This window comes from Miniopterus schreibersii (genome assembly GCF_964146895.1).
Source record: "Miniopterus schreibersii genome assembly, chromosome: 6".
NCBI classification, from domain to species: domain Eukaryota; kingdom Metazoa; phylum Chordata; class Mammalia; order Chiroptera; family Miniopteridae; genus Miniopterus; species Miniopterus schreibersii.
The window spans coordinates 79,266,113-79,554,470 of NC_138107.1; the positions used below are offsets into that span (position 1 = coordinate 79,266,113).

Below are 288,358 nucleotides of genomic sequence, written 5' to 3' on the forward strand. Positions count from 1 at the left end.
TATGGATCATATTCCCTGAGCTGTACATTATGTCCCTGTGACTTATTAATTTTATATATGGAAGTTTGAACCTCTTAGTTCCCTTCACCTGTTTTTTCTGCTCCTGATGCCACCTCCTCTCTTCTATTTCTACTTTTCCTCTTCTTAGAGACTGCAGTTTCCAACTCTTACATCTGAAAGTTTCTTTCCCACTCCCTTCCCATAGCTCAAGGTTCCCCTTCTCTGGATGCAGGAGAACCTGTCTCCTGGGGCCTCCCAGGCATCCATGGGTGAACCTCTGGGGGACTCAGCCCAGAGGAGATTGCCCTCTTGTGCTACTTACATCTACCATCTCCCCACCCCAAGTCAAAGGGACCCGAAACTTTCTCCCTTGTTGTTTCCCCAAATTCACCTCTCTTTAAACTGCCCCTCCTGTCCACAGATTTTTCCAACTTTACTCTGGCAAGATGTGCCATATGGACTTTGCAGCTGCTGCTCCTCCCACTGTATGCTTTGTTTGCAGGGGCAAATAGGGAAATTGGGGAGGGGTGAGTCACAGTGGGGGATTATTGCCCTCAACCAACACTGGGAATACTACACCTTCCAATAGTCACCCGCACATAAAGAACAGAGTGCAGAAAGCGTCAAATCAGGAATCGTTGGATGGAGGGGTAAGGGTTTAATCAGGACAATAGGAAAGAAGTAAGATTTCAAACTAGGTGACAGGTAGGCAAGCGTGGGGTAGGGGGGTAGAGTGAGCCAAAGGTGGTGAGAGAATCCAGGGACAGGAAAAGGCGTGAGTCACTATTTGCTGGTTGTGAAGGTCCCTGACAGAGGAACAGCATGCCTTAGTAAAGGCTAAGAGAGGAGTGATTCATGTTGAAGAATAAAGATCACTGAGGCCTGGATGCCCCTGTTTGAGGAAACAATCTTTGCACCCTCTCTGGTTTCCAAACAGGGAATTGAAAACATGTTTGACTCAATAACAACCCGCAGTATCATGAGAGGGAGTTTAAAGAACATAGCCCAGCTAGTGCACTTTCTGTAGCTGATTGTCATTTAACTGGCCACGTTATTAAAGTGTACATGGACAGAGGATCACTAATGAATCTACACATGTGTAAAATCTTTTACACTGAAAAATGATTGAAATATTTAAATATTAAGACATAGTCAAAGCGAAGGGCAAATCAAGTTTGTTCCAAGTGACTACAGTTCAAAAGCTTGGGTAAACCAGATGCCCAGTGAGCTTCCAGCAGGCTGAAGTTTCAGAAATTATATAAAAATATGAAAATGCCCTTCTTTAACCTATCCATAGTCATTTGCTTTTTTCTGCTTCAGAGGCATACAGTCTGAGCTTTTAAAAACATTTTTAATGATTTCCTAAGGTAGAATTTCTCTCTTGAATTCAATGTGATTCCTTTAAATCAACATTACAGGACACCTGTGAAGTGAAGGGCGTTTCTGTCTTTGCAACTAACAGACAATTCCTGCTGTGTGTTTAGGGCTTGGCAGCATTTCTCACAATTCCTCCCTCTAAACATCATGTTTTCTTTTTCTCTTGATCTGCTCTGCAGTTGTCTATATTTCAGTTAATTTTTCTGTGGTGATACAGAAATAAAATTCACCATTCTTTGTCCCATTGCTATCATTCTTTCCTTCCTATTGTAGTGTTTCTATAGTTTTCCTGGTAATTCTGGGGGTGAAGTCCCTCCCTCTGAAGGCTGTGAGCCCTTCTATCAGAGCGCTTAATTATTCCCATGTGATTTTATGTTAAAGTGCCTGTGTTATCCACTGGGCTAGCAGTCTCCTGACAGCAGGAACCAGGTCTTTTATCTTTGTATCTTCTATAACTGGAACAGTGCCTGTCACTTAGGAGGTCTTCCATAAAACTTATGAACATTTATGAATCTGAAGTGGGACGACTTAGATTGGGTGTCTCACTGTCATTTACTCACTTTGTGATATGGACAAAGCATTTCACCTTTTCAACTTGTTCTCTCATATATTAAATATAACAATACCTTTCTCCTAATTATTTTATTAATTGAGATAAAGTCATGTACAGTACTTTAGATATTATGAAACCTATATGTATGCATATGTTACTGTGTTAACTCTAAGGTTGGGTATTTAAAATTATATAGGGGATAGTTCTAACCAGTGGTTCTCAACCTAGGGTGATTTTGCCCTCCAAGGACATTTGGCAATGTCTGGAGGCATATTTGGGTGTCACATCTGGGTGGGGGAGGGATGTTAGTTACTGGCATGCAGTAGGTAGGGATCAGGGAGGCTGGTAAACATCATACAATGCACTGAAAAACCCCCTACAACAAAGAGTTATCCAACTCAACAGTTGTCAACAGTGCCAAGGCTGAGAAATCCTGGTTCAAACTTGAAAACACATGATAGATAAAATGCTAACCTTAATATATATGCCAGTAGACAATTATGTGAGTTTTAGCTCTTTTACACATAAATAGGGGCCATCATAGTAATGTACTTATAACTATTGGGGTAACCCCCTAGCTTTCATAACACAGTATGTTTGCTTACTCTCTGTTTAAATAGTCTTCTAGAAACAGTAATCTACGAATGGGAGAAACTTCTGGTGTACCCTCCTTTAAGGCACACAGTGGGCCTACACTTTCCTAACCCCACGTATATAGACAGGCATTTCATGACTAGTTCTAACCAATGCCTTGTAAACAGAAGTTACACGTGTTGCTTCAGGCCCAGAGCATTTAATGGCTGGTGCAATTCTGTCCTGTCCTGTCTTGCCCTGCCTGGTTCAGGGATTTCAGAAGCAGCCATTGAGCTGGCGACACCACAGGACGGAAGCAGTGTAGATTCCAGAGCATCACATAGTGGACAGCTGCCTAGATGCTCATTCAGACCCACATCAGATTTCACAGGAGCACGTCAGCTTTTTCTAGGAAAAGCCACTGCAGTGTGAAGGTGTTTGTTACTGAAGTTTAACTTCGACTTAACCTGACCACTACACTAGTGAAAATGAGAACAATACTGGTTGCATTGAGCACTTTATACTCAACCTGAACAATTCCTGGAATAGAACAGTCCCGCAATAAATATTTCAATGCATAATTGGCAGAAGACAGGAAAAAAAATTATTGACCCAGTATCTTGCTTTGCAGAATATCTCTGCCCAATTATGACAAATAGGTTGGTTCTGGTCTCGTGGTTTTGTTTTTAAAGGGTCAGAGTCTGGAAATTTTGACTAAGGCGTTTTGTGATATATAATCCTTCAGCCCTAGCACATATTTAAATAATGTGTAGCAAATCTTGTAACCCCTTGGTATTTTATCTAACTTAAAATGCTATAACCACATATGCTGAAGAACCCACTGCTGCAACTTTGTGGTCTTTGGTTACAAGGAAATTCCTTGGTAAATTAGTTATGAGTTCCAGGACATTTTCTGTCCCTGTTCAGCTGGACTGAGTTGCAAAGCTTGCCCTCTTGCAGCCAAGCAGTTCCAACCTAATCCACAAATCGTTACTCCTAGGTAATAAAGAGAGAATAGTCTACCTGCCTTCTTTATGCCACTAACTGATGAAGGCTGGAATCCACAGCATGACAGGGCACAGAGCAGGACTTCTGGAACCAGATGTCTGGGTTTGTCTCTGGGATTTGCCACTTCTTATCTGTATCTTCTAGGGCCTATTCCCTAATCTGTAATATATGGATCATAAAAGTACCCACATTACAGAGCTGTTCAGTTAAATGTGTTAATACTTGTCTGGGGCTTAAAATATTACTTGCCACAGAGCCAGTGTTTCAATAAGGTGAGTTTACGATACTTACAGGGACTCTGAGCTGGTATCTGCACAAAATTACCCCAAAGTGCTACATACACTAACTAGACAAGCAGTTGCTAACCTTAGAGGGGCCACATGCTTTACCAACTCAACATTTCAGAATATATTCAAAACAGATAAAATGAAGAGTTTAAAAACATGACATAGTCTATGTCAAAATGTGCCTTCCAAGCCGTATTTCATAAAAGTCTCCATCAAACCATGATGACATTCCCATGAAAACATGAGAATCAAGTTTCGTAAATACTCGTATCTTCTCAAATAATGTCCTTGACTGGTTCAGAGAAAAGAGACGTTTGTTAAATGTTCTTTCTTCCATCTTTTCCATTTCCTTTTTAAATTCCCAGGCAATCAAACAAATCTCGCAATGACTAGCTTAGGCATGAAAATCATGTCGCAGATAAAAAAGTTGATAAATTGATTCAAAATGGTCTTTGGTGGATTTGAAGAGGATATTTAATTCAGAATAAGAATCAGTCATAAATTTGATTACTGTGAATTCTCTGGAAGATTATGCCAACTAGCTCCATGAAGGAACAGTTAAAGTGACAGCTATGGGGCCGTATGCGAAGTCTGCAGTGTGAAATACAATTTCCTATTAACTGAGAGGAGATTAGAATTGTATTTGGCTCTGTGATCTCATGAATATTAGATTATCCCGTACGATATAGAAACAGAAGGCAATAAAGAGAATTGTCTAAACAGGCCAGAACGTAATTTATGTTTTGCCAAGCTGTTCTACATTAACCGTTGAAAATTATATGCAATGAACAGGGAATTAAAACAATAATGTTTAAATAGCGATACAGAGCCTATAGAAAAATATTGAAAAATTTAATTTTTTGACATGTTTAAATATTTGGTGCATTCACAATTACTTAAATTTCTGTTAATAATGGGACACTTTGTACTTTTGTTCATAATCATATTACATTACTACAGACACAAGAAAAAAGAGAGGCTGATTATTTAAACAGAAGGTTTTTTGGTAAACATAAAAAACACGCTTACACGTGCACAGCAGAGAACTTGGCAGGGGACACAGTACTAAGTATTAAATAGCTCCTTAAAGTGAGACTGGTTTTTACTGTATTTTATACATTTATAAAATATACTGCATATTTATGAATATTATCTATGTCACTTTGTACAGACAACAGAGCATATATTTTAACTCCATTTAAAGCTGAGAAAATGGAGATTGGAGAGGTTGTGATCTCCTAAGAGCACATAAGAAACGGCGGAGCCAGAAATCGACCTCGGAGCACATAAGAAATGGCAGAGCCAGAAATCGACCTCACCACTTCTTCTACATCCTACGCTCTTTTCTATTCAAAGATCACAAAGCTGTCCAACGGATAAAGCTAAGATGTGAACTCAGGTCTTGGACCAGAGTGCTCATTCAGTATTCACTTATCAAGTTTTTAATTGGTACCTGCTACACAAACACTGAATGTTGATGTTCTTACAGCAAAGAAGCCCAAGCCCCTGCTTAGCCTTCATAATGCAGAGGGGAACATCGAGTAGTAAATGTCCATTTTAGTGCAGTGCCAAAGTGACTAACTAGCACAGGAAACACAGGATGCTACTGCAGAGGGAAAAAATGGGCATCCATCCTAAGCTTCGGGAAGTAGAGAGAGAAGGTGATGCTGAAGCTGAAAGCTAAAGGCTGTTAGGAGCTAGACAAAGGAAGAGAGAAGGGATTCAGAGCAAACACCCCCAAGATAAAAGAAAGCATAGCATTTTAGGAAAATAAGACAGATTTCAGTAATGAGCAATAGAGTTAATATGAATGACAGTGGTGTTGTTGAGAAGCAGTCAGTGACACCTTGCAAAGTTTAGACTTCAAATTGAGTTTGCTTCTGGAGCCACTGATGATTTTTAAACTGGGTCGACACATGATTTGATTTTAAGTTTGAGACATATCATTCTGAATCCTGGTTAAACATCGCCAATTACACACGTGTTTATCTGCATTTGCTCCTAAAATTCCAGTAACATGGCAACAGATGAGCTTTAAAAGTTTAAAAACCCAATCAAATAGACCAAGAACAAAGACAAAGGGAAATGAAAAATGGCTACAAATATTCTGAAGATGTAAAGCATGAAAAGAGTGCTAATGGACATAACACAGATGAGAATGTGAAATCCGGGCACTTGCAAGAGAGGAGCCCAGGAGAAACAACATAGTTCATAGTGTTAACCTGGAAAAGCCCAAGCCCTGGAGATAGATTCCCTTGAGGAGGATAGTAGAGTTCAGAGGTAGGCTCTGGACTGTTTAAAGTGAGTTCATTGTCTCTTGGAAGTTCAATTACTTGATGAGATTCTCTCTGCAATCCTGTACTACAGGTTACTACCCAAACACATGCCTATAGGAATACATAAGGCCCATTATCAGGAGAAATTATACTGGAGAGGACACCAAGCATGGCGTGACGAAGGACAAACTGCCATCCTGAATAGAGGGGGTGGTGAATGTCTGACGCATGCTGAACATTGAGACTCCCAAGCAACCAGACTTATATCTCTCAGAGAGGAGACTGGAAAATTATTTTCTGAAGAACTTCAGCAGCCAAACAGAAAAGCTCTACACATGTTGCCATAAGAAGAGCAACACAATTGCTGGGTCTCCCGTGCAGTTACTGTGCTGTAAAACCCACCAGTCAGTCATCCCTGCCTTGCTCACTCCATGTAACCGGGGGTCTCACTCACATTTCTAAGGTCAGCGGTAACCCAGGAGGGTTAGAGGAGGCCGAACCCACGCAAACTCACGGTCATATGTATTATGGGACAGTATGCTGCCCTTCTGGCGATAACTGGAGGGCTCCCTTCCCCAGGCTGGAGAGCACTGGAAAGGCTCTCTAGCTGGGTGAATATAAAAGCCATATGCCGGTTGACTAAAACTTCTTTAGAGAGAAATCCATGACTTTTTTTCAGTAGCTTTTCTAATAAAGGTTTTACTCCCACCTTGACGTCTAAATTTTAAAACGCCTCCACCTCTGAAAAACATTGTTCAGGGATTGTCAGTTAGAGTGAGGCTAGCAGGGTAAGTAGTTGCTTTGGTTTATGCAAGGGAGACACCAGAGGACCGTTTCTAAATATTAGGGAGGAGGGCATCCCCCCATCAAGAAAGGTAAGGCTTTCTTCTTTAAAATAAAAGCCCTCGGTATTACCTACTACTTTTCAATCAATTCCTAGGACTGATCTCAGAGCTTCTACCAGCTGAAGGCTTAATATAAAAGTAAAATATCATGTTAGAGACCCTTCGTCTTCTCCCTCAGACGCGCTCCTTCGTTTAAACACTAAAGTGTTATTCATCCTTTACCAAGTTCGGAGTTGTTCTGCCCTTTCTCTCCACCTCTTCTAAAGTGGGCCCGCGAGTTGGCAGCGGTGCTACTTACAATAGCCAGGATCCGGGAGGCAGCCTAAGGGCCCATCAGTGGGTGAGCGGGTGAAGAAGCTGCGGGGCATTCACCCCGCGGAATACTATGCAGCTGTAAAGAAGAAGGGAATCCTGCCTTTCCAGAGAGCAAGGATGCACATGAAGGGAATTATGCTAAGTGAAAGAGGCCAGTCAGAGAAAGAGAAAGACAAGCACCATATGATTTCACTCTATGTGGGATCTAATGAACCAAGTAAACAAACAAAATAGAAACAGACTCATGGATACAGGGGATACACTGCCGGCTGTCAGAGGGGAGGGGGCTGAGGGGCTGGCTGACACAGGTGAAGGAACTAAGCAAACCCTCCCCCCAAATTCATAGACAGACAACGGTGTGGTCATTACCAGAAGAAAAGGGGGGTCAGGCAGACAAAAGACGGTAAACGGAGGAAAAATGGTGAAGGAAGGAGACTGATCTTCGGATGGTGAACACGATACAATATCCAGGTGATGTATTAGAGAATTGTAAACTTAAGCCTTTAGAGTTTTACTAACCATGCAGCCCCAGTACATTTAATAACAAAAGCCTTTCAATCATAAAAGAATAAAGTGGGCCCCGTCTAGGGTAAAGCTCAGGCAATGATCTCCAGGGGTCAACCGTCCGGGGCTGGCGGAGCCGGGAAGGAGGTTTGCTCCGGGCTGCGCCGCCCCCGCGCCCCCCGCGCCCCCCGCGCCCGCTCTGACCCGGGTTTGCGGAGCCGGCTGGGCGGCCGCGGCCTCGGCCCCGCGTCGGGCTGGCCCCGACCCGCCCGGCTGTCCGGCCCTAGGCGCGGGCCCGGGGCCACTAGGGGGCGCGCGGGCTCCCGCCGCCCCGCGAGGAGGAGGCGCCCGGGGAGGACCTGCCCCTCGACGGGCGGAGCGCGGGCGGCCGGGGCGCCCACCCCGGGCCCAGACCTCCCCGCCGGGCGGGCGCCGGCGCTGTCCCGCCCCGCACGGGCCGCGGGCGGCGGGTTCCGGGTCCTGTGACCGTCAGGCGGCGTCGCGGGCGCGGCTCGGCGAGTTTCGGCAGCCGGGGCCGGGCGCGCGCATGGCGGGCGGCGGGGCCGGGGACCCGGGCCCGGGGGCGGCCGTGGCCGCGGCGCCCGAGACCCGCGAGCACCTCTTCAAGGTGCTGGTCATCGGCGAGCTGGGCGTGGGCAAGACCAGCATCATCAAGCGCTACGTGCACCAGCTCTTCTCGCAGCACTACCGCGCCACCATCGGGGTGGACTTCGCGCTCAAGGTGCTGCGCTGGGACCGCAGGACGCTGGTGCGCCTGCAGCTGTGGGACATCGCGGGTAAGCGGGGGCCGGCGAGGGGCGACCCCCGGCTCCCCAACGGCCGGCGCCGGGGCCACGCGCCGCCTCGGGCTCCCCTGCCTCGGCCCGCGGGGGTCCGCGCCCGGGAATCGCCGGGGCGCGGCGGGGGCGTGGGCGGGCCCCGGGGCATCGGACCGGGAAGGCGCAGCAGGTGGGGAACTTAACAGCCGCACGGAGAGAAAAGCGTCAATAAATAACCGCGGGGAGGCTTCTGCGGAGCCCGCGGGCGCCGGACCCGAGCCCCCACCCCCGCCCGGCGCGGCCCGCGGGGGAGACCCAGGGGCCTCCCGGGAGCTCCCACTGCGGCCCCGCTCCGGACCCCGCGGCGCGGCGCGAGGGCGGCGGCTCCCAGGGGCTCGACCGCTGCCCCGCTCGCGGGCGGGAAGCGCGGTGACTTTCCCGGCTGCGCTTCCAGCTGTGACACCCCCACTAGGAGCCAGGCTCCTCTTTCCGAACGGTTTTCATCACCTCCCTGGGACCCCGCACGTGTGAGTGTGTGTGTGTGTGTGTGTGAGTGTGTGCACGTGTGAGTGTGTGCGTGTGTGTGTGAGTGTGTGTGAGTGTGTATATGTGTGAGTGTGTGTATGTGCGTGTGAGAGTGTGTGCACGTGTGAGTGTGTGCGTGTGAGTGTGTGTATGAGAGTGTGGGGGTGCGTATGTGTGAGTGTGTGTGTGAGTGCATGTATGTGTGTATATGTGTGTGTGTGTGAATGTGTGAGTGTGTATATGTGAGTGTGTGTGTGAGTGTGAGTGTGTATATATGTGTGAGTGTGTGTGAGTGTGTATGTGTGTGTGTATGTGTGTGAGTGTGTGTGTGAGTGCATGCGTGCGTGCGAGTGAATCTCCGCTCTGCAGATCCTGGCCTCATTCCAGGCCGTCCAGGGGAAGATGTGGTGGGAGAGCTGCTCTTGCAGTTTTCTGTCCGTCTGTCCAGCCCCACTCCTGCCCTGCTCCCGCATGTGCTCCGGGCCTTGCTTGCTCTCAGCCTCATTTTAGAGCACAATACCCTTCTTTGAGGAGGTTGCATTCTCCTTGCGCTCATTTGTGAAAACTTGAACTCTGGGTGATGGGGTCATGAAAAAAGGTGTTAACTTTTGGAGAGTTTAAACGTGGAAGCGGTACCCAGAGTTAGCCCGTTCAATGATGATCCTCATTAGGAAGCTGGGCATTGGGCCGGGGCATGTTCAGGGTTGGAGAGACCATCCTTTTTCCTACAGACGCAAAAAATGAAGCCATAGAAGGTGCGGGCACCCAGCTGGTAGTGGCGGGGGCTGTGGGGGCACAGGTCTGTGAGCTCTAGGTAGTGCTTTTCATCCAAAGCTTATTACATATGAGAAGGTATCGAAAAATTATAACCTAGATACTCATTTACTCAAGAACAGACTTCCCTACCTCAGATATGAGAATAAGTTTATGTACATCAGTCCCTCAGAGAAAGGGAGATAGTCAGTCTTGGGCTCAGCTTTTTTTTTTTTTTTTTGGTTTTAGAAAACCAAAAGTTCGTTTGAAAAGTCATCTTTTGAAGCAGGGGCTTCTGTCGAAACACTTCCTGCTGTTTCGTAGAACTGGAAGGCAAAGTGCTGCTTTATGGCAAAGTCATGATTCTAACAGTTGCCTTACCATGGGGATGACCATTCTCTGGGACTCTTCGGTGTAGCTGTGGATTTCCATGAAGATGATTTTAAACCCCTGCCCAGGAGGGTGTTGACTCTGCATTACTCTTCATTTAAAGTAATGTAGAATTCAGCTATTAAGTTATGGAGGGGCCCACTGCAGGTAAATAAAAGCTTTTTATGGCACAGTTGTGTTTTTAAGAAGCTTCAAGGGCAATTGCTGATATTTGGAGACTTGGGGAAGCAAAAACATCAGTAAGAGTTTTCGCCTGGGTATCACCTCTTCCTTTTTCATTCTTCTTGGACAGGCCTACACAGCCAGGAAGGGGACATAGTCAGTCTTCATCGGATTCTGGTACATATCAGCCCACATGGAATATCACAACAACACAAAAACAAAAACAAAAAAACGCCAAAAAACTTGACATTTGCCAGTAAGGAAAGCAGAACTTAAAAGATCTCCCGAAGGGATTCTTGGATGTTAGAGACCATTCAGCCCATACACACCAGAAATTAACAAGATTGATGTAAATTTATGAGGCATTTGGAAATTATTAAGGTGACCTTATAAATAAAGTTTTCAGAGATAGAGTCTTAATATATAAGGAAACTGAGAGACAAAAATAACTTGGCTTTAACTTAAGGTTTAAAGTGCTACATCATTAACTATGTTTGATTTGGGTATTTGAGCTACTAGTGAATCCGAGCTCATACCATTGGAATTGAGTAGCAATGATGTAATGAAGGCAAATCCAAGGCCACTCCAAAAAGTTCCCTGTGGCTGGACATATTTGCCTTATGCAGTAACAAAGCTGAGTCATACTTGAATCTCAAAGGATAGAAATATTCCTTAATTGCAAAATAGTAGGGAGAGCTGGCCACTTGATATGACTAACTTAAGGTGTGGTGTTATTACTAGCGAGTTTTCTGTTGTTGATTTAGAAATGGGAAAGGTGGCAAAGAGATTATATCCAATCTCTGTACTTGAGAGTTTTGGCAAGTGTGACAGGCAGGAGTTGTCCAAATGTTTTTTGTAAATGTGGCCAAGCAATTTAAGCTACAGCCTTCAAGTTAAGAAAAATAGTGAATCTTGGGTAGAGGCCTTTCTTATCCTTTCTTGTTGCATCAAGTGAATGTGGCTTTAGAATACCGTTGCAGGTCAATACAATTTTTGTGTTAGGCAGTTGCTGTCCCTTAATTCATACCTGCTATGAGACTGCTGCTCAACACATACTGAAATATACTAAAATTTTGAAGTCCCTGGTAAGATTTTAAAGAGAGTTTAATAAATGCATACTAAATTAAGATGTAGCAAGAGATGCCTTTGATTTTCATTTATTATGTATTGTAAGTGAAAGTAGTATTTGGCTTACTACTTATTATAAGCTTATTAGCAATGTTAGAATTTTCCATGTAGGTTGAATGGCTGGTCCAAGCTAAATCTTTATTTTAAAAAAAGTTTGTCCATGTAGAACTAATATAGTTTACTCTTCATGTATTCATTGAAGTGATTTGCGTTTGTAGGAGAGGCAAATTTGAATCTCTACCCTCAGAGTTTTCAGCTGGGCCTGAAAATTAAATTAATGTAAGATAGGTTAACAGCAGAAATTTACTTAATATAAGTTTTACATGACGCAAGAGACCTCATAAGGAAGTGAAGACCCAAGTGGCAAAACATAAATACTTTTATACTAGGCTGAACAAAAAGAGGCCTTTAGTTCAAAATAATCCTTATGCCAATCCTTGGGGGGTGGCCTATTCTGCCACCCTTCACGTTTCTAGGATTAAAATTTCTTTATAAAAATCTGAGTAACACTCCTTTGGGTCCACAGAACAAATCAGAAGCAGCCTGCTCTGAAGTCCATGTAACTATTATTCACCAAAGGATAAAGCGCCTGCTTGGAGGACATTTTAAATAATATAAACCTTACTTAGAGTCAGTGTTGTTTTTTTATTTCCATCCTACCTTAGAATGTTGACCCCGATTTTCTTGTCCCATTTGCGTATTGCCAGTTACTGTACCTAGCGGTTTCTTCTTGTCTTATGTTCTAACCCTTCATGAGCAAGAATCTGGGATATTACCTCTGATTTTTTCTTGACCTTCAAAGTATCCATCAGCCAGGGATTATTAATGTTCAAGTCTCTCTCCATGGGAAGAAGCAGTGCTTTGAGGGCTTAGTTTATGTAGTTATTTGTAGACTGTCTTAAACAGTGAATACTACAGTAGCTTTCCTAGGGCTTATTGGTGACCAGTTACTTAATAGCTGGGGATTTATAGGGATTTTTAAACTCTCTATTACATCTGACTCCCGTACAGTCTTGCCATCCTCAGTCTTACTCGTGCTCAGTTGCTTTGCTGAATTATAAGGAAAGCCTAGTACCCCATTTTACTTCTTTCAATCTTCCTTAATTTTGGGGTCCTGGGACACCTTTTGGTGCCCCATCTGGACTGTGCATTCACAGGGAGGGTGGTCGGCATGATAACATATTTGTGTTACATATATTGGAATTCCCTGACAATGATATGCCTGTTGCCTCCCCTCTTTTTTTAATTTGAATGTTACCATTCTTAGTTGCCTTAATTAACCCAAGCAAAAAGATGCTCAGGTTAGCGGTAGAGACAGTGGGCTACTGATAAGAAATACTAAAACTTGACTTTGCTCCCCACCATTTGCCTAATTATTCTATTGTTTGAATTGAATTATAAACTTTTAGAGATCCCATAATCTACATACAGTGAGGTGTAAGAAACTGACCAAGAAAACAGGTAATCAATGGCACTATACAGAGACAGGTCTCATGACTCAAATCTGAAAACATGACTCAAATCTGAAAACAATAAGCTATTAATAGTACAGCGAATTTTGGGTTCACTGGTATCAAAACAATAGTATAAACCCTTGTCTAAATTTGCAAATGTTCTGATCATCCTTATATTAGATCGTATGACTCATATTTTATATGAGTTGTAATAATTGTCATCTCATTATGTTATCAATCCAGAATTTTCAGTTATTATACTTGTCTTAATTATGACGCACAGTACTTCCAAGGTAGACACTCTTTGTTTGGCTCCATCATTTTTATGTGTGTGCATTTTGAAAGACTGTTTCCGAACTGTCTTTTGGACTTTTTTGACTATAACAAAGCTGTTTGATGGTATATGGTTGCAGAACACACCCAGGAAAAGCAAGGTGATAATTACAGATGCTTGCCTGGTCTACTCTGTGACATCTCTGTGACATCACTGATTAAACCTGTAAATGATGCATTAGGCTAGAGACGCAGTGTTATTTTCAAATATATTTTAGGAAAACTTTCATCCATCGTGTATGTGTTATCCCGGTCTTTCAATTTTCTTAACCTTTCATTATGGAAATTTCAGTGATTCTTATTGTATTTTAAAATGTTCCCAGGACTTTGTTTTTATTCAGGTATGATGGGGTTGACACATCAGGAGACCATTGCCATTGAAAATATAGTTTGTTATTTACAGTTCTCAAGAGGAGGGAGCAGGCCGCACCATGCCGGGCCTCGTGGGGAAACATTGGGGTTGGTCGGGTGGCAGAATGGCTGGGGGGGCGAGGGAGGGAGGGGGGAAGCATGGGCAAGAGTCTTGATTGTGGTTTTTGCAGGAAGGAATGGGCAAGGCAGCATAGACAATGGACAAGCGGGGCAAACTTAAATTTGAATAGTTGGAAAATGTCAGGGGGCTCTGGGCTATAGGGCGATCCCTAGTTGTCCTACCTAACAGAGAGTGGGTAGGTCAGATTTAAGTTGTATTACGGTTGTAGAGATCTTCTCTTGGCTGGTGAAAAAAGTGAAGACATAAATGTAGGGAGATTCCTGGAAGACATACAAGTTCAAGAAAAAAGGTGCTTTAGAATTTTATTCAACTATATTTTCAAAAAAGCTTTTTGACTTTTTGCAATTAGGGGAACTATGAATCTGTAATTTCTTCACTATTTTGAGAGAGATGAACTACATAAAAATAAATGGACAGCAGGGGGTTAGTTTAAGGATCTCTGTTGGTCTTTCTGATAGATGACCTTACATTCGCTTCTTCCTTCTTCTTTACATTTGCTTCTATTCAGATATTTGCCTTAAGCATCTTCTGCAGTGACTTTTTTATTGCTCCTTGAAACTAAGCAAAATATATTGTTTTTTTACTGCAATTAACATGGTGCCTCCTCCATCAGACTCATGCGAGGTGCTTAAAATGAAGATTCTTTAGCATCAAATTGTGTCAACAAACTTGGCTTCGTCTGACAAACATCACCATCCATCTTGATTTATCAAGAGAGAAATCAATTCTCTCACCTAGTAAGTGTGTGGTTGGGCCATCCAAGGCTGCTGAGCAGAACCATAAAGTTTTCGTGGACTGAAGCTGACATTTCACCATTCAGCTATTCCTTGACCATATTCCATGTCTTTGTGGTCCAATCAAATGTACATGCCTTACTGCAAGGCCAGCTAGGAAATCTAGGCCTTTTAAAAATAATTGGTTACATTGCTTCTCCATGTAAAATTCTGCGAAGGGATATTGGAGTAGGCAACCAGCAATCCTCCATACTTAGCAAATTAGAATTCCCCGAGGTGGGGTCAGGAAATTTGCAATTTATCAAGCCCCATGGGTGATCTGATTGGTACTAAAGTTGAGGACAGTTGTCCCGTCATTGACTTGCAGAGATAGGGCATGGATCCAGATATTGCTGACATCAAAGGTTCCATTGTTATATTATCTCCCTCTCACTTTACATATGATAAAAAAGAAAATCAGAGAAAGGAACGGAATTGTGTAATATCATGTGACTCCTTTTACCTTCTTAGGAGTACAGTAGTAAACTGTGAAATTCAGTGCCTATCTAAACTCAGATGGTGCTGATTCGATGCATTGTCTTCCAAACTTTTACTGAGAATAATACACTCATTTTATGGAAAATTGTGTGAGCCAGTAAGAGGATGGGAGGAATGTGCACGTAGTAGTACAGTCTGTTCTCACTTCCATTGCTCTATTGGTTACTATTACGGTAGTTCTTTAAGAAACTGCTTTGCTTTCAACAATGTCTATAACTCTAGCATATTAAACACTAAAGTGTAATGCTGGGGCAAGTTTATAACAGCTTGATAAGGTACTAGTACAGTGAGTCATGAACTTGGTGCCTAAAAATAGCAAAACCCAGGTGGCTACAAATTATAGCCTCTTACATGTAAAACCCAAGACGCGCTACGACGTCATAGTATTACCTATATCAAGCTGTAAGCGTTTTTAACGGACACAAACTTTTCCTTTTAGAACTAATGACTCAACTTGAATTTTCAGTGGGTCTGGATCTGTCAGCCACCAGCCACACCAGCTTCTTAGAAGAGCTTCATCTCAAGTGCACAGTGAGATCTAAGGGCTTTTGTGAGGGATTTTACATGGTAACTAGAAACCATGTTTCATCTAGTCACCTTGAGCAAGAGGACGTGGCTCAGTGATTCTCAGTGGCTGGGAAAGGGCAGCACTTCTACTTGGAAAACTTAACACCAATTGTCCTTTTGCGTTAATTTGTTTGTCATGGTGAAATTTCAAACAACATTAAGAAACATTTAGATTATTTATCAAATGGGGGCATGAACATAAAATATTGAGAGAAACATTAACAAACTAAAGAAAACCAGTGATTAAAATCGTAAGAGGGAACATCTTTGGCCTGTGTTTCTGACAACGGTTCAGAACGCAGGACTTTCCATTTCATGAGGGGAAACCTATCCTGTTGGAAATTTGCATTAGCTATAAAGAGATAAGGCAAAGTATTTAGTGCCCCCGCCCTTAATTGGAATATATATTTCTGGAAATATATTTCTTACGTTGTCTCAACACCTTTTCAAAGTTATCAGTGTTGGTTACTCCCAAATATTAGATAAGCATTTGAATCCTTTTGCCAACATGTGTACCTTAGGGGTCATCCATCTGGGTGTGTAAGTTGTGCGTCTTTAAATAGGTTTGAACCTTAGGTGACTAGCACTGTGCTCTTTTTCTCTTTTCTCAGTGCCAAGCTGTGTAGTTACAACAAAGGCTCCCTCTTCCAGAGAAGGAAGTAGCTCATCTTTTTAAAAGATAAAACAATTTAGAGTCCTTTGGAATATGCTGGCAATGTGCCCCCAGCAATGCGGATGAAAAAGGCCCACTCACTACGCAGCAGAGGGACATTTCCCTTGGCTGCCGTGGTAAAGCCCTAGGGGACAGAGAACAAGGACTTGACTTCTGTAGTGGGGCTGTGCTATCCTAAGGGAAAGTGTCTCTAGGCTAATGGCACTTACTGCCTTGGATCTGTTTGGAAACACAGGGACATATGGAGCCGTGTGTACCCTAGAAAATATTTGGCTAACAAATCAGACAGCACATTCGATAACCAGTCCGCCTAGGAAATTTGAGGAGTTTTATTTCCCTGGGGTTTCTCATCTATAAAATAAGAGATGTTAGACCAGATAATATGGGTGGTTGTCTTCCAGTTATAATATTGCCCACGTCAGTGTTTTGTCAGAAAGTGTGGAAGTGCTCTTCCCTCTCCAGCAAGAAATGGCCACAGGACTGGTCAGAGAAGGTGGTGCTGCTTAAGGGTCCTCCCGCCTCTGAACTACTGCAGCCCAATTAAGAGGAAGGTCTCCCGGGTCCTGCTGAGTTTCCATGTTGCTGTAAGCTTTCACTCGTAACATACACGACACGCAAAAAAACTTACACAACTGTCTTTGTAGTTAATAACTGCGACTTCCTTCTCCACCCGGGCCTCTCCTGTCATGGGACGCAGCCCAGGAGCGTTCTGCAGGGCAGCAATTCCCTGCATTTCAACTGTGTATTTGTGGAAAGTAGAATCCCACAATAATACAGATTTTTTGGACTAAACCTGATTATTTTATTTTTTTCATTATTCCATTAAGCAATATCTAAAACTGTATGATGGCATAGTAGAATTTGAAGGAGAAATATATTAATTTGGGGGTAGTTTTGCATTGTTGCTGTTAATAAGATGTAGATAAAGCGTGTTTTTCATCATGTGTTGTTGTTTTTTGTTTTCAGATATCTTTATTGATTTCAGAGAGAGGGAGGGAGAGGGAGAGAGAGAGAGAAACATCAATGATGAGAGAGTCGTTGACCAGCTGCCTCCTGCATGCCCCACACCGGGGATGGAGCCCCCAACCCGGGCATGTGCCCTGACCGGGAATCGAACCGCAATCTCCTGGATCCTAGGTCGGTGCTCAACCACTGAGCCACGCCAGCTGGGCTCATCATGTGTTTTAAAAGGAAAATGTCCTATCGTAGTGTGTTTCACATTGGTCAGAGTTATACATCTTAGATTAGTCCTGATTACCACTCATGTTTCCTCAGCCCTGTCCTCACTAACTTGATGGGTGGAAGGTATGAGCTTTAAAAGTCAAGGCAGCTGCAACGTAGTTCAGAATGGCTGGCGTCATATGTCCACAGGTGTGTGGGAGCCAGGAGGCCCCAGCCCGAGTCCCATCTTCTTTGGTCATTGCTACTGTATCCTGGGCAGGCCGCTCTTCGCGTGTTTTTGCATCTGTCAGATGAAGATAAGGATCCCTCCTACTTCCAAGAACTGTTTGATATCAGATAGTCAGAGCATGCTCTGCAAAGTTCTATATGATATGTTAAAGAGTAGATTTTTCCCCCCAAAGTTTTTAACCTCTTAAATTATTTTTAAAGTACAATATTTGAAGATCTCTGTAATTAACCCTTTTTTAAAAAAGCACCACCATGGTGCCACTTTTTGTTCTAAAATAGCAGGTTTGCGTGTGTCTCCTAAGAAGAGAGCAGTCTTGCAGGTCAAGTCAAAAGCAGGTGGGGCTGTGAAGGGGAGATGTGTTAGGGTCATGAGCTCCTTTATCTCGTGCCCAGTCCTAATCTTTTTGGCTAGCGTTTACCCCACCACACTTATCTTCTTCCTGCAAGCTTCATTTTCTTCTGTTCTTATCTCTTCTTCCTCTGCTCCCTGCTTTCTTTTTTCCCTTAGTACCTCTCTTCTCTTAGAGCCTAAGACCAAGAGGAGAGGAAAATCACGGACTCTGTAGCTGTAAGTACTGTCATCTTGATGGTGATGGGGAATGTGTTGTTTGCGTGCAGAACAAAAACTAGTCACTTCTGTACTCAGACCACATGAGCAGCCCCTTCTGCTTGTGAGTCAGCTCTGTGTGTATGTCCTTAATCTCACCAGTTGATGTTGCTATGGAATGGGAGATACGTGTTTATAGCATTATTCTTAGGGTCAAAGGGGCTATATCTAAATAGAGACCCTGTCTAAACTAGGAGTGTTTAACCTCTTATTATGTTTATTTCTAGGGCAGGAGCGGTTCGGCAACATGACCCGAGTCTACTATAAGGAAGCTGTTGGGGCTTTTGTTGTTTTTGACATGTCAAGAGTGTCCACGTTTGAGGCCGTCCTAAAATGGAAAAGTGATCTGGATAGTAAAGTCCAACTTCCCAGTGGCAGCCCTATTCCTGCTGTTCTCTTAGCTAATAAATGTGACCAGAAAAAGGAAGGTGGCCAGAATCTTTCCCAGATGGACCAGTTCTGCAAAGAGCATGGCTTCACTGGATGGTTTGAGACCTCCGCAAAGGTGAGATCTTCTTTGCCTGTGTATCTGCTCTGCTGTTAGCTTGTAAATATAAAGTGTTTAGATGGATTTATGTGAGTGGCTGTTGGAAGTCTAGTGAAAAGTGCAGCATAGCATGGATATGTTACAGCTTCTTTCAGTCAACAGCAGCCATGCTTTCAAAATTGGTTGGTGGGGAGGTGAATAGAAGGACAGATTTCACATTAAAAGAAAAATGAGCTGCTATTTAGAGCAAGTAACAAATGCCATTTGCTGTAAGTTTGGGTCTTTACATGAAGCCTCATGCGCCTTGCATTTATGGGGTGAAGCACAAGCATTTTTTATTTTTCCAGAAGGCTTAACAAGACATAAGGCCATGTCCCTGGTGACGATGTAGTTCACATGCAAGGCTAATGAGGTATTGAAAGGGCCAGAGAGAAGATGTACTTGGGTGATGTTTGAAGAGTTTTATATTAACAGTATGAAAGAACTTGATTAAGAGGAAATTTTCAATATCTTTGGCATGCTTCTTCATGAATAGTAGAGTGAGAACTTGTCTTTGACTCATTATGGGAAGGTGCTGGGTGGCTCAGTTGGTTAGAGCGTTGTCTCAGTAGACTGAGGTTGTGGGTTCAATCCCAGGTCAGGGCACATACAAGAATCAACCAATGAAGGCATAAATAAGTAGAGCAATAATCGATCTCTCTCTCTCTCTCCCTCTAAAACCAATAAATAAAATTTAAAACACACACACAAGTTGGCTGTTGAAAATCTAGATAGCCTAGATATGCGAGAAAGCAAAGCTGAAAATCACAAGCACAAAATATTGGAGGGTGGAGGGTGCTTGTTTATGTGTGTTAGAAGTTTCACTTTAGAGGTCAAATAGCAATCAGACTATGTAAGAATGAGGAAGTATTGGAGAAATTCTGTGATGACAAACTCAAAACCATAAATTTGGTGTAATCCCAGCACAGTTCCAAGGTTCAGTGTGCCTTCTGTGAATTTCTTGTTTATATATTTTTTAAAAAGCCTTGTTCCTCCTGGTCACCTACACACTACCAGGTTGCTTTTAGCTTTACCAGATGCCCACCCTAAAAGTGGAAGATTATTTGGTGCCACTTATGATCAGAATAATAAAAGCAAAAGTGTGAGAGACTGCACAAAAAGGCTGCCCTGAAAGTGTTGACTGATGATGGAGTCACTGGGGAAAATAGTGTCTACTGGAGGCAGAAGTGTTTACTGCCCAGCTAAAGACTATCTGTTTAATCAGATATATTCTAGCATCTTAAAATTTAGTTAATATATAGAAAGTAGTGGCAGAGAGAAGTGAAGCCCAGAGAAGATGCTGCGTGAGCACTTGGCCAGACAGGAAGTAAGAAATCACAGGAGGGAAGGCTACTCGTAGAGGGACTTGTTCTAGAAGACATGCCCTGTCCCCCTTGTCAGCTGGTTTGCTTACGTCCTGACTGTTGGAAAAAAGATGACAATATATGTAAATGTTTAATACAGCGTGAGGTTTGCTGGAGGAGATGCATGTATTGCAGATAAACTTTCCTATTTGGGTTTTACTTGAATTCATCGTCAAATAATAAATCCAAACTTGTCTGCAGAATCTAGATGGAAGATTTGTACACAATTGTGTCCTGTGGCCTGTTGTTTGAGACTGCATACGCCATCAGCTTTGTTATACAGGGGTGGGCAAAAGTGGGTTTCCAGTTGGGCGTACGTGAAATGCAGAGGTTATTCTTGCTTTATTATTTATTAAATACTGTACTTTTTCCATATGAAGAACTGTAAATCCCCTTTTGCCACCCCTGTATTTATAGATAGCGTCACATAGAGGGGAGAGGGGGAAAACACTGGTTAAGAGTAAGTTTCAGGTAAGTTCTGTGCTTTCCTACAGGGGTATGAGGAACACCTTCTGCGGAATTTCCTAAGTAGTAAACCAGGAGTGTTCCAAGGGAGTAACAGTAATGTAAAATGTAGGTTAAAAATTGTAGTCAAGGCTTGAAGTTCTATCCAAATGTCGCTAACACCCATATCTGAGCTGAGCAGCAGCTACCTTCCAATCTGATTTCTGCTTGAATTCCAGTGATCTGAATTCTAATAGGAACAGAGCCAAAAGACACTTTCGAATTCATGAATTTCATCTTCTCATGCCCATGGTGACTAATGCCCTCCCAATATGAAAATGTGTGACTAATTACACTTGAAAATGGAATTTTTTGTTCTTAATCAATTGCTACTAAATGCAGTTAGAGAACATTATAGTTACTTGGTATACTGGGGATGGTGGGAACTGAGTGACCTTTGGCCATTCAAAGACTAATACTTTTAATTAAAACTTAATACTTGTCTTACGAGCGGAGTTAAAGAAGCTCCTGTTGATGCTGGAAAAGATACTTTACTAAATAGCACAGGTCTTGCAGGTGTCTCACTGTGTGAGAAAAGTATGACAAATGAGGGAGAGGCGAAAATGAGCCTCGCGGTGTTGGGTTGGAGTCGGAGAGATCAGTGTGGACGAAATGTTATATACATACATATATATACTCTGTGTATGTTTCTGTGTTTATGTGCGTGTACACATACATACATGCACATACTGCATATGTATAAACAGAGAGGTAAGCACAGACATAGATACTGGGTATGTGTGTGGATGCACACGTGTGTTTACTGGGTGTGTGCTGAGAGGGCTGAGAAGCGGTGACACTACAGAACCAGTGAGTGTACCGAGGCCTCAGTCATTTTAAATACTCCTCTTTTCCAGTAAAAAGAGCTGGGGATTCCTGGAGAAATGACTGATTTCAGGATTGTGGGACATAACAGTAAAGACATGCCTGAGATATTTTGCGGTGCCAGAAAGTGTAATGGAGACATATCAAAAAGACACTACTTCTAGGAGCTCCCAAATCTAAGACAATTTGAGCAACAAAGTAAACAATACTGTAACCGATTTAATCCAGAGAATAAAATAATAATCCATGATACAAATAAGCAAATGAATAAATAAGTAGGAGAGAAGAGAACACTCTTCCTAACAGTAAAATTACAGTTAATAAATGTAGAAGGAACGATGGAAATGGAAAATCGCCAGTAAACACCATAGCAATACTTGCTTTAGGGCAGAATTGGTTGAGGCTAAAGTTAATAGGAAAAGTATGATGAAAAATAGAATATTTACATATCCTACTTGCTAAGTACAGAGGGAAGAAGAGTAACTTTTCCAGTGGAGAAGCCTGGCAGATAGGACTTTAAGCAAGTGGGCCTCACACACTGAAAACAACACATCACTCGTGCCTTAGTCCTGTCCGAAATGCACAACTTGGGTTGAATGACAAGGAAGCGTCAAGCAGACCCAGTTGAAGGGATATTCTCTGGCCACTACTCTCCACCAATGTCAAGTTCATGGAAGTAAGGAGACTGAGGAACTGTTCCAGATTAAAGGAGACAGGAGACAGGACCACGAAATTAAGCTGCTCACCTGGATCGGAAATAAGATGTTGAGACAATCAGTGTAATTTGAATAAGGTTGATAGATTGATGCTGACACGACTACTATCTAATTTCCCAATTTAGAAGTTGTACCCCAGTTATCTAAGATGTTAACATTTGAGGAATATGGATGAAGGGTGTATAGGAATTTTTACTATTATTACAATGCTTTTTTCAGTAAAATTATTTATAAATATTAAGTTAAGCATTTTAAAAGTCACAGATTTTGCTGTGTGTTACTTATTGTGTATTTGATGACAACTTATAAATCTGTTACACAAATGTGATTTTAGTGACTCCTTAGGATAGTCTTAATGGACATCACACCTACAACACTGTTTCAGGTTAATTTACATGTGACAACTAAAAGTAATAACTTGTACTAGTAATATAGGAAAGGGGCCTGAGAACTATACAAATCAACTAAAGTCAAACAAAGTTAAGTCAGGAGCCTGCCACATGCTGCCTGCCAAGGAACTGGGCTGACCGGAGAGGCAAGCGGACCAGGAGGAGCCTGTGGACAAAGCAAACTCCTGCAAAGATGGGCAGTAACTCCTCGCCCAGGCCGTACCGTTTGCCCGCCCCCAAAAGGAGAACAGGCCACAGCATACACCTTGTAATGGTTAATATTAACCCCAACTTTTCCCACTGCCTATTTCCCCGAACCACCAACTCTTCATAGAAATTTCAAACAGGTAGAAGCTCAACCTGCAGAGATGGTTGGAGTCTCTGTTCCTTCCCTGGCGAGGGAGGCCCTGCTCTATGGAGTGGCTTTTCCTGCTTGTCCTCTCTGCTCTGTAAAACCTGCTTTTCCACCTTCACCTCGTGTCTCGAATTCTTTCCTGTGTGAAGCCGGCACCACTCAGAGCGGGGGAGCAACGTGGTGCATTTGTCCTATTTTAATGCGGTGTGAGCCCTTTGACATTTTTTTCATACGTCCCCTGAATGCGAGAATTAGATGTTCAAGAGCAGGGATATTGTTCATTTCAATGCTTCTGTTTATGTGAGTGGCAGCCCTGAGGTGAAGATTTATTTGCAACCATCAGGACAGTTCCTTGAAACTCAGTGGCCAAAGGTTTCAAAGAGGAACATCCAAAAGGAGATCCTTTGTAAAAAGAAGAGGGGTCCAGAGCCACACTGCTCGGCCGCACTGGGCTCTCGGCAGACACTCGAGAGCTGGAGGAGACCACAGCGGTGGCCTGCGGTGCCCCCTCCGGGGGGTTTTCCTAGTTCCCGTGGACAGTCCCCGTGCCTCGCTCTAAGAACCAGCCCTCGGAGCTGACCCTGTTCCTTCTTTCTGCTCCACAGGACAACATCAACATCGATGAGGCGGCGCGGTTCCTGGTGGACAGCATTCTCGTGAACCAGCAGAGCTCTGCTAGCGAAGACCGCGACACGGACAAGGTCACGCTGCACCAGGAGGCCCTGCCCGCCGAGAGCAGGTCCCAGTGCTGCTGACCGGCTGCGGGCCTCGCTCCTGCTCGCGAGGGGCCGCCTGACCTCATTCCTCCACTTGGAGCAACCCCCCGAGACGGATCGAGGGCGCTGCGCTGCCCTGTGGCCCTTCCCAGGGCTGTGCCTTCCCAGGAGACGGTGGCTCCCCGGCAGCCTCAGCTGAGCGGGGTGTCAGGCCCCTGCTGCCGCCATCATATTCAGGACAGTGTTTACCTTCAGTGCCTTGGGAGATGACGGGGCTCAGGGTTTGGCAGGAGTTCCAAGTTGGAGCTCTTAGTGTGAGCACCGGGGTGGCAATAAAACTCTCCCAGCAGCCGCACAGGGATTGTTCAAGTCTGTATTCTTGTGCTCCAGCTTCACTTTTGAGGGAGGCTTTTAGACTTAGCCACAGAGGCTTGAAGTTTCTGTTCAATGCTGTTTTTCTCTCAAAACTTCTAACTGGACCTAGTGTTTTCAAATCTACAATAGTCATGGTCAAGGAGAGAATTTATTTCAAAGCACAAACGAACAGAACCGAGATTCTGTAGTGTGACTTGTGAAAGAAGCTAGGTCATGTGTGGTTTTATATAAAGTTTGGGGCATTTAAAGTATAATAAATGAGAAACGGAAGCCTGGCTCACAATGTTTGTATTACCATTCGACCCAATTAAGAACAGAATAAATATTTTGACTGAAACCTTTGTTTTGAATGAATGTAGTTCTACAAAGGTAATATAGGGTATACTTTCACGCCTTAGAAAACTTAGCTCACTTTTCCTTTTATTATTAAGGAACTGAATGATATCATGTGAGGAGTTCAGCTTATCTCTTTCAAAGGAATAGTTAAAGATGTTTGTGACATAATCCAAAGCTAATGGAAATGAGGAATTGTCCAAGCTATCTTATACGTTATGAATTTACATAGGAAAGATCCATGCATTTAATAGCAGAAAAAAAAACCACACCTAGCACAGAATTGCATTTGCTCAAGTGTGTCCTGAGAATAACTGGTAGCCGTTGTCCACAAATGGAGCTCACTCTTCTCATTAAAACTAAGCTTTGGGGGGAGGGGGGATCACAAATATGTTTCTATGTTACATATTTAAGTAAATTAAACTCTTTGACCTTTTTGGACATGTATCCTTGAGAAAGCTGGCAGAGGCTTATTTAGCTTTTAAAACTACATACATATCAAAGAGAAAGAATCTACAAGTTTCAAATTAAATACACTCAGAAAAGGTGGGGAGGAGACGGGTTATAAATGTTATAGTAACGTTTATATAAAATGTGTGTTAAAAATCAAAGGCTGTGTGAACCATTCAGAAAGATAAATTGCAAAGACCTCAAGTAAGGGCTAGAATTGTGGATGTTAGTGAAAGCAGACTTGAGCTTTTTAGGTAAGGGTTATATTTGTATGGTCCAGTTCATTTTACACCTATCAGTATATTCCCTGAACTGTCACTGAAATCAAAAGGAGTGTTCCAATTTGGAACATAATACTTTTAAAATATAAAAACCACATTTTTTCTCATTTATTTATTGGCCTTTTCTTTACAGTCAACTCTTTGGAGTTCTTAACAGGTAACATTTGGCCTTGTTTTTTTTTCTTAAACAGCTTTATTGAGGTATATTTGACATACAGTAAATAAACTGCCCTTATTTACAAATGTGGCAAGTTTCCTATATGTATACACCCATGAAACCACTTAAGATAATGCATATATCCATAACCCCCCAAATTTCCTCATGATTTTTTATTGAATTTATTAGAGTGACATTGGTTAATAAAATTATATAGGATTCAGGGGTACAATTCTATAAAACAACATCTGTATATTGTATTGTGTGTTCACCACCACAAGTCAAGTCTCTTTCCATCACCATCTATCCCCCTTTACCCTCTGCTACCTCCCCCCGGCCCCCTTTCCCTCTGGTAATCACCATACTTGTCTATGAGAAAAACCACTTTGAATTCTCTTTCTTTTTTACTACGTTTAATAACATCACCTAGATTTTGCCCTTTTTGGATCTTACAAGTCTTAGTTCACTTGCTAAATCAGTTAATTCTCCTAAGATTAATAGCTGGAATTATTCAGCTCAGGGTTAAAAATGTCCCTCTACATTTGCCTGGGGTGAGTGTTTTGTTATTGCTCACTCTAGCCAGTGTTCAAGAACGGACAGTTGTGCAACTTAAGGAACAGGCTTTATGTGCATGTGAAATGATATGAACTACCCATTTCTTTTACACAGGATTTTGTTTTCAAAGATGAATATACAAAGCCACCACTCTTCCTTCTGATTCTCCTAGCGGTGTGCGTATGGTGTGTATAGAAATGGAAGAAATGTGGGTGATGTGAGTTAGAGTTGCATTCAAAACAACTGCTGGAGCTATGTTCATGTTAGTAATTCAATCCACTGCCTCCAAAATGTCACCTGAATACCATCTGCTATTGCCCTACAAGCCCATTAGCATTTCCCACTCCAGACCCACTATCCTTCAATCTTCCTACTGCCCAGCCTGCCCTAGAGGCCTGCGTGTTCCTATACAGGAGGCAGGGCGGTCCTGACTTTCCTGAGCCGAAAAGGTGGGAAGCGAAGAGGCAATTACCACTAATTTCTATGGAAAATCTTTTGAGCCAAACCCAAAAATTAACCTACCAGGCCATCCTAAGTAACACATAAAACCTAACATAACACTAACAGGTAGAAAAAGCAGGAATGCACAAAACGAATCGAGATAAAGCAAGATGCTCACAGAACAGTTTAGAGCGATGATGGGGCTCGATGCCCAGATGCTGAGCGTGGTTCCCGGGAGGGAGCGTGGGGGCCTCTCCCTGCTGGGTGAGCGCTGTCCCCGCGGTGGCTGCCGCCAAACGCACTCCGAACGCCTCTTCCCTTTTCACATCAATCAGCTATTCCCTGAGCGATCATGACTGTGGCGTTGAACGGTGACTCTCTACTTCCATCAGAAATGGGAAACGGTATAGGATAAAAAATTACAAAAAGAAATGGAAATGTTTTTAAAATCAGGAAACAGAAGGGAGAATGGACAATGCAGCTCTAACGATTGGTATGCTCAGAATTTAGAGCAATGCAAACAGGCCCCAAAAGGCACAAATTCAAACAAGGTAAACGCAAGGCAAAAAGCACCAAGTGTGAAACAGAGCGTGCTACCACAAAGAGAGGAATCCACAGAGAGAATTTAACAGTTACAAATGTTGTTGCACAAACCACCAACATACAGCCAATTCTAGGAAGTATTCGGGAGAAAAATGTAGTATAAGACTTGTGTTGAAACTTTCTCAATCACATACGAAATAACATAAGATAGATCCTCTGCAAACACATTCACTCCTCCTCCCCAAAATCTTATTTTCCAGCGACCATGGTAAAGTTAATCACAAAAGTCGCCATGGACTAGCCATAGAGAAACCTTAAATTTTGAAAGAACCCGAGTTGACAACATTCATCACAAAGCAGTAAGATCAAAAAACAGTAGAAGGAATACAAACCAACTAAATCAAAACTAACCTGGACAGACATCTCAGGCCAAGGAGAAAACTGAACCGAAAATTACAGGACATCTGGAAAATAACTAGCACAAAGACACCGTATAGAGAAACTAAGCTGTAGATAACAGAGTCTGAATCAAAAGCTTACCTCTACATGATTATATTAAGTAAATTCTTCTACACAAAACACAGTAACATGTTTGATGGTATTTAAAAATGAACTTCCAATAAGAAAGAAATGCTAATGATAGAGAAAACACTAAATTCCAAATTTAGGTGTTTAACTTTGTATATTGAATTTGCTCATATAGGATCATACCCGCTCTGGCACTTGAACTGCTCAACTCTGTGAGAGAAAAGGAAGTTCTATCTGTGCAACTTGCAGAGCTCGGTGTTAACTGCAAGTGTGACACTGCGGCTTCTTTCCGTTGCTATGGGCAAGTTACTTCAATGACTTTAACAGATCCTTGAACTGAACAGAAATTGCTTCCCACACAGTTATAATTTTACCATGCAGAGGCTAGAAATTCAGAATAAATAACAAAAGAGGTCTTCTGGGTTCACATTTAATGCTCAGCATGAAATGCAGCTGATGGTGGGAGAGGGGAAACATGACCTAGTGGTAGAGAGATCTTGCTTTGTGATGTGAAAGACATTCTGGCAGCTCTGACTTGAATTTCACACAAGTAAACGGGGGAAAAACCTATCATGAAGGAGCGAATGTGTTTGCTAAAGTTGTGCCCTTGAAGTTGTATCGACAGAAAGAAGTAAGAATGCCCCTAACATAGAAGAACATAGAATGTGGACTTACAATCTGATTATAAATGTGGCATTATTTGCCGTATAACTAGCATATCATTGAGATAAACACTGAAGAACTGGAAGACATATAGCTTTTCCCCCAGAAGATTTTTATGTCACCCATAGCTTTATTTATGACAAAAGACTTGGTGGATTAAAGATGGCCACGATTTCTTTGTAACTCTCTCCTTGGAGAGCTGGGTTTTATTTCCTCCACACTCGGAATCTAGTCTGGCCCTGTGACTGCATGAGCCATAGATGGTGGCAGAAGTGACACCATGAGAGTTCAAGACTTAGCCCTTCAGAGGACTGACAGGCAGGTTCTGCTTCTGCCCTCTGGGAACACTCACTCCTAAAACTCTGCCTCTCTGAGCCTAGTTGCCATCCTGCAAAAAGCCTCGGTGACAGGAGGGACCATGCGAGGAGCTGTGGTCAACATGCCCAGCTGAGCTGCCAGCATCAAATGTCAGCCATGTGAGTGGGCCATCTTGATGTTTCAGCCCAATAGAGTCACTCAGTCACTGTGGCCCCAGGTGACGTCTCCAGGCTAGGTCTTCCCAGATGATCCCAATAGACACGCAGAACCACGAGGAGTCATAAAATGATTGTTTGGAGCTATTGCACTTTGGCTGTTTTTTTATGCAGCAATAATTGATAAGAAAATAATCATCTTACATAAAGATATGTGTTAACTTGTGTTCTAAGTTAGGTGTTACAGATGGCAGATGAAATAGAAAATTAGTAAATTTAACCTATATCAACAATTGTGCCTGCAATCTAATGGCCTCCTCAGAACCTCTCCACTTTGGCATCCACTTGGAAAGTATCCTTTATGGATAAAGGGGGCTAACTGTGCCATTACTCCCTTGTTTCTATTTCCTTATGTATTTCTCCTGGAACTTCGTATACATGGAATCACATAGTAAATACTCTGATATTTTGCTTCATTCACTAACCCTAATGTTTTTATGATTTATCCATATATGTATCTATAGTTCATTCCTTTTTATTTCTGAATGATGTTACTGAAGTTACCACATTTTGCTTACTCTCCTATTGATGGGCATTTAGGTTATTTCCAATCTTTGCTATTATCAATAAAGCTACTGTGTACTTTCCTGTACAAATATTTGTGTGGGCACATGTTTTCATTTCTCTTAGGTAAATACCTAATTCTGGAGTTGCTGGATATTAAGGTAGGTGTGTGTTTAACTTCATGAGAAACTGCCAAATCGTTTTTCAGAGTCATTTCTCATCATCAGTGACTTAGAGTTGCTGCTGCTTGGCCTCCTCTCAACACCCGATATTTGTATTGGTTTGTTTTTGCTTCATAATAAGCATCTACGTAAATTAGAGCCATAAAATGACACTGCTCTAGCCAGTTTATTGGAACTGGATGACCTCGAATGGCCTCACTTGTATACTTGGTGGTTACCCCGTTGTCAACTGGAATGACAGGCATGGCTTGGCCTTGTGTGTTTCAGAGTCATCGGCATGGCAGCTGGGTTACAAAGTCAGCAAGAGAAAACAAGCTCCAATATGCTTTCACTTTCCAGTCCTCTGCTTGGTTCATGTTTGCTAATGTCCCGGTAGCCAGAGAAAGTCTCATGGCCAAGAACATACTTAAAGGGGGAAGAAATAGACTCCACCTTTAATGAGAAGAAGGAAAGGTCACATTGGAAAGAAGTACTGCTACAGGGGTGGTAGGTAGTTGAGGCCTTTTTGCAATCTACCACAGTCTTCCCTTTGGCCACAAATCATTTTTATTCTCTTCACATGAAAAATATAATCATTCTCATTCCAGAACTCCCAAAAGTTTTATTTCAACGATGACATCAGACTCAGAGTTGAGGATCTTTATTTAAATCAGATCCAAATGCAGAGGAGGTGCCAAGAATTAGCGTAACCAAGGGTTACTCGGAAGCAGAACTAACATGAGTGTTGTTGGAATAAAGAATTTATTATAGAAATTAGACCTCACACAAAAGTGAGAGTAGATGGAATGGATAGGTTGTGGAAAAATCAGAAAAAGTCACAAATGGGTCTGCCTATAGTGTTGGTGCAGGTATACAAGTTAGAGCTTGCAGGGAATTCTGAGAAACAAGCACATCCAGCCAAGAAGATCATGGCGAGCTCTGTGGGAAGTTGTTGCCTTTGTGTAGCTACCATTTTTGTGGGTCCACAGCCAAGTATCTGATGGTAGAACTGGGACTACGTTGATCAGCCTGGGCGGTAAGTTGGACAACTTGGCCAAATAAGATCATACTGTGACCCAATGGGCACAGCTATATCACTCTGGCACTAAGTGTGCCACCAACAGACTTTTGAGAGTAACGGCCACTGTTTCACTTATAAATTTTAAATCAGGTACAAGCTGTGTACAGCTTTCGTTAGATTTTATTACTGAGCACCTCCTCTTGCTGGCATTGTTTTTAATCCCTACCCCCAACTCAATATGTAGTCAATAGGGCAGTCGGGTTATTATTATTAAAATGAAAGTTAGATGATGTCACTCTTTGTTTCATAGCTAACAAATGGCTTCTTTTATCAAGCATAGTAAACCTAAATAATTTTAATAGCCTAAAAATTCCCATGTCATCCTGCCTCGCTGCCTACGAGTTCTTCCCCTTGTTTCCTCTCTGGCAACCACACTGACCTCAGTGCTGTTTCTCCAAATGCTTCCCTCCTCAGAGACTTTTCATTGTTTCTTTTGCCTGCAGCTGTCTACTCCAAATACATGCATACATCCTTCCTTCCGTGTCTTCAGGTCTCTCCTCAGATGTCACCATATCACCTTACTCTTGACCATCTATAGGAAACAACCCTGCCTCACCCCCTCAGCACCCCCGATCCAATTTATCTGGGTGACTTTACATTTTCATTAGCCCAGGCTAGACGTCCCCCACCCCAGCTTATGCCTGCTAACCTGGTATTCAGCTTTCAACTCCTTTTATTCTAAAAACTGCCCCAACTTGAACAATAAATTACCTATCACCCAGCCTTATCCTGATTCATTTTTCTTCATGGCACTTATTAATTATGCATCATAGTGTAAATTCCATGCAAGAGAATCTACTTTTACTGTTGACTGTTTTATCTTCAACCCTTTGAACATTCACCCAGCACCTAGGACTCAGTAAATATTTGCTGTAGTGAGTAAATAATAAGTGTACTAGCTGAATGACTTTGGGAACTCATTTTGCCTTTTGAAGTTCTGTTTTTTCCTTTCTCTGTAAAATTAACTGTAGGTTAAACAGGGTCATTAAGACCATCCCAGCTTGCGTGTGAAACCTCACTCCTTGCTGATACAAATTTCACTGAAGTCAACAGTTGCTCTGTGTAGAAGGAGAACAGTAGAGCAATGTTTTTCATAAGCTAGAAAAATCACCTAAAGCAATAAAAGAGATTGCTCTAAAGTGAAATTTCATCTAAGCAGCACAGATTGACTTAAAAATAATAACCGGGGTACCTTTTTTTGCTGGAAGACTCAAGCATAAATTCTTCTTAATTATTTTCTGACCTATGCATTTCAGTAATATTAAAAAATATTTTTATGGGATGGGTAAAGTAATTCAGGGAATTCATCTCATGAGGATGACCCAAAATTTCTATCTCTAATTCAAACCAGTCCCCTGAAGTCCAGACTCGCATAGCATATCTGGCTGCTTCTGTGAACTCCCTCCTTGTGTTTCTAATAGGCAACTCAAATTGAGCGTGTTCAAACCTGAACTCCTCATTTTCTCCCCAAATCTACTGCTCCAAAGTTTTTCTCATTTCAGTGGATGGCAGTTCCGTTTTGTTAGCCCCTCTGAGGAACACTGCATTCGTTCTGAGTCAGATGGAAGCAATTAGATTTGGGACAGGGAAGTGACATAATCAGATTTAGGCTTTAGAGCAATCTTTATGGATGCTTTGTTGAAAATAGGCATGGGTGGGTATTGAGGTGTGAGGAGGGCAAAAGCTAGGGGAAAGTAATTAAAATGCTATTATGGTAATTCAGAGAAATGCAATATTGTCTACACTGCAGAAGTGTAGAGAGGTGAGAACGGGCTGACACACGAAGTGATTTTTACTCCTGGGAGTGCTGGTGTCTGTCTGCGTTAGCATTCAGTGGGATCTGAAACTTCATCTAGTTCAGCCTGACAATTTTCTAAGTGAGGAAACTGGAACTCAGAGAGGTGAAATGACTTCTCCTAAGCCCCTCAGAGCGTCCCTAGAGTCCAGGCCTCCTATTCCCCATTTCTGTGAATCTCTACTGCACTGTATTTCATCAGTTGGCTTTCATATTAATTAAATATAAGAAATAAACTAAATGTCCAACAACAAGACAATGGTTAAGAATATTGAAATGATGACCTATTAAAAGTCATTAAGTGATTTTAAATATTGGCAGCAAAGCTAACTAAAAAAATCAAATACTATAATCTCAATTTTATAAAATTGTTGTGCACATGATGAGAAGGCTCTGTACATCAAAATATTATCAGAGGTTATTTCTGGAAGATGGGATTAGGGATTTTTTTTTTTTTAACTTGTCTTTACCTTTTATAATTCCAGAATTAATATTCTTATAATAAAAGAATATTTTAAACCTTTCCCCTGTACCATACTTTTGATTAATTTTACTTTCTGCACTTTTAAACACTAGGATACATGTATAAATGGTAACTTTTTTGTATAAATAACATGCATAAGATGTACATGAGGTATAAGTGTGTGGAAAATTGAACGAGCTTCATAGATGTAAAGAATTACTAGAAATTAAGGTGAGAGAGAATAACTTAATTATCCTAACCAGTCAAGCATGCTGAGGTCATCCCCTTGGATACCCTTACGTGGGGCTTCCATAGTGCTTGATTCACATCTTTTCTATAGAAATCGTTGCATTGTTTTGTATCGGTTCTAGTTTCCGTTTGCTCCACAAGACTATGAGTTCTTCAGGGGCAGGAACCAAAACTTATTGATGCACTTAGGAATATCCAAAGCATAAAATTAAATCTCCAGATAAATTAAACCTCCACATAAATACAGTTAAGTTAAAGCTACAAATGAAACAGGTATTATTTTTCATAGTATATGATGCTAGCAACATATAAGGTAAAATTCACAATGTCTTGTAGCTAATTTAAAACGTGTGTCAAATAAGCAGAAAAATATTTCCCATTAGGAGGGGAAACTATAAATTGACTGAAACTGACCCAGAAATGGCTTAGGTGGTAAATTTAACAGGTCGTTAAAAGTTATTATAACTATAGTTCATTATTTTAAGATGGCAACAGACTTCCAGTTTCTTTATAATTACTGTTTCCCCAAAACTGCCACAGGCCTGACATATATGTGTCATGCACCCTCTTCCACTAATACTAGGTCCTAGTTTCCCACAGGTCAAAGTTGAACAGCAGCACTGCAATTTCATGTCAGGGCTGTCAAGGCTCCATCTATCACCAGTGACAGACTCCTCATCACTTGGGGGTCAGCCCTGAAATTCCATTTTAAGATTTTCCCTTTAACTGTGATTTTAATCAATTTGATCATGAATGTCCTTGTGTATAGTTTTGTTTTTTTCCACGCTTATTGGGCTCGGGGTCTATTGAGTTTCTGGGATTTATAGCTCTTACAAAATTTGGAAAAATTTCAATCATTACTTTTCTGTATCTTCTCCTACCCGCCCACCTTCCCTGCTGTTCAGGGACTCCAACAGCACATATATTAGTCCATCTGCAGTTGTTCCATAGCTCCCAGATACTCTGTCCTTTTTTTCTAAGCCTTTTTTTCTCCATTTCCTTTTAAATTGTTGCTATTGCTGTGTCTTCAAATTTGTTAACTTGTTCTGCAATGTCTTATCTACCATTATTCCCATGTAGGGTATTTTTTCAACATTGACATTGTATTTGCAGTTTTAGATGTTCTTAAAATGAGCTTAACACATTCAATCTTTGTCCTGGCTTCTTAAACTCATGGCATACAGTTATAACTATTTTAATGCCCTGTGCGCTAATTCTGCCATCCATGGTTTTCCTGAGTCATTTTCAATTGGGATGTATTTTTCTACTTCTTTTTATGACTAACAATTTGTATTGTTTACCATTTATTTTGAGTTTTACCTGTTGGGTGCTGGATATTTTTATAAATATTCTTAAGGTATGTTCAGGGGAGCTGTTGACTTACTTGGAAATGGTTTGCTCAGTTCAGGTCCTGTGTTTAAGGTCTGTCCAATGGGACCAGTGAAACATTTAGTCTAGGATGAGATTTTCACCACTACTGAGGGGGCAAAACTCCATACCCCATTTCCTGTGAATTAGGAGATTTTTCCAGTCATGCTGGTGAGAACAGGCCCATGTGAGCTCAGAGAAATTGCTCCTTTGAACCCCTTCATGTGGTTCTTTCTGTGGCCTCAGAGCATTTCCTAGCACACATACACGTGTGCATCTCAGTACTCAGCTGACACTGAGGACCTACCTTCCGAGGATGTCCCCTCAGCTACTCTCCCCTCCACATACTCTGCTCTGGAAACTTCAGCTGCCGACCCTCACTGGACTCCAGCTCCATCTCCTCATATCAGGTGCACCATCAGGCTCTGCCGAGCTCCCCTGCCCTGCGCCAGAGCCTCCCACCAAGCTGGGACAATTATAAAGGCCCATCTTTCCCCCCCCCCCACCTCTCAGGGATCACTGCCTTTTATGCTTGTTAACCAATGTCTTCATATCGTTTATTCTGTTTATTAGTTACTGCATGTGAGGGGCTAAGTCCACTCCCTGGTACTTCATCTTGTTTGGAAGCAGAAATTTTCCCAAATCTCATTTTAGAGTCCACTTCCTAGAGTCATACCTGATAGCAACTGTTAAGGCTGGTTTCCAGAAAACAGGTCCTAACACTCTGAGATTTGCTCGTATGGTGTTCTCTGTAACATCTCTAGGAGTGTGAGGCAAGGGGATTGGACAGAAGGAGAAGTTAAATCGCAATGTTGCTGTAACAAATGTCTCCACCAATAATAAGGGAGGTCTGGAGAGATAATGACCTTTCAGAGCTGTCAGGTGTATCCTTAGTGAGATGCAGAAGGCTGTCAGGGAGAAAGCATAACCCTGGGTTGAGAGAGGCAGCTTCCCCTGGGGGGAGTGAGTGCCTTGTCTAAAGGGGATCTGGATTAGTACCACTGCGCCCACTGCCTGGGGGATTGCAACGTTGTACAAATGCACGTTAGTTTACACCCTGATGAAGTGTTTTATTACAGTCAGGAAAACTATACTTCTTATATAAATAGCTTATAAAAGTGGAAATTAATTTTTAGCTGGTATAATGAAAATAAATGCCTGATTTCTGTATTACCCCATTTTTAAGACTCTAGATTCAGAATTTCCTTTCAAAGATAATTAAACAATAAGTTAGGAGTCAGCCAGCATAATGAGGCTTTCTCTGGCACGGACAAATGGTTTCACATCTGCAGGATCCACGTCTTTTGTAACTTGTGGGCTCTGAAGAGACTGAACATCAAGGGACAAAACTAAGTGGCTATTTATGATAATATTTTCAATGACACAGAGTGAACATTTGCCTGTACTCCCACTGTTTGAAGAAGGCAGTGTAGCAGAGAGCTTGAGTGTTCACAGGTATAAAATTTTGGTTATACAAGGCAAATATCTTCTAGTGATCTGTTGTATAATGTCGTAGCTATAATTAACAATATTGTATTGTACACTCAAAAGTTTGTTAAGAGGGTAGATCTTGTATTAAGTGTTCTTACCATAATAAAAAACATAATACAATACAATACAATACAATACAATACAATACAATAAAATACAATACAATAGCACTCTGAGGCCAAACTGCTCACCTTTACATCCTGGCTCCGCTCCCTCTGTGCTTTGGACTTTGGACAAGTTGCTAAGCTTTTCTAAAGCTCACTCTCCTTTTATATAAAATAGGCAGATTGTCACACCTCACAGTATTGTGATCCCTGAGGGAGTCAGAGGCAGAATAAAATGGCTATAAAGAGAATTTGTCTGGCTCAAAATTCATAGGCTTGAATCCTCACTAATTTAATTTAACCCCTCTGCCTGTTTTCTGACTTACAAAAGAGAGACTGTAATAATAACAAGTTCCTAGGGTGTTTTTAGGATTGAGTTAACACAGAAAAAGAGATTAAAAGAATGCCAAGGATATAGCAAGTGCTCAATAAATGTGAGCTCTGGCTGTTAGATGTTGAAGGGTCTTGTAAAGTTTGAACTAAATTTGCTGAAAAGTAGGACCAGGTCCTGCTCTAGTAAACGAGAAGGGTCAGGGCAAAAGTAAGGATACATGTAGATGTTATGCTTTCTCATTTGGTTGGTTAAATTCTAGGCAATTTTATAATTGACTTAACTGCAAAGAGGTGCCTGAGCAGCATTATCTATATCATTTCCTCTGGCTGTGGGCCCAAGCGTCCGAAGCTACTTAGAGCTATGACTGTACAAAGCAGAAATGCTGCCCCTCTTCCTGCCCCACCCCCACCCCTTTCCCCTGCCCAGCTCCAGTCCTCCAGACTCCCAATGGTAGGTGGAGAAGGGGTTACTGAACTTCACTTCCCCATTTCTGCAGTCCCCGAGTAATCCAGAGAGAAGCCCTGCCTGTTGTTTGTGCTGGCATGGGGAAGTGACCATTTCTAACCACTTCCCAAAGCAGGGTTCTTGAAGCCAAAGAATTCTTCCTCAAAAAGTAAGCAGAGGCTCCATTCTAAGTAGCTGTAATAAAGTCTAAGCCTTGTTTCTCAGCCTTTGAAAGTGATTTAACAGCCAGAGAGCTTGGAAGTCCCTAAGCTGAGTCGCAGGGCAGTCATCTGCGTTTGCTGTGCTCAGGAGCGACCCTGAGGGTCACAGCAAGGATAGTCAGCCTGGAGAATTGCAGAAGGCAAAGGCCGTGCAGTCAGGTGGATCTCTCTCTACCACCTGCCCCATGTCAGGCAAGCCCCTTACCCGTCTGCTTCAGGCTACTTACCTGTGACATAGTGACAATATTGGCTGTCATTATCTCAGTGCTTATTATGCTCCAAGCACAACATGTGAGGTAAGTACAATTCTTCCGACTGTACAAATGAAGAAAATGGAATTCAGAGAGTTTAAGTAACTTACTTAGGGTAAGAGTCAGTATTTACATTCAGGTCTGTCTCTATAGCCTCTTCTCTAAGGAGATAGAACACACACACACACCCAGCGTAGAATATAGCAGGAACTCAATAAATCACAGCTATTATTAGCACTTCAAAATAACATGGACCATGATTTTCACCTGCACTTAAGAATATGGGATAAAAGGAAAAAAGATAGATGTAGGGTCAATTGTCCTTTTCACACTGGCACATTGCAAATACCATTTAAGGTTTACCGAGGAAAAGATTTGCCTCTTAGAATTAGGGCTTGACCAAACTGCATAAAAAAAAAAGAAGAAATTTCATTTATGTATGCCACATTTATAATATAATAAAGGGGAAGGAAGATGACACTAGAAATTAATGAGAATAAGGGACCCTGGTACACGGTTGGTGGGACTGTAAACTGGTGCAGCCAGTATGGAAGACAGTGTGGAAGTTCCTCAAAAAATTTGAAATAGAGCTTCCAGAAGTCTCAGCAATTCTACTTCTGGGTATTTATTTGAAGAAAACAAAAACTCTAATTTGAAAAAATACATGTACCTCTATGTTCATTGCAGCACTATTTATAATTGCGAAGATATAGAAGCAGCCTAGGTGTCTACTGATGGGTGAATGGATAAAGAAAATATGGTAGGTGTACAATGGAATGTGACTCAGCCATAAGAAATGAATGAAACCTTCCCACAGACCACCAAGTGGATGGAGCTAAAGGGTATTATGCTAAGTGAAATAAGCCAAAGACAAATACTGCATGATTTCACTTACATGTGGAATCTAAAAAAACAAATGATCTAAACAGAATAAAATAGAAACAGGCCCATAGATATAGAGAACAAGCTGGTGGTTGCCAAAGGGAAGTGGGAAGTGGGAGGATGGGGGAAAAAAGAGACTAGGAAAGAAATTAATACACACTTTATAACTTTTTAAAAAAAATTATCATCTCATTCCATCTTATGTCAACTCCCTTGTTTCTATCCTAATTTAATATGAGAAGGCCATCTCCAAGTATAGTAATGCTCTGTTTGGCTTACACTGGTGTTCCTCCTTTACTGCCTCTAGTCCAAATGCCACCACTAAGTAGCTACACAACTTTCGGAAAAACACTTCTCTTCTCTTGGTGTGGGGCTCCTTACCTATAAAATATGGGTAGACTGTTGATCATTTGATTTCTAAGACTTTTCTTCTCTAATGTCTTGGCATCTTACAACCCTTAACCATGGATGGCTTTAGGGATGGCCTGGCTCAAGATGAAACTCACCTGTCCATGGGTTGTTTGCTTAAAATTGTGCTATTTTTACCCAGTAGTCTTTATCTATGATTATGGCTATGCATTTGATCACTCTGATAAGATTTTCTGTTAAATAGTAATTTCTCAAATTTTGGTCTTCTACTTCCCTCTAGGAGAGTTCTCTAGAAATTTCAATACTGCGATAAATGAGGCAGAGCCCTCAAGGTACCTCCATTGTCTTCCCATGTATAGATGTTTGTAGGGCATAAAATTAACACTACTAACTTTGAAGTTATTTATCTTGCATATATAAATACAACGAGGCTGAAAGGACAAAAACAAAAAAGGACAACAAAGATGCTGTCTGATTGTCATCTGTATAACCCGCAATAACAATTAGATTGGGATAGTCTGACCAAGAAAAGGCTATGCTGAGTGGAGAGGGCTGGACGTTCATTTGTCAGAGCAGTTGAAAGATTTGCTTTGCAGGAAGCTGCGTCTCCCCTGTCGAGTTGGGCCTCTGAGCATTGCCCAGTCCCAAGAGCAGGGTGTTTATTTAAAGATGTTTATGTCCAGGTTCATGAGAGAGGCCAGCTAGTGACAGGGGATCTAAACTCAGGCCTGGGTACGGTCAAATCGCTCTGAAGTGAGATTGTATTGGGCCAGCACAATGTTTTTGTTTTGTCTTAATGAATTTTAAAGTTTTTCCAGCCTAAGCATTTCTCAGCTTCATTCATTCACTGATTTGCCTGCTCCTTGAAGACATGGGAACAGACATCTCAGAAACAGGGGCCCCCATTTGCTGGGCTTTCATCGTGTGCTAAACATTTCACATACCTCTCATTTATTTTCAAAACAGAATGTGAGTTAGGTATAAGTATCTCCTGTTTACAAAGGAGGAAACTGAGACTCAGAAGGAAGAACTTGCCCAAGGCGAGATAACCCATAAGTACACCTGGGGGTTGGCTGAGCAGTAAGCTGGAGCCTCATAGGTCTTGGTTCGCTTGGATCGTGCCATTTGGCTCGTGTCTTTTCAAGTGAGTGTCTCAAGGGCCCCTCGACTCCATGACTTGGGTTTTTTCTTTCCTGTGGACAGTCAAGACCCGGGACCTGCTTAATCACGGGCATCAAACTTTCAGCCCCTGAGGGCATCACGGTCCTGCGTTCTCTGAAGGGATCACCTCGCACCCACTCTATCCGAACCCCTGGCAAATTCAGGGTTCCCATAATTTTCCCTTGGTTATTATGGAAGGAACTTTTTCAGAGAAGACCTGGGGAGAAAGACCCTCTCAAAACATCCGTCTTCAAACAGCTGAAACTCCGAGACAATCTATATATATATATATACGGATTCATTATATATATTTATCTATCTATCTATATCTATATCTATATCTATATCTATATCATCTATATCTATATCTATATCTAATCATCTCTATCTATCATCTACCTATCATCTATCTATCATCATCTATCATCATCTATCATCTATCATCATCTATCTCTATCTATCTATCATCTATCTATCTATCTATCTATCTATCATCTATCTATCTATCTATCTATCTATCTATCTATCTATCTATCTATCTATCTATCTATCTATCTATCTATCTATCTATCATCTATCTATCTAATCTATCATCATCTATTCTATGGTTCCCAAGGTGCGAGCCGGGCAGGGCGCCGGGCACAGCCCCAGTTTACCGGCGCTGCCCACGCACCGCGCTGTCCAGCCCGCGCTCCTGCGCCGACACCCAGCCCCAGGGGCGGGGCCCGGGCGCCCTGCGTTAGGTTTGCGCCTGCGCTCGGGGCTCAGAGCCGCGCGGGCGTCCGCACGACGCTTGCGCGCGGTCTCCTGGCAACGGCAGACGCGCCGCCCGCGCCGCCGAGGCGACTCCGAGCCCCGGGGAGCCCAGCCTGGGCCATGACCACCAAACAAGCCAAGAAGAGGGAGGTGCACAATATCAACTCGGCGCACAGCTCGGACAAGTCCAAGGAGTAAGGCCCCCGCCCGCCCACCCCTCCCCAGCCGCGCCCCGCGGCCTGTCGCTGCTCCGGGGCTGCTTTCCTTACCAGACTCTGCCCCAGCTGCCGCTCAGCCTCGTGTCCTCTGTGGGCGCTCAGACCCGGCACCCTCGCTCCCACTCCTCCCCCATGCTCGCCTGGGGCCCCCTCCTTCCCAGCGCCCCTCGTTTCTGTGCTTCCGCTGCAGGGCTGCGCTTCCAGCCCCCTATGTGACCCGTCCCGCCCCCTCGCCTTCAGGGGTCACTCATGCACTCAGGTTGCCCCTGAGACATCCAGCGACCCAGAGAGGGAGAGGAGAGAGGAATCTTAACTTGAAACAGAGATTCCCTAGTTTGGGTCGGCCCCAGTCCCACATCTAAAGACCTTAGATCAGATGATATCAGACATAGATGGGTTAAAACTCTATAACCCTGTAGTTCATGTTACTAATGTTTACTCCAAAAACTGCACAGAGCCTAGCTAATGGGATCTATCTGCTTCCCTATCCTGAGGTGTCTGTGTACGGCCCTCCTTATTTTTTCCCTCTGGTCTTCTTTTTTTTCTTTAGAAATACCCAGTCACTCATAGCACAGGCTTTGGGCTATTGTTTGAACTTACAAAACTGCTAAAATGTATTCTAGCTGTGAGAGAGTGCCAGCTGCCAAACCTACCTCGGAGGGATCGCTCCTGTTCTCTGGCCGTGCCTGTGGGGGTGGGGGGGAGGCAGGCAGTACATTCTTTTTAACTGGATGGTCACATCTGGGGTGTCTACTTCTTCACCTCCTTCCTTGCTGAAAAAAATCCCACCGTGGACTTCTGTCCCGGTCCCTAGTATTTTCCCCTCCATGAACTCCCCTCCCAGGCGCATTTCCATGTCCCTGACTCCTGATTCTCTACTTCCTAGCTCTGTCCTCTCTCATAAGCAGGCTTCCAGCTACCTGGCAGATAATCCATTCATTTTATTAATTTTCAGATACAATATTACATACATAGGTGATTTTAACAGGATCACTCCCAGGCTGCATACCAATGAAAGTGAGGTCATTTCAACATTTTCTAATGGCTTCCATTCTTACAGGGCCCAAGTCCTACAAGGCCCCACAGGATCAGGCCCCTGCTACTTTTCTGACTTTACCTCCCTCTTGTTTACATACTAGACTCCTCCGCCCTGGAACACCCAAGGCTTGTGCCTACCTCAGGGCCTTTGCACTTGCTGTTTTCTCTGCTGGAAAGCTCTTTCCCCCAGACTTTCAGCCTGTTTTCTCCCTCACTTCCATTAGGTGTCTACCTAAATGCCATTTTCTCACATCAGCTTCTTTGGCCAATTGGTTTAAAGTCGCAACCCACACTTTCTGCCAAAACCAAAAACCTCCCTGTTTTCCTTTGCTGCTTTATTTTTCTTCATTACTTTTTTGCTCTCTTAACATGCTAAATATTTTACTTTTTAAATATTTTTTTGTACTTATGTGTCTTCCTAATAGAATATAAGTTCTATAAAGGCAGGGACTCTTCCATTTCTATTTTATAAACCATTGAAACCTCAGCTGATTCCTGGATCATACATAGTAGACACTCAAAAATGTTTACTTAATGAATGAATGACAGTGACTAAATAGAGATTATAACATGATTGCAAAAGAATTTTTTAATACACTAAAAAAATCTTGGCCAATGATGGTTATAATTAATGCACAGTGAAGTCTCACAACTCTTGGAACTTGGGGAAAATCTTTGACTTTAAAGAGCTTATATCCTGAAAGAGATGAGATTGTTAGCTTCTATAAGAAACCAATCAAAGCAGGTACCATAAAACGCAGTACGTGGCCTGGTCCTGTGATGGTTGATAATGTCCCTGATGGTAAGATATCAACTGTTTCCTTGCCTGTGCTTCCTATTTCTTTTCGAGATGATAACGTTATTTCTAACATGTTTTTTCCCCCCAGAAAATATCTGAGTTGAATTATGTCAATAAACATGTATGTATATATGTAGGAAAATGGAAGAATAAAGGCAAATAATAACACCAAACCTAGGCTTTGCTAGAAACTATCTACTGAGCATTAAACATCATATCATTAGATTTTGCTATAGCATTACATGATAGGTTGTCAAGTTCATCATAAATCAAGTTTATCCATTTTACTGAAAAACTAATCATAGATACCAGGCTAAGTCATAGAAAAACAATAAAGTGTCACACAGCATGGGGCCTAAGATCAAAGTCTAGCAAGGCTCCACTGTAGTTGTCATTTGAATATACTGGGGGCACATAGTAGGTTTTTATGTGCCATTGTACAACATCTGTGGCTATACATCCAATACATGCAACTAACTCTATCTAACATGGTCCTGTACAGAAATGAAAGGAAAAGTTTTCAGGGCCTTGAAAATGGCCATCCCATAGAAACCCATTCTCCCAGAGCTGCCATCTGCAGCGTATATCTTTTATTTCCTAAAATTATGTGTCAGGTTGGGGATACGGACCATGTCTGGCTTTTGTCTAATATGTGGCTAGCACATAATAAGCAGTTACCATTTGTTTACTCGAGTTCACGGTTTGGTTCCCCAGCTTGGTTTTCACCCCTGAGTCTGATCGAGGTCCAGTTCTCCCTGCCTTTCTCATCTGATTCCCTGTTGGCAGAGTTAAGAAACTAAGATGTTACAGCTGAAGAAGAATAATCATCTATGTCCAGTTGTGACTAAATTCATAGGTGGTTATGACTTTGAGTCCCTGAGAAAAATTGTGCCAGGTAACTGAATTGTTAGTTTTACATCAGATGATCATATTTCTACTTTACTTTTTCTCTATTTCTCTGTATCAGGAGGAATAAAATCTCTGTTATAAGGTTCGCTCTGACACCACTTTTGTGATATTGACATGTCACTTTTCTATTTTGACATTCAATTTTCTTTCTTTAAATGAAGGGCCAGCTAATTAAAATCACTCCCAATCTGACATGTTCTGTCCTCTCTCCTCTGCTTTATTTTTTCCTCCAAACTTTCATGACTTTGTAAGATTTTTTTTTTTTTACCATTACTGGGTCCATAATAAGTGAGGGAATTCTTTTATAGTTAAATATTTAAAACTTTGAACTATATATGTCATAAACACAGGTGGCTTTAAATACCAAAATGATAATTTATGAAGTATAATTTGAAAACTGTCTGCATGGAATACAGGCTGGATTAAAAATAAGGGTAGCAAGAAATAGGTGGCGGTCTGAGATAACAATAACGGGGGACTCCTAATTCTGGGAGCCCTCGATGACAGTGAGGAATACTTTTAAAGGGGGGAGGTGAATGGGTGCAGAGCAGATCCTGTAAGGTGACTGTGGTCCAAGCCTATAAGAGACAGATCTTCAACCAAAGTGGTAAAATGTGCTCTGATGCCCTGGTCATGATGCCACCATGTCTGAAAAGACAAGAAATAAAAAAGTGTAGATAAAATCTATTTATTAGAGTAAATAATTTTCTAAATGCCTTGCCTTATTTATTTTTGCATTCTCTTCAGGCCTGGGACAATGTGAGTTTAATAATGTGTGTGTAATTTAGTTGAGTTGAACTGGAAACCTGGTGTGGCAGCTCGGCCATAAAACCCTCTGAGTCAGAACCAGAGAGACTCTGAAAGCCAGAGGGAAGAGGCCCATCAGTCACCCCCAGAATGTAGGGCAGTGCCTGGCATGGATTAGGGCATTGTATAAATGTTAAAATTTTTAAATATAAAAACCTAGCCAAAAAGCATTGTTTAATGATAGATGTATCCCATTAGTCTTAGTGGGGTCTGTCATCAGTTCTCTCTTTGAAATACTATTAATCTGAGCATTTGTTTAATAATTCATTAAAATCTGACACAGTGTAAGCATCATCTCTGGCAGTAAAATCTATTTTTTTAATCTTTTTTTTTTTTGTCACCTAGTTTTTAGTTTGTGTAGCTTTAGAAGTAATATGGTCTCAAATTTATTCTGTAGTATTTTACAGTAGAAGAAGTTAGATGGAAAATATTTAAATTTATAAACATGAAATTTGTGCATTATTACCTAAAAACATAATCAAATTTATACTTTGAAATGAATAATGTTGTTAATGCTTCTAGATGAGCAAATTATTACTGCCTCAGTCAAAAGTGACCATTTAAAAATATTTTGATTGGCTTTAATATTTATTTGACATTTCCAGGTCACAGATTATTTTAATCAAGGGATTAAATAATCTATAAACTGGTTATACCACTTAATGTGAAATAAAATTATTAAAAACTGTAACCAAGCTAGATTAAAAATATACCTTTGACATGATTTGTGTAGTTTATATAATGTGAAAGATCAAATAGAAATATTACTAATCTTTCTCACTTTCACCCTTGACAAATAGGATATGCATATGTTGTCATAAGAAGTAACCCGCCAAGGACTTTGAAATTTTATTAACATTCCTTCCCAGGGTCAGCCCAGGTCAATTAATTCCAGGTTCTGGGGCTATAACTGTGCTCATTTGTGTGGCTGGATTAACATAGGGTACATTTTTAGAGTAAACAAATATTTATATTTTGTATGGTCTTTTTCACTGGTGTCGAAATGAATGCGATAGACTGAATATTTTGTAATTATTTTTATTCCATCCGTCCGACCTGATGAATATCAAGGTTACATATATTACTTCAGTTAAAGTTCACAGAAGATCAGTGTGACCTTTCTGCCCCCATTTCCTCCCTCTCAGTCTTCAGTCCAGGGTGCGTGGCTTCCATCCACAGCTTCCATCCCTCTCAGAGGTCAGGTAAACTCAGAGCTCGGCTCTCCTCACCGTCACTCTCTGCAGCATTTGTTTCTGAGCAGCACTGCTTAGGAGGGTATTCAGAGAAGGCATCTATTGAATCCCATGGGAGGAAATCTATCTAGGTTAGTGATCCATTAATGAAAACGGCTGTAGGTCATCAAACCTTGTGGATACACTGGCAAAAGGGGAGAAAGCAGGAAGAACTGTGAATGTTTTGCCTGCTTTTGCCCCAGGTATGAGTCACCAACACAGTGAGACTTTAACCAGGTAAGGTCAATGTCAAAAGCGAAGGTTGTGCCGCACACTCTGCCAACAGGGCCCTTTCTGCATATCGTTATAATGAATTAGAAATTGGAGCCAAAACAGTTTTGTTCTACTTTGGATCAAAGTCTAGAGGGAATTTAGGGCTGGTTTTACCATAGACAAGGAATGAGCTTATGAGGAAAATAGTTTGGAGTTGTGTAAAAAAAAAAAAAAAGTTAATTGGAGCCTGTGTACTAGCGTCTGGATTTTGGTTCAAGTCCTCACTGATACGCATGCTCTAGCATGGGTTGTGCTTGCCCTTTATAAACATCAGCTTTGCTGCTGGAAGGTGGCAGATCCCGGGGAAGGGCAGGAGCTCAGATCCCAGCAGCCTTCCCGCACTGGGACCAGAGCAGCAGAGGCTGCTCCAGTTTGCTTGGACCTTCATGTCTCAAGAGGGTTCAGCTGCCTGCAGGGAAACACATGTCCCTCCAGCTAGACCTATCCCGTCTTGTCCTTTCCTGGAGTTCTCCTTTCTGTCCATCTGCCCCTGTTTCATTTCCTTCTTCTCCCCCAAATTAAGTCATTCTCCAGTGGTCTTACTTTGCTTTCCTTTCCACTTTGATGGGTGATCGTGGAGACCAATCGCTCCTGACTAAGATGACTAAGTTAGCACCTGGGGGCCTGATCATGTAACTGAGCTCAAGATCCCTTGGGGGGGCTCATCTGCTCCAGGTTAAATACAGCCAAAGTAGCGGTTATCATTTTCTCTCCCAGACATATGTACTGGGGAGGGCAAAGCAGGTTTACAGCTGCGAGTACGTGAAACACAGAGTTTATTCTTGTTATTGTTCATTAATTATTGTCTTACAGCTGTAAACCTACTGTAGTTGGCCTCTGTTTTCCGTGTTCATTTTAGAGAATCTTATTAGCACTCCCCTGACACCTCGAGTCTAAAGAGCAGTCATTTTTCACCTTCCCCTCTCCTCTGCCCATCCTATAGTTGGTTTCCCTTTTGACTTTTCCTTCAAGCTGCTCCTCTGCCCTGGCTCAGCATTCATTCCCTTCCTCGATGCCTTCTAGTTTGGGCCTTCCTTAACTCCAGGAAGAAGCACTGAGAAAACATGCTAATTCCTGTGCCTTCAGTCAGTTCTTATCCAATTTACTTCATATGTAATACCGTCAGTAATCGTCTTAGCACATAGTTCCAATGACAGGATGTTCCTGCTTTGGAAAAAAAAAAAAAAAAGAGAGAGAGAGAGAGAGAGATTCAGCTGTCGGGGCCCCCGCCAGCTTCACTCCCTCCTGTCCTCGGTATCAGTCGATACTAACCTACGATTCACACTCTTCCACTTTCATCCTTGGTGCCACTCGCTATCCTCTTTTTCGCTGCTCTTTTTCGGGCCAACCCCCGATTCCGTCCACGTTTTAAGACCTGCTTTGCCACGAGGCCATCATTCGATTTGCAAAGCTGGACGTGATTTTTCTGCCTCTTCTGTGCTGACAAATTGCTTCCTATTTGACTTCCCTTGAGCCCTTCCCTGTGCCTTTGAGTAAATGCACATTAGTCGTGTAATTGGAGAGTGGAAACTGAGTATTATTGATCTTTGTGCTCACACAAGCACAATTGTATTAAAATTAGATAATGTTGAACTTTTATTTTTTTATTCTATTTCTTAAATTTTATTTTATTCTTCCCATCACCATTTATCCCCCCATGACCTCTTCCACTGCCAGCCTCTCCCTTGCCCCCTGCACTCACCACACTTTTAAAGTTAAATGCCCAATTAGATAATTCTGATAAAGCCAAGAGGGTAAAAGGTCGATGTTATAACCCTGCTTTACAAATTTTTAATTTTCAGAATTTTTTAAGATTGCATTTTATTTCCTTACATACATAATAATTCTGAAGAGTGTGGCTCAGAATGCCCCTAACCCAAATTAAGTAAACTGTGTGATCCTCTTCGTATTTTGGTTACTTCAGGGTATTAGCTGACACTGCTTAAGAAGACACTCTGACCGAACACTGCAGAAATAAACTGCCTCCCACTCTGAACAAAATTATGCCCTTCCCCTGAGCAGCATGCTTGAGAAAGCAGTGGCGAAATTTCAGAACCTCATTCCACAGAAATTTTAACATCCTTACAGTGAAAATAATCTCATTAAAGAATATATAGGAGTGTGTGTGTGTGTGTGTCTGTGCGTGTGTGTGCGCATAAGATTCTGCTGCCTTTTCCCCCCTTAAAAGTCTCTGTGAAGGTCTCTCCTCCAGTGCTCTGTCCTGCCAACTCTCCCGGCCTTGGTCTCCCCCAGGCTTTCATCTCCTCCTCTGCTCAAGGAGTCTGCTGGCCTAAGCCTGGGCTAACTCTCCTGCATTGGCCTCCTTCTGGTGTCCTGACACTTACAGGTTAAATTCAGCTTCTTTTCCAAAATAGACTTACAGGCTTTTAAGCTTAGACTGCCAATTCCCAGTACCTACTTGTGGATTTCATTCACTATTCTGCCCCCCAATCCATAACTACTGGTTCTTTCTGTAATTAGTTCATTGACTTTTAAAATTGAGATATAATTGACATATTACATTATATTAGCTTCAGATGTACAACATAATGATTTGATATTTCTGTATATGGTTAAGTGATTGCCATAATAAGTTAGCATACATCATCTATAGTTAGAAAGTTGTTTTCTTGTAATGAGAACTTTTAAGATATCTTAGCAACTTTCAAATATACAATATATTATTATTAACTATAGTCAACTTGCTGTATATTATGTCCTCATGACTTACACATTTTGTAACTGGAAGTTTGTACCTTTTGACCACCCTCACCCATTTTTCCCACCCCTCACCCTCTGCCTCTGGCAACCAGCCATTCACATTTTTCAATGGCTTTCAATCACAGTAAATTCATTTCAGTCATAAATTATACATACATATGAAATCATCTTTGTCTTTGCTCACTTGTACGTGATCATTTGAAGTCTATAGCATATTTGACATTGGGCTTATTTGGCCATTATTTTATATTGTGTTTATAGCATATAGGTGAGCTACTGATCTGATCTAAGATACCTCTAATTGCTACCAGTGATATTGGCCCTTGGTTCTTGAGTGCAGCAAAGAAAGAAATAAAGCCATGAACTCTAGCACAAGAGGGAGTTTATTTAGCATGCCGAGCAAAAGTGCACTTGAAGAGAAGATTTGGGCGGACTGCTCAGAGAGCTGCCTTGGCCTTTTAGAAGAAAGTCACAGAGGCAGAAGTGAGCCAGCTGGGCTGTGTGGACTCAGGAAATAAGTTATAGAGGCAAAAGGAAGGACCTTGGAGAGAGGCTCAGGGGTGTAGCCCAGGATGAACTGCCATTGCCGTCTGCTTCCCTGGTTGCAAGTCTCCTAGGGACCCTTAGAGCTTAGGAGACAGAATGCAAAGATGTATGCCTGAAGAAAGATGGCATAGGCATGCTCTAGAGAGAGCACGTGTACTGAGTCCTTTGTCTTAAGGGTTTTTATTTGTTTTCTAAAGGCAGAAGTTTTAGGGGAGATCTCTGGGGAGGACCTCAATAGAATATTCATCAGCTATCCAAGTTTGTCCTTTCATATGTTGATTCACCAAAATAAGCATATAGGGTCAGGGTCATGGTCTCTACTGATTGGCTGGCGCTAGGGTAGGGGGTCATCACTCAATGCTGCTGGTCCTGATGTCAGCCATGGTGTAACTTCATCCAGTTTTGCTGCTTTTCTGGAGCTGAAACACAACTGAAGCCAGGATGTTATCTCTAGTTTGACCAAAACTCTGTCTCTGTGGTCAACAGACCTGAGGCTTTGTTCCTAACATTATTTGATGCTGATCAGAACCTCATTGACCTGAGGGCTTAATGCTTAAGGGAGTGGTCATGCACAGAAGAAGGGGGCAGGTGAGTCAGGGTGCTGGATCAGCTGTCTGTCTCAGTTTCCCCATTCCATTTGCCAAGGAATTTTCCTGGCTTCTTACTAGCCTGCCTCATAATAAGAGTCTTTTTAAGTGATCTTCAATATAGATGGAAACAAATTTGACATGTTACAAGGAAAGTAGGCCAATTAGTGATAAATATTAACAGCTTAAGGGAGGGAGCCAGAACATTTCCTTACACTTGACAGAATGAAGAGGAAAGCGAAACATGACCTTAGCAGGGTCCTTATTTTTTAAGAAATTAGATCTTCCTTTTTTAAAAATAGCTTTAATTTGAGCTTCCTGAATGAGGTAATTTTATCATGCTTTTAGATAGATACAAAATCATCAATTTCTTTTTATCTGTTGTACCAACACATGATTTTTCTATTAATATCATGAAAAATTTCCCCTTTTTCCTAAAAACTATCCTAGTCATCATTTTCTCATATTTTCCTGCATGTTACTCAGAACAGTCCTTTACAATATATATGTTCTCAGGCTTTCTTCTCCCCAAGATGGTGGATTAAGATCTTTTTAAAAGTAACAATATCTAGAAATGCCTACGTAAAGAAAAAAATTCTCCAGAATTTAGAAATGAGGAAGTAAATGAAGGTCAGAATGTCATTGCTCTGAGTTGAGGCTGCTGCTTCTCTAGGGAAGACTGATTATTTATACCAGCCTGTGATTAGGAGTTTATTGGTACATTTGAATGCGACAAATAAGGATTCTTGGCTTGTCCCATCTTGTGGTATTACCATTTTCTGAGGTCTTCTCATAAGGACTGAGCCATGCATCAAGCAGGAACATAGTGAGGAAGCATCTCATAGAATGTGTTATGAGCCTAAGGTGGGATCCAACACACGTCCCCACATGCTATTCTCTAAAACACCACCACAAGGTACCAAGCTGCAAAGGAGTATGGGAAATGTAGGAAATGGAAGGCAGAATTGGTGAGCATCTGGTCAATCCCTACCTATATGTAAAAATTTGAAGCAGTATTAATTAGAAATGATAGAAATATAACAGCATTCATTCTTTTATTTTACGTAAATAGGTGACAGAAAGACACATAGATTGCCTATGTTGTTCAGACACTCTTCCCATTGTTGGCGATGAAGGAAGTGAACAAAAAACCCAATGTTCCTGTCAGTGTAGACAATACAAACCCTACCTGTGGAAACACACAAGCACATAAATAAGGATTAGTGAGAGAATTGTCAAGTGCTGTAGAAATGAAACAATATAAAAGCATGCAGAGAGGTGAGAGTTACTATATAAGATAGGGTGTTCAAGAAAGTTCCTCCCATCCCTAATCCCAGAAGGTGACATTTGAGAGAGACCTTAACCTTCTTGTTGATAAGTACAACATTTATTTGTTTATACTTCATCTTGTTTGATCTAATAACACCATTTAGACCTGTGGCTCATTTTTGAGAACATTGCTTTTCTTGACTTCCAGGCATCACCCTCTATTATGTTTTTCTACCTCACCATTTCTTATCGCCACTGTAACATAATACCACAAACTTCATGACTTAAAACAAATTGAATTTGTTATTTCGCACTTGTAGAGCTCAGAAGTGCAAAATCAGCTCACTGAGCTAACATCAGGGTGTCAACAAGGCTGTAGTCCTTTCTGGGGGCTCAAGGAAAGAGCTTTTCCAGTTTCCTTTCCCTTCCTTTGGTGTGGCCTCTTTCCTCTATCTTCAAAACCCACAATTTTGCATTGGTCTGTGCATTCTTCATGAATTCATCTCCCGACTACTGTCTCCATCTACTTTTGAGGACTCGGGATTACATTGGGTCCACCAGATAATCCAAGGATAATCACTCCATTTCAGGATATCTACAAGTCTCTTCTGTGGTGGAAAAAGAGATCCATGTATTGGATCTGGTTCTAGGGATTAGGATGTGGATTTTTTTTTGGGGGGGGGGGGCATTATTTTGTCTACCACACTGACTGCTTTTCTCAGTTTTCTTCGTACTCTCTCTGACTTTCAACATGGAATACCAGGGCAGATATACAGCTGTATTCATAGGTCTAATATGAAAATATTTTTATAGTAGTTGGTGAGTAGCTTAACAACAACCTTACCAATAGCCCTGAGCCCCAGACATTTCTGCCTCCTGCCCTGGGTCCTGACCTACCCTGAAGATCTTATGTACCTGACCCACCACTTAAAGTAAAGAATAAATGTCTGGCCTAGCTGGTAGCTTTGAGGACATGACCCAGCATTGTGACCAGGGTCCATTTAGATTGGTCAATGCTCATTCCATACCAGTTGTTCTGTATTTTGAACAGTGTCTGTGAAAGTGCCTCTTCCTCATGTGTAATTTTTTTTTTTTTTGCGATTTCATTCAGTTTTAAGACTTCAAATATCATCCAGATGCTGATGACTGTCAAATTTGCACTTTTAGTTTAATTTTTTTCTCTCAAACATCAGAAGTCTATAATTACCTATTCAACATCTCCATGGATGTGTGATAAACATCTAAACCACAACTCATTCAAAAGTGAAATGCTACTTTATTTCCTATTTCCATTTTGCCTCATCCCACACTCTTATCTGGAAATATCAACTCAATCTACTTGATCTACCTTTAAAATATATACTGGGGAGTATTTCCTGCCTCCTCTACTGTTACCGACTGATCTAAACCACTACTAGCTCTCATCTGTCATTACAGAGCCTTCTACATTGTCTTTCTAGTGTTCTTCAGACCTCTCTCAACATAGCATCAAAAGTGATTATAAAATGTTAGTCATGCCATGTTATACTTCTGCTCAAAACCCTCCTTTGGCTTCCCAGCTTGCTCAGACTGAAAACCAATGCCCTTCCTTTGGCTTAGATCACCTTTATAATCTTTGCATCTTCTGTTACCTCTCTGAAATTATCTCCCCCTACCTTCCCTTCAGCCACACTGACCTCCTTACTCTTCTTCGAATAAGCCAGGATGCTCTCTGTATCTGGAATACTCTTCCTTGCTATTTGTACTTGCTGCTCCTTGTGTCCAGAACATTCCATCCACAGATACCCACATGGCTTGATCCTTTGTTTCCTCTCACTATTTATGTAAATACTATCTTGTTATAGAGCACTTTCCTTGACCACTGTAATAAAACGTGTGAACCTTAACTCTTCAATTCCCTCATCCTGTTTTGTAGTTTCCCTTAACATTTTCTACTTTCTAATATACTATATATTTTACTTAATTTATGCTGTTTATTTTGTGTCTCCACCCACTAGGATATGATCTGCATAAGGGTAGATGATTTTAGTCTGGTTTGTTTATTGCTTATCCCAGGGTCTAGAGCAGGGTTCTAGCCTCATGTGTAGTTAAAACTTGAAAGATTAAACAAGATGCCTAGTTTAGACTTTAGAATTCATAAAAATAGGAAGTCAAGGTTTAGAGATATGAAACTTATGTACTAACAATGAGAGTATAAAATGAGTTCAACTTTTCTGTAGAAAAGTGATCAAAATATATCACAAGCTTTAAATATGCATATATTTGGGTAGAGTGTCTTTATTAAAAGCCATCCTAAGGAAACTGTGAATAATGCATGCCAATATTTAGCAACAAAATAGCCATGGCAGTCTTGTTTTTAATAGTGAAAAAAAAATTAAATCAAAACCCTCAAATTTCCAAAATAGAAGCTTAGTTAAATGGAAGGCAGTATATTATGCCATCATTAAGTTCATATTTAGATAAATACTGACATAGGAACTATTAACAATATACTGGTAAGTGGATAAAAGCAGTGGATAAAGAGTATGCTTGGCTACTGTTCAGGACCCTGCTCCCTGTGGCAGGAGCTTTTGTCTCTCCCTTCCTTCAATAAACTTTTGCTTTCCCTTAGGAAAAAAAAAAAAAAAAGTGTGCTGACTGATGTCATCTTTGAAGAAGAGAGGTATATGCTTGCATACTAACCTGAGAAAATAGACAGTTGTTATCGTGGTTTCTAGAATGGATTAGAGACGCCTTCTTATTTGTCTGATTTGTATTTAAAATTTTCTTTTAAAACAACGATCACATAACACTTTAAAACTGGGAAAAATCGAAGTTACATTTGGACTGATCTTCAAAAAGCTATTAGTATTATACATGTAAAGGATTTTCTTTAAGTGGGAATCATATATAAATGTTTCCCTACCTAGCATCTTATATGTTTACGATGAATGTCCTGCCTTCCTAAGTAGGGACTGACGCACGGAGCTTATTTATGAAATGGTCTGTCTGGGATATTTCAGCCTTTAGAACCCGGGCATGTGGGAGCTACCTTGCCCTTCCAGGTTTCACGCATTGCAACATGTATCCGACATGACTGCTGACAGGAGAATTAAACTTATTCCACTGTGGGGCGATGGGTGTAGCATTTCGCCCGGAGGCGTGCATCCCGCTGACGTCCGCCCTCTGTCCGCAGCCAGTACCTCCTGGGCAGCAACGCGCAGGGCTCGGCCGAGCAGAGGAAGGGCAGGTTCCCCATCTGGCCGGAGTGGAGCGAGGTCGACATAAACGCAGAGAAGTGGGACGCGGGGAAGACTGGAAAAGAGAAGGACAAGACGGCCAAGAGCCCCGTATTTGTAAGTGAACCGGGCGGCGCCCGCCTGGGCCTCCGTTGAACCTGCCGCGGAACCAGGGGTGGGAACCGGGCGCTCGCCTTCCCCGCAGGGAGCCCGTCTCCCCCGGCTGTCTTCCCAGGCCTGCGTCCTGGGCACAGGCCAGAGGTTCTTCAGTGGAAGGGTGGTCAGCAAACAAATACCCATACCGTGAACTATAAGCAAAACAAACTACCGATACATACAACAGCTTGGATGAAATGAACCTCCAGGGAATTAGGCTGAGAGGGGATCAAAACCAATCCAAAAGGCTACATACTATATGATTTCATTCATGTAGCGTTACTGAAATGGCAAAACTATAGATACAGGGCCCAGAGGAGTGCCTGCCAGGTGGCAGGGCTTAAGCACAGAGTGGGAGTTTAGGGTAGGTATGGCTGTAAAAGGCACAGGAAGCCTCCTTGTGTTGATGAAACTGCTCCATATGTTGACTGTGTCAATGTCTGTATCTTGGTTGTGACCCTGTAGTATAGTCTGGCAAGATGTTAACGTTTGGGAAAAGAGAAAGCAGGAACTCTCTTTGTATTATTTTATACAATGGGCTGTGAATGTATAATCTCAAAATAACAAATTTAATTAAAACAATAAATGAAAGTCTAATCAAAGATACAAATTTCATTTACATATTAACTTGTTTATGGGTTCTAACAGTTGACAAGTAAATTTGTTCAATCTCCCCCATTTAGGTAAAAGAAACAGTATTTTCAGTGGAAATAAGTCCATATCTGGACAATCCAAAATTGTTTTCCTAAAAGGGACATCTGTAATATTTTAAACAAAAATAAAATTAAAAAAAACACACACACAAAAACAAACAAAATTGTTTTCCCTCCATATCTAGTTCACGTTCCCAAACAGCACATGCTTGCTTGTACTTTTTCTTCTCCAATCAAAATGCTACTCAACCATCAATCAAGGTTTCATTAATTAAATACAATGTCATTAACTTTAGCATTTTCCAAATACTTCATCTTAGAACTAGCTCTGAGAACAAACATACCCAGTGCTCTATAAATGCCTATTTACTGATCTATGCATTTATTAATTTTTATTAAGATCGAGTTGTTTTTATTTTAATAAAACCATATGGAGATAAAACTCAGTATATCTTTTTTTAAAATTTATCTTCATTGTTGAAAGTATTACAGATGCCTCCTTTTTCCCCCCATTGATCCCCTCCACCCAACATCCACCCACCTCCAAACCTTCCCCATACCAATGTCTGTGTCCATAGGTTGTGCAGATAAGCATATAAGTTCTTTGACTAATCTCAATATATCTTTACGTAGCATTTTTTTGAAGACCCTGAAGGCAAGATTGAATTACCACCATCACTGAAAATTTATTCCTGGAAACGTCCACAGGATTTTTTAATTAATAAGGTAAGAAGTATTTTTATTATTAGGCAAAATACATATTAATGATGGGATATAAAATGCTAATTATGAAAATCTGCATTTTTTTAAACAATTTAACGTATTTTTTCCTGTGGTATACAGTAATAAGTAATTACATTTTGGTATTTAAATGATAATTAAATGTTTATCAGTACAGTTGAATATTGAAATTTTGTTTAGAGCCTGGCTTTCTTTTCCTTCTCTCCATGGGGTCAAATTATGGGGATTGTTAAGCATTTTCCAAGGGCCACCTCCACTCCTGGACCCTGTGCCCAGCCACCTGAGTCATACCAACTGGGACATCACCTGAGAAAACTTTGTTTTAAATAGCTCTTATGTACATTAAACTTTAGACCCACTGGTCTATCTTCCTAATAGCTATGTTCATTTAAATATATTTGGTGTTTCCAAGGGCTTAATTATCATTAATGCCTTTTCCCCTTCTTGGATCTTTTATTGTGTTCAATTAATGCATAGAAAATCACTAGGCTTAATTGGTTCCTAGTTAGCTAGTCAAAGGGTTATAATGGAGCTGATTCTCCCATATATCATGGAATCCACTGAATCTCTGTTTCTACACAAAGTGATTTCATCCCTGAAAGTTTTATCCTTTGTAAGCACTGCTACGAATGCAAGAAAATACAGTTTATCCACCGTATTCTTCAATTACTGTTACTAGTTGAGAAAGTCAGATAATCCTAAATTTAAAAACACTAAAATGAAAAATAGACACATCTCTCTTCATCAGAGTATTTATGGCAAGTCTGCTTGTAAGACATTTTAAATACGAGAAATCAAATACACGTGAAGCATGCCTTTAAATTACTTATAATGTTAGGTATCGATGACATAAAGAATACCAATTTATGGTGTTAATCTAATGCACTTAATATCAATGTATTGTTAATAATATTCAAGTTCTGTTCAGTTTAGGTGCAGAGTGTGTGTTCCATGCAGATAAGGGATATGAATTCCAGGAAATGGGAGTGTCATAAATTCGAATAAGTAGAAAAGGTTTATGAACCATGTTTTTTCTTTTTAGCATAGCTTAATTCTCAGAGACGCACTTATGCTAAAAATAAGTTTACTCGTCATTGTTGAGGATATTTCCACCAACATTTATCATAATATTGCCATCCATCTACCTCTACTCTCACTGCTCACTGCCTCCTCCTCTGGCTCCATCGTGTTGGTGTATGAATAGGAACAGCCAGAACTGGAAGTGCAGCTGGCTAGGAAAGCCTTAGGATCGTGTTTTCAAGTTTTCATGTCTAGGTACACAGTGATAAATACATCTTACATTGAGACTCATTAAATATAGACATATATAAAGTTTAGACAAAAATTCCGCAAAATAGTAAAGGCCTTTCTATGTAAGATTTACTCTGTTCTAGTTTGTCCCAATAGATGATAGATAGATGATAGATGATAGATGATAGATGATAGATAGATAGATAGATAGATAGATAGATAGATAGATAGATGATAGATAGATAGATGATAGATAGATAAATAGATGATAGATGATAGGTAGATAGATAGATGATAGATAGATAGATAGATAGATAGATAGATAGATAGATAGATAGATAGATAGATAGATGATAGATAGATAGATAGATAGATAGATAGATAGATAGATAGATGATAGATAGATGATAGAACACACACACACAGCTGACTCATTAAACTGATTTCATAAATCAGTAAATAATTGCAATCCGCGATTTAAAAAGCCCAGTACAGCCTAGAAACATACCCCAGGACACTCTAAGCAAAAGGTGGAGTCAGAGGACATGATTTAAGTCAGAGAGAAGCTAAGTTATTCAACAACATAAAGGCCCCGATTTGAGATATCAGAGTCCACACGGGCCATTCTTCACCAGGAAGGTTAGCGAGCCCTGATCACAGAGTGGGGGAGCGGATCTGTTTATTTCTAAGAACCAGATATTGGTGGCCAAGGCCCTTAACTATTGATTATACTAAACAGCTGTAAGGTGTCTGAAAGTTTATCTTGCCCAGGTACAGGCACAGGGGATGGAGATGCTGAAACATCATCGCCTTAGTGTTTGTGTCTTTTACAAATGGTTAGTTCCTCCTTTTCATTTGTCAGCATATGTCTATTAAGTCAACCCTTCAAATTTGAGGTATCCAATACTTTTTTAATCTCTAATGAATGAATGGATTAATTATAATCAATTATAATTAACATTTAGTTAATACATTTTAAAGTGGGGCAGGAATTTAGAAAGCTGTCACAGTTGATATTTTTTTTATCCAGGATGAAGATATTTTTTTAGCTACCAGATATTAACTGAGCATCAGTTTTAACTTGAGTGGTTAATTTAAATTTTAGATCACAATTTTAAACTCTCAGTTTATGCATGTTGAGTTTATCTGCATGCATCATATCGTATAACATTGTATTTGTATGTTAAAATATTGTATTTTTATAGGCATTATATTATTAAATTAATGTCACCTACACCTGTAACAGGAATAATGTGCTTACTCTTTACTTCTGATGTCTCTGGTTGTGAGAAATGAAATCAGATGAGCTACATTTCCTTTATTATCCTAAGGAATAATAGCTTCTTTACAATTTTTTATTTCAGGTTCCAGTAGTTGTGAAGGATGAAACCCAGTTTGACTTGTTTTCAGTAAATGAACACTTACTCTGCAGTGAGGTATGTAGGAAGCGTGAACTAAAGCCTCGATGCAAAATGCCTTCCGGACCTGCTCCAACAACTCCCAGTCTCGCTTCTCCCTTGCTCACCTTTAAGTTTTGGTATAACTGAGCATTTAATACACAGGACATTCAAAGGGAAAGAGAAGGTCCTTTGAGTTTAGCACACTAATTGTGGGAGAATGTTAGTATCAGTATTGCTTGTTCCCCTCTTCTGCCCAGGGGACCAGCTTCTCACAGTCTAGGCGTTTCTCCTCCAGATCCAAGTGCCTAGCAAATGACTTAAAGTTGCTCTCCAAGAGTTGGGTGTTATATTATTTGATTTGCTGATGTAGGGGAAATGATAGGGTGCAGCTTGCTTGCAACACCACCTCTGAACAAGCCAGATATTCAGCACAGCGTCCTACTTCGTGTGGGCATGCACTTCCCCATGCCCCACCCTGGCTGTTATCCATCAGAAGCAGACTCGTTCCACTTCCGCAAAGTAGTTATTTCAGACATGGGGGATTTTTGCTTCTTTCCTTTTAAGAACAGTTAGAGGAGTGGAACATAGTCATTACTGATTTGAACCCTTTGTCTTTCTTATGTTTAATATCTTCACCAACATCAGCACAACATGATCTGCAAATTTATGGATCCTAAACACAGATAGACTTTAGACTTTTTATTTTTCAAGGGAAGAAAAGTGTAAAATAATAGATAGTATTTTCAGATACACAAGAGGATATTTAATTGGCCTTTTTTCAACTTAGCCAAAATTTTAAAAAGTTCCTAGATAAAGCAAATTAAGAAAAATATAAATCCTATGAGGTCAGTCTTAAGTATTTAATCTCTGCACACTACAGGTAGTAAAACACAAGATGAATATTTCAGAAAAGCCAGTACTCATGGGGGTAATAATGGCTTTACTTAACACCCACTGTGACCTAGAGATTTCCTACGCATTGTTTCTATTACTCACAAAGAATACTGAGAAATAGATAGCTTAATGTACATTTAAAAGATGAAAAGCTGAAATTTAGAGAGGCTGAAGTGACTTGCCCGGGAACAGAGGGGTCTGTCTTTCTACTCTAAAGCTCAGCTCCCCACAGTGCCTTCCTGCAAGTTTTAGCAATGCAAGTGGAAGTTTTTTACTTGGAGCATTTCTGCACCTATAGATCAACACATAAAATATGAATTTAGAGCATATTTAAGTGTGTGTGCAATCTTTAAAATTTTCACGTCTTATTCCTTGTCTAATTGGTTCTATTGACCAAAAAAAAAAATCATTTTTTTCATCAAACTTCTCAAAATTTACAGAAGAGTAGCTCCCTCATTTATAAAAAGTTAACTCCGAAGTAAATCATTGTTTTTAGAAGCATTCAGTTCCCCCCTCCCCACCCCTCACAGAATTCAAATGAAGGTCTATGTCAAATGGAGGTCATTGGCTGTTTACTCTGGAAGACAGCTTATAGCTAAGAGTGTGTTTAATATTACACGTTTTAGCCTGTAATATGACATTATTTCCTGAAAACATAGGCAAGATCTATGACTTTATTCTGCAGGTCAGAAATCAAAATGTGAACACATTACCTATAGAATTTAATAGGTAGATTTTCAACTGATTTCCCCCTTAAATTACAGTGCCAACAGCTAAAAAATAACTAATTAACACTGGTGGTTTTTGTCTCTAGCTGATGAGATGGATCATCAGCGAAATCTATGCAGTGTGGAAGATATTCAATGATAATTTTAAAGGGACTACAGGGGAATCTCCTCTTCTCATCTGGAAGCCCTGGGAACACATATACTCTCTCTGCAAAGCTGTGAAGGGCCACATTCCTTTGTTCAATAGCTATGGAAAGTATGTTGTGAAACTTTACTGGATGGTAAGTTCATGTTCATGTGCATTGAAATTCATCTGTCCTTAATATTGAAATATATTTGCCTTAGAGGCTGATACCTAGGCTAATACAAAATAATGCGGTTTATGCAGGATATCAGTCAGGTAGCTACTAGGGGGAAATGTCCTGTGTATGTAATTTGGGATTAGTAAGCAACACAGTTGTTTCTCCTGCTTTTTAAACTGGGGCCCCCGGGCCAGGCAGGGGCAGCCCCGGGCTGTCCCTCCCCCTCAGGCCGGCGGGCTGTGCAGGCAGGTGGGTGCACAAGGCTCCCTCCCTCCCTCTTTTCTCCGTGATGGGCTATTAGGGTCATGAGTAGGCAGAAGTACTTGCTCATGGTCCGCTCCTTCTCTCCTGGCACTTCCTGCTGCTGAGGGACCTGATCCCATCCGTTTTTTGTCCTAAACTTGAGATTTATTTTCATGTTAAGAAATATTACACCCACACAGAAGCTTTTACCTCTGCCTAAAAAGAAGCAAATGGGATAGTAAGAAGTACAAATAGAGACGCAAAAACCCCCTCGGTTAATATGGCCAAGTAGACTCACGGCACATTTAGCAATGCGCGTAGATTCGACACCTTTGGGTTGTTAGTGATGGGATGCTCTTTCTGAAGGCCCAGAGTCACAGGCAAGATCAGCTGCATGGTCTGCACACACTCCTTGTTCAAAAATTTTAGGAATTTCAAGACAGTGATAGCAGCACTTTAAACCAAGTATGAGGTCCTCCTGAGCTTGGGGTCTTGTGTGAAAGGCCATGTACCCGTGAAGCTGGTCCTAGTCACTGAGAATGCTCTTGAACATTTGAAGGAGTGGGCAGAGTATAAACAGTTAACCATTCCATTCTATATGTCTAAGAACATGACTTTTTCCTTAATGAGCCCAAGCCATCCGTCTTGCTGGGGCAGGGAACGGTGAAAGACCAATGCTTGGGAATACATAGGATCATCACAGCGGGAAGGTGAAAGCAAAGAAGGTAATCTTAGCCTCTGTTTTCCAAAATAGAATTTCGGGTTTTTTTTGTTTTTTTTTTTTTTTTATATTCACAGCAAGACAGTAGAACTTGAAAGTCAAAATGTTATTTAGAAGAGAAAATAACTTCTTAAATTCTTTTATCTTCTTTATTTATCAACCAGGAGGCAGATCTGGCAGACTAGACTTCAGAGTTTTAAATGTGTGCAGAGGCATGAGAGGGAGGCTATGGCACTGGGAAAGTGGATGCCTTGTAGGTAGAGTTTAGGGATGACAGAGAGAAGGGAAACGTGGGAAGGGGGAGGAGGTCAGATGTCTGGGAATTTGGCCCCCACTCCGGCACATTCACCTACACCCGAATCGAGATGGAGTTCAAAGTTATTAAGAATTTCAAAACAGCATCAGCAGAGAATTAAACCAACTGTATTAGTTTCAATCTCTCTTTCTCTCTCTCCCTGCTTCCTGGCATCCTTCCTTCTTTTCAAATTTCCTTCGAGACAGGGGTCAAAATTTATTGACACTATTTTCCATTTTGCAAAGAAAATGTGATTTAATTCTCTTTAACTATACTGGTTTCTGACAAGCCCAAACCTACTTGGATTCAGAAATTTTAAAAAAATAAAAGAAAAAGATATTTAGTCCAACTTGGAAATCTCAAACCGATCCAATCATTCAACCTGTCTCTTTAGATAACATAGTCAGTCCTCGAGGGAGGAGGGCTGGGCGGGTGGCAGTCAGACAAAACTGGCTCTGTTTCTTCATTGCCCTCATCTAAGGAGTGGCTTGTGGGGATGCTGCCAGACTGCTGAGCACCGAAACATAACTGGTTCCATATGGATTGTTTTGGCAGGCGGCTGGCTGGCACTCAGTGCTGAAGTGCATGGTCATGGTCTTGCTCACTGACAGTGAGAGAAAGCTCTGCTGGCCCTCAGCATTTCTAGACCCATTGTTGGGCCACATGAGCCCCTCAGGGTCCCTTGTACACAGGCAAAGGGTCCACATTTCTCAAGATAATAGATAAGAAAACAGGTCATGGACAAAGACGGGTGAAGATAAAATGTGGTAAATTATGTGAAAGAACCTAGCAAAGATCCTGAGGCTCTCAACACTGTTAGTTTCCTTCTTCGATTTAGTCTTTCCCCCCTTCTCTCTTCCCATTGCTGCCTCCTACTGTAGAAGAAAAGGGGTCAGATCATTTCTTTTCCTGGCCCTTGGTCGAGCCGGGGAAAAGCCCATGATGAGCTAACCGGACGTTCACTCACCCAACAGTGGCCCTGGAGGGAGGGTGTGAAGACGGAGGGGTATTGGGTGACCGCCGGCCATGCTCTGCACGGTTCTTTCTGCAGTTTGGCCTTGTTGGGGTCTCTGTGCCTAAACTTGCTAAGTGTCTGTCCTGTTTTAATGCTCAGTCCTCCAATAGCCCACCGAGGTGTCAGGGCTGAGTCGATGCCTGTGTGCACGGTAGGTGTAGTAAAGAATCAGAGTGAGTACTTTCTCACAAAATAAAGTATATTATGTTTTTTTTCTCTTTTTGACCCTTTTCAGACATACACAATTTAATTTTTGATTTTTTTCCTTCCAATTCTAGTTCCGTGTTTAATGTCTATCCTTTGATTTTCACTGCAGATATTTAAGAAACACATTCATAAAAATATGCTTTGTTTCCTTGTACTGCTTAATTCAGTATAAGACACTGGAGGCACATCTTCTGCCCAGTATTGACTTTCCTTCCCCTGTCACATCTTGTCCCCCTTGAGTCTCCTCACTGCCCCCCCTTCAATTTATTGATGCTTTTTTACCTTTTGTCCTGATTGGACATGGATTTTCCTTCTCTGCCTTGTTACATAGACTCCTCTCCCTTTCCTCTTGTCCCCATGAAGCATTTACCTTAATCACTCCTTAGAGGCAAACCTTCCTCTCAGAGCCTCTCTACATGACATTTAAAGTTCAGATTTTCACAGCAGTTTTTCCCATAAAACTATTCCCATTATTTCCAGTTTGAATCTCAGTAAACAGCATCAAGGCTCTTTGACATCTGCCAGACTAGAAGGTACCGCGTAGCGTAAAGAACAGCATCGTAAAACAGCACAGATAATACTGCTACTGGGGCACAGTCTTGCCAGGTACTTCCCAATGGCAGCGTTTTTTGGCTCCTTGAAAAAAACAAATTAAGTCATTGCTTCCACTCGAAATATGCATTGTTCTTGGCAGCCTTTCTCTGATGGTCCCAATGCTTTCATCTGTCTCTGAATCAGAACAGAAAACACACACATTGGAACCAATAATTTTCCTGCCATCAAGCTATTGATATAAAAAAAGTATTAGTTTTGTTTCTGATTAAATCTTGTACTTTTTAAGGACAATACTGTTGTAGAATTCAGAGTTTCTTTTTTTAGTTGATTTTTAGAGAAAGAGAAGGGAAAGGGGGGGGGAGAGAGAGAGAAACATCAATTTATTGTTTCACTTATTTATTTATGCCTTCCTTGGTTGATTCTCGTATGTGCCCTGACTAGGGCTCAAACCCACAACCTTGGCCTATTGGGACAATGCTCTGACCAACTGAGTTACCTGGCCAGGCCTGAATTCAGTTTCTTAAACTGTGGAGATGCAGAAAACCTTGGGTGCTTCCCATGCCCCAGCCCAGACCCCCTGAGTCAGTCTCTGGGGGGAGCCTGCCGTCGGCATTTGAAACAAACTCTCTCCCACCTGGTGATATTTTTTTTGTTGTTTAAACTATATAAATAAGATATATACCATTTTCTAGCACTCAATTACTTTTTTACAAAATGTAATTTTTTTATTCTTATTCCATTATTAACTTTCTACATGCTTTTAGTAAAACAAATGCAAACACTGTTAAAATGTTCAGAGTAGACATGGAAGTTCCCTGACTCTACCTACATAGACATCACAGAAGATGACTTCTGTATATCCTCCTAAACTTCTTTTTTGTAAACCTATGCAAACCCTACTTTGTATAATTTGTAGCAACAATAAGATCATGTAGTAGTTATTGCTCTGAAAGTATTTTTTCCTAACCACGGACATTTTTTATGCCAGTTTATCTACCTTGTCTTCCATTGTTCGAATACAACAATGACTACACATATTTTACTAATCTCCTATTGACAGACATTTGGGTCATGGACCAGTGTTTTACCGATACAAATAATGCCGTAAAAAAGCATCTTTGTGTAAAGATTTTTGGCCATTTGCATGACTATTTTTTTCTAGGATTTCTACATGTGTAATTATTTTTTCTATCAAAATACTTGCAAATTCTTAATGTTGATCAGTATATTTAGTAACTCTTTTATTCTGATTTGTGTGTACTTTATATTTGATATAATTGGGGTTTAAGTCTGCCATTTTATTGTTCACTCTGTTATGTCTGTTTTTTTGTTTTGTTTTGTTTTCTTGTATTTGTTTCCCTTTCCCTGTCCTCCTGTGAGTTTCTTGAACATTTCATAGGATTCCATTTTGATCTATTGGGGAAGAAAGAAAAATACATATAACCACTAAATTAGGCAATGCAAGTTTATAGTCGCAAGTGTCATACAAAGAAAACATTTTTTACTCTGTTGCTCCTGTCTACCTGGGGAAAATACACTGTTCTTTGGCTGTTGCATTTAAATGCCACCTCCTTGTGAAGACATTAGCAAAATTAGTTACACTTTTCTTTCGTGGTCCTAGAGGAGGTTGAACATATTGTATTTTATATTGTTTGCATATATTTCTTTCCTCGCTAAACTTTAAAAATTCAATGAAATGATATGGGTACTGTGTGATGTCAGTGTTTGGATTCACAATGCTTGGATCACTGCTGAAAATATTTATTGGGTGAAGGAATCAATTTATAATAAATTTTATATGTAAAACCAAAGTTAAAAAAAACACTTTGAGTTCACAATCATTAATGTTATTGTTGTTTCAATCTTTTAATTGTGAAGTAATATGCATATAGGTGAATATATAATGATTTTATTAAATAAAGCATTAATTAACTTCACATTAAAAAATTAGATCTTCAATTATGAATGGGAGCAGCATGATCGTTAGAAGCATAAGATCACTGAGCTTATCGGGATAAATAATAATTACTAAAGTTATATTTGGAAAATTTTCTGTATGACTATATTAAGTTCTTTAATTATGCCCCAGTTCATGCGTGGGTGCCTAGTGTTGCGGTTCTGCCGTTGGAAGCACTAACGTGCGGCACTGTGTAGGGCGGGGCTCGCACGGATGTGCTTGCAAGACCTCATCAGTAAAGACAGATGCTTGTCTATGTCCGGATTTGAATGTGCTGTGATTACACTAAGGAAAATAATAAGCTAAAACTCTGAGGCAGAGTAGTACTGAAGACCAGTATGCCAGTCTTTAGATGTAAGAAGTTAAAATAAAATTATAAAAATGTTATAAAACAGTAAAGAATAATGTCAGCAGGATGCAGGGGTAGAGCAAAAGTAGGTTTACAGTTGTTTGTGTAGAAGATAATATAATAATTAATAAATAAAAATACGAGAATAAACTCCGTGTCACATACCCATGATGGTAAACCTCCTTTTCCCCTCCCTGTATAATCATGTAGGGGTAAAAGAAATACAAACCACTGATGGTGATACATTCCTGTCTTCCCGTTTGTAGGGTTGCTGGAGAAAGATAACCATTGACGACCTCCTGCCTTTTGACGAAGATAACAATCTATTGCTTCCAGCTACAACTTGTGAATTTGAACTCTGGCCAGTGCTTTTGTCTAAAGCAATCATTAAGCTGGCAAATGTCGAGTAAGTAGAATGTAGAATTATCGCTCATTTGCATAGAGACACAAAGGCAAACCACAGGAAAAACAACTGTAGCACAGCTTTATTTAAAAAAATATATATATATTTTAAAAAGGTTTCTTTTCAAACAATGTAAACTTGATGTGAAGTATTGGGTTAGCCAGCAATCAAATGAAATCCCCACCAGTGAAAGTGCTCAAACAGCTATTCTATCTCCAGTGCTCTGTATGAATGGAAAGTCAGTTGTGGAAAATAATGTTTCAGCTTAATGAGAAAGAAGTTGTTTTGTAGAGGAAAATATTGATTCGTCTAAATCCTGAATAGTATATGTTGGAATCCAGTAAAGGTTTAGGTTCCAGATATGCAGCAATAATTTGATAATCTTGGAAAACCTGGACTGTTCTGAAGGAGGCCGACATGCTCCTGATGCTTTTGATCACATTGGTCCCTTTTACCACACTCATGATGAGAACTATTCATATTTCTTCAGTATTCTTATGAAATCTGCTTGTATCTCAGATTCCTGCATGACTTGAGCACCAACATAGAACAGACAGTCCTGCTGCATTTATTCTCTCAGATTCCGAGTGCGGAGGCCTGTGGGCACGCCTTGTGGCCCCAGCAGAGCAGAAGAGCTTCGACGCTTGAGCTGCCTCTTTGCGTCCCCCTGGGTGGGAGGGTGCTCACACACACTGTACCAGCTGGAACCAACACCCTTCCCGCCCTGCAGCGTGTCACAGCACCTCAGTGTTCAGGGCGCACTCACACTCCAGCAGATCCCGGCGGCTGTTTGCTCAAAGCTCAGCCCCCTCCCCTTCTGCAAACACAGCAGAGCCGCCAGGCGCCAGGTCTGCTTTTCCTGAAGTTTCTTCAGCTCAGCTCCCTTTTTCTCTCCCAAGGCATCGCAACGAAACTACCACTCCTCCTGCCACCCTCTCCCTCTTCTCTAACCAACTCTTAGCTGTCTACTGGGAATTTGTTTGGCCCAGCTTGCAGCCCTTAATTTCAATGATTTTTTTTAAAAAACTCATAATTTATTTGATTTGGGGGCACTAGAACACACTACAGTTTATGTGTGACAGGTTGCGTGGGTTTATAGTTTGATAATCTAGTTTTCATAAAACTAACCCTAAAAACAAATTATGGTGTTGCTAGTAGCCTCTCTAAATTATGGGGTTTCCTCAGGTTTTCCGCTCTGTCATTCAGAGCAACTGACCTTGGGACATGTGGGCTGAGAGAGGAGACCAGTGTCAATCTATTTATTATTGAATACTAGTAAATCTTAGTGTATGTTTTATTTTCTATAAAAATAAATCTAAGTTCAACTATTTTCATCCTGTAACAGAAATAAGTAAATAAATATATAACTCATCCTAGATTGTTTTGATAGCTGAACACTACTAAGTATTCACATCAGAGACAACTACGTTTGTTTATTTTGAAAGAAAATAATGTTCCTAAGGATCCAAATTGTCAAACCTCACTTGAAGTTCTGAGAATTAGAGCTGCAAGTCCAGTGAGGCATTAAATGCACAACCTGAATAATTGGAGTGGCATTTTGTCTTTCTTAAAGCTATAGTTCAGTAGAATTTTATAGCAACTTGAGTGATAGAATTATTGTTATTTTAAAAAATTAAATATATCCAGCTTGGAAATAAAAGGCCAGACTAAGCGTAAGACATTTCTTAGGCTTTCTAGGGGAACCTGCATTACATGGTGCAATTTATATTTATCTATGCATTTTTCTCAGATTTTATTTATTGTCATGTGATTTTCAGCTTTCTACATTAAAATTAATATTTAGTAGTTGTTTCAATAGCATTGTGAGATATGCAAAGGAAAAACCATTATTTCTATGAGGTTTGTCACTTCCTACATATGATTATTCAAAGAGGAATTTAAACTAGACTGTGAATTATCACAGTAGATACTTGTTATCTTTGAGATATGGAGACATGTCAATCCATCAGTCAATCACCACCATTGGCATATGGTCGACAGAAGCTGTGACTCCTGGGCAGAACAGGGATATGCGTGTTACTGTAAATAGACTAATCACTCCAGAAAAAATTTTTAAAAAATTAAAATGAGAAGAGTGATATTTGATAGATCACAGTTTTGTTTTATTTTATGCTATGGAGGCACATCCGCTGTTTTGTACAGGATAGAACAGATGTTTCTGGTTTCTCTGAAATATCTAATAATTTAATTGAGGATGTCTGATGCCCATTTTGACCTGCCATGTATGAGACTGACAACACACAGCTTCATGGGCATCTTAGAATAATTACTGAAATCACAAACATAAAAGATACCATTCTATTTTTAAAAGAACAACATCATAATATATTAAATATATAAAATATACTATATATTAGCTATATAATTAAAAATATATAGCATGTATGAATATGTTATATATATGAGATTAATATTAATTCATAACTTTTAAAAATAAAGCTTGTAATCATGTTTTGTAAATAGGCATCACATTTTATCATTGGATCTACTTAAGTGCTTTAAGAAAAAAAGTCATCTGACTGTTGGAATAGTATTTCCTTGTGCTCTAATGTATAACTATACTACTGTGCATTTGCTACTTTAGCATCCACATGGCAGAGAAGAGAGAGCTGGGCGAGTGCACCGTGATTCACGCGCTTACAGGCTGGTTACCAGAAGTCATTCCTCTCCAGTAGGTTTGACCATTAAGTTACTTCCGTATGTTTTCTTTCTTGCCCACCAAAGTTTCTTTAACCAAAACATGTTTTAGTTTTCTAAAAAATTTCAAGAAATATTACATTTTACAAAAATGTTTGGGAGAATAACATTTTATAGTTTTATATAGAATTCCTTGAGAATTTCAGGATAAATTCTGTGTGTGTGTGTGTGTGTGTGTGTGTGTATAATTTAGTCCTAAAATATCTGAATTACAAATATTAAAATAATGTTATTAGGCATTATGCAGTTTAATATATTATTTCTAATTAAAAACCACAATCTTTAAAAGATTATCTTATTTAATCTTATCCATAGGACCCCATCAACTAGGTATATATCCTTACAAGTGAGGAAACTGAAGCTCAGAGCGGTCAACCAAACCTGTTCACATTGTACCTAAAGGAGATAAAATTTGAATTGAAGTCTTCCTGGGTCCAAAGCCCACAGTCTTTCTCTCCTATGTGTCGAACTATATAGATATTGTTTATCCACATCCACATAAAAAGAGACCATTTAATGTAATGCTTACTTAAACTCTTACAAATACTTTTACTTCACACATAAATGTTACAGACACATTTGGTCATATTGTTATTGACACTGGAACTTAATCAGGTTAAAGTGCAGAGAAGAAAACATATAGATAAATCTGAACATATCATCAATTCAGATGTTGATTTTTACAAGAAGATCAAAGCCATATACAGTTATCAATGTGAATCATCATTGATCTTTGATCGATACTGGGAAGCTACCACTCTCCAGGGTCCAGGTTATAGGAGATTGAAGACAGGCCCTAGTAACTTGAATTTTACATCTAAAGCATCTGTCTATTCAGCAGGATCAACTAGTTGCTACTTGACTCAAATAAAAATTTTCAGGAGAAAAAAATTCAAGAGTAGACACCTTCCTCAAAAGACCACTTTCTTGAAGGAGAGCTATCATGTGTTTTTATCTTAGGAAAAGGTCCAGATGGCACTCCTTTGCATATTTTCATGGGAAATCCTTTTCTGATACTTAAGAGAAGAGAATATTAACTGATATAATATGGACAATGTTAGTGTAGAAAAATAAAGAGACAATGGGATTTAAAAGTATGGACTTGTCTAAATTTTTGTCTTCAAGTATTGATGGAATTCTTACAATTTTACCTTTATTTTCTCTGCACAGTAGTCAATGAAGATACCAGAGACATGAAATCATCAGAAGTTAATCAGAAGTAGGATATCAGAATAATTCACAACTATAAAATTCATTAATTAAAAATTGTGAATTGTCTCTTGCTAGGATCATACATAAAAATTAAAGTTTTCACATACTTTTCTTATAATTTTAAGGAGATCACTTCAATAATTAATAAAAATTTGAAGGATTTTAGATGTTTAATTTGCATGAATTTATGAGTTGCTTATGAAATATCTATGAAAGTGATATAAGGGGGGAAAGCTTGAGCTTTGGAGTCAGAACTATATAGCTAGATTTACATCCTCAAACTTCCCATTTCAAGCTATGTGAATTTTGTAAGTAATGAACTTCTCTGGGCCCCAGTTTCTTCTTACGTACAGTCACCTATCCTAGATGGTTGTTCTGAAGATTAAGTGAACAGGTGAAAGTGTCAGAAAAAGTCACTAGTGTAGGTAGATGCATAATTAGCTAATGTTTGTTGAATAAAAGTAGTGAGAATGGGAACCCTTGTTACTTACCTTAGAGGAAAAGCTTTCAGCTTTTCAGCACTGAGTAGGACGTTAGCTGTGGACTTGTCATATGTGGCCTTCGCACTGCCATATGTGATCTCTGTGCTCATGTTACTAAGAGTGTTCACTGTAAATGGGTGATGCACGGCAGAGGAGGCACATGAAGAAAGCACCTGCCCTCCAGGCCGTGGAGAGGAATGCGGGTGGCCCTCAGATGCGTGTTTATTAGAAGCCTGCCCCTCAGGCCAATGCAGTAAGATCAACAAACAAGCCTCTTTGGCAGAAAGCTTGCTGCCTCTGCCCTAGGCTTGGGGCAGGTTAGTCTGTGTGAGCTCTTTAAGAACCACTTCTGAGCTAACTATAACCTCATGGGTCTTTGGATGCAGTCCCCGTGGGCTTTCAAAGCTAGATGTTTGGGGGGCTCATTTATCAGGGGAAGGTCTTAAAAGTTGGGGTGCGAAACATGGGTTTCAAACTCTTTGTTCTCAGGGGGAAGCTCAGGGTTGTGAGTCCCCTCCGGCTGTGTCACTATGCTGGGTTTATGGCAAGATTGTGTCTCAGTCTCATACCTGCGTCAGTGTGGGGGTTTTCTCACTTACCAGTTGGGTAGGAGTTAGCTAGTTTTTTTGGGGGGCGGGCAGGGATGGTTCAGAGGAAATTGTTCTGTGATTCAGTGTGTTCATGGGAATTGGTGAATTTAGGGTCCTCCTGTCTCCATCTTGAACCAGAATTCCTTGTTTGGTTTCTTTCCATCAGCAAAGTCCAGCACACCATAGGCCCTCAATCAAAGCTGGTCGAGTCAGTGAATGCATAATGGCGTTTTAAGCTAATATTTGCTGTAACTATTGAAATTAGTCTTGTGAGATCGTAAGGTGATTTTTTTCTGTCAGTGATTTCTTGATGTGGCATTTAAAGCTTAATTTGAAAATTAATGTTGATGTGTTTTATCAAAGCCCACGATATATGGACAAAGTTTGGGAGCTCTTGAAAGAGATACTGCCTGAATTTAAGCTGACGGATGAGTCCAGCTCTGAGAGCAAAATAACAGAGGTAGACACCAAAGTGAAAGAACCAGTGAAAGACGTGAAGGATGGGAAAGAAGTGAAAAATGGGAAAGAAGTGAAAGACACCAAGGAATTCAAACCTGAACCTTCAGTTACAACGCTAAAATCACTTGAGAAAAGTGACAGATTTATGAAGGGTAAGACATTTTATATCACAACATTATTCAACATGGATATTGTATATAAATGCTTTACAATCATTGCTGAATTTAATGTTCTTTATTGTTGTTATCACGTATCAAGTGTTGTGGAAATAATTAAGATCCTTCCTTGATAGGATTTCAAAACTTTTCATGGCATTTACTGCATGTTAATTATTGTTCCATATTTTGCCCTCTTTAAAAATCAAAGGCAATTATACAGTTTGATGATACTAAATTAATACAGTATTAGTATAGGAAGAGACATTAAGTTTTCAATTTTCGTCAAACACATCTTCCTTATACACAACATGTAGGGTGAAATGAATCAAAATAGCAAAGGACAAAGCTGTCCTTTTTATTTTTTCAGGAAATATGAAATGGATAGAGATTAGATGATGATTTCTTGATCATTTATTGTGAAGTGAAAGTTCACATTTGAGAAGAAAAAATTCTAGTTATTTCACAAGTATACGTTTATTTCTTTTAAGGTGGAAAATGTAATTTTTTATTTTATATTTTCTAAAATATTTTATATATCCATGCAAATAAACAATAATGCTTATATAGTAAAGTAGAATTAAATATTCTAGAAAATACTGTTTTTTTGTATATTTGATAATATCTATTATGATCTTTCAAGTATTTTAGAAAAGATTGATATTTTGTCCAATTATTCCTTATCAGGATCTTATCTACATTACAATGTATAGAAATTATTACCATAAATGTCCCTCAAAAATATACCAAGATTAAGTGTGTGAATGATATCTGCCTATCATAAGCCCTTTTAGAAATCACCTAATATGTACTAGTATGAAAGAAAGAAAAAAAAAAAGCCTAATTAAATTTGTTTTATCCAGTATATCCCCAAGTAATGTGAACTTAGAAGCCCTTTTTATGTATCACAAATGAACGTTCATCCATCCATTCATTCATCTAGCCTCCCATTCATCCAATATACTATTTACTGAGTATAACTCCAATAAATGTTCCAGGAATTAGTGCTAACTTGTTGAACAAAATCCGATGTGAAAGTCACCTCCTAGATCTTATTGTCTAGGGATAGAGACTAACGTTAATTTTAAAAATCCTAACCATCTACTAAGAAATAAGCCTTAAATGGAAATGAAGGGGAAACTACGGGAGTTCCTGTGGGGGACCTAGTCTGGCCATAAGCAGGAAGAAAAGCAGCAGAGCCTGTTGCTAGGGAGGCCAAAAGAAGGGTGTTCCAAGAATCGGGGAGCTGGTCCCGGTCAGACAGTGAGCTGAACTACGACGGGCCCCCAGATCTGCCCGGGCCGTGCTGTGGCCTGAAGGCCACCGGGCCTGGTGCAGGGTGGGAGTGGTAAGAGGTGGAGGGTAAATAACTTGCACAGCCCTGGTAGGAGCTTGTGAGCAGCAGGGTTGCAAAGCGAGAGCTGACGGGCTGCGTGGGCCCCCGCGGGATACGTATGTTCTAATCTGTTGAAGGAGAACTATTTTTTTAAATGTAGCTTTATTGTTGAGAGTGTTACAGATGCCTCCTTTCCCCCGCTGGCCCCTCCTGCCCGCCTCCACCCCGCCCCAGGCCTTCCCACACTGTTGCGGTGTCCATGGGTTATGCTTACACGCAGGTAAGTCCTGGGGTCATCTCTCCCCACGCACCCCTGCCGTCCCTCTGCGTGTTTTTAAGTGATGATGGAGAGACCCCAGCTGAGGTTACAGCAATAGTGTTTCCTGAGCGGGCAGGAAGAGAAGGATCCGGGGAGCCCGGGGGAGAGCTGGGACCAGCCAGGGGAGCCGGGGCTGCTCCGTTCCACCGGTGGAGGGCCCGGGGCAGCGCAGGTGCGAACGCTGGCGGTGAGGGGCTCTGATAGGGAGAAGCTGAGTGTCGCTGAGTTTCTCTGACTGCGGCTTCCATCTCTCTCTGGGAGCAGCTTATCGACAAGCTGGGAGCGAGGGGGAGGTGGAAGAGGAAGGGTCTCGTGCTGATCTAAAGGAGATGCAGCTGACGTTTGCAGGGCTAAGGAAAGGTGGTCTCCAGTAGGACTCAGCTGTTAACTTTACTCAGTGGCGCTTGCTAGATGGGTGGGATGAAATGATCGAGGAGTGACACGTTATTGGCAAACGCACATTCTGGTAAACTCTGTTGCGTACTATCCAAATTTCTATGTGGAAGTGTGTATTTTTTCTATTTATAAATTTTATTATAAATTATATTATTTCTGAATTCTCAATAGGAGTTCGAAGATTTTTAAAGTCCTATTTTTAAATCGTACTCAAAATGATATATGTCTACCTAAAATTAATTTTATTTAGTGAAGTAAAATATTTATAGAAAACCCATAAAATAAAATTTGATAACCTGGATTTAGACTTTAGTCTCCTAGTTATATATCTCCTCCTACACTTAAAGTTAATAGTCATCTTCACCTTTGTATCTAATACAGGTGCTAAATCTGCTGTAAAAGCTAAAATATGAGACAGGTGTACATTATAGGCTAAGGAACATTACAAGTCATAAATGTTGCAGTTTTTATTTATGTAAATTGAAAAATAAAAAACAACCTGATTACAAATTTAGCAGATCATGAAAGAACAAAAAAGACAAAATCTAATATTTTGTTTCAGAATTGAATTAGCTTCATTAGGGAATAAAAAATATTGATTTTTAAATTTTCAATCTTTATACTACTTTTTTTTCTTTTTTTAATTTAAATTTTTTTTTTCAATTAAGGTTTGCATTCAGTATTATCCTGTATTAGTTTCAGATGTATAGCATAGTGGTTAGAATATCGTGTACTTTACAGAGTGATCCCCCTGATACTTCAAGCACCCACCTGGCCCCAAACACAGCTGTCACGATTCCATTGACTATATGCCCCATGCTGTAATCTATATCTCCTTGACCGCTGTGTAACGTCCAGTTTTAACTTTTTAATCCTCTCATCTTTTTCACCCAGCCCATCAAACCCCCTCCCCTCTGACAACTGCTAATCTGTTCTCTTTATCTATGAGTCTGTTTCTATTTTGTTTATTTTGTTCTGTATAGTCCACATGTAAGTGAAATCACGTAGTATTTGTCTTTTTCTGACTTATTTTACTTAACATAATACTCTCTAGGTCCACCCATGCTGTCACAAAAGGTAAGATTTCACTCTTTTTTATGGCCGAGTACTAGTATTCCATTGTGTATATGTACCGTAGCCTTTTTTCCAGTTGAATGAGAGCATGTTTGAATGGAAATTCACAGGGTGTATATAGTTCTGTGTATAGGGTGTGATTAAACAAGTCATGTTGACAATAAGATATTGGTTTGGTATCCAGTTTTCAGCAGAAGATATTCTGGGAACAAGCTATATTTCCTTGAGCTGGAGGCCCCAAATGACAAAGATCTGAATGGTCTCCACCTTTAGGACTCAACTTTAAGTGTATAATTTGCTGTTCTTTGATTTTCACTTTAAAAATGAGAAAATTAGCCTGACACTATAATTTTATATACAAAAGTCATATCAAATGATCATCTACATTTAACATAAAATAATATGTAGTCAATAATAAATAATGCTGCAGGCCTTTCACAATACACTTTGATTTTCAAAATTTTTGTCTTGCTCTGTTTTAATGTTCCTAATCAGAGGTGAACAATGCTTGAGGGAATTTGCGGCTGTTTTGTCTGAGGTTTCCTGGTCAAAAGATCGATTATGTGTTTTACTCTGTTAGAGAAAGCGGATACAAAGGACATTGGGAAGAAGAGAAGCAAAGACGGAGAGAAGGAGAGGTTCAAGTGGTCCTTCCACGGCTCCAGGCCCTCGTCGGACGTGCAGTACTCTCTGCTGTCCCTGTCGGACTGTAAGCGCTCGGGCCCCGCAGTCCCCAGATGCTGGAAGTCCTGGGAGCATGGAGCCTATCGACTGTTTAGACATATCTGAATAGGCGTCTGCAGGTCGCCTGTGGTCAGGCCCAAAGAGGGGTGCGGATGTGGGGCGGGGCTCCCCATGAGGCAACAGCGAAGGCGTCCAGGCTCTTGGGGCACAGCATGCGCAGGGGAAGCGGTTGTCTGAAGGGGGACCTGTGCTAACGTGTGTATGATATATTGGCGCATTATAAAATCTATATTACTCTACACAAATAAAACATGTCACGTTATATATTCTAAATTATATACATATATTAATTATACAATTATATAAAATATATAAATATTAGCATAGGTGCTATCTGTTAGCCTATGTCCTCTGTATAAATTATATATTACATATATAATCTTTTTAAAGACTATCTAATATATATTATACAGATTACCTTTTTTAAAAAAAAATATGTTTTTATTGATTATAGAGAGAAAGGAAGGGTGAGGGAGAGAAAAACATTGATCGGTTGTCTCTTGCACGCCCCCTACTGGGGACGGAGCCCACAGCCCCGGCATGTGCCCTGACGGGGAGTTGAACCAGGGACCTCTCCGTGCATGGGGTGATGCTCTACTAATTGAGCCACGCTGGCCAGGGCGTATTATACACATTCTCTTTTTTAAGACTTTATATTCCTGCTACTGGGTCATCTATCTCAGTGCTTCCAGAATGTAGGTTATAATTCTCAGCTTACCATTCATTACGTGGTGGAAACACATCCATTTTCCTCCAGCACTATGTATTAAAAACTGTCATATTATATTGATGCCTTAAGCAATCTTTTTTGATAGGGGATGACATAACATTCCCAAAGTTACCAATAATTCATCATGACTGTTAAAATGACTAAATCTTTCTCTGAGTTTTTTTCTTTGGGAAAACAAAAGTAATAATGCTTTCCCCCCCCCCCTATCAAATTAATAGAGTTAATCTCAAGATACAGAATATGGTTTAGAATGTGGGCTGTGGGTAAAACTGCCTGGCTTCATACCTCTGCTCCATGAAAATCATACAAAGTTTAATTTTTTCATGCAAAAATATGTTTTTACAACTTTGATATATTTTACAATTAATCCATTCTAGAGAGATTCTGGTTCATGTCTAATTTATATTTTGTGTCTCCAAAGATACTATTCTCAATAAACATATCTAATACAGTTACATATAAATTCTTGAATTTGTAAAGATATAAAACAAAACTTTTAATTAAAAATAAAGACAATAAAGGAAAATAAATTCTCTTATTTTGGCCAGAATCTTTACAGGACAAAGGGACACCCAATCAAATACAGAAATATCAGGGATGTTAGGGAACTTGTCAATAAATAAGTAATGCTCAAAGCAAAGTTTACAAGCATTAAACTTTCCAAACTTAAGCTACTTATGTTTTTCTTCTTCATGGAAGGATTCATTTACTTATGTTTTCCTTATTTTTTAAATGACATAAAAACTCTGAGACTTTTTAAAATTCAAAATAAAGCTTTTCATCTATGAAAGCTAAGAAATGTCACAATGTTAAAATCGTTCTTTTGAACATAATTATTTGTAGACGATTCTAAGTTACATTGACTGATGACTAGTAAGTTTATGTGATAACATTTTTACAGTGAAATGAAATGATTTTTAAATCAATTAAATGGTACTATTATGAAGGTAAAACTAATGAGATATTCTATAAAACGAATGCGCATTTGAGATTTAACATTTATTACATACATTTAGAATCATGTACCTATTTTTCACCAGAAAAATTAAGGGATTTTGGAATGACCTGCTGAAAGACCCATTTTGGCTAGAATTTTCATGGCACAATATGTGTTTGTTTTTGCAGCTTCTTCATCAGCACAGTCGCCCCACATGGTTGTATATGCCACCTTTACACCTCTCTATTTGTTTGAAAAGAAGATCTTTTCACTAGAGACGATGGTAAGTACTCACATCCAGGGGACACGGTATCATTTATGGTTTGTGTGTGTGTGATTACATCTTGTGACAGAAGGTACCCCAGAATTTAATTAAAATTCTATTACTGAATTTCAGCACCCTTATCTGTAATATTAGGCACTTGAACACAGCGACTTGGCACATCCAAAATTATCTCAATCAATTGCAATCGTTCTATCTTTAAAAAAAGCAGTCATCTATCTTTATCAATTCACCCCAATATAAGCAAACTAAAAAGCATATGTATTATATATTTTAGTAAGAATCATGTAAATCATTTATAAATAATTATAAATCATCTTTGCATAAAAAGGTTGTACATATTTCTTAACATATAACTTGAATGAACTCATATTCAGAGCTGGTAAAGCACTGCTGTTACCACCTCCTAGCTTAAAATAGCGCACACACAAAACGTTAGCTGCTGACGGTGAGGGAGGGAGAACCCACTGGGTTCAGGGAACTACTGGAGGTTGACTAGTTTGCAAGGGAAGAAGTCAGAGGCAGCTTGAGAAGTGGAAGGGAGTCAGGACATAAAGAGTGTTACAGTTTCTCTGAGGGCGTTGAAAACGGCTCAGGAATTAGTCCAGGGTCTGTAGCAGTAACTAAATAAACCTCGAGGCTGCAGTGAACTGACAGTAGTGTCCCCATCTTCCTAACTTGTTTGTTTTACATTACCTATTAGGGTGATCTAGTTCTCCTGGTAAAAGTCAGAATATAATGGAGATATAATGTTTTAAAGATAAATCTACAGGGGGAAAAACCTGTTGGAATGGAATTTTGTTAAATGGAGTACTTTGATAAAAATTATAGCCCCAAAGATAATGAGGCCGACATGTAAAATATAGTACCTTACCATTTATTTAAAGAATTGGTCCAAAATACAAGAGAAACAACAAAACTTGGGAAGGAAAATGGTGTCGTGAATTATTCCACATTTCCCCCCTCTTCTTGCTCTTGGGTGTTCTAAATGGGTTGAATTTTTTTAAACGGGTGACCTGAGAGTTCTGTAAAAGCCTCTCCCACCTGCTCAAGCCCCCACTTTTGGGATGTTTGAGGTGGGATGGGTTATTTCTCTTTAACCGTTTCAACATTTAGACTGTGAGCATCAGAATGTGACTGCAGTGTAGATTCCTGTAACTTTCACAGACTTCTTGATTTCTCAGGGCATATTTCAGCCATCAGTCACTAACTGGAGTTCTGCTTCAGTATTATTCTGAATTGCTCCAAAGCAGAGGGGCTTTGGGAGATCTCCGCGGTGGAATATGGGAAGCATCTGCGTGGGAAACTACTTGCTTTGGCAGGAGACAGGGCAGCCTCTGTCCTCTGTCCTTCTGTGAATGGCTCCATTGTCAGAAGGGACCACGGGGATTTCCTGTGGGAAGCTGCTGTTTGCAGGCGAGGGCATAAACTGTGGACAAGGCAACCACTTGATCACACTCAGTGCAATAGATTTTATGAACACTATGTAGCAATTGCTGGACACACACACACACACACACACACACACACACACACACACACACACTTTACCTATTAAGTACCTGAATGAAATGATTGATTACTTTGGACCAAAACTAATGTGCTAAGATTTTTGCAATCTCATAGAATCAATTTTTAGAACTCAAAAGTAGCTTATAGTTCTAGAGTCTCATTTTGGAAATAAGGAAATGGGGCCCCAGAAAGATGAAAAGATGTTAAAAAATACAAACGGTAATAGTGCTTATGTTAAGAGAGGTGGAAATATGGGTGGCTGTTTTTCTCGTTTATTATCGCTACACCTCTATAGTGGTGATGGTGTTTTTATCCTGACAAAAGGCCTTATTTTGAATGCATGAGCCAGTGGCAAGCATCCTTTCAAATCTGCCTTCTTCCTGTTAGGCCACTTCTGCTGAGAAGCTCAGAGAATATGGCCTGTCCCACATCTGCAGCCATCCTGTGCTGGTGACCAGAACGAGGTCGTGCCCTCTTATAGCACCCCCGAAACCACCCCCGGTGCCCCCCTGGAAACTCTTTCGTCAAAAAAAGAAAACTGTTATAACAGATGAACCTCAAGGTATGGTTTACGTTGTCTGAAAGTCCTTCTAATCAACATTGCTCTGTGTGGAGGCCTCATAGTTTCATTTGTAATCAAAGATGCATATCAAGGCAGACCACCCAACTTTATACCCAAAGTCTGCATTCAATTTTATGTCTGCTTTGCATATGATTGTCTAACCACTATGAGGCATACCTGAAACTAATGCAAAATAATATTGAATGTAAAAAGAAAATAAATATACTTTTGATTAAAATTATGTCCAAATTTTATATCTTTAAAGGATCAATTCTCCACAGAAGACTAGCAGTTTGGTTCATGTCTAAACTGACCAGATATATCAAAGCCAATCTTTGGGTGATGGCATATGATTCTTATGGTGGTAGGAAAGTGGTTTGTAGTAAATAATACAGAAACTTAAGTAGCAGAGGTTAAGCCACTGGAGTGAACTTCTACTATGGAAATCACTCTGGGGTACCCTGTAGGACATAACCTTTGACCTAACTGGTTTCTATTTAGAATTTCTATAGACTTGAACTTCTCTCCTGGCTCACTGCCTGTGTTAATATTGTCCTATAGCCACTTAATGAGTGGCATTTACCCCCAGAAATAAACAGATTCACGCTGGCTGAGAGTGAGGCAGGGGAACTGTTCCTGCCCTGTTACTATTCTTTCAGCTCATTGCCAAATTCCTCACCATCCATGTCGAATTCTTCAGTCCTTCAATATTTTTCTTTGTAAGTCTTCATTCCTACGCCTTTCCATGGGCACCAACTTTGAGCGGAAGAGAGAAGACCAAGACGGCAAGAGAAGAAATGCATGAGGCCATGAATGAGAAAGCAATTTTAAAGTAGGAGCACAAACATACGGAGATGGAATTAAAACAAGAAAACACTAATCATTTAAAAATTATGACCTGGCCGAATAACTCATACTTTATGTTTCAACATACAGAGCCTTTCCATAGCTACTGTAGCACGTGTAGCTTTTTATTAAGAATGATAGGAAACTAGAGTGCTATGATATATATGTATATTTCACAGAAAACTTAAATTATGTTTAATAATGACAGCTTTTTGTCATTTTTTGGTGTTCGTTTTTTTGCGTTTTGATGCCTACCTTTGTCTTTCCTGGTACCTCATTACCATCTAAGCGTCTTCACCCATCCACAGTACATGAGGCCCCAGAGGTGACTGCGTTAGGGGCTGTGCTCACAGCCCTGTCACCTGGATGAACAGGAAGGCAAAGCCACAGTGAACACACCGAGAGCCAGTTTACAGAAAGCATCCCAGCGAAGCTTATAAATATGCTTCAAGCATTTGGCCGCGTGAACCACGGCTTATATCCCTGCTGGTGGTGCTGCTCGGTGTGGCTCCTGCTACCAGTTCAAGCATCGCTGATCCTTCATTGCAGGTGACAGCGGAACCACGTCTCGGTCACAGTGTAATACACACATCCCAGTGGCACTCGGGATCCTAAAGCTGCAAGAGCCACACAAATTGGAATACATACCTATTCCTTACCTCCTACTTCCATCCATAATTTCCACATTTTAAAAATATAAATAACAGCTAACCATGTAATTTTCTTCACATTTGCTTTCTGCCTACATTCACGCACCCAGTACAGCTGGTAGCAAAGACTTCTCTAGCACAAAATGGTTTATTCTTGCCAACAAAGAATAAAGAAATATCTGGTTTGGGTGGAGAGAAGAAATGGTCAATCTGTCCTTTATTTAGGCCTATCTGCCTCTCTCCCTCCTGCTTGATTATTTTAGTCATCTCTTTACAACCCTTGTGTTTCTGCAATGGGCTATTGGTGCCAAAAAGTTCCTCAAGGCACTTGAAAGGAAAAAAAAAATTTTTACTTTTATATATGATATTTTAGTTAAATGCAAGGAGACATACTTAAAACCATTGTTCATTCAGGTCAAGGAACTGCTGAATGAAAGGGAAAATATTAAACATACACCTATTTTCTGATTTCACTACTGATTGTCATGTAATTTCTATGTGAGCGACTGCTTTTGTAAACTGGGCAAGAAAATCTAAGGAATGGTGGGATTCCGTAGTTGCAGTGTCGCATCTCGGGGCTCGCCACAGTATTGGCTTTCTTCTCCTTATTCGGTTTCATATCTAGAGTGACAATTAACAGAAAATGGAGAGAGAGGTCCTTTCAGAGGTTACCCCAGAGCACACACAGAAACGCCCTGTGCAGGTGTCAAAGCCTGTTTCTCTCCAGGAGGCACCTTTTCACCAGCGCAGGAGCTTCTGTTAAAATAACCTTCCCTGACGCTTGATTTCAGGGTTCACCGGGGTAGTGCACAGTCTGTGCCCCGTATGCACTGGGAACTCCTCCCAGGTGAGCTGCTGACTCCTGGGGATACCCACATGCTCCTCCTCGATCTACTGCTGGCTTTGCTGCTCGTGGCCCTAACTTTGTTAGATTTCTGTTCTTCCACTACTACTGCCTGTATTAGCCCAGGTTTCCTCTTCATGTCCCGAGCCATTGCACAGGGATTAACTAAGGGAACACCTTTTAGTAAAAGGCTTTTATAGAAAGTCACTCCTATACTTGGAATCACAGATGCCAACCAATAACTCCAAAAGACATTGCTCAGGTTCTCCATTGAGATGCCATAGTTTCATGCTGCGAATCTGAGGAGTAAGCTAAAGGAATCTCGCATTGGCATGATCCATAAGCTTTTTCAATTAAAAATAATACCTTATGTGTCCTAGGGCATTCCTATTGAACTCTATTAAAATTTTCTGGGTAAATAGTAATCTAATTAGTATGGTATATGATCTTAGAAGATGGGGAAAAAGTACATCACACTGCCTGTTTCTTCTTAGAAATAGTAATAAAGAAGCCTGACCAGTTTCTTGAGATATCAAGTCCGTTTCTGAATTATAGAATGACTCCATTTACAATCCCAACAGAAACGTAAGTACGTCTGTTATATTATTTCCCACAAATACATCTTGCTCTCAAAAAAAGTATTATGTGGTTTGTGTGGTTAAAAATAATACTAAATGGGACTATTTTAAACAATATTAATTTAATATGAAGCTGAAATATATGTATAAAATCTATTAAAGGATATTACCTGGATCTTGTATAGCTTGTGGTTTCATTAATCCACTTAACTAGCAGACGTGTTTTGTTCAACTTTTATGTATGAGCGTTTGTTATGGGCTGAACGCTTATGTCCTGCTAAAATTCATTTGTTGAAGCACTGAGCCCAGTGTGGCTGTTTTTGGAGATAGGGCCTCTAAGGAAGTAAGTATGGTTAAACGAGATCATAAGATTAGTGCCCTCTTAAGGAGACAGAGCTCTGTCCTCCCTCTCTCTGTCTGTCTGTCTCTCTGTCTCTGTCTCACTTCTCTCTTCTCTTTCCTCCCTCCCCCCTCCTCTCCCCCGCTGAGGAAAGGTCATGTGAGGACACGGTGGGAAGGTTGCCGCCTGCAGTCCGGGAGTGTCCTCACTAGAAACTGACCGCGCCGGCGCTCTGATCCCAGACTGACAACCCCCAGAACTGTGAGAAAAGAAATTGTATTGTCTAAGCAGCCCAGCAACCCTAGGAAACTAATACAAGGCACTAGATTTCCCTTGGAGATAGAAAGATAACACACTTGTCTTGCCCCAGAGACGTCAGCTCCTGAGGAAGCTGGACGTATGAGTAAATCATTACAGTGAAATGTAATAATTGGCATAGCAAAGGTATGTCCCAAATCCTATCTATGGTGGTGCCTCAAAGAACCTATTTTTCAGAAATAATTAGAACCCCGAAGAGAGGCGTCCCGAGGTCAGTGACTGTCCAGGAGGTGGAAGAGCTTGCGGTCGCCTCGCCATACAGGTGGCTCTCGCTGCAGCGCGGTGGCTTCCCATGCCCCTGCTGGAAGTGCGTGAGGCCCTGCCCGGCTTCTCCCTCCACCCCCCGGATAATCTCATTTAAAGCTGCGCTTCAGAGCCACGGGGGCTTTACCGAGGCCCCAAGCTCCAGCGGGTTGCAGCTCGCTGCCCTCCACCACTCCCGCCCGCTGCCTCTGATCCAAGATGCATGGGACGGCTCCAGGGCCCCTCACAGACTTGGGGTGCCCTCTTTTCTGTCCTAATGGGACTTGAGGCTCTCTGCATTGCTGGGTTTGCCATCAATCTGTTCTTACCTGTCTCTAAGGGATGTGTTGCTGTTCTAATTATGGCACCTCCATTTTGCCAGTTCTGATTTTGCTTTGATTTCATTTCTCCCGAGGCCCCCGGGGGTGGCAGGAGGGAGGGGTGCTCAGAGGACAGCGCGTCTGTACCCAGCCCAGCGCCTTGAGCCCAGCGTGGATCTCTGCCTGCGACTCCCTGCTCTCCCGCCCTCTTTGCACTTCGCCTGCCCGGCTGCTGGCTCCCCTCTGCTGCTTGCTCAGGGGCCCAGAGGTCCATTCACCGTCCCTCTCCCCTATTTCCTCTCTCTCAGAGCCAGCCAAACACCCAAAAGCCAAACAGCAAGAAAAATACCCCAAATATTTGTGTGAGCAGCAGGCCTTTTAATGGTTTCCTGCACAGAATGGATAGGTGGGGGAGGCTTTATATTTTGGTCCTGTCCGAGTAACCCAGTTAATTGAAAGAGAGGGTCCGGTACCCCTGCTTTTAAGTCCTGCGGCCTCCCTGCCCTGGGGACTGCCACGGGCCACCGTTCTGCAGTCTGCAGGCCTCTCGCTGCTTCTCTTGGGGCCGCTCCCTGCGCCTCTCGGGCCCCCACTCAGGGCAGCCTGGCCCGGGGCAGCCCCCTCTCCCAGCTGCTCTCACCTTGCCCGCCCTTCCTCCCTGACCAGCAAGTAGCACGCCCTGGCAGGATGTTTCCTAAGTGAATACAGTTCTCCCCCTAAACGGAGGGCCTGTGAAGCTGTTAAAATAACATGACTGTTTTTCATTGTCTTCCTTCATGTCCCATCTTCAAGTATTTCCCAATTACACACCTAGTAGGTTTCTGGACAGGAAAGAGAATATTGATTGTGTAAGTTGCTTTCCATTCCGGTTAGACTTTGCAGTTACAAAAGCCAGTGTGGCTTCTTTTGCTATTAATTCTACAGTAAATTAGACTTTCTGCCATTTGGGACAGAAGCGGTCCCGACGGAGGCTGCCATGTAATATAAATGACATAAATGCCGTCATCGCTGTTGTCATCGCTTGGGTAAGAAGTTGTGTTGTGTCGAGTACCTGGGTATGTTATGAATACATTAAACAAAGTAGCCTCACCCTCAGCAGAGTACACTGGAAGGTTCCCTTACCTCCTAGATGACTCAGACTGGACATTATTAACAGCTCTGCTGTTTGCTTACGTCAGAGAGACTTCAAGACACTATACTTATCCTAACACTCGATGGCCCCAGACTACTGGCCTTTTCTGGAATGTGCTTGTTTGGTTTAGTTGTAGTTTTAGTTTTGCTTTCACAGTTCCAATTATTTCTTTATCAATGCTCAATATTGTCTGCTTCTAGTAACTTTGCCTCCTCCAAATTTTCCCCTAAGTATTTGGGTGCAATGGGAAACGTCACCAAATTTTAAAAATTAGTTAATGGCTTGTACATAATTAGAATGTAGACCTTAAGGGTTCCATTTAGGTTGTGCATTTACACTGCAACACTGATATTTAAATAGTACCTAGGATGTAACAAGTGCTCAGTAAATACTAATTAAATTAAAAATATTTTGAGGTATCTAAGTTATTCAGAATTTTTTTACTATGTTCTATCCAATATAGTAGCCACTAGGCAAATGTGGCTATGTAAGTTTAATTTAAGATAACTGATATTAATAAAATGTTAAGAATAAATTCTTTAGCTGAACCAGCCACATTTTATAAATTCTCAGTAATCAAATGTTCTAAAATAATACTTTCATCATTATATAAAGTTCTTTTAATTGTTAAAAAAGGAATGAATTAGTGTTCTTTCTATAATTGGAATGTTTTATTATGATATTATTATTATTTTAGTTTTTTCTTATGTTTTGACTTAATCATAAAGCTGAAATTAAACATTGAGCTATACATTTTAAAGCTTTATTTGTTGGATTATGTAACATGCCAAATTCTTTCATATGTTACAAATGTAAAGTACCACATATATACACAGAACTTCCCTAAACATTAAAATATGAATGATTTTAAATTTTTATAATTAATTATATGATTAATGTTACCCACTCAGGTGATGATTTTACCATTTCAGATAATTTTTTATTTTCTCTCCACTGATTGAGGGTGCCTATTAGTCAGATATTTTGTAGATTGTAAGAACCGAGGCGGAAAACCACCAGGGGCAGATTTTGTCATGGTTCAAAATTCCACCCAAACTTCTAAACTCTCTATGTCAATAGAGACCACAAATGGGTTAGTTTTATAACCCGAACTCCCCAATTCACTCTCTTACTTGATTGTCATATGCCTCCTTCCAGCTTTGTTACTTGATTAAGGTGGATTAACTTCTATAACCCAGGTCCAGGCGACTAACACTTGATGGAATTCAACCAGCCTGTTCTCTCCTTGAAACTGTTAGGGATCTGTTAGCTTATTTGTTTTATCTGTCAGAGCCAAGCACAAAGGGACATGAACGGCATTTTATCCTACGTGAAAGAAATGTCCCTTCTCTCCCTTTGCTGTAGGGTCATAGTTATCAGGTCAACATAAAAGCAGGTGTGTTTTTTCCCCCGAAAGTCCTTGAAAGTGACCGCTCCCACGACTGCCTTTCATTGGAACAGGCCGCATTCGCACATTCTGGGCTCCTAGCAGTTTTGACAGAATGGAAGCCTCATAAATGTGTTCGTGCTGCCCTCTCGTGGCAGCTTCAGGCAAAGCAGAGAGTTGAACTTGAGGTGAAGTAAGTTTTACTGAACACTAGCAAGGAAAAAAATTTAAAAATTTAGGAAATCTATGTCCATGAAATTTAATTTTGTCTTTAAATGCATTTACCTAAGTTTATATATGTATATGTATATGCGTATGTGTATGTGTATGTGTATGTGTATATATACACACACACACACATATATATGTATACACACACACACATTGGTGATTTGGGGTCATATTAGCAATTACTTGAAAGAAAATAGTGCAAACTTGGGTAGTTACTATGAATGTCTCAGCTATAAACTTAAGTGCTCAAGACTCATAATTAAATCTGACTCTGAGCTCCATTTCACTCACACATTACTCGGATACTTAGGTAAATCAGTTCTAAATGTTGTCAAATTCCTAGGTTCTGGTCATCAACATTCAAAATTGACAGTAATTGCTTTAAAATAAAGAACGCTTCAGAAAATTCTTAGACAGATGCATCGACTGATAGAGAATATTTCTTTGGTTGTATGGAAAGAAGTTTAATGTTGACAGGGAAGAAATATGATTGGTTGTAAGAATGAAAATGATGACATGAACAAAATAAAAGCATTCAGTTGTTGATAAACTGCAGTTGTTTAATATACAATGAAGTATTATTCAGCAATAATAAAAAAGAAAGTCTTGCCACTTGTAACAACGTGGGTGGCCTTGAGGGCATTATACTGAGTGAAATAAGTCAGACAAAGAAAGACAAATACTGTATGACTTCACTATATGTGAAGTCTAAACCTCCCCCCCCAAAAATAAAACAGAAAAGAAAAAACCAAAAGCCAGATTCATAGATACAGAGAACATGTTGGTTAGATTGGTGGGTGGACAAAATGGGTGAAGTGGGTCAAAAGGTACAAAATTTCAATTATAAAATTAATAAGTACTGGAGAGACAATGTATAGCATGGTAAATATAGTTAATAATGCTGTATGTATGTATAAAAGTTACTAAGAGAATAGGTCACAAGAAAAAAATTGTAACTGTGTGGCTATGGCTGTTAACTAAACTTGTGGTGACCCTTTTACAATATATACAAGTATCAAATTATTTGTTGTACAATTGAAACTAATATAATGTTATATGCCATTTACATTGCAATGAAAACTGCAGTTACTTATCCGTACTTTAAAGAAGAGATTGCGGTAACGGAAGCCTGTTTTTGCTTTCCCTTAGTCACTTTGTACAATCTTTTATTAAGAAAGGGATGCCTCCAGTATCTGGTTTATCTCCCCTGACGGAAAACGATGAAGCTGCAACCTCTGCCCAGCCGGACTTGGGTCAGGTGACAGGAACGACGTCTCAGGTAACTCTGTTACTCTTCACTATTGACCAGTTCTTAATGATAATAGATTTTTCTTCGACTGTAGAATATATTCTACATAAAAGGATGTATAACACGCACCTGAACAGAATGAGAATACTGTTACGATGAGCTGCTCATGCATCCGTCGCCTGTATTAGCACACTGAACACTCATCTCTCACAAGAAGTCCCCTGTTGCCTCCCTTCTGGGTGGTTTCTTTTCTGCCATTCGGAGTGTGGTATTCATGACCCCCATACACTTCTACCTTCGCCGATTATATACACCTTTATAAACAATATGTTGCTTGGTTTAATTTTATATACTTTTGTTTAAATGGGCTCTTGCATTAATTCTCCTGGACCTTTCTTCACTGGACCTCATTTACGAGGCTCATCTCGTGTCGCACGGCCGGAGTTCATGCGTTTCATTGGTGACGTGTGTAATGCATAACTTTCTCAGGGGTAAGGCAATAGTCATTGCTGGTTGGTTATTAGTGGGCAAGCAGTGGTACCAGGACTACCACTGAATGTCCCTGTACACACGTGCAAGAGTTTTCAGTTCCAGGGTTGGCAAACTTTCATGTGCCACGACTCCCTTTGTCAGTTTCCTAAAACTTGACCATCCAATGAAAACAAATAGTCTCTCTCTGGGTTTTAGTTGAATAGTTTTGATAGGGAACAGGGGAAGGCAATATAGCCGTCTGGGTTAGCACCGGGAGAACACACGAGTTCACTGTTTGGTGGCTGAATCAGTATTTTAGGTATGTAAGGATTATTATCGCTGAGGCCAATGTGATGACATTTCTGATACAGCTTTTTGTACAAGCTAATTGCTGCTTTTTTTTTTTTTTTTTTTGCTTACTTTTCTATGACACATCAGTAGACCTTCTAAAACACTGAAAAAAAAAAAAAAGATAGATCTTGTCAACTGGTAGCTTTAATTCAGGATAATTGAGGATGAATGAGCTTCATTTGGGGGTGGGATTAGCTCCAATGTCGGATTCCCTGAGGCTTTCCCGGGGCCCTGGTCCGCTGGGAGTCCTCTGATCTCCCTTGGGGGCGGGATGGGGTCACGGGGACTGGCATACTGTCCCTGTTACTGAAGCCAGGCAAAGTTCAGCATGTGGACCTTCAGTTAGCCCTTCCCCTCGCTCTGCTGCAGACTCTCCTGCTTCCCGTGGTACCTGGGAGCCCAGATCTGAAGGCTTCGCATGTAATTTCTTCACTCGTAGCAACTTGCAGTGTCCTCTTCAGGCAGAAGAATGACAGATGCTAAGTGGCTTAGAGAGAAGTGGGGATTTCTCTGCTCTTTATACACAAGGTCAACCCCTCCCTGGGTTTTCAGCCCATATCTCCTTCCTGTTCCCCAGGCACCTGCCCATTGTTTCTGGGGCCCTAGGCTTGGATGGGCTCCTCCCTAGCACTTGCTGTTCAGTTATCTTTACTACATCATCACCTCCACCCACTTTACATCACCCAAATATTGTCAACATTACCCACCCTCAGTATGTAAAACATTTATACCATTTAAACTTTTGTACTTATTTTAATTGTGTTCTAGAGAAAACAGAGTTGTAAATGTGAATTTGACTTAATTTCTCTGTTAAAATTTTGAGAAATCATCTTTATAATTTGAAACCAGTCTTTCTAGGTTCTGTCCACTGATTACCAATCATAACCTCATTACATTCGATCTGTATTAATAGCGGATGCCTCGTACTAAGTTATATATCTACATAGAGATACTCCTGTTTTAACTTAACTTTTATTATAAGATTAAATCATTTAATAACACTCAGATATTCTGTATTTTAATGTCAAACTTAAACCCTCAATAAATTATTTAATTAAATTCATCTCTTTTGAATTTTACGTTAAAAGCAAATTCTCTGTTTACCTGTTTGCTTTAGTAAATATTTTCAGAAATCCATTTCTTCAATGATTAAAAAATTGTATTAACTCTTAAAAACAGTGGTGCTTCAGAGCAGTCATGTTTTGTTAAATTTATAAATGGTTTTTTAATGTGCTTTTTCAATCCACAGGGCAATATTACTTCACAAGCTGTACATGGAAAAGGTAAATTAATAATCTTCTCATGACTTTTGCATCTCGACAGCTTTGAGCTCTCCTCCTGGCTCTCCTGGCCTCTCTCTGGTGTAATGAATCTAATCTGCTCTGGGCTAGAAAAATCAGATAATCTCACTTGTTTAATTCAAGCTTAAGGTCAAAATAAAAGACGATCCGATTAGTCCCATGAGTAAAGATCGTGTGCTTTGATGCACATATGTTGTGGTCAAAGCACTAAATCTATTGCAAATTTCTAGTTTCCGAATAAAGGAGACTTGGCCAAACCTCAAATCCCAAACAGTGTTAGGTAGCAAATTTCAGTTCTAGAAGTCTACAGGAATTTTATGGGATTACTTGGTGAGCATGAAATAAGATCATGGAATCACCAACTGTGGGGAGCAATTAAGCCACTCACTGAAATACATGAATTGTAACAGATCTTTCAGGTTTTCATTTCTCCTTCTGTTGGCTGAGCCATCCTCTCTTATATGAATATGTCTGTTTATAGCAGGTTTTAAGTACCAATTTCTGTTACAACTTTATAATCTCTAAAGAATGTATGCACAAATTTATGAAAGTGAATTAGAAATTTCTGAAGACTCTACTGTATGTTATGAATAAATCTTTTGAGTGTGTGAAAATGTGTGTTTGTATAGACCTCCACAAACTTGAGGCCTGCATGTAAATGCTTATCTCAGGAAATGTTTTCTCAAAAGTAGACTTTGCTATGTGAACCTCCCTCTATTATGTTCCATGTCTTAATAACTTAATACTTGACAGCACAGGTGTGTTTGACATGGTTGTCTTCTGCCCTACACAGATGAGCTAACAGACCTTGGATTGAATGACCCAGCCCCTCCAGTTGACGGATTGAATTTGGAAAAAGACCCAGTCAGCCAGACAGCAGCACAGGACAAGTCTCAGGAGGAAATTTCAGCAATGAATACGAGTGTTTCTAAAGAAATATGGTTAGACTTCGATGACTTCTGTGTATGCTTTCAGTAAGTACATTTTGTGTGCATTTAATTTAACAGATATATAAGCTACTAATTTTCAGCTATTAGTTAAAAGAGTTAAGCCAGTATTAGTCTGGTGTAGATATAATATCAAACAAAACCGTTAGAAGGAAAAATGGCTGAGCTGACTGTCCACATAGAACAGTAAGAGCCAAGCCAATTTTTAGGCCAGGTTTAGCGTGTCCCCAAAGACTTATTTGTTAATTAAAGTAAAAACTTTTTTCACTAAGATCATTTTTGTCTTCTTCAGACAACTAATTCAATATGGTTATTATTTTTCCCTAGATTTATTAAGGTATAATTGACAAATAAAATTTTAAGATATTTAAATCGTACATGGTTTTGAATTGACTTAGGAATACATTGTGAAATAGTCCCCCCCATTGAGTTAATTAACATACCCATCACCTCACATATTATTTTTTTTACGAAAACATTTAAGTTCTACTCTCTTAGCAAATTTCAATTATGCAATTCAGTGTTATCCACTATAGTCCCCATGTTATATATTAGATCTTCAAACCTTATTTATCTTAGAACTGAAAGCTTGTACCATTTTATCAACCTCTCTATTTCCCCCACCTCCCAGCCCCCGACAACCACTTTTCTTGTCTCTGTGTTATTGTTTTTTAACTTTCATCTGTCTTTACCTTGTTCTGCCTATAATTGGGTCTAAGAAATTTAACATGTAGTAATAGTCTGTTGCGTATAATGACAATAACCTGTAATAAATAATATTTTTCAGAAATCTATATATTTTCCACAAGCCAAGTTCATATTCCTCCAACTTTCAAAAAACAGAATTCAAGGTAAATATAGTGTGACCTCTTCTCTTTCCCTTCTTATACTTAAACCTTTGATAGAACCATGCAAGCAAAATACACCTTCCAATTTAGCAAGCATTTCTAAACTTGTGGCAGCAATATATTTTAAAATTAACTCTTAGGTTTCTGCTAATCTTTTATCCAGATAACAAGCAAAACTCTGCTACCTCTTATCCCCAGTGTGGCCCCTCTGCTGATGCTGCGGTGGTTCACTATTATATAAATTCACATTAAGAACATTTTGATTTGTGCATCAATAAAGGAGAAGCACAAGTAGATTCATTGCATGTGATGTCAGTTAATTGCTTACTGAAGCCCGCGCAGTTCCTAAAACGCGGCACACTCTGCGGTGGCCTTTGCGTTACTCGTGCGCAGGTCCTTCCCTCTGCGGGGAGTTCAGTCCCCTTCACTCGCATTGCTTTCCTCCGGCTAAAGCCTGCAAGTCCTTCAAGCAGCACTGAGGTCCTCGGCCCTGTCCGCCCTCCTTCCCGGCCCTGAAATCGGGGCCAAGTTCCCGATCGCACGCACTCTGTATGCCTCACCCCCACCCAGACGGGCCCTGATGGCCTCTCAGTGCCCCCCAGCTCCCCCGCAGCCGACGTGGGCACCGTCAGGAGAGGAGCTCTGTCCCTTGTTCACTACTGCAATGCCTGTCCTGGCACGAGGCGGGGACTCAATAAAACATTGTCGACTGGTTGAATTAGCAAATCTCACCTTGAGCGGAATTTTTCCGAAAACTGTGACACACAATCAGGAAAATGAAGTTGTCCTGAAACTGGCACGTTGCTTGTATGGGGCCACACAAGCTCCCTCCACCCCAGGGGTAATCCCACGTCCCCGGGAGCAGCAGGCAGAGTTGGGGGGAGTCAGGAGTCTTGGAGACGACTTTTCGCACTGCACTTGGACTAGATGAAAACACAGGCACAGGAGAGCTCTCCTCGGGAGGTGCTCTGCAGCCAGCTGCCTGCTTTGAAAGTAACAATCGAATCTGTAGTAGTGACTGGGGGAAGGGCGAGGGGGAAATGTCCCACCTAGCCTTGGAGTGCACCTATAAAACACCCAAGGAATGCTTGGCTTGATGGAAACAACGAAACTTCTCATTGGAAATAACCGAACCCAGCGCATGACATGAGGGTAATATACAGTTTACAGTTAGCTTAGCAACATATCCATGTTCAAACTATTGGCAAAAAGAAAATGATAGTCATTTATAGATGCTTACTCTGTTGCTGTCCCTGAGCTCAGCTCGCCATTGCATTAACTCCTCATGGCAAACCCTGTGAAAGGACTATTGCTATCCTGATTGTTCAGGTAGGGAAACTGAGGCAGGCCAAGGTTGAGTAAATTTCCCAAGATCACCAAACTAGTAAGTGGCAGGAGCATCATGAGAGCTGGACTGTCTGACGTGGAGCCCGTGACGTTCTCACAGGCAGGCCCTTAGAATAAGCAGATCAGTGGCTCCCGAGCAACACTGGTTTGGGACCTGTGTTCCACTTGGGGGGGCAGGACTCTGAGCAAGTTGTTTAAGTTCTCTTGGCCTCTCCTAGGCACCTTCCTTAGATGTTCCCCTGGTGTTCAGTGTTGGGTGAGGCAGGGGGCTCTCAAAGGGGCCTTGTGTGGCACCAGGGCAGCCCTTTCATGTGGTCTCCAGGCCCACCCCACCCCCAAATTCTCAGACCCTTAAAAATGACATCAAATGAAATCTGCTAGAAAATTTGCTCAGGCATGCACACAGGGCTGACCAACCCAGGGTCCTTCATAGGTTTAGATAGTGAATATTTGAAACAACTGTCTCTATCCCAATATGTTGTAGCTAAATGGAAACAAAGGAAATAAAGTGTCAAATGCAAAGTATTTCAAAATACTGGGGGAAGCAATCATTGAACCCTTGTTATATCCTATCAAGCACTTCTAGCAATCTTGTCATATATATTTCTTAAAATATATCTTTATTTAATTAATATCTTGATTTCAGAGAGAGGATGAGAGAGGGAGAGAGAGAGATTGAAACATCAATGATGAGAGAGTCATTGATCGGCTACCTCCTGCATGCCCCCTACTAGGGATCGAGCCCTCAACCCTGGCATGTGCCCTGACAGGGAATTGAACCTCCATCTCCTGGATCATAGGTCGATGCTGAGCTGCTGAGCCACACCCAGCCAGGCTTGTCATATTTGATTAAATAACAAGTTTTCATTTTTCACAGTATTACTACAGATATTTCTTTCATATTTTAACTGGTTATTTAAATATTGTGGTAAAATAATATGAAAAGCTTTTAAAGTATAGTGACAGTTAAGTGAAGTTAACACATTTACCATATACCATCAGTCAAAATTATGTTGAAGCACTGAGAATTTGAGATGCAATAATAGCACAATAGTCGAGATGACTAGTCTTAGAGTTGGTAGACAGAAACACCTACTCTTGAATCTCAGCTTTGCTACTTGCAAGCTCTGTGACCTTTGGAAAATTACTTACCCTCTCTGTGTTTCAGTTTCTTCATCCATAGTTATGGATATTAGTAATACCATAGTGGCTGTCCTTTAAGGGAATTTTTGGTTTTGCTCAGTATGTCCTTGCATCTCCAAAACAAAAATCGATTAGCATGCAATGGGTATATTTCTGAAGGTCTTGTAGAAAGAAGGAAGAGAGAGTTTATATCACATTACACCCTGTAAAATATCTTAATATGTCCCCGTTAGGCAATTCCTCTGCCAAGTTACTCCCTGGTCTCTCTGCCTATCGGGGACCCATTCTCTGAGCATTGCTCAGCCTGGGTCCAGTCTCCCCTTCCCTTTGTCATTTCTGGGACAAGCACATCCCTTTTCTTTACTCATGGAGATGAGCTTTGACTGATATGGGGCCAGTCCCACACGGGCCCTGCAGACCCAGCCAGCGTTCCCTTGGTATGGTTTTCTTCATATCGTGAAACCTGTAAAGTACTTTTTGTGGTATCTAGAATGCAGTAAGTCTTCTGTAAATGGTAGGTGTTGCGTTGTTATGAGAAGTGGGGAATACAGCATTTGTAGAGTCATATTAAGTTCAACAGTTGGTCTGCTTTCTTGCAGTTCTCAGATGAGCGAGTGACCTACTACCTCTTTGTGGACAGTGTAAAACCTATTGAACTGCTCATCTGCTTTTCTGCCTTGGTACGCTGGGGAGAATCTGGAGGTAAGAAAGCTCTGAGCAAATGATAACGTAAGCCCAGCTCACTTTGATTCAGTCCAGGGGAGATACAACAGTAAGATTTTCAGGCTCTGGATGAAGGAACTTGTTTCCCCTTCAGACTGTCTGGGAGAGGAGCACTCACACCATCTCCTATGATCGTCTTGCTCCTCGCACACCAAGGATTGCGCTCACTCCTGCCCCCGCACCTCTCCCTGCAGTCGTCGGTTCACCTCCTTGGGGCGCTCAGTCATAATCTATTGAAGGCCATGAACACTGCCTTCTTCATCTTGACGTTTCTGAAGATCTCGGTCCCATCCCATCTTGCCCCCTCGCTTTCATGGTTATACTTCAGAACCCGTCGTGCCAATAACTGCATCGTCTCCATCATCTCGGTTTCAAGCTCTCTGGCCACACACACACACACACACACACACACACACACACACGCCGGTTCTCCAGTTCACTCTCTGGGACTCTCACTCCCACAATCGTTTGACTCCACTGGGACCACCGTCCATCATCCCTACTGCTTCTCTTTCCATCAGTCTCCTCGTACCTTCATTCCTCTCATTCTCAGCATGTTTTCCACAGCCCACCATGATCACTGATTCTCACGTGTGCACCAACACACTTGTTCTTACCTTTTCTTCTTACTTACCTGGAAAACTCACAATATTGGTTGAACTCAGCGATGGAACCCTGCACCAGTTACATCAGAGCAGCTGGATGTGACTGGAGAGAAAAACAGTCCCACCAGCCAAGCCCCACTTTAGATCGAGGACCATAGATCTCACAGAGGCCCCCGGGCACCGGTGGCATTTCTCAAGTTAATTTCTTCTCCCACTCTCCTTTCTCTGGCTGACATCTCAAACCTTCAGATCTCTTCCCTCAGATGTGCAGAACCCACTCTCATCCTTTCTCATTTTCAACCGATGACCTTGCTGCTGTTTTCACTGAAGAAATAGGGAAAAAAATCAGAAATGACCTGCTTTGTCCTCCCGTAATAGACTCTCCCCCGCTCTAGTCAGCCTTCCCTCCTCTTCTAATGGATGGACTCCCCCACTTCTCTCTGGAACCAGCCCCTTGCACACACACCCATGTGTATGCACAAGATATTCCTAATTATTTGGCTTGTTTTCTTAAAATATTTATCTCTAACTCGAATTAACAGTACCTGGCCCTATAGAGGTTCAATAAATATTTGTTGGGTGCTTAATATTGAATCTCTTACCAACTTTGAGGGCAAAGACTATGATTTTCCACCAGGATATAGCCAGTGTTTTGCATGGTATCTGGTATGTAGCAGGTGGGCAATAAATACTTGTTTAGTATTTATTGTTTAGTAATTATTACAAGTAAGTATTACTTGTTTAGTAATACTTGTTTCAAACTTTCGCGGCATACGTTTAGTATTTTTACCTAACCAAGAGCTCCTAAGCCATACCATGTCCTAAAACATTTAAATTCTATGTCCATAGAGGTGTTTTGGGTCATGTTGGGACCTTATATGCTCAGCTTGAGTGTTATCTGGAAATAGGGTAAAAGGACAAGCCCCAGAGGTGACTGTGGGTAACAATACTGTGTTGTATATTTGAAAGTTACTAAGACAGTAAATCGTAAAAGTCCTCATCACAAGGAAAAAAATGATGTGTGGCGATGGATGTCACTGTGATAATCATTTCACAATAGATCCTATATCAAATCATCATGCTGTTCACCTTAAACTAATGCAATATTATATGTCAAATTTTATCTCAAGCTTTTTTTAATTTAAAAAGTATTTTGCCCTCAGCTGCAGATGAAAAAGTCAATATGTTTTATTCATTTTAAGAGACAACACTTAATATTAAAATTAAATTTATGTGAATTATATGCTATTTTTACACCCAAAGCTAAGAATCAAAAGTAAAAAAACTTAGGACTGTTTTGACCTTGCTTTGCCATTACCTTAGGAAATGCTCTTATTTTCCCAGATGTGATCTTTTTTTTCTTTTTTTTATTGCATCTAGAGGTGTACTGTAATTGCTGCCGTAGATAGTGAAAGTGATGGTATCCCCCAGTGAACGTCCTTGTCTGCCCTCCTTTCCCTAATGTTCCCATTGCTCGTGTCTCCACCTGAGGGGATGATTATGAGGAAGAAAACAGGACAGGGAGAAGGCCTGGGCTCCTCTTGAATATTATTTCCAGTAATTATTTGCCAGGGTAGTTTCTAGTGTTTTATGAATATTTTAGACAATCTCCATTTCCTAATATTATTATTATTAGTAGTAATAGTAGTAGTAGTACTGTATGTTGTGAAATGAAGGCCAACTACACTCTACCAATAAAATTTAAATACTTTTCACTTTTCCTAGCTCTTACAAAAGACAGCCCCCACATAGAGCCTGGACTCCTTACAGTTGAAACATTTTCTTGGAAATCTCTGAAGCCACGTGATCTCATTATGAAGATTCATACTTATAATACCAAGGCTTCTATGGTTCGCCTGCCTGTTGGGTATGGAATGACTTTGTTTTTCCCACAGTAAGAATCCTTTAAAGCCTCATAAGCTGTTAATTATTAAATAATTAAACAATCAAATCCCTAAAGTAATTTGAAGAAACAGGTCTGTCATTATGGTTCTTGATACCCTTTCAGAAGATTCATAATTGTCAATCTGGTAATTTTCATTAGTAAAACATAGGGTTTAAACTTGTTTAATCCAGCATTACCTAAAACTCATTTATTGAAAAGTCCTTTTAGTTTTCTTGTAAATCTTATTAAGTTCCTTAGCGAGAATGATTTCTTAAATGACTTTATTTAAAGCAGATTGAGAAGCAGAGCATTTTCCCCTGCCAGTCTACAGTTTTATCTGTAGTTTGCTTTTAATTTTACCTGTAGTTTTGCTTTTGATTAAGGTAAAGTCTGCTAATCGCATAACACTTTCCATTTTAAAGAAAAGAGTTATAATGGAAGAGGTTTCTTGACTGTGGTAAATGAATTTCAAAATATTACCTCCTATTTCAAATGAAGTAAATATTTTTCCTATATTTTCCTATACTTCTATGTGATGAATGACAAGCTTTTGAAAAGCAGAAGCAACAGAACCAAATGCTAAAGTAACCTATGGCAGGCATCTAATACATCTAAAAAATAGTAAATATTAAAACGCCAGTATTTCTCACATCTGCCCTAAAAACCCTGGCACGGAGAGATTCTCTCAGAAACCAAGACTCTTTCTGAGTGCTCATTCATCGAGACAACTAAGGGCAGGGAACTAATAAAGAATCTTCTTACATTCATGTTTTCCTCCACTGGGCTTAGCCTGTTAACATGTGTGCTTAGAACACGCTCTAATTGCTCAGCAACTGAGATAAAGCCAATGTCCCTGCTTTTAGTGACACTACAACCGGGTAGGAGAGACATAAGCCACACTCATGCAATTACGTATTTGTGGGAAATTGACTATGAAATCTACAAGGAGACCTTCACCACCATGAGTGATCGTTGCGAGGGAAAAATCAGGACTCCTTCACCGCGTCACTGCAGTGCATGGGAGGAACCGCCAACGTGTGCACATTTGTCACTTAGCGTAACTGTTTGTATCTGACAGTTAGCGAAGTGTGGGTTCCAGGGTATCTGATGGTTCTTCACGGTGAAAATTCAAAGCTCGTTATTCCATCCGTGTTAAAGAATTCAGCGCTTACTAATGTGTGACTTTGAGCACAGGCCGTCACTGAGAAACACACAGAGGCAGGGGTGCGACAGAGGAGACCCCGGTCCTCACCGATCCCTCCCCCTAGGAGGCACCTGCTGCTGCTCACCGCCTACTCCCCGGTGGGCCACTCCCTGCACATCTGCAGCCTGGTCAACTTTGTCATCGGCGATGAAGACGTCGTGCTGCCCAACTTTGAGCCGGTAAGTATTTCAGCAACTGTGACTTTTGTGCGTGTGCCTTATTTTCAAAGAATTTGAACTAAACCATACTCTTATTTTGTATTCGGCTTACCTGTTCTTTAAACCTTTCAAAACTGCTATAAGTATATTCTGCAAGAAATTCCCGAATGGGACGTGTACCATAAACACTCTGTAGGGACACAAATAAAATAATTTTTGTTTCCCTCCAAAAGCTGCCTTCCCCTCTGCTCTGTTGAACCCTCTCATATCTGCTAACATTTCACACAGAGTCCATAGTATTAGTGGTCCTTCGGGAGGTACGAAGGACCAGTACAGTCCTTTTTAATCCAGGCTAAAACTGTGATACGATGCCTCTCCCTCGGCCTAAGGAACTTGAAGCGTGTCCCTGGGGTTCAGGAGGAGAGGGTCCATGGGAGGTCCCGGCACTTCCCCTTCACCTCCCCCTGCTCCCCTTGGCCTCTCCTTAGTTTCTGAAAGAAGAGAGGTGGTAAATGGGTCAGACCTCCCCCGCGGGCCGGCCTTGGTTTGAGATGTCCCCTAAGCGGCATTCTCTTCTGATATATAGGCATGTACATTTGGGGGGCAGATTTGCATGGGGCCTTCCCACAACAAAGTCAGCTTTATCCCTCCCCCAACCCATCTCCACACAGCACATTTTCATATTAGTAACACGGGATTTTCTCAACCGGACAGTAAGCCTGTTGGTCAGGGTAGCAACAAGCTGGCTTAAGACCAGCTCCCTTGTGCTGTATTTCTGTGGCCCAGACAAGCTCGGGCTACACCCTGTTGCTTCTCTGGGCAGTGGTTGTGGAGGCCTCCCCATGGCTGCCTCCAATCTTTCTGCACCCTCTCTCACCAGGCCTCTCCCTCCTGCTCAGTGGACACGGAGGAAGGCCAGCAAGCCCACCTTATAAATAGATATCTCTCATTCCCTTGGTTCTGTTTACCCTGCTTATTTTACATTCTTGTTTTGTCTTTTCTCTAAAAAAAAAAAAAAAACCAAAAAAAAACACCCACACAAAAACTGCTTGAAATAACATGGATTATTGGCTTTGTTTCTTTCATTAGGTGATTTAACTTCCTAGTACTTAGTTATTTTAGTCTGTGAACTTGTATTTCCCTGGGCTTATCAGCTTCTCCATCTTATAAAAATTACTGGAGCCCAAGGCCGGGCCCCAGTGTTCTTTGATTCTAATGAAGAGGCAGAAGGGGACCTGCTGGTTCAAAAGCAGAGAGGCTGTTGCTGCTCTGAGCCATGCTGATCACTCCCAGTGCCAACAACTGACCAGACACGTTAATAATCATAGTTTCTCCTCAGGGAGAAACACCATTGAAAAAAGTCTCTAGGCTTCGGGGAAGCTTGGCAGGAGGTCATGGAGATGTAAACGCACTGAGTGGCAGCTCAGTCTGTGCTTTTCATGGGCTTCTCCCCCCAGCTGGGAATCGGTGCCATCAGGCACACCTGCCGGCCACTCCTCCACGGCTCTGCAGGAAACCACGGAGCAGCGATTGCACCATGGTGCCCACTAGGAAAAGGGCAGAAATGGATGTTACAAAGTTTTCCTCCAACCCCCACTCTCTTCAGGCTGCCTCCAAGCAACTCTGGTCTGGGCACCAATCAAGATAACAGGCAAAGTCCTCAGGGTTCTCTCCTTTTTTATTCCAAACTACAGACCTACTGCAGTCTGCCATCCAATTCTTTGTTTCCCCAGTTTTACTGAAGTATAATTGACAAATAAAACTGTAAGATATTTAAAGTGTACATCGTGGTGATCTGATGTACATTTACATTTTAAAGGATACCCCCATGTAGTTAATTAACACATCCATCAACTCACATATTTTTTTGGTGACAACGTTTAAGTTCGACTCTCAGCACATTCCGGTGATACAGTGCAGTGTGATCAGCTGTAGGCACCACGTATTACATTAGGTCACCTTCCAGCCTCCAGCTGAACGGTTGTGCCCTTGCCGACCTCTCCCTGTTCCCCCACCCCAGCCCCTGGCAATCACTTCTCTACTGTCTGTTTCTGTGAGTTTGACTGCTGCTTATTTTTTGTGGTTCCACACACAAGTGATACCATGAAGTAGTAGTTGTCTTTCTCTGTTTGACGTATTTCACTTAGCACAATGTCCTCAAGGTCTGTTCGTGTTGTCACAATTCCAGGATTTTCTTCTCTCACGTGGCTGAATAATACCCTATCCTTTGAGAGTGTGTGCGTGCGTGTGCGTGTGTGCATGTGTGAATCTCACCTCTGTTTCATCCAGTCGTCCGCTGATGGACACCTAGGTTGTTTCCATATCCTGGCGATTGTGAATAGAGCTGCAGTGACTGGGGGAGTGCAGCTGTGTCTTCAACAGCCTGTTTTTGTTTCCTTTGGTTGTATACAAAGACGTGGGCCTGCTAGATCCCGGGGCAGTTCTGTCTTTAACTTTCTGAGGAGCCTCCATTCCCTTGCCCACATCCCTATCTCCCTGCTTTTATTGTTTCCTCCTAGGTGACAGCAGGAGGGACCCAGGCTAGTTCACCCTCCTGTCCTTTCTATCTTTGCTGCTCTCTCCCTGAACTCTTCTCTGCCCATCTGTCCTCAAACCCCACGCAGTTTTTGTGAGACTGATCCCTAGACGTTCTTCAGAACTTGGTCTGGATATGAATACCGTAGAGAGATTTCCCCCGGCCCCCGTATCAGGTAGGTAGTCTCCCTACTTGTCCCCACTATGGCGGGGATCACGTTCCTTGTTTTATATCCGAGACGACGACGCCCAGCCGACGGCCTTGATGAAATGAGCTCTCCATAAGTAACTGCTGAGTCAGCGTGCAACAGATTTAATATAGTCACGGAAAGGAAATTTTTGTAAACCGAATTGCACTGCAGGAAATGCAAGCGAGGCTGGCTGCGATGCTTTGTCTTCACAGGAGAGCTTCCGATTCACAGAGCAGTCTCTCACGATTTTCAAGGCCATTGGAAACGTGATCACTAACTTCAAAGATAAGGCTAAGCTCCCTGCGGCTCTGAAGGACCTGCAGGCAGCCCTCTACCCTGTGCCCCTGCACAGCAAGGAGCTGACGGCCCAGCACTACAGGGTGAGCGCGCCCATGCCCACGCTTACACAGAGGGACCCCCAGGGGGCCTGGCAAATATTACGGAGGGAGACAGCACTTTGGGAAAGTGACTTTGGGAAGCAGAGGTGATGGGAGTAGGCAGGATGAGATGGGAAGGAGGGAAATACGTGTGAAAGGATGAAGTATTGGCTGCTGTGGGCTGCTGGGGCTGAATTGTCCAGGGGACCCTGATAAACTGCAGGACATCCCTCAGAAGGGTCCCGCTAAAGGATGGGAGGTTGTGACACATCAGCCAACCCTTTCCCCACTGGCAGATGGCTGCTCCCAGGGGCGTTAACTTCCCCACAGTTACAACTTCTGCTGGGGCTGAGGAGCATTCTGGCTTCACAAAGAGCCTGGAGAGAGTGAAACAGAGACTTTGTGATAGCACCATTCATCACACAGCGTGAACCCTAAATTCACTCGGTACTGGGGATGGTTGACTGAGTTGACTAATTGGTTCTAACCAAAGGAAAAATAAACTTCTCCTGTGTTTATGACAAAAGGTCGTTTTTGCAACTTGGAGCTAGGTGCCCCACAAAGTTAGGCTCTGACCCTCCTCAGACCCTGGGAAATGGCGGAATCATCTCTCAGATGATTACTTTTTAAAAAAACTTATCTTTATTGTTGAAAGTATTACAGATGTCCCTTCCCTCCCCCCATCATTGACTCCCTCCACCCTGCTCCCACTCCCTCCCCAGGCCTTCACCACACGATTGCCTGTGTCCCCAGGTTATGCATATAGGCCTATAAATTCTTTGTTTAATCTCTTCCAGCCCTCCCCCCCAGAAGGATTACTTTTCAAAGAGATGGTTCCCAGGTCCTTGAAAAGATAGTTCTGGATCTTAAAGCTGGCAAGGACATATTTAGCTTTTTTTAAAGATTTACATACATTTCAAAGAGAGAGAAAGAACTTAAAATTAGTGAGTTTTCTAAAGGAAATGCTCTAAGAAAAGGGAAGATAGGAGGTCATCAAGCACTGTCCTCTTTCTTAATTGCGGTGTCTTACCCTTTACCACAGAGGTGATGCCTCAGCATATCCAGCCCTCTGGACGCCTAAAATCTCCACTAATGTGGTAAATCCATGAATCTCTATAGGGTTTAATCCCTACTCTCTAGCACACGTGTGTCTTATCAGGAATTCAGAGTACTGGCCACTTTCTGCCCGCAGAAAGAGTTCACAGAGTCATCAACATTCATGCGTCAGCCAGAGTGATGTACTATGTAGAATGTCAAGGACAAGGTGATCAAGGACTCTGAACACTCCACTGTAACAGAGTAAAAGGATTAACATGCTTATGTATTGATTTTTAAAATTTTTACCTTAAATGTTGAAATATTTAGGGCCTTTTTAGTATGTCACAGAAAACATCAAGAAGCTGGATGTGTTGATCTATTATAAGTATACGGGGACATTTCTTTTACAGCTAAGGACAGGAGGGACTCAGTGAGTAACTTCAAAGAGGGAACAGAAGATCCTTAGAAGTTTGTTTTTGTGTTTTTTTTCCCTATTTATAGCCAAGTCTTCTGTACTTCTAAGTAGAGCCATGGAAAATATGGCTCCTAAGTTTTACACACTTTTCCCATATAAGGTCATTTTAGAATGTCTTGGTCCTAATTTTATATTATTGGCCAAAGTGACAATGATTTGCTCGGCTTGGGTTGACTGCTTGCTCTCAGGCTTGTCTACTACTGCCAGTTGCTGGGGCAGGTACATATGCAGGTTATGAGACTAGGTGTCTGTTTTCATACATGAGGGGAAGGCTGATGGGTTGTCAGAAAATGTGGATGAAGCAGGAACTGTGATAGTTATTTGCCTTTGAAGGGACCTGTACTTCACCAATATTCCAAGATGCACATTTCTTTTCAGACATTTACATCAGAATGAGATCAGAGTGTGTCCTGTAATTGGTGGTTCCATATCACTGCTGCTGGCCAGGTGACCTCCAAACTCTCTGTGCATGTGTGGACTCGTTATAAGGTTTCATATTGCCACTGCTTCAAAAGAAATATGTGTATTTATGTGTATCATTTGACAAAAGCCTTCTGGGCAGAGAATTAAGTAGAGACTGAAAAAATCATGAAGGGAGAGAGATTTTTCTCAGACCAAAATGGGTCCCTCAGGGCTCAAACAACAAAAAGAGAGGGAAAGGTGTGACTGGCAAAAAGGTCACCTCAAATGGTACCCCAGGAGCTCTGCATGACCCACCCAGCACATCACTTCCTGTGGCCCGGTAAGTAGCTGAAAGGAGCCAGCAGAAATATGTTGTGGCTTCATTGTCATTCTCAGTGGCTCGACCGGGTAAATGGAGTCCCTCAGCATTTCAGGATAAAAACCATGAGCAAACATTGGAAGGAGGAATATGTGTTTTTGCTGTGGTCTAAAAACCTTCCCTCGGTCCGCTTTGGCAAGATCAAAAATGAGCCAGCACCAAAGCTTTTTGAAAAGGGGTCAGTGGCTTCAGAAAACCCCAGGGGCAAAAGTAGAACCTTCTTTAGGCAATGGTGCATCTTCAAAGTCTTTGAAAACATAAAGGCCAAATTATATGGGAAAAACAAATGCTGAATATTTTCAAAAATTGATTTGCAGAAGTAGGAGTACGAATCCAAGTTTTTGGAGCCCTTAACCAATTTAAGTGGCTTGCTTTATTTTTTTCATGTGCGTTTAGGTTTGATACATGATGAAAAACGGTGCCTAAGTCTAAAAGAGCTTTTTCAATAAGAAGTAAATACTCATAGACAATAAGAAAATGATAAAAATTCTAAGTAGTCTATTTTCTAAGAAAATGATAAAAATTCTAAGTAGTCTATTTTCTTTCTTGTAGCACATAAAATAATAGTATGTCATACAACGCACGGCATCTTAGAATCAATAAAATATGGTATTAACTTGTTTAAGTTCAAGGACCATATTTTTTTACCTTATGCTGTATCTTTTCAACCAGTTTAATGTTATAGTTTGATCTAGGGTGCGTTGTAAACACTGTCATAGTGATGAAATTTAATTAAATTAGAAATAGTCAAATGATAATTTTGGTTTCTTACTGGGTGAGTGAGTCTTTGAAGAGTCTTCTTTTAGATTGTGTATATATCTGAGAAATACATTTAAAAAATTTGTAGAGTATCTAAAGTTTTTTAGACCTCTGTGACCAGGTAATGGTATTTTACTGGCTTAAAAAATACATTATCTGTTGTTGTTTTCTGTAGGTTTTTTGCACTTCCTTATGGCGTTTAATGAAAAAAGCTCAACTAACAAAAGCTCCTTCAAACTTTAAATTTGCATTCCATGCTTTAGTTTTCGACTTCGAAACTCTCGACTCCCCCTTGGAAGAGGCTTCTTTAGGTACCGATTAATTTTAGATATTTATTTGACAAAGGAATTCCTGGGCGTATGTAAGAGAAACGACTTGAGAGAAGTGCAGCCGAGGTGTTTGTGGGTGAGGGACTAGAACAGGTTCTTGCCCACAGCTGTCGAGTTCAGGCTGTGCTCTGGGGAACCCCCAGGATCCCGAGGTGCTTGTGTGTGCCCCCCACTCCACACACACCCAGGATCGCCCTGGCTTGCTTGTCCCTGACCTTCAGCGGCCTGCAGCTCACTGATATGTGCAGCATGACTGGGGGAAGTGTGGGAGGCTTTCCTGATCCAAGTGACGCTTCTTTCCTCCTCTCCCAATACTCTACTGTCTTTCCACCACTTTACCATTTTCCTTTAATTTTGAGAGAAACTTCTTGCTCCTTCCACAGAAGAAGCAATAGTATTTCACTAAGGTGTCAGTATTTAGCGTGTTACCTTCTCCAGGACCTTTGCTCTCTAAGAAAGGACCACGTACAGAGGACAGTGTTCAATATAATGACACATCTATAGGCTGTGGCACTTTATACGTCAGACGGCTTCAGTAGTTAAAGGCATTGAAGATAGGGGAAGGGGGTAAATATAACTTTCAGTGCCATGTTTGCGTTTCTCTTCCAGGGGAATGGGTGGATGTGAAATACTGTGTGCCAGTGAATGATCAAGAAGCAGTGGCGGCAGCAATTAAAATTCAGGCCGTGTGGCGGGGGAATTACGTCAGAATGCTTATGAGAGCCAGGACACCGGGTACAATTTTTCAGTCATTTATAAAATGAACTTGCCTCTATGCAAATGAATATTTGTGTATTAATGGAAAAATATATTAGAGTCATCTTTCTTTATGGATAAGCTATTTTTAATTCTATAAATATTGAAATTCCTTGAGGTCAAGGTGCATGGTCAGTACATTCACTCTCTCGTTCCCAGAATTTGGCACACTGCCTGGCACAAAGTAAGCACACAACAAGTATTTGCAGAAAGAATGAATGGATTAACGAGAGAATGAAGGAAGCAGTGAACAAATGAACGGATTGAGAGAATGAAAGTGTGAATGAATGAAGGAGAGAATGAATGAGTGGACGGATGAAAGAAAGAATGAATGAATTGAATGAAGAGGCTTCCATGTAGGCCCACAGTGACATACATTTAGAAGGCATAAATTTCATTTTAAGTGTATTAGTATATATATTAAATCAAGTATATTTGTTCATATAAGATAAACTATTTTGTGCAAAGGTTTAACAGCCTGTTACAGTAAAATACTCCAGAGTCAAAAATTATATCTAATTATTTTCATTCTGCAATTTTTGCCTACATTTTCATAGGGAAAGCCTTGCCTCCAGTACAATTCTTTGAGTATACTGAAACATTTTGTTGTAAGAAATGTCTCTATTGAAACATTAATGAGAATCATCAAAATGTCTCTGGTATTAAACTTGATGCATTTACTATGGGTTTGCATTTTTCTTGCCAAATCATTCACTCTTAAGCTCTTTGTGGATTAGTCTTTAGGTTGAACTTCAGTGGAATCCTATTAGCCACTGGCTTTTTTTTAGAAAAATTGGATGGATTATTTTTTCTGACATAAGAACTTTCATAAGGAATTTTTGATGTGATAAAAAGATCTAATGTAAACTCACTAATGAGTATTTCAGTTAGATCAAAGAACATTTTATTATATTTGAACTAAAAATAGACACAGCAGAAAATGGTGAGCAACACTCTCAACTAGAGTGATATACTTTGTAGTTTAAACATGATTTTGCTGCTAATAAAGCCTGTGACTTTGATCCCACCTGACTCATGAGTTTCAGCTTCTTCTGTGAAAGGAAGGATTTGACCACAATAATCTTTCAGGCAACTTACAGGTTTTACGTTGTTATTTTTGTTATTTTTAGACACAAAGGAAAATGCCAGCGTTGCAGATACTCTTCAAAAAGTTTGGACTATACTGGAAATTAATATAGAACAGTACGCAGTTTCTCTCTTAAGGTAAAGCAATATAATGATATTTCTTTTTTTGCTTTAAATTATTTTTTTAAATTATAGTTGACATATGATATTATACTAGTTTCAGGTGTACGACATGGTGATTAGACATTTCTATAACTTATGAAATGATCACCCAGATAAGTCCAGTACCCATCTAACCCCATTCACAGGTATTACACTACCATTGACTGTCTTCCCTTTGCTGTACTTGACATCCCCATGATTGGTCTGTAACAACCAATTTGTACTTCTTCATACTTTCCTCTTTTTCACCCATCCCTCCAAACCATCAGTTTGTTCTCTGTATCTATGGGTTTGTTTCTGTTTTGCCTTTTTGCTCATTTTGTGGTTGGTTTGTTTTTTTAGATTCCACATATAGGTGACATCATGGGGTATTTGTCTTTCTCTGACTTACTGTTGCAGTATCTTGGTGGCCTTCAAGTTTCAGTTCAAATGCTACCAGTGACTAGTTTCCCCTGATCACTCATCTAGAAACTCTCCAGTGCTTCTGAACAGCCACAGTATTTTATCTGAAACGTTTCTCTGGTACTTGCTACTTCTTGCTGTGCTAACTGAACTTTTCTAAAATGCTCAGCAGAAACCTGTGAGAGTTTCTTGAAGTCTTATGGTACTGAGGGGGTTTGGAGGGATGGGTGAAAAAGAGGGAAGTATGAAGTACAAATTGGTTGTTGTAGAATAGTCCTGGGGATGTAAGTACAGCAAAGGCTAGAGTGGAGGACCCCCCAGGGGAGGAACTCCAGTAAACAAGTTGTCAGTTGAAATCTCTGGAGGGCAATGCTCTAGAAACAGGGACAAATCAGAAGTAGGTTGAACCTTGGGAAAACTGCATTCTAGTCACAAACCAGGTCCAAGACAGGATATTTCGAACAAAAGTCAGAGAAAATTATATATGGACTAAGCAGACAAAATCTCTAAATGTAACTATTATGAAAATACCCAAGTAAAGAAAGACTAAAGAAAGGAAAATAGATTAAAAATATAGATTAATAAAGCACAGTCAAATGGAAGTCACATGAGTAAAAATTTTAACGATCAAAATTTAAAACTTCTTAATGGGTTTAACAGCAGGTTTGGCAGAATAGAAGAGGTTAGTGAACTGGGAGAGAGGTACGTCATTACTGCTATTGTCTGACATTCCAGCTTTATTAACTTTTGCTCCAGAACCCCTGTTTTCTAATTTGCTTTAGAGTCTAATTGTATGGATGTGTGCAGAGAGCACACATCTTAGGATGCAAAGTTAAAACAAAATATTTCAAGCTTGTCAGTGATACCTCTCTGGGTCATACGAGATACTCCATATGGTCAATCAAGACTTTGGTGGTCCCCGTATTCATTAGAATTTCCTGAGGTGTATGAAAAAGGGTAGAAACTGTGCCAGGAACAGTGATTAGGCCGTCCCCCAGATGGTCGACGGTGGCGTTCTGCATTGCCAGACCACCACATTATAGCTCCTCGTTAGGGGGATCAGGGTATCTGTCATCCAAACTGGGCCACTCTTACAGACAGAGGGAACAGTCTTCATAATTATGCCAGGACTGTGAGCATAAACCAGGCTGCCTCAGGCAAACTAGGACATATGGTCATTCTTAGTTCTTGTGACTACTTTAAAAGGCTTAAAACCCTTCCAAGTGTAAACCTATCAATTTCCTCTCACCACCAAAGACACGATCGGATGGACATATGAATACTGTCCTCCATGAGAATCCCCACGGCTCTACTTCCCACTGACAGTACAATTAAGCCATCTGGAAGCCCAGAGCACCTCGAGCTCTGTCTAGACTTCTTGTAGGGAACCATTCTCTATGGTCATTATGGCTCCCATCCCAGCTGATACCAGAGACATTATATATAAAAGACCCTAGATTCCTGGTGCTAGATCCAGTTCCTGGCAGAGTGGGAAGAATGGGACCTGGAGAATTCCTCAAACCGCTTTCATTATGTTCTGGGATATGCCACAGCCTTCCAGGGGGCAAACAGAGACACTTCAGCCCATAATTCTTTAATCAGCTGCACCCGCCACTCTGTCACGCAACAGAAATCATGTAAGAGGGAAACTCTGCACTCTTCCCTTGGTCAAGGCCTTAGTTTTTGTTTTTAAATCTATTTTTCCAAATCCATTCCTCACTTTAAACTCAGTATTAGTATGGATTTCTCTATATTAACACTGGAACTCTCTTGGCTATCGCACAGTTTAATGGCTAGTTTGACTGCTTCTAGTTTTTCTACCCATATAGCTTGAACTTTGGTACTGATTTTCCATCTATAAACACGATTACTCCCTCAATCACGAATTAGGTCCTCCCTTGACAAAGAACTTCAGATAACTTTGGGCACCTTTGAGAGAGACATCTTTCATGGTTGACCTGGAGTGGTCTTCCCCACCTTGGTGCCATGCCCCGAGAGCCCCACAGCTCCGCTTTCATCAAGGACTCAATGCAGCCAACAATGGACTGTAATAGTTTATGCTAATTTTGCCAATTTCTTCTTTTGTAAGTAGAATTTATTTTAAAAATTGCTTTTGCCATTGGTACTTAAATTATTTTCACATTTCTAGACTAATGTTTAAAAGCAAGTGCAAGTCTATTGAATCTTATCCATGCTATCAAGATGAAGAAACTAAGATTGCTTTTGCTGACTATACTGTAACTTACCCAGACCAGCCACCAAATAGTTGGTTTATAGTATTCAGGTGAGGCTCTCATAAATTGGTAAGCGATGTCTCCCTTAAATGGCATCAATATTGATATGTATAGAGTTTTATCATGATAGTAGTAAATGTATTTTCACAACTTAAAACTTCTTCTAAACCAGCTATGGTAAATGAGATAGTATAGGAGTGTTCATCCATGATTCATCTTAAACAAAATATGAAAAATGAGAATTAATTATTAGAACATATTTATGAGTATGATAACCAAAGTATAATAAATTGGTATGCTTTTAGTATAGAAAGAAATCACTTAATTGCTAAGCAAAAGTATACTAAGTAAAAGTGACAAATTACTTAACAAATCGGATTTCCTAAGATGTTTGCATTTATATGACAAAATGATGTGTTCATTATAACTTGTAAAGGAAAACAGTAGGTGTCCCTTGTAGTTACTTGGAACTTTAAACTTATGTTTTTATTTTTTAGCATCAAATCTAATTTCAAACTTTCTTTACTATTCATGTCAAGGAAAAGTTCATGCTTTTGTAATTACAGAGAAATATTTTTGGTTCATCAAGATATGGTTTTGGTTCCCAAAATATATACTACACTTCCGGTCTGTATGCTCCACGTTGTTAACAATGACACAATGGAACAAGTGCCAAAGTTATTCCAAAGAGTGGTGCCTTATCTTTATGCCAAGAATAAGGTAGGTGTGAAATTCATTCTCCCCATTGATAGAATGGCCATGAGAAGCCTGCACTTTGTAGAGGTTTCAGGGGGCAATAGAACAGAGATGCCTTCAATCTACTTAACAGAGCAGTAAGGTCATGGTCTTGTTTGGTAGAAGTTCCATTATGACAGCAGGAGGTAATTAATGTGAGTGCTAGAACATTCACCTCTCAGCCCTCTTTTTTCTTCTCTCCAGAGAAAATAAGAAAAAGAAAGCAATGGAAATTCTCATTATTGAAATCATAAAGTCATACAAACCCTTAAAATGGAAATGGAGCTAAAGAGCGCATTTAGTCCTGTCCCTGAATCAAATCAGCTGATTGTCTCAATTTCCCACTAGGTCTTTCTCCTATTCCTAAATATTTCAGGCGACTGTGATTACACGGCCACCCAGCATCCACCACCCCGTCTTTCCTAGGGCTACAGATTTGTTCCAAGGAAAGGAGCACTTGGAACCTTACTCCTGCTTAGTGACAGACCCCGACGTTCACCAAAATCATGTTGCCTCTCTATTTGAATCTCATCTTCGTGTTTTTGCTCATTTCCTCTGAGAGGGAAGCATGACAGAAAGAGTGTACACATGTACTGGTAGCCAGGTGATCTGTTTTAGCTGTGATCTTCCACTTTTTAGCTGGATGGCTTTGAACTGCCTTTTTCTCTTTGAGCTGTGGTTGTAATTGGCTTCTGAGGTTCATATCAGTCTATAGTTCTTTGTGTTTGTTTGTAGAAATTAAGACATATCTATCTAATAAGTACTGATTTATAGGAGAAATAAAAAGTTTAATGACTCCATAAAAAATCTAATAGCTCCTTTGAGTTGTTTTAGAGATTTTTAAAATAAGACTTTCTTGGGGGGAGGAGCAATTTTAGGTTTACAGCAAAATTGAGACCTAGATTTCCTTCTGAATAGAAAAATTTATTTTATTTGTCATTGGAAATAATAATCACAAAGATTAATATGGAAAAGATGATTTCACTCAAGGGGAGGCTCTGTCAGGATCATAGATGTCATCAAATTCTAGAAATGAGCTCTCTGTTTTACTAGATAAGTAAACTTATATTAGCCATTGATGCTTACCTTTGGTAGGGACCATTAGGGTCGAACCAAAAAAGAATCTGATACTTACCTACATCTATCATTTATCATACTTTGTGTGTTCGGGTTGTTTTGGTTTTTGTTTATTAACTCCAGTGAAGATCTCCCTTCAGAGGCTAAGTGTGAATTTGGGGCGAGGGGCATGTGGGGGGCTCTAAATGATGCATTTTCAGTAAAATGTTCTAGATTTTAAAAACAAAAGAGGGTTAAACAGTTTCATTCAGAGTTGTTTGTTGTGTTTTCTCATATTTCAAAAACCGTGACCGAGAATACACATTTATGAAGTTTCTCAGTATGCAGTACTCTATTATGTTACTCTTTTTACTCGAGAGTCTTAAAATCATTTAGAATAAGCCAGGTGCTCTCCTAAAATCCCATCACTGGTTTAGCTTTAGATTGTCACTTACCAATATCTATCCTCTTATTTTACAACTCTTCTTTTTCCTCTCAAAGCTATTCTGAGTCTAGACAAACACAAAGTAAGAGTCCTGTGATTTTGTTTTGCTTCCTTAATGCATTAGTACCCAAGTTCAAATAATAATGAAAACAGCAGTAAGTCTTTGCTTTACAAGTGGCAGATAAAAATATTTTTGTAAACCTGATCTGTCTTCCTTTTTTTCCTTGCTCTAAACATATCAGAAGGTCTTGATTGGTGTTGCAGTTCTCAACTCATTATGAGTATTTGACTTCTACTTAACATTCCTAGACATTTACTGCAATGTTATGAATTTATTCTACCTTGTGTATGCCTAATTTTTGTTTCTGGAAATCTAAACACATCGGAGAGCTTCCTCACATCCGGTAGCAACTGGAATACAAATCTCTCTCTTTCTTTCTTATTAGAAGTGTCTAGAATTGCAAACTCAGAATTACTTTGAGCTCTTGCGTCTCATTAGGATATTATGCTTCTTTGTATTTCGTTATCATCTTATCATCTCTTCCTTCGCTGACGCCTTGGCCAGATATCCAATTATGCTGAACCCAGCTATTGCCGGTTATGGCGTTACCAGTGTCCCCTGTTCCTTAGCTGCTTTTTTCCTCCAATCTAAAGAGCTCGTCTCCAGACGCACCTCTGGATTTCGTGGAACCAGATCTGCTGTGGATTTGACAGCTTTGCCTGCCAATTGTCATCCCAAAGGAACTACATTTCCATAGTCTCTGCTGCTCTTCTTGTATTTAGAAAGACGATCCTGAGAAGACAGGGATATCAAGTAGGAAGCTCTGGGGCTGGTCCAGGATGACGCTGTGATAAAAACCTACCTCAGCAATCATTAAAACAGTTAGAAGAAAATACAGTATTTATTACTGCCGGTAAGCACTTTATTGTATAGCTAGGGAACCACACACATCAAAGTGTTAAGAGCTATTCATTTTCTCTGAAAACATGTAAGATGGCTCTTTCTAAGAGGGATTTCAAGAAATAATGCTCTTGATTTGATGCTAATCAAAGATCTTGGGATCTTTATGTATATTAACATAATGAAGTGGTTTAGTACTGAAAAAACACATTTATACATTGAAGAGACTAGCGACACTGTGACTTAGTGCTGTGCAATTCTTTTTTCTCATAGAAAGGATACACATTTGTGGCTGAAGCATACACTGCTGACACATATGTGTTAGCCTCACGATGGAAACTGCGTCTCATTGGTTCTTACAACCCTCTGCCGAGCCTCTCTCGAGATTTTCCATGCAGCACCTTTGTCATAAAAGAAATCCGGGATTACTATATACCCAACGACAAGAAAATTTTATTCAGGTATAAGTATGTGACAGAAAGGAAAATGTATTCTTCTTAAAGCAGTATTTTTACATTTTCATTTATTAATATCATTAAAAATAATAAATTCTGTAGCAAAATTCTGAGTCACATGGAATTTCAATTTTTACACTCTCAGAAACAATACATTTAGAGAATAATTTGATTACGCAGATGTTATACAGGATATCGAGCCTACATGGTTGCATACAATGGTAATGATACTAGCTCAGTGTCATTTGCCTTTTGTGAAACAGCCTTCATAACGCTCTTCCCTCTTAGCGCTTCCTCCTGGACCTGCTGCTTCCTGGGCTGGTGGTTTCCCCTTAGCTGCCAGCTAAGCTCCTTTCTATGCTCATCTGTGTGCTTCCCAGGGCAGCCTCCCTGCTCCACTCGGTCCCGAAGCAGTTCTTCTGATTCCCACGCAGACTTGCCTCCCACCCCCGGGCCCCCTCTCCGCCCACCCCGGGCCCCCCTCTCTGCCCACCCCCAGGCCCCCTCTCCCCTGCCAGCATCCCTCCGCTGCTTCAGAGCCGCCTTGTATTTTGTCTGAGACGCCGTTTTCTTGACTTCATGACTCCACTGTAGGCCCCCTTTTCACTCTCTCTGCTCCTTTCTTCCTTTCTCTACCAGAGTGGTTACCTTTCTGACACACGCTTTAAGATGTCCCTTCCTTCTTTAAAACCTTGGACATTGAGTGAAGAGTAAAATCCAAACCCCGTGGCATGATGTTTAACACTCTTGCCCGGCCACCCGCACATGGTGCACTCTCTGATGAGCTAAGAACCATCTCCCAGCACATATGCCATGTGATTTGCTTTGCCCATGCCTTTCTGTTGTCTTGAGATAGCCTGGTTTTATTTTTATTATTTTTTAAAAATCTTATCACTTTTAATGATGAATTTCCACAGTAAAATCCTCTGTGCTTAAACTTCCAAATACAATTAGTTTGTCCTGAACATTTCCTACAGACAGCCCTTTCTTCTTTCTGAAACTAGGGACAGACCAATATAGTTGCCTGTGAACTTGAATGTTTTCTTTATAGATATTCAGTGAGAGCTGCTTTACCATATCCTGTTACGATTCAAGTGCGCACGTCCAAGCCAGATGTATTCGTCAAGTTACAGATCCTAGAGAACGAAGAAGCTATAGTGAGCTCCACTGGGAAAGGCCAAGCTATAATCCCAGTGTTTAACTTCTTGGGAAATGAAAAAACTCTGAGCTCCCAGTGTAAGTGTGGCTTTTAAAAATTGGTTATTTTTATTTTCCTTTTTATTTATATTCTTGTATTAAAAAACTTTTAATGTTGGCATTATTGCAGTTGTCTCCCTTTTTGTCATTGTAGCCCAGGGACATTCCTTCCCACAGGCAATAAGAATTTGGAAGAGCAGAGAACTGAAAAGACACCACACTGATGGCACGACTAGCACACAAGTGTAGTGCTTTAGAACCATGGGTGTGGAACATGCACTATATTAGATTAGTGAGGCTGAGCTTGGGTAAAATTGCGAATTAAGCAGGTTGTTTTTTATTATGATGATGTCTCCTTTTCTCCCACCATTGGCCCTTCGTCCCTGAATACCCCTGGATCATTTTCAGCACTCAGTTCAGATCACTAGTGTGCAGTTTATCATTCAGATCTGCTTGTGCAGCCTTCAGAATCTCCAGTAGTTGTTTGCCAGACACTGTTAGGCCTCTGTACCAGTGAAGTTTAGAATTCAGTTAATGACTCCAGTGGAATCCTGTGCATGCTCCTGAGCTCCTTTGCTGCTCAGATGCCTCCTCTCTGCTATCCTACCTTACAAATTTTAGTTGTCTCCAAAGCTCCAAACTCCAGTTTTTGTTTCCTGGGCATAGCAACACTGCTGCTTCCCTGTGCCACAGTTCAGAAGGTTCTCACAAGCAGAAGCCTGGGGAAGTAAAGAGACCATCTTATATGTTTCCCTTTCCCAAGGATCACAGTCCTGGGCTGTCTATTGCCCAGCAACTTCAAACAGTTGCTCTATAGATTTTGTCCAATTCTATCATTTTTATCATATGAAAATAATCCAATGCCCATTATTCCATCATGGCTGAAACTGAAATAGCTCCGTGTTCTTCACTTATGTTCCTTTGATATACATTTAATGAATTAACAGATAGCATTCAGCACATGTGTATTTTTATCCCTCCCAGTGGTACCCAGCGTTAGTTACCAAATAATGAATGTAGAAGTGAAAAATTAAAATGAACGTTTTTAAAAAGTGTGATGAATTATACACACATACTATAAAACACTGAAGCTGTCATATTGTGTGATATTCGCGTCATTGGAGTGGCACAGGATGAATGAGAACTTGTCGAACTCTTGTGTATTCTTTTAGCAGTCAGCGGGTGCTCGAAGATGTGTTGCTCTATGCAGGTCACATGCTATTGTGGTTTCTTTAAGACTAGAATGTTTCCAAGAAGCCAGTAATGTTAGTTTTCATCTCATTAAAACAAAACAAACTGACTTGTCCTTTTGAGCATCTTATCAAGGGAAATAACTAAACATACTCAGTAATAGCTATGCATTTCACATGTTTTAACTTAAACATACTATTTTTTCTATACAGCTAGCAAGCAAGTTCTTTTAATGCATGCTCAAGCCAAGAAAGATCAAGAAATGAATGCTAAGAAGAAATCTACCCAGGGAGGTCCGAAATCCTACAAGGGTAGACCAGGAAGTGCAATGGTCGACTCCGGACAGCTGACTTTGGAAGAGGACTCTGGCAATATGCCCACTCTAGAGGAAAATGCTAGCGTACCACAGCAGGTATATTTACATTTAAATAAGTCATTCAACTGTACGGTCCTAAAAATCTCACATAAATTCTCTTCCTAAAAATTGTCAATATATAGTGCTCTGTATGTACAGTGCCGTCGGTGCATAACCACAGTTGAAGAATTGGACAGTACTGAACAGTTTCTCTGTGCCAAAAATCTTAAATATGTGGCAAATTCAATCGTGTACTGACCCTATAATGTAGATGTAATTATCTTATGTCACATAGGCAGTTATTGTATGTTATAAAAGGCCACATAATTTTGCAAAGGGTCACATATGAAATGATAACCAAAGTCTTACCTTTCCAAAAAACCATAGGCCCTGCTGGCCTTACAGGTTAGCGCTAACAGACTTTCAAGTATTAAATGGTTCTAAAAAACAGAAAAACAATGCGCACTTCCCAGTCTTTTATCAGAGTTTGATGTAATCCTAATTCAAAACTTATAAATGTAACAAAAGTAAAATAAATAAACTTTATTTATAAACATGGATACAAAGATTATAAATACTATAATATATCCTGGCAAGTATTGGTGGGGATATGAGGATAAACTTTTATAGACTGTGGTGTTATAGAATTTTGGAGAACATCTGATAGTATTTAATTAAAATATGATTGTATGATTCATAAAAATATGCATTTATTATATGCCTAAAATAATAAATTTGTAAGCACATATTATATTTATTCTTACTGATTTTGCGTAAACATTGCATTTTATTTCACAGGTGTATAAGTATATTATACAGTGTTTGATATTGTATAACAGTTGGCCTCTCACTGAAAGTCAACAGGTGTTTGTTCAAGCACTAAAAGACCTGGAGAAAAGTGATAACAAAGGTATGTCACCCTAAATATTATTTATGCACTTAGTATTTTATGTAAACATTTAATAGTAAATTTATCATTTAATTATTAAAACATTATCAACTCAAAATGGATTAAAGACTTGATCATAAGACGGAAAACCATAAAACCCCTGGGAGAAAACATAGAGAGTAAGTTCCTTCACATTGGTCTTGGCAATATTTTTTGGATTTGATACCAAAAGCAAAGGCCAAAAAAGCAAAAATAAACAAGTGAGACTACATCATACTAAAAGCTTTTCCACAGCAAAGGAAACCATCAACAAAATAAAAAAGTAACTCATGGAATGGGAGAAAATATTTGTGAATTATATATCTGAGAAAGAGTTAGTATCGAGAATAAAGAACTCATAAAACTCAATGGCAAAAAAAAAAATCTGGTTGAAAATAGGTAGAAAAACTGCATAGACATCTTTCCAAAGAAGACATACAAATCACCCACAGGGATGTGAACAGGTGCTCGACATCACTAGTCATTAGGGGATAGCAAGTCAAAATCATGCTAAAGCGTAACCCCACCCCTGTTAGAATGGCTGTCATCAAAAAGACAAGAAACACCTCACAGCTTTTTTATCCACTCGTCTACTGATGGGCACTTGGGACATTTACCCCATGGAATACTACGCAGCTGTGAAGAAGAAGGATCTTGTACCGTTTGGGACAGTATGGATGGACCTGGAGAATATTATGCTAAGCAGAATAAGCCAGGCAGAGAAAGACAAGTATCACATGATCTCACTTACATATGGAATCTAAAGAACTTAATAAACTGATGAACAGAAATGATTCCATGACATGGAAGCATGGATCAGACTGAAGAATCTCAGAGGGATGGAGTGGGGGCAGGTGGATGGAGGGAGAGAGAGTAACCAGAGAATTTACATGCATATATGCACAACCCAAGGACACGGACAATGGTGGGGAGAGAGACTCGGGAGGGAGGCGGGATGGGGTGGAACGGGTCATTGGGGAGAAAAAGGGACATCTGTAATATTTTGAACAAAAAAATAAATAAAAATAATTGATTTTTTTAAAAAGACAAGAAATAACTGGCGTTGGCAAGGATGTGGAGAAATGTAATCTTTGTGCACTGTTGGCAGAATGTATATTGGTGTATCCACTATGGGGGGAAAATATGGAGTTTCCCCCCAAAATTAAAAATAGAACTACCATATGATCCAGCAATTCCACTTCTGGGTGTAAATTAAAAGGAAATGAAAGCACTATCTCAAAGAGATAACTGCACCCCCATGTTCATTGCAGCATTATTTACAATAGCCAAGACATGGAAACCACCTAGGTGTCCACCAGTGGACGAATGAATGAAGAAATCATGGCATACACGATGGAATATTATTCAGCCATAAAAAGGAAAACCTGTTCTTTGCAGCAATAAAAATGTACCTTAAGGGCATCATGCTAAGTGAAATAAGTCAGACAGAGTAAGACAAAAGCTGTATGATCTACTTTATATGTGGAATGTGAGAAAACAGAACTCATAGAAACACAGGACTGGTTGGTGGTTGCCAGAGGGAGCAAAAGGGGGCGGAAAATGGGCGAAGGTGGCCGGACGGCACAAACGTCAAGTTAGAAGGGAAATAAGCCCTGGGGTGTAACGTGCAGCATGGTGATCATAGTTAACGGTGCTGCATTATAGACTTTAAAATTTCTAAGCGGGTAGATCTTAAAAGTTCTCATCACCAGAAAAAAATCCGTAACTGTGTGAGGCGATGGACGTAAACTGAACTTATTGTGGAAATCATTTCACCATGTGTACATCTGTCACATCATTTTGTTGTATACTTTAAACTAACATAATGTCATCTGTCTATTATATTTCAATAAAGCTTGACAAAAAAGCATTGAAAACTTACGTCCACACACAGACCTCGGCACGGATGTTTAAGCCCTTACAAGGCCCTTACAAGGACTTTACATATGTTGACACAATTAATCCTCACAGTAAACCCATGCAGTAGATGCTGGAATATTACCATTTTCCGGATGAGAAAACTGAGTTACGGGCTGTTTAGTAACTTGCCTGTGGGCACACAGCTACGTACTGGCATAGCTAGAATTTTGAATGGGAATTAACTATTCAGTGAAGGCTTTTGAATGAGAAAAAAAATAATTTCAGATCTTCATTGTGTCCTCAATAAATGTCTTTATTTAGGGAGCTGCCCATATTTTTTTAGTGAACATAAAGGTTTGTGTAAATGATTTTATTATATTTTTCCTTAGGATCTTTTAAGCTTTTAAGTTTTTTAAAGGATTTCAATATTAAATCAAGAAATACAGCATAGCGATTAAACGACCCAAGGTTTAGCTACCTGAACCTGGGTTATTGGTCACCTGTAAAATTAGAATGATAATTCCTATCTTAATAGGTTGTTGTGAAGGTTCAAGATAATATACATACATTTCCTAGAATCTAGTAGCACTAAAAAATGGTATTGTCATTATTATGTTTTCCAGCTAGAAAACAAGTCTTCAGAAATAATTGTCTTCTTTTTTGACATCACATTTGATGTCAAAAATTAAATTGTACCTTAATTGCGCAATACATTTGTTGCTGAAAGCAGCAAGCAAAGAAATTAGGAATTGAATTGTGTTTAAGATGAACTAGGAAAATTTTCTATTTGAAAGAATGCATGGGCCAATCTTTTGGAAAGCTAAGCATCTTTTGAATTTAGAATATGTCTCTAATATGTTGATAAATGTGAACTTTTAGGTAGCTGATTTGTTTAAGTTAAAACATATCAATATGTTAATTTTTGTGAGCAATTATATTTATAACTCAGAACCTGAATATGATACATTTTAGAAAAATTAAGTTGCTAATTTCTTCAGACTATAACTTAGCTTAATTTTTAATTATAAACACTTTATATCAAGAAGAAATTGGTTCAGTGTTTTTGTTCATTGGTATATTGGTGACCCAATTTAAAATTTTAGGTACAGCCTGAAGTCAATGGAAATGTTGGCCCACTTAACTCATGTAAACTCAACAGTTAATTTTTATGAAAATAAAATACATAGTTTAATTTTTTTCAAAAAGTTATACTTTTATAATCCATGATAAGAAATAAAGCCTGAAATATAGCTATGTACATACAATCTAGGATATTTGTGACATAAACATGAATTTTTAGGAAGCTTGGCCTCTGGTTAACATGAGGCAACAGTGCCACCTGTAGTCACATTTCTATTCCTAAGTGGTAGTAAAAATTGCTAAATTATTGAGACAGTTCTCACTTAAGGAAATAGGAATTGGAGGATCTTGAGCTGGTAGCACTGTACTTAGTGATATTATATGTAATTACAAGGTTTTGCAAAAACACATATAAATGTTGTTGACATTCTCAATTCAAGATCCTGAAGAAACAAGACAATTATTTATATGTATATTCCTGTTTCTGTTTACCAAATGTGACTGTAGTTGGTAAATGTATGCCTTGTCCTAAACAAGTATGCTAGTTCAGAAATTATATTAATGTTCAAATCGCAACCAGTTTTTAGCTCCTGGATATATAAATCTAAGCATTGAATTTTAATAAGAGAATCAAAATTACATTTTTATACTAAGTGTTCTTATTCACTAAACACTTCTGTCTCCTGTGTTCTGGATATGTGTAAGATAATGTAAGGGGGTCTCTTAAGGCATAATGCTAAAGGTCTTTTCAAGCTCATTTTATCAACAGGTACTCCCTGAGCAGGTCCTCCATTCAAGGATATATTAGTTCTTTCCAAAGGCCATCTCCTTTACAGCTCTTCTAATTATGTGAGTAAACAGAATGGGGGGGGCACATTTTTCATAATTTTTTAATTGGTAGGATATTTAGTCCTATCGCTTACTGATTTATACACTCCCAACACATGCAGATCCTCTTTAAAGATTTACATGCAAAAGTTAAACTTCCTGATCATGAGCACGTACTATGAGTTCAACATTATGTTAGGTGAAACCAGGAATTTAAAACGCAGAATATAATGATATTTTGGCCTTTGGAGAACTGTACTTCACGGGAGAAAAGTTTACCATATTGTATCCCATTAAATGTGGAAATCATTTGAGTCTCTATATTAACAATGTAAGGGAAGAGGGTGGGGTGCCGTACACTCTAGGTGGCGCTCACCTAGTAAACTTGAATATTGGAGTATGGTAATTTGAGTGGAATCCAGGACAACTAAATGTGTGCCTCAAACACTAAGACCTATGGGCGGTAAGGAAAAAGAGCTCCAGAAATACCTAATGGGGCAGCTTGAGATTCCATTTCAACTAACATGTGTTACTATCTTAACATCCCAGGGTATACTAAGTATGATCCTGTTTTAAATGCTCTAAATTGATTATTTTAAGCCCCGTGGGCATGGTGTTAGTTTCTCCTTTAAACAGAGGAAACTTAATAAAACCGCCAAAGTTAACCTATCCCCTGGCTGATCAAGGATTCACCTCCAAGTCATTTGATTATTTGGCTGAAAGATTTTCCCTAGTGCAACACTTCTCGGCAGCTGGAAGTGTTGGCACAAAAGCAAGCTGCCCCTTGTAAAACCATGTTGCTCACAGCCAGTCCCTTCCCAGTCATGCAGGAAGATCTGCCCCCAATTTGAAGGTACCTCTCTGAACTTGCCCTTCTGGGTTGCTTTCAGAAGTAACAGAGAAACATAGTAGGGATTCAACAGAAATTATTTGCTCCCCTGCACTTGGATATTTAGTTGTTAGAATCAGTAAAACACAAGGCAAAAACCCCTCGTGTTGGGAAAAGGTAATTATACCTCCTCAGTGTGAACCAGTGGTTTTCTAAATGTAGTCCTTGGACCGGCAGCCGCTGCACCACCTGGAAACTTGTTAGAATGCAAACGCGGGGGCTCCACCTCAAACCTACCAAATCAGAATGTTAGGGGTGGTACCCAGAAATCTGCTTTTGAATAAGCCCGTCTGTGATTTTGATGCCGGCCAACTTGTTTGAGAACCAGTCTTGTGAGGGAACCTTCAGCCCCACTGAATTCTAAATCACTGTGTTCTTCCCTCTAGCCCATCCTTTTGCAATACTTGTTTCTAACAAAAGGGGAAATTGTATACATTTCGTAAAGCAGTGTTTCTCGAAGTATGGTCCACAGGCCACTTGAATCAGAACGACTTGAGGTAGCTTTTAAGGCTGTACATTCCTGGGCCCATATCAGACAGTGGAGTTGAAATCTCTGGGATTAGGGCTTCAGTGTCTACATTCTAGAGCTCCGCGGGTGGTTCTTTTGTTCACTGATATGGTGGATCACTGCATTGCTGTGAGCATAGCACTACTGGTAACACAGTGGCCTGGCAGCACAAGGTGAAAAGAGTGAGTTCTTCTACCCCAGGTTTTATGGGGTTTTTTATCTAGCACTGGCCACAAGTGGAGCTCTACGATACGGTTAACTCCTGACTGCCAGCACTGAGGTCTCTGGGACCTGGATTTTACTGGAGCGAGACGCTGAGGTGGTGGCTGTGGCCCCTGGGACTGGAGGCGGCCCAGTTCTTTCATGCTGGGCGTAGGGTGGCGATGAGCTGGGGCCACGGCACCGTCCCGTAGCAGAGGCAGCAGGGGCCTGGCCTGCGTGGGCTCCCATCTCTGTCCAAAGACCGTCTCTTCAGTCCTGAAGTTTTGGGTTGACAGAGGATACCAAAGAATGAAGGAGAAAACGTGTCCTCTGCAGCCTCTTATCTTTTACCCTGCATGTCTAATAAAACATGGTTTTACTGTGTGATGTCCTGTAAAAATCTTTGTCCTTCTAGATTCATTTTCGGTGGCTTATCAGTTTCAGTGCCCTATGTCTCCTGCTCTTCTCATTATAATAATCTTATTTTCTTTTCGTGGTCTCATTTATCTTTTTTTAATTTTCCGCTCACAAGTTAAGTCAGTTCTTTATTTGTTCGACGAATGTACCTCCGCAGAGCTTTTTGTAATTCCATGCTTTTGCGGCAAGGTCTCTCTAGGCGACTGAGAGGCCGGGCCTACGTGAGTTCTCTGCTCCCTCAGGACTCTGCCCCGGACAACATGCGGTGGCTCGAGAGGTTCAAATAGGAAAACAAATCCAGAACAACAACGATAGAGATGGCATCTTGAGGGCTTCAAAAATTAGCTCATTCATAAAATCAGTAACAGAAAGTTGGTGAAAGCCATCAGAATCAACTTTTTCAGGATTCTTGAAATTAACAAAAACTTTCCTCAAGAAAAATAGCCAAATCTTTTTTAAGAACAGTGAGTTTTATGGCATTTTAATTTGCCCCAGACCCATGCCCTGGTCTCCAGCTCAGCAGTAGCTTTGAAAAATAAACAGCCTGTATTCCTGGTGCAGGTTGGCAGCCACCAGAAAGAGTAGAATGAAACTGAATCTCTTCCAAAGTCTCATTCCCAAAAAAAGAAAAACCAAGGAAAATTGTCACTAACAATCCTGCCTTACGAGAAATACTAAAGAAAATCCTTCAAGCTGCAATAAAAGAACACTGGGCAGTAACTTGTATCCACCTGAGGAAATAAAATGCAGAAATACTTAGAGATGAATGAGAAATTACCCAAACTTATGAAATGCAATAATACCAATGCTGGGGGAAATTTATAGCTATAAATGCCTACATTTAAAAAGAATGATCTCAAATCAGTAGCGTAAACTTCCACCTTAAAAAATTAGAAAACTAGAAAAAAAGACCAAACTAAGCCCAAAGTAAGCAGAAGAAAGGTAATAATAAATATTAAAGCAGAAATAAACCAATTCAATATAGTTCTGGAGATACTAGTCAAGGCAATTAGGCAAGAAAATGAACGGAAAACATCCACAATAGAATCTAATTACGTAGCAGTGATGGCTGCACAGCCTTATGGATATTCCAGACCCACTGATTTATACACTTCAATGGTGAGTTTATCAATTTTATAGAAGAGAGTCACAGATTTTTATAAAAGATCAATTTGTTTGCTTGTTTAAAAAAAGAAAACCCAAATGCCTTAGACTAACCACTTTTTCTTGAATTACTTCCCCTGTTTCTACATGACATGGTTTTATTGTTGTATCATGACTCACTAGTCTCCACTTTATGCTTCTCTAGCTCACGGAGAGAAACATGAGGAATTAATGCCCTTGGGAAGCCCGGATTCCCATCCTGTTAGTGAGGGGCAAAAGTCTTCAGGAGGATCCAAAACAACAAGGAAAGGCAAAGAAAAGTCTGAGAGAGACAAGACAGCCAAAGAAAAACAAACACCTCGCTTTGACTCTCAGGTGGGTGTGGTACTTTTTCTTATTGGAGTTACTTAATAAATTCAGGGTCATTGGGTCCCCACTTGCCCATCTCTCCTGAGGGCAAAACTGAAAAATTCCACCTCCCTGTTTTCAGCAGCCATCTAGATAGCTTAAGGACATTCCTTGGACACCTTCTGCAAGCAGCCTTCCCTAATTTAGTATCAAAAAGCATTAATTTAACTTTTAATATATAAGACAATGTTTGGGGGACTTGGATTTCTAATATTAATATTATACAGGTCTTACTCTCAAAACACATTGCAGTCTAATGGAGGAGACTGAAGGTAAACAGTTTTTTTAAGGAAATATATCTTTATTGATTTCAGAGAGAGAGGGAAAGAGATAGAAACATCAATGATGAGAGAGTCATTGATCGGCTGCCTCCTGCAAGCCCCACCGGGAATCAAGCCCGCAACCCAGGCACGTGCCCTGACCGAGAATCGAACCGCAATCTCCTGAATCCTAGGTCAATGCTCAACTGCTGAGGCATGCCCGGCTGGGCTGGAGGAAAACAGTTTTAATTAAGGGAGTGAATGTACAGTGGTAGAAAGGAAAGATAGGTACCTATGCTAGCTTCCTCCCAAAGGAGCAGAGTCCTGAACTGAGTCAATAAGCAAGAATATGCTGTGGCAAAATCTAACAAAATTGTTTTGTTTTTTTAATTATTAGAGTCTGAGATATGTTGGGATTGTTTTGTGTACTCTTGGGTAAATGTAAGGAACTTTATAGAAAATTAGGGTGAGTTTTCACACAATGTCATTATTGGAGCAAAATGAATTGGAGCCCAGCATTTTATGATAGTCAAATGCAGGGAAATACTCTTAAGGATAGGATGGGATACACAGAGATGATTAAAACAGCAAGAAATCCCACACATCCTAAGGTAGCTTCAGTAAGTATCAAGGTAAACAGAGGGATGATGCCAACAGCTTTTGTGCTCAGGAACTGTGGTCATTTTCCTGGAATCAACTCTGACCATGCGGGAGGCTGTTGTTATAAAATGCAGCAGCCATTAGTCTCATCTGCCACTCCCCGATACTTGGCAGAGTGTGCATTTGGGAAATGATCTTCCTCAAGACGCAGGATTGCTTCTGAGTAACCCCTCAGCGTTAGCAAGGAGTGACTTAAATGTCTTTGGCCAGATGTCCCATTAGGGTGCATCGTATACCTGGGTGCAAGACTTTAGAAGAGTGATATAAGAAACACCATGACATACACAAGCCTGAAAACCAAACTATGTAATGTTATCAACAGTGCTACAGATACAGAAAAAGTCTTCTGAAAACTACTTTAGGTTCAATCGTGTAAGGTTGAAAACATACCTGTAGGTGAAAGTCAGAATGAAAAGCTGGATCGGCTGCAGTTAAAAGGTTGAAGTATGTAGAAAGAAATAAGAAAAAAATGAAAAAAAACTTGCAAAAATACTAAGCCAAGGAAAAGCAATTCTGCAAAATATCAATGATTGGATAAAGCTAGAAACTAACATGTGACAGCCTTCTATTCCTTTCAAAATTCCGATAAATGTGTGCATATAGTCTCAAAAACGAAAGCCTGTTCGGATCCACCAAACTTAATAAGGAATTATGGGATTCTGCATGAGTTAACATTGAAATACTAGTGACTTCTGGGGAATCCTGAAAAAGGCAATACTTGGACCATTTTGCATAGCACAACTTTTATGCTTGGTTCCAAAATTCATATGGAAGTTAGATTTTTATGACATTAATAATTAACTAAGCTTTCGAAATCAGTATTTTGTTAGTTGGTTTTAGTAGATATTGGTATTATGTTGTTTGATGTTTTAAAATGTATTAATACAGGGTATCTCAAAAAATGTATATGCACTTTAATAGCTGATAGCTCAATTTTGAAAATGAAATATATTTTAATAAACACTGCCTTTATAATTATTCAAAGTGTGTGTATACATATTTGGGAGAAACCCTATATATTTGCCAAGCAGTAAGCTGAAAACTATCATATTTTACTCTGTGTTTTTGCTTTAGTCATCATAATCATGTGGAATTTATGTGATCATTGATTTTATTCCATATGGAAAAGCTCATTTCTTCTTAAACATACATTACTTATATTTTCACCAGCTATATTCTATAATCCAAATGCTACCTTTTCCTATAATATCATCTAAACAGACTTGGAAAAATAATATTTTTGTCTATCAAAGTATGATTACATTTGAAATGTGAAAGAATCAGATATAGTTTTCTCTTCGAAATTTTCTTGTTTCAACATTGTTTGGTTTAAAAACATTGGTGAAGTTCCAATCAACTGCTTTTTCCCCTCGAACCTTCAAGATAATTCTATATGTTAACTTTTCTAGATGAAGCACCAGTATTTCATTTACTGTTATAAAATCAATTATTTGAATTCACAGAGAAAATACCCCTTTCATTAACAAAAATATACTACTGCAATTTAAAATAGATAAGCTTAACTAAATTCATGAATTCTTATAAGACATGTGGCCTTCCCTTAGCCCTTCATAGTGTTGTTCTCTTCCCTGATCAAAACTTGATCCCAGAAAATTTTCTGATAAATTCACTTATTCAACAATATAAAAGATGGTAAAAGCTTATGTACTGTGTTTTAAAGGACTAAATAAAATAAAAAATCCAATTTTGAGATTTAAGTTCTCATCAGGATATTAGGAGACTATTATAGAGAGCAAGGAGGTCTTTTTGGTCACACTAAAACTAAACAGCACGTGAAAACTTTATTCAGTGGTCTGCCGATCCCCACTTCCCCACCTGCGGGGTGGGTAATTATGGATAACTGACAACGCCTTAGTCTTATCTAAAGAGCCTAAGAACCACATCAGATTCAAGCCTCTCCAGACCAGACAGCCACCAATGAGCCTCGCTTACCTGGACACCGTCAAGCCCTATTTCAATGAGCTCCCAGCCTAAGGCCCATGAAAGTGACCTTATAAAACATCAAAATGTTAACTTCCAAAATGAATACATATCAAGTAAAATATCCAGACTTGGAAATGGTCAACTATTCCTGCCCTCATTTTTCTGAAGAGATGCGGTGAGCCTAACTGTAATTTAGAGTTTTTTTGTTTACAGTTTTTAGGTAAATTTTACGTAGCACAAAATGCAACAATCTTAACAGTGTGATTCAATGAGTTTTGAAAAGTGCATTCGCCATATAACCCACGTCTCTATCAAGATATGGATTATAGATGATTTCCATATGCCTAGAAATTCCCTCAGACCTCTTCGCAGTGGGTTCTGTCGTCCCTAGACCTCCTGCCCACAACAGATGTGCCTGTTCTGTAACATCGCAGAAACGAAGGGCTCAGGAAGTCGTCTTCAGCGTTCAGCTCTCTCACTATAGTGTCTCTGCAAGATTCGGTTACACTGCGGTGCGCGTCAGTAGTCTATTACTTTTTAATGTAGAATTTGATAATATGGCATATTATAATTTGTTTTTTCACCAATCAGTAGACATTTACATTGTTTCCTTTTTTTAAAACATTATAAATAAGGCCACAATGAATGTTCATACCCCGGTCTTTTTGTGAATAAATGCTTTCATCTCTCTCAGGTAACTACTTAGCAGGGAAATTACGGACCATGAGGTTAAATCTGAACCCTTTTGAAAGGAGGAAAGCATCTGACCCAGAGGTTTTTATTTTATTCTGTTTTTTCAGATGTCCACTATGCACTCCCAGCAAGAAGACCCAAATAAACCCTACTGGACCCTGAAGTTGGTCACTGAGCACAGCGAAGCAGAATTCCTCGAGGTGAAAAGGGACACTGAGCGAGCAGATGAGATCCGGGCCATGAAGCAGGCGTGGGAGACGGCGGAGCCAGGAAGAGCGATCAAGGTCACTTGAGCTGGACCAGTTGTTCCTCCCGCTCATCCCTAGGCTCGGTCGGAGGGGAGCGCTGTGCTGGCGAACCCGCAGTCTTTCCTTTGGGAGCGGTGTCTGGGACTTTCCCGGACGCTGACTGACTAGATGTTAAGACCACATTTGGGCACACTGTGAAATGTCACCCTCCTGGTACCCAGGTGACTTGCACAGTGGTGCCATTACTGACCCCGACTGCGGGCCACAGGGCCTTTCACATAGCCTGGGCCCAGCGCCGTCTGTCCTGCCCCCACCAGGACAGCCTGAGCGCCTCACACGCGCGGCCCTGGACTTCAGACGGCCTGGGACAGGTGCAAAGCACGTGCCGCCCCTTGGGGAGCAGCCTATATGGCGGGCGGGAGGAGGCTTGCAGTCGGAATGCCAAGGAATAAGACAAGAATTAATACATAATAATGCAAGAATAGATGCTGTCCGGCGCACTCACGACTGTAAACCCGCTCTTGCCCGCACGCCTCCCGCCTCCCTCGCCTGCCTCTCCCCTGGAGTCCCTGCGTGGGGAGCAGCACTATGTGCGTGTTTCACGCCCCCGCTCAGGGAGCCAGGCAGGTGAGAGCGGCTCAGGGGACACGCGGCTTCAGGGCACTGATTCTCGGGCCCTCCGCCTTTAGTTCTCGGAGACGACTGGCAGAAGCATGGTGGGGCTAGAATTTGGGTCGAGCTGGACACCGCCTGCCCTACTCCCGCACGTTTTCCCGGCGCCGCTTTGGGGTCCCTTGGCCGCGTTTTGGGTACTGCTAAGATGCCGCCCGCCCTGCTTGCTGATGGTGTTTGTTGCTTAGGCTTCTCAGGCTCGTCTGCACTACCTCAGCCGGTTCCTTAAGAAGTCACCCGAAGCCGAGGGCGTCCCGGCCGCTCTGTCTGAGAGCCAGTTGCGAGTGGACGAAGGTGGGTCGCTGAACCGTGGCCCAGCCACCTCAGAGCACTCGCCCCGCTGAAATGACAGCCAGCAAGCCACGCTTGGTAAAAAGAAAGCATTTCAGAACCTGTTTCCTTAAGGACTGTAAGTCATCCATAGTCCTATAAAAATGGATCTTTGTTTCTTTTCTACCAAGCGTATGTTGACCTTTTCCATCAAGTAGGCACGGTTGTCTCTGTTTAAGAAGAGATGAAGCCAGGACCGGGGGGTGACCCGGCAGGCAGGTAGAGGTATGCAAACTTGAAGGCAGACGTCCCCCTGAAAATCTGGCGCTTTCTAATCACCATGAAAATCAACACTGGCGATAAGAATCAGAGCGATCGAGTCAGCTACACTCACTAAGTCATTGTCTTGGACATGGAAGTGTGAGACATTAATTGTTGTATTTAATACCCACATCGACCAATTGATATAGATTATCATCTTCAACTTACCAGTGAGGACAGCGGCCCAGAGTCATTTGCAGGGCAATTTGCTAAGTTCACAGGATGGGCAGAAACAAGCGCAGCGCACAGACAGCTCTCCTCACCCCGTGTCCTCCCGCCAGTGCTTGGCTGCCTCGTTCGCACCCTGAAACATGCTTTTCTACTTTTACATCTTCAGGAGAATAAGTCAGTAATTGCTAGAAAAATGATGTTTCTTAACTTTTCATATAAACAATCTAAACGAATATCACCCTAACCCTGTTATCCTGGGACAGGCCCTGTTCAAAGGCTTCATGTTCATTCTCTCTCTTTAACCTACAGCAACCGTGGCATAAACAGTGCTATTTCCATTTTACAGATAAAGAGACCAAAGCGCAGGGAGTCACCTAAGTCACACACACCTAAAAAGTGACCACATTGGGACTTAAAATATTTCCAACTCCCGAAGTACTCACCCCTCTGATGATGAAGTTAAATGATATTAGGAATGCAAGGGGTGAATAGAATGCGGTTCTTATTCTTTAAGCTCTAGGGTTTATTATTATTATTATTATTGTTAAATGCATTAAGTTACAGGTAAAAGAAAAACTGTTGCGCTGGACATTTGTTAGAAATGGCAAGGAAGACGTTATTCAAGACTGTGGCAGCAGGAGTCAAGGCTGTTGCCACCGGGAGAGAGATTGAATTCAACTCTGAATACAACAGGGATGAGTGGGGATTTATAGCCACTTGGAGAGAAAATTACTCAGAGGAACTTGGTTAGATCTTAAGGGTCAAGGAAAAGGAACTTGATTAAATATCTAGGATGGGAGAAAGAGAAGCTGGATTGGCTATCAAGGGCAGGGGGCATTATCAGTTAACTGGCTTAGCAGGATTCTTTGCTAAAACAGGAATTCTTCCTAAACAAAGGACAAGACCTGGTGGGGAACAGGGCTCAGAGGAGCCTGACCTTGTCATCCTCCATTCACTCCATAAAGGCACAAATCTCAGTTCTACAGCTTAATGAATTTTCACATGTGGGAAAATCCAGATTAAGGTATAAAATACTTAATACACCCCCAAAGTGCTCCTCATGCCCCTTGCCAGCCATTTCCTCCCTCAAAGTAACTACTCTATTGCTGTGAATGAATTTTGCCAGTTCTTGAACTTATGTTTGAACTTGTACAGTTTATGATGATGGGTGATGGGTAAAGAAGACGACACGGGTGGCAAATTTGAGGAGTGCAAGCACAGGCCTAAAGTTGTTCAAATTCAAGTTATTTAAACACTGACCTCAAAACAAAATACCTATGAGGAGGATTTCTTCCCGTCATGTGTGATCATTGCTGAAACTAAGCAGGGCTGGGAGGCCAGGGGTTTAAAGAGGGTACTCCCAGGGTCAGATTTATACTGCAGACACCCTGGTGATTTTTAAAGGTATGAATTTAAAAGAGGAAAAGGGTAGAACTGGGAAAGCCATTCAGGAAAGGATTGCATAGTACAGGTAGACTCACGCAGTGTATGCACCTTGTATGTCTTGATATTTATCTGTTCTATTTCTTCCTGGGTCAAGGTTGGTAAGTTGTGTGTTACAAGAAATTTATCTATTTTATCTAAGTTAAACTTCCTGGAAAACATTTTATTTTAACTTTTCTCTTCTGATCACTCCTGCTCCAGGGTTGCATTCATTTTAATATTATTTTTAAAATAGTATATTTAAAGAACCAACATTGCCTACTGAATGTCTCCCTGTTATTTGAACATTTATCCATTTTCTTAAGCACTAACCTGTTTCATCCAAAGCAGAATATAAGACCAGTTAAAACATGTGCAACTGATAGAGGGAAAATGTCTACATAATGTGGAAGCTGTGGTGGGCTCTACAGTTTTTCCTAGGCACGGAGATCCGGAACAGTGGGAGTAGCATTATAGCTTTAAGACAAAATTTTCTAGCTTTGCAGCTTCACAAGCAAGATCCCTTTTCAGCTCTAAGACACTCTTAGACAACTGCCGGCACACGGGGCTTGCTCCCCAGAAAGGAGGACCCCATCTATTCACATGGGGCAGGCCTCACATGGGGCAGGCTGCGCTTCCTCCAGGGCCGGCACGAACAGCAGCCCCAGTGGGTCAGAAATCCCCTTTCCATCTGTAATGTCTCACCTCCACAAAGCTCCTATTTTTATGTGACCTTTTTATACCTGGAGGCAGCTTCCAGACTCACTGGCTGCCTGGGTCATGCATGTCATCTTCTGAGGTCCCCATGATTCTTTTTTTGCCTGTGCTCTGGTTAGAAGTTGCGAAGCTTTCGAGTCTTTTGCCCTGAACCTGTGCTCTCATAGCCCTGTTACTTTTTGCATGTGATTTCATAGAATGCAAGTTTTTTCAGGAATGCACAGGCCATGTTGTAATAGAAACATCTGCATGTTCCACAAAAGAGTCAGAAACAAAGAGTTCTGGGAATGTGGAGAGCAGAGAGGCAGCGCAGTGGAGGAGCATGCTGTGGAAGAAGCGGCAGGCGACGCAGAGCCTGAAGGATCTGGCCAGCTCGGTCAGCAGGGAGAGCAAAGGCCAGGAGCAGGACGAGGCGGCGCGGAAGGAGAACATCAGTGAGTACTGCCCTCCGGGTGAGGCGAGTGCGCCTTGCACACGAGTCCTGGAGAATATGCTAACTCGAAAGACGTGACGTCGAGGGCGATAGCATAGAAAAACTTGTATCTTGGATTCCTAGGTCTTCATTGGGCTCGTCAGAGTGGACAGCCTGCTCAAAGGAAGGAATTGATAAGTGATGGCTGAGCCAAGGAGAGGAAGCTGGTAGCGTTTGCATAGGGCCAGCACTCAAACCCCAGTTCTTTGATTCCACATGTTGTGATCTCCAACCAAACACAAACTTGTCCCCACACTTAGTTCATTTAAAGATCTGTAAAATGAAAATAGGGTTAAATTCTGATATCAAATTGTTTATTTATATGCCAAAAGGTACTCTCTCTGCTGAGAAAAGGGGCTGTAGCCACAGCAGCCTGGGCCAGTGTGTCCCCCGCAGTCAGAGTGTAGACTTTATTTTCCCCCAGAGCCCAGAGCAGGCTGCAGGGTCAGCTCCCCTGCTGCTCCTTCCTTCACACGTTGGCCATTCGTCTTCAGACATTTGCCTTCAAGTTTGCATAACTGTAAAAGAGTGTACTTTCTGGTGGGAAGGAGGGGACAGCACACAGGGAAGAGCGGTTAAGGGTAAGCAGGAAGGGAGGGCCAAAGTAGCCGTCCTCAAGCAAATGTTTGAAACATTCTTAAAAATATGCAGAATTATAATTTTAATTTAATATAAAACGATAAGTTTATTTACACACCATCAAGAAACATTGCCCCCCCCATAAGAGGCGTGTCGTCGCGTGGCTGCCATACATCTTAATCCCGTGACGCGTCTCCACGTGGCCCGGGTCCTGTGGCTGTGGAAGGGAGCCTGCGGGGGACCGGGGTCTGACGGTCGGCTCTTGCCGGGGGCTCCCACTTCTGCTGTCGGGGCGCCACAACTTGGCCTCGCCTCCAGAGAAGCACTGGCCACGAGCAATTACAGCCCCCTTGAGAGCTTCACGTGGTGCGGCCTCTGCCTCCGGTCAATGGGTGACTCCCCAGAGCGACCTCGTTCTGGCCGCTTCCCATTTTCATATAGTAGGTAACTTAGAACAACTTCTTTACAACGCAAGAGGTCATGTAAACACTCTCATCACGGCTTTCACTCCTAAGCATTTCTTCCACACCAAGCCATCAGCAAGGCCAAGAGTCTAAGCATTGCTTTCAACTTCCCTTCTGTTTCTGGGGGCCTCTGAAAAGTGCCTCTTCCAGGGGATGGGGAGGGTCACTATCTTTATCCCCAAATCATTTCCCCAGGCTACACAATCAGTCAAACTATTCTTCGTCATCACTGTTAAAGAGTAATCCTCATACTATTTGTGATGAAAGAAGTTCTCTCCTAGTCTGTGGCAAAGTGAAACTTTGTAAAATACAATAAATGACCCAGTAATGACCAATTGCTGTAAAAAATATTATTAAATGCATACTCTCACTTTCAGAACTTATCCCATAGGGGACCAGTTCGCAGATCAAGGATGGCGCGCGTGCACACACACACACTTTGAGCTGCACTGTTTAGAGGTCCAAAACTTTCATACCACTCTCATGCCCTGTCCTATGACACAACAGAGTTTTGTAGATAAACACGAAGATTTCTCTGACTCTTCTCCACCGTCCATGTTTAAATATGTGTTATTTGTCTGGATGTGAAAAAATACATCTAAATAATCAGAAAATATTTTATTTCCAGCAAACTCAGCAATCGGTATCTTATAGAAACAATTCAAGTTAGAAATGCCCCCAATATACCCAACATAAGTAGCTATGTTCCTAAGAAAAGCAAATGTAGTTTAGAAATCTAAGATCTCATAGTAACCATGATGAAAAAAGAGAAGTTATTGGCTACTGGTTTCTAGAAGAGTCATATAATAAAATTTTAATACTTCAGGAATATTTTATTTAATGTTAAAAATGAAAACCATGATTGAATTTATGTTTTAATAATGGAGCAGAGTTGGGGTTTGTGTCACTATGGTCTGTTTTCTCGTGTGTATCAGGACTTCATGTATTTTTGAAAAAAATGAAAACTTAATTTGGGTGTTACTTTTTATATTTCTAAAGGCTTACATTAGGTTATATTTTCAAATGAATTACCACTTTTAACAAGTTGCTAAAAATTAAGCACTTTACAGTATTTTTGGCGACCATTATAACCACAAGTTAAAAAGCAGGTTAAATTAAGGTTAGTGTGTGGGAAGGTGAGACTTCTTAAATGGTGGAGTGACGACTTGATATACCCTCTCCCTAAAAAAGTGGTGTCAAGGAAAAAAATGGCCTTCAACTAAATGAAAAATATTTATTAAAAATAAGAACAAATAAATTATTTTAATTGTATTAGTTTTCACTTGCTGCTGTAACAACCACAAACTTAGTGACTTAAAACAACACAAACTAATCTCTTATAGCTCTTCAGGGAAGAAATTCTAAAGTTTAGGTGTTGGCAGGGCTGCCTTTCTCCTGGAGGCTTCAGGGGAGAACCTGTGTCCCTCTGGGTAATGTGATGGTGGTCAAGGCAAGCAACGAATCAGTCAGAAATTGAACGGGGAGGTCTGGGTAACAAAACGACCATGGTGATTTCAACCTAAGATCAAGAACAAGGTAGCGTGTCCACTCTAACCCTCTATATTCAATGCTTTAAAGGAGGTTCTAACCATTTTGATAAGAAAAAGAAAAAAACACACATCCATATTAGAAGAAAAAAGTAAAACTGTATTCTCAGAAATATTGATCCCGCATACTGAACATGCTAAGCAGTTGGGGAAAAAGAACCAAGAATATAACCCACAACTAATAAGTGAGTTTAGTGAGGTCACATTATGGAGGATTAATATACAAAAATTGCTTTTATTTCTACATATTATCAATGAGCAATCAAAAATAAAATTGAAACAGTTCCATTCACAATAGCATCACTCATAAATATATGGAAATAAATTTAATAAAAATGAAAGACTTGTATACTGAAAGCTACAAAAATCATTAAAATTTTCAAAAATCTAAATAAAGAGGTAGTTTGTGCCTTTGACTGGAAGACCCAATATAGTAATATTGTCTATTCATTTTTAATTTTCTCCAAATTGATCTATCCATTTAGCATAATCCCTATCAAAATCCTAGTAGACATTTTACATAAGCTGATTTAATAAGCTGATCTCCAAATTTATATGGAAATGTAAAAGGCCCAGGACGACCAAGATAATTCTGTTAAAGTACCAAGAGGAAGGATTTTTACTTTGTGACTTCAGAGTTTATTATGAAGTCTACAATAGTCAAAACACTATGGTTTGACAGTTTCTTGAAAAGTTAACTATGAAATGTCCAAGAAAGGCAAATATATAGAACCATAAAGTAGATTAATGGTTGCCTGGGGCTTGTGGAGGAAGTGGAGAATGGCTGTAAAAGAGCATAAGAAATTTTATTTGGGTAATAGAAATGGTCTGAAACTGGATTTTGGTGATAACCGGTTGCACAACTCTGTAGATTTACTAAAAAGTACTGAATTATACTTTTTATGGTATGTAAATTATACTTTAGTAGTTTTCTAAAAAAGAGACTAAATTGTCCAGAAATGTGAAATAGTTCTCAACTGTAAAAAAGAATAAAACCTTGCCATTTGCAACAACATGGATGGACCTAGAGGGTATTGTGCTAACTGAATTAGGTCAGGCAAAGAAAGACAAATACCATATGACTTCACTTATATGTGGAATCTAAAAGCAAAACAAACAAACAAAACAAAATAGAAATAGACTCATAGATAACAAAGAACAAACTGACAGTTGGCAGAGGCGAGTGGGATGTGGGATGGGTGAAAAGGTGATGGGAATTAGAAGGTACAAAGTTCCAGTTATAAAATAAGTCACAGGAATGTACTGTACAGCACAGAGCATACAGGCAATAATATCATAATAACCTTGTATGGTGTCAGATGGATTCCAGACTCACTGGGTGATAACTTCGTAAGGTATACATATAAATGGTGAAATACTATGCTGTATACCCGAAACTAATATAATATTGTATGTCAACTATAATTTAAAAATAAATAAAATTTTACAAAATGGCCTGGAAAGGCTGAATGGTTAGTATGTTAGATTCTAAAATCTTTCTTCAGTCTGGTCTTACGGGATCTGGGGACTAAGAAGCTCCTGATAATTTAACGCCCAGTATGTATCTGTTATGTGTTGCTGACTCCACTGGACCAAAAGGTTTTTGAAGGTAGAATACCGTGTCTCAAACAGTTTTACATTCCATCCTGGTAGTGCTTAGTATAGCTTTCACATATGCACCAAGATCTTTAAATATTGGGTCACTTAATTTTTTATAATGTAGTTTTGTAACTTAAACGTGACTTCTTTTTGTTTCTGCCTTCATTTAACTATAATTAGAATAACATTTTGTTGTGTTTCTTATAGACTATATTCATTTTGTCATCTCTTTCATTTAACTATAAGTATAGTAACACCCGTAGAAGATAAATATAAAGCAATTATATTTTAAGTCATATTGAATCACATTAAAATCATTAAATAAGGCAAGTGCAATCAATAGTTGTTTTCTTAACAGAACATATTATCTTCCATTAAAATGAGATATAACAGTCATTTAGTTAATCATTGTTGATTTTTTTTGGAAGCTTAACACTTTTTTTCTTTTAACAGGGCCTAGTTCACGATCTCAAACAATTTTGGAAATGTCTCCACGACTTATTCGAAAAGCACTAGAAAGTGTAGATTTAACTCAATATATACGGTAAGTTTTAGTAAACAAGATTAATGTAGACATCTGTGCTCATAGAATTTTGGATGCATTGCCAATAAACAGCTGCTAAACAAGTGAAATTTGAAATCAAATGCTTAATATATTTTCAGTGTATTTAAATTTTTTAAGTACATGATTTTACATCTCAAATTCAGCAAATGTTTTGTTAAGTCAGTCATAAAAGCATTTCATTGTTTTCCGTAAAGACTTAATATGTAGCTTGATTAAGGTGAGTTGAGCGACAGAAAATTCTCACTATACCTGCTGCCATTATTTAGTTAGATTCGGTTTTCTTAAGGACTAGACAATGGGATTAACAGGGAGCTAGTTACTCAAGCATATTTATGAGTGTGGAAACATTTTCAAAATTATTTAGAGGCTTAAATTAACAAGGAAGACCTGCCAAACAGGCTCATAGTCTCGAACACCAGTTCCACAAACATCTTATCAACAGATGTATCTAATTATACTGATACTTTCCTAAAATAATTTTCTAGAATGTCAGTGATTCAATGGATGGAGCATAGCCCATCTAAAAATAATGGTTTATTCTTTCTATTCCTAATATTTGATTTTATTCTGACCGCCAGACTGTTGACATACTAAATTATTTGAGTTCTAAAGTAAAGTTCACTCCAGAGTTGCCAAATGAATTCTTTTTCTTAAATTTATTTTTTCCATCACCATTTATTAAGTCTCTCTTTTGATGTTTCTATATCAAGGAGAACAAACTCGGAGCCTCTGCTGCAAACGGAGGAGCTGAGTCAGCAGCAGGCAATGCAGAAGGCAGAGGAGGTCCACCAGTTTCGACAGTACCGGGCCAGGGTCCTAAGCATTCGCGAAATCGACCAAGAGGAGCGGGTTAAGCTGCAGGAGAAGATCCTGGAGATGTACGCGGAAATGCGGGTGAGTCAGGAGGCGCGGGCCTGGCGCGCAGCCCACGCATTCTTTCGCATGTTTAAAGCGAGTCAGAATCATACAGTACCTGGGTAGAAAGAAGTCTTGAAAGCACTTAGTTCCCAACTTCTCAGAAGAGACGGCAAACGATTATACACACTAATTTCAATTGCTCCCTAAAATCCCCCTGCAGTGCGGTATTGGAAGTCAGTCCCCAGTGTGGGAAGACTGCGAGAGAAGACAAAGTATCTGTGAAGCTGGAAAATAGCTGGATGAAGATCGCGTGAACAGGCTTGAGGCCGCCAAAACTTAGGCTGGCAGTAGGAAGGAAATATGATAAGTAACGTATTCTCATCAGATGGGAGAAAAACGCACCGGTCCTCAAGGGATTCCTGACACATATTAAATTTACTTTACACTAAACCCTTAAGATGGCTCGGCCTCTATGCTATCTTAACATGTCAGTGCTACCATCCGGCACTTGAGCAAATAGTTTAGCAAAGCCAATTTCATTATGGCAGATACAGTATTTTTCTTCCATCAGAAGCTTTGGGAAGTCTGACTCTGACATCCAGCTCTTCTGCCATCTCAACCAAAGTCATGCAAGTTGCAAAAGTATGGAAAGTTTCCGAAGAATTTAGGGGTGAAGACAAAACACCTCTAGAAGCTTTTCTTCCAGCCAGCATCAGTGCATTAATCCTTACACTTTCATTATATCATTTTGAAACAGTACACAATCAATACATTGAACCATAATTGTGGCCACACTATCAGAAATGCAAATGAAATTAGGAAGTCGTGGCCTCTTCGTAAACCCACATTTACGGGAATCAATGCTTTATTTATGAACATTTTTAGAAAAGCTATTTCATAATCGATTTCTAGAATATTGCTTGGAAGGGACATTAAGTGTTCGTGCCTATAGTTTTGAAAATTATCCTTTTTAAAAATATTCATTTAAAATATTTTGATGTTTACCTGTTTCTAGTCTCCTGACACTTCCCATTTCCACAGTTTATTCACTCCAGAAGTATTTCTGGGCAGTTCTGTACTAGGGACCCTCCTAAGCATGAACAAAAGAGATAAAGCCCTCCCTGCCCTGTGGAGTGTAAACCCTAGTGAGGAAACCGATGCTTAAATATAAACACAGCGCATAAATACAGTGTGCAATATGACGGAAAGGGGTAAGCGTTGAGAACAAAAACGTAGACCAGGACCAGCACGCAGTGGTTCAAAAGAGAAGGGAGTGCACTTGGTGTGTTAGGGGAAGCACAGTGGGAAACCGGGGCCACAGGAGCAGTGAGCAGAGGCAAGTGACCGGAGAAGAGGTCACAGGCAGAATGGGGACATGGGTATAAGGAAGGACATCGTGCAGGACTGTGAGGGCCACCAAGAAAAGTTTAGCTTTTATCCTGAGGGAAATGTGGAGCCGTGACAGGATTCCGTAGAGCAGAGGAGTAACAGGCTCTGACTTCGGCTTTAAAAGGATTGTTCTGGATACCGTGTGGGGAACAGGTGAGCACAGAAAGGCCGCACAGGAAAAGGCAGGTCTGGGCGGAGACTGTTTCCCTGAGCACGGGAGAGGCAACCGTGGGTCCCAGCAAGGCGGCAGGCGGAGGCGCTGAGGAGCAACTGAATTCCAGATGTATTTTCAAAGTAGAGTCAACGGGAGGTCCCGATGGACTGTTGGTGCATCGTAAGGAGAAAAAGAGAAATCGGCAAAAGTGACGGACGCGGAACAGATAGAGAAGTGAAAGGGAAGTTAAGCGGGTTGATGGCCAGGAACCCACGTGAAGTCCGCTGATTCAGGAGGGGACAGCATGGTTAAGGAAGGATGGGACCAAGGAATGGTCTCGGATTTAGCTACACATAGGTCATTGGTGTCTTTGATATGAATATAGTACTTTTGAAGCGGTAAGAATGAAAGCCAAACCGGCAGTAGCAAAGATGACCAATGGATTAGGTGATGTTATTTGGAAGTTCATCTCAGATGCATTTTGTTAGGACTAGACTATGTGTGGGGAGCTAGAAATGTCCTGAGCACAGTCACTGTGAGAGACACTGAGCCGTACATCCAAGAGAGATTATATTTAAACTCATTGCACGCAGATAGTTGCTTTGCCAAAATTTTCCTGCCTACTTTTTCCTTAACTTTTCCCTTTACTTTCCTCCCATCGATGCATTTACTTGCTCTTCTGTTAAAATCTCACGTACGCTTTGCTGCCATCCCTGGTTGTCTGTATTGATAAGCCTGAGACAGTTACTGAATTCTCGCCTCTCCTCAGTAATTTGCCCACGAGCCTCCTGGCGAAAGGAAATGATAAAGGTTTCGCAGGTTTCTGTGTATCTGTTTCGCTGGGGCCATAAGCCTTTACCGTTGGGCCTTATTCGTCTGTTTTTTATTTTGAAATAGGACAACTTAGATGACTCCCGGCAGAAGATCTTCAGCATCCGGGAAGAGTATAGAAACAAGCTGCTGGAAGCTGAGCGCCTGAGGCTGGAGGCTCAGGCCGCAGAGGAGGCGGCCCTCTGGGCAGAGTCAGAGAAGAAGAGCGTGGCCCTTGACAAAGACAAAAAGAAGAAAGGAAAGAAAAAGTAACCGGGAGATGCCCAGTGCGACTTCTCTTCTGAAGAAAATCCTATTTTTCATTATCTATAGCTTTGCCTGTTGATAGAAAATTAAGAAGTTAAAAAATAGATTTCCTACCTTAGAAATAGTTACTGTATTTTAATATGAATTTGTTAGCTGTTCTCAGGAAGCTTTGTTTGAAGCCATTCTAGTTTAAATTTGTCTAACTTCAATAAAAATGCCTCAAGTATATAGAATGTAATAAAATGTATGTCTCACTCGGAATTGCTGCATTTTTCGCTAACACTAAAGCAAGATCATAAATGAGCCAACAGAAATGCCTTGGAAAAATTCAACAGTGAGTGAAATAGCTATTGTTCTTAGAGAAAATTTTGTCTCTAACTTTAAAGACATTAAAATATTTAAAAATACGTTTCAGACTTGTGTGTGGTTTTTTCTAAGCTGAATGTCAATAAATCTCCCTCACTGGGCAAGAACTATTGTGGGTTAAGCTCACCCAAAGTGTTAGAACTCTGAACCCTAACAGTGAGTCATGGTAACCCAGGCATAGAGAATGTGATAAAACCCCACACATCTCTTACCATGTGTACCCATGTAGTACTTTTTGTAAGACAGAGAATATGTTCTTGTATGCTCGTTTTAAAAAAATACGAGTGGTGCCTGGCCGAGCGTGGCTCAGCGGTTGAGTGTCAACCTAGGATCCAGGAGATCCCAGTTCGATTCCCGGTCAGGGCACATGCCCGGGTTGTGGGTTCGATCTCCAGTCGGGGGCCTGCAGGAGTCAGCTAATCAATGATGACTCTCTCATCATTGATGTTTCTATCTCTCCCTCTCCCTTCCTCTTTCTGAAATCAATAAAGAACATATTAAAAAACACACACACGAATGGATAACTGAGGCACGTAGAAGGAAACTGACTTGCCCAAAACCATGCCTCCAATTCATGACTTTCTCAGATAAAAATGCCCATAGTATTTTTTAACCAGTCAAAACTACTTCACTGTGATAGGTGATTTTTACTTTTTGCATCTATTTACATTTTTGTTTTTAAATTTAATTCTTTTTACATACGAGTATGTATTTTACTTAATTAAATATGCAAGTACATGCATGTTTTCCTCTATTACTTTGTCTACACTTTCCTTCACAGCCCTGTGACCTCCCAGCTCTCTAAAATAATACATGATAACCTAGTATGAATGTTTCCATATTTTTCACTTATCTCATATAATCATACATCAATATTTTATATAATATTATGGCTTGTTTTACAAATGTCATTTTATTATATATGGTTTACTGGTTCTTGATTTTTCTCACCAAACAATACAAAATCTGAATCAAAAGTAATTTACTCTTTTTGATTGCTGTGGACTATTCCATGGTACAAATATATCACAATTTATTCAGTTAATTCTCTATTGATGAACATTTACTTTGTAGGTATTTGCCATACAGGCTAACTACTTGAAAATGTGTATGTCTGTGTGTGTGTTATGTGCCTATATCAGGATCTTAAAGTATTAACACTGGTATTATCTATCTCTTCAAGTTAGATAAAATTCAGCTGCAAACATATCTTGTTCTTATAATGAAATGATACACAGGTGTCCCTAGATTCTGAAAGTTCAAGTTATTCCATTTCACTTTATATGAGAAAGAGAATAGAATATTGTTCAGCTACAAAAAAGAAGAAAATCTTGTCATTTGTAAAAACACGAACCTGGAAGACATTATGCCAGACACAATAAGACAAATACTGCATTATTTTACTTACATGGAGAATCTAAAACAGTCAAATGCAGACTAATTTCCACGTGGTTTGTAATTGTGACTCACAAATTTGGAATGGGGCTGCCTTTGGTGATACTATTTTCCAAAATGGTAAACAACCCTTGGTAGATTTTCGAAGATAACATTGTTTAGTCTGCCTTTATTGTACACAATGGTTGCATTTCTGAAATACTCAGTGAACTTTGAAACTGCAAAAAAGACTTTAGTTTTATATATCTTAAAGAGTTAGTTTCTCGGTCATTATCTTGCTTTTAGACAACATGAATAATGGTCCATTCAGATCATATGGCAAGTAACATCATTCTCTGTGGCATGTGACTCTTTCAAAAATGAAGGGATGTCTAACATCCTTGACCTTCAGCCTCTAAATAGCACTAGTTCGCTCCCATTATTGGGACAACCCAAAAAGCCCACTCAAATTTCCTAAGTATTCTATAGAGGTAGCACTGTCTCCACTGAGATCACCCCACGTGAAAGAATATTAAAGATTGCTAAGAAGCTGAAGACTGTCACGTCTGTGGATCTTAGTTAATAAATAACTCCTTAGAATACACAGCCATAAAATACCCCATTGTGTTGACTGCATTAACCAGAGCGTATCTGTAAAGGACAGCGTGTGGCCTACCATTCAGTTCCTTTCTTCTTAGTCTCCTACCATCTACTTCTTTGCATCCACTCCCCACCTCTGAAATACTTCAAGGTCAACCCCTCATTTCTCAGGGCTCTTGTAAGAGCAGAGAAAACAGCTTTTCTCTTCTGCAGTCCCAGTCCTGCCAGTGAGTCAATAGTAATAATCTCCAAGGTGCAACACTGGTGATAATGAAACATCATTATAAGAGAAATTTAATTCCTCAGTGCCTCCGACACGTCCACTGGAGAAAGGATTATGGCTTTCCCTCCTGCAAAATCAAAGGGTCCAAGAAGTGTTGTTTGAAATGTAACAAAGGAAAATCTTCAGTTAAATGAGTCAGAAATTTGAGGACAACTTCAATAAACTTTAACTGACCTCTAGAAATCATTTTCAAAAATAAAAAACACTGACTCTTGCCTGTGAGCCGCCCCCCTGCTATATATAGACTATTTGTACACATTTAAAGTTGCATAGTGTTAACTGATATTTTCCTGTGTCTGTCTCTTATTTAAAAGAAACCGTTGTATCCACTGCCTCTAAGGAAATAGAGGGAAAAGTGGCAAAAAGAGCCATCTAGCATTGGAATTTGCCTCAGGAAAGAAACTGTGCCTCACGCCCCCCAGCCCTGACCCCCAGCTCGGGCCAAATCCCAGATGGGGTTATTTGTACCAGACTAATGAAAGCTTCCAATGACCTTCACAGAACATTTCTGAAATCAACATTATGAAGGAACTTTGTTTCAAGCTGTTGTTATAAGATTTTTTTGCCTAGTAAATTATAAAACAGATTTTATTCATCTTAATTTAGATCAAATAGTTTCCAACCACAGGTGTGTTTTCATGGAATAGTTTCATTAAGTATTGAAAGCTTTGCAGGTACTTAGAACTTCAGGCTAAATATCCTTGTTTGGGGTATGGTCATAGAAGGCAGCACCCCCACACAGTAAGCCACTTTTAATACGTTTTGTTCATTTTAAAACTTCACTTGCCTAGTCTGTAAAACCCTTTTCCATCTGGTATATAATATAATGATGCTCTTTATTTTCAATGTTTAACAAACTTTTGATTTCAGAATCAACAATTCAGATAGCATATGGATGTCTCTTTCATTCCATTGGAGGTGGTTGATATGTTTAGACAGATACAAAGAAACCTAACAAAACTGATCCGTTGTCCATAAAGACAAAAAGGAAGAAAGCAGGGGAAAAGATTCCAAATCAATATGTTACACAGTAAAGTCTGATTCCTTAATATGCAAATTACTAAGTAATATAAATCACAATTATAGCTTGTTGGTGAAATTGGACTAAATTGGTTAACATCTCTGTAACATTTTACAGGTTTGAAAAGAAAATTTACATGCTGTTTTTACCAGGAAGGTTAATTTTAACTTGTGCAAATGGCCAAAATCATATTAGATCTAATAACTGACCAGAAAACATTCCATCGATTAATAATAATATGATACAAAATTGTTGCTATGTATTTCTTCCTCAAGGAGCTTTGATGTTTTCATGTATTTTGCCAGGAACTTGGCCCAATTTTAACTCAGTTGCTTCTGGAGTAGCATATGCCCAAAGTCTGCATATTTGACAATAGGGTGTCTGGAAAACAACCTTTAGCAAATAATATTAACCTTTTTCTATGGACCATCATTTCCATAGCAAATCACCTGAAGTCATTAAACTATTAAAATAAGATTCCATGAAAATGGTTTTTAGAAGAGTCAGCTTGAATTCAAAATTGCTTTCCAATAATGATTCATAGAGACTCCTTATATCTGTTGTTCCTTTTTTTTCTTTTTTCATTTATCATCATTTAAGTCACCTCTGGCTCCATAAAGACAAAAAGGAAGGAAGCGGGGAAAATCCAAAGAGAGTCATTTGCGGTTTGCAGATATGATAAAAAAAAAATTATTGAAAGGAAGTTAAACTTCACCATGAGCTGCTCAGATAGCTTCGGCAGATTGCAGTGACCCTGGACCCCAAGACCTGGATGCTTCAAATTTGGCTACGCTTCGTTTCCTCAGTTATGCCATTGCTGTTAAACTAGTTTGTCACATTAAGACCATTTCTAATACTTTGTATAAAGATTTTATTTCTCTGTTATATAATGAGTTATATTCTCCTTAAGTGCAAGGACTATAACATAATTGTCATACATTGTGCATTTTAATTACCCACAGATCACAGCACAGAGCCTTGTAGAGTAGGCTCTCAGTAGATTACAGCTGAATAAACTATACTATTTGTATTATTTGGGCTATTAGGCTGATGTTAAAATAGGTCTACATAAAAGCTTATGATAATTTTCAGAAGTGCATCAAATTGGCCTTCAAGTGAAAATATTGAAAAATACAGTTTACAGAGCTTAAAAAAAAAGATTCACACCCTTATGAGACTGTGGTAATACCAGATGGCAGGTTGTTAACAATCATATTTTGCAGTGTTCATAGAAGACGTGTCATAGTCTAGTCAAGGCAGTTTCATTTTCCAAATAGGATCTTAATTTATACACCCCTTCAAGTAAACAGGGAGTTCATCTTCATGCAATTAAAGCGAGAATGTTACAGACTTATGGCAGTATGTATCCTCTACCGATGTCTTTGGCCAGACCACCCCTTGTTTTTTGCCCATTTCCCCCACACGAATCCAATAAACAGTTGTAGATCAGAGGAAAATCAGTAAGCACGCTCATTCAGAAAGGGGAACCACAGGGGACACTGCTTTATAGCAATGCTGAAATTCCTCGGGGAGGACATTGTGAGACCCCACCGAGAGCGGAGAAGATCCTGAATCAGGCCTGATCTTGTGCCGTAGGACGTCTCTGTTCAATTGATCCCCATGCCCCTGGTTCTGCCTTTTGAGAATTCCGTCTTGTCTGCTACACTCTTTGGCTCCACCTGAAGTGGCTGTTTGCAAGTTTATCTTCCTTGGAAGCTGACCAGTGTTTGCATACTGGTTCCTCAAAATTCATATAGATATGTTGTGTGTAGACATAACAAGCAAATGATTGTCACCATAATACAAATATCAAAGGCAGTTAAAACAAGGGAGAGCAGCAGCTTCCACTCTCACCTTTCCAGAAGTCCCTGGATATTGCCACGGACATTGCTGGTTCTGCCTGCCCTGAAACCCTCTGCTGTTTTTTTGGTAGCAGCAACAAAAAAGCTGAAGCTGAGTCATTATGAGCATCTCAGAGATCCCCCATTCCATTAGCATCTCCCTCAGTTGTTGTCCTTTCCAGAATGATTTTTCTTCAGGTCTATTAGTTACTCAAATATACCACCAGTGACTTTTTCCCCCTTACGTTAGCTAGTTTGCTTCTGTTATATAAAACCAAAAAATCATAATTGATACACTCAAGCCTCATTTTGGACTTTGCTTCCTGAATTAGTTCCTATTTGAGGATTTTTGAAATTTAGAAGAGACACTGTAGAAGTTTTCAGAAAAAATTACCTATTCTTTGGGCAGAGGATCTTAACCCGAGGGCTTTGGGTGGGCTTTAGGTGACACATGAGTCTTCTACAATTATATATGTATTTCTTTTGGTGACATCTATAGCTCTAATCAGATTATTAAAAGAGTCTGTAACCCATAAAATTCTAATGAATACTGCTCTAGAAATTTATTTTCAGTTTTCAGTTTGCATAAGGGAAAGTAAAATGGTAAAATATTTTGTTCTAGTATAAGCTATTTTATCTCCTTTGGAGAATAGCTTAATACATAATAATCTTGGATAACTACACTTGCCAATGAAGCTAGTAAATATTCGAATCTATCTGCAAAAGATAACATGAGAGTTATTTCTCAGAAGGTTTGAAATATAATGTAAATGGTTTAGTTCAAATTTGCCGTCCTTAAAAAGATTGAGTTGGACATCTTGTGAATTTTGAACCCTTTCCAATCCTATATTTTTAAGATTCTGTCTTTTGGATAAAACATAGAAGGCATTTAAATAGAAAATACTGTATGGTGTCAGAGCTCTGGGCCAGAAGTTCTTAAGGAAATAAAAGCAAAGACAGCCAACTGGAAGGTGTCCAATTGAGCAGTAAAAGGGTAGACTTTCTGCAGTAGAGCTGTCACGTGGGAGGGGCAGGTACTGAAGTGGACGCAGATTCATTGGCAGGAGTTAGGACACTCACCCAAATGTTGCATTTGCAAACGTCGACGTGATGTTTTATTCAGCAGGCAGATCTCTTTATTTTCACTGAAGCATTAGATACAAAAACAATGGGAAAGAAAATAGGGGGTTCGATTAAGGAGAAACCCAGAGCGCTGATTCAAGTACATAGCATTGCGGGCTTTGGTGTTATTGTAAATCCGGTGGGATAATTAACTGAAAGGTGTTTCATGTCCAGGCAGCTCTCAATAGAACTCAACATCTATCTCCGTGTGCACAGCCCCTAGCTGAACACAGGCACGAGGACAGCTGCATGTGACTGACACTGCCAGGGGATTTGGAAGATCGGTACACTTCCCCAACTGGAATTTAGCCCAGACCCTATTTTTGTCGAAGGGGAAAAAAAAAAGTTTAAGCATCTTAATAAAGCTCAAGAGCATTGGTTAACTGGGGTTGTGGCGAACATTTTCCAGGCTCTGACGTGTCTGTTCTATTCTATGTAAAGGGTCATGGGCTGCTCTTGTTATACCCATGTCTGTTTAAATAAGCAGTTGTTAATCTATTTGCTTTTTAAAATATGTATTTGATAGACCTTACTTCTAGTCTTGTCCTTGTTCCTGCCCATTAAGCACAACTATAAACTCTGGAAATGATGCCTCTGACAACCAAAGGAAAACTCTTGAAAGTGGTAAGAAGGTGAACTGGTTAGGGCCCCAGGCCTGGGGAAACAGCACAGTAGCAGGGCACCCCCCCCCACACACACACACACAGGGGAAGGCCACTCAGACCTGCTGTCTTCTGATCGCCAAACCAGGCAGAAGGCCATCAAGGTAGGGTCACTATTCTCCCGGTCAGCATGGGAGTCCTGAGGACATCAGGTGAGCTGACACCACTGGCAAGGCTGGTCAGCTGGGGCCCCACCACGAATAAGCAGCTGGAGGAGGCGTTAACCTTCCCTGCAGGGCCTGCTCCCCCTTCTCACTGAGATACCAAGACAGGAGGTAGGTCAGTGGAGCTGCCAGGAGGGACCTGGTTAAGGAAGCATCTTTGTCCCCATGGGCCCAAATTCTCTAGGTCACAAGCCCTAGAATAGCTAAAACAATCCTGACAAGGGAAGGATGGCTCTATCCAGTATTAAGGCTAACTTTCTAGCTGCTCTAGTCAAAACAATGTGGTATTGGCAGCATGACAGATAGTGAATCAAGAGAACAGTTGAGAACCTAGAAATAGATCTGCACAAATACGCCCAGCTGACTTTTGAACAAAATGAAAAGTGACCTCAGTGGAAGAAAGATAGTCTTGCAACAAATGGTGCCAGAGCAACCAGACATCTATAAGCAAAAAGGGAGGGAGGGAGGGAAAATAAAAGAACCTTGACCTAAACCTCTCTCCTGCCAGATAAAATTTAATTCAAAATGAATCATAGATTGAAATTGGAAACATAAAACCATAAAACTTTTAGAAAAACATAAGGTAAAATCTTTGGGCTCTCTGGCAAAGAGTTCTTAGATTTGACATTAAAATTACAGTCCATAAAAGGAAAACACTGATAAATTGGGCCTCATCAAAATGAAAGACTTGCTCTGTGAAACTTCATATGAAGAAAATAAAAAAATCAAGCTACACACGGAGAAATATCTGCAAACCACATGTCTGTCAGAGAACTAGTATCTAATAAGTAACTATCAAAACTCAACAGTAAAAGAACAATACAGTTAGAGACGGGCAGATGCCATGAAGAGGTATCACCAAAGAGGACAGAGGTGACAAGGACAACGAAAGATGTTTAACATCATTTGCAGTTGGGGAAATGCAAAATAAAACTGCAATGAGATATCACTACATATCTATCAGAATGGTTAAAAGAAAAGAAAAAATTGACAACAGCAAGTGCCAGTGAGGATACAAAGAAATTAGATCACTCATGTACTGCTGGTGGTCATAAAAAAATGGTCCAGCCACTCTGGTGAACGATTTAGCAGTTCCTCAAAAATAACTAAACATGTAATCATATGACCCAGCAATTGAGCTCTTGGAGTTTATTTCAGTAAATGGAAACTTAGATTCACCCAAACACTTTTACATGCATCTTCACAGTAGTTTTATCCACAAAAGACAAAAAATAGAATCAGCCTAAATGTACTTCAACAGACGAATGATTAAACAAATGGTGGTAGACAGACCTCATGGAACACAACACAGCGATGAGAAGGAGTGAGCTAGTCATGCACACAACAGCATGGGCAACTCTCCAGGGAATTATGTTCAGTGAAAAAGGCCAATCCCGAAAGGTTACATACTGCATGATGTCATTAATAAAACACTTGAAATGACAAAACTTTAGAAAGGGACAGATCCATGGTTGTCAGAATTTGGAGAGGGGAGTCTGGTTTTGTTATAAAAGGGCAACACAAGGTACCCTCTTGGTTTGGAAGTGCTCAGCATCTTGACTTCGGTAGTGGGTGCACACACCTCCCAGGTGGTAAAATTGTATGGAACTACATGCACACACACCCACCCACACAAATGAGCACAAATAAAACTATGGAAATCTGAGTAAGACTGGTGGATTGGGTCAATGTCAATATTCTGGATATGACATTATAATACAGCAGAAGATTAACTATGTCCTTGAGGGGGCTGGGGTTTGGGGTTTTGTAGAGTTGAACTGACTAGCCGTGTTTTTCCTGCTTTCTTCCCGTGTCTGAATGGGGTTGACAAGGACCAAGTTGACAATGGTGGTGTCATCTGCTGTCACAAGCAAGAGCTCAGTGCCTGGGGGTGGTAATGATAACATGTGATGACCATGATAAAGAACCATCTGAAATGAGGAGATTTCCTTGAAGGCTCAAAAGAAGATACTAACTCATTTTGGATTTTCAGCTCACATACCTATATTCCCCAAACCCCAGGGACTTGAAACATATCTTGTTATTTGAAATCGGTACATGAATCCTCGCTTTCAAAGAGAAAGTAGAGCTACAGCATCAGTGTTACTTTCCAAGTGACTTTTCCCATCTGTCCTACTTTATTTTGGCTGGAATTCTGTGTGTTACAACAGAGTGGAGACAAGTCAATTATGAGATAACTTGATGCTACATCTGAAGATCTGTTGAAGTGTGAAATGATTCCCAAGCCTCAGATATAAGGCTGAGTAATGGAGCACCCAGAATAACTTCTCATCTGTGAGACCCCAAAACCAAGGCAGGCCATGGGGAAGAAAGTTGGAGGCTGCAGATTGATTTACTTTGATTCCCAATGAAACTGAAGTCCATTATGTAAATATTTTCAAGAGCAAAGCAGGAAACAAAAGCAGTAAATAGAAGCTTGATAAATCTGTAGTGATTTTTTGTTCTTCCCTCAGTTCCCCCACTTTCTTCTGCTTTTAATTTTCACCTCCCATCTTCCCACCTCCTCACAATAGTTAGGAGACGTGCATCTGTCAGATTTCAAGGAAAAGGAGGCCTGTGTGCTCCCTGCTCTGAGTATTTCATACATAGACCACACTCTACCAAAGAGTGTTGTCACTGGGTAGATAACCTAAGTCTAGTTCTGTGTTTCCTTGCTTTCCCTTAACCCTGGTTAATTTACCTGTGAGGTCCCTCTGTGTGTGGTGTGGCAGTGGACAGTTCTGCCATCACATTCTGGGAGCTCCCCAACTTCCTTACCCAAGCCCAGTTATTGGTCTCCCCAGACCGCGGATAAATGGAAACCATGAACTCGGGGTTTCCATATTGCAATGTCCTCATTATCAAGACTTTTCTCCTCTCAAAAAATAAGAACAAAAGCCAGAGACAGAAGCAAGAATTAAAAAATGGTTGGTACCTTATGTGAAGAAAAAATATATTCCATTTATCTTTTAAAATTACGGTACTTGAAAAGAAAAGACCTACTTTGCCTAGGAGTCCAAAACTAGAGAAGTGTCCCTATCTGGCAGTAGCAGGAGTGTGGAATTAAACCAGCACCACACCCGGGGATCCAGGGTCGGTTCACATAAAAATTTATTCAGATTTATTCAAATCTACACATTTATTCAAATTTTTAAGGAAAGGTGAGTTGTACATGGTACAGGAAAACCTATTCCAAAAAGTTCAGCAAATGTTATACATTTATTTTAATTTTTTTTCAAAGTTAATACATGTTCATTTAAAAATAAACTTGAGCTCCTGCTGATGTGGCTCAGTTGGCTGTAGTGTTGTCCTGTGCACCAAAAGTTTGTGAGTTCAATTCCCAGTCAGGGCACATACCTGGATGGCGGGTTCCACGCTGGAGCAGAAAACAGCCCCTTTGTTTCCCTGTTTGCAGGAAGAGCAGAGGCCAAGTATTAAACCATCAGAGCCATAAGACCCAAGTAGCTTGGGTCTCCGAGTCATGTGTGGAAGATGATAGTCATGGAGATTCATCTGACCTGCAGTGGATTTTGCATGAGCAAGAAATAAACACTTTGCGTTAATCCACTGGAACTTAACCAGCGTTTTACTTCTTTATTCCATCTGGTTACACCCTTCATTGCAGGAATTTTTACCATTTACAATCTCATTTAATTTTAGTTCTGTCCTTAATTTTTCTGTCTGTTCTCCTATTGCTTGTACTCACTTGAGAAGCTAGTCTAGTCCCACATATGTGGGAAAATAGAAACTTTCTGGAGAGATTCTGAGAAAGACACTACTCCTGGGCTCAAGGAGTTCACCTTCTGGTTTGGGCAGGAGATTGGACTTGCCTAGACTCTCTGAAAGTGTTTTTTAAAAGTATATCTTTATTGATTTCAGAGAGAGGAGAAGGAGAGAGAGAGATAGAAACATCAATGATGAGAGAGTCATTGATCGGCTGCCTCCTGCACGCCCCTGACCGGGTATGGAGCCCACAACCCGGGCATGTGCCCTCCTGACTGGGAATTGAACCCCGATCGCCCGGATCCTAGGTTGAGGTTCAACCACTGAGCCACACTCGGCTGGGCTGAAAGTGTATTTTTGATCATTACAATATTTGAGAATATTTTTCATAAAGAAGTATACGTACATTTTTGCCCTTCCCAGACCTCATTTGTTCATTCATTCATTCACTCATTCATTCATCAAACATTGCCTAGCTCCTATTTTATATAAGGTCAGGTCCTATACGCTGGGGAAATAAAGACTAGGACGGTGGTTCTAATTCTTGGTTTATTCTTATAGTCATTTGAGAATCTTAAAAAAATACAGATGTCCTGGCTCGACTCCCCAGCAGCTCTGATTTAATTGCTCAGGGGCAGAGCCTGAGCATCACTGATTTTAAACGCTCCCTGGGTGGCTCTAAAGCGCAGCGAGGCCTGAGAACAGGAGGAGACGAGGGCACAGGTAGCTGGGACCAACACCACGTGGCGAGGACTCCCCGAAAGATCCAGAGGGGCTGCTCCGGGGCCCACGCTCGGGCCCGCCCGGCCCCCGGGGCTGCGCTCAGCCAGCGCAGGCGAGAGACGCGGCGCATCCCCCACGAGCTGAGCGAAGAGAAGGTGGCGGCGGTGCTGACTTCTTCTCAGCAGAGTAACAACGATCCGCCTTCTCCAGTGAAGGTGCCCAGCGGCATGAGATGGGCGATGATGCCCCCTGACCCCCCCCCCCAGCTCAGGGGCCTGGACACTGTGAAGGAGGCAACTGGAGGCAAGAGCCAGTCCCTCTGCTCTGCTTCTGGCTCGGGGAGGGCAGCAGCTTTGCAGTTCAAGGGAGGTCACCGCAGTTCCATACAAGTGACAGGCCATTTGTCAAGACCGGGGAAAGGGCACAGAAGGAAGAAAATTCGCTTGCGGTGGCGGCGCAGCGAGAAGACCCTGCACTACGGGAGGCAGCCGGGTGGCGTCCGCGGGAGCCGCATTCTCCGGCCGGCCAGCAGGGGGAGCCCGCGGGCCAGCGCCGGCCGGGCACCGGCGGTTACGCAACGCGGCGGCGCGGGCTGCGGGGGGCGCCCTCCGGGAGCCGGCGGGCGGGGTCGGAGGCGGCCCGCCCGGGCCCGCGGGCCCAGCTGCCCCGGCGCGAGGACGGGCCCTGAGGACGCTGCCTCCTCCCGCGGAACCCCAGGGGTGGCCCGGAGCCCGGCTGACAGCCGTCAGCCGCCCCTGAGAGCTGCACGCAGCGCTCCCGCTGGTCTCCCAGGAGGGGCTGTCCGGGCTGCTTTTTAGCCTAAATAATAACAAATAGAGGCGCCCTTTCCCGAGCAGCGCCCCACGCGGCCCTGGACGAGGCGCCTGGCTGCGCAGGGTGCCGCCTCCGGCCCGCATCCCCGCCCCGCCGCGCAGCCCGCCCGGCGCCCTGCCCCGCACCTGCCACCTGCGGGCGCGACGCGCAGCGTGTTTTCCAGGGACGGGAGGGAATCAGCCCCCGCCAGGGCACCGGGTTTATCAGACAAAGGCTGGCGTTAGAGAAGGAGCTGGAAACTACTTCTCCTTGCATTCCCTTCTCCTGAGATCACTTGCACCTTGGGGGGGGGGGGGTTGTTGTTTCATCAACTTCCCTCCAATGTGTTGATCTTTTCTGATTCCATATTCTAAAGAAAGATACTTCTTAAAAGCGAGATAAAAGGTAGTATGGAGGTTTTTCTGGTAGGGTAAAGGGTTGTTTTTGTTTGTTTGTTTGTTTTTAATCCCCTTTCTTTCCTATGTCATAAGGAAAATCTTGATTTTTTTTTTTTAAACCAAGTTTACTTCAGTGAAGACATGTTAACTGGAAAATTTGGAAAATATAGATCTGGAAAAAAAGATGAAAACACCCATAATCCTTTAGTCTAGATGTGATTGTTACTATTTAACTCAGTGAATGAACAGAGGGCGGCTTTTTCTACTGTTACATATGCTAGACTACAAAGTGTTATAATATTATACATCCTGGTTTAAAAATCTATTGTTTTCCTCACTTAATGTACTATGACAATTTTTAAAAAAATATATCTTTATTGATTTCAGAGAGAGGAAAGGAGAAGGAGAGAGAGAGAGAGATAGAAACATCAATGATGAGAGAGAGTCATTGATCGGCCTCAGCCCGGGCATGCGCCCTGACCAGGAATCGAACCCGGATCGCCTTGATCCCAGGTCGATGCTCAACTGCTCAGCCACTCCCGGCCAGGCAGGTGACAGTTTTTACTGTGTGCATAGTATCTCTGATTCTGTCATATAAATGTAGCAAATATATTCAATTAATCACATAAGGATGGGCATTAAAGCTATTTCTATTTTTCACAATGGTAAACATCACTGGGATAATAATCCTCTTATACATTTGTATTTCCTTTGGAAAAATCCTAGAAGAGAAATTGAAAAATCAACATATTTTTAAATTTATTTATTGATTTGAGGGAGGAGAGAGAGAGAGAGAGATCGAAAACATGGATTTGTTGTTCCACTTATTTATTCTTTCATTGGTTGATTCTTGTATGTGCCCTGACCGGGTATCGAGCCCGCAACCTTGGCTTATTAGGACACTCTAACCAACTGAACTACCCAGCCAGGGCCAAGACCAACAGGTATTTTAAGATACTCAGTATGTGTTTGCAAATGCCCTTCAGAGGCATTGTGCTAATTTGTGTTTTCACCATCACTTATGAGCCAATGCCAATATAATTCCTTTGTGTATGATTTTCCAGTTTTATAGGCAACAAATAATATTTTGTTTTTGTTCTAACTTATATTCCATTGTCACTTTCTTTTGAATTTCTCAGATTTCCTTTAAGGACCTTCCTAACAGGCTTGGCTTCTGATGTAAACAACAAAAGATAAGAGTGTGTAGCAGCCAAAGAAACAGGGACATGCAGTGAGATGTGCTGGCATTTAAGACACTTGAGACTTGGTGAAACAATGACTCTCGAATAGACTGATGCTTTCATAGAGACTCAGGAGCCTTACTAGGCGAGAGTCACAGCAAAGAAAATTAGAGAGGAACTGTGCATAGGGATCCACGTGGGAATAATTCTTCAATTTGGTGATTCGACTTCAATAACTAAAAGACAGACCATAGGCCAGAAAGACTAAACAGGAGAATTCTGGTGTTTTGGTCCCAACGTGCCCTAGTATAAAGCAACCTTGTAGCCCGGGGGAGAGAGGCGACCTTCTAGAAGTCTGTCTTCACCTCCGCAAGCGTGGGTGCTTACAGGCCGCGCATGCCTTCTTGCGGGGGGATGTGTGCGTAGTTGGGTTTGCACGTCTCTGCAGATGTCGCCCCTCTGCCTGAGTGTTGTAATGAGTGTGGATGAGACAGGAGCCTGTGCCAGGAACGAGAGAGACGATTAGGAGATAGCTCTGCTTTGGGGAAACAAATTTACTGAAACACTAATTTACTGAAAAATAACTTTCCAAGTGCCCAATTTGCAAAACTGGAGAGATGTTGAAAAAGTTTTAGTTTTGTCCTCGTGTCGTGCTCCCCACTGTTCCGTCGGATCGGTGTGCCGAGGCCAGTTTTGTTAGAGACGGGCAGGTTCAGAGGGGGGCAAGGAGGGGCAGACGGAAGGGCAGGACTGAACTAAAACTCACAAATAAGCCCCTCAATGAACTAAGACACTGCGCATTCATGAAGCTAATTTTAGTAAATGGGCTTTCAACAGATTGGGCCAGAGCCCTGCTTTGGCACCTTCTTCTGGAAACATCCCCCTTTCCTTTCCCGGTCCTTCTCCACACCAAGTTGTGCTTCACCTAGACCTCAAGACTGTCCTATTCGCAAATGTAGCCCTAACACTCACGAGTTGCTTTGGGGCACAGAGATTTAACTGTTAACTGGCCAAATGCTTCGGTGGCATCTTAGAGAACCTTTAATAACATCTAATAACACACTCAAAGTCCACGATATGATGATGATTCGCAAAAAACTTCTCTTACCTATTCTAACGTGATGCCATGTGCCCTATTGTTGGACAGAGAGCACCCCCATTCCTCACCTGGCAAACTTTTTCCTGAAGTCCCTTCTGATCACCAGCCACAGATGAACATAAATAAGCAGCTATACAACAGTCACTGCTGCCTCCATGTGCCTCGGCCCCAGGGGTGAATTACTAGAGGTTTGCTCCGCCCCTGGACAGAGCCTGCAGATTAGCAAGGAGGGCAGGTCACCCCTGGACAGAGCCTGCAGATTAGCAAGGAGGGCAGGGCCCTCCCAGTGACCTGGCCCGTGGGGGAGAGACGACGGGATGGGAAGACGTTCTGCGCTGAGACTAGCTTCCTGCCAGTTTTCTCAAGAATTTTCCTAACACAAAAGTACATCTACTCAGCCCGCTTCCATTTTCAAAGCCCTCCTCTACTATGGCAGCCTTGAGAGATGCTAGACTAGCGAGGATTGAGGTGGCGGGGATGGTGAGGAGACTGAATCCGACAAGAGAGCTGTCCCTGCCACACATGCGGCTGTAGCAGACATTGGTTACGCTCCCATTCTCTGCAGCAAAAACCTCAATGCGAGCTGTTGGGTGCTAAGTGGTAAAGTACCAGAACGGTCCTAGGCTTGGCTGGGACGCCGAGGATGTTGGCAGAGGTCACATAAGAAACAAAACTGTGAGCCAAGTGCTGAGACAATTAAGAAAGATGGAAGAGTGAGCTGGAAGACAGTGTCAAGGGCGCATTAATATATGGCCTGAAGCATAAAAGAGGAGACATAACAACTGAGGAATGGGTGCAGAACACTTCCCTCCGTCATGCTGGGAACCCAGCAGGGGCCTGCCCACAGTCGGCATATAGAACTCTGGAGCTAGGGGTAATTTATCTGCAGGGACAGACCCGATTTGCTCTGGACCAAGCATGAAAACATATTAAATATGTAGCCTTTTGAAGAATCTTATTGCTACATTTACAGATACAAATATAGGTAGATATTTGTGAATTGAGGTAGATCATAGCATAATAAATAGGAAACTACTCGTGTTCTTTTTCTTAAAATTCTCATTCTGCCCAACAGAAGGAACAATTTCACGCTTTCAAAAAGGCAGTGTCACCTCTGATCTATGAACCATTTTATCTCAAACACAACTTACTGTTACAATTTTGTCTGCTGCTTGTTTGGGAAAAGGCCTTCCCATATCTCACTCACTGCAGAGCAATTCAATTTTCTTGTAATATCCATCTGGTGTTTATATCCATCTCTTGAAATGCGGGGGATATTAGAATTAGATAGAAATATTCCATGTAGAATGGAGTTGAGATTCATAACACTGAGAGAGACAGAGACAGAGAGAGAGGAGAGAACCAGAGACAGAGAGAGAGGAAAGGAGAGAGAGGGAGGGAGAGACAGAGACAGAGAGAGAGACGGGGGAGAGAGAAAGAGAGAGACAGAGACTGTATTCTGAGGTCCTGGACGGTTAGTCACCTTCAGCTGAGGGAGCAGACTCCCTGGATTGGTTATCCTGTGTCATTTCAGAACTCTACCTCATTTATTTACTGACATTAGGAATTATTTTTTAAGAGGAAGAAATCTTTTTATTCTGATAAGAAATAAAGCTTAAAGAGCAATGGTTGGGAATGGCGGTGTTTAAGCTCACACCTGGCTGCACAAGGTGGGTGTCAGAACTTTGTCAGGAGCGGGTTTGCATGCAGGAAACGGAGTTCAAAGGCAGTGTCACGGGCAGCCCAGGGAGAGGGGGAGGCATGGCTTGCAGGCACCAAACCCACCTGGGCCCTGGCACATGCACCAGGACCTGGGTCTCCTTTACTCTCTAGAATCTATAGACATAGGAATTCAATGTATGTGTTAAAGCCCAAGCCACTAAAACTGTAATTATTTAGCATCAATAATTTGAGTCTTTAAGCTTTTAGCTTGTGAAGAACAGGGTGAGTTTGTATCTGAAAGTCAAGTGTTTGTCTTTCAGGTCAGGTTCTAATGCTGCCCAGGGTGCCTGCCAGCCCTCCAGCAAGAGTTCTGAGTTAGGTGTGCAACCAGGTAGGATCATCTCAGCGTAGAACGGGGGCATCTCCAGTAGGAAGGGAGCTTCAAGGTGACCTGGGCCAGCCTCCAAGCTGGTACAGGAATTCGCTTCCCCACATGCCTATCAGAGGCCTTCTGGCCCTGGGCTGTCTAAAACCTAGACAAACGCCCATTGTGCCGGTGATAGCCTCAATTATAGGAAAACTTTCTGTTACTTTAAGTCAAAATCTATACCATTATGTAACTTTGGTTAATTTGTTCCCCTCTAGTGGACCCAGAAAACGATGAGCTCCGTTTAACATCAGAGCCTTTGTCTAAAAGTCAGCCAAGAAATAGGGAGGGAGCTGGAGTAAGTTCCCAGAGTCCCAAATCTGCTCCTTAGTTCTGCTGCAAATCAAGAGCTACCTGTGCTCAAATTCAATTAGCCTTTTCCTAAGAATTTCTTTTTTTTTTTCCCCCTTGGTGAGTTTCTTTTTTAAAGATATGCATCTTTAAACTGTAAGGGGTAATATGTTCTTTTAGCAAGTTATTTTAGTTAAAATTGGGAGATAGGGTCTAACTCTTACTTTTTATTATGGGAAATTTCAAACGCACACAAGGGCGGATGTAATAGAATAATGAATGTCCCTGGAGCCAACAGCCAGCTCCAGATCTATCAACTTGTGATCAATCTCATGTCATCTTTCCTCGCCCAGTTTCTGTCCTGCTGGATTTGTTCTGAAACAAACCCCCGTTGCCTTATAAAATCATCCATAATGATTCGGTTTCTCTAAAATATAAGGATTCATATGTTGTAACTACTACAATGCCAATGTTGTTCTCTTCCAAATTCAAAATAATTCCTGAATACCTTAAACTATACAGGCTTTGCTCACATTTCTCCGACACACTCCCCCACACTCCCCCTCACCCCCCCTTTCTCTCTGCTCGTCTAAACCAGGCTGCCGAGAAGGGCCTATCTCACAATTAGTTAAGTCTCTTTTAATTTATAGGTGCCCCTGTCCATTTTATGTTTTTCCTTACAATTTTCTATGTTGAAAACGAAGTGATCTGTAACAACGGCACAATGGGTAACATTCTAAAGTTGTGCTCTTGTGTTTTGCTGCTTTTTATTTTCACCGGTGGATCTTCATTCTAATGCCATAGAAGTGGAGTTTCTGGGTCAAGGGTAAATGAATATGTAATTTCTCAAAATCCTGTAAAATATTACAGTGTTGTCTCTATGTACATACCCCTTTGCACGCCCACCATCCCTGAGGGGCATCAAACTGATGGTGCTGGAGGCTGCTAAAGCTCTCAGTTCCAGAATAAGAATTTGATGAGACCTCCCATGTTCCTACAAGTCTTCTCTTCTCCAGGCTCCACTTATTCTGGTTCTTGGTTCTTGCACATTTGATAAATATGTCTTCTATGTCTATAGCCATTAATAAAATTCTTAAAGAGCAGTGGATTAAGATACCTTGGCAAGTACCAGGGCACTTCCTTCCAAGCTAACACTGGGTAAGTATCTTGAATTTATCTGAAGGCCATCTATAATTTCTCCATCCTGCTACTATGAGATTGTATCCAATGGCCGTGAAAATGAAAATACACTTGTTGTTATGTCTTTCCTCTAAAAGGCAGTGGGTATACTAGTTAAGATAATAACTGGTCTATTGGATCAGTTATTTAAACCTGTGTGCTATGTGGAGATTTTAATAGTACTGTTATGATGATTATGAGATAATACATATAAAGTATTTAAAATAGCACCTGGAAAGTAGTGTGTCTTCCAAAGATGGTTGTTCTTAAATGAAAGCTACTAATCTGATAATAAGATCCCAAAATATTAAGATAATTTGGTAATAATTATTTTTACTGAATGTGTCTTTTCTCCTAAAAATCACCATTTCATCCCCTAAATACTTTCGAGGTGACTTAAAATTCTTTTTTAAGGGTTTTTCCTGGGATTTACACACACTTGTTTCTAGTCTCTAAAATCCATTTATGGTCTCTGAGATTTTATCTGTTAGTATTACATTCATCTGCATAATAGATACTCCAAAATAACAATCTTAATAAATAAAAGGTGGGTTGTTGTTTTTTAAATCTGAAATGAAAGAAGTCCAGAAGCAGACAGTTCAGAGATGGGCATGATGGCACCATGGAGCCATCAAGAAGCCAGGTTTTAATGTTTATTTTTCACTGTTCTCTGCATATAGCTTTGCTCCTGTTGACGATGGCATGGTCTGAGAGGGCTTCATTACAGGATGACAGTAGTCAGAACAGCGAAGAGACCATTCTTTCCTGATCATTGATCTCAGTCAACTCAGAAGCTACATTAACACCTGTTCTTATATTTCATTGACCAGAAAATATAGTCACATAGTCCTAATGAACCACAAGAGAGGCTGGGAAATGTACACGTTGCATTGGATGCAATGTCCCCCAAATGAAATCGGAGTTATGTTAGTAACAAAGAAAGAAGACTGGCCATTGGAGTAGGCAACTAAATATCTCTGCCATAATATTTTTGCATCTTTTGCATCAACAGTGAAGCTGGGATTACATCAGCAACTTATTATAAGAGCCTGGGATAAAACTCCTCCAAATGTAGAATCAATGAAAGAAATGTGGTGACCCTAGAATTACAGTAGGTGCTGGAATTATGAAGGTGAATTAAAAAAGGGCCACACTTTTGTCTTTTTAGAAACACTGTCCCTATGGGTCTGTAAACATTAGTTTCTCTTTATGCACTGATTCTGCCTTTTTCAGATCAAAATCCTTCTAAAAGTAGACGCTGAGCCCTCTCCTGCTGCATGAGTTTCTTAAACTGCCTTTTTATCAACATCTTCCAAGATTGTATCACTAGAATGTTCCTTTTGAGCTGTCTTTACTTTGTAAAAACTTCAATCTGTGGATTGTGTTATTTATTCTCTGTATTTCCCTCCTAATTTATTATAAACACAAAAATGACACGATTGCTTTCTCTCAGCGTTCTTTACTATCTCCCTTTACCTCACATTTCTTCCGTGTGGCTCAGACTTAAGTCCACAATGGTAATTTTTTCTTCTGCCTTTTAAAGGTGAGCCTATGACAAAGTAAATCAAGGATTGCTCAGGACATCTGCATCCATCAGAAAGAATCTTTCTACCAATATTCGAATGATCAAAATTTAAAATTCAGCATTGACCCTGATTCAGTTACAGTCTACACACACAAAAGTGGGAAAACCCACCACTGTGTATGTGGGGTAAAAAAAAATTAGACCAAGTGATCAATATGATTTGCATCGCCAGCGATCTGAACATCTTACAAAGCTTTGGAATGTGAAACAGTATGGGATCTGTGTTATCAGTGTCATGATAGGCACTCAGATCAATGAAACAATACAAACACCAGAAAAAGGCCCATGTACAGAATTTTTTAGTATGTAATTAAGATGACATTTCGAACGAGTAGAGGAAATGATGTATTATTCATTAACTTGGATAGTTTGTTAGTTATTTTTTAAAGGTTATGTGTTTCCATTCCTTATATCAGAATAAAAGTGCCAATGATATGTTGGGAGGGGATTGCGGATGAGCTGAGATGTGATCCCTTCAGCGACTAGGGTGGCTGACAGAGCTGCCTCATGTTTACCCCAGAGTGCCATAAAAATAATCACTTTCTATGTGTACTACAATGCAAAATATGATAGAAAGCACTGTTTTTTATTATATACCCAAATAAATTTAAAATGCATTTAAAACTAAGCGCAAACAAAACTATAAAAGAACTAGGAGGTAATATGAACAAATAGCTTAGGCTCAGGAAGGCCTGTGGAAGAATAAAACAGAAGATAGAAATTGCAAAGGGAAACAAATGAGATTTGATGCTAAAATGAAGATTTCTGTACCTCAGCAGTAGAGAAACTAGGGCGTATGTGTCAGACAGTGTTGAATAAATGGAAACTTTCTATAAACCTATAAGAAAAATATAAATATCAATATTTTTAAAGTATACTTTTATTGCTTTTAGAGAGAGGGGAAGGGAGAGGGATAGAGAGATAGAAACGCTGATGAGAGAGAAACAGATGAGAGAGTCATTGATCAGCTGCCTCTTGCGCGCCCCCGCTGAGATGGAGCCCGAAACCCGGGCCTGTGCCCTGATTGAGAATTGAACTGGCGACCTCTTGGGTCAACACTCAACCATTGAGCCACCCTGGCTGGGCAAAATCTACATATTTTAAAAATAGAAGGCATAAATAAACATTCATACAGGTGATTATTTAGAAAACATCAAATTTATAAAAACATGTTAAAGATCATTAATAATAAATAAATGCGAACTGAAAAAATAGTGAGATTCACAAAGACAAAATGATTCATGACTCCTAGGGTTAGCTAGGTTGTTGGGCATTGAGCACTTTCATTCATTGCTGAGGAGTAAGTGAATTGAGATTAACATTTAAAGGGCACTTAAAAATAGATTTCCTAGGTTTTTATTTATTTTATTTTTAAATATATCTTTATTGATTTCAGAGAGAGGAAGGGAGAAGGAGAGAAAGAGATAGAAACATCGATGAGAGAGTCATTGATCAGCTGCCTCCTGCACGCCCCCAACTGGAGATCGAGCCTGAAACACGGGCATGTGCCCTAACTGGGAATCGAACCCTGATCGCCTGGATCCTAGGTCGATGCTCAACCGCTGAGCCATGCCAGGCAGATTTCCTAGGTTTTTAAAATGTTCATACATTTTGACCTAGTAGTTTTGGGGACCTACCCTAGGTAAATAATTAAAAATAGAATCAAAGTTAAATATATACAATCAGCATAATTTATAAAAGGGACAATTTAAAGAAATCTAAGTTGTGTAAGTAGGGTATTACATCATTTCTGTTATATATTTTCTATAGAGCCTATTTCGTCATTGAAAATGTTACTGAAAATATGATAAGAAAAAATATTCACAAAGTACAGCTAAGTAATTCGGTGCAGGATGTAAGAGTATGGTATTATTTTTGAAAAATTATATATATAAACAAATGAAAAAATATAGCACATAGCAAAATGTAATTGATTTTATATCAGTGCTGGATTATGGTAACTATTGTTTCTTCTCTGGGATTTTTCGGTATTTCAAGTTATCTGTACTGAACATGTATTTCTTCTGTAACTATTTTTAAAAGAAACGTTATTAATATACACACACAAAAAAAAAACCATGAAAGAGTTGATTGCATTTCACCTACGCTCATACAAGCATGATTTAAATGAATATTTCAGACTTCAGCCACATGTAGGTTCCTACCTCCAGAAGAGCCATTCTCCCGATTACTGATTTGCTGTCATCTCGGAAGACTGGTGCATCTTACAAGATGGGGGGATGATGGAGGAGTGGAAGTATTCAGTGGGACTTGTGCATTAGCCAACTCTTCAGTTCTAGCTTTGATGTACATCCCACTGAAATGGAATCACCTGGATAAAAGTACCTTGTATCTAGCCAATAAATATTTGATGCTGTCTTTGAAAATTCCTACTGTTACTCACCTAACATTGCAGAAGTCTTGCAACACTGATCTCAACAAAAATGGCAATCAAAAATTTCAAAACTATCACTTATATGTACACTACCTGAAAGTCTGTTTATTTAGTGCTATATTTTAATTTGTGTATTAAGTTAAGAAATAAATTTAACTTTCAAGACTGTGTATAGAGGGGAAAATACATCATCTAACCTGTTTGGGTGGCACTCTGGCATGGGCTGTGGCTTTATGTGTTCATAGGTTTGGGGAACTTACACAATTGCATGACCTACTGAGATTTATTTATTTATTTTTAGATGGAGAATATTGAAATGTAACATTTTCATGGATATCATGACATTGACAATGTGGATCCTTGTTTGATGATTCAAAGAGTGGAGCCAAGTAATTGGGCTTCAGAGAGAGAAAGTGTGAGCATGCTGTAAATGTCTTATACATTTAGGAATATTTAAATATTTCTTGTAACTCAAGGCATTAAATTGAATAATACTGGGCTGGTGTGCAATTTGTGGATCTTTCCCTTAGTTCTGAAAAAAGCCTGATGACTGGCACTACCTTTTCCTCCAGAGAGCACACTCACTCTCCCAGTGAGTTTGTGGCTGGACTTGAACTTAGAATGAGCATGTAAAAGGCCCTCCTGACAGACATCCAGGAGGCACCTTAATGGATAGTGTGCACTGCTCCACAGCGTGGGTTTCAAAGCAACATCAATTTGACCATAATATGTTTCCATGGTTTCCACACTTATCACTCTCTACCTCAGTAATGAGCACCAATAAAATATGACCCGACTGGATAATAGCAAGAGGAAAATCTGAAGAACACTCCCTTTTATAGTTCCTTCTCTTATGAAACACTCGACTCACTCCTTTGCTAAGACTCTCCTAAATTCTACTGTACAGCGCAGGATGAGGTCATTGGCTTTCAGTATTTCAGGAGGGTTCCATGCTGCAATCAGATCAATATTGTGTGCCTCTCCTGTGTTATTAGAAGAAAGAGATAGCTGCCTAGGAACTGGAGTGAGAAAAAAAATGCCAGAGAGTGGCATAAACAGGAAAATGCCCAGTGCTGCCAATGTCTATAAAATGCATGAAACGCACAAAAATCTGTATCTTTTATGGATAAGTGACAGATGGAGCTGTCAGGTAACAGTAAAAAGAAAAATCAATTGTAATTTAAGTGATTCTCCAGAGCTGTCTGGAGGGTAGACACAGTGCGTCCAACTTGCAGCTAGTAAGGGCTGGCGTAGGTGATAGGACAAGGTGGGAACAGTTTTTCACAGTCTGATGGATTAAAGGTCACTCAGGCACAATGAGGTCCTTTTGTGGAAGATTCAACAGCTACTCATGTTTACTGTTCCATGTATGTCATTTTCATCAATAGGGATTCACAGTCTCTAGTTCCTTTTCATAGAAAGTGCACCACGATTGGGAAGAAAGGCCTTCCTCGCTTGTGTATAATGTGCAGCCCCGCAGGCACCTGTTCACTGCAGCCCTCTCTTCCTCTGCCCTTCAGCACCTGTGTGGTTAGTGCTGTCTCTCAGCTTCCCGAACTCGGCAGGAGGCCTCACCAATGGGCCTCTTGGTATGTGTCCCATAGGGACCTGTTTTTCTTGAGCATTGGGAAAGCTCCTCTAGAGACCACTGATAACAAATGTGGGGGAAAAACTTTGGTTTTTTTCCCCCCAAAGAAAACCAGACAGAAAGAGAGAGAGAGAGAGAGAACAAAAAAAATAAGACACTCAAGGCTAATTGAACAGAGGTTGCACAGTGACCATGAAAACTCCTATTTTCATATTCAGATACCTTGGAGACCAAAGGCTAAGAATTCTAGAATTGGGAAACTACCCTTTTTCTTTTTTTTAATTCCACAAATGTTTAAGTACAGGTATAGAACTCTAATCATGGCCAAGGCGAAGTTATCTATTCCATCACTTGTTAGTTGTATCACCCTGAGCAACAGAAAGATCCTTCATCTAGCTTTAGATTGTCAGACAATTAAGAATATTGTCGAGCAGACTTAGTGGAAGCTACACTGACACTCTCCTGGGACCAAACTGGAATTACAACTAAAACATAGAAAAACCATCCTGAATAATCAACTGCAACTGAAGATGAGCTGGAGAGCACCCTCCTAACGAAGGAGGAAAAGTGGAGACCCCATAGAGACTGGTAGGAAGTGCAGAGGTGCAAGAGGGCTGGCTAGGCTCCCACAGGCAGCAGCTGAAGGTCTGGAGGGATATCTCAGGTGTTTGGGGTTCCCACTGAGGACTCTGGAGCCTAAACCCCAGGCTGGGCTTCCCAGCCAAGAGCACCAGAACTGAGAAAGGTGCCCACATAACATCTGGCTGTGAAAAGCAGCAGGGTTTCTGTCTGCCAGGGAGAGACGGCTGGAAACGCAGACACCCTCTTAAAGAGCCAAAGCACAAAGTTTCATGTCCAGCCACTCACCTTGGGCTCCAGCAGAAGGAGGGCAGAGGAGGAAGCAATTGCTCCACCCTGCAAGAAAACCTCTTGCCCTACCCCCCTGGAGTTTCTACAGGCTGAGGCTCATTAAGAGAATCAGATTAATCAGCCTACAGGCAGAGGCAGACTTCAGAGTGCTTTGAGTCTTTGCCTGATCTGCTTCTGGACCTGGGCCTTGGAAAAGCAGACTTTGGTGTTCATCTTGGTCCTGTCCAAATGCACCCAGACCCAAGAGAGGGGACCTCAAGCCATGGGTTGTTGATAGCTCCAAACACAGTGCTCAAGGCAAGTCACAAACAGCATCTGACACTGGCCTGCACCAGAGACCATCCAAAAATACTGAGACTCCTAAAAGGCCTACTTAGTACACAGAAACAAACTGAAATAGGCAGCCAAAATGGGGAGACCAAAAAACAATCCCCAAATGAAAGAACAAGAGAAGTCTCCAGAAAAAGAGTTAAATAAAATGGAGATAAGCAATCTATCAGATACAGAGTTCAGAATACTGATTGTAAGGATGCTCAACAGCATGAAAAAAGATATAGAAACTATGAAGGAAATTAAAAATGACAGAGCAGAAATAAATAATACATTGGAAGGAATAAATAGCTGATTAGAGGAAGCTGAGGATTGGATCAGCGAATTAGAAGACAGGGTAGAAAAAAATCACTCAATCAGAGATCCAAAAAGAAAAAACAATTTAAAAACAGGAGGACAGTCCAAGGGAGCTGTGGGACAACATGAAACATAATATTCACATCATAGGACTGCCAGAGGAGGTCGAAAGTATGCAAGGGTTAAAGAACCTGTTTGAAGAAATAGTGATAGAAAACTTCCCCAACCTGGTGAAGGAAAAAGTCACACAAGCTCAGGAGGCACAGAGAGTCCCAAGCAAGAAGCCTCCAAAGAGGCCCATGCCCAGACACATCATAATTAAAATGCCAAGAATTCAAGACAAAGAGAGAATATTAAAGGCAGCAAGAGAAAAGCAATCTGTTACCTACAAAGGAGCTCCCATAAGGCAGTCAGATGACTTCTCATCAGAAACTCTATAGGCAAGAAGGGAATGGCATGAAGTATTCAAGGTAATGCAAAACAAGGATCTGAAACCAAGACTGCTCTATCCAGTAAGGCTACCGTTTAAAATAGATGGTGAAATAAAAGGCTTCCCAGTCAAAAAAAGCTAAAGGAGTTTATCACCACCAAACCAGCATTGCAGAAAATGTTACAAGGGCTGCTCTAATTAGAAGTAGAAATAGAAACATTGCAAGAAATGTTAAAGGGACTTCTGTAATAATAAGAAATAGAGAGAGAAACATAGGCACAAAGAATTAAAATGGCAATAAATAAGGACCTATCAATAATAACTTTAAGGACTTTAAGGGAGAGATCAACAGCAATACAGTCATAATCATGGACTTTAACACCCCACTGACTTCACTGGATAGGTCTTCCAGACAAAAGTCAACACAGAAACAGTGACTAAATGGCACACTAGCTCAGATGGATTTAATTGATATTTATAGAACATTTCACCCCAAAGCTGCAAAATATACATTCCTCTCAAGTGCACATGGGTCATTCCCAAAGATAGATCACATGTTAGGACACAAAACCAGTCTCTATAAGTTCAAGAAGATTGAAATCATATCAAGCACCTCAGATCACAAGGGCATGAAATTAGAAATCAACTGCCATAAACACACTCAAAAACATTCAAACACATGGAGGCTAAATAACATGTTATTAAACAATGAATGGGTTACCAATAAGATCAAGAAAGAAATCAAAAACTTCCTGGAAACAAATGAAAATGAACCACAACAACCCAAAATCTATTGGACACAGAGAAAGCAGTCCTAAGAGGGAAGTTCATAGCACTACAGGCCTACCGCAAAAAGCAAGAAAATTTTTTAGTAAATTATCTAACCTTATGACTTAAAGAATTAGAAAGCTCCCCTGTGAAGCTGTCTGGACCAGGGCTTTTATTTGCTGGGAGTTTTTTGTTACTGCTTCGAATTTGTCAGTTGTTATTAGCCTATTCAAGTTTTCTGATTCTTCCAGATTCAGTTTTACACGATCTCACTCATATGTGGAATCTAATAAACAAACAGACTGAGGAACAAAATAGATCCAGAGACACAGAAGCTTGGAACAGACTGATGACTCTCAGTGGGAAGGCGGGGGTGGGGGAGTGGGTGGGGAAAAATTAACCAAAGAACTTATATACATATATGCATAACCCATGGACACCAACAATAGTGTGATGAAGGCCTGGGGTGGGAGGGAGTGTGGATGCAGCGTGGAGGGGATCAATGGGGGAAAAAGGGGGAAATATCTGTAATACTTTCAACAAAAAGATAAATTTAAAAAAAAGATCCTTCATCCATAAAATTAAAATAGTGATGATTCCTACAATGCAGTCATAGTGAAGCTTAAATGAGGTAATGCATCTGGTGATGTGGCATATGACAAAAATCTGATAAATGTCATTTATCAGTATTACAATTTCAAGGGAATAGAATAATATTTTTCTAATTACTACACATTTTCTAGCTGTTCCACGCATAGACTGCTTTTATTTGGGGAAATATAACCTTCAAGAAGTGCTTTTATTTCCCAAGGGGCTATTAAAATGTCTAGTTCTATTATAAAGACTTTTGATTTCAGCCCAATAGACATGCTCAGAAATGGAATGGACTCTGGGGCAATGAGGCTATTGGTTTAATGACATCGGGTATACAACTACCACTTCAGGCAAGTCTGAAAACTTCCTCTGCCCTGCCTGAACCCAACAGCAAGCAACATCCTACAAGTTACACAGCCAAGAAATTATTACTGGGCTCCTGGTCTGTTTTCATTAACTCTTTATCAATTATGAATTGAGTATTTATTGAGTTCTATATGTGAAGTGTTGTAGGCTACCTGCTTTGTGATTGCATAAAAATGTCTAAGACACAATCTGCTGACCCCCCAGGAGCACATGTGTAGTAGAAAAATATTACATGAAAAAAGAACCACAATAAAAGTAGGTATGAAAAACACTGTCTGAATCTTGGGAGCTCAAAACATTCCCTTGTTTTCCACAAACATGTTAGGATTTTGCTGGATAATTATGCATTGAAGCAAAAGGCCTTCAAGGAGGAGCAAAAGGCATAAAGGAAGGTGTTAAAGATTCTAAAAAAGAATTACTATAATAATAATAAATAACTAATTTACATTTTAACTATGTGCTAGGTAATAGATTGGATCAAATGAATGCTGGAGAGCGTGTTTTAAGGTAGGCAGGGGATTAAGCTGCAAAGATAAACGGATAAGAGATCAGGTGAACTGCTAAAGTCATGGAGAGTGGAGTGGGGAAGGGCTTGGTCTCTTTAGTCTTAATCCGCTTTATTAGCCAGGGTTCTCCAAGAAACTGAATCAAATATATATATATATGTGTGTGTGTGTGTGTGTATCCATGTGCAGAGACATATATTTTATGTGAGATTTATATATTTATAAATAAAATAAATATGTATTACATATGGAGATTTATTTATTAGGAAGAATTGGCTCACACGATTACGGAGGCTGAGAGTTCCATGATCTGCCTTCTGCAAGCTGGAGACCTAGGAAAGCCGGTGCTGTAATTCAGTCTGAGTCCAGAGTCCAGAGTCCTGAGCACCAGGGAAGCCAATGGTACAAATCCCCATGCAAAGGCCAGAGAAGATGAGATGAGGTGTCTCAGCTCAAGCAATGAGGCAGGAAAGAAAGGTCAAATACTCCCTTCCTCTGCCTTGTGTTCTAGTCAGGCCCTCAACAGGTTGGTTGATGCCAACTCACACTGGGGAGGGCAGTCCACTGAGCCCACCAATTCAAATGCTAAACCCATCCAGGAACACCCTTAAAGACATACCCAGAAATAAAGATGTTTAATCTGGGCACCCCCACTCCCACCCCACTCCCACGGGTGCCCAGTTAAATTGACACATAAAATGAACCATTACAGCACTTCTTATGGGGAATGAAGACCAGGGTTCTGAGTCTTTTAGAAAAAGCATTAAAAGTGGCAACAGATGAGGCAACAAAAAAGTATTAAGTTCAGGAACAGAAAAGAATGAGCTGAGCATGGCATTGTGTGTCCAGAGAAGCTGGCCCTGTGAACGAATCCTGGAACATTTTCCAGAGCTGGGATACAAATGTGAAACTCTGAAGTGTCCTGCCTCCCCTCTGAAACACTACCTTCAGTTTTACCACGTTCAATTTTACCATGCTTCTCTCCAGAGGAGGAAGTAGATAAAGGTAATGGTCTTGAATGGTCTGAATTTTCAACCCTAAGTGACTGAGAAGTCACATCTTATTAGATGTAAGTGGAATTAGTTGAATTAAGTCTTCTACATAATACAAATTGGGAGTTCAGAGTCATGCATTAAAATTTAGTCTTAAAAAATAAAGTTATAGTTTAGTAACACTGAGACTCTCATGGTATAGTTTATATTTGTAAAACTTTGGTTGAAAAAAGAAACAGACCCTGAGGCTTAAAACAAACTTTCAAAACTTCTGATGTATTCCACAGCGAAGTTTGAAAATCCCTTGTCCATTCCTACAGAGAGATTCAGGGATTTGCCAAAGGTCACAACAAATAACAGGAGCTAGAGCAAAAACATGGCCCAGGGATATTTCTACCCTTGACTTTTAGAATTTGCACAAAGCAAACCAATGCCGGGCGCTGCTGGTGTTGAGTAGGACAGAATCCTTTCACAAGCATACTTTCCTCTTCTGTGCTGAGGTGCTTAGGGGCAGGTATTCCTGGTTCTGCCCAGGGTGAACTGAAGCCCCTTTGGGCTGTGCCTATGTCGGTTGCAGAGAGAGTTACAGCCTGGGGGAAGAACAGAGCCCTCCCTAAATCCTAAAGAGAAGGTGTATTGGTTTGCAAAAATATCTCGGAAGCTTCAGGGAAGCAAGGAACTGAAGAACTTTGATATTTGAAGTTCGATGACTTGTATCCTCAATGACCAAAAGATCTGTTGACAGAAAGAGACATCGAGTTGCCTAAGGAGAAACTCATGAAAAGGGGTGGGGTAAATGCATCAGTAGCTTTGCCAGGGCTGGGCAGGGAGCGCTGGTTCACATGACACAGATCCTATCTGGTGACAGTCTTGGGAATATGCAGAGTAAATTTAAGAGTATAATTCCACATTATTTGCGTGGGTCCTTATTTTTTTAAAAATATATTTATATAAAAGGCATTCCATTGAAAGTATCACAGAATATTCTTCTTGTTTTCTCAATTTGATTTTAGCTTTTAGATCCAAAAATGTTAGTAAGAGACATTCTTAAAAAAAATGTATAAAGGCTGAAATAATCAATAGAGTTGCTTTAAAATTTACTGGCATTTAGACTTTTTTTTATAAATCTCTTTGCTTGTTAAATTTTCCCTAATTATTTCCACACTCAATAGTAATTTTACCAGCAGTGTTTGCAGTAACAATAGAGAAATATAATTAAAGCCAAATGGGTGAGTTCTTAAGCAAATTTCCTTTTCCTACAGTGGTATCAAAAGTTAAACATAATCAATGATGTTAATAAAACATTTCAGAGGATAAAACCAAATCCTCAAATCAGGAAACAAAAGACTGGAAGTTATTTCTTTTTCCAAAATTATGCCTAAAGACAGAGGTTGAGAGGGTAGTGAAATGCTAGCACCATGTGGCGCAGGGCTGAGCGCTTTCCAGGTTTGCAGACAGCAGGCGTTGGAGGAGAGAGAAATCAGCAGGTCTCTGACTTTTTTGGGGACTAAACTAAACAGATGTTTCAACCAGTTGCACTCGGCCGCTTCAGGTGCCTGAAGACTGCTCTCGGGCTTTATTGAATTGCTGGTTAATACACAGGAACTAAATTAGGTCTATAATTTCAGATGCCCTTTGTCAATGACTCATTTTTCTGTCAATAAAACTGACAACAGAGACCAGCACAGTTCCTTTGCCCACCTCTGATCTGCTTTGTTAAGTCATGTGACACAGACGAGGCTGCCAGATAGAGGCTATCACTCTCCACTGGTGTTTTCGTGGAAATACAATTAGAGCTACAAGGCCTGCCCAGACCCAGGGGGGTTTTCAGCAGACATGAGAGAGGACATTAGTGACTCACGAGCAAGTCTCCCATAGGACGTTTTCATTGATAAGGCAGACTTCCTTTATTGAGAGATGAAGCCAGTCCCTTTTCTGATAAAAACCACCTCCTTTGATATGGGGTTTCCCATGCTGACCTGAGAGCCTCCTAAAAGATTAGCTAATCTCCCTCTGATTCCTGAAACTAGAGAAGAATCTCTAAGATGAAATAGAGAAGTTAGGCTTAATCACGAAATGAAGGCACTTAAAGAACTTGCAAAATGTGTTCATCGCAAGAAAAAGACTCTACCAATCTCTTTACAACCCTTTTCGAAGGGGAAAAAAATGAATAATTCAGCTTTCTTCTCCCATTTCCCCTCATTGATGTTGATCCAGTCATTTACTGTTTAATGTGCCCAGAGAGACTGTACTCATGAACAGTTCGACACTGAGAGACAGATAGCAAAGGACAGATCTATATGCTTGCCAAAGGAGTCCCATAGTGATAGGCTGATAAAAGCCACCTTGGTGATAGCCCACTTCGCATACACACCCCTCTCCACCTTTTTTTTTTTTTTTTTAAAATAGATCTTTATTGATTTCAGAGAGAGGAAAGGAGGAGGAGAGAGAGAGACAGAAACATCAATGATGAGAGAGTCATTGATCGAGCCCGCAACCCGGGCATGTGCCCTGACCGGGAATCGAACCTCGATCGCCTGGAGCCCAGGTCGATGCTCAACCGCTGAGCCACGCCCGGCTGGGCACCCCTCTCCACCTTTAAGAGAGGGAAATGAAAAGGCTCAGAGAAAACTGTGAGAGGTCAAGTGTAAGAGTAACCATTTATATCACCAAGATACAGATTATGAATCTATTTGAAGTATTGTTAAAGTTTTCATTAATTTAAATAATAACAAAATTAAAGGACACAAGAATATATTTTAAAACTGATGCTAGCTGTTCAAGAAAATAGAAGTAACTTTCAAATATATGAGATGCTCACTCTCATTTAAAGTAAAAGAAATGAAAAATAAAATAATTGAGATAATTGGCAATAATTTTTTTAAATGTTAAATAATGTGCTCATTGACCAGAGTATGGGGAAACTGGCTTTCTCTCCTTTGTTGTTAATATAAGTTGGTAGAGAGCAATTTGGTCATATCCATCAAAATTATACTGTTTCGCCCAATAAATTCCAATTTTTAGGAAATTATTCTACTGATATGCTCCCACTCATGCAAAATGCCTTTGAACAAAGCTGTTAATAGAAGTGCTGTTGGTAATACCAAAACATTTTTTTAAATGGAAACGATTTAAATGGGCATCAGGAGAGGGCTATTAAATATGTATCTTTAACTTATAAATATGTACAACAAAATATTGTATGGCATCTAAAAAGGGTAAAGCAGAAAACTACATAAACATTGATAAGGTATGATTTTAATTATAAAACCAAAATGCAAATAAAGTGCAAAATATAAATCTATTGCACATATAAGCTTATTAGTACATAGATTAGCTCTCGGGGGATACGTAAGAAAGCAACAAAAGTGGTTACATATGGGCATAAAAATGGAGAAACTTTTAAATTTATATCACACACAGATGCTACCCAGAGGGAAAAAAAGATAACTAATAGGATAACTAAAATGAGAAAAGAGATAAAAAGAACATAAAAATAACTCCCTGTGTGCAGTCAATTCAACATGATGAGTAAAGTGCTCACTGTGTGGAAGGCAATCAGCCCTTACTGGTAATGATTCTGGCAGTTTCTTGCAGGATTTTAGAGTTTGAAAGCCGTTTCCCAGAGCTGGTGCCAAGGGATCGATATTGCAAAGCTTGGACCCATGCTGACTCATTGCCTAACTGTGAGGAAGTTGTCCTATCTTTTTATAGTTTTATATCTTACTCTTTGTACAATGACTATAAGACTCCTCTTTTCATATCAAATGTAATGATGAAAAATAAACCACAGGATTTAATGGTTTTATTAGCAAATTCGCTCCATAGTTCTAAAAATTGTTTCCTAGGATCCTTAGGGAAAGAGCAGACCATTTTAATGGCAATCCTTTTAATTCAAAAAACTGCTTTCTTAAACCATTTCTTTCTTTTGTGTTTTCTCTGATTTGAGTTCATATATTTTAGCTACTTCTGTTCTCATTTGAGTTTTGGTTGATTGGCTTCAAAAACAGCATTTATTTAGCTCCTGCTGCCAATGCAGTGAGCAAGTCAACCTTTTAACCGTTGCCAAGCTAATTCAGGCAGCTCCCTTGTGCCTGCCTAACCACTCCCCGAGCTACCCTGGGCACTCTGTCTTCTTACACTTCCACCAAATTTTCCTTCTGCATTCCCACCAAGCCAGGTTCTTGCTCAGACTGTTGTTAGTTCTACTGAAACTAAGAGCTGCTGTCAGCTCTGATTAGATTCTGCTTCTCACTACAAGCATACTGTGGAATGTGTTTCCATAATAAAATTTAGTCTCAAATAGACTATGTGCTAAAGGTCAAACTAAGATACCCATTGGCTTCCCCTTAGATTTTAAATTGGTGTTCTAGCTCATGAATCTCCTTTTTCATATTTGTCTGCAGGATGACATAACCTTAGTGGAGAGGAGCTCTGATAACCCTCCTGCTCCACTGTCTTTTGGTGACTTTGTTTGGAATGGGTTGAATTGTGGGGGTCTGATATCCCTGCCGCTCTAAAACTTGGCCATCAAGGTCGTTGTATCTCTATGTCAGAGCCTCCTCTGATACCTCTTCCCTTACTGGTTTATGCCACCCCTTCCCCTTGGTTAATATGTAGGGTTCTACTCTTGGGTTGTTCCTGCATACACTTCTATAACACGGCATCACAGGGGAATGGGGCAGCTCTTCAGGATACTGATTTACAAAAGATAACCAAGACCCTGGTGACTTCTCAGAGATTATAGCAGAAAAGACTCCCAATTAACAGGCCCTTATTAAGTGACATATTATGTAGCCTCAAATAGTATATAATATAGTTGGGAAGAAGAGACATGGACTCATGAGTAGGCTATGGAAGGCAGTAAATAATGAATGCTAAATAAATGATATGCAAATTAAAATATCTTGGAAGCACATCATTAGACAGCAATCACTTCCAGCTGGAAGACTTCCTGAACAATAGCAATTGAGTTTTCAAGGATAGGAAGGACTGAGGCCACTGAAGTGAGGAGTAGACACCACTAATGGCAGAGAAGGTATAAAACAAAGAATCAAATCAGTAACAAAGTGTAAAATAGGTTTGAGGTGCAGTGAGCACGTGTACTGGCTTAACTGGAGGTGTTTTGAAACGTAGGTAAGAGAGCTTGCCATACCCAGAGACACCTTTTGGAAACTGCCCATCTCACAGCCTTCTGCTCACGGAAGAAGCCCCAGTGCCAGCTCCCACTACCATTTTTTTTTTTTTTTAATTGCATGGATGGATAGCCACTGGTTAAACTGGATTTGGGCAAGTGACTCCAAATTCACTCAATCAGTTACCACTCTGGTGTCCTGGCGGGACATTCTCTGCCAAGATAAATCAGCTTAGCTAAATTATTTCTACCAGCTACCTTCGGAATTTGAAGATTGGTCATGTGATGTGAAGGAAAGCGAAGTCAATAGGTCAGGGAGACCATACAGGACCCTTATTAGTCCCCTTATATCTTAGCTCTCTCTCTCTTGCATCCACAAAAAGCCAAGGATCCCAGGCTTACTATATGATAGGAGAATAGGGTGATGGGGCAGGGCCTTGGGCATTAGAGCTTACCCATGGCTTGGGAATGTGTAGAATACCCATAATGCTTCTGCTCCCCAGCACCCATGGCCAGATAAAATGTTCAAGTGGCCTAACATGGGGAAAGACGGAGACAACACTGAGAGAGGCCTTGCTGTCCTCCAGCATATGAGGCTTCTTTCCAAGTTTATAAATCATAGGATTTTACCTGCACATAGATAATGTCATGTCACCTCAGGCACACATATCTTCATTTCAAGGGACAGTGTGGCATAGAGACTAAAACACCAAAAATTGGCATTGAGTCTTTGGAAATGATCCCAGCTTCCCCATCTATTAGCTATGTAGAGCAAGTTACTTACTCTGTGCCCCAGTTTCCATATCCAAAAACAATGGGGATGGTGATAATAGTTATATCTACCTCATAGGGTTGCTACAAGAATTAAATAAAGCACTTAGAAAGAGCATGGCACATAATAGAACTATATAAGCATGATTAAATAAGCATAGCATCTTTTTACTTCCAAAGATCCCATGTAAGTACAGGGGTTACTGCATGTCACACAGATTTGTCCCCCAGCCCAGGCCCCTATGGACTTATATAAAGCTCTAACAGTCATGTTCATGATTAAGGTGTGATAATATGATGATATAGGGAGTAGGGAGTCCTCTTTGGGTAACATACTAACAGAATATAATAAAAAGAAAAAAATTTTAAGGACTCTAGAATTTCTTTCTTCCCACAACACTGAGCAACAGGGAGAGAAAACTCTGGGACCTCATGTCGAAGCTGTGAGCACCACAGAGGGAGGGACAGCTGTTCCAGGTTGTCCCAGACACCCCTGCACCTTCTCTGTGTACAAATATGGGTGATTACACAGCACATGCAAGGGGCTCAATTCTTTCTTCGAGAGGAGAGGGCAAGAGCCAGTAATGTGGAGGTTACCTCAGAGAGGCCTTTTAAAATTCCCTGTTAGAAAGCCTCCACAACAAGAAACAAGAGCAATATCTAAACCGCATGCCTCAGCAAGCTGCCAGTCACTGTCCCAGCCCTGGCTCTGTCCTCACCCCAGAACGAAGACACCAGCAGGACACTGGGAGTCCTGCAGCTCTGAGATGGAGAGGAGTCTCTTTCACGGCAACTCTGGGAAGATAGAGAACTAGATAACAGAAGCCAGTGGTCAGTTTTCTAATGATGACTGGGGGTGACAAAATCTTCAGCTCTGGTTTTTTATGTTAACCGGTTCCCAGCCTCATCTAACACTCTTGAGACACACATAGGTCCGTCTTCCTTCCCAGGCCCCAGTGGGAAACTTTTCTGACTCTAGGTCCGTTTCAGCCTTCTTTTGACCCCACACACCAACATCTACAGAAGCCTTACTTCTTGAGAATATGCCCCAGCGGGGCTCTCTAACCATCCACGGTCTCGGTCTTGACATTGCTCATCAAAGCAAGATCTTTATTTCCCTGAAGCTGCTCTATCTTAAAAACTTCCTTCCTCTTCTGGTTTCAATGGTCCACAATCTACTCAAAACACTTGAAAAGACTTCATTTTCCCGAGGGCTGCTTGGTCACAATAGTTCCTTTTTTAGAAGCCTACTTCCTGAGTCCCATTCAAACCTGAGACGAAGGTCCTTATTGTCTCCCAGGTCCAGGGCCTCCATCCGCCCACGTCCCCCCTGGACCCTGGCTGCCCTATTTCCTGTTACTTTACCATTCTGCTGCCATCAAAGAGTTTTATTTGTCATCTTCTTTCTCATACCTCATTGCTCATGCTACATCTTCCATTTTTACAAGCTTGCCCCGCTTCTTACCCAAGCATGTCTTTAAAAATCTTCAGGATGATGGCTTTCACTCAAATCTTGCTTATAATTCGCTTTCCAAAACAGTAAATCATTACCCTTCTTCCTTCTCAACTCCTGAGAACTCGATCATTATAAACATAGAGGGTGATGCAGTAGAAGATTATGATGGTACCTTTGATGAATGAAACAGTAATCACAGTTGACATGTGGGCAAAAGTTTGCAGAGCAATTTCTTTCTCACACACACACACTCGATCTCATATTGTTGTCGTTGTTATTTAATTGTTGTCGTTGTCAGAAACTATGCCCTCAACTCCTGTTTTCCTCACATCTTCCTATATTTCATTTAGTGTTTCATATACATGGAGTGAAAAAAGGTAGATGGATAAACTGAGTTTTCATCGCATAATTTTAGAAAATAATTTCCCCTGAGACCTCCAGTTTTCTCAGTTTACAGGCTGGGATGGTAGTTTGCCACTCCCTCCCTTCTATAGGAGAGCTTTGAGGATTAATTACAGACTTTGAAAAGGACTCATTTTACAGTCACCAAGAGAAGTGCAAGTCAAGGGAACGGTGGCCCAAAGGGGCACCCAGCCCAGCACACGCCTCCCGTCTCCTTCCTGTATCCATCCCGGCTGCAAGTTCATGAAGCAGGCACAGCAAACGAAAAAAGATCCCAGCACCCTGAGGTCTTTATCTTAAAAATCAAGACACACACTGGCTACTCATTAGGTTGACCGGCAAGTTTGGCAGAAATATCTTTCAATGGCATATAATTAATTGTGCACATAATTCGGGCCCCTGAGGCAACTTCCAAATAAATGTTCGTCATTTCCACAGGCATTAAAACCTACTACCTCCTCGAGGAGGAAAGCTCTAAGAAAAGATAATCTTGGTATTTGCATTACTAAATCAGCACTCTGAAATAAACATGTTTACTCTGTTTTGGTATTTATTGAGAAGTGCTAATATTCTGGGCATTGGTTTCTGCTGTTGTGTAAACTACTGATTCCTTCCTCGTATTTCTGCAAAACACTTAACATGCAGCACCATGCGCTGCCCCCTTTGGAGAACAGGTCAGCCTTGCAGAGCTGCCAATTATCACCACTCCCGGCACTTTTTCAACACTCTGCCCTTTTGTGCTTTATGCTTTTTCAGGAACTACTTTTTTATTTATTTAGGGCAATGTAACTAGACCTAATGTATATTTAAATAACCATAATGAGGGCTTGTTGCAATGGGGGAAAGTGAACAAACCTTGTAGAGGAAAAAGAAAAAGAGAGGAAAAGGTAATTAACATTAGACGGGCATAGACACTGTACTTGATGTGATGCTGAGTAATTTACTTTAAATTATTTACACAGAAAACATTTTGAAAATTTTGAAAGGATGGCACAAAACTCATATACTTTTCACATATATTCACTGATTTTTAATATTTGCCTTATTTGCATGCTATATATATGATAGATTAAATATATATGTAATATAGATATAGAAATATATAGATATATGATAAAGATATATATATATAGACACGTATATGTGTATATATGGGTGTATATATAGCAAGAAAGAAACATTTATGTGTGTGTGTGTGTGTATATATATATATACCCATATATACACATTAAATATTTGTGTGTGTGTGTGTGTATATATATATATATCTGGCATATATACACATATATAGCATAAATATGGTACATTTTAAAGTAAGTTGTCGATATCATGACACTTCACCTGTAAATAGCTCAGGGTACATCTCCTGAAAACAGGATGCTCTTCCACAAAATCTCCATACCATTATCACTTTCATTAATGGTTAAATTAAGCTGATCTCTTGGCTATGTCTCAATTACAAGATTTCTTATAATTTCTCAATTGTAAAAACATTCAATTGTAAACATTAAATATATTTAATTCAAATGATATTGCCAAAAATGTTCCCCTAGACAGGACTCATTCCAGAAACAATCAACATTCCCAACCAGCCTTTTCTTTCATACTGTCCAACCTCAGGGCATCAGACTGTGGAGCATCCAGCTCATTTCACACACCATCTTTTACCGCTTTGAAGTTGAGAACGACAAGGTTGATGTGTATATTCTGTTTCGGAATGGAAGAGAATACAAAAGATTTCCCAACAAGCTGTTCTGTCAGCTTGTCACAGGAGAGCAAACACAACTTGTGAAAAAGACAAAGTCCCTGGTTGTGCCTGCACTGCCCTGAAAGATGCCACTTGGAGTTGACTCCACTTTGTTTCCTGTGGCTGCCAACACCCCTATCCGCCTCTCTTCTCCTTGCAGATCTCATATCTGTTTTCTCCAACCACCTAGCTTTGAAAGAGCTTTCTGCCCTGTGGGCAGGACTATGCCAGAGTTAATAAAAGTCTCACCACTCCCGTGTCTCTTTGCTGACACCATCTCAAGAGAAATAACTCAGACATGAATTGTTACTAAGAGGAAAAAGAAGAAAAGCCGAGGAGAATTAAGCTAAATGTAAGTCTTTCGAAGATCTTTTCTTGTCATCCAGGATCAAGGTGAAATACTTCTCCCTTCAGTACCCCTCCTCTTCTAGTCATTGTTATGCCCTTTTGTTGGGCAGGCCTGTTCCATTTCTATCAACTCATAGCTTCCAGAAGTTATATGGACGAGAAGAAAAGGGCAGCAAGATAGTGACAACAAAGTCTAGGGTAAGGCAGAGAGAAGACTTTGAAAGATTGGGGGGAACATGTAGGGAAGTGTCAATAGTTTTTGGAAGGAGAATTTCAGAAAAGAAAGGAAGAATGGGCAGAGGTGGCATAAATCTGGAGAAATGATGGCTTGCCATTCGTAACAAAATTCAAATAGTTCAGCTACCAATAGGCGAGTCATTTTTTTGTTCTTAAGGAAGGTTATAGTTTCCTTGGAATAGAAAATATAAGAAATCGTGGGCATTTTCCCATAAATTTCAAAGAAATCTGATGGCTTGATAAAAAGATTGTTTCTTTTACTATATTTAATTATCAAATTATTATTGCTATGAAATAGTAAACAATAGTTCACAATTATTTAATACTCGGTATGGGCTAAGTATTATTTAAATGCAAGTGTTAATAGTGAATAGTACCAGATGTTAGACCTCAATCCTTGAGTTTGGCTAAGAAAGAATTCAGAACCAAAACAAGCAAAAGTTTATTTAGAATGTCACAGAGGTAGAAGAAGTGAACCAAGGAAGAAGTGAGCCAGTTGGGCTGCATGGGCTCAGGAAACAAGTTATAGAGGCAAAAGAAGGGCCCTTGGAGCTAAGGAGAGAGAAAGAAAAGGTATGCACTTTGAGAGAAGAAAGGGGGAGGAAAGGCATGGACATGAGAGGAAGAGAGAGAGAGAGCGAGAGAGAGAGAGAGAGCTGGGTCCTTCTCTTAAGGGTTTTTTACCTAGAGGTCTCAGGGGAAGATTTCAGTAGAATATTCATCAACTTTCCAGGTGTGTTTTTTCAGGGTCATGGTCTCCACTGATTGGTTGGCAACAAGGCAGTGGACTGTTAGTCATAGCAGCTGGTCCTGATGTCAGCCATAGCATAGCCCTGCCTTGTCTTGCTTCTTTGAGCCTGAAGCTAAAACACAATTGAGACTTACATGTTAACTCTAGTGTGACCAAAACTCTGTCTCTGTGGTCAACAGACCCGAGGATTTGTTTCTAAGATTATTTGATGTGGGTCAGAACCTCATTGTCTTGAGGGCTTAATGCTTAAGGGAGTGGTCATGCAAAGCCTTGTATGGGAGTCATATGAGGCTTTTTTCTGGCCCCCTTGTTCCTCCTTGAAGGGGGTCTACTGCATAACTAGAGACCATGCAGGAGAAGAAAAGTCAGGGGAAGATCTGAACCACATGACCAGCAATATGCTAGGGGAGGAAAGGTAACTTGGGGGTGAGGTCCCACCCTACAATCCTTGTCCTCCTAGTTTTGCCCCTTGCTAGGCACCTGGGGCTTTCTGCCCTGGTGACCTTCTGTATCTGGCTTATTGTTCCTGCTCTGTTCATGTCTGTCTAACTGCCTACTATGTCACTAGGATTACTCCCATTTTATAGATGAGGAAACTAAAACTTAAAGAAATAAAACAATTTCCCAGGGTTTCCAATATTACATAATTAATAAGTGGTGAAACCATGCAAACCTCCACAACGTACTCAAGATTGTGTACTCTGAAGATGAATTAGCCCATACAGGAAACTCCTGAATAAAGATTTGGGTCCATGGGGGATCAAGGATGACACAATCTTAACATCCTATCTATGGCTCTAGCAAATCCTCCAAAAGAAACTTCTGGTTGATGTCATCAGTACCATTTTTAGGCAAAACAAATGAAAATGTACAAACATAGATCACCAAGAGAGGGTAGCAGAGTTTTACTGGTCCTAGGAAGCTAGGAAGCTAGCCAGCTGTTCTGTTATCCTGAATGCTTTAGACAAAAGAGATTCGCATGCCTGCGGGGTGGAGGAAAATGACTAAAGGTTATTTACTGGCGAGAAACAGGAGGGGGAGGAGGGAGAGGGAGAGAGAGAGAAGCACAAACTTTCCTGAGGGTGGGAATGTGCACTTTGAGGAGATTCCATTAGGACTGAAGTGGTAAGAAAATGGGGAGCTCTCAGGAAAGCAAACCTGCCTCTGTCTCCCTAGCGGGAAGGCTACGGGGAACTTCTTGGTGCTATCCACAGGTAGGGCATTATAGTTGGAGCATTAAAGTGGAAATGCACATGGGGCTCTAGTTTCCAGGTCCTTACTTCATTTAAGCCTTCTTGGGTAAGTAAACACCAGCAACACTTTCCAATCAAACATTTTACTTTTGTGTTTGCTCAAGGTCTGAAATGGGACCTTGGAGAATCAAGGCCTTTCACCTTGCATTTATTCCCCTGCCTGCCCAATAACAGATCAACACTGCACTGCTCCGGAGCCCCATTGCAGATAAATTAGCTAATGTCTGCAGAGGCTAATGAAGATTAAAACGGTGCATGTACATCTGTCATGAATAATGAACATGAGCTATTCGTTACTCCAAACATAGGCACCGAAGCTGCTCTGCTATGCAGTCTATGCCATTTTTCTAGATGAAAGTTCAATTTAAAAAGATGCCCTTTTAAAAAATGACCTACTAGCATTAAATAAGATTTTAAAATAATTTTCATATTTCAAACTATTTATTTAGGATCCCATTTTACATAGTGACTCATGATCTGCCAGGTCATTCTGAGAATCCCACAGAAGGATTTCAACTAGGACCAGATTTTTTTTTTTTTCCAACCTAGCTAGTAATGGCTCTTTGTTCTTAAAAACTGTTTCAGAAAATTGCAAGCAAATTAGAAAAAATAAATAGACCTGATTTATGGAGTCCTGCCCACCCATCAGATCTCTTGCGTCCTCCTGCCGCTGCCGTTGACAGGATCCAGTGGAACCACCACCCTGAGCTTCTCTCAGCCTAGCTCCACAGTCACCTTGCGTGTCCATTTAACTGCTTAACCCACCCTGATGAAAATACATGGATCCATGACCAGTCTTCTTAATTTTGATTTGTGGTTCATGTGCTCAAAAAATCAATCTGTGTTAAGGAATTCCAGGGTAACTACACCTAAGTAAGACTTTCATGTTTTTACCTGGAGCCTCCTAATACCAGTGTCTGCACTCCAGTGTCTATCTACATAATGGAGGTTGTGGGCTCCCTAAGTGTCCTCTTGATATTTATGGACTCAGCACCTCCTCAGGTTTCACGGCTCCAGGGCATCCTCTGTGCTCACCTCAAGCCCTCCCTGCAGCCTCTTCAGCTCTTTATTTATTGTGCAAACTGTAAATTGGTTGTGACATGTCCCTCGGCATTGTCACTGGACAAGCTTCCTTACTAGAACACATTTTAAATTAATCGGCTCTCTGTGGTGGCCAGTAGTACATTTTATTATTCTGAGAGACAAAAGCACAAAGGAGAAAGTGAGCAAGAAAGAGCTCAAGTGACTCATTTCCAAACAAAACCCTAAAATAAGCATGCTCTCCAAATGTGCATAAAGTTTCTACTGCATCTGTACAGTGAGCTGTCTGTTGCATTTATCTCCACTGTAACGAGCCCTAAGAAAATTGCCTCCAGAACTTGCCCCACCCTCCAATGATATGGGCAGTGCCCCTGGGGTGTGGCAGGCAGCAGGCTGTCCGCAGAGGGCAAACCACGGGGCCCGCCTCGTCCACGCTGCTGCTGGCCACGGGCACACGCCAGGCCGAGTTAGGGGCTTCGAGGTGAAGCTGAGGGAGACACGGCAGCAGTTATTTTTATGGGATTCATGGAGAAGCGGAAACTTCCCTAAAGAAAGACTTTAGTTGCAAAGGGTAATTTGGGAAGGATGTTTCTTCATTCCTGGTGTTAAATGAGAAATTCTTAAAGCAGAAACTTGTTCTTGGGCTCTATGGCACCCCTGAGGGTTCATGGGAGGGATTCTGCAGCTGGATACAGAACCAAGTGATATGTATGGATGTGGTGTGTGCACTGGGTGAGGAGAATATTCCCAGAAGAGGATTCTAGAATGTGATCAGGGTCTCAAAGGATAGTTCATGCCTTCAACATATATATAAAATTAAATAAAAATTACAGACTTAAAGAGATCCAAAGAGAAAGGGAGACATTCTGAATTACTGTATGGAGACTTTATACCTGGGTATTGTTTTATAGGGTAAAGTAAATGATGATGAAGGTAAATGAAAGACACTATTTATTATTGTTGTTGTTATTATTTAACCTTCCCTTTGTTGTGTACAAATCCAGTGGAAGTGGGCGCCTCATGGGAGACACAGAGAGACAGCAGGATGAACAGTGCTCTGGGATCCCAGATATTCAATCACTTAAGCCTCTTTTTCTCTAGAACAAAGATTAAATCTGATATTTCAAGTGATCTTTCAATTCTAAACTTCTATAGCAATGCCTGTTTTTATAATATGATTTAAGTACTTGTTCTCAAATGTACATTCAATACAAAACAAAATTTTCAAGTTAAAAACATACACCACACAAGCAAAAAAACCCCACAAAATCCAAGGGGTTGGGAGCAGGGTGGAGGGGGTCTATGGGGAGGAAGAGGGGACATCTGCAATGCTTTTAACAATAAAGATCATTAAAAAACAAACAAACATGCTTTTGCATTTTCTAAAATCTCTCCAAATATTAAGACCCTTTAATGTCAGAAACAATTTTGGAAAATCTACAGAGTTTGGCCCGAATTACCACTTGCCTATGACTTGGTGATAGTCACTGAACAGAGCATTAGCATCTGGAGGATTGCCTAACTTACTGATAACTAAACACTAGCAGTGATTCTACGCTTTCGCCTACCTCATAATCACCTAGAGGGCTGGTTAAAATAAAGATTTCTGGGCATCAGCCCCAGAATCTCTCCTTCCGTACATTGTTTGTGTAGAACCTGAGAACCTGAATTTCTAACATGTTTCTATATTATGCTGATGCTCTTGGTCCAGGGACAGCTGTCTCCCTTCACCCTGCACGGCCTCCACACTAGAAGGTTGTCTGGACCCAGGAATAACACAGCTGACTGTCTAGAGGCTTAGCTCTGTGTGTTTTTTTAAATCTCTAGAGCAGATAAATGATGTTTAGAAACCCATAATTCTCTTATAAAACCTTGCTCCCTACATCCAGATATAGATTCATTCTCTGATAACTTATCAGTTTCATTGACTTATTCTGACCTCTGGGTGGCAGCAACTTGAATCTCTCCCATTTTCCCAAAGACGCAAAAAAAAGCCATGTGTACATTAAAAAAATAGAAAAAGAAAAAAAGGTTAATACTGCTGAGCCTTGGATGTGACCAGGCAAAGAGAGGCCAGCATTCAATGTCACGGCTTAGGAAGCATGAAATGAGCAGCGTCTAGGGACCACCGAGGAAAAGACAAGACATGCTTGGTGTCATATATTTATCCCCTATGCATTACAACTCACTCAAAATAAATTGGAATTTTTTTGGTTGTTGTCCTGGGCCTGAACTTAATATTTTGTTAGTAGTAATAATATTCTGTTATTTAGTTTCACAGAAGATGCTACTGCTTCTGAGAAGGAGCCAGAAGTATAGCACATGAGCATGGGAGACTAAAGGCCAGAGGGAGCTCCAGTTCTGCTGTGTCCTTGCTCTGTGATCTTTCTGAGCACCCACTTCCAGTTGGTGTAGTGAGAATTACATAGACTGTCATGAGTCCTTGAGGAAAATCTGCAGCTTCCTTTCTTTCCAGTTTCCTATGGGTAGATCTTCATTCACCACGTGCTCTGTCACCCACCTTCAAGATCCCAATATGTATCAGAACTGCTTAGATGACACTTAACTGTAAATTTGTAAACATTTAGAGATTATATAAACTCCATTTATCCACATATTCTTTTTTTGTAAATATATTTTTACTGATTTCAGAGAGAAGAAGGAAGAGGGAAAGAGAGAAAAACATCAATGATGAGAGACAATCATTGACTGGCTGCCTCCTGCTGGGGATCGAGCCTGCAACCCGGGCGTGTTCCCTGACCGGGAATCCAACCATGATTGCCTGCCTGGTTCATGGGTTGACGCTCAACCACTGAGCCATGCCGGCTGGGCTCTCCTACATATTCTTAAATGAAAACCACAGTATTTATATTCTTAGACACACTGCTAAAAGTCTTAATAAAACACCAAAATTTCCAACCAATAAGCATGGCTATATCACCTACCTAATTATCCAATACTTGTTGAGCCTACTATGTTTACGGTATTATGCTAGGCCCTATAGTGCAGGGATTCCCTGCTTAGCAGCGTCAGCATCACCCAGGAACTTATTAGAAATATAGATTCTTGGTTCCCTCCACAGAATTACTGCATCAAAAACTCTGGGTCCTAGCAAACTGTGTTTAACCTAGCCCATCGGGTAATTCTGATACTCGCTAAAGTTTGAGAATCACTGTCTTAGGAAATTTAAAAAAATATTAAATAAGCTGATTGTAAGGCAGAGAAGATCAGATGAGAGTTGAAATAGCTACCACACAGAGCAGTATGTAGTGGCTGAGTGTGAGTTCCATGGAGAGACAGAGGACTTCAGGTTGGCATATTAATAGGGGAGCCAGGGAGAGGTGCAGTAGAGTGGGGAGTAAAGGATCTTAAAACGCAGAGCAATGGGGACAGGCAAAAGAAGTCTTAGGAACAGCCTGAGCAAAGCTTTGGAGGGAGGTTAAGGATTCATTCAGAGATGCTCTGGGTGATGAGCTGTGCTAGAAATTTACTCCCAGGGCAGTGGGAAGCCACTTACGCTTTGAGGAGGAAAGTTCCTCCAACTGACCTGTGTTTCAGAAAAATAACTATGGAAGCAAAGTAAGGGGTTTAGCATACAAGAGTTTAGAGGCAGAAAATGATGTCCTATAGCTCTTCCATGAGTGACTCAGTTCTAATTTAAGATAGTCAATGTTGCTTAAAAACTGCAGCATTAAATAAGGACTGCATGTTTTGTTTAAATGAGAAATGCTGCCGGTCTCATTGCACTCTGATACATATACCACGCATTGTTACAAACTGCAAGTCATTTGATGAAATTAATAAAATGCTTATTTAAATGTGTTTTCTGTGTTGCAAAGGAAATAAAATTATTAAATAGGATGATGTTTTTCTTCCCAAACTTTCCTGTTAAGCAAAAATAATGCTTTCACGTCAGTAGTCTTGTGCTCATGTGTCAGCCTAACTTCCTCTTTTCTGATAAGATGACCCAACCTTCCCTGTTTATCAGCCCATCTGGATGATTATCAGTTCCTTTCAACCTTCATGAGGGAAATTCTAAATGGGGACCCATCTCATGAAGGGTGGAAGGAACTGACAATCTTGCTGCAAGGACTCATATCAGACTCCCAAAAATATTCATTAGAAGCAGGGGTGGCGTATCACAAAATCAGAGAAAAGGGAGTCAATATTTAGGGCAAATACTGAAAAAACAAGGGTGGAGTTGGAGGCTGTAAGATTAGAGTGGCATGAATACACTTGGCTGTGTAATATTCACCAGAATCATCAGTTGTGAGAGGCAAGAACTGAAAAGACCTATAACTAGATTGATCCAAGCTTGGGACTTAGCTGGGCAGATAAAATAACAGGACAGGCAGGCAAGAACATTAAGCTGAAGTGACTGAAGTGATGTACAATGGGGTCTACGTCGGATGAGAAAGTAGTAAAGGTGGGAGGAAGTTGATGGACAGAAAGAAGAACAGGGGAGGGGCTGAAGCTCTAGATGAGGCTGCAGAACAGAAGCTGTGGGCCTCATGTGTTGAGAAGGCTGAAAATACAGGGGAGCATGATCGGAGAAGGGGCTTGGTGAGTGTGGGATATGAGAATTAGGAGTTGAAGTGGAGAAAGGTGAAGGTCATTGGGTCTGAGCAGATCGAAAATTCAATCGGTCAGGGTGTTGTGTGGTGATCCTTGTGAACAGGAGATGACTCACGATGGAGATGAGGCCTGGGGAGGACGGAAGGCTGTAAACCAGGTAAGAAGGGGCAGACCTAGGAATTTCATAAAGGAGTGAGACGAGGAGAGGTGGTGGTTTAGTTGGATATCCCAAGTCTCAAAAGAGTAAGGATTTTTACATGACAGAGAGGGGGACTCGTGGCTTGGATGCAGTTTTAAAGATGAGGAGTGTGCTGCCCGAGTTCCTGGAGTTGGGGAGCTGGGACACCTCCACGTGGGGGAAACAATGTCTTCAGGGTGAGTCAAGTACCAACTCCCACAAGAATGTGATGGGAATATCCATTAGAGAGGCTGAGGGAATAGGGGGTTGTGGATCTAGAATAAGACTATGCACCAAAGAAAAGTTTGGGAGGAAGGGGAGAAGGGGAAAGTTGGGTAATAGGAAGAAGAGCTTACATTTTGAACAGTCCACAAAGAAACAGGGGCAGAAGTCACTTGTCCCCAGTAAATGGAGAGGGGATAGTGTCTGTCCCAGTAAATGGGGAAGGGATATTGTCAGGGAATGAAGGATAAAACTTTCATGGTAGAAACTGATCATGACCTGTGTTGATGGTACTTTCTGGGGAACTGGGGAGGTTGAGTTTGAGTTGTCTCAAGAGAAGACCCATGGGGGGGGGGGGTTGAGTAAGGGAAGATACTTTTATTTTAATGTCTGGCCTGAAATAACCCTGAACCCGAATGCATGTTAGCTGAATGCCTCCATGAGAAAAAGCTTAACCCCTCTGCATTCCCTCTGAGGTTCACTGAGCTCAGAACATTTCATCCTATGAATACGATGAACCAGTTGGGTATAAAACACTATATAGATCACAGAGCAGCAAACAGCAAAGGTAGGAATCTTACAATATGTCCACAATGGTGTAAATATGTTAAAGTTTACTACCAGGGGATTAGTGTATTGAATCCAGGCAGGGAAATACAGTACATTGCTGCGGCACCCCATAAAATTGCAGAGCAGCATCTCTCCATTTTTCTGCTTTAGCATTCTTTCGAAAAGATAGTGGTTCTTTGTATATGCTGCCGTCCTTGTCCCCCTGTGCTTAAAACAATATCTCACCAACAGCAGACTTTCTGGAAGAGATAAGAGGATTTGGGAGTGTCCAAATGCAGCCAGTACAGTCGGGGCTCTTATCTGTTCAGATTCCCTTGCCTTCATTGCCTATTAAATGCTAACCTTTCCCATTTAACAGGAGGAGACTCTAATTTTCCACAGCCGGATGAGAAAGACGCGGAGGCCCGTTAAAGCCATGTCTTTCACAGCTCTGCCTTCTGGAAGGTTAAAACACACACACACACACACACATACACACCCCTCATTAAACATTTGTAACCACTGCCAATACTATATTTGCCCTTCTCTTAACCTGCAGCTGGTTAATTCGATGCTCTCTGTATAGCAGCAATTTTGTCTACAGTGATCATGGAAAATTGTGGGAACAGTCTTTGAAGCTCCTTTGGCCGCATGGGGTTGCAGAGTCCTCCTAGGCATAGTCTCTCTTTGTCCTGGGGGTGTGGGCACCGTTCTGGAGCTGTGCTCAGCCCATTTCCCTTCTTAGGTGTGCATCTCCCCCTCCTGTTAAGAAGGTCTGAGTCTGATCACAAACATTACCTTCAGAAGCAAAATTAGGCAAAATCATTCTGAGAGGTAAATCTTTAGGAAAGTGATAGTAAAGAATTCTTTCAATCTGGTTATAATTCTACTTTTTTGCAAATTAAGCCCTGAGGCCCAGGGCTGACCTAATAATTTGTTGCCCCTTCAAAATGATGGTTTAAAAATATGTGTTCAACATGTATTAAGGAAAGAGGTTATATGTTCTGTGGGGTGAGGCGGAGGAGAAGGGCTGTTCCTGTGATGCTGAACTGTTCTGAGTGGTTCAGTCCAGGTCCCAGATGTTTTTCACAATCACTCTGCAAACATATTTCTTGCTCTTGCCCAACTCACAATCCCCAGAATCTGGTTGGAAATTCCATTTTGAAACATGAGCATGAGTCTTGGAAGACTACTCTCTTCCCTAGACTCTTATCAAAGTAATTATTTCCATTCCTTTCCCAAGAGGAATTCTGATTTCTTCTACTTATGTTCCCATTGATGTGTTTGTGCCCAGTAATATTTAGCTCTCCTCATAAATGGATGCCCTGGGCTATCTACCCATGACTCAGCTCTGCTAAAACTAAAGTACCAAAATATAGATAAATGACCGATTTTGATGCAATGGTAGCAACAGAATAGCAAGACAGTTTTGTTATATTATAACAAGGTAATGGACAAGATTGGGAAAAAATAGAGCTCTTGATAATTTTTAAATTTCCTTTTCTGTTTCATCGTTAATGCTTAATTCCAGTTTCTGAGGAATTCTGACAAATTTACCAGACAATTAACTGAGAGGAATGTTTCTGACAAAATGTATTTTGATTTTAGCAGAACACTGGGCAAGTTTTCTGCTGTGTTGTTAGATAAGATTGCTAAAGATAAGTATAAACAAGAAGATAATGCATGGGCAATTTTATTTCTACCTTTTATTTTGGAAAATTTCAAGCACGTGCAAAAATAGAATGGTAGAATGAGCCCCTATGTACCTGTCATTTAACTTCAACCATTTTCATCACATGACCAATTTTTGGTTTTGTTTTTTTTTAATGACTAATTTTGTTTCATCAGCCCACCACCACCACCAAGCTTCAAAAACATCTCAAAAGGCTAAGAAGCTATATTGATTTTAAACGAGATAAAGTTAAATCTGCCTAAGTAGAAATTTATGTTTTTGAGAATTTTTAAATGTATGCCTTTTTATTAAATTTGATTAATTTTAATTTTAAGGATGGTTTTAAAGGATTATGTGAAAAAAATATCCGAGCAGGTTAGCTCAATAAAAACCAATTTTGTGAGAGAACTGCTAAACAGATAGAAACCATCTAAACCAACATAGAAACTGGTTTTCAGATAAACGAAATCATGAACTTTTGTCTTGTGTGCCCCTAGATGAGACACCATCTTTATCTCTGAACATGGCATTTTAAGAAGAATAATATAAAAGTAAACTATACCCTGGAGAGCCACAGAGAAGGTGGAAAGTCTAAAAATCATACAGGGCTCAGATGAAGAAATTGAGTATGTCTTGTTTGGGTTAAAAATAATTAAAAAGGTGAAGGACAAGAAAATTGCCTTAGTAACTGCCTCGGAGTCCATGGAAAAGGGACTAGTTTTGCCAAATTAAAGATACGGTATGTTTTTGTGACCCTTTGCAGGCTTCTATTGGTTAATTTGGTGATACATTTTAGACTCTTTCATGTCCTTTATTTACATCTAAGCGAAATACCAGGCATACTAAATACTATCTATCAGATGCTTACTATTTTCTAAACGATAAATAGACCACATGCAGACTTTGAAAATGCAGTCCCTATTGGGTGTGGAATGAAAACTTTAGACATCATTCATAACTAATATCCTAGGATTCTGCTAAGGCAGGATGAAAATTATTTTTCATGTAAATTAGAACAAGTCCTAAGGACATTGTTGCACAACTTGAACTTTTCGGAAAAGAGGAGCAGGTTATTAAGGAAGAGAAAGGGAAATGTGGTTTATGACAATCATGTTATCATTCCAAGAGTCTCTTGCACAGAAATTGGCAGATACATGTGCTGGTTGAACATATATGAACATAAATGCTAGTTGAACTGACATGAATTAGGGCAAACCCACTGCATCAGGGGACTATCTCAACCCATCCTCCCCAGCGTCTGGAAGTTTGACTTTGGAGCCTATCTTTCACTGTTTGAATGTATTCATGATTAAATGCAAATGGTTCTAAGACAGGCTATCGCCCAGGCTCAGGGCAGTCACACAGTGTGGAGCAAAGACGGCCTTCAGAGTCTGCCCAATTTGGCTTTAATTTCTGGCTCTGCCATTAGGTGGTTATGTAAATTGGGCAAATCTCTTGATCTCTCTGCATTTCTTTCCTTCTATACTAAATGCAGGGTTTTTATAAGGATTAACAATAGAAAGTGTTTGTCAAACATGCTCAAGTAATGGTATCTGGCATTAGTACCTGAAAATGTAAAGAGAGGAAGAAAAGAAAGACCCTTAGGAAAGCAGGACCCAGGGAGTGGGGCAGGAAGGTATGCCATCCAGAAGGGCCAAAGAAGCTCCTTCCATTTGGGAAAGGGGCCAACAATAGCCTTTTTGGATGTCCCATATCTAAAGCAGCTCATGTCCCTTTGGTTGTAAGTATACTTATGAAAGAATCTTCCACACTAAAATTCTGCATAAGCCTTTACACAGGTCCTCATTCTTAAAATAAGGACAGCTTCTTTTGTAAGAGATAGAAAGGAGCCAATTAGATGAGCACCAAAGGGGGGAAAAAAAGCAAAGAAAGAAGCCAGGAAGGAACAGGATATATATAACATAGACCGCTTTTTAAAACAGAACACACAAAATGTGATTTTTCAACCTCACATTGAAGACAACTTAATGGTTTTCAAGCAGCCAATGAATGAAGTTAAAAAATTATGACTGTTCCTTATTTTTGAAAGTAGAAGAAAAAATTTGAAGTATGAGGGATATAAACTAGGTTCCAAAAAACTTTCTATTGCCGTCTTAAATGTTGAAAAGGGACCTCAAGGAAGTTATTAAATCTTCTCAGAGAGACTTCAGCCTAAAACTGATTCTCACCTATGATGTTTTGGTTGTAACTTTGTCGGCAGGAGACTTCACAGGTACCCTTCATGACCAGCCAGGTGACACTACCAAGGAATGACATTATTTGATGGTGATGTCCCCTTCAATGTTCCCTCTTCAACTTCCCTGCTTTATTTTTCTCCTTCTTTCTTATCAGCCTCTAACAGTATATTTTACTTAAGTATTGTATCTCCTACTAGAACACAAGCCCCCTTGAGGGCAGGGAGTTTTGTCAGTTCTTGTCCTTTTGATCTCTTGCATTACCATAGGGCAGATTGTGGACACGGTACTCACTCCATAACATTTGCTTCATGAGTGAATGAAAGGATACACAAAAGCTACCCTTACTATTAGTGCCCTTTCCCCCTCATTGTTAAATACTCTGATGTGGCTACCCTTTTCCACTCCCTACAAAAATACTTCCTTCCCCTTTGCTGAGCGATGACTTCCTATAAGTTCATTGTGTGCATGTAACAGAAACCCTGTTTCTCTCTAGATTCTCACCCCCTTTAACCCTTAAAGGAGAACCTATAACCCTGGTGACGTTGGCACTAAGTAAGTTCACTTTCTTCTGCATATGACGAATTTGCACTGGAAGAAGTTCACTTTCTTTTGCATATCTACATGCAACAGAGCAGGGATAGGCATGTGTCTGTGTGTCTCAGGCAACTGACCCAATAGTGCATTACTATTGCTTCTAGGACTATCCATGTAAATAGGCTACTAGATGGTGATGCCAGTTTATTGAGAGAAATTAAAAAGGTTTGTCTTACCATCGGCTGTTCTTTTGTGCATGGACAGAGTATAAATAATGTGATAAGATGACACTGTGGGGAATGGTGGCTGTAGCAACATCACCTGGTCACAAGGCAGTGTCATCAATAAAACACTGTGAGTCCTAGAATTTATCGTAATTATCATTGTTCCAACTTTTGAAAATTTTGCCAACTTTTGAAAACAGTAGAATATATGTTCTACTGACTCACCACAGCACCCATTTCCATGAACACAGTTTATTCCCTAAGGTGTAAGCTGGCACATTGAGCTGTGACTTTGCTTATGTAGTAACTATAATTTGGATGAACAACTTAGAAAGGTAGGAAGAAAATTTTTACTCCAAGAAATATTGGTTTGGCATTTTAAAAAGTTTGAGGTAGAGACAATTTGGAAAATGTAGTGGTCGGTCTCTCCATGAGAGGGCACTCATTGTCTTCCTTACCTTTGTTTAAAGTTTTTGAGGTAGTCATCAAATATATATACATACACATACCTACATATGTATATACACATATGCATATGGGATATGTGTATTTAATGTATTTGTCTTAGGTTTTACAACTTACGTAGGCCGTTCATATTTCTTAAATAATTCAATCACATTTTTGACAACACTCTCATTTATTTAGGCCCCTTGGGACCATTGGGACAGGTAGCATGGAGGGCGTGGGTTGGGGGGTATAGAGAGGGAATCATTACCTTCCTCTTTACTTCCACCTTATACTCTGTTTATGCCAAAGGATGAAATATCAAGCTGCCCTGGAGCCTAGGAATCTATGCACAGAAGGCAAGGGGGAAGTATACAACCACAGAGAAAGAGAATGAACAGAATGTAATGAGAGAAGCTATCTATAGAAAGACCACTACCTAGATGGTTAGGGGACTGCGCAAGCTAAGAATCTGAAAGCTGGTAGCTTCTTAGAAAAAACATTTGAGTTTTACTGCCCCCATCTCCCTGGGAAGATTTTGTTCCTGTTAGAATCTGAGGCCTGAGAGTACCTTTCTTTTCTTTTGCCAGTAAGGTCTAATAGAAATTAAAATAAGGTCTCCTTCCCTCAAAGTTCTCCCACTATCTTCTGCAGTACTGTGCTCTAGCTGGGATGCACCACCAATGACAGTCTTCAGTTTGGATTTTGAGGTCAGACTCACAATTACAGTCAGCTGGAGAATCAACTAGGGCTTTGAATCACGATGAAATAATTTTGTTTTCATTACATTACCACTAAAAGGGGGGGAAAGATCAGGAGCTCAGCCCCTGTAGAAAAGCATATCAAATAATCGATGGAAATACAAGTTTCTCAGCAACGATGACAGCAACACACAACAGCAAACTGGATATTCAGCTCAAATTGACCTTGAAGGCACTCAAACCAAGTGGGCACTTGGGAGACAGAGATGGGAAAGGCCCTTAAGCACTCTCTCATGCCACACGCCTGCCTTCAGTATGGCAGCCTGCCCGCCCGCCTTTTCAGGAGCCTCTTCCTTTCCAGGAGAAAGCTCTGTACTTTCTACTTGCATGCTTTAGTTTTCCTTTGTGAACATCCCTAACATCATGGCTTATATTTATAAAGCACTTTGTTCATTCCAAAATACTCTGACATCTAAGAATATTCTTGCCCGGCCGGGCATGGCTCAGCTGTTGAGCATCGACCTAGAATCCAGGAGATCAGGATTCGATTCCCAGTCAGGGCACATGCCCAGGTTGCCAGCTAGGCAGCCGATCAATGACTCTCTCATCATTGATGTTTTTCTCTCTCTCTCCCCCTCTCCTTTCCTCTCTCTGAAATCAATAAAGATATGTTTTTTTTAAAAAAAAGGATATTCTTTGTTCTTCTCAACCACAGTGGTGTGAAGGTTGATATATTCATCCTAATTTTATAGATGAGAATCCTGGATAGGGGGAGGGAGTTGTTGAAGTCACAAACTAGACAGAATGAAGGCCTAAAATGGAGAGAGCCTGGTCCCCAGACCCTAGCCCACTCTGCCTTTTGTCTGACCATGTGAAAAGCCCAACATTGACACATCATATGAACTAACGCTCCATTTTCTTCCCTGGCAGAAGAAAATGCAGGAGCAGTGTAAGTCAAAGCTCTCTTCCCAGTGGATATTTTACATGTGGTGCTTTCCACCCCTAAATATGGTTTGCTATAACCTGCTTGAGGACAGAGTCATGACCTCAGAGAAAAGACACTGTATATTAAATTTCTCCTGGTCCCCAGACTGGATTTTCATTGAGGCCACTTCCTAATTCTTTTTTAGTATTGCCCCAGGCATGTCGGGAAAAACTTATTTCCATGGCTAGCCTGGGCATCATTCAAAAGGCATTTGAATTGAGACCATTTCCCTACCCCCGAAGTCACTGTTTGGGTAACCTGCAGGGAAATCTTTAAAACACCCTGAAAATGAATGCTATTTCCTATCTGGTAGACACACATGTATAGAAGAGTGGGTAATCTAAGTGTGTGTGTGTGTGTGTGTGTGTGTGTGTGTGTGTGTGTGTAACAGGAGATGTGTTCTTTGGGAAACAGCTAATCCAGAGACTCTAATTAATTCATAGGTCAATGAGTCAATCCTCTGTTTTCCAACACTTTCCCACTGGATTGAAGGAGTCTGAGGATATACAGGCAACCCCCCCCCCAAAAAAAAAACCCCAAAAGTCTGAGGTATAAATATTATCAAAGAAACATTCAAATATGCCTTCTTCAAAGATTTTGCTCTGAGCCACCCAGAACTGCCGGAGACATGTGAGACCCTAAAGACCTGGCTAACTCGACTCTATCAAGTTGCTTTCTGCTTGCCTCCCAGGCAACCGAAATGTCACTGTGCACACGTGCGTGTGCATGGAAGTACAGCTGCGCCTCTCACATTCCCACTCTTCACATCCTCTCTCTCCCCCTGTGTGTGTGTATCATATGTTGGTTTAAAGTCATTTTTTATTTGAGTATTTGCTGCTTCTTATTTTTGAAAGGCCAATGAAAAAGGTCTAAAAGACGGCAGATTGAATAAAAAAATCTGTTTCACCAAACTGGCTGTGGATCCGGTTTACATGTACTTATGTGCACACCCCCCTCCTCACCCCCTCTCCAGTGATTTAAACAGTGAGTAGCTGCTCTCTCTTCGACCGTGAAAGAAGCGAGTCTCCACGTTAGAGACTCCATCGCTCCTCTGCTGAATGCAGGGGATTCGTCTTCAGGGCTGTGACCCTGCTGATTTCACTCGCTGCCAAATCTCATGTAGTGGAAAAAAAATAGCTTGATATTGGAGTGATTAAATTTCAGGGAGAGCTGACAGAATGGAGTTCTTCAAAACCTAAACTCTGCCAAATTTGGTATCTCTAATTTATTCCGACAACCATTTAAGTCTAAATGCCTCCATTTTAATCGCATTAACAGTATATTACAAAGAGACCGAACACCCGAAGAACTCCAGTTGCAAAATGAATTTGGCTCTTCCCCCTCCTCATGTTTGCAGTGAGCAAGGATCTGCTAGCAGAAACCATTAGCTGGAGCCAGCCCTTTGGTAATTTCCCTTTGCCTCCCTCTGTTTCTTTAGCCAGAGGCCTGGACCTTGGCGCTTGCCCAGATCACACAGGGAAAATAAATACACCTACTATCCAAACAACAGCAAAGGTACTGAGCTCCCAGGGCCAGCATTTAGCTCACCTTGAAAGCTCACATTTTCCTTGCATTTGAGTGGTGCTTTAGAGAATTAGCTGTACAAAACGAACCCACATCAGTTCACACCAGCCAGAGCCCAGGTCTGATTGACACTGTGCTCAAACCAGCAACCGCCCCCATGAAACTGTGTGCTCCTGGCCCCTTTCTGGATCCCGCCAGTTGATAATGTGTTAGGCCTTCAATAGGGCCAATGTGGAGGTTTGTTCATGCCCAGCCTGAGCTCCTGCCAGCTTGCCCGTTCCTCTGTAAGTGTGCTCAGCTCACATAAAGCTGCAGGAAAGCTGAATATTTCATGCAGATATTTTATCTGAAACCAAGTGTTTCTGTTCTCCAGGGTCTCCTTTTTGTCACCAGCCTACATCCTAGGAAATGGAATAAACATTTTTCTGTCCTGCACAAGCCAAGCTATTTTCATATTTTGCTTCCCAGCAGCCATCCAACTGCATGTGTTTACTATAAACTCAAATATCTCCTTACCATTTCGCTAATATTGCAAGCTGGGTACAAACTGGGGCTTTCCTTTCAGTCAGCCTGTGCTAGCCTCTTAGCTCTGCCCCTCACTATGAGACTTACAGAAAGTTATTTATGCTGGGATTCACTTTCCTCAACTATTAGGATGGGGAAAATAATTGTATCTGCTTCACGCAAGGGCTGCTATGAGAGACAAGTGAGATCATGCACAAAATGTCCTTAATAAAATCTGGCCTATAGTAAGTGCTTAACAATGCACTTAATATAGTAAGTGCTTAATAATGCACTTAATGCAGTGCATAGTGTGATTGTTAATATGATCATTGTTAATATTATCCAATTATAAATGCTTGAATTCAAGATTTATCTTGACTTGATAACAACACAGTCAAAGAGATGAAGAAGCTGTAAATTACCAGTATTTCTACATGGTATGGGATTTAAGGCAGCCATATGCTTGAATGAGGGGCTGAAGATTGTCATGAAGTAGCATTTGCATAGTAAGTCTGCTCATTTTCCTTAAATGATGTGACTACTGAAGGTGGTTGGCAAATACAGGCACTGATGGGGACTCAAGGATGCCATCCTTCAGTCTCTCCACATGGCACCTCCTCTATTCTATCCCTCAGCGTTCCATACTTTTTCTGCAATTTTATTTCCCATGGCCAAGACTATTTAAAGATTTAATAATTACTGTGCAACGTCCCCTACCTCCACTTCAAAATCTTTGAAAGAAGTACACTGTGAAAAGAGTATTAAACACCTAAGCACAGATTGTTTTCCTCTCTTTATTAAGCCAAGGAAGCATCTTCTAAAGCTGGGCTCTGCTGATAACCTTGGGAGATTTCACAGCAACCGATATGGATGGAATCCCGCATTGAAAGATAAACTGAGTGAATCAAACACGAGGTCATGGTCCTCAATCAGACAAAAAAGGTGCCAGAAAAACAAGACATTTTAAAGCTTACTTTTCATCCAATCAACATATACTGTGGAGTATAAACAGGAGGGTTTGGGGATTGTGAAAGGTGAAATGGAATCTTTTTGATGTCTCAAAGGAGATGGAGTATTCAAGTTTCTGTTTAAGCATCAGACCTATTTTCCCTGTAGAAATCAGTAATATTTTCTTGTATATTGGTTTAATTAAGAACTATTATCTGGTTTAATAAATAGAGCTAGAACAGGTTTTGTTTTTCCTAGACAATTGGACCTTCACACAGAGACTCAGACTCAAAAAGGAATGGGTAAGACACAAGTAAGGATTAGGCAACCCACGCGCCTCCTGAAAGAGAAGTTTCCCTAGCCAGAGAGAAAAGTGTTAAAGTTTCTCACCTCTCCCAGGAAGAATCCGATGTTTACATTGGAGAAGGCAGAGTGGAAATTTTTGGACACTCATGGGTCCTTAAGAAATCAGAATTCACTTTAATCTGGCTGGAGAATGGACAGGAACTTAGTGGTGCTAAAAGCAGTAAGGCATTGAGTGTGTGCCCGGTTGCCTGAGGCTGCCCTGGAATTAGGACACTGGGCTCTCTTTCTTCTGAGGCCAGCGAGGTGTATCCTGAGTGGATTAGGTATCACCAGTCAGTCAGAGAACAATCAGCCCAACTTTTGGAGAGTAACCGGATATCTGGGTCAGACTGCTGAAACATCAACAGTGTTTAGCAGCTGAGGGTCCCCAGGGAAGATGTTACTCAACGGTCATCTTTAAAATGTAGCTAAAAACTAATCACACTGAAATTACAAATATATCACTGATTAGAAAAATCACTCCAGCCAGCTTTATGTCTAAGGCCTGTAGAGCATAGTTTATTGACCAAAAAAAGGAAAAAAAAAAAAAAGTCTCTTAACAGTAGTATTTTCTTGGAGGGTCCTAGGTCCCAAGGACTGGAAACCTTTCCAACACACAAGGGGAAGTAAAATATTTTAGGAAGCTAAGGATATTTGGAAGATGCTGTTTCCGGCACAGTATTTTGATTAAGCCGGAGTAACTTCAATCTGTGTATGCATAAGAGGACGTGATTATTATTAAATGTTTACCATTTGATGTTAAAATACATAGTTTAGCTCCTTCAGGACAATCTTCAATAAAAAAAATGTAGTAACACCAATAACAAATGTAGAGAAATGACTTTTCTCATTTACCCTTCATGACACCATTTCTGCCAAGGTGGCTTCCTCTTGAACAGGTACACTCTGAATTTCCAGTGTTTATTTTCTTACTAATGCTCTTTCCTAAATCCAGCCCTGGATATAGATAGTTCCTCTCGATTTTTGCTTCCATCCTCTTGGTGTCAACCACCTGCGATGCTGACTGATCTCTCTCAGTCCTGTCCATTCTCTCTGGTTTACAGAGCCTGAGTCACTTATGTACATTTAGAGCTATCTTTGGGTGCAGACCTGCTAACGTCCACGGCAGTCCGATGATGAAGTGCCTTGTCCATTTACACTTGTATAGAAGAAAGCCACCATTTATCTGCGGTGTGCTTCTCAAGTAAAGCAAGTGGGAGGTTGGCTCCGGTGCCGGCCCTTTGTGTGCAGCGCCTTCGGACCCTCCATCATTCTGGCAGCGGGAGCACTGACATCAAGTGCGGCGTACACTGCAGCTTTGCACGGGGTGTTTCCGAGTATTTGGGGAAAATCTCAAAGTCAATGCCAGTAAAAGAAATGTTTCAAACAAGATTAGAGAAAACAAAGAGTCAGTTACTTGTAAGAAAGCATGCCCAATTATAATATAATCTGTGCAGTAGGCACGATAATTGTTTTAGAGATAAAGCAATGCTTGTCTGTAGGGAGAGGCGAATGTTGAAACGAAACAGTTACAGTGCTCTGAGGAGCAAACACAAATAAATGCTCTGACTCTAAAGACCTTGGCACAGGATACAATAATGAGTTTTTTTTGACAAGTCCAAAAAACAAAAAAATGATTCTGTCTCTCCTCTTTCCTCTGATTCGGCACCTCCTTTACCTCATATTGATTTGTTCTTCATTTCCCTTGCGACAAAATTTACCTTCTTGTAAACACATCATATGATATACTGTCCACAAAGACTATTTCTAGCCTCTACACTCTCGCTAAATTATTTACTACTTTTTTCTTCCCTACCCTTTATTATTTCTCCTTCCACTGAAACACCAAAAACCAAAACAAGAATGTAAACAAGGCAGAACAGAATATTGATTGCATTTTTCCAGTGATTCTGAGAATAAAGACTAAGATGGGTGCAGGTCTGTGTGGACGGCCACCTGGGTCGATACAGGATAAGCGTTACCAGAGCTCCTTTCAACGTGAAGCCCTTGTCTCTAAGACTTTGCCTCCAAGTCTGTCTTATGACAGATTGTTAGTAACTGCCCTTCCTGCACTCCACGTCACGGTGGGTTGGCACCCCTCTCGCCTCTTGACTCTTCTCACATGCCCGGCTGCAGCTGAGGGACAGGGGGCAAGGTGGCCTTCCAAGGGGAGGTGCCGAACTCGGCCAACAGAATTGTGAGACACAAGGCTCAGATCATTATTGATACTTAATCACACTTCCCTTTTTTTTTATTTTTAAGAAGGGAGAGGGAGAGAGAGAGAGAAACATCAATGATGAGAGTCATTGATCGGCTGCCTCCTGCACGCCCCCAACTGGGGATCGAGCCCGCAACCCGGGCATGTGCCCTGACCAGGAATCGAACCCTGATAGTCTGGATCCTAGGTCGACGTTCAACCGCTGAGCCATGCCCAGCAGGCCACACTTTCCTTTATAACATTTAAATTCTGTCTAATGTTTCCAAACTGGAGGTTCCATTCCTTTTCAAGTGCCAATTATTTCTCAAAGATAAATTCTAGATCACCTTGCTCTCATTCTCTTTGCCACATAAATATTCCAAAGATATGTAGTGCTGTTTGTCTAAAATGTTTGTCTCTTCAGGCAAAATGTATGCCCTCCCCAGGAATTGCATAGCAATTCCCTTTTCTGTTTTTTCCTTTCTTCTGGAAGGGTCATATTTCTTATTTGAAAACCGTGATAAGTTAAAGCTGAATTGAATTACTTTCTTCTGATTATTATCAGGCCTTAAACTATATTAAATAAGTTATTTTGTGAGTTTTAGAAGGTCAGCTCAGCACACTTCTTTTTGTTTCATGGTTTTACAACTTGTAATGTGCTGCAATACAATGCTACACTTTATAAATGAGAAGAACGAGACCTAGAATAGCCCTGTGACTTACTCAAGGTTACACAGCTGCTCTGTGGAATCAAGTGCACAGTATCCCAGGTTTTCTGATTTTTTTCATTAAGTGCCACATCAGTGAAAGAATTTTGCTATAGTTCCACAGATATAGATGGGAAGATCATACACACCCATTGAATACGTTTAAGTCCGTCTTCATGCTGAGAACTTTTTGGTGTCTGGACCAACATAATACTTCCGTCAGAGCAGAGTAGACCGCCACCCCCTCGATGGCCTCTTTATCCTCTATTTACAAAGATAGCTGACACTTGCACACCAGTCTACATTTATAAAGGGCTTTCATACACATGCTGGCATTCTACCCTCATTACAGCCCTGAGAGGTGGATATTATTAATTGTTCTGTTTCACAGATGAGGACTCCCAATATTCCAAAGCAGAAACCTTTCTCCTGCTCAAGTCACGTGACTTCACATTCAGGCAGCTCTTCCTCCAGCCTGGGGGCCATTTAGAGCCCATCTCAAACTAGGAGATAGGCCCACACTTTCTTAGCTGGGGTGTCCTGAGTGAGAAGAGCTTTCACAGATGAAAAGCAACAACTGTATATTCTATTTTCACATTTTTGCCCCACCTGGCCAAGCATACCTGTGTGCTCACATGAAAGCTTTTGGTGAAATGATGCTATATGATTCATCCTCAAGTCTCTAACATGTATGACGAGGAATCCTACCTTGTGGTACACCAGTTTATAGATTTTAAATTGGATTTGAATAAAAGAAGGGACAGTTCCTATTAAGTTATTTTTGACAAAATCATTTGATAAACAAATATGCATCTAAACAAATATTTGTTTTATTTTCTACTTTATTAAGCATTTAAAAAATGCACACAAATCTTGGTAATAATTTTTTTCTCTGGATGATTTTTATTTATATATTTCTGACTTAAAGAGAATTTTCGGTAATTTATAATCTCATTTTATAAAATTGCTTTGCAGCTAGAGCCAAGATAAAGGCATTATGATTTAGCTTCACAATATTTTATTTCTCTCTTCACTCCTAAAAGGGCTGGTTTCCCAACAGAGCTGTGTTATCATGAGAGGTATTCTGATAATTCTATAAGAGTCTACAAAAAACATATTAATATTTTTTCTAAAATGAAAAGGAAATGTAGTAGAGGCAGTTTTCAACATAAAGATTGATAGTGGTACATGTTAGTGGTTTGTGCTCATCCTGAGAAGAGGCTCCCTGATTTAAAAACAAATAAAAAACCCCACTGCTCTGAGGAACTCCAATGCAAAAAGAAGTTCATACCCAATGCATTCAGAAAACCAACAAAAGTCATTAATAGGAACATTTTGACTTTGTATAAAGCCATTAAATAATCCCATCAGCATGGAGTTGTAAGCATTAGAGAATCTACTGGGAGAAGGAGTCATAAAAGGATGACACTCCACACAGAACAGAGAGAGATGGATGGCCTGGGAAGTGGGAAAAAACACGTCTTAAGTATTGCCCATTTCCCTCCCTTCCCACCCCTCTTGTGAACATTCAGGAGTCCTGCATCCACGCGCCTCCCATGCTCAGCTCCTCAATACCACACTATTTCTGCTCTAGCCCTCCCATCTCCTTTAGATGCTACTCCTAGGGGCAATTGCTCTCAACTTTCTGACTCCCTAGAAAACAGTCTGATGAAATAAAAAGCTCTCTAAGAGGTTCATGACTGATGATGGGATCAAATGATATTGTGCCCCCGATCACAGACTCTCCAGAGAGGCAGCCCAAAGCCTCAGCCCAAAGTGCTGACAGGTAGTCAATAGAGTTTTTGACCAATAGCCTTGTTAACCATGGTAGGATTAAAAGCTCTGAAAAATCATGAGTTGCTGGGTTCAAGACCTGGCTTTCCATCAGGTAATTCCTCTCATTTTGGATAAGTTACTTGACTTGCCTGTGGCCTTTGGTTTCCCCATCTAATAAATGAAGATTTAAAGGGTGTTTCATGAGGGAGTAAAACAGATTGTCAATAATCTATATTACTGCAGGCATTACAGGAGTTTAAAATCATTTCGCATATCTTGGGCATTTACTGTGCATGTTATAAATCTGCCATACTATGAGTACTGCTTTCAACTACCAAATGATATAAAATGTCCAAAGCAAATCAGAGTACCATAAATAAATTTTCACCTTTTTGGCCTTCATTTCTGTTTCTTTTAAATACAAAGATTCATATATAACGACTGTCAAACGTATTTTTGTCCTTACAGACGGTCAGCATTTGGTAAAGAAGTCAGGGGAATGCAGATCTGCGGGAATGAGGAGCCTCTGCACCATGGGTGTCCCGCAGCTCCGCTCCGGGAGGCGGGTGCGCTGCGCCAGGATGTGGCAAAGCTGGCCCAGGCAGTGAGCAGCTCCTGCCTGCTCTGCTGGCTCGCGGGCCTTTCTTCCCCAGCTGTGCCGTTCAAAACTGCTGATTCATGCTCATGATACAAGCCTAATGACCATGAACACACTCTGATTTTTTTCTTCAGGCACATTTTCTTGGTAACCAGGCGGATAATATGCTAATGCAAATTGGCAGACTTGAACTGAAAAGACAAAAATATGATCTGCCACTTGGAAGAAACAAAGGACAGAAGATTTCAAGGTGGCCCTTTTTTTGGCCTTGGGTTTCCATTTCTGTGACGATGCACACAGTAAATGATCAAGGAGAGATGTGGTCTTCAGGCGGGAACCATGGTGACCATTAGGATTTTAAATCACTATGAGCAGTAATTCTTTTCATCTAAAATAAATGTCCTTTCAGCCTTCAGCCCTTTCAGTAACCTCGTTTTAAGAGACCCTGGTAGTTTCTCTTTGTGTGGAATAGCTCTGGCTCAGTAGCGGATGCTGAATCCAGCGAGGCAGAAAAGTCGAGATCTGCCTTTTCTCCAAATCCATCTTGGCCGCAAGTTGGCTGCGTCTTGCTTCTGAGTCATATAGCAAAGGTTCACTGGAGGTCACCCTAGTTCCATGCACTCATTTGGAGTTTTAATGTATTGCTATTGAAATAATGTTTAATCTCTTCTCGTCAGCTGGCTGGATGATACAATAATATTGCCCTGTGTTGCTGCTCAAGTGATTAAAACACAAGAGCACAGCAGGTCCTGCTTCAATAGCTGTCTCACAGGAAAGCACAGAAGTTTTCTGCAGAAAGAACGAGCCTTCTGCAACATACAGATATTCCCAGAAAGACAGTTCCAAAGCCGGTTTATTAGTGCCTGTGTTCCCTGCACTGCTGAGGGGAACGCCAGAGCTGCTGGCTCCCGTTTCATTAAGGCTCTCTTTTATTTGACGGAGACTCACATATTTTCTGACCACTGACTTGGAATTTACTGTAAAGTGAGTGATCTGATAGGAACCAATCAATATTCCCTACACAAATTCAGCTTAGATTTGAAGCTGTTTCTGTTCTGAAATGAGCCGTTTCTTATCTGGGAATTGTCAGGTAGGTGGGTTTGGGCGAGTCTGTTGTAAGATGTTCAAATTAATAAATATATCACCTTGGGTAATTTCATGCCAAAAGCCACAACATCCCGTTGATAACAAGGAAGATGTTTGATTTCAATTGGAAAGGTCACAGTCGCTCTGCTAAGCTGATTTCAAAAGTGATATGGTGATAAACACGGAACAGAGAAAAGAAATTCCTTACAAAGCAGAATAAACATGAGGATTTCTTTTTTCATCACAGGGGAGTAAGATTCACATCGATGTCCTAAGAAAGAGGTCACTTTGAGATACAGAGAATTAAAGGTTGGCAATAATAGGTGTAAGTTTTTACAAATTGCTTATAACTGGTTGTTTCCTTAGTAAGTTCGGGACCTAGAACAATCTTGAGGTGGTTATTACCACTTGATAATAAAAATACTAGAAATGAGAATTTTACCTCCTCTCCTATACTTTGGAATGCCAAGTCTTAATATCCAAACAACTAAATTCCTATGTTATATTTTGAAGTGATCCAGGGCCAACAATCTAGTCATAGACCTTTACTGTTGTGATGCTGGTGGTTGGATTAGCCCTGGGGCTCTCACTGAATGAGGAGCCAGGAAGATAGGCGCAGCCACCCCACCCTGTGGGGACCCTGGGGATGTCACTAAGTGGGACCATGGACAGTATCTGAAGGCTGACCACCATGAACCTGGAGTGTTTCAAATACCACTCACACGGGGAGCATCCCAAGTCACACAGTCCCGGACAGAACGGCCCTTGCATTTATACTCCAGTGAAAGTGTCCAGGCTGGAGGTTTAAAAGGAGGAAATTATATTAAAATTCTACCCTTATTATACAGACAAGGACAACAAACGAGGCTCAGGACAAGTCAGGAGCTTCTCCACAACCCGACAGCCCAGGAGTGAGCCGGAATCAATCTTTCCTGTCCGTGGGCCTTAAGCTCGACATCCATTAGACCATGCCACTTCTTTCAGGGGAGGGAAAAGACGAAATAGACAACTGGATAAACAAGCACAAAAGCTAAATTCTGAGGGTAAGAAAAAAATCTAAGTTGACACAATAGGAGCAATTTTCCAATGACCCGTTGTTTGAAGACTGAGGAGTAGACATAGGCTCCAGGGAAGAACCAAGAAGCAGGTTCCAAAAAGTAGTATTTGACTCAGAGCAAGGATATTAAACAAAATCCTGAAAAGCTGATTCTGACATATATTTCCTTCTAATAGGTGGCTGGGTGAGCAAGGGAATTAAAATTCCCTCCCTGTCCCCACTAAAGGAAAGGCTAATTTAGTCCTTCCCGAGCGGCCGATTAACACGGAAATGGTCAAAATAGCACGTCTCTCACATGCAAAAAATAACTAGTGGGCAGAAAATGGCTTGGGTTGAGAGCCTGCTTCTTTTCAGATAGAATATGTGAGAAGACTAAAAGTAACAAATGGCAAAGGTTAGCAAAATATGGAAAAGATGACAATGAGAGCGCGCAGAGCAGACCTGGCCTTGGCCTTGGCCTTGGCCTGGGAGTGTTGACCTCTGATCTTACAGTCAACAGTGGCCACCGATGACCCCCAGTGCCTATGCTATTCCCTGGAAGGCTCTTCCAGTTAGAGCTCAGAAGCTGTGGCCTGCCTCTGTTCAGGAAACCCCAGCTGCAGTCCAGGATTTAAAAAGTGAGCAAATTGCAGAAGTGTAGCAACTGAGCTGCCTACTGAATGACGGTTACTAAAATATGGGTGACTGCCTGAGGGGAGGGGCAGAACATGTACTTCACTGAGCATTTTATTGAGCAAGTTCTATATGTCAGCTTTCATACCAGGAACTCTACCTGTTTTCCCACTGAATGTTTTAAGAACCATATGAGATGTGAAACTATGCCCATGTTACTAGAAACCGAGAAGCAGGAAGGCTCTGTTACTTCCTCAAGATCAGACAGTCCTAAGTGAAAGAGCTGAGATTCAGTTCCAGGTGGCTTTCAGTTTCCAACTAATAAAGATACTAGTGGAATTTCTGCACATCTACTACATGCAGGCAAATATTTCAAAATGCGTGACGGTTAATTAGCATCTTTGTTATAAACTTGTAACAGATGTCATAGGCCAGAACTTAATGAAGCAAAATTTTCCATTAGTACATCTATAATTTTGAATACAGTAAAATATAGGCACAGGAACTCTCAGTGAGAGGAGGCCGGGAAGGGGCGCACAGCAGAATCACCCGCGCAGCCTGTTGGAGCGCCTCTCCCATTCTCATCTCCTCCCCAGCCCGCTTCACCTCCGTTGGCCAATGTTACTGGTAGAATGTGTCATTTCCTTAGAAGTTCTTGGTCAGAAAAAACATAGTGTTGTGACATCGTTTTGGAAATGTCTATGCTTCCACACTTTCTTATTTACTTCAAGTAAAGGAATTTCTAGATAATCTGTTCTCAGGTTATTTAGGTTGTCATATGTTTTGGTAGTTTATTTATATTACACACAACTTTTCAATAACCAATGTTCTCACAATAACATGAATGATTTGTCTTTCATTTGCTGCACTTACATATTCTGCACATATGCATACACACACCTTCATAAACGTACTGACTTCTGATAGCATTAAAAGGAGAGTAGATTACTCCATTAGAAAAGAGCAAAATTCCTAAGGATGGTGTAGGAAGTGATTTCAATGGAACTGGCTGCTTTATCACCTATTTTTTAATTTATCCAACATCACTTTACTACTGAGTGTCTAGCAGTTGGGTTTTACCAGCTAAAGTAGAATTTGCCTTTTGTTGAGATAGCCATTTGCGTATATTGGAAAACCCCATTCACGTTAAGGGCGTACTCAATGACACTGAAGATATTCAGAACTAGCCAGGGAACCGTTGGTTTGCTTTTCAGGGATTCTATATTTATTGGAGATAAAGCATCCTGCCTCTCAGGTGACACTTTCCAGGTGTCATCAATTAGTAATAATTATTAGTAAGAATTTAATTCACTACAATTTAGGTTGTTATGTAGGCTGAAATTTGAGCTCTAGAGAAAATTGGGTTGGCTAAACAGTGATAAACACATGAACCAAACATACTAAAATGAGCCATTTAGACTCTAAATACCTTAGCACTGCCATTTTAGGGGATTCATAGTAAAACTCTATAAATCATTTAATCTCTCTGAGTTCCAGTTACTTCATCTGTAAAGTAGAAAAAATCATGACTTTGCCCATATCACTGGAATGTTACAGAGATCAAATGATCTAAGGATTGTAAAAATGTTTCCGAAACTGTAAAATAATATATTAACATAAAATATTAATTTTGTAAAAGTGCTTCAGAAACTATAAAATGATATATTAATATAAAATATTAGTGTCCCTATTAGACCTCAACATTTTATTTTTAATTTTATGATCATATTTAAGTTCATGTAATATAACATACTTGTTCATTATACAGATTCTACAAGATTCAGAGAAGAGGCAACGTAGTATAAGGGCAAGAACTCAAGGCTTGAATGTACTGAACTTGAATCCCAGCTACACAATTCATTGACAAAGATTTCTTGGCCATGTTGCTTCTCTGAACCTGTTGCTTCATCTGTTAAACATCCATAACAATACCTATCTACACATTAAAGGGTATGATGTATGCAAAGCATACAGTTCAGTTGCTTAGAACATAGGCTCAACTAATGAAAATTACTTCTATTATTACAGAGTCTAACAGTCTAATAGTCTTACTTCTCCCCACTAAACACAGCTACAAATGTCCACATGGCTCAAGGACTGTACCATATTCTGCTAGTTTTGTAGCCTCCCTCTTATGTTTTTTCTCATCCCCTTCCAAAAGTAAAGGATTTGCTACCATCATAATCATTACGAAAATCTACTGGATGTGCAATTAACCAGTTAGTGGGAGAGTTCTTTTTTATGCTAGAGGTTATATCCCGCTGAGATGGAACAGTGAGTCTAGTTTGAAAGGAAAAGCAAGGGGAGGGTCATGCAAGGCTGGCGACACGTCCTTGTCCAGGTGACTATTGTCAAGGTCATGGCCTCGCTTTTGTATTATTGTATTCTGTATTTTCTTTTACTGGAAGTGAGATTTTTGAAAATATTATCCCACTTGGAGGAATCTGGTAATTGGTTAAAAAAAGGAAAAAAAGAAAAAGTCTGTCTGAGAAAGTCCGCCTGAGAAACAAAACACTGCTGCAGAGAACCTGATTTAGTATCATGACTTTTATTCATTTTTAATATAGAATTTTATGGCTCATCAAGGGTAAGCGAGTCCACCATAAGAAGCTGTCTTTTAGTTCATTTTAGAAAGTGCCCTGCTGCTATAGCGTACGTGCCTCTGAAAAATCAACATGTTTTAAAAGGAAGGGGACTCTGTTCTCTGTTCCCTGCACCTTTTCAGGTTCACTACATTTGCCCTGAACTTTTACCAATTCCTCCCTGAAGCCCATACCGAGTGTCATAGCTTAGCAACAGTCATCATTTCATATTAAATTTATAGTTCAGCTAATGTGATGGAATGACTCCATGCCAGAATCTCTTCATTTTTTTCCCTTTCCTTCACACAACTACAGACTGGAACCAAATGCTCAGTCAAATATCTTTCTTATATAACTAACAGAAGGTGAATGTTCTCCTGTTTCTCTTGCTCTCTCACTCTTACTCTCTGTCTTCCTTCCTCTGTATTTATAGAACGAGCTTTAATTATAATTAACCAGTGTACTGAGGGCACATCAGTGATTGTCCAGATGGCTCAAACTGACCCTCCTCACGTTTGCTCTTCGAATAGCCAATATGTTCCTAGCAAGAACTGACTAAGCGACCGGCCTGCCTCTTTGCAGTTAGTGTCCATTCACCTGCTCTGTGATAATGGACGTTAGAGTCCTTGGTATTGTCAGAACCTACACATCTCTGTCTGTTTTCCCCTTTTAGACTTTCCTTACGCTCAATCTGCAGCTCAGTGGGAGGGAAGCCTTTAATGAAAAAATTATTTGATTATTTAAACCAGCTTTTCTCTCTAGCATATGTTACAGCTTTTGAAACAAAGGTCTTAGGCTTCATGTTGAGGAGTGCCAGATATTTATTCTAAAAGTGTTTCTGAGAAAGTGAACAGCATGGCTATAAATAAATGAAGAGAAGAGAAAGATGGGAAAAGAAAGGTTTTATGTCTGACATGTTCTTTCATTTCCTCTGATCAAATTCTCTGCCAAATTGTTTTAATAAAATTATGTAATACCAATCTGGTGACTGTGTAACCAAGTACTCCTACCATCAGTGCGGATTTTGCATTTTTTAATTCCAAAATAATGGAAAGCAAATGCTCCAGAATGATCCAAGGAACTGTAAACAAACCAGAGATGGGAAAGTGTTTATTAGAAGTGGTGATGCATATTATAAGAAGCAATATATAGTAAAGGATTCTCATCCCATTGCCTCCTCTGCTCTAAAACCAACTAAATATAACAGAATGATATTTTATAGTAGACAAAAATATTATTTCTAAATTTATTTGAATTGTCCAATTTTTTTAATTGGGTAAAATTAAGACTAAGCAAGTAGAACTACTATAAAATTCTAACAGAATTTAAGAATATTAGGATACTTAGGTTCATATATAAGTCAACATAAAAGCAGAAGCTTTATGTTTTAATGCCTGTTCTGAACGTTCATGGTAACTCTGCTGTACCACTTACCCTCTCATTTGTTCACCCGATGTGCTTACTGTGTGCCAGGACTACGGATGTGTACTGGGGATGGGAGAAGAAGAGTAGAGAAATGTTAAGAATACTTCAGGCAGAGAGTAGCCATGAGCGGAGAGGTGAAACCCCTGCCATTTACGGTGATTATCTTTCTCTGCAGCATGGGCAGAGGGTCATGACCGACGTAAATGGGAGACAGAATGTAGATGGCTTTCTGTGTCCTACCCTGGAACTTGGATTTTTGTCCCTTTTCCATAGGTAGAGTGGAAAACATACATTTTGAGCAGGTAAGTATCACGTATTCCCTAGATACTCACATTTTCCTTAGATATTCCCAATGGCAGCAGTTGAGGGGTGTCATGAGAGGGTATGAAACCGCAGAATACCTATAAGGAGACCATTGCTATAGTCAAGGTGAGAGATGAGAAGGGCCTGAATCAAGACTAAAGAAGGGGAAATTTAAGAAGATATAATTTATAAGGAGTATCAATGATTAGACACCAGCTTTGAAAGAAAGACACAAGCTTAGGGTGACTCTTAGCTTTTTGGCTTGGATGGCTTGATGAAATGAGGAAGGCAGCCTTACAGTGGGCTTCTGAAAGATGATGAGGCCAGTTTTGAATATGTCATGAAGTAGATGATACATCTCAGTGGCAGACAGGTGCCACCCAGTCTCCAGCTCGGGAGAGAGGCCTGAGATGAATAAAAACATTTGTCAGGTTTGGGGGTCATCAGCACAGGTGATTGTTGAAACCCAGAGAGTAATGAGCTTGCTCTAAAAGAGCCTATTTAGAAGAAAAAGTCCTAATAGCAGAGCCCTGGAGAACACAAACAGTTAAGCCATCATTCGAAGAAGAAAAATCAGCAAAGGAGAGTTTTTAAATAGGAAGGAGGACTTCCAAGAGAGTCATGATTAAGAATGGAAGGCAAAAAATAATTTCAAAATTAAATAAGATGAAGACTAAATGCTAGCATTGTCTTTGCCCATAATTATGTCACTGGTAAACTTTGCCAGAGGAAGTTAGTATGGTGGATTGCTGAGGCCATGGCCAGTAAAATTTAATATGCGCCAATCTTATCAACGGGTCAACTCATCCATTCTAAAAATTACATGGAAGTATCTTATTCAAAAGAATACGTTTACTTAAAAACAAAGGAGTGTTTGCATATGCTAATATTAATATTGATTCAGAAATTACATTTCTAGAAGAAAACTGCTTCAAAAACTGATGAAAGTAATGGAACTTGGGAGAATGAAGCATTTTGGACTATTATGGAGCAACTGATACTGGACTAGTCTTCCTGCTGCACACAACCAGAATTGAAAATGCATACATACGTACATTAAAAAGAGGATCCCAGTGAGGGCCCAGGCTTTCTGGCAAAGGCAGAGGTAGGAGGGGGAATCCACGCAAAGCACAGAGATACACTAATTAGAGTCTGGAGAGGGTGAGGCGTTTGGAATAGAAAAATACAGTAAAGGAAGGAAGAGAGTATACTGGATAAGTTCTAAAAACCTGCGTAGAACTAGCCTTAAAACTTTGGTGTAATACAAAGGTGTCTATGCCTAGGGGCACTTCACAGAGTTGAGATAACCACCAAGGAACTATAAATTCAACAGCTATGAGAGCTGGCACAGCTCAACTAGGTTCAAGTACGAGCCAGCCAGAGTGAAGAGGCCTCCACGAATGCCCTGCATATTCAGGAGAGATCAGAGAAAGGCCATGACTTAGGAGAAGGCATAACTTAGCAGGACAGTAGAAGATACTCTAGACCAGTCTTAACTAAGCTTAAAAACAAACATTTAAAAGCTCAAGCTGAGCCCTGGCTGGTTTGGCTCAGTGGTTAGAGCGTCAGGCTGTGGACCGAAGAGCCCTGGTTCATACCGCAGTTACAGGCTCGATCCCGGCCCTGGTCGGGGCGCGTGCGGGAGGCAAGCAATCGATGTGTCTCTCTCACGTCAATGTTTCTCTCTCCCTCTGTCCCTCCCTTCCATTCTCTCTGAAAAGCAATGGAAAAAGTATCCTCAAGTGAGGATTAAAAAAAAAAAAATCAAGCTGATTCCCAAATAAGTAGTTTTCTGACAAAACTTACTTAATATCTTTTTAAAGGAAGACAATAAAATACAGAGGGTCAACCATAAACATTCAAAATGCCCAGTATCTAATAAAAAAATTACTCTACATGCAAAGAAGGAGAAAAATACAACCTATAATCATAATAAAAAGCAATCAATAGAAATAGGCCCAGAATTTACTGAGGTAGTGGAATCAATGGACAAGATTTTTAACAGCTATTATAAATATATTCAAGGACTTAAAGAAAATCATGCACAAAATGAGAAGAGTACTTGAACCTATAAAAAAAGAACCAAATGGAATTTCTGGAGTTGAAAATGCAATATCTGAAATAAAAAATTTACTGGATGAGCTTAAAAGCCAATTAGATGGTACAAAAAAAAAGATCAGTGAACTTAAAAGCAGAACAATAAACTCCAGAGAAACACACTGAGAAAACAGATTGATACCAATACGTTTGATACTTTAGATGAAATGGGCAAATTCCTTGAAAAACACAAATTGCCAAAGCCAGTACAAGAAAATAGAAAACCCAAATAACCCTAATCTATTACAGAAATTGAACCCTTAATTTAAAATCTTACCACAATAACAAAACAAATCTGCAGGTACAGATGGCTTCACAAAATTTTATCAAATGTCTAAAGAAGAAATAATCCAAATCACACATACATTCTTTAAGAACATAGAGGAAGAGGGAACACTTCTCAGCAATGATATTGCAGGTTAATGAGGATCATTTCAACAAAGACTTATGGAAGGTTCTCGTGGAAGAACAGGTTCTCAGGAGAGAGGTCTCTTCTGGATGTTATGGTTAGGAACCGAGCTATAGAGAACCTGAGAGTTAAATTTATCTGTAAGGAATTTCAATAGGAGGGGAAAGGGTCATTCTAATTTGGAGAAATGACGTAAAGTGATATGAAGCAAGGAAGCGTATGTGCATGGGACAGTGAGTACAACTGGACAACATCATCAGGTTCACCTCAGAGACTTTTAGGGCTTGGCTTTAAAACATACATAGTGTCACAATCATGGAGCAACTTCAGTTCCAAGTGAGGGAGTTTGGATTTTCTTCCACATGCAGTTGTAGAGTTGATAAAAGTTTGTGAGCATGGGACTGGCACAGTCAAACAGAGATTTTGGAATCTTGATCTTATAAAAGCTATTTGGACTAGAGGGCAGGAAGTTTAGTGATAGAGACAGGAAAATCCTGCAGTGGCTTGGTACAGTTCTTTGAAAATGGAAAAAAAAGACATGGCACCCAGAGGAAGCCTCAGGGAAGATTTTAAGGACAGCAGCCAAAAACCTAATCACATTTTCTAAGTATTAAGATTAAATATATATATGCTAATGCAGACTGTAATTTTTAAGCTAAGAAAGAATATCATATGGAGTTGAATTTTACTAATAAGACCTTACCTGTCTGAGAAGATAAATATTACTTCAGTTTATGCCATGTTTTTGGTCTGAAGTGACATTTTAAAAATTTCATCCCAAGTACCTGTGCATGAAAATTATTTTAGATAAGAACTGTGAAGCTCTCTCCTACAATTTTTAAACGTGAAGCTAGGTTCAAGTACATTTATATGGGAAACAATGGACTTATATGTATTGTGCATTTACTAGATTTTCAGTTGACTGTAGGAAGATGGATTTATCCACTGAATTTGAAAATAATCAATGCTGATTAAATCAAATGTATTTGATGTCATCCATGATTTCATTGTTTTGCTCTCAACATGAAATTGACTAATGCATTTTTCTCTCCTCAATTTACCAATACTCTTGGACACATATCTCTGAAGTAGCATCAAATCCCCTGTGTTTCTCTGGTGAGTGTTATCAGGGGACTAAGGCAGACAAGAATTTGATATGTTGTGATTTTGCCGCAGTAAACAAACGGCAGTGGAAAAAGCAGCAATTAACATTGTGAATTTAACAACACAATTAATATAAAAGAATTTTAATGGTGATCACTCTAAAGAAAGACTTTGTTTCTATGCTAGACTTCTTTAAACAAAACAAAACCAAACAAAACAAAAATTTCCTTACAAAATGAATAGTTAGGAGGTAAAGGATTGGTTTGAATACTTCAAGATTTTGTACATTTGGCTGAACATAGAAAATATTCACTCACCTATTTATTCATGTATTTAACAAGCATGAGCTAAGCATTGCTTTCTTTTGGGCACTGCAATGGTTTAAGGTGGATGAGATCCACAGCCTGCCACAGGGAATAAAGACAGGTGCTCATACGACTCTAGGAAGCTACTATAGGTAATATGGGAAGCAAAAGCTCCCCTTAAGACATTGCCCATGTTTGCAAACAACTCTTTTCAAACTTCCTGGAAACAAAGAATGTATAACATCTTAACATTTCTGTTTTACTATTCACATCAAGTCTCATAAATTTTAAATATTTTCCTAGCCTCGTGCAAACATCCTCACCTTAAGAATTCATATTGCACAAAGCTAGTGAGCACTTACCGCCTGACAGACACCATAATAAGAGCTGTCACACCCCCGGAGAAACTCGCAGTCTAATGGTACGACACCACCTATTTGCACTGCACTTTACAATTTGTGAAAGGATATTTTTCTTAACCCATTTGGTCTCTACAACATCCTGTGAACTCAGCAAGCAGGCTTTTCTATTTTTTCTAGATCCACTGCAGCCGTAAGACTTCATGTTTGTACTGCTAATTATAAGTGGTGGGATCAAGACATACTCATTAATCATCTAACTCCTAAGTCAGTGTTCTTTCAAGCACAACACCCAGTGTGTGTGTATATGTTGCAGGGAATGGGATTATGTAAATGCATTCCCTTTCCAGTTCTCTGTCTCACATAATTCATGGTTATGGAATACTGGGTTTAGGAAAAATATTTTCTTACGTCTCTTATTATATCAAATTACCACTGTGTAGTCAGGAGGCTCCTGTGCAAGCAGTAGCATAGACCTTAGAGTTATATAGGGCCTGTTAACATGTTAGGTACGTTTGTTACCACATTGTGTGCATCAAATCAATTAAACATCAGGACAACCATAGGAACTAACTTATCCCTATTGCATATATGAGGACACTCACTTTATATATGAAACTCAGAGAAGTTAAATAACTTGTCCAAGGTGATACAAATTAAAGGGGACAGATTTAATCTGAGGAAATGTGGCTCCAGAGCTTGCCCTATATCATATGATGATATTTAAGATAGAAAGAGTCTCCTTAGCCAGGTACAGACTCCAGTAGTTACATTTTAAGGCAAATATTAGCATATATCATATAATACATATGCATTTCAAACCCCTGCCTGATAACATTTTAGCATGAATTGTTTAATGGGATTAGCTGGTTGCTAGTTACATAGCTTGGCTATTAGGATTGAGTCACAAAACAGAAACATTAAGGGTGATGAATGTAGAATATCCAAAGCATGGGAAACTTCTAGAAGGTTAGGGCTGTACGGGGCTGTTGTAGAGGAGACCTTGGAAGCCAGGAAGGGTGCTGAGGGGGGCACTGAATGCTTAGTTTGAGACAGAAGAGGACATATGGACCCAAGAGGAAGAATCAATGGTGAGTGGACATCCCACAAGGAGTTCTCAGTTGGGAAGGGAGGTAGACACGTCACACACGATTATACTATCATGAGGCATATGTTCTAACAGGATGTGTACATGGTTCAAAGAAGGTTCAGGAGGATACTCAATGACTTTACCAAGGGTGCAGGGAGAGGTTAGAAAAAAGACGACATCTAGGAACACAGCCCCTAAAAATGGGTGGATCGCCAGGCAGAAGATGGGTCATAGTAGGTAATTACTGCAATGTTTTGATTTCCAAAGCATTCAAAAGTACTTCAAAAGGGTGAGATGCTTGAAGCATTTTAAACAAGGAATAAGACATTTTATTTTACTATTAAAGAGAATATAAATTTTAAGACATTATCAAAATAACTGATAATAGATTGTCACAAGTTTAAATTGATAATGAATTAATCAGAGGCACCAAGAGTCATGAGAAATACTGAGTTTTCAAAACAACCCTGTCAGGTGTTGTGCCCATTTACAGATGAGAACACTGAGATCTAAAGAAGTATTTGCTACTAGGTAAGTGGTAAATCTAAAATCTGAATCCAAACAGGTATGTCTGATTCCAAATTTCATGCTCTTTATAGAGTATTATTTGTTCCATTCACCTGACCTTGTCACTCCAACCTCCTTGGGAAATACAGAAATGAAAGTTCCACCAAGCACCTAAAGAGCCTTCTGCAGCAATGCCCAGCAAACCCTTGCTCAGGGTTGGCCAGTAGAACTTTCGGAGGAAAGAATCGGGGAATTACCAAATCTTCCTTCCTACTCCTGCATTCTCTTAATTTGGTAAGATTTGGGGTAAAGTATTCCCTGTTTTTGCTATCTGCCTTCAGCCCTAGAGACCTGACAGTGGTTGAAGGACCAGAGATGACAAATGTCTTAGCTATGCATACAGCTTTAAGGGAAAAGGAAAGAGATCTTGGGGTTTCTACATTGCCCAACTGAGTTCTCCAGGCAGAAGAGCAGAGAAGGGTTCAAAGCAAAACCCTCAAGTAAAAAAAAGTCTTAGTTTACTTGAAGTATCAACTAAACAGAATTGTAGGTGACTAGATAAAGCACAATTCTGGTAGAGGCAAGGGTTCCCTCATGTACACCATCAGAGGGAGGGACAGTTGCAGCAGCAAAGATGCATGCAGCCAGTCTTCCCAATTCTTCCGAGCATCAGAAAGGGAAACAGAGTAATGGAAAGCTCAGGTCTCTGGAAAGAACACCTACCCAACTGGAACATCAAAGGAGAGGAGGATGGGTGTGAACAGAAACCAGTATTGAGTAGGAATCTAAAAAAGTGACATGTCAAGAACGTTCATGAGAAGGATGCCAATCTCCAGGTTAAGAGTAGATGGGTTTTTACTACCTCTTATCTAAGCTCTTACATCATCTTCTTCAGCTTTTTCCCCTCTCTCCTCTGAGCAGGACCATGATTTTGCTCTGAAATTTTCAATAGCTTCTTTCTGCTTACAGAATAACCCATGCTTCTCAGGCAGAGATTCAACATGCTCTACAATGTAGCACAACTTACCTTTCCAACGTGGTCTTGTACTCTTACTATAGAAACCCTCACGCACATTAAGTCAGTGTATGCCCCATTCCTAAATACTTTCTGTCCTTTCCCACCTTCATTACTGTGCTCTCTCTGTATTACCTCTGCCCAATGCTCCTCTCCCTTACCTTCCACTCTTTTGATCTCTCTGAACCTTATACACAGTATGGAGTGCAAGCATGATGCCCCATAGAACCTGCACCAGGGTTACATCTCTATGTCTTATCTCCTGTATATTTTGTAAACTCTTGAAGTTCAATATCATATCCATATAACCCATTAATCCAAGGCATAATTCCTTGTGCATAATAGACAATCAATATGTAACTGATAAATGAAGATAATAAAGTAATGATCATATTAACTAAAGAGATCATTTGCCAGCATCTAGTTTAACACCTTCATTTTAGAGATGAGGAAACTAAATCTAAGGAAGTTAATAATCTTATCTCCATAATAACTCATTGAACCAGAGCCAGGACTAGTAGCTAACAGCACTTGACTACCTAACATATAACAGGGAAACCTTTAAGACTTATTTCAACTTTTTTTAACCTTCTAACAATCCTATGAAGTTCTTAATAGATGATCTGATAGAAAAAGAGAATCACACAGAAAGGTTAATTCATACCAAGTCACATAGCTTTGTAAATAGCAGAATGAGGATTTCTCCCCACTCAGACTGATTCCAGAGTACCCATGTTTACCATGACTTCAATCAATTGGACCTTCCATTAATCTTGTCTTCATTCTACCATGCCTTTTTTATCTCCGTTTGTTGTTCAATAGGGCACAAAAATATTGGCTAATTCGGGCTCTTGCTATAAAATGAATGCTTAGAAAGGCCACACAAGTAGGCACTCACTGATATCACTAATAAAGCTAATGAAGAAAATTAGGTTAATTCAAGCAAACATGGAAGTGATTCTCATGGAGAAATGAAGTGTAGAACCTACTTAACAAATTTCAGTCTTTTAGTCTCTGCTATAAGTCTTCCTCACAGTAGGTAATAAACAGACCCATCCTTTGTCAAGACATGACCTTGGATATTCTGAATCCCCCATCCCTTAAATTTTAATTGTTATTTACTTGAAAGGGAAAAAAATACACACACACACACACACACACACACCATATTGGTAGTGCTCATGGCAATTTGATTATGGGATTATGTTCTTTTTGTTGATCATGATGATGGTAGTAACAATATCTCAATTCCAATTTTGTTCTATGTATGAATAACTTTATTTTCTAGAGCTTCAGAAACTAAAGCTTGTCTCCAGAAACCCAATTTTGAACCATTTTATGCTTAGTTTTCTTTGCTAATTAGATTCCATTTTAAAATTTATAACAGTGTTCCTTTTTCTCATTCACTGTATTTCTGTGAGCTATTTCTAGATACGAATTTTGAAATTTTCTCAAGGAAATGTAAACCTTAGCTTTCTGTTAATTATAAGAGCAACTGGGACCACAAGATAATTCTGGAAAAGCAATTAAGGAGTGTTTCAATTTTCTCCAAAGTTGTACATTTGTAGTTAAAATTCACAAGTCTTAAAGGTTACCCTCTCCGGAACCCCACTTATTGGGAGCACTCTCTTCACAGCATTTTTTGGGATGGCAGCCTCTGCTTGCCCAGTGCAGCCCAAGAGCTCTCCAAAGATAGAAACTTGCTCTTGTTTCTCCATTGCTACAGCCCTGGAGTTTTCCCATCAGCTACCCTCCTTAACATGGCTTACCTCTGATGCTGCGGACTCTATCATCCGGCCTCATCTCTCATCGCCTCAGGTTTTACAATCAACTAACCACCATGTTGCAATGTTTGCAATTGAAAGTCTAGAGAACAACTCAAGTAATTCTTCCTTGTGACCATCTCTCAAATACTTAAGTGCAGCTACTGTGTATTACCACAATGTTCTATTTTTTAGGATAATTGTTCTGATTCTGGCCATTTTTCAGTAATTATGCCTTAATGTGCCTATGTCTTGGTAGAATCTGAAAGAAAAAAAAAATGAATCCAATATTTTGATATTGTCTACTCTGTTCAGAGAACATTGAGCTTTTACTTTCCTCATTGTGGGCACTATCATGTACGTGAAACAAAATTTCACACGCCTTATCATGATCCCATCCACTCCAATCTGCACTGGCCAACTAAAATCTTACATTAATGTTAATTACAGCAAAGCTCTCCAAATCTATACTTTTCATTGTTCTTTAAAGCATACCTATCATCATTTACATTTATTTCTGTTGCATTACATCTTGTTATTTTTTGATTCATCCATTTCACCCCATTGAGAATCCTATTTTTGTATCATTCAAAAATTGAATAAATTGGCTGACTTTGTTTTCATTTAAGATATGGATAAAATAGTTGAAAAGCACAGGGCCATATACTTATTTGGGGGGCGGCTACTCTACCATGATTAAAGTATTAAAGTCACATTTCACCATCTCATTTACAAAGAAATTTAGAGACTTTTAACAAACATAATCTACTCAGTCCTATCAAGTCACATTACATATTCTTGGTGAATCTGTTAGCTCTTTTTGATCTAAAAAACATCCTCATAATCCTCTTTGAAAGTGTATTAAGCATTGAAGTCACATATATGACCCCAGAGTAGACATTTTTCCTCTTAGAAAACTTAAAAAAGAAAAGAAAGAGGAACTCTCTCTACTTTCCATAATTTTATAGATAATTTATAAAGGCTCCACAATCATATCAGCAATTTCTTCATTGTGATAAATATGCTGTAATCACCTCTTCACCTATATTGTCATTTGATATTTTTCTTAACCACAATGACTCAACTTTTCCTAATGTGAAAACTATTCTTGCTGCTAGAGAAGACAGAAACAAAGCAGAAGCTAGATTTCCAAAGTGTGGACTGGTTCTAATGTAATTTTACCAACATTTTCCCAAATCACACTAAATGAGAGCTAAAGAATGCTCAAATTATTATTTAAAACACTGTTTTGTAACTCAGTCCCTTCCACTCAGAATTTCAGAAGGCCATAACCTGTTTTCTATCAGCCCCAAACTCCCCTAAACTTCTGATCTGTGGATGGATGAACTCTTGATTTTGTGTGGACAACAGTGCTCCTTTGTCAGGGCCACCTCTGCTTTCATGTCCTTCTCTATTGCTCCTGTTCGTGGTGTCCCAGTCCCAGCTTGCCACCAAAGCCTTCTGCTACCCTGCCATGGGCTGTGGGCACACTGCTCAGGCCACCATGCTTTCTCCTGCCCCTGTTACTGACTACTCTGATGTCACTTGTTGCTTTCTTGCCTTGTCTCCTTGACACAAACAAGTCACCTTGCTGAAGTGTTGGAATGCCTCCCATTCACAGCCAGCTGTGTGGGAGTGTGCTGCCCCTTCCTCTTCTTTCTGAGGCTCTAACACCAATCCCAGTAGAGGAAGGCGATGATGATCTGACTAGTACACACCCAGGCATATTCCAAACACTGGCTCCCTTTTGAGAGAGATTTATTATCTGCATCTGGCCCAGGATAATCCAAAGTAATCTCTCTACCTCAAGATAAACTGGTTACCAACTTTAATTCTTTCTGCAGCTATAATTCCCTTGTCATGTAACTTAACATATTCATGGGTGCCAAAGACTAGGACATAGACATCTTTAAGAGGCCATTACTCTGCCTACTATACCCACTACCCAGTAGACCACATCTGTCCACAGGCAATGCCCATGCCTTGCTTGCTCTGATAAATGGAATGCTACTTGACCCTAATTCAGCCACTTTAATGTACTACCACTGGGCACTTGAGCTTTCCTGGGCAAGACCACACACTAAGTTCTCTGCAACATTCAACTTCCAGGAACACATTTCTGAGGAATCCTCTCCAGAGCACCCAACTTGTAGTGCTATCATATCTTTCCTTCTCTCTCTCAGAAATAATGCCCTTATAGAGCCTCTCCAATCCCTGGACTTTCTTATTCACCCTTGACCAGGGCTGATGGATCCAAGACTCACAAAATCATTTCTATTACAGTTTCTTTGTAAGCCTTATATAAGGAAATCTATCTTAAGGCTTAGAATTTGAAATTCACTTTATTGGCACCTTAGCAAAAATGTCATTTTTAACATCCTGTTACATGGTATTTTCAGTTGCTTAGCATTACAAATGATTCTGCAGTGGAATTTTTTGTACATACATCATTTCATACATGTTCAATGTGTTAGACAAGTCCAACAAGTAGAATTAATGGCTAAAGGATCCTCATTTTGACTTTTGATGGATATTGCTAAATTGATGTTTTCCCAGGTTTATACTTTTATATACATGTATACATCAATTTATACTCCCACAAGCAAAAAATTAAGAGATTGTTTTCCTACATCACCACTAACAAGACATGATGTCTACCTTTTGAGCTTTGCCTATTAAGTGGATGATAAAATAGATTTCATTGCATTTCTTTTCCTCTGCTTAGAAATAGAAGAGTTATGATCGAGCACTATTTGCAATCATAGGTGTTTCCTGTGTGTTTTTATATGTTTTAGAATGTAGACTACTCTGGCAATTTTTTAATGACTTTTAAGAAATCCACTAGGTATGAAGCCAGAGTGGCTGGAACAATTTTGAGAAGCTTCTGAAGGCAAAGAATCAGGAAAACGAAAATTGTGAGGCAACAGAAGTCAATAACCAGAGCTGTGAAGCCTCAGACTATTAAACTCTTATGATTCCTCTAAATTTTGCTGACCATTTGCTGATAGCTTGAGGAGTTATAATCATGAAGATCTTCTTATGACTCTTGTACTATCTCTTTCTCTTTTAGTAGAGGATACATAAACAGAGACTCCATTCCAAGAAATGTAGAGGAAGTCTCTCCTTGGTTGGGGCTCAATTTGATAAGGGCAGAGTTAGTATTACATGATTCTGCATCAAGGAGGAATATTCTTAAGAATGCTAGAATATGAGTAATCCTTAAATGTGCAGAAATTCTGAACTACAAGTTTTCAATCAGATTTTATTATATTTAAATGTTAGGCATCAATGGCAAACAGATGACCAAACTATTTAGGCCTATTTCTAATCTAAAAACATTAGAAGTCTATAAATATCAATATGATATGGATGCCTACTTACAAAACCTTAAATTTGGTGTTCTTTCTTAAGTTGGATAAAATAACTATAATACTCTCTGTTATTTCAGATGAACATTGACATTCAGTGCCCTTTAATGTGGGATCTTACACAACTCAAGTTTTATATTGAGTGTATAATTTATGGCTAATGACACGCTCTCCTGAACTGCTGAAAGAAAAAGAAAAGACTCCAAAGAAAAGACTCCTTTCACTCCTTCCCCTGAAAAACACAGGGCCAGAAAATGAGAATGCAGATGTCAGGTATTTTGATCTATTTAGAGAATCCTTGTTTCAGAGTAATCTGCATAAATAAAGTTTTGTGACACTATTTAATAGTGATTAAACATTAATTAGGTCAAAAAAAATCCCAAGGATAAAACAATTTGCTGTGTTTGAATAAAACATTTATTGTTTCCAAGGTTCATGCCCAACCAGTATAATCATTTGGCTCAGGTGATTTTTCCCACCTCTCTTATGGATTGGCACTGCCTCCAAAATAGTACGTGCAACCCTCACTTTGCACAGCAGTGCAGGGCCATGCAAATGACCATGCAAGCTGAGACCTCACAAAGCAATCTTAATAAGTAATGGGGAAAAGCACAATTGTCCCAAGACCTTTAAAAATGTTTTTCAAAACTTTAAAAAGTGTATCATAGTTTACAAGTGTAAAAGGAAATTTTAAAAAGAGTAAAAATAATATTTACTTAGTAAGTTGTAATTTAAAATATTAGAATCATTGAGAATTCAATTTCTCTGTCCTTTCAACAAGAGTAGTTTGAACAGTGCTTGCCTTCTCTTCGTCATTGTATAACTTAAGATAGAAAAAGAGCATCTTTCCTGCTTTGGGGCACTGTCATGATGCTTTCTAAGTTTTTATCAGCTTCAAACATTTTAGCCTTTGTGCTTTCGATATTGTAAAATATCTCTGAGAGCTCTTTCAACGTGGAGTGACTTTCTCTAGAGCAGCTTTATCCTTTTAATCACAACCACTTGCCCAATTTATGTAAATAAGTTCACTTTCACTTAGTTCCTCTGGCTATATAGCCACATTCTCTCAACTGGGCCAACGTCCACATTCCCACAGTCAGCTATTTCTTCTACAGCTCGTTATTCATTCAATTTGCTATCACTTTCTGCTCATGGTACTTTCATCTTTGTTGTCTGTTGACTATCCATTTGTGTCAAATGTCATATGGGTCTATCACTGGGAGACAAGAAAGCAACACAACTACATGCCGAATAACAGATATGCAGCAACCGATCACCAACAAATTTTAAAAGTGACGTGATTCACGAGGGGCATCTGTTACTGACATAGTGATTGTGGACTGAAGAGCTCGCAGGAAGTGTGTGCTGTATGCACTTTCCCAGTGAATATGCCACAGAAACGATTATTTGAACAGTGTTGTTGAAGGACTGGTGTTAACTAAACCACGGTAACTGAAATTCACACATATGAGAACTGTGCAAAGCAAAGGCTGACTTGCTATAAATAGAAATGATGTGTTTATTTCTTTATTTATTAAATAGCTCCATTTTCTAGGTGTACTTTAAGAATATGAGAGGAAAAAGTGGACCAAATACTAGGATCTAATGAGAGACCATTCCCATGTACATATCTGGATTGTACTTTATTAAATAACTTACATAATATTTATTATGACAGGCATTTTTCTAAAAGCTTTACAAGCATTATCTCTTCTAATCATCTTAGTAAAACTGAACTAGTTACTATTATTTTTGCCTCCTAAAGGAGAGGAAACAGGAACAAAGAAGATAAGTGACTTGCCCAAGGCTGCACAGCTTGTAACTGGCGGAGCAAGATTCAAACCCAAGCACTCTGGCTTTGGAAGCTGTGTTTTCTTTCAGCCATAATGCTGCCTTGTGTCATAGTCATGTGTTGCTAACTCTGCAAAGTAACATATTATTAGGTCTATCTCATTTATTGTTGTAGTTTATGATACAAAATTCAGTACACAAAGCTGCACTATTTGCAACAGAGATTACTAAGGCCCCACACAACTTAGGGAAGAGGTTGTGCCCCTCAGCATGAAGCTCTACATGAAGGTAGGAAAAAACACCAGGGATCATGAAATGAATAAATTATTTACTCCATCTGTACCCAGGTTACAAGGATCTCTTCAGGGAAATATTCAAATTTCTCTTCAACTCTACTCAAATGTAAATAGCATTGATTTTATTTTGCTTTGCAAACAACTGTCCACCCCTCCAATCACTAAACCTGAAAATTATAAAAGTAAATTTTAGTGAACCTGACAAACATATTAGAAGGAAAAATAACTGTATTAAGTAGGCGCAACTGATAAAGCACAGCAAGTTCAAAAATATTATGTCTGTTTGGAGACTCCTAGTAATCAGATAACTTAGTCTGCTTCATTGGCATTGTGGTTAAAGATTAAAATGGTTGTTTATTTTTAAACCTCCTTGTGTTTCACTGCCACTTCCTGAATGTCTGCTTGGTGCCTAGCAACTGCCAACCATCCGATTTTCAATGCTATCTTTTTCTCTCTTTAGCAAATAAAAAGAAAAAATCGAAAGGTTATGCAGGCTGTTACTAAAAATAACTTATTTCATAAGACAATATGAATGACCTAGAATAAGCCATTCATGAATATGAGATCACAAAGAAGAGCACAGTAGAGGGACTATTTCTCATAGAGCCTTTCTTTTCAATTCCTGATACCAGTTCCACTAGTTGTAAGAATTTCTTTATTATCTATACGATAGATCTTGGTTTGTGAGTGATTTCACTTAAAAGGAAGAAAAAGGAGAGACTCAATCCCAAAGAAAGATTAGTGAGCGCGTGTGTAGGTGGTGGGTAGCACAGTAAAAAGTGTGTGAGCTAGAGACAGATGTGTGTTCCAGACAAATGAATGAACCAATGCAGGCACTAGTTTCTATTAAGAAGAATCAAGCTATATGACCTCTAATTAATTCAAAAATTAATAATGCCCTAAGAGGCTGATCATAAAGAGAACTCGAAGAAGAAAATAGAGAGAATCAAGCGATTTGATCTCTAAATTCACATTAGGTTTAAAATTTGAATGATTCTACAAACGCACTTTAATTATTTTAAGGTCATCCAATAAACTCTAAGTCTTTAGCTCATGCCACTCAATGCTGAAACGCCTCCATCTGCATCCTATTTCTCTTTGAATAAAATCCAAATTCTTTATGAGGGCCCAGAAAGCCCTAGTGATCTCTCCACAGCCTTCTCTCCATTCACAGCACTCTCTGTGCACACGTCTGGTTCAGTTATTCGTACCTGGCACGCTTATGTCTGTCTTGAGGATTTTGCCCATCTTTTTCCTTAAACACCCACAGCTCCACATCCAAGCATATCGGGGCAGCTTAGACATCACCTCCTCTTTCTCAGAGAGACATTCCCCGTCCAGCTGACAAAAGGGAGCTTTTCTCTAGTTAATCTTTATCACCTACCCTGCTGCACTTAACACAACATGCAAGGACGTGCTCTCATCTGCTTTCTTCTATATAAAAACACAAGCTTTGTGAGGGCAGAAATCTTAGCTGTCTTATTCCACTGTGTGTCATGTTGAACAGTGCCCGGCAAAAAATAAGCATTAAATAAGTATTTCGAGAATAAATGAGTGATGACATATCATTCACTGATGCACCATTAATGCCAAAGGAAAATGCTTGCTATGTAGTAGGCATTCAGTATTTTCTAAAAGTATTTTCTTAATGTAATTGAATGAGTGAAACTTTATCACTTTCTTATAAAGTGTCAGTTTGAATTATCTACTATGTATTCTGTATTAGTTTCCTATCACTGCTATAAAAAATTTCCAAAAACTTGGTGACTTACAACAACTCAGTTATTATTTTATAGCTCTGGAGGTCAGAAGTCTAACATGAGTCTCATGAAGCTAAAATAAGGGTATTGGGACAGCTGCATTCATTCTGGAGATTCTAGGGGAGAATCTGTTACCTTGCCTTTTCCAGCTTGTAGAGGTTGCCTGCATTCCGGGCCTTGTGGTCCCAATTTCATCTTCAAAGCCATAAATGGCCAGTTGAGTCTTTATCATGCTACGTCAGTGTGACACTGATTCTCTTGCCTTCTTTCCCCTAGAATGGACCCCTGTGATTGTATTGGGCCAACCAGGACAATTCAGAATAATCTCATCTAAATATCCTTATTTAATTACATCTGCAAAGCCTCTTCTGCCCTGTAACTGGTAATATATTCACAGGTTCCAGGGATTAGCACATAGCTCTCTTTGGGGCCCATTATTCCGCTTGCTGCATTGTCATTTGGTATGATTCTGGGAACAGTTCACCCTTGTCTTGGGCAATCCCATGGAAACCTCTTCTCTTTCAAACATGTGCTACATGGTCACACTCTGGAGATCCCCATAAACAACCTTATCTCTCACTTTCCCATCTCGGGGCTGAGGACTGAGGGTGTGAGTAACACTACTTTGCATAAATTGAACAAAGGGTTTAACTACTACCTTCTACACATGTAAACAGTCTAAAATAAGTGGACGTTGACATCTCTGGACAGACTAAAAATCCATTTCTGCTGTTGGTACAAATTAATTACAAGAGAAAACGTATTCCATTCTCACCACCACAAGAAGGACACCACCACAGTGTATTGGAAGGAGATAAAATTCAGTGAGCATCAAGCTGATTGCATCATTAGAAGGATCTATCAATTTTTTTTAAGGGATGAAGTCGGGTTTGTTTTTTATTATATAAAAAATAACTCCTCAGATGCTTAACAAAGAAAAGGACTATTTCACACTCAGAACAGACACCAGGATACATTACAAGTGCTTGACCCCAGTCCTGTCCCCCTCTCCTTCAAGAGCAGAGATGGGAAGGAGCCAGCTGAAGCAAAGAAGCAATTCTGTAAAACAAAGACTTCAAATCCTTACAAATATGATTAAAATCTAAAGCTCTGGTTTGCTTTTTAAAACAGAGATGGGGGCTTGGGGACAGGATGATGGACTCCAAAACCTGCCTTGAGCTGAGGCGGTTCTCCTCTCTTGCCTAAGGTAAGTCAACCTGCACAAGTAAGCAAGCCCAGGGGCCTAGCCCATCGCCCTGCCATCGATATATTCTATCTGCCTGGGCACAGCCTGTGTTTCTGGCATTATTTATGAAGGAGCTCTTGCTATATTTGCACAGCGTGCAGCATTGCTCACAGCAGGCTAGAGATTATTGTCAATGAGTAATAACCCAAAAGCTCCTAACCTTTTGTGCTGATGCCTAATAACTAAACAGCGATAGCCACTTCTCTGTGTTCTGCTTAAGTTTATAGCACAGCTATAAATAAACTGCCAGCAGCAGGATCACTGGGCAGCAGTGACCGCCCCAGCAAAGTTTCAAGTTGTATTGTTCCCTGTTTTACTATAAGCAATGTTTATTATGAAGATCTTTTTAAAGGTGATGACCCCTAAATATGGACATCAGAATTTTCTGAAATCTCATATTGCTTGAGTTGTTAATCAAGCCAAAGTATCCATCAGGTCTTGTTTGGGAATTTACTGTGAAAAAGTGGAAGAGCATTACAGAGAAGTGGGAATCCCTACCTAGGCATTCTTTTCTCCAAATTGTTACACTTGCATGGAAATTCATCTTCTAACATCCAGTGGAGGACTGGGCTTTTGCTCCTGCAAACTGGTATACCTTGTCTTGGCTGTTTCCTCTCTTTTTCCTGATCCAGGATAACTTTACTATAAACACCAAACATATGAACAGAAATCTCCCATGGAGACTGATTGGAATTGCCATAATTTTCCTTTGGACTATAAATCTATTATATAAAGTTACACTTACCTCTATTTTCAGTTGCTAAATAATTAGTCCTAATTATATTTTACTCCACAGTCCCCTAATATAGTATGGTCCCATCTTAAGGGACCACCCTAAACAAACCTGTCAATTCAGGTCATCTATTTCAAACAGCTCAGAAACCAGAAGGGTTGTAGGACAAAAGGGAAGTTGCTTAGAAGTTTAAAAAAAAAAAAAAAAGGCTGAGTTATAATTCCAAATTTTGTTAGCAATGTAAGTTTATAAATCAAGATAAATAAAAATTCACTTAACCTTTTCTTTTTATTAATTAAAATAATATAAGCATTGATATATTTTATTGTTGATACAAAGTATTTTAGATATTTTATGATTACGAAAATATTGGTTAGCTAGCCTGATCCAATAGAGCTTTGTTCTAGAGAATGAAGCAAAGTGGAAGTTCCCTAACATTTTTGTTTATAATAAACCATAAGAAATGCATTAGGCTCAGATGGCCATCTCTTGGAGCTTTTCACAAAGGACAACGAGAACTCCTCCAGCTTTAGTTCTTTCCGTGTCCTGTGCTCCGCATGTCCCACACTGTCCTCCTTCCTAGCTGGCTGGCCTGCAACACTTGCCTCCTGCTTCAGTCATCTTCCTTGTATACATCCTTTACAGGGTCGTAAGCAAATGTATATATAGTTTCCATGAGCTTTGGGGGAAAAATTAAACAATGAACTCATCTAACTTTTCCAGAGACTATCAGCAGATAGAGAATCATCTTCATTTTCTATGAACCTTGATAAAACTGAATACTTAGGTGGCTACATTTATCCATCTATAAGCAATAACTTGCTAAAACTTTTTTTCAGTCTATTCCAAATATCAGAACTCAAAAAATAAATGGAATTTATTATTCATTCTTTTCTCTCTTGACACCTAACATAAGTCAAATGTCTTATTCAAAGGTCAAAAATTTTTTTTACTTGTATATGTTAGGGTTCTTTGTTGTTCTCTTTTTGAGAACAGAGTTGAAGCAAATCAGGTATATATTAGGTAAAGTATTCAAACTAATTTCAATGGTAAATAAACAGCTGCAAAATCCTGCAGTGAGGCAGAAGGTAAAGTACTAGCCATGAAAACAGGCAAACTTGCAATGAGCCCTTCTATGTGATGTGTGTTTTCATTTGTATTGATCTCAACCTTACCCCTCCTCCTTTTAAAAAAATTTATCTTTATTGTTGAAAGTATTACAGATGTCCCCCCTTTTCCCCCACTGACCCCCTCCACGCCCCCTCCAGGACTTCACCTCACTATTGTCTTTGGCCCTGGGTTATGCATATATTCATATAAGTTCTTTGGTTAATCAACCTTACCCCCTTTTAAGTGGTTAGTTTCTCAGTCCCAACAACTCTGCCTCTTTGGTGATTAGCATGAGACTCAACATTTAAAAGTGCTCTGAAGGACTACTCCAGCTTCTCTCTATATTTCCCCAGATGCTCTTACAGTAGTACCAGGAAGCCTAGCCACCTCTGAAGAATTATCACTGGGGATGCCACCAAAGGTCTCAGGACTTGAACGTGCCCCTCATGCAATGCAGAGGGGTCCTTTGCAGAGACCATTGCTGAAAAGATCTGTGTAAGATCTGAAGTTGTGCTGGGGCACTGTACTCACAGAATCACAAGGGGCCAAGGCCAGCAAAGCTGCTCCCACCATGCAGGCATCAGACCAAGGCTGTAACTGCATTCAGCAGTGGTCACTGTACCTTTAATTCCAAGTAGGTCCTTTTCAAAATTCTCTTATCCAAAACCTCTGAAAGGTATTATTTTTCCCAATATCAAGTAGCAACCACTCTATAACTGGATATAATTTAACTTCTATGTAAATGAAATTATATTTTCATTTATGTTTCAATTGAAGCTGAAAAAAAGTCACCGTCTGGCTTATTAAAAACAAAAAGATTGAGTAGAATGAGTTTTCTTAGATAGACCAAAGAAAAACTTATAAATTATATTTATACTTTTCAGTTTAATGATATGATTATAGTGAATCGGACTTGTGACATTGTCCAAAATGTTTGGAGTTTTCCTCTTTTTTAAATATATATATCAATAAAGATATATAGATAGATAGATAGATTTATATATCTTTATTGATTTCAGAGAGAGGAAAGGAGATGGAGAAAGAGAGAGATAGAAACATCAATGATGAGAGAGTCATTGATCGGCTGCCTCCTGCATGCCCCTGACTGGGGATCGAGCCGGCAACCCAGGCATGTGCCCTGACCGGAAATCAAACTGGGATCTTCTGGTTCCTAGGTTGATGCTCAACCGCTGAGCCATGCCTGGCTGGGCTAGAGTTTTCTTACTCAGCAAAGTTTTAGTCTACTTTCCTTATTAAAAGCTCAGAAACTTCCTTACTTTTTCTTTTCTAATCCTACATTGATATCACATTAGCCACACATTTTCTTGACCATCTGAGGAGATAACTGCTTCTTTTAGGACAACATTGTTGAAGGGAAAATTTATCTGGACATCATAAAGGGACTTAGCTCTTATGAGTGCTTTATTTATGTTTGAAATAATTTTAAAAGTTCTCCCTTTTCCCTGGATCTTTGTTATGAGACATTTTAATTCCTCTAGTGTGATATCATAGTAGAAGTTGACAAAACTTGACTGACACAGAGACTCCAACGGTTCTATGTACAGGGTCATGCAATTAAAATATATATACCATTGCTTGATTAAACAAATAAATGCTCAGAAACATATAATTAAGTATCCCTTTTATGCACTAAATTAATTTAAAATGGGTGATGAGTTTAATGCTACATTACATATAAGCAGTCTAAGATGAATTTTTAAAACACACCCAGAAATGTATGTGGGTCTTATAATGAGTAATAAATATTTATATAGTTTTCAGATGTGCCGAACACTTCATGCTTATCAGCCCACTTAATCTTTACAACAACTTTAAGTTAGTTTCCATTATCTGCATTTCACAGATGAAAAAGTTAAGGTACCAGAAGGTTAAGTAACTTGTCCAGAGTCAAGTAATTAACAGTGGCATAGTCAGGATTCAAACACATGCCACCTGACTCCAAATTTATGTTCTTAACCGGCATTCACTGGCCCTAACACTGGCCCTAACACTTATTTAAAAATATATATATCTTTATTGATTTCAGAGAGAGGAAGGGGGAGGGAGAGAGAGAGAGAAACATCAATGATGAGAGAGTCATTGATCGGCTACCTCCTGCATGCCCCCGACTGGGGATCAAGCCCGCAACCCAGGCATGTGCCCTGACCGGGAATAGAACCAGGATCTCCTGGATCCTAGGTCAATACACTGAGCCATCCGTGTATTACCCAAGAGCCTGACCTTGCTAACCTTCCACTGTCAGATGAGTTGTGACTGATTCACATAGCTTTGCAGGATAGAACTTATAATTTTGCAATAACACCCAGAGCTCCTACAGTTTTGCAATAACTGCCCAAAGTTTAGAAATGGCAGAAATGCCAGATTTAGCAAATAAAAATATAGGATGTTTGGGTAAATCTGAATTTTAGGTAAACACAATTTTTTTAAATGTAAGTATGTTCCGTGTAATATCCTGGACATACACTAAAAACTTATTTACCTAAAATTCAAGTTTAACTGGGTGTTCTTTTTGTATATTCTCTGGCAACCCTATCCTGAGTTTATTTCTTTCTCTAATGTCCACTGAACAGGAAGGGAACACCCTTATGCAAATTTGAAAGCCCGTCTTAATCACCGAGACGAGCCCAAGAATTGTTCAGACTCCAGAGTCATGAGATAGTGAAATGGTTACGTCTGTACATCCCTGCTCCTCCTCAGTTGACCAGCTTCCTGTGGTAGCAACTCCTCAGGTCCAGTGACTAAGTGTGACTTAATGGACTGACTTATAGGAAAGTCTCCATTCTAAAAGGTTTACTCCGTCTCATGATATTTCAACTGAAGCCTGAGTCACACATCAGCAAAAATTATCAAAGCATCAGCAAAAATGGTCACAGACTCCTAACGGTCCTTCTTACTCCCACCATACTCCTGGTCTCCAATCCTCAGTGCAATAAAACATTCACAACTTCACATAAACAAGAATGTCTTTCTCACTCTGTTGCTGTCTGGGTGTTTGGTTTCCATCATAAAATGTAGAGACCCGATAGACATAGTCTTTGAACATCTGAGGACAGAATTTGGTCCTGGGCGCTTTGTATCTGACTGCCTTAAAGCCTATACTGGAGATCAGGCCAACATGCCTGATTCCATTAATTACCGGGTGAGTTTCCCATTACTGAGTTCACAGTGGCCTTGAAAAATATTGTCCTTCGAGGGATGCCAAGTCAAAATCATGCAAAGTGCTATTTAATTGATGCCTTGAGCTTAAAAGCAGCCAACTCTATCATATTAGCCCTGTGTTGGTCACATCAGCAACTGCTCAATAAATAACTTATTGGCTGATTGACTGAAGGGCTATTGGAAAGGTACTGGCTAATTCTCTTTGCTATATGATCAGATGTCCTTTTCAAGGGTGAACCCAGCAGGGCACTAGAAGGCAATTGGGGGAGCTGCTGAAAACTATTCATGAGAGCAAAGAAGAGAAACGCATTATGTGCACTCTATGCTGGACGCATAAGCATTGGAGATGGAGTTGTCACAGCAGTGAGAACAGAGAAAATGGCACATAATGTGCCAGGGTTGGAGTTTGGATGCTTGGGTTTTGATGCCCTGCCAATAACCCTGTGGGAGGCCGTGGGAGAGTTCATTTACATTCTCTCTGGAAGTTTAGCTAAATGTTTTTGAAGGTCACTTCTCTAATTTTATAATTTTTCTTCTGACTCAGATTTATATGCATTTTACCACGAAGAAATTTTAGCCTTCTGCCCCTTCTCAAATATTGATTTGCTGCTTTCATTCCTCAGCTTTCTAAGCAGGGTACATACTTGAAAAATGTGATATCAGTCCTCATGAATATCCCAATTATTAAGGGAGTTCAGCTAGTCAGGTCAATCAGTATGGCCCTGGAGCTGTCACACAATCCATCCCTTTTATAGGCATTCATTCTTTTAGTCAGGGAATGCTGGCATTTTAGTCAGTAAATATTTCATACTTATTAAGAACCTACTACACGTTAGACACTGAACCAGGTGCTGGTGAGAAGGTCCTGCTCATCAGCTATAGTCTCTGTAGAGAAACAGGAATGTAAACAGAATTTCAACAAATTGTGGTAAGTGTTATGAAGGAGTGTTTGTGAAGAGCCAGGGTAGGCTAGAGGGAAAGTGACCGTCGCCTGTCTGAATCAATCAGAGAGGACTTGTGCAGAGGAGGGACCGTTTGTGCTTGACTCGGAAAGATGAGGTTGTCAGAAGAGTTAGAAGAGGCACTGTGGGCAGAAAACACAGGATTATTCTGCAACGATAAGCACAACTTGAAGGTAAAGGGAGGTGGAGAAGGCTAACGAGGCCAGATTTGAGTGCTAAAATGTCCCAGAATGAAGAGAAAATAAGGGAATATATGTAGAAAAAAATCACTGAAGTATATTAAAATGAGTATGTATGTTTGTGATGCAAGGGTTGAGGTTAAGAACTTGAGCCCCCGCCTACAAAAAAATCTTATCGAATGGCATAGAGAACACCATGATCTTCCACCGGCCAGTAGGCCAGTCTTTAGAGCAAAACATTGTGTTGTAACACCAACCAATGACTCTGTACCGAGTTTCTCATTGCCCTTAACATCAGGTGCTCACGAAGTTTACTTCTCCTTGACACCCAAGCTATAGTTGCCCTTCTTTCCCCAGCAAGCACTTGCCATCGTGTGACGTTCACTGATTACTACTTGGAGTGCCCTATCTATTCATCTGTTTATTTGCTTTGGATTTGGAAAAAATATTCTTCTTTCTGCAGACAATATCATTTGAGCTTATGTCTCCATTTTTGAGGAAGAGTTAATTTCATGTGCTCCAAACTTGTCAGTTCCTAGCACAGCGTTTGGCATAGCAAAGCCAAAGAATCACATATTAACAGCTTGGAGCAGGAACCCTATTTTCTTCTTACATTGTGCTAATCTTTGCATCTCATATTTCCAGGAGCCTTGCAATCCCTCAAGAAATAGTGGTCAATTTTTCTGTTTCATGTATGTATTACATTTTACAACTTTAAAAGCCCTGAAGTTGGCTCCTAAGTCCTAAAGAAACTTGTCACTCTATTAGAATGAGTTAAGGTGCTAGAATAGAACAGATGGGGGAAAAAAGATATAATTAGAAGTCAGCAGAAACTGTGGCTTTCCTATTTGTGCTGCATGGTTCCTTTCATTGACTATAATGTATGAGCTTCAGTATAATATGTAATGTGGTCATCAATTTTAATTTTGCCAGCCTTTCATTTGACGGTGGCTGCCATTCCCATCTGAATCTTCAAAGAGCGCTGTCAGGATGATTTTCCCAGTCACCAGATCTCTCCTCTAATGCAACACTGGATATGATCAACCTATTTTTTCTTTGCAACTTGGGATCACAGAGAGCTAATACACTCACTCTGATAATCATCTTTTTTCCAAAAGCACAGATTTGAGAAGGCTAAGCACGATTGCACATTCTGTAAGTAACTTATTTGATATATTAATAATACTAATATAGCTCATCTCAGGTCAATATTTGATTCTATCCCACATTTAAATGGTTACAGCACACTGAATTGCATCCCCCTGCCTCTACCCAGTTAAAGCGAGGTTTGCATTCTCCGTTGAGGACATGAGAAAAGAAAGCACTCTCAAACTTGGCCAAGTCACCAAAAAATCTGATGTTTTAGTGCTTCACCTGAAAACTGTTCCATATGCATATAAAAGCCAGGAGCCTCCTTTTTTCCTCTGATGTAGTGCTTTGCATATTTTCACTGCACACAAACCAAGTTTCTGCAGGAATCAGTAGTTAGTCCTGAAATCATGAATAAATGTGATCCAGTCAGTGTTTTAATTCAAGGGAGATGCTTTTAACACAAATCTATACAGGCAGTCTTGCTGAATTACCACCTTTAGTGAATGTTTACGGTCTCATATTTCAGTTGAGATTCCTCAAGAACTAAAAAGTCAGGGCATTTTTTAAATTAGGCTAGTAGGTATTTCTTTTTCTCTAAAATTTGAAGAAATTCACTTGGCACCTGACTATAATGTTACCATCTGATAAATGTCTTTCCCCTGGGATAGTCAAATACACAAGTAACTTCCCAATTATTCTAATAAAACTGTGAAGGAAAACTATGCAAACCTTGAGTTCTTGGCTTCCTACCATAAATTCAAAGCTGAACATAAAATTTTTCTGGCATCCTTGCTGGCTGAAATCCACTTCACTCACTAGTTACAAGTTATGTTTTCTCACCTAATTCCATCACTCATGTAACTCTTAAAAACCCTCATAAAATGAACAGACATATTGCATCTTCTGTGCTTCTGAGATTAATTTATTCCTGGAATTTATTAGCATTTAAGGACAGTAGAAAATCTTCACCTGAATTCATAGCCTTGTGAATATAGTTGATAATACACGCCACTCAGTTCAGTCCTCTTTAATCAGACAGACAGACAGACAGACAGACAGCACCCCCCCCCCACACACACACACCATGAGCTTATAAATAATGGCATTCTGCATGGTAGACAATTATGTTTTGAATAATCAGTGTCCATTAATATCCTCACAGGCACTTGTGTCTACAAATAAATTACTAGCTCAATTGCAATACTCAGGACAACAGTTAATGGTATGAGTCCCCAACTGACATGTAAGGCCTATCAATAAGGAGTGCTTATTCTGTTCACTACTGTATCCTCAATGCCTAGAACAGTGCCTGAATTATAGTAGGTTTTTAAAAATTGTATTTGTTTAAAAAATGAATAAACCTAGAAATATTGGGTGGGAGATAATTTCCTCCTTTTGAAATTCCTTGATAGTACAGCAATATAGAGAAGAATATATTTTGGAAGAAGAGAAAACAAACTAAGTTTGACTACGTACATTTGATTCAGAAACAGTAGCTGATTTGAGCAGGACTTTAAGGTATTTCCCCTTTCTAGGAGAAACTAGAATTACTTAAACATTGAAAAATCCCAGTGATTCCCAGTTGCTGAAAATCCTCATATGCAGCAAGTTGTGGTAACCAAGGAGATGAGTGTGTACCGGCTGACAAAGGGCAGAAGTGAATTCGGGTGAGCGCATTGAACTCAAACTCTCTGTGGAACATGTGTCTGAGCACAATGCACTTACCTGCTTTGATCTAAGTAACACTGTCATCTCTCTGGCTGGAGATCACTGGTCTAACATGCCCAGCCTGTGGAGAAAAGCCCATAATGTGCCTGGTCCGTGGGAAAATACAGTCCTCTACAAAGGTTAAATCTTGGCCATTTATGCACTGGGCCCATGGTTATGCTAACACCCTCTGCTTCTCTCATCTGCAGAAAAGGCTGGAGTTCTACAGCCTTCACTTTGTGTGAGATCAGTATAAAAATGGAATGATGGAAACACGTTTTAACATGATAACTTTCTGACTAGTGATTCATGATAGAAAATAAGGAGCTTGATTTTCCTGTTTATCCTGCTTGCCTTTAGGCTGGCCTAGTTCCAGAGGCTTAAGGGAAGTTGACTCCGCTGATCTAAACTAACTCCGCAATCCACAGCCCCTATTTCTTCATCAGACCTGCTCCAGGAGTCCTGCTGAGGATTTCATGGTGCTAACAAGAAGTTCTGAATGGGTAAGGCCTACCTTTGAGATGTTTTAAATGAAATCAGAAGATATTTGCTGGCAGACTCAAAAAAGCACGTTCCATAATTGCTAAAGAATCCTGCTACATCTGGGAACATAAAGATAAACACATGGGGTAGAAAGAGAAATAATAATAAAAAGGAAAACTAAAGTAGGAAAAAAAAGCCAGAGGCTTAACACCTTTGGGGTTTTTCCAACCTCCCAGCTGCATCTACTTGCTAATTCTGCCATCGATTCACGGATGTTGTGTGGATCTCAGCCCAGGTGACTGCACAGTGCTAGTCGCGCTGTCAACTCTAGCATCACATCTCCTCTCCAAGTACAGCCAGAAAGGTGTCACTGGGAAAGCTGAAATACTATATGTGAAGGACCAAAAAAAAAAGTACTAACTGGGACACGTAGCCTAGGGGAGGGAAAGCTAAAGAGAAGGCGCCTGGGTCTCAGATCTGTACATGCCTGCTGGGCATGCTGCACTTTGTTTTCGGTTAGGACTAAACTAAACTAAACCTAAACATTTTACTCAGTGAAGGGACTTCAGAATTTATCTGGCCCAACATCCTCACTTTATAGCTAAGACATTTATTGTTGAGCTTTAACCTTTAGAGGCTAAAACACTGAACTTGACAATCCACAGCTATCCTACAAGGAGATCAATGCACTGAGGAACTAACACTTTATAGATCTGTTTTTCATTATGCAAGGTGATTTTAGGTGGTGCAAAGGCAGAAGTATATTTTAATATTTATGTAGTTATTTCAATATATATTTTAAAAATATAATCAGCACATCAATTTAGTGATGTATACTTTCCTGTAAGTGAACATAAACAAATCCATGATGTGCCAAAAAGAAATTGCTGTCTTGGAGATGTGGTCTAGTATTTACTCTGATCCTCAGTGCACCATCTCAGCCACCTCTTTAGAAGTAAGTGGGGTTGGGGTGAAGGCAATCCGAGCTTCTCTGAGAAGCCAACAATGAGGAAGATTTTTCTAACATAAGGGGTCTTTATTTTTAAGGGAAATCATGTTACTCACTGAGGCTATGGGACTTCCTCTGGATGTGTCCCTAGAAAAATTTAAATCCATCCTTCCTTGAAACTATAAGAAGTTAAGTGAACTTTTCACAAATTTCCATCCATAAGGGTTTGTAATTATTGAGAAAGTGTAAAAAGTGATAATACTGCCAAAACAATAACAATATATTTTATATTTAATATCTATACCATACCACATGGCAGACAGACCAGGTGTAAGTTAGAATCTCATGTGAGATAATACCAATCTCTTATCATAGTTTTTGGGTTAGCACTGAAACAGGAAACAGATAAGCAAACTTTGATCAAATCTAAGTTGGGTTTTATTTGGGGGTGGTAATCATTATTATTTCTATAAACTCTATGGACTCACATTCCCACAATGAACTCCAGCCTCTCTGTGGTTAAAATGAGTAAAGAATAGATGCTCTAGAGTTAGGTCTTGTTTCTACTACCAAAGCTAAGCTTGATCTAGATAGAGACTGTTCTGGCACATTGTAGACATGGTTCTATATAAAAAGTCAGCTAGATTGACTGATTCCTACCACTGACCACGGAAAGAAACCTGGTAAGTGACTTTGGACCACTCCACTTTAGGGCAGCTGTAGTGTCTGTACCTCATTCTCAGGTGGATTGTCTTTTTCTGATAAAGAGATGCAATGGTGACACTGTTCCTAAGATTCCTGCCCATAAACTCTTTACTCAATCAAGTTAAATGAATAAATATTGAAAGGACATGAAAGAACAACAGTATTTGGAGATTGATTTTCATAAATGACTACAGGACTTGGATATTTGCAGGCTTGAGAGATTTGCAGTAGGACTCAACAGATCCCTAGCTCCTCTCAGAAGAATGTGATCAGGATCCAAAAGTTCCTGCTTTGTCACTTCTCAAGAACAGCAGTTGCCTTCTAAGATTTATTCCAAGTCTCCTGGCAGGCAGAAGATACACTGTCATGCTTTTATTTTTTATTAGTTTTAGGCCACTAAATATAATTTACAACGAAGCACTCAGGCCAATCACTCTAGGAAAAGTTTCATGTTACCAAGACAATGTGTCAACTGCTTTCTAAAATAATAACACTATTGATCTGTCAAAATATACCCTTGATGAGCAGAAAATGTTATTAAATTATTAATGGTTTAGATTCAATTGGCTTTCTCATTACTAGCTAGCCCCCTCTCATGAATGTAAAATACAAAACTATATGAGATACAAGTCAATTTAGGATGCTATGTAGTTAATAAAGGGCTTTGCTTCTTTGAACAGGTAAGTCAGGGGCTTCTTCTAAGATCAAAACTTCCAGTAGAGTTAGAATAACAGATGTGGATATGGGGTGAGAAAATTATGAGTGGAAAAAAAAAAATCCAGGATTAAGTGCATTAGTCATTTTCTTTGTACACTAATCTCTTAATTTGCACAACAGTACTAAGTCAGGCTAATTGTTTTCTTACTGAAATAATAAGCATTGCTTGAACTTAAGAATATGTGTTGTGACTCATTTAAGCATTTTAAAAAGCAACATGCTTTTTGCAAAGTCACCATTTGGTCCAGATATTAAATGAATCCTTCAGGTTAGATCATCGAGCCATGTAAGTAAAAATGATTTCACTTGACCATTTAGCTCATTACATTTCTTTCCTACTATCTTCGTGTTGTTGTTTTTTTTACTTGACACCAGTGGACATAATTACGAACATTGACTTCAGTTGTGTATAAGAATTTTTTTTATCTGTGGGGATCCCATTCCGCCAACGTCTGATTTAGGAGTGCCCCAATATTTAATTCCTCGGTGATCACGTTTAGTCCCGTGGCTCTAATAAACTCGTCTATGTTGTAGACAAGCAGAATTATGGGCCCAGCAAAGCCATCTCCCTTGAAACACAGATCTTTATGCAATTTCCCACCTCCCATCTCCACATAGGCACACGCTGCCCTTTGCAAACATGACCGAAACAAACAGCTGATCTCAAACCTGCTCTGCCATCGTCTTCCTCATCTCACTCAATAGCAAGCACGGCCTCCAGATTCTTTGCCCTAAACCAGTGGTTTCACCTTTGAATCCTCTTTCTTTCACATTCATTTTTGATGATAGGGGGAAGCTTGGTTGTGAAAAAAAGAAAAACAAGTCTGGCCATAGAAACTGTTCACTCATTAACTCCTCGAAGGACAGACTGTCTCCTTTTGTGTTTTGCACTGCTGAATGCTAATGCAGTCCCAAACGTATAGAACAAAAGAAAAAATGTTCGACGAGTGCTAAATTGCTGAAAAACACATAGTTCTTTCAGTCACTGTGGCAAATTAGTCTTTTTAAAAATGTTATGAAAGGCATCTTTAAAAGTTAATGATATGCGATACTGAATACACACACTCATGCTATTTATAGACGTGTTTACCGACACCGCAGCATCCCTAAGGCTGTTAGCTAAGCAGTTCCCAGGCCTCCCTGCTAGTGATCAGGACGTCTAATGCCAAGTTATGTGACTAGGTGAGAGGCCCCATTTGTAGGCTTCAATTTAAGGGTTTCTGCATGGGGAACCTTCTCATCATAGCCCTTATTTATGCAGAATCTACACTTCCTCTTTGAATTTATGGCTGGTAAAAGTTTCCTGGTAAAATTTTCTAAGCCTGGGTATCTATATCTTCTCAGGGAAATTTCCCAGAATTTACATTTCCTGTACTCCCCTGACCCAGAACATAACCTGATTTCTCCATATTAAAATTACTGTCTATGTGACTAGCTGGTCCTTTCATTTACATAACACAAAAGTTTGCTGGTTTGCTGAGCAGGAACTCCTCCTGAGGTATGTTAAATTGACGAGCACATTAGGGAGTTTTCGGCATGAAATTTCATACTCACCATGTCCAGCACCAAGTCGGAAATAATAGGAATGGAATAGTATTTGGAAAGGTGGTGCAGTTGTGAAGTAGCATAAACATCTACCCTTTTACCGGAATATAAAAGTCTCCTTATAAATTTCAACCTCCAATCATGACTGAGTAGTAATGAGATTTCTGCAATATTTCAACAGTTTCAGAAAATGTCTGTCATAGTTCAAGAGCGGCTTGATGTAATGATTTCATGATGATATATATTTAAGCCTGAAAGACTGAAGGAACATATGCTTTGCTTTGTTTTGTTTTTCTTATTGTTCACGTGCTTCTAGTGATTTACTTTCTACTATGTGAAATAAATGGATACTGGGAAGTAAAATGACTAATTTTAATCTTTTCAAAAGCCCTCAAAGCAGCCACTTTCATCACAGCCTCCATCCACAGCATCCTCTGCATGCATTGTTCCCTGTGTTTCCAACACCTTTCCACCTGGTTCGGAGAATTCCTAGTGTTCTTCCAGGATTAGTTCAGCTGTCAGCCACTGCCTTGCCTCCTCTGAGGTACCTCCCCACTCCCCCACTGCAGCCTTCACTAGGGAATCATCTTCTCCTTCCCCTCTGATCTTGTAGGATCTCTCATATCTTTCCTGCTAGACTGTGCCATCTGGATGCCAGAGACCATATCTTATTTGCCTCCTAATTCTTAGTGCAAAGCAAATAAAGTGTTAAACAATGTTTGGAATTTAAAGTAGTAAACCAACTAACACTGTAATGTCTTTAGATCAGTTACTTCAACAAAGCTTCTCTTTCATAGGATCTATGCTCTGCAATCCCGAATCTCAAGCAAAATATCATGGTGAGCCGAGTGACACAACGTCTCAGCCAGTCAGCATGTCATGGTCAGTGTGCATTTTCTGGCATCTGGGTTAATCTCATTGGCCAGAATTCTCTACATGTGTACTGGGGACAGAATTTACTGCCTTATCTGCTTTAGTAACCAAGTACACTGATCTTTCCTGAAAGTGGAATCACACTACCTAGTCTCACCCAGATTTCCTCCAGTGGAATCCTATCCTCACTGAGACATGGTGGGCAGTAGAGAACAGAAAGAGATCATTGACTGCCCTTTCCTTTTTTTTTTTTTTTATGACAATACTACCTTGAACCAAGAGTAGTCAGCCCACCCCTGTCCTCCAACCACAGCAACCCTGGAGGTGACCGAGCAAACCTTGACCCACAGCCATGCTCCCAACACACAGAAATTCTCAAGTGTTTCTTTACATAGGCATTGATCACAACGGGATGAACGAGAAAGGATAGCCCTAACTTGAGAAGGTGATAAAATGAGATTAACAGGCACAGATACCAATTTTACTACTCTCAAGAGCATTATTTATCACCAACAATATTGCATTGCAATATACTTTCTTGATTTGCTGTTTTGGCTCCCTCTAAAGCACAGTTGAGAAGGGAAGCTAAAACAAGTATTTTGGCACTAGAAGGGGACAGTGGCTTTGAAACTCTTAGAGCAGGTAGGTGAGCAGGAGGCAGAGAAGATGTCTTTGGGTCAGGCTCCAAAACAAAGATTCATTTTGTAGATGTGGCTGGTGTTGTCGTATGCTGGAATTCTATTAGAAACACTAGGGAGGGAAATACTGGAGTGTCCTGGGGTCTTCACAGACTAATCATTCACCACTGACATCTGAGCAATTAAACACATTGGAAAATAAGTCTGTGCCTCAGATCCTCTATACTGTGGAACCAAGTGTTCCCAGCTTGTTCTATTTTTGCCCTTGGACCCTTTCATTTTCATTGGGGAAAATGACAGCATTAATTTAGCTAACAATATTAATTTTGTTTTTATTAGTTGTTTTTTTAGTTTCATATTTTGATGCTTGGTCTGACAAATGTATAATACCCAGAGGGTGCCTCTGTTTGTATTAATAACAGTATCTCATTCACACTTCATCCGTGATAGAACAACTTAGCTTCACCGTTAAAGGAGCATGAATCAGACATGCACGTGAGGAGAGAGATTTATAACACACATGAAAACTACAGGGAGACTGGGTGATCAGGGAGGACAACCACACTCTGAAGCACATGGCAGTATACAGGATTAGCAGACATGCATTCTCTAAATAACTGATTGACAAGTCAGTTGAACCATCTAAACCTCAGCATTTTAATCTTCAAAATAGGGTCAATTTCACTGTTAAAAAATCCATGATTCTATAATTGTACTCTTGTATACATTGAGTTTATAATTTTATAAACTCTATTTAATTGAGCGATGATGATCCTTGTGTCCCTTAACAGAAAATTTTAGAAAGAAGAAATATGTGGCACCAATAATATTTTGGAGTCAATAAATAATAATAACCACTTATCAGATGCTTATGTGATGGCCATTATGTTGTTTTATGCATGTTATATTATTTAATCACTACTACCATGCTGTTTTATGGGTATTTCATCCCTATTTTAAAAGTTAAAAGATCTATCCTCAGAGGGTTCCTATAACCTTCCCAGTCACTAAAATTTAAACCCAGGACTCTCAGACTTCCAAGCCTGAGAATTTAACTACATCGCCTCTGAGTTAAGTTCCAAAGAAGCCATATTCATACAGTTTTATCTTTCATGTGTACGTGGCAACCAAAAGTGTTTGTCTCTATGTCACAGAAATGACACATCATTTCGTTGTTAGCATGAATGTCCATAACACAAAGATTTGTTCTATAACACCACACTGCACAACTGATAAAGCAGGTAAAAAAAAAAAAAAAAAAAGAAAAAATAGCTTTAGAAATAAATGCTTTGGGAAACCTAAGAAAGAAACAACAAGTACTTGAATTTATTTTATCAGTTGTTTATGAATGTTGGCTCAAAATGCCTACATCCAGGAAAATGTGTTTATACTTCCATTATTATCCTTAACCCATGAGAGGAAATCATCTTTACATGTCTGTTTTTCTCATTAGACTTGACATTTCTGAAAAAAAGCGACTTAGCCTTATGTATCTTTAAATTCTCAGCACATAACCCAATGTTATTTACAGAATAAAGAATAAGCATCGGCTATAAATAATTGAATGAATAAGTACCCCCCCCCAAACCAATTTATCTTGAAAATTTGCCTTGGTATTTTTTCCTTTGTGAGTCTCTGAAAGAAAAAAAAAAAGTAAAAAAGCAAATGTTTAATTCCATTAAAATGGAAAGGGAAAAGCTGAGGCAGAAAAAGAAACTGAATACTTAAAATATGGTTAAGCATTAATGCAAAGGAAGAAACAGTGGTATCAGTGTGAAACTAAACTTTACCGATAAGATAGGTAGCCTGAAAACTGCTTTTTAAAATGTGTATGTTCTTTATCTGATATAATTTATAGGAAAAAATTTACTAGTGTTTTCTACACAATGACTTGTATTGACTTCAAGTACTTTATCCAACTCTATCCAAAGGGAGTTTGAAAAGTAGGCATTGTTCAGATCAAGGTGACTCATGGGGGAACGGAGCCTAGTGGAAGCTGAAGGAACATGCCAATAGAAGATACCAGCCAAGCAACTTGGTCGTAAATTATGACCTGAGAACTTGAAAGTGTGAAAGGAGACCAGAACTAAGAGTTCTGCTGCCATAGCAGAATCTCCCTCCTTGGTGGTCCTCATGGGCAGGTGGACTTGTTCTCATTCCCCCCTCCTCCTCATGCATTAAAATCCTAGAGTAAATAAGGGCCCCGTGTGATTATGTGTATGGACAATGAATCTCTAGTTACCCAGGTTGGATTTCTCATGTAGTTAAACAATGTGTCCACATCAGTGGCTGTGAGTCATATCAAACAAATGACCACCACTCTTTAACCATGCTATTAAAATTATGCACAAAAATAGCTACTTGGCTTAAATCCCCAGAGCCCTTCTGTTGTCTTTGAATGCTGAAGCAGAAGGATTATTTCATGTTTAAAATATTTAATGCCTTCTTTTCTGATTTCTCTTATTATTTTGGATGGGAGAATAAAGAAATCTAAGTCATATTGCCAGGGACTCACATTAGCATAAGTATTTCTCTTTAGTATGCAATTTAAAGGTTCTTGTGATAAAAAAGGGAGGGGGGGTGAAATCATTATCTCTCCTGTACAATGGAAAGAACACTGTATAGTCAATAACAATTTTGCATGAGCGCTCATTTTAACTTTAAGTGATTGTGATAACATTAAGTGGTAACTGTCAGCATTCCTCCTGCTTTCCTCATATAGCTCCTTTAGCTGGGTAACTAAACAGACAGAAGTACCTTGATAGGTATCTGAGCTCGGGAAAATCAATGAAGAAAGCTCATTGTGAGTTTTTTTCCACTTTATCCCTGCCCCAGATTCTCTCTTGATTAAAGTGGAAAAGGAGAAGCTAAGGCAGAAAAAGAAACTGAATATTTAAAATATGGTTAAGCACCCATGCAGAGGCGGAAACGGTATCAGTGTAAAACCAAACCCTACCAATAAGGTAGGCAGCCTGAAAACTATTTTATAAAATATGTATGACCTTTATCTGATATAATTTTTAGGGAAAATTTAATAGCGTTTTCTATGTGGTGGTTTATATTGACTTCAAGTACTTTACTCAACTCTACCAGAAGAGTGTTCAAAAAGTGGGCCGCTGTTTGGCCCTTGATGCCACAGCTCCCTGTGCCCAGGAGAATGACCCCTCCCACTGCACCAGCCAGCTCCCTTCACGTTGCTCCCCATCAGTGCAGCCAGCGGGAGACTGAGGGAGATGCGGGAGCGAAATGCTGGGGTCAGTTTCCCCTCTCCTTTTTTAACGAAGGGATCCTTCCACAACTACAGGTCCTGCCTGGCAGCCCCTCCTCACTGTTCAAGTTCTCTGATCCCAGAAACATCATTTTCTCTGTTTCCCTTTAGACCAGGGAGCAACACTGGCTTCTGCTGTTGCTTCTCTCTTGGTGTCTAATACAGTTTTTGTTCCCTAATACAGGAAGTCATCCTTTCATTAAACTTTCTTCCCTGGAGTGAATTCTGTTTCTTCCTGGGTCTTGGCTGATATAATTGTGAACTTCAAAATGTATGTGTGACATGCTATTGAGTCGGCTCTGACTCCTGGCGACCCTATGATGAGTGATGTCCACCATGTCCTGTCCTCAACAGCCCTGCTCAGCTCCGGGAGACTCCTGCCTATGGCTTCTTTTATGGAATTCAATCCATCTCATATTTGGTCTTCCTCTTTTCCTACTGCCTTCTATTTTTCCAGCATTACTGTCTTTTCTAAACAGCCCTGACTCTCATGATGTGTCCAAGCAGGAGAGCTTCAGTTTTGTCATTTTTGCCTCCAGCGACATTTCTGTCTTTATTTGCTTTAGGACCCACTTGTATTTTTTTTATTGGTCAAGGTATCCACAGAGCGCTCCTCTAACACCATATTTCCAATGAATCAATTTGAAACTTGAAAGTACATCAACTTAGACTTTTTCCATTACAATCTTTTAATGCTATTGAAATATCTATAAAAAATTATGTCCCTTCTCTTTGTATTATTGAGTCTGGGATGAAACAGTTTAACAATAACATCTGGGTTTCTGTAGCCAGAGGGGATCTTTAATCCTGGTAGTCAGAAAGCATGGTGATGCTCATGAACTTTGTATGCTGGAGAACTGCTTCTCTGGGGCCCCACTCTGCAGTCACCCAAAAAGAATGGGACACCATACTCCCTCTCACTGCAGGGAGAACAGACAAGAACAGAGCAGTACTCAGGGAGCAATTTAAAAATAGGGCCAGCAGAGCCATACTGAGGTAACACCGACCCTATTTTTTTATACTTTTTTCATCAGAGATCATTTGCATGACTTTTAATTATTAACATATTGCATTTAAAAATTAATTATCTTGATTACTGAGTTTTTTTTTTGGCATCCCCTTACATTTTGCACCTAGGTGAGTGCCTCACTCTCCTCCCCTTACTCCATGCCCTGTTAAAAAATCTCAGAAAATAAAAAGTCTCAAATTGAAAGAGAGCCAAGGCTAGGTTATGGTACTGTTATTGAAGATGGAAGCTAGGAATTTAAACAGACTTAAGCTTGAATTTTCACCTTACCACTTACTAGCTGTGACCTTGGGCAATTTTTTAAACTCTCTTAAGCCTCAATTTCCTTGAATTTGCAATTGCAAGATGAATATAATAATATAGGTCAACAAAGCCTAATCTGCATTGCAACATCCAAAATGTTCTGAGAACCAAATGATTTTTCATACATTTGGCAAAAACTAATTTGCAGCAAATCTGACTGAACTGAGATAAGACAATTAACAGTCTTTATTTATCCCATGTATAATGTGATTACTTATGGGGTGCCGCCCCAGATCCCACTGGGGGTGGTACAAACAAACAATATGGCATGTGCACCCTATATCCTATCTGAAATCTGAAAATTCTGAATTCAAAAACTTACATGAGCCTAAGGGTTTTGGATAATGACTGTGAACTTCTAATAGTTCTTTGTGGGAATTCAATGAGATGCTGCATGAAAGTACATTACAGAGTGGGGGCACCTGGTGAACAGTCACTGGAAAATGGGCTTCCCCAGAACCCTAGAAACTCAAGCAGATATTCTGTTGCAGGGCATCTAGCCTCCGACACTGTTTGCTCCCTGGTGGGGGGTAATATCTTACAGACACTGAGTTGGGTTCAAGAGGCAAATAGGTTGTTATATAAGTCCTTCCAGAAAATTATGTAGATCTTGACTTAAAGAGCAACAGCAGGGTGTGGATGACAACTTGTCCTCTTTGTGTGCATAGTGCCTCAGGCAGCTATGGGCTCCTGTTAGATTTAGGGGGAGCCCAGGAAACTACGCTGAGATGTACTGCCTCTGTTCCTATCCTGTGTGGCCACCTCCCTTCCGATTAGGTTTGCATCTTTGGCTAATTAAATCAGGAGCTTAATCTAACCTTGCAGTATATGTGTTGGGCACGGGTCTCTTCCTGTCAGTCTGTAACCTAGCTGAAGCACTGCAGTGCTCAATAAACATCGCCTATTAGTGTCATCTTCATCGTGATTATTTCCTAACTGGCAACAGGCATTTTTCAGAATTGAAGGTTTCTTAGAAATCAGTTTATTTACAGTATAATCTTTGAGCCATTGCAGATGCAGAGAGTAAGATTTCACTGTAATTATGACTAAAAGCTTGATTGAAGAAAGTGAAAACGTCATCCCAGTCTGGGGTGGGATATGAACTATGTCAGCAGAACATGAATGATGAGAGACATCTAGACTGGACCATAACAGAGACAATTCCCTTAATGGCACATGACTAAGGATTTTACCAATTTCCAGTAAGAACGGGAAGTTAATTTCAAAGTCTGCTTTATATTCTTCAGCGCTCCTTCTTGTAATTATACTGAAATTAACTTGCAAGAACAGTACAGAGTTTTATTTCACAGGATGAGCTTAGTCATTCCCTTTTCTGAAATTGTCTATACATTGTCTTCATAGTTTCAGATGATTAATCTGCTTGGGGACCTCATCAATAACTTCAAATTCTGGTGTTTAGAATGGGCAAAGCAAATTGGAGCAACTCTGGGCTGTGACCTTGTATCTGGGGCAATTACCTGTGAAGGTGACTCACTGACTGGATACAAACACCCCTCAGTCTTGCTGATGTTAATGGGGAGTTGTGTACCCACTGGAATCATCTGGCGAATGGGCAGTGAAGCAAATCTCTTGGCTCACTGTCTCAGTTTCCTCGTTTATAAAATTGTCAAGTCAGACTAAAAGTATTTTTTATTTTTCATTTTTGCAGAACTCTTTCCTTATATTACTTTTTAAAACTAGGAAGCCAGCCCGGCTGGTGTTGCTCAGCAGCTCAGCATCAACCTAGGATCCAGGAGATCACGGTTTGATTCCTGGTCAGGGTACATGACCAGGTTTCGGGCTCAGTTCCCAGAGGGGGGCATGCAGGAGGCAGCCGATCAATGACTCTCTCTCATCATTGATATTTCTCTCGCTCTCTTCCCCTCTCCCTTCCTCTCTCTGAAATCAATAAAGATATATTTTTTTAAAAAAGCAAAAACAAACTAGGAAGCCAAAAATATGACAGATAAAAGGCATTCTATTTGAAGTGGGAGTTGAGGTGCAGAGTCCTCCCTTTATCCCTATATGACCTGCAATTTCCCAATGCCTTTACAAAGCACTGAAGACCCCAAAAGGTCTTAGGAGACTCAATGGACCAGGTAGTTCCGAAGAAAGAACACTTTCTGCTCCAGCACCCTCTAAATCCACAGATCTCTCAGATCCTAACAGCTGCCATTTGCCAAGTGTCTAAGGCCTACAGTCCCTGGAGTAAGCATTTATACACAGTATCTTATTTAAACTTTAGAAAGGCCTTATAAGGACTATGCATCTCCTTCTACATATTACGTAACTGAGGATCTAGAGTTTAAATAGTTTTCCTGGGGTCACACAGCCAGAAAGTGTGGCTCTATAATTCAAGCTCAGTTCAGCTGACCCCAAAGCCTTAATGCTGACCAGCATGTCCATCGGGGAATCCACATCACCTCTCTAGGTCTTTAGAAACTTAAGGCAGGAAGCAGGGTCATGGGCAACTGTTCAGTTTCACACCCTATGAATCCAGACAGCAAATGCCCAGAGCATTTCTTAGGGACCATTCCACAGTGAAGCCATTCTAGGGGCAGGACAAAGGGGTAATGTGGCTATTCCTGCTGCAGCTGGATAGTGGTCCTCAGAGAAGAGAAATGGGGAGGTACTACCACTCTGAACAAAATGATAGGTGGGTCCATTTCACAGAAAGGTGGTTCTGGCAGGATTTGAAATATATGGCCTTTATTTTTATTTTCTCATTAAAATGACTAATTAGGAAGTACCTGCTTTGGTCATGCTATATGGCTGTGCAAAAATCTTCAAGTCCAAAAATGTGGTTTTATCTAGGATTTTCCATTCACTACTTGGACAAATTACTACTTGGACAAATGACTTCTCTCCTAATTCAGTTTTTTTATTTATTTGTGGGTTGGTTGAGTTTGGGGTTTTGGTTGTGTTTTTGATATATTAAATGAAAGGATGACCTCTGAAGAATTCTCAATCACTAGCATTTTCTGGATTCGCAAATCTATCTGTCCAGGAAATATTTGCAATGCCAAATATAAACTCAAGCTTTGGGAAAATCAAAAGATAAGTATCAAAATTCACAAATTTCATGCATAGTTGCTTGGGGTCTTACATGTGGCCTTCTCTGCAACTCTGTAGTGTGGTGGTCTAGATGTCATTATGTCACTAATTTTCTGTGCAAGGAGGAAACACACCAAAAGGCTAAGTAGCTGGGTCAAAATCACACAAGTGACATCATAACTTGAACTCAGATCTCCTGATTTAGAGTCAATATGCCCTGGTTACTTAGAATAATTTCCCCTAGGCCCCAGAAAGTCTCATTTTAGTTCATTTTTATTTCTCTATCTGTTATTATTCCAGTTCTAACTAGTTGATGACATAGTGGATGCTTTCGAGGTCCCACTGCCACTTTCCTTAAGCAGTTCACTTGGCATTTGCAGGTGGTGTGATCAGTACTGTCAGCTGTGGAAGTGCAGCCTACCTTATCCCGGGGCATCAATCTACAGCTACGGAACCTCTGTTTGACAGTCCATAAAGAGAAGCTATGAACACCTAATCTTATTATGCACATTGTGTTTTATAGATGTTTGGAGGTGGGGAGGAAGGGAAAAAACACAAGGTAAGTAATGCACCTTATTTGTAATCTGCTGTTTTCTTTACTCCCAGTTCACCACTTGTATCTGAACTAACACCTATCTCCTTCTAAACAAGGTTACTGAGTCAGCATACCCGGTGAGATTGTGTCATGTATAATAAATTCTCTGCTCAAAATGGTCCTAATGCAATCTTTTCAGCTTTGATGGGGAAAAATTAGCCTTAGTTAGAAAAGGCATTTCCATGGCTCACTTTAAATCATCTCAGTGTCAGCAACCACATATGTACATAAATCAATTTTGGATCAGATCTTAAGATGGATCATTAGGAAAGAACTTCTAGACAATGAAATAAATAATAGAATAATCTAAGCATAGCCCAGATGTGTAGACCCTTTTACTTCTCCCTTCTTAACTCTTTGAATACAGCATTTGTCTCTATCACCAAATACTAAAATAGTATTATTAAAAGAGATTACTGCCCTGGCCAGGTGGCTAAGTTGGTTGGAGGTAATCCTGTACATCAAAAGGTTGTGGTTTTGATTCCTGCTCGGGGCAGATATCTAGGTTACCAGTTAAATTCCCAGTTGGGACGTGTATGGGAGGCAACCAATCAATCAATGTTTCTCTCACATCTATTTCCCTCTCTCTCTCTCAAATCAATAAAAACATCTTCAGGTGAGGATTCAAAAAGAGAGATTGTTGCCCTCCTAACCAAACCAATGGCCCTTTTCTCAGTTCTTGTTATTCTACATAGCATCTGACTCTAATAACTGCCCACTTCTTCAAATGAACTCCTTCTTTGACTGTAGGGATATAGAGCTGTTTGCAGTTCTTTCACCTTTCTGAAAATCCTTTCACTTGCTCCCAATGTTAACTTTATCTTCCTTTTCTCTCTATTAACCTCATATATCAGATATCACATCATTACAGGGACAACCTCCAAATACAAGTAACTAAATTTCTTAGCAGAAAGGAATGAAAAGGGGAAGAAGAGATAGAAGCACTGACTCATCTACACACTAATCACCACTGGCAAGAGAATCCATGTGTTTCAGGGAAAGAGACAGAGTGGATTTACAATTTATAAAGTATTTATATTTTTATTCATGCTTATAAAGATAATAGAGAGCCCCTTCTGCTTTTCTAATTAGGGAATTTTCTTTAATTCTCTTTATATAAACTTTGCTTCTTTGTTTCTCCTTTCCAAAATCATAGAGACCTGTATTATCTGGAGATGGTATCTCCATTTATTGAGATAGGAATTATTGGATTTTGAATATTAACTCACTTTGCTCAAGTTATGCTAAACAGAAATAGATGTTACACAAAGCAAACACCTAAGTAAGAAAAGCTTACAAAAACTAAATATGAACCACTATACAAAATAGTAAAATGAAACTGCTTAAGGTAGTTTTATGGACATCCGGCCCAAACCCTGCAAACTTTTATTTGCATAAAGGTATTGCTTTTTATACAAATTGAAACTCCCATGGTACTTTGAGTGGGAGAGTACTGAATGGACCTCGGGTCTCTGCGTCAAGTCGCAGGTTCCTATAGAGGTTCCGTGACTTTCTAGTTCAACCCCAACTTTATTTCTGAAACATTATAAATTCCTGTTAAGGTGCTTGGGAGCATTAAAGATAATGCTCTAATATGCCTATAAACATAATGGATTCTCAACAAATAGCAGCTGCTTTTATAGTACAGCATCTCCACAGTGGAGGGGGAGAACCAGGAGGCTGAAAGAAACATAAGTGCAATAAAGAAATCAGACTGTAACTCAACCAATCAGGAAGCCAAGTTCAAGACAGAGCAAGACTCCCTTCATTCTACTTCTATTCAGTATTTGCAACAAGTACAGTTACAACTGTTATTTAAGTTTTCTTATTTGTGTAATAAGGGAAGGAGCTAAACAATATGGCAAAGCCCAAGATGGTTGAGAGCTCTGGTGTGTGTGACAGGAAAAGTCAAGAAATGTAAGGGCTATCTGGGTGGTTGGTAGCTTTATTTCAAGGGTTTAAAATAGGTGTGTTTGGTTTTGCTTTACTTGCTTACTTGTATTATTGGATTAATGATTTTAGCATTATGGAGTATGCTGTTAGTCTATGGAATTTTGAAGAGAATTTAAAATTTGGATGTTGTATGTGAGCACAGCATGGTCAAGAGAACCTCACAATGAGCCATATCAGGTTAAGGGGTTGGACACTCTGTATCTGCTATTTCTGGTTGTCTGTGGGTATTAGGCTGTGTTTTCATAGTTATATGGGTAAGTCTAAAAAATTTTCCCAAGTCTCTCTAAAACAAAATTTGAGATAAATATTTGGTGCCCCATAAGCTTTAGTGAATTCAATTCTTTATACAGTGAAAAAATGTTTCCCCTGCTTCAAAAATCAATCACTGCAAATAGCAGGTGGAACTTGAACTGTCTCATATTGATGTCAAGTTTAAAGAAAAGAGGGGGGGAAATACCTTACTACATGGGGATGAACAACAAAATCCTAGCAACTGACCTTTGACTGAGGAGTTAAAGGAAAACGCTCTGTTTGCTTCCCTGAGCCAATTGAATCATGACGCTACTTGTACCCTGGAAAAATATCAACTTCAGTTAGCTAAAAAAAGAAAAAACTGAACAGAATGTTTAATCAATCATATTTTTAGTAGGTGCCTAAAAGAGTAGGCCTATAACAAAAGCCACAAAACAATTCCCCTACCTTTGCTTTTTCCTAGAAAGTCTTAGGTACATCTAGAAAATGAACAAAGAACTCATGATACTATTTAATCAATCTTCAGTTATCCAGAGGTTGATTATCCCATTTGTGGGTGGTTCATATCTCTGTTTTTCTGCTCTGTCTGGCTGAGTGCCTTTTGGCTATTATAGTGTCCATGTGCACTTCCACCACAGAATGAGTAGGGAGAGAAAGCTTGCAAATTGAGAGACCCATAAAAACAAGGGATGGTAAGCACTTTGGCTAAATGAGCCTTATGTGTTACCTGTACATCTAAGAATTCTATGCTTTCCCTGAAATTGTATTATGAGGTCCTGCCAGCTAAGGGCTTTGGATTATCAGCATTCAATAAATATTATTAGAAAGAATGTATAGAAAAGTGGCAAAGAGTCTAGACTGTAGAGTTGAGTTACTTTTGTCAACATCTCATCTCTAAACTTAAGCTGATTGACTTACTTACTTGATCTCTTTATGCCTTAGTTTCCTTATCTGAAAATAAGAAAACTTGTGATAGATCATATTGTTATCAAAGCATGTGTTAAAGGGGCAACGTCTGGAGATGAGGATGGGCCATGAGAGAGAAAGACTAATTAAATTTCTACCACTTTCACGGCTCAGGTATCCATGGTGGAGAAAACACTTTCCCAAACAGAAAGTCCATAGACCATGGACCATTCATCTCAAGCACCCTCTCGTTAATGTGATTAGTTTACCATGAAGAAAGTGAGCCCATAACTGATATCTATGCTCCTTGGCAGGAAAGGATAATCTCTGCCTTTCCAAATGGACCCTGGTACCGTTACTCAAACCTTGAGAAAAGCTTCACAGAATTTTATCAAATTACCCAACAATGACTGACAAGAAACTCAACTTTCTTTCTTCCATTCTTGGGCTACTAAGTCCCTGAAATGTGAAATACCTGATGTAAGATAAAGCTAAATTGCCCAACTTATATTTTAAGAGAAGGATCTGAATAATCTGGGAAATAAGTAACAAAACCAAGAATCAAATCACACTATTTGAGGGCAATAGAATCAAATATACATGCATCTGTGCTATTCTAATGAAATAGTCTAAAAACTATACAAGAAGAGTATTTAAAATGTTTTATCCAAATCATCATGTCACAGAGCACTGCTAGGTAAGAACTGGCATTCGAACAGGAGCTGACCACTCTTCTGTATCTCAGTCTAGGAGGGAAGAGAAACCAATACAGAGAAATGCATTTTTAGGGTAGTAAGCATGTAGTAATTGAGTTAAGAAAAAATAATAATAATTTATTGCCTTTTTCCTATTGAAGAAAGACAATTTATTCTGTTCAAGACAATTTATTATACAACAAGATTTAGTAGGAAAAAAACAAGAAGTGAACTGATGTGATTTGAGTTACAGTTGTGTATTAATATTATAACCCTTAGGCAAATCACTTGATCTCCTTGAGCCTCAGCTCTCTCACCTCAGAAACTAGGGTAATGATACTATAGCTACAGTGCTGAGCTCACAGGGTGTGAGGCTCAAAAGAGATAATGTTCCTGAAAACCCTGTTAAATGTGCTATATGCAAAAGTTATTTTCATTAACACCATTAGCATCAAAGTGTAAATGATTGTGATTTTCACAAGTGTATTTGAATTTCACACTTCATCCATTTGCTCCAGAAAACCACCTTCAGTCACCACTTCTTAAAATCAACACTTCCTTAAGTGAATACTGTACAAAGGATCTTGATTCACAAAGATAACGGCTGCTCCCCTTCTTAAAGCCACAGTCATACCCTAAATTAGCCAAGGTCAGTGTGTGGCCCAGAAGGTCAAGTTCTTGGTAGCCTAAATATTGAGGTTTTTTTGGGATATGCTGTGCTTATTCTTTCAGACTATATTCATTATTTAGACATTGTTTGTTAATTAGGAAATAGCAATCTAATTACTGTTACAAAACAGTAGCAGTTCTCCAAACTGTCCTCAGGTCAACAGATTCTGCTGACCCAAGAGCTCTTTGTTACAGGATGAATGCTCACACTCACCCATCTCTGGGATGTTGACATTCTGTTCCTGTCTTACTAATATCTATTCTCAATCTACTTGTGTTGGTTATACTGTTAAGTATAAACATATAATTTAATTTACTGTTGAATAAACTAATTAAATGTAAGTGGGAAAGTAGAATTGTTGTTTTCATCAATGTGAAGTTGAATGGTTTGGAAAATTTGAAAAATAGTCGACTCACTTAAAAATTCACTTTCAAACGAGTGTGGACAATTGCATAAGGTTATGAGGAAGGAAGATAAAAATCCTAAAAGGATTCTGAACTGATACTGTGTCAGAAGTATCCCAACTTCTCCCTCTACTTTTAAGAATATGGAGATTTAAGATCATACTTTATGCTGTGGTTAATGTAATAAAGACAATTTAGAACTTTTATCAACGAACCCAAAAAAAGGGTGTGAATGGCCAAAGAATAAGCCTCAGCTCTATCTCAAAAGATCGATAAATGAACTGAATAAATGTATACTTCATGTCTTAAAAGTTAAAATTTTTCAGGTATATCCAAATCATTTTCATGATTCTCTATTTTACTTTTTCAAATAAACTGACCAATTGTGCATTATTAAAATATTAGTCTGCAAACTGGAATTATTTCAAAATGACAACATATAAGAACATAGAATTATTTTAAAATTCTATTAAACAAATAAATATGGATTAATTCCCAACTCTGTCTTAGGCATGAGGATAGACACTGTGTGGGGGGAATGGAAAAATGAATAAAGCTAAGTACCTACCTTCAAGGTTCTGAAAACTCACAGATTTCTGACATATGAGAGAGTTCTCAGACCCCCATGCATACCATGCTGTTGCGCAGTTCACGATCTGCATAACCTTGTTGAGTGTGCTGAGGGATATAACAATGTGTTCAAAATGAAATGCACCCTTGGTTTGGTGAGCCAATCAGACGCAGGCACTAAAAATACATCATGATGTTATAAAGTCCATGTTGCATGTCAGCCACATCAATCAATTTTATTGATAGGAATTGTCGCTACATTACTATAACTGCAGAAAGAAGCACCTCAGAAGAAAACTCAAGTTAAATATTCAACAATATTTTTACACCACATATATATTTACTCATCATTCATTCATTCCTTTCTCTTTTTTTCCCCAACCAGACACTGAGTTCCTACAATGTGCTGGACCTGTAAGTGATGGGGCAGGTAGAATATAATGGTTAACAAGATCTCTGTATTATTTACAAAGTGCAATGGAAGGTCCTTGAAGGGCTTTAAGGTGAAGGACATGATCCAATTTACATTCTGAAATCTCAAGTTAAGAGAAGAGAAAAAGGGTTAGAAAGGGTTAGAGTGGGGAGGAAGATGGCATCAAAGAAACCAGAAATGAAGTTATACGCTGTTGTCTTCAGTTTTCAGATATCACATATTATGTATAAGGTGTGTGTGAATATGTCTCAATTCCTCATGCTAGATTCTAAGCTCCTTGTTATCAGGAATCACAAATTTCCTGATAACATATACCCAGAGTTTTCTAGAATTATCTTGATTTAAAAGTTTGCCTTGAAATTTCTATATACAATAAAGAACATGCTAGAAATTCTAATAAGTTGCCCTCCAAAGAGCATCTCAAAGAGCATCTCACCACCTCTTGTACCAGAAGCCCTTCCTCATTTTGGCTCAGAATGGATAGCCACTGTGCTCAGGGTACTTAATACACAGTAAGTTAAACTTACCATACAGTTTTTTAAAAAAACTTTCAGGTTACTTTCAAAAATGTAGAAAGACAAAAATATGATATCAATTTCTTTGTCATTTTCAGCTACTTTCCTAAAACTGGATGCATTTGCTATTTATCATTTTTCTTTATTTTGGATTCATCTGCCAATTTTCAAGGCAATTTGAATTCACTTTTTGTGAAAAAATCTTCAGGAAAATATACTGTCAAGAGCTTTGGGACAGTCAAGATAAATGACACCCCTACATTTCTCTCATACTAATCACCCCTTCATGAATCCATCTAAAAGAATATATTCTTCTGTGCCAGACTGCTCTTTATACCCCCTGACACTGTTGCCCTGTGTGCTCTCTCTGTTCCATGCATTATCACTTCATTCTCTGTCCTATTTCCCTGTCGAGCTGCCTCTCCACCTATTCTCAGAAGAGTACTGCTTGGGATTTTAGATATTAGGAATGAACATTTTCGTGGAATGAAATCACTGATCTTTTATGCAATCCTTTTCACTGTCATCCCCCAGACATTTGCATTTTCTTATTTCTTTACTTATAATTTAGATCATCTGTAAAAAATACATATAATGCATTTTGAAATTTGAGCTTACCCTTTGGATCACTTTCTGGTTGTTGTCAATGTTTTCAAAAACTCACACATGTAATGTGAAAGAAAAGAAATATTAGACAGCCATCATTGGATGATAAAAGTATCAAAAAATGGGTTTTTAAATTTTTTCTAAACTAGGCTAGAAAAGGAGGGAATTATAAATGGAATTCCAATTTGATTGATAACTCAATGTGAGCCATATGGTGGAAAGAATACAAATGGGAGCCAGAGCTTTGGTTTTTCTACTTTTTTATATCTGTTGGAACTTCAGATAATGAGGACGTGTTGTAAAAATATATATGGAGCTCGGCCTGCATGGCTCATGGGTTGAACATGGACCTAGGATACAGGTGATCGGGGTTCGATTCTCGGTGAGGGCACATGCCGGGTTGTGGGCTCAATCCCCAGCAGGGGGCCTGCAGGAGGCAGCCAATCAATGACTCTCATCACTAGTGTTTCTCTCTCTTCCCCCTTTCTCCCTTCCTCTCTCTGAAATCAATAAAGACATATTTAAAAATAAATAAATAAATAAATAAATAAATATATATATATATATATATATATATATATATATATATATATATATATATATATGGAAAAAAGAACTTAGGGAATCTTTGCTAACCTAGTAACAGGTGTATAGGTGTATTCTGGACCTCAAAGGAGAGGAATAGAGTTTTGAAGTTAGAAGGTGATGTAGAATCCGAAGACATTTTACTACCAACATTAACTTGTCACTCTAGTTAGACAGTCTCTTGCCAATGTTGTTACCCAGCTCCTCTTTCTATCTTTGATGCTGGATATCTTTCAGTTTCTGCTTAGTCATGACATCTGTACTTTGAACTTGAATGATTTCACAAGCTCAACACATTCATAATGTCTTGAGACCACTACCATACTATAGTCTCTGATGCCTGACTTCAGAGACTGATGTTCTGCATCAGTCTTCATTACCAACTGAAACACCACATAAAACAGCCCCCCAAAACAAAGAATTACCCCAAAATGTCAGTGATGTCAAGGTTCAGAAACACTTCCCTAAACTGAGGTTAGGTTTTGACCACTAGGCGTAAGAAGAAATTTCGAGTAGAAATTGCTTATTTATTTAAAAATAAAGAAAATCACACATAGCTCATATATTGAAATGTGAAACTACTTGGTAAGGCTAAGGAATATATTTTTTCTCTAATATAAAATAATCAACAATTTATTGAAAAGGTTTGAGGGGAGAAGAAAAGTTTAAGTAGCTTTAAACTGTCCCATATATAAGAGGAAAGAAATGAAGGCATGAAGACAGATGCTAGAAGCTGTGAACCTCAAGAAGGAATATGTTGGCCAAGAAGATCTCCTCATGGTTAATTAAGCCCAAATTCATAAGCAGAATCTTGCAGCCATGCTGACAGAGGCCTCTCCTGCACACTGCATTTCAAGCGAGTCACAGGCTGAGATGCCAAGCTCCTCAACTGCATTCCTGATGGCTGAGCCAACACTTATAAAAGCGTTCCTGAATCACCTTTCCACCCATGGGCTGAGACCGGCACTATCCAATTTGAAGTGTGTAGCTCTACCATCATTTGCATCTACACTGACCAATCACAGTGGCTCCATATGGCCAATCAGAACGCATGAAGGCTATCAGTCAGACAGTACTATTTTGACCAATCAGACTGTGCAAATTTGGATTCCTTATTTGCATAAAAAAGGGACAGTCAGGAACCAGGGCAGGAATTCTTTCTATAAAAAGCAGCCCCTTTGTGTAACCCAAGCTCACTTTCAGTTTCCACCAGAGTCTATGTGTCTCTGGTTTGCAAATTTTTCTCTTGAATGAAGTTTCTCCTTACACATCCCAGATTTGGAAAGTTTGTTGACATTAACTTGGTGGCGGTTGACAAGGCCTACAACAATATCAGGGGCAAAGGGAAAGCAGGGAACAAGAAAATTATGTGTAGGTAAGTCACCCATGGAGCAACATTCAGAGGCGAATACGTCGTTTTTAACCAAGGACAGTGGAAACCATGAGAATTTTTCAGGGAGGTGAGACTTTTTCTTCCAGACTCTATGCTTAAAATTTACTAAGAAGGTGGCCTAAGAACCCCAAGACCACCTACTTGCCAGGATGAATATCAGAAGAATGAAAAATAGGAAGCACTTTAAAAAATAGCACAAATGAAAACAAAAGCCAGAGACAACAAGAGAAAAAGGAGAAACGGATACTGGGAGGAGGAAGGGCGAGGAGAAGGGAGGAAGTGAGAAACCTGGAAACCATTGCAATAGGTAATGATTGTTAATGACATGCCAAAGAGTGCCACTTTTATGTGAACGCTAAGAGCTATGAAGGCTCACCAACGTAAACAGATTAAAAGAGATTAAATGTCTTGGGATGAAATGTCATAACATTACACAGTGTCAGTTTGCGGTGTTCTCAAAATGTTAATGACCTCCAGCTTCAGCAGCTTCCATTACAGGTGATCTCAAGGGAGCGAAAGCTCAGCAGCAAGGCTCCCGGGAGGAGCTCAGGGCCTCATCCCATTTCCTCGCTGTTAATAGATAAAGTTTCATTGAAAACGATTCCGTGACATTTGGCTATAATTCAGAAGGGGCCATATTATTTAAAAAGATTTTTTCTTTTATCAGAAACTACTTGAGTTTATCTTACTATTTCAATAATGTTCCAGACCTGATTCAGTCAGTCTTTAAAACTCTTAGGAATAATAATTTTCTATTCTCTAACACTGACATTTCCTCAGCAATGGTAGCATTTGCAGAAAATTTAGGACGTGTGAGTTCATCATCTTATAAACTAATTCTGGGAAAAAGTGTGGGTCAGGATGAATTTATAACTATTTTGTAAGACTGACCCCAGAATTCTTCAGGAAATGTTAGTTGAGAGGGCATGTTGAGTGGCCACACTTCATTTACTTTAATAAAAGTCATTAGTACTTCCAATCTTCTTTATTTTTGCCTCCAAGCCAAATAAAATAGGCTAACACCCTGTGGTTACTTTATGGATTAGTCATCCTCTCCTACCTATTCTACTGGCCCAGTCTTTCTCACACAGACAGGACGTGTGCCTTCCCATCTAACTGGTGACACCTGAACACATGAACCTCAATGCATATGCATCTGTTGCCTAGTAATACATATGCCTTTGTGCTTCTGCAGCTCCTAAGTGCATACAGTCATTTATGACTGGTGCAATTTTGTCTCATTCATTTAACAAGTGCTCACTGAGTTTTCATTGAGCACAAGTCCTCTAATCATTTACTTCTCTCAAGAAATTTCTAACATCTGGAGTGGGAGCAGGGGTGACAGAAAGAACAATATGGGGTGGGATGTGTTAAGTACTATTTACAGGGTCCAGTAGAGTGTTCTGTAATTAACAGGAAGAAGACACATCTTTCAACTGGAGACTTCAGGGAAAACTTTAGGACAGGATGGTTACACAAAATGTAAATTTGGACAGAATGTTGACTGAGATACTGAATAAAACATTTTATCTGTCTGAGCAGCCATTAGCCACATGTGGCTACTTATATTTAAATTAAGTACACTGAAATAAAATTAAAATTTCAGTCACACTAGCCACAATTTTGAGGGCTCAATAGCTACATGTGGCTAGTGGCTACTGTGTTAGATAGAGTAGAACAACACTTCCATCACTGCAAAAAATTCATTGGATAATCACATATGAGAAACAAGAGGTCTTTTACAGATATTTGGGGACCAGCAAAACCCCACATTTTCTGGAGTGTAGAGTGGAGATGAGAAGATAAGACTGGAATAGGAGGTTGAAATCAAATCTTAGTGAGTCTTGAGTACATTCATGTGGAATCAGGGCTTTGTTTAGAATAGAGGACCTAGCTTTAGAAGGGTTAATCTTTGGTAATGTATTAAATGATGACCTGGAAAAACAGGCAAGAAGTCCTCGGCCATGGCTGCACATTAGAATAACCTGGGGAACTTTTAAAACCCCAACACCCAGTCCATATCCCAGATAAACTAAATCTGACTCAGTGGGGGTGAAAGACATCAGTATTTCTTAAATTTCCTCAAATGATTCCAATGTGCAAAGGTATTTAGGGACAACCACTGTTTTTATGTGTACAGCACCACTTTTCCCACTTCTGTCAACAATAAACTCTTTCCTCTTAAAAATTTACCCTTTTGCTTTCTACTCAATTCTGGTAGAGTTTTCAATCATAATAAGTTGATTCCCTGATCACAAGAGGTGGCCTTGGAACATATACTGGCAAATCACAATACTCCATTAATGCTGGTCGTGGTGGATGGCTTGAGTTTAGACTATAATTTAAGTCAGGCAAATGAGAGCCTATTGTGGGATTTTACATATATATTTCTCATTAGAAAGGTTCTGTATTTCATCTAGATCAAGAACTGGGATGGTTTTAGCCTGAAAATCTGTGAATGTTCTCTCTCCTATGCTCAATCATTACCATCACTCCAGTGCAAGGTTTTCTTCCCCATGAGAAAACTATAAAATTCACAGTTATAAGCACAACCACAAGATTTGAGGTAGGGGTACCAGTGAAGAGACACAAAGGAGACCTGATGACATAGCTTGGGTTCTTTGTGGAGTTCCTGTGGTCAACTCCCCAGTCTGCATTACTAGTTATATACATCAAACAATTACCCACTACTCCTTTTTTCCCCTTCTTCTGCTTAAATTTTTATAAGATGGGTTTTAATTGTTTTTAATAGTAAAAAATAGAGATGTAGAATATAACTTTGCCAAACATGTTTGACCATGGAACCCTCTTTCTTAGAACATCTATTAATAACTCATGGAAGACTAATCCTTTTTCAAAAGTGCTACCAAGAATAACTCTGATGGCCCTCTCTGAGTATGATACTCATGGTAAAATGCACTTGTAAACTAAGAGCAAAAGATAACAAATTGACTTAAATTAATAGAACCAAAGAGCAAGAGGGGGAATGTGCAAGAGCACCGAAGTGCCTACAAGGTTGGTGGGAAAGGGAAGGGAGCCCTAAAAAGGAAGGCAGGGAATGGTAGTAAAAGTTCTGCCATCTCCTTTATCTGACCGTACTGTCTTGAGTTTGTAGATGAACACAACTTGATCTATATTTGCTGCATGTTTCACCCTCTAGGGATACTCAAATAATATCATTCTTGTGCCATTCTGAAGGAGGAGACTTGTCTTGGGTGAAGGCCAAGAGTCACTTCAGCCATTGTATTATAAGGTAGAGGTTTAGAGTAAAGAACAAAAAACTGACGCAGTTCATGTGTCCATGTAGTTTATTCTTGGCCTTGTCTCAGACAACTGCCCCATTCTGGATTGCTTCATTCTTGGTAACCTCATGGAGAATATCTATTAAGATGAACCCAGGGCCACCTCCAATTCAAAGGGGCCATCTCCCCACATGACAGACCTCACACAGCCTTGGCTAGGGGATCAAACCAAAGTGTATATCTAAGGGTAAGAAGCCCAAATGACCAACTTATAGTCAAAGACTGACTGGAAGGACAGATGAAAATTTCCTATAACCCATGCACACTCCCCCAGAGTTCATTACCCCAAATATCTCCCATTGTATAGCTTCCACTTGAATGTGTTTAACAGATTGATCAGGATTGGGGAATCACAGCCAGTTCTTGATGTCTTTCCACCTTACAGCACAACCAATGACCTACTCAGCTCTTCTGTCCAGCTTTCCCTAGGTATGAATTAATTGGGGCTTATTGTGTTCCATGTTAATGACTCATGACTAGAAGCCAGTAAAGCAAAGAAAGTGTCATAGCAGTAAACATAATTGGTCAAATGAGAAAAGCAGATGGGGATTAGATCTCTCACACAGGAAGGAAAAATTAGTCTTTTGAATGCAAAAACATACCAGGTAGCATAGGCACTCTTTCTGCCCCTGCCATCCTTCCACTGCTGATATTTCCTGTCATTTTTACTTGTGGACCCAACTTTTACCTTATACCACCTCAGGCATTTTATGTAACTAAACTTGGGCAATTTTCAGATGCCTGTCTCTATAGGATGGGCTTTGTATTTTAAAGAAGTTTTACAAAATATTTCCATTAATAGCATTTTAAAAAGTTGTCTTCTATAACATAAGATAAATTTCTCCCTGGTAGAAGATTACTCAAGATAGCTTTTATAAGGCCTCTTTCAGGTCTAATAGTAAGTGACTATATTTAAAAGGTGTGTGTGTTATGTTAGTGCAGAAAAAAGGATGGAAATGTAAGAGTCTAAAGATCAAAAGAAAAGAATAAAGAGAATGTAAGGAATTTTGTTCTATTGTCTCCATAAACAGATTAAAAGTTTTATGTAAATCCCTTTGGATGTGCTATAAATATATTTGTGCATTAAAAAATTCAAGACTTTGGCATTTGAGGACTTCAGCTGTCTCTGTGTTCACTGTGTCAGTCACACAATGACACTTGGTTTTTACCTGACCTCATGGGGTTCAGCTCACCTGCCAAAGGTGAAGTGAAGGCTACTTGATCATGAAAACCTTACGAACTACTCCAACTCTGGCTGGTTTTGTCAAAGCCACAGGCATTTAGATACCCTTCTGGACACAAAATTAATGAATTTTATTATACGTAAATTAATAAAGCAACCAAAAAAAGAAAAGATCTCTTTACCAAGGAGTTAGGCTCTGTCCAGAAATAGAAAATAACAAATAGAAGTAAATAAAATGCTTTTCTTCTAATTATTTAAAAAGATATTTATCAAACACATTTTATGCTTTGTATAATGCATGTGCATTAGTCAGGATTCCAGAGAAACAGAACAGTAGAATGTGTGTATATTATAGGTAAAGAGGGAGATTTAAGGAAGTGGGTCACAAGTTCAAAATCTGTAGGGTAGACCAGCAAGCTGGAGACGCAGGGAAGAAATGCAGTTCAAATCTGAAGGCAGTCTTCTGTTAGAATTCCCTCTTCTTCCAGAAAAGTCATTCTTTCTATTAAAGCCTTAACTGAATGGATAAGGACCACTCACATTATGAAGAGTAATATAATTTACTGAGTCCTCTGATTTAAATGTTAATCTCATCTAAAACATACCTTCACAAAAATCTGTAGAATACTGTTTGACTAAATATCTGGGTATAGAAGCCTAGCCAGTTTGGCACATAAAATTAACAATCCCAGTATTCAATCTACAAAGTTCTACTATACATGTTATCTCTTTTTCTCTTCATCGTAAGCCAAGTAGATAGAAGTTATAACTTCTATCATATTTTGGTCAAGAAACTGAAATTTGGGCAAGTTAAATGATGTACAATTTCTCATAGCTGGCAAGGGGTGGCTCTGGAATTTTGGGGAATTATCTCTAAACGGCATGCTCTTTGGCCACAGTGCCTTAGAGAGAGAGACAGTAAGAATAAGAAATTAAATATATCCTTTGTTCCTTGTGAATTTTCCCCTGGCATTTCTCCAAGCCTAAGACATTTAAGGGTTATCTAATTTTTCATGTTCACTTTTAGAGTTAAGTAAAATCAATAATATATTTTATAAAGACTTACTTCACTTTTATCCCAAGACAAGATGAAGTTAATAAACCAGCAAACCACTGATTAAACAGAGGCAAAAAAAAAAAAAAAAATCTGAAAATGAAATTTTTTTCTACTGGCTTTTTCCTGTTATTTATTTCTAAAACAGTATTATTAAAGGGATGGAAAAAAGTCATGGAAAATCTGCTAACAGATGGAGAAAAGGGAAATGTAAGGAAAGGAAAATAATTTACCAAATGATAAACTATGGGCCATCCAAACTAATTTATTTAATTACCATCTTTCCTCACCAACTAACAAATAACATATAAAACTTATTTCATAAACCTTTATTATTTTCTAAATTTCCAATTTAAGGGGACAGGATTTTCCTCCACTTCAGTATGAATGAAAATTTTATTTGATTCATTTTGCAGCTACTTAGAGTCATTTATTTAAGCACCATTAGCATTTGCTCTTAAGGAAAAGATGAAAGAAATTCCTTAGGTATCACCTTTTCCCTCCCACTAGCTAGCTAACTGACCTTGGAGAGAGCAAGCTCAGCACCTTGGGTCTCCATCTGTAAAATTAATTTAATATCAACTTCTTAGAACTGTTGGGAGGGAAATGCATTAATAAGCAACTAAGCAATTAGAGATCTGGCTGCAAAGCATTGCTACCCATGCCCTTGTGCTGTGCATACCCGAGTCTCCTCAGCAAGGCCTTCTCATGGCTACAGTCTCATTGCCCTTTATTCTAGGCCCAACTCAGCCTGCTTCCTCTTTACCTGTCTTTGCACTCCCACTTCAACAAAGGCTCCCAGACAAGCCACAAGAGGAACCAGCTGCCTTCCATTCCTTCAGCACTGTCTGGTAAAGGTGGATGGTGCCTAAGAAATATCAAAAGGAAACAGCACAGCTGTTCATATGCAGACAGATTTCTGTTTCCTGATGGGCCTATGTTAAGAACCTGCTCCAAAGCAGAAAACTGACAGCCAGCTGGAAATGAGCATGGAGCCAAATGTTATCAATAACATCAGTAATAACCAGTTACTTGTTCTAGTAAATGTGTTTTCAAGGCCAAGAATAAGCATTATGTCATTTAATTCTTACACCAATTCAGCAAGTTAAGTATTATTACTCCTACTTTACACAAAACTGATTGGAGCTCAAAGAAGTTAAGTAGCTGTGTACAGCTAATAGAGTGAGGACTTGAACCCAAGTGAAAGAGGACCCTATAAATTTATTCATCACTTGGCACATGGTATACAGAGTAAAGGCTAATGCAAACTTCTCAGAAAGGCTGATGGGAACAGGTTGTGCCAGAAGAGGAGGTAAGAAGTAGGGGCTCCTGACTCTGACTTTTTCATTCTGAGGCCATGGGCCCAGGTCAAGGCACTAAGTGGGGAGGACTGAAGTGAAGTGATGGCAGAGAAGGTGTGTGCTCTGAGATATAAGGGCACTTACTCTTCCCCTGGGCACTCCTACACTCCCAAAAGGCTCATATTTGACAAATAGCTTTCATTTCCTCCCATAATAAAATAAGCCAGTCAGAGAAAGACAAGTATCACATGATCTCACTTATATGTGGAATCTAATGAACAAAATAAACTGGCAGACATGGAAGCATGGAATAGACTGATGAATCTCAGAGGGAAGGGGGGGTGGGGAGGGTGGGAAGAGATTAACCAAAGAACTTATATGCATATATGTGCAAAACCTATGGACACAGACAATAGTGCGTAGGCCTGGGTGTGTGTAGGGGGTTCGATGGAGGGCGTCAATGGGATAAAAATAGGACAATCTGTAATACTTTCAACAATAAAAATACATTTAAAAATTTCTTCTTATTATTAATAGACACATTCTTTATACAAAGCTTTCTTTTGGAAATTGACTGGAGGTAGGTAGGTGGGTGAGGGAGCAAAGACAAGTCACTAAGAAGACAAGGTGGTAAAGTGGGGGATGGGGGTCACTGGAGAAAAAAGGAAATCGGAAATATATTCATACCTGCTTGAAAAAAATGACTGAGTAAAATAACTGTGATCATTTGAGACAGTCAGTCAGTCTGACCTTTACAAAAAGAGCAGGATGATGCTATGTTTCTCTCACTTCAAGTCATTTCAAGCAATCCATAAGGGCTCACTTCTACCAGAGGGTAGTGAGATGCTGTGGTACAGCTGTTATCTACAAAAAGAGTTTCAGAAAGGTCAGCACATTCCTTTTTTTTTTTTTTTTTAAAGTATAGGGGTGGTGGAATCTAAAGAAAATGCAGGTGGTTATTCTTGTCGACTCATCATGGATGCATAAACAGGCAGGCCAGGGGGAAATATCTTAGGAAATATCTAAGGCAGAAATTGATAGGAACAAAATAATAACCTGCTTCATCTTTTTTGATCATCTCAGCATTTTATTTCAGGCTGAACTGCAGGGCTGGAAGGTGGAGAGATGCCGCACTGGGGTAGACTGAGCCGCAGTCCAAAGTAACGCCTTGGCAGTGATCCAGACTGAGGGAAGAAAGGGTGACATCTCATTGCCTCATCCAGCAAAAGAAAAGATGACCAGTTATGAGGAAAAATAGAACAAAAGTGGAAACTGATACTTATTCATCTTAAAGGGTTTTCAAGTCTGATGACAACATTTTGTGATCTTGACCATGTGCAAAGGCTTCGGTAAGAACCCAATGCTCATTAATGCAGAAAATTAAGGCTTTCCCTAAAGGAACCTGTATTAGTTTCCTGGGGCTGAGATAACAAAGTACTATAAACTGGGTGGCTGAAAACAACAGAAATTTATCATGTCTCAGTTGTTGAGGCCAGAAGACTATCTGGGCTTTTAGTTAATCAACTGGATCTTAAAGACATGAAATTGGAGACAGTTTAAATACAGTTAAACTACTACTGTAATTTTGTTCAATTTATCTAACTTGTCTCTGGCTCCTTTTTCTCACCTGTGTAATAAGGTTAGTGGTACATACCTCACACAATTGTGAAGATTGGATGAGTGAATTTATATATAGCCTATGCACAGTAAGGAGCAATAAGATGTAATGGAGGCTGGAATTACAGCTGTAGAAATAGTATTAATTTTGGCAGCAATCATTCATCATTGTTAATTTTAATATGTAAATAAGAATAATTAATATGAAGCACAGAAAAATGATGTCAAAGGGCAGTTATGACCTATAGTATAAAGCTATCCCAAGCAATGGGTCTAAATGAACTAGTTTTCTCTCTCTTTCTCTCTATCATATATACTCATAACTTATTTATTTAACAATTGAAAGTTTTTGACCCCTTAGCTCATTTTGCCAACTCCCCACTCCCCACGTTTGGCAACCACTAATCTATTCTCTGTACCTAGGAGCTTGTTTTATTTGTTTTTCAGAGTCCACATGTAAGTGAGGTGATACGGTATTTGTCTTTCTCTGTCTGGCTTATTTCACCTAGCATAATGTCTGCAAGATCCATTCATGTTGTTGCAAATGGCAAAATTTCATTTTTTTTTTTTTATGGTGGAATAGTATTCCATTGTATAAATATACACCACTTTTTTATTCAGTCATCCAACAGGCACTAGGTTGTTTCCATGAGCCAGTTCTTTTGATAGGCAGATTCCTACATCATGCTTTGGGCTACCATAGTTCAATAGCCATTAAAATTATCCAGTTAACTCTCATTATTCTGATTCTGTGCTCATTAACCAACCTGTTGTCTATAATTTCACTTCCTAGGTAGTTTTCTTATATAGAGAAAAAATATATACTCATCAGCCCACAGAAGCACTCCAATCTTCTTGCCATGCATACTTCCCATTGTAAAACATTAGCATTCTGGGTTACACACCAATTTCTTGTGAGCTGAATTGGTAGAGTTCATGCCTCAGACATTAGTTATCTGTGCACATACTGACATTGTGACCTAATAGGAAATACATATTTTGCACCCCCCTGCCTCCCATCCCACTCCACTTCCTGGAACACAGTTTCTAAAATCCTAGGAATCTCTCAACTGGTATTTTTTGTATGCTAATGGGATGACTAGTGGCTGGGGGCTCCTGGATAGATTCTAAAGATAGAGATAGCTGGTAGAAGAACCAACCACAGGATTAGAAGGTTAGAACTTTCAGCCCCACCCCCTGACTTCTGGGGAAGGGAGAGGGGCTGGAGATTGAGTTAAATCGCTAATGGGCAATGACTTAATCAACCACACCTATGTAATAAAGCCTCCATGAAAATCCTAACCAAAGGAATTTGGAAAACTTCCCAGTTGGTGAACATGCAGAGATGCTGGGAGGATGGTGCTCTCAGAGAGGGAAAGGAAGCTCTGTGCTCATTCCCCCATATCTTGCCCTATGCATCTATTCTATCTGGCTGTTTCTTAGTTGTAACCTTTTATAATAAACTGGTAATCTGATAAATAAACTGCTTTCCTTAATTCTGTGAATGTTTCTAGTAAATTATTGAATGCAAGAAGGGGGTTGTGAAACCTTTGCTTTATAGCCAATCAGAAATAGGGGTGACAATCTGGACTTGCAACTGGCACTTGTAGTGGTGTGGGGGCTGAAGGCAGTCTTGTGGGACTGAGCCTTTATTGAATTGAATCTTAGTCATACAGCTGGTGTCAGATAATTAGCCAATATCATATTAAAAATCTACTCACAGACATGTCATTTTTTGGAAGATAAGAGTGACTAAGGAATCAGAAAAATCTATCAATAAAATTCACCATATCAACAGATTAAGGGAGATAAGTCATCTTACCACCTAAATATACTTTTAAAGCCCACAAGCATGAGATTCACAATTTATTCCTCATTTTTAAAAAGCTGAGAAATTAAAATTAAAAGGAAATGGTATTAACCTGAGAAAATATATTTACAAATATCATTATAGTGAGCATCATACTTAAAGATGGAACTTTGAAAACATTTCCTTTAGTGTCGACTATAAGAAAAAAACAACTGTGTTATTACTTTTACTATGCAGTTCTGTACTGGATGTTCTAGCCAATAAAATAATGCCATAAAAAAGAAGTAAACATAGAAAGACTGAAGAGAAAGTTACAAATTCCTTTTTTCCCCCCTTTTAGGTTGCATGATCACCTACACACACACACACAGAAAATGAGTAAATAGATGATTAGTCTTTACAGAATTTATCAGAGCATTCAACAAGGTTGCTGGATATATATATAAGACATACAAGTGCTAGGTCACTGCTTGGGTCATGCTTACAAATGGATGAGGTCACTGCATGAGGGAAAAGATCATCACCCATGTACAGCCCACTCGTCTGCTTCCTATTTCCTCCATATGCTGAGGTTGACCACCCGGCTCATCTCCCTCCCTCACCTGTGTGCCTAAGTATGCTGGCATCGCTTCAGCTCATTTTTCAGAACAGCTGGCCTGAGTATGGAAATGTCCCCATATTTGGACTTGTGCAGAGAAAACAAGTGAGATTATCATTGGCCTTTTCGCTTGTTTTCTCTGCACAAGTCCAAATATGGGGACATTTCCATACTCAGGCCAGCTGTTTTATAAAATGAGCCTCATTAGAAGTCAGCACAAGAAGCATTGGCAGTAACCCAACTAATAAATGACAGCTTGCATCCTGTTTATCCCATTGGGAATGTCAAGGGGAAAGGATAACTAGTTGAGACAGAATCTGGCATTTCCTTTTTCATGGGGGAGGCAGGTGGTTGTTTCTTGTTTGTTTCTTTGGTTTTTTGCACAATACAGCTCAATAGCATCAGACTAACACCTTGAATGCTATGCACATTCATTTCCTCATGTGCGTTCTCCCATTCCAATAATCTCATTCATGTTGTTTCTTCAATTAGCAATACTTTCTCCCTTCGCCAATCAAAAGTTTATTCTTCATAATAATTCTGCTCAAGTAGTATGAAGTATCTTCTCTATGAAGTATCTAGATATTTCTCAGTTAGAGTCATCCCTGTGTTCACACGTCTATGTTTGTGTCTAAGTCACGCTTACATGCCTAGCTAGTGGACTTCATGTTCCCCGAAAGCAAGAACAGGATCTGTTTCTGCATCACTGTGCAGCATCAATCATTGTGTATTATCTTAACTGTATCCGTGGACTGTTTTGAAGTTGATCCTAGTGCTGTCCATCAGCACTTTCTCCAATAAATGAAAATGTTATTTATCAGGGCTTTCCAAAATTGTAGCCACTATTTATGGCTAAAAAGCACTTGATATGTGGTTAGTGTGACCGAAGAACTTAGTTTTTAGTTTCATTTCAATAAATTTAAATGTAAAAGTGGAGTTTGAAAGGTTTCTTGTGACAGAAAAAAAGGTATGTGAACTAATATGACATGCTGTTCACCTTTGTTGGCAAAAAACAAATCAAATTCAACTTCATTTCCAAGTTTATTGTCTTAGGTGCCTGGTAGCATCTACTTCTCATTCTAGATGGTCTCTGCAGTGGGAGTGGGCTTCATTAAGAAGAGAAAACTTAGTGCTGGTTTTGAAGGAGTAGTAACCCTTCAATAATAAATGTTAGAAATACTCTCCAGTATCATCAGTTATTTCCTGTTTATTGATTGATTCTGACTAATATAACGATGCTATATTTCTCTGATCATAAAAGGGGGGAAAACCCTTCCTTTGGCTCCTCCTCCCCAGCAGCATTCATCTCATTTCTCTTTCATTTCTCAGAGACCAAGCATGTGATTGATGCTTCATCAACTGCTTGGTAACATTTGACACAATATATAGAGCAGACATTAGTATCTTTAGGAAAGAAAGATTCAGGATTAAACAGCTCTCAAGGAGACAGTCTACAGGGGCTTCTGGGACACCATCCTATCTCACTTTTCCTCCTACCCTTCTGGCAGCTCCTTCGCAGGCTTCATTATATACAGCAGTCAACTCACCCAGAAAGGTTAATAACTTATCAAGAGACCACAATTAATAACCGACAGACCTGTAAACCAAACTCCATTGTCTCTGACATCCAAGTCAGTGCCTATCACAATAATGTTACATAACTTTTATAGGATGTTGGATAGGGAAAGTCCCAGAAAGAGCCATTTCCTACTTGACTGTGCCTTGGGGAAGGGAAAACACAGAGATTAGAGATTGGTTCTTAGACACAGTTGCCTCATCTAAAAAACCTAATTTGATGTACTCACACTTTGTGTGAGATTTCCTAGATTACCAAATCAATAATAGTATGTGGTCCATCCTGGGACACAAATACTATGATTGTGGTCACTAGCAACTGATGTAGTCCAAGCTTCAGAAAGAGCTGGGGTGGGGAAGTTAATTTAATCTGCAAAAGTAATCTAATCAGGGCAATGCACACTTGTACTACAGGAACATTGCCTTTTCATGGTTGTGTTTTCCTAGACATAGAGTCACAACTACTATATGAATTATCTGATCAGAGATGCAGTCATAGTACTTTGTATTTGTTTAGTGCTGTTTGCTTTGCAAAATCTTTATATCTATTATATTATTTAATGTAAGCGGCAATGGTCTAAACTGATAAAATGCACAATATTTGCAGCTTGTTTAAAAATAACTTAGACATTTTAAAATTAGTGTTGTGTATTGGCTTCACACCTGTACCCTACATCCTGCCAAACAATTTCTCTCCAGGTGCATTTCCAAGTATCCTTCATGAATCTGTGCAGAAGCCTGGAGTCTGCTGACCTTATGATGCTTTCCTTCCTTCCTGTACATGATGAACATTTCTAGAATTGGATGTAGAAGGTTATAAACAGGGTTTCTTCTACAATGGTAGTAGAACTCTGCAGTCTTCCCTCTTCTGGTCCAAAGTACCAAATGAGCTGGCAGTCTAGGGCATTAGGCAAAGCCCATCTATTAATTTAGTCAGGCATTTGCCCAAAAAAAGACAAAGATTTTACTTTCTCTTGCACAGACTTTTTAAAGTACTCCCAGTAAAGGAGTTTGAAGCTGAGCCATGATGGCTGAACCCGTCAACCCAGGTTTGAACTGTGTGTGTTTTTTCAATAAATACATAAAGCATTGTAAATGCATTTTCCCTTCCCTATAATTTTCTTTATAACATTCTTTTCCTTAGCTTACTGTATTATAAGAATACAGTATATGATACATATAACATACAAAATATGTGTCAATCAAATGTTTATGTTATTGGTAAGGCTTCCCGTCAACAACAGGCTATTAATAGTTAACTTTTGGGGAAGCCAGAAGTTATACATGGATTTTTGACTGCACAGGGGGCTGGCAACCCTAGCTCCCATGCTGTTCAAGGGTCTGTATTTGAGGTGCTGAAGAATAATGATGCCTTCTTTCAGTATTCTACCCCTATACCTTCCCATATTCCACCCACTACCACCAAGTTTTCAAAGCCCTCCTCAAGTTGCCAGACACATTCCTAAGTCTTTCACTGGGGGTGATGCAATGGGGTGGCAAGCTATACTACACACTACCAAGGCTGAAGGCTTGGCCAGGCTGTGCCAGCCATACATATATGATTCTCACATAGATACCTAAGCTCGATCCCTTTCGAGTTGTAAATTAGATGTATTTAATAGGGATTATATTATAGTTTCCAAGTTCATGTAGGAGTGCACTAAATAACAGGTAACCCAGATAAGCACTGGGGGTGGAAAGTGGTGCCAGAAATGAGACTAGGTAATGAGCCTTTATAAAATTATTTTTCCATCCAGCTTGTTTTGTTTTATTTTTATTTTTTCATCTTTATGTTTTGCTGTTGTTCATGATATAGTTGTCCATATAAAAGGAATAGATTAATTATTACAGATTATTTAAGGTACTTCTAGAAAAACATTGCATTTTGCCCAGCCGGGCCAGGTGTGGCTCAGTGGTTGAGCATCACCTTGGATCCAGGAGATCGCAGTTCAATTCCCGGTCAGGGCACATGCCTGGGTTGTGGGCTGGATCTCCAGTTGGGGGCATGCATGAGGCAGCCAATTAATGATGACTCTCTCATCATTGATGTTTCTCTCTCTCTCTCTGTACCTCTCTCTGAAAATCAATAAAAAAATATTTTTTAAAAAACAAAAAAAACCCAAACATTGCATTTCAATCTAAAAATAATTTACATTTCATGGTTTTTATGATTAAAATATTCTACATGGAGCCAAGTATTTATATTTGCCACTAGATAAAAAATTAATATGCCCACATTGTTTCTCTCTTAAGGTTTTACAGTGAAGGGACAAGTTTTCTGTTAGACCCTCCAGCTCTGTGCTCACAAGACATATTGTGTGTGTAGTTACCTGTTCAATGAATGTCTTCCCTGCTGCACTGTGAGGTCCGGGCTGATCTGCTCCCCACTGTGCACCAGCATCCACAACAGTACCTGACACATAGTTTCTTTCTACACATGAAGTTTGCTCATTACTCAATAGTGAATGTTCAGTTAAGTCAATCCTTCTGTCAAAAATGTTCTAAATTTGGAGATAAATATTCACAAAATGCCACAACTCAGCCTCTTCAGATTTCCAGTGATGGTTTTCTGACTGAAATAAAGATTAGCTGCAATGCAGTATATCACAATACCAAACATCATAACTCGAAAAGTCTGAATGCATAATATGTTATGTGATCTATGACGGGAAACAAGGATGGATTCACCTTAACTGGAAAGTAGAACTGACCTACAATAGCATGGGCAGTATTTTTTAGGAAGTGGACTTGTTATAGATTTGAAACGATGACAGTAAGTCATCACTAGATGCCAACCAAAAGTCAGAGGGCATGAGAGCTCTAATAGAGCAATGCTCTGTGTGTGACTGAGGGAGATAAACTGTGATTTGTACTGAAAGCTTACCCTGCCCCACTCCCATGTGGGAAAACCAAGTTATTACAGGAAAGGAGAGAGGAGGAAGGAAGGAAGGAAGGAAGGAAGGGAGGGAGGGAGGGAGGGAGGGAGGGAGGGAGGGAGGGAGGGAGGGAGGAAGGAAGGAAGGAAGGAAGGAAGGAAGGAAGGAAGGAAGGAAGGAAGGAAGGAAGGAAGGAAGGAAGGAAAGGAGGGAGGGAGGGAGGGAGGGAGGGAGGAAGGAAGGAAGGAAGGAAGGAAGGAAGGAAGGAAGGAAGGAAGGAAGGAAGGAAGGAAGGAAGGAAGGAAGGAGAAAGGGAAGAAAAGAAGGAAGAAGGGACAGAGGAAGAGGAAGGAAGGGAGGAAAATAAAGCGGAAAGAGGAGGGAAGGAAGGAGAGAGGAAGGGAGAAGAAAGCTATAGTCAAGGTCACTTAAAAGAAATTTACTTTAAAAATCTCCTTGCATTAACTAGAACATATGACTAATGTCTTTCATGAAATAATACACTTTTTGCTAACTTCTACAAGGCACAGGAATGCTTAGCCGACAATAGCATGTATAAATAGCTCAGACCTATCTTGCAAATGCATTAAGACTCAGCTATACCTAACGGGAGTATCTGGAGGACTCCGGAGTTCTCATCCAGGGGTTAATTTGCATGAGAGACCTAATGCCTCTTGGGAAGAAACCACCCTCAGGCTGAAGAAGAGGGGCTATTTCAAATCTAGTATCTAACTGATATTCAGATATGTCCTCAGCTCCATAGCCCATGAACTTGGCCCAAGTCTAAGATAAATGACTGTGACTACACTGAAGAGTCTGTGAGCCATCAGGAATACAAATTGTTCTGATTTGAGACTGGGGAGTACATATCCCAGAAGAGGAAGTCTCTCCATCTAGTGGCACACATGGCACAATGTAAGGGCATGAGATGCTCAGCTTTGAAAGACTGGAACAGCTTCTGACTTCCTTAGAGCTGTGGCTTTGGCAATGGCAATGATACATTAGCAAATGTTTTCTAGAACCATCCCCAGCATCATGGCACCAACACTTGAGCAACAGACTGCTCTTGAGTATCCTGAGACAGCACCTAAAGATGCCTTCAAGGGAAGTTGAAGGCTCTATAATTATAGGGAGAGGTGAAGCTAGAGATACACTAATTCTATCGTATCCCTCTTAACTATTAACCAGTGTGATCTGGTGGAAAACAAAATGCACATATTTCTGAAACAACTAAATAATTTTAAAGCTTCCAAAAGGCCAATAGAAAATACTCTTTTACTTATATGTTAAATGTTTCTGGTTTTTATCTTCTGAATGAATGCCAAGAGCAAATCATATACACATCACATAGGACTATAATATGAACCACAAATAACATAAGACTTGTCAGACAGCAACTGGTTCAACTACAGACCAGCTTCACACATTATAACTTCAACATGCACAGCAGCTGCACTGCAAAGAGCACATTATGACAGAAATCTTAAATAAATAAAGATTGAAAAAATTACTACTAGGATTAACTCAATAAAATAACTTGAGTTCCACTGCCTCAGTCTTTAATGTGCTCAAAAAACACTAGTAAATTCTTTATATCATGAAGGCCTAGGACTTTCATACAACTTTTTAATGGACTTTTTATTTCAGATTGAGAAAGTCAAGATTAATATAAACTCCAAAATATTCCACATTTGGTTTACATGAATAGAAATGTCTCAGAAACTCACCTAAGTACCTAATAAAGGGGTAAAAGAGTTTAAGGTCTGGTTTTCCCATTTTGGGTCTCTGAATTGCTCGAATCCACTCTCCCAAGTTTGCTCAGACCATACATTAGTATCTTTGGAAAACTCGGGATTCAACTAATCTCATGCAGACGTATCCTAAAAGAAGGCTCCAATCAATGTATGTAAAAGTCTACCATTTTTATAAAATGTCCATTGAATTCATTAAGTTAAGTAATATCACAGCAATCTGGCTTTGAAATGAGATAGACTTGAGCTTGGTTTCCAGATCTACTAGTTACTAACCACATTCCTTACACATTATTAGGCTCTTTGAGCAACTTTAGTGACCCTGGAATGGTGACTAATAATACCCCATAAAGTTTTATAAAGATAAAGACAATAAGGTATGTATCATACCTAGCACAGTGTCTGGTACACAATATATACATAAATGGTAAACAGTTACTGTAATCTCTATTAGTGCTATTACTACTACTTTAACTGTTACTACTACTTACTTCCTTACTGCTACTACTAAGTGACCAAGGGTGAGCACTATAAACTCCGCATACGAAAGCAATAAGAAGAGCTCATTTTCAACTATAGAAATACAAGAATAAAAGTGATGACTACATATATTCTGGATACTGACTTATCCCTACTAAACTTTTCTCTATAGAAATCATTATGGAATTAATATTAGCTTAGCATGCTTGCAGAGAGTTTCTTTCAACACAGAGAAAATTCTTCTCTTTGGCCATTCTGTCCCTTGGGAAGCTCACCCAAAATACTCTGCAAATCAAGGACCACAGAGCAATAGCAAATGACAAGGGAGTATAATTTTAAGATTTTAAATACCTAGTGCTTGGTAATTAGAAATGATAAATTAAAATAAATGTACCAATAGCATTGTTTTAAGCAGAGGGTATATTTATTAGGCTCACAAAATGTGCTAGTTGCTTAGGCTTGTACAGAGGAGACAACCAATGACATGCAAGGCAAGGTCTCTAATGTCAGGAAACTTACAACATATTATTGCAGGTTATACAAGAGTAAACCATCCAAAATACCACAGCTTCTAAAGGCTAAAAATGTGATCAGTTAAGAGTGAAACAGTCACATCATTTTTCATGAAAGTGGCTTGACATGCGTGAACTGAGCCCTGACAGGTGGCAGAGTGCAAAGGTTAGAGTTTCCAGACAAGAGCTGGATCATAAACCAAGTCAAAGGATCCAGCTTTAGATGTTTGCAGGAACAATGAGACCACTAGTTTGAAATGCATTTTTACCAAATAGCACGATCTAAAATTGTATATAAATCAGCAAGCTGGTAACTTGAGAAAATCTGTTTAGGAAAAATAAGTCTACATTAAAATGCCAGATGATGTGTGGAAGGAGAAGGCTGCAGACAGGAAAAATGTATAAGAGGCTGTAATAATCTATAAAGATGATAAAAATGAGGCACAGAGGGTCTGGGCATGGCCAATTACAGAGGAATTAAAATGAAAAAGCAGTAATGAGGATGAGTCCGAAGGAAGCTGGGTAAGACATATTAACTGCCTGGCTATGGGAAAATATAAGTGTCTAATGGGTAAAAACAATTCTGGAGGTAAGACTGGATGCTTGAAAAGAACCATGGTCCCCATAGAAACATAGTCAAGAAGTACAGAGAATGGGCCAAGAAGAGGGGAGCCAGATAAAATTACACCAAACAGGTTGAGATATGGATGTGCCTCTGGAAACATTTAGGAATGGAACAGTAGATTTGGACACCACCAACTTTGATGTATGTGGGAGTCATCAGAGCAGAAGGCATCTAGAGAGTCAGATGGGGACTTGATCTAGGAAATGCTCATAATCGGGAGACATTAAAAGTCACAGAAGCCAATGGGGGGGGGGGGGGTAGGGAAAAGGGGAAAGAGGGTTTAAAATAAAGAATTTCTCAGAAATCATCTCTATGAAACAAGCTCTATCTATTTTCCAAACTATGTATGTGATGAAAACGGTAAGTGACGATTTATGCAATAAATTTTTATAATGAGTCCTTGTGTGCCAGACATAGTCCAAGGAACTGGGACAGAGCAAAGGAAATGAGGACCTCACTCTTTGCCTCCTACCCATTCAGAATCATTGATGCTTGACAATGACAGCCCAGCCTCACCCTGGTCCAGAGACATCTAGACCGATGAAATTAGTATCAGGAAGCCAGGACCCAGAATCAGCCTTACTGTGGGAAAGCTGATGCCTGATGTTTTGAAGTTGACACCTAGATATGTCCACAGTAAAAACTCCCACCTCCCTTTCCAAGTTTATCCTTATTATATATTTTGATCCTAATCAAAATGATTTCCCTGAGGACACTGCAATTTGGACAACTGCTGAACTTTTCTGAATTTAGCCTTCCTAGAGCTGAGTTAATGTCACTGAATTATGTCCATCTTTTTCTAGATTCCTTAACTTCCCTACATATAACCATTCAGATAAATCTTTTTTTTTTTTTTTTAATATATCTTTATTGATTTCAGAGAGAGGAAAGGAGAGGGAGAGAGAGAGATAGAAACATCAATGATGAGAGAGTGATTGATCGAGCCCACAACCCAGGCATGTGCTCTGACTGGGAATCGAACCCTGATCACCTGGATCCCAGGTCGACGCTCAATCGCTGAGCCACGCTCAGCTGGGCGATAAATCTTTAATGGGTACTATTTTAAGGGGGATCTAGAGTAGTCAAGTTATGCAAAATTTCTCCAATTTCTCATATATCTCAAGAAACACATTCACTAACAATCTCAAAATAATCCTCACTCTTTCAAAGAAAAGGGTAGCCTCAGCTTTAATTTTGCAAATGATAAGGAGCACCGCGAAAGGACTTTCAGCCTCTAGGGAGGTCTCCAGACGGGGTCAGATGGCCCTAAGAGAATTACATCTGCCCTCCAGCAGTGGTTTGTTTCTCTTTATCAGGGCTTGCAGTCTTCGGCCCCTTAGTAGCAATTTCTCTTTTTTTCTTTCATACACTATTTCCCAAAACTGAAATTGGAACAGAAATATATGAGACTCAAAAAGGCAAAACCCCCCCACAAACTTCAAAAAACAAATAAAAAATGCTTTGCCTAGATTTAGTGAGGATTTAGCCTTGCATTAAGTGCCCAGATATTCTCTCAAGCCACAAATCAGATTTCAAGATTCAAATTCCATTTACTTAATCAGTTGCTTATAATATTACAACAGCAATGAGTCTAGTTTTAGAAGACTAAGGAAGTAAAATACGAGGGCAGTGACTTACAGTTACTGTTTTGTCTACAAAATCTTGACTTTCTCACTGCATTACTAGACACGTGAAGCTGAATAAGGCCCTATAGCTCTAACCTCTTTATTAGGTCAGTTCAAAACCTTGACCAATCAAGGACGAAGGCTGGCAGCAGCTGAGACCCAAGAGGCAGAGAGGAATGTCGGGGCGAAGGGAATGAACCCTATTCTGCGTGCTTGGAGGAAGGCACAGGCCTTAAACTATTTTAAGCTGGAGCATGATGTGATCCAATTTGCATTCCAGACAGATCGCTATGGTGATGATGACACAGAAGGAGCTGTTTGAGAAGTCGGGAGAACGAGGGGCCAGAAGTGCAGCTGCAGCCGAAACAGAGCAAAAAAAAGGGGCGCAGCTTGGATACATGGTGAGGAGAATGTGACAGACTGGGTGGAAAGGAGCGAGAAGAACCTGTGACTCTCTCTCCTCTGAGAGGCCCCCCATGCTGCCCAAACATTCCCGACACAGAGGATCCGGCCTGCTCAGGGACACAAGCATCTCCCTTTCAAGGCACCTCTCCTTTGCCCGTTACTTACCAGGCCAGCTTGATAGTCTAAGTCCCAGTAGCACAGAGTGTGCTTCAAAGTAAACAGGGACGATCCAATCTGATCTTCACATTGGTTATTGTTGAATTCATCTTCACTTTTTCTTCACCAAGCCTGATGCAATGGGAAGGACATAAAACTAAGGCTGTCAATCGGTCTTGGGACTTTAATACTGGATTTTGGGGTAATAAGAGATGTGACCTTGGGCAAATCACTTACCTTCTATGAATCTCATTTTGCCTATCAAATGGGAATTACCCAACTATAAATAAAATCCCTTCCAGATATGTCTGGGGTTTATTCCAAATATTTCTGTTCTAGCCTATCAACCAGTTATTCATATACAAAGAAAATACTGACTAACCTCCAAAGCAGTTGGGATGGGTTATATACTAAATAACCCCTTGAGAATGAAAGTCCCTGAAGCACAATAGACAAAGAAAAAAACGTAACTTCTACAAATTAAAACAAAGGCTTAAAGAAAGCAAAACAATTCAATGGGATTTTATTGCTGGAAAAGTGCTGATCTTGAATTAGATATCTAAGTCTGTTAATAAAATCACCCAATGAGTTTAACTGTCCGGGACTGATAATAAGAAGTGTATGCCACTCCTGAACTGGTAAATCTATTCCCTAGTTGCTGAGCTAACATCTAATTCTCGCTGGCCATCTTGCAAATGGATTCTTTTCATGAACACTTGCTGGGTTTTTGTGGTTGTTGTTTTGCTTTGCTTTTGTCTAGTAGCTTCTCTTCTTCTGAGAACAGCATCCCCCATTCTTCTGGGAACCTACCCTTTCAACCTCTCCAGATTCTTGATCTAGTGGCCTCTATCTTACTATGTAACCTTGACTCCCTTGTCAAGCAATCTGACCGTGGTGGGCTTCTGACCTAACCTGACTAGTGTCCTTCTTTAGGATTTTTCCATGTAAAACTATGAGGTAGAATCTTTTCTTTTCTGATGCTAATGTTGGAAAAATACAGCCTTAAAGCTGCTAGTGGGGGAAAGTGTTCTGCTGAGGGGGAAAAGAGAAAGAGAGAGAGAGAGAGAGAGAGGGAGAGAGAGAGAGAAATGGAAAGAAAAGAAACCCTGGCAGGGTTCAAATGTCAGTCCTTAAGATTCCTAGAACTGCTCCTTGCCTTGTAAAAATTTAACTGTTCTATTATTTTGACTCTTAAGCCTAGATTTTCTGCCATAACTACTTCAAGTTGGGTTTCTGCATTTTACAACCAAAAAGGTCCTGACTGAAATAGCAGTTTTCACCATAAGGAAGAAAAGTTGGAAAAGGGTGGTTTGGATCATTTTATCATCACTCCTGGAAAAATAATTTAAGGTCCAAATACTAGTGGCATCAATGATACCATCTTTAGGTATTTCATACAACTATATATATCCTCTAGGCTACAGCACTTGCTTAATCAAACAAAGACAAAGTGGTCCTTGCTGATAAACAATTATATTTAAAAGGCTTTGGTTTTGTTATTGCTGTTAAGTTGTCATCAAAATGCAACAAGGCTTAAATCATTTGCAAGAACTTCATGAACTTTTTTAAGGGTTATTGATTTTCAGTAACACGTGTAAGAAAGGAAAATGCATGTGATGTGCAAAGCTGGACACCTACACAGATAATATTCTCACAGGACTTTGTCAGGGACTAGGGACATGTGGGAAAGGGGCACTTATCTACCCATCACTGAAGGTCACTGGGCCATGTCAAAGGAATGCAATAGAGCTAAAATGAAAGGGCTAGTCTGTCCCCCTTTCAATTTGACTCTGAGAACAAAAAAATTTAAAATGATTATCGACCTACAGGAAAAAATAGGCTCTTACAGCTGGAAAGACAGGGGAAATAAAAATGAAGATAACTACAAGTCACTTTTCATGAGAGTCACTTACTAAACTTGAACAGCTGGGCCTTCAAAGTGTTGGGACATATTAAACAAAAGAGTGCTAAATTCATTATCTCCTCACTTCTGCTCTGTAATAAGCCAGTTTGACAGAGATCATCTTCACAAACTGTCTTATTATCAGATCAAGTATATAAATTGAGGGAAAGTGAGTACCCAAAAAAATAGGAAAGATGAAAGAAAAACTATCTTAAGAAATGTGGAAGAACAGACTCATGGACAAAGAATATTAAGTCAAGACTCTTAACCTTTTTTCCATAGATCCCTTTGATGGTTTTGTGAATGCTATGGGCTCCTTTCCAAATCTCAATAAAGAATGTCACCATTTCCCCCAAACTTTCCAAGTCAAATATTCAGAATCCCTTGCTTCCCTTAACCACAAACTCAGATATAAGTTGTCAACAAGTTCTGTTAGCTCTACCTCCCTCCCCAGTGCTTTCACCCTGGTCAAATCTACCTGATCTAAGTTACTGCAAAGTCCTACTGACTATACTGTAGCTACTCTTCCCCAGCCCTATACTTCAATCTATACATGGCAGAAAAGAAACATTCTATAAAAAGTCAAATCATTTTAGCTCACTCCCTGCACAGAACACTCCAATGACTTCACAATTTACTCTGAATAAAATAAAAATATCTTACTGTGATCTATGAGACTCTACATGATCTGAACTCTAAACAAAAGATGTAATAAAGGCTGCCAACATTTTCTGAGCACCTACATATTCCAGGCCCTCTTCTTATTGTTATGTCTTGTTTTTCAGTTTTCAATAATTCCATGAGTTGTGTATTACTATTTATACCCTCTTTAAAGACATGGAAACTGAGACACAGATAAGTTAGGTAATTTGTGGAAAGCTAAGTAAATGAGAAATGGCAGGTCTGTTATTTGAACCTAGGCACTAGAGGCTAGGTTTCTTTTTTAAAAAGGTGGATTCTTAAACACTACACTATTTCATTTCCACCTCTCTCCACCCCCTGCCGCTCATAACACTGTGCTCCACCTGCACATCTTTCTGTTTCTTAAACATACTGAGCTACTTCCTACCTTCAAGGACTTGCACTTGCTTTTCCCTTGCCTAGAATATTCTTCCCCCATATCTTCATGTGGTGGACTCCTGATTGCTCAGGACTCAGGGCATTATAGGCACTTGTGGCTGCCTCTCCAAATCTGCCTCCTCCTTTGTCCCTATTGTTTTGGTTGTTTAATCTGCTTTGGTCACTGTGATACTTAAGAAAAGTGACCCAAACCAAAGCCCCAAGGAGCTGAATTTATCAGTTTAAGTCTAAGACTTTAGGCCTGTCATGGTAATTTTATTTCCCATACAGGTGACTCAGTTTTGGTCAGTAAGATATAATGTGAAGTCTACAGGGAGCAGAAATTTTTTATGAAACAAAAAGAAATCTATGGGAAGAAATGGCTTCTTTTTACCTAAAAGCTTTGTCTAAGGTGTGTGAAGATGAAATGCCTAGAAGTGATGCAACCACCTTGCCAGCAAGGAGGTAGCCAGTCTGCATGCTGAGATAGGCATCTAAGAACCAATATTCTCTTATTTCCATTAGCCTCTGGTTAGTCCTAGAGCCCATCTACCTTAAGACATCTTTTTTATGGGAAATAAAATCATTTTTTTAACTGTTTAAACTATTTTGTGTTCAGTTTTTCAGACTTGGTGCTGAAAGCAGTCTGGTTGATCAACAAAGTCATCTCTCCAGAAAAACCTCCCCTGGCCACCTTATAAAAGTTATCCTTCCTCCATCACTATCACTTCCCATGTTTAGTTTTCTTCATGGTACCTATCATCTGAAAGTATCTTGAATATTTATTTACATTTGCTTTCCCCCCTGGACTGTAAACTCTCTAATAAAAGGAACCTTCTCCATTTCATCCATTACTAAACTGCCAGTACCCAGAATACCGTCATATTCCTACTCTTACAATCTGCATCACCTTGGAAAAAAAATTTTTAATAAGGTTTTAAAAAATTTTTAGAGAAAGGAAGGAAGAGGGAGAGACTGAGTAACATTGATGAGACAGAAACATGGATGGGCTGCCTCCTGCACACCCCCTACTGGGGATCGAGCTCGAAACCCTGGCCTGTGCCCTGACCAGGAATCAAAACAGTGACCTCTAGGTGCATGGGAGACGCTCAACCAACTGAGCCACACCGGACAGGGTGGAAAATTTTCTTAATATCTCAGTTGGATTATAAAAATCAAATTAGTTAATTCATGTAAAGTGTTTTAAAATGTGCGTGACACGCAGTTAATGCACAACAAATTATTATTATCCTTATGTAGGCACTCAATAAAAGTCAAATGAATAAAAATATTAAAAAACCAAATCTCTAATATGTGATATAATCACCCTCTATATTAGAACATGTTGGACTTGTTTTACTCAAAAAGGAACAAATATTTTTGAGAAGTGAAGTAGTGTTAGGAGTCAAGAAAATTAACATCTGCATAGAAATCTCCATTTCCTAAAGACAGAGCACACTGGAGACCACTGAGTATACCTAATAAAATAATGGTGACTATTGTACAGCAGCCATAATGGTGCAGGAATTAGGGGTCAACAAAGCAGGTAAAGTGTCTACCCCTATGAGCAGTGAAAGAAGACTCTAGCCACCCATGAGTAAGCCAACTGTGGAGCAGGTGCTTAAATATCAGTAATAACAATTTACCTTCTAAAGAAACAAACAGCCAGAAGAAATGACTACTTTGGATCAAGTTTTGACAATAAAAAGCATTGATTGATAAAGTGAAAATAATGTGAACTTTGAAAGTGGGCATGTTATCTTGAAGTTCATTTTTTCTGAGGAAAAGAAGACTGGACATCATGAATTGTGTACTCTAGACTCTGTGAACGTCTTCAAAGTGTTTAGAGAAAAGATATGAATTATTCATGGCACAAGACTCCTAAAGAGATTATTATTCAAAAGTGTTATGTTCTCAAAAATACAATTTTGAGTGCGATTGCAAGTAAAAAAATGAAGAGGAAAGTAGGAAGAATACTAAAAAAATGTGGCTACAGATATTTTAATAGAAAGAAAATACAACTGAAAAGTATCTTTATCGGTCTTATTCTTGGTCTCGGTCACACGGTGCTAGCAACATAGCAAATAGACAAAATGCACTGTTGAGTGAATGACTGAACAAATGAACACTGGCCGTGGGAGTGGTAGGCCCAGTAAGACTCATGTCAGGGAGACTAAGCTCCCTAGTGAGCTGAGATTTGGAGAAACAATTAAATTATCTAAGTAACTTACTGTTTTATTTGGAGCATGAGAAGGCCATAACTAAGAATAGAGTGATGGTATAAAGATAGTGTTTTTCAACCTCCAAAACTCAGACTAAACAGTATCGGGAGAAACGGAAGCTCAGTGAGGGCAAAGACTTTATAGGTCAGCCCCCCTCCATTCTAAGTAAATGTTTATCTCCTGACAAAGAACAGAGAAAGGAAATGAGGAGACAGGAGGGAGTGAGGACAACAGACTGGCTCAATAGGGTAGAAAGTTTCAGTATTCCAGGAATCTACTGGGAAAAGGAATTATCCTGTTCTGTTAGCATTTTCAAACAACCAACTGGTACAAATAAATGAAAGTTACAGGCAGATTTGAACTAAATTCAGAATCTTTTACATATTACAAGCTAATCCAAGCTTTCCAAGGATGTCCTAGGCTGCCACTGAGAGAACAAGTTTCTCCTTCTTGAAGGTTTAAAAGAAATGAAAAATTTGTGAGGCAAATGGTCAAACTAGATAATCTTAATATTTTGCCAGACTATGATACTTGTATTCTGTGCATGAAATCGTATAACTACCTTGTACTGAATGTACTGTTTGGGCAAATGGACATGGAGAATATATTTACAAATGAAGCATGGAATAAAACTCAATAGCTTGCAAATACAAATCTGATTTAGTAATTTTGCCAGCGTTCTGAATCAGTTGAAAAAGTTTTAAGACCTATAAGCACTCCATTATAAAAAAAAATTCCCAATTTCTCTCTCAATATTTTATACTAATCTTCTGTGTCCCTCTCCTCTCTCTCCTTTTTCTCCCCAACACACACGCACACACACGTTCTAATCACTACAAAGACTACTAACTCTGTTATTTCTTAAATTCCCTCAATCTTTTCTCAGGTTTAAAAACAGAAGCTGAATGATGCTGCTGGAATATCTCCTCTTGATATATAAGAAAAAAATAGCAGACTTGGAAAAGAGAAGTACAGTACCCTAACTTCCTTTCAAAAGCTGAGATTCTATGCTATTACTCTCTTCCTGTCAATAGAAAAGGACCCCCATGTCCGGCGTGGCTCAGCGGTTGAGCATCGGCCTATGAACCAGGAGGTCATGGTTCGATTCCCGGTCAGGGCACATGCCCAGGTTGCAGTCTCGATCCCCAGCCAGGGGCATGCAGGAGGCAGCCGATCAATGACAACTCTCATCATTGGTGCTTCTATCTCTCTCTCCCTCTCTCTGAAATCAATAAAAACATATTTTAAAGAAAGAAAAAAAAGAAAAAGGAAAGGACCCTCATGTGCCTGAAGTAAGCTCTGTGTCTCAAGGCCAGAGACCACAGGTCCCTTTGCCTATCCCCACAGGACCTAATATAATGCCTCAATTCAGGTAACTGGTGCTCAATAAATGTTGACTGTCAAATGCATAATTTCCTGAAAACTTGCCAGAAAGTGCTTTAGAATAATTTGTCTCTAGCTTAACTTCCTCATTTTTGAAGGTTCCAAAGGACTTTTATAAAGGGACATAAAATAATTTAAGTAAACCCACATATTAATAATCATGCTATGAACGAATCTCATAGGATTAGAACTGTCCTACTTCATTTAGATTACTTTTAATGATTTGACTTTCTTTCTAAAGATTTTAATTGCAGTTCTACATGCAACACATTCAGCAGCTGTGGTCACCTTTTCCCCTTCCAATCTTGGTAAGGTTGAACAATGCTTAGTCATCTTCAATACTTCCTTCAATTGAATCTCCTATAATAAAATTGTCCCAAAATCTAGCTTTAGCTTTTGAATGTCATTCAGAATAAACTCTTTTTCTTTCCTGCTACCTGTTCTCTAGTCCAAATCCATGAATCGGCCACAGCTTTTCTGTGTCCCCTGCAACCCACTGCCTGACCAAACGCATGGAAACATATTTGCTCAGATTCTTTGCTTAAAAACTGTCAGCAACTTCTAACTTCCCAGCCAGATGTTTGAAAGGCCTTTTATATCTAGACCTGCTCTGTACTTTTCCAAGTTAATTTCCTAATGTGGACCTCACAACTCACACAAAACCTCACCACTGACTGTGCCATCCTGGCTTTGCTCTTGATAATATTCATGGTCGAAGGCAGTCCCCTTTATCTGAACAAACATTATCCACATCCTACCCAGAACCCAAGCTAAAATGTGACTGACTCAAAATCCATACTCTTTAGTCACTAAACTATACCACCTTCAGTCCTATACTGTACTTCCCCTGAGAATCTATAACCTGCTTGTTGACAAAATGTTCACATTCCAAAAAAGTTATAATCCCAGGTGTGGCTGTA

General features: G+C 40.0%; 2 protein-coding genes across 2 annotated transcripts; both read left to right on the forward strand.

Moving 5' to 3' along the window:
* The first annotated feature begins 8,168 nt into the window (after positions 1 to 8,168).
* On the forward strand, positions 8,169 to 29,124 carry RAB32 (RAB32, member RAS oncogene family). The gene is made up of 3 exons (XM_081141414.1): positions 8,169 to 8,535; positions 18,511 to 18,788; positions 23,568 to 29,124. Exons 1-3 carry the CDS (start codon positions 8,286 to 8,288, stop codon positions 23,715 to 23,717), a joined length of 678 nt encoding a protein of 225 aa, XP_080997540.1. The 5' UTR covers positions 8,169 to 8,285; the 3' UTR covers positions 23,718 to 29,124.
* Positions 29,125 to 40,182: 11,058 nt separating this feature from the next.
* Positions 40,183 to 140,453, forward strand: ADGB (androglobin). Its single transcript, XM_081140908.1, has 36 exons — positions 40,183 to 40,365; positions 53,746 to 53,905; positions 55,231 to 55,323; positions 57,954 to 58,025; positions 59,698 to 59,892; positions 65,522 to 65,661; positions 68,264 to 68,350; positions 71,024 to 71,271; positions 74,980 to 75,108; positions 76,999 to 77,093; positions 78,993 to 79,167; positions 82,002 to 82,092; positions 87,206 to 87,335; positions 89,377 to 89,410; positions 90,222 to 90,402; positions 91,163 to 91,226; positions 94,313 to 94,415; positions 96,767 to 96,908; positions 98,195 to 98,309; positions 101,227 to 101,394; positions 104,620 to 104,755; positions 105,383 to 105,508; positions 106,660 to 106,753; positions 109,329 to 109,463; positions 109,980 to 110,133; positions 112,824 to 113,011; positions 114,057 to 114,241; positions 115,606 to 115,805; positions 116,547 to 116,658; positions 123,769 to 123,938; positions 127,636 to 127,812; positions 128,637 to 128,742; positions 131,613 to 131,783; positions 136,464 to 136,554; positions 137,286 to 137,469; positions 139,874 to 140,453. The coding sequence occupies exons 1-36, from the start codon at positions 40,292 to 40,294 to the stop codon at positions 140,057 to 140,059; spliced, it is 4,911 nt and encodes a 1,636-aa protein (XP_080997034.1). The 5' UTR covers positions 40,183 to 40,291; the 3' UTR covers positions 140,060 to 140,453.
* The last annotated feature ends 147,905 nt before the right edge of the window (positions 140,454 to 288,358 follow it).

What these genes read in the sequence shown, in the direction of transcription:
- RAB32 (XM_081141414.1), top strand. Translation starts at nt 8,286, where the DNA reads ATGGCGGGCGGCGGGGCCGGGGACCCGGGCCCGGGGGCGGCCGTGGCC. An exon ending in GCAGCTGTGGGACATCGCGG is followed by an intron (nt 8,536 to 18,510) that starts GTAAGCGGGGGC and finishes GTTTATTTCTAG; the next exon opens with GGCAGGAGCGGTTCGGCAAC. An exon ending in GGTTTGAGACCTCCGCAAAG is followed by an intron (nt 18,789 to 23,567) that starts GTGAGATCTTCT and finishes TCTGCTCCACAG; the next exon opens with GACAACATCAACATCGATGA.
- ADGB (XM_081140908.1), top strand. Translation starts at nt 40,292, where the DNA reads ATGACCACCAAACAAGCCAAGAAGAGGGAGGTGCACAATATCAACTCG. An exon ending in TATAACAGATGAACCTCAAG is followed by an intron (nt 79,168 to 82,001) that starts GTATGGTTTACG and finishes GTTTCTTCTTAG; the next exon opens with AAATAGTAATAAAGAAGCCT. An exon ending in TGCTGCCCAACTTTGAGCCG is followed by an intron (nt 98,310 to 101,226) that starts GTAAGTATTTCA and finishes TTGTCTTCACAG; the next exon opens with GAGAGCTTCCGATTCACAGA.